Below are 288358 nucleotides of genomic sequence, written 5' to 3' on the forward strand. Positions count from 1 at the left end.
AATTATACAGTTCGTTCGAAACATTCACGATGCACGAAAAACACCTCTATTCAGCAATTTCACTCCATTAATAAATGTTATTCTCCTCATATGCATATTAGAATCACCCCTTTATGTGTTTGTGTTTTTATCTCAACAAATTATTTCTCTTTGCAACTTGTATACCCACGGGAAATGGTAAATGAATTAAACTAATGGGTATGGTAATGAGAATCAATTAGGCAGACAATGATTAACGTGTACTAACAGCGAAATCCATTTGTTCTAGCGCACGTAGAGGAATGGTAGGTAGATAGCTATAATCGGATAACCTGTCTTCGCGGATGTTGTATATAAAAACCCACAACAAAGCTGTCAGGTCCAATGAAAATATGTACCATAGAATTAACGTGGAATATAAATTTCAACAAGTGTAACTTCTTCTGAATAGGTTTGGATATTGTTGATGTCTTGAACTCTGCGAGTTTTTAGTGCTGCTGTTTGCCAAAATGCTAGGAAGGATTTTTCTCTAATCATTGTCTTTTCTAATGAAATCTTGTTTTTTGTACAATCCGTAAACTCAGAAAATTAGGAAAGGTTTAAGTAAAATGATGTCCTCGATTGTTTCTGAAGATTTATTATATTGAACACCATATTGAATAAGTAGTTGTATCATCGTATTGATTAGTTCTTCTTCTTATTCTTCCTCTTTCAACAAGACCAGGTTCTGTTCAATTTCCTATTATTTCGTAATTCAATCAAACTTTAATTTAATTTCAATTCTTCATATTAGCCTTCTCAATTAATGAATCTAGTGCTTAAATTCGGATTATCAATGAGATGTGAATATTTCTGGGTGGAACTTCTTGCACGAATACCTATATTTTCTAATGAAGCTCTGTTTGGCGCCACAATATTCATTTTCCTAAATAATGAACAAAGCTATAAAAATCATCAACAGATTATATGATAGTATAGATAGGTACATATTAGACCAATTGAAAAGTCCCCGGTTTGATGCACAGATGGTGGTACTAGTATTAAATCCATATGATTTTCAGTTAGTACTAACCTTCGAACGATACGTGTCAAAATTTGACAGCAGTCCGACCATTAGTTTGTAAAATATTGCGTTATGAGTTTAGCTACTTTTGTTATTTGAAAAGAGATGAAAAAAAAATTCGTGTGCTGATAAAATAAAAAATCTTGGCTTGATGAAGAGTTTCCGGGGTCTGCAGCAGGAAAATCAACCATCATTGATTGGTATGCTAAGTTTAAACGTGGTGAAATGAGCACCGATGATGGCGAACACAGTGGACGCCCAAAAGAGGCTGTCACCGACGAAAAAATCGAAAAAGTTCACAAAATAATATGTATTGAATGACCGTAAAGTGAAATTGATCGAAATAGCAGACATTGTGAAGATATCATCTGAACGTGTACATCTTATCATTCACGAATATTTTAACATGAGAAATCTTTTTGCAAAATGGATGCCGCGCGAGCTCACAATCGATCAAAAGCAACAACGTGTTAATGATTCTGAGCAGTGTTTGTAGCTGTTTAAGTGCAATAAACCTGAATTTCTGCGTCAATATGTGACAATGGATGAAACATAGCTCCATCATTTCACTCCAGAGTCCAATCGACAGTCAGCTGAGTGAACTGCACATGATGAACCTATCCAAAGCGAGCAAAAACACAACAGTTAGCTGGCAGGGTTATGGCATCAGTATTCTGGAATTCGCAAGGTATAATATTTATTGAATACCCTCAAAAAGGCCAGACCATCAACAGCGATTATTATAGAGCATTATTGGATTGTTTAAAGGATGAAATCGTTAAAAAATCGGTCCCATTCAAAGAAAAAAAAGGTGCTCTTTCATCAAGACAATGCTCCGTGTCACAAATCAATGAAAGCAATGGCAAAATTGCATGACCAATATTTGGTTTCCAAAAATTAAACATCAACGTCAATAGGTTCCAACCAGACGGCTCAACTTGCCATAAAGCGAGCTTAATCATCTATTCATTGCAAAATCAATTTGATAACAAATTTATTTCGAGAAGAGTTCCTGCTAATTGTTCGTGCGACTTAACGCCTTTCGATTGATTATGAAAAATATTGAAAAAGGGGAGAGAATCAAGGTCTATAGATAAGGGCAGGTTGTCTTATCATTTTCAACTAATCAGCGTCAACCATTCTTGACGTCACTCGGTTTACACATTCAAATAAATAACATTTGATTGCAATTAAATCGTGGGTTTTCAGGGATTTTCTTATTTGTTTGATCGCGTATATCGTTGGCAGTCTATCCTAAATAGTCTTTAATATCTTAAATCATAAATAGCTACGATAAAATGTCTGTCAATGATGGCCAATGGCGATACAGACACTCTACAGACCTTGACAGATACCGGATGACGCGTTACCCCACTCTTCAACCTAAGTTACAGACCTTGGGAGAGAATCAATATCAAAATAATATCTGAAACATGACGGAGCTCTGCCTGTTTTGAATTTTTGCTTAAAGAAGCTTGGAAAATCAACATATTCTAACTAAACGTAACTACCCTTAATTCCAAGGAAATTTTTCCCGTGAAGATTTAAACCCCCCCAAAACGCGCGAACGTAGTTCAAATATTCGCGAAACGGAAAATTATACAATTGTAAAGCTAGATTAAACATTAAATAACTCGAACTTCTCTAAGGGGATCCCCTCTATCAAGCAAATATGTAAATGAGCTAAACTTATATTTGAAGTTGCAAGTTGTAAATTCGCAATTCCCAACATCTTTGATGAGGAGAATAACATTTCGTCTTTCACATAGTGGAGTCTTCAACAGTACCCTGAGCGCAGTATTGTTTGAAAAGTTTGATTTGCTCCCCTCTCGCAGACGGATCTGAAACAAAAGGTCTCCCTTCTTAGTCCGTAGCGAAGTTTGAACCGAGACTGAAGTAATCAGCATCGAAATAAAAAAGGGTTGCGCGAGCAGAGGGCTATGAATTAAACATCCAGGATAATTCCTTGTGATAAAGCGGAATGCATCATCAATTAATCAGATGTAGAAGTTATCGCTCGGCTTGTTTCTTTGTCGGCCTAATGGATAAATGAAAAATGAAGTGGTTAAGCGAACCAAACTCGAACGAGTCGGTAAAGGTTGATAAATATTCAGATTGCAGCATGGGCGTAGCTGGGGTGAGCTGGAAAGCTCTTTTCTCGCCCCCATAAAAATCGTCTGTATTGAAGTAATATCCGAACCCCCTGAATCACGATGTCAAATGTATGATCATCGACTTAAATGCATTTTCGAAAAAACCTAGGCTCTCCAGATTAATTGTGGCATTTTGAATGGCCTAATTGACAGTACAAAAAATATTGTCCTATTTATTGACTTTATCATGTAATATACTTTTGAGAGCCATATATAAGTTGTAGAACTTTGCTTCCACCGTTTTGCAATAGATGTCTATAGCGGTAAGTGGTAGTCGAAATAAATAGATCTTAGATGTACATACAATAAGATTAGGTATTCGTTATCACAATGCCATCGAAATATCAGTCGATTTGTCTTTGCATCATTAAGTTATTCTAGATTGAAAATGTCAGCTTACGAGTCCTATTCTCGTCATTTGCGGGAGGTTTAAATGTTCTGCTTTAATATGAAGAAATCTGCGGCTGAGGCTCATCGAATGCTCTCGAATACCTATGGCAAGGCCGTTATTAGTAAAAGAACGAGCCGAGAGTGGTTTCAACGCTTCATGAACGGTGATTTTAACGTCGAAGACCAGCATGACGGTTGAAGATAGAAGGATTTCGAAAATGCAGAATTGGAGGCATAACTTGATCAAGACTCGTGCCAATCGCAACGAGAATTGGCAGGATCATTAGGAGTGAAGCAACAAGCCATTGCAAAATGCCTGAAAGTCATGGGAATGATTCAGAAAAAAAGGAAATTGGGTACCGTACGAGAAGAAGCCGAGATATGTTGAACGGCGTTTATTTGTTTGTGCTTGCAAGGCAAAGATGAAAGAGATTTCTGCATCGCATTGTAACTGGAGATGAAAAATGTGTTCATTACGATAATCCCAAGGGCAAAAAATCATAGAGATATCCCTGCTATGCTTCCACGTCTACTGCTAAACCGAATGTTCACGGTTCCAAGGTTATGCTCAGTATTTGGTGGGATTAGCTCGGCGTAGTGTATTATGAGTTGTTAAAACCGACTAAAACAATCACAGGCGATCGTTATCAAACAATGCTCGAACCAATGTTGCGAAAGTGGTCAAGACATACTTTAAAACGTTGAAATGGGAAATCCTACCCCACCCGCCATATTATCCAGACTCCTTCGGACTATCACTTGTTTCGATCAATGGCACATGACATGGCTGACCAGTACTTCCGTTCTTATGAAGAAGTAAAAAATTGATAGATTCGTAGGTCGCTTCAAAAGATGACCAGTTTTTTCAACGCGGAATTCATACGCTTCCCGAAAAAGTGTTGGCCAGTGATGGACAATTGAATCATAAATGTATGATCAGTTTTTCCTTTAAAGCTTCGAGTTTTGAAAAAAAAACGACGAAAGGAACGTTGTACGCCTATGTACATACATCACTTTGAAGGAAGATATATTTTAAGAGTGAAAGAAATACATTAAAAAATGTGATGAGAAACGAATTGGATTGGATGAATTGGTGAACAATCAACTTTCAATTGTATTACGCGTATTATTTGCATTTCGTTCCTTTAGCTACAATTTTCTACAATAGATGTTGATTATTTCGACAGTTTCGACAGAGATTCATGTTCTCTTTAGAAAAGTCATTGAAAATGCAGGGCTTTCAAAACAGTGTTGAATCCAGCGAGGTGCCCGGGGAGTCTTACCCCCTCGGAATATGCCTGAAACCTCCAAAAGAAAAAGACGCTGAAACGAGAAAATAACACATTCTGGTAATTTTGCTTGCAATGAAGCCAAAACGGGCCGTGTTTTGTGGCTTATTAGTATAGCTCGAACCACATCTCTTTCCATTCCACATAATTAATTTCAGGCCAAAAACCATAGGTAATTATTTGACTATAGTGATGAGAATTGGCGGATTGAGTGACACCTACATTTTTAAAGGTGTTCGGGCCAATCACTTCACCAGACAAAATTGCACACCACACAGTGTTGTGCATGAAATGGTCTTTCAGCAATAACATGAAGATTTTCACTGCCCCATATGCGACAATTTTGCTTATTAATATCGTCATTGAAAGAAAAATGTGCTACGTCGCTGAAGAAAATTCGAATCTCATTGTTGTTGTTCAAGCACCCAATCGGCATATGTTCTACGCATTCCATGGTCAGCTGGCTTTAGTTCTTATGAACTGAACCTGCAAAATACACCATAGCGTTCCGTAAGAGAAGCCCAAATGTTGTGTTGAATCTTCTTCAACTCTTTTACTTACAACAGCAATATTTTTGGTCGAGCGTGCATTTAGATGTTGCACTTTCTTCGAATTTTTCCACAGTCTTTCACTGTGAAATTGGAATATCATCCACAAATTAAAAATATCACAAAATTGAAAGAATTCGATCATATGATAATGCTGAGAGCTCAATTGAATTTAGAAATTTCTACGACTTTGGACTAAGAAATATGTGAATATATTTATTTTTAATTTTTTTTGGGAGCAGCATTTTCCACTTTTTGTCAGTATTTCAATAAAATCGATATAAATATATGTCCAATCGTGAGAATATTTCTAAAAGAAATATAAAGAACAACAACAACGAATAGGTTACTTCCGCAAAGTGGTAAGAATTTTAATTTAGGTACCACCGGCGTCCACCTGCACAAGATACCGACATATAATTCGGAATATGAAGTCCTAAGTACTATATTTATACGACCATGTAGCAGTGAAGTTGGGCCGGAAGTAGATGAGGAAGTTCACAATAGTAGGATTCTTAGACATGCATACGAATTAATATCGAACAGTCAAACATCCATTTCTTTTATAATCTATTCTCAAAAATTAGTGAAATAATATTAGTCATGTGTTTGCTATTTAGACTATATAAATGCTTAAAATTCATCTGTATATCGTATTTCTCTTTCTCTTTGGTAATTGGTGTATAAAAGGCTGTGAAATTCCAAAATTGGTATCAAGCCATTGTCACTATAAATAAATAAGGAAAAAGTATTACAGTGTTATTGTATCAAGACATATTTCCTATCTCATAACTTATTTACGTCAAATTTTCGAAATAGATATTTTCCTAGAAAATGATTAGAAACATAGGAAAAGTATGCCATTAATGATGCGAAAGGATATCAGTCAAATGCCAGCCAAGGCTACGGTTGCAGCACCTTATCTTTTTCATCAAATTTTTCATGATCAATTCGCTCATTTTCGGCTGCATGTCTTCAATAACTTCAAGAATTTCATTTTTAAAGTCATCAATAGATTGTGGATCATTGTCATAGACCTAGAATCACAAGATCTTGGTGGGCAATTGTGATCACCTCTTCGAGAAATATCACGAAAAGAAAATTTTACATGTACCTGATATTCTTCTACCCATAGAAACGAAGATAGAAATATCTGACAATTAATATCTGTGATATTTATGATTCTTTGCTTTATGTCATAGTGAAAATTTCTTTTTATGTTTCTATGAATATCTATGTTCATATTTTTTCCATCAAATTTAGCTCAAAATACACCTTCTAATTTAATGAATATGAATTTCAACAATTTCAACACATTTTCACGAAAAAATCATCATTCTTAAGGTACGTTTTCCTCGGGAGTTTCCGTCGACTGCCTCGTTTCGACGAATTTATCTGATCAATAGCAATGAAAGACTTTCAAGGAATTCCTCAATCCGTTGACCTGGTTTGACGCTACGCTTGAAGACAATTCGCTATAGCTATCCTATGAAATGATCTTTTTTCATCCATATTTTGGAACTCTAACTGTAATGACTATAAATTTTTGATGAAAAAAAATTCATAACACTCGGTAGCGCAATCCATTTAACGTAAAAGTATAATAGTTGCACCAGCCTCATTTTGGATTAAGTATAAGGTCCAATCACATCCCCAGCCCAATAACCACTTCAAACATTGGCACGTTGAGGTTGGAGAGGTTTTCAAACAATCATTCTTGGATTTTCCGAGACGAAAATGTTCTGTTTACTCAATTTAAATTTTTTCAGGAGTATCACTACTGTCGGTCGAAAAATTGCTTCACGACGACCCAAAAGTGCTCTAGTTGTGTGAACTGTGACTGCATAATTTTCACCATTTTGCAGTGAATTTTAAAAATTTCAATGTACTTTTGAAGCGTTTAAAGTTTATCTTTTAATAATTGATGCATAGTTTTTACTTTTTAAACGTCAGAATATGACAGCTTATAAAGTGACAGTTATCCAGAGCACGTGCTATTCACAATAAAACCTCTTTTTGGAAAACCCTATACAGTTCTCTCGTATGCATGAGCTCCTGTCTTCCCGTCTGTGCGTTAGTATTTTTTTTATTATCATGAAGGATGAACCGCAGTGAAAAATGTGAAGAATTTGGAATGTTTTTCATTTTTATTTCATATTTACATCGTTCTTTTCAATGATGAAACACTTCACAACTTCATATCACGAAAAATGAGATTGAAAAAGCTTTCTATCACCTGTCTCAAAAGAATATGAAACATGCATTGAAAATGACAAGGTATAACACCGACCACATTTTGCATCCGGTTCCATACCTATATTTTCATCTTCACCCTTTTAAAACGTTGTTCGGAATTGAGCTGTCACAGTTGACTAGACTTCTCACGCCCTTGATAATTCGAGATGTTTTTGTTTGACTCTGTTGTCGCTAGTTGTGACAGAATTAAATTAAGCACCGCAGGATATGATAAGTTGGTTGTAAAAGTAACAATGGGTTACTTGAAGAATGGAATGTTGACTTCATTCTTTACTTTTGAAGTTAGAAATGCTGAATTGAGATGTTTTTGTTTAGAATTTGCAGAGATAATCTCTTGCTACCGTGACTCGCCGCCTTTTGTTGGAGTGTTGAAATGTTTTACAGGATTCTACCCCCTGGGGGTCATTCGGTACTCCTCATTGCTTGAAAGATTAAATGCAAGAATAATGGAAGTAAGAATGAATAACTTAAAGAGCAGTACTGTTCGAAAATATATTTTTTGCATGACTCATATACAATAACAAGCTATTTTACACTCTTGAGTAAAGGTTAGCTAAATCAATTCAATATTATGTTATCATATTAATTCAATAATTATATTCACATAAATATTGTAACCAGCTTTATTAATAAACAAGGATGTTAGTCAATTAATTTCATTATTATGATATTAATCTTCGTGAAGAAGAGAGGAGCATAGAGAATGCTCAAAACAAAGGAGATTAAGCGAAGATTTGATTTCCATTAAATTTAAGTTTACTTGTATTTCCGAGGCTTTTTTGAAATTGGAAACCTTTAGGAAACAACATACAAATTATTGAAAATGTTTTTGATGAGTTAAGCAAATTAAATGAAAGTATTTTTGCAAATAAAAATGGCGTCATTTTCAGATAAAATATACTGAATAATATTTTTTTCGGCAACCGTCCGGGAAGTGCTCACTTTCCGGACGTTTTTTCTATGAGAAAGTAGCATTTCCCGGCCTAGTCCGGAAAGTACGTACTTCCCGGACTAGGCCGGAAAAGAATCATAGAATCCATAGCAACCGAGATAACGGCTGACAGTTCATATGAAATTAGTTGTCAGAAATTTGCATGTTTTTTGATCGCAATCGCAATAAAATATAGAAAGCAGCAGCGATAATGTTATTCTACATGGTTGCCGAAAAAATAGTGTACGCAACACGCCCGAAAATGGTTTTTTTGGACTCACAGACTTCCAGGACGAGCGTAAGCGTCTATTCGTCTAAAAAAACCCTATTTTCCGGACTTGTTACGTAAATTACTATTTTTTTAATATTTGAAATATCTTATAAAATGAGGAAACTCTTGTTGTTGACAGTAATTTGAATTTCACTAACAACTAACAACGTTTCTCAGAATTTAAAAATATTTTTTTGACATAGGCGTGAATTTATATTTGGTTGTATAATATACAGGGTGTCTACTTTAAAAATTCCAAAACTTCAAGGCGAGATTCTACATGTGATTTTCAACAAAAAATGTTATATCGGGTGTCCCAAGGTGAGTGGCCTATTAGATTATTATGGAAACTATTGATGGTAAAGATTTCAAATTTTGTGGATAGATATTTGGCCATGTAAGGTACATTTTTGAAATAATTTCACATTTCCAGTGTTGCCGGATGTACGACAATTTGGCAACAACTTTGTTATTTTGAATGGGACATCCGGTATTTCTATTTATTTTATGATACTCCATAAAATATTTAATCTATTCACTCTTACTTTTCCATCCCTATCTTTGACGGTTTTTGAGTTATTAATTATTTTTCTAAATTTTAGGTCAAATTGGCGTATTACGAAAATGACTCTAGCTCGCTCAATATTTGAGATTTAAGTCAGAAATTTTGCAAGTCGTTAGATATTGATCTGATCTGTGTCACTACTTTTGAATTATGGTTGTCAATAATACAGGACGCACCAAAAAAAATCATCAATTGCCAAGTGACAAAATCATAAAAAAGTCTATTTTTTCAAATTAGACCGCTAGTATATTTTTCAATTTTTGAAATCAGTTCAACACATTCTACAATTCTTCTATTCACTTACACAGACTTTTTTACAATTTTGTGACTTGGCAAATGATGATTTTTTTTGGTCCGTCCTGTATTATTGACAACCATAATTCAGAAGGAGTGACACAAATCAGATCAATATTAACGACTTGCAAAATTTCTGACTCAAATCTCAAATATTGAGCGAACTAGAGTCATTTTCGTAATACGCCAATTTGATCTAAAATTTCGAAAAATAATTAATAACTCAAAAACCGTTGAAGATAGGGATGGAAAAGCAAGAGTGAATAGATTCAATATTTTACGGAGTATAATAAAAAAAATAGAAATACCGGATGTCCCATTCAAAATAACAAAGTTGTTGCCAAATTGTCGTACATCCGGCAACACTGGAAATGTGAAATTATTTTAAAAATGTACCTTACATGGCCAAATATCTATCCACAAAATTTGAAATCTTTACCATCAATAGTTTCCATAATAATCTAATAGGCCACTCACCTTGGGACACCCGATATAACACATGATCGAAATATTGACGGTAATTCTTCAATTCAACATTTTGTGTTTTTACAAAATACATATATCAAATATTTTATAAAATCAATCACACTCCATTTATCCTTGTATCCTTATCAAATTTGATCAAATATCACAAAAGAGCATGAAATTGGCTATAACACAAGAATTTTTTTTACAAAAAATGTCTTACCCTGTGTTCTTCATTACGTTTCTGACCCATTTCTGCACACCACAATTCCATTCTATTTTTCAGATCATCTCGAGTTTGAACGCGTATTTGATAAACTTTGACTTTCAATGTGTTCCAGACATCAAAATCTAAAGGAGTAAGATCAGGGCTCTTTGGTGGCCATCTTTCTTGTTGTACCTTCCAATCCATTGTACTCCGAAATATTCATTTAGTTGGTCCCTCAAATTCAGACTGGTATGAACCATCAAGAAGCCCTGATTTTACTCCTTTGGATTTTCATGTCTGGAACACATCAAAAGAAGAAGATACGCGTTCAAATGAGTCAGAAACGTTCTGAACTACGCAGGGTTATAGATTCGGTGTGAAATGTATCAAGGCGGTAGACATTTTGAATCTTTGCTATAAGTTTATTGTTTAATTATTTGAAGCGAGTTTTTTCAGCATTTTTTACTCTTTCTTAACTTATATCTTATAATATGTATTAATAAAATTTAGTCGATTTTTTCAACTCGACAGATAAATTAACAGCAGTGACGGCTCGTGCCCTCGAGATGTGGGTCGGCCACACACACACACATATATATATATATATATATATATATATATATATATATATTCCCACACCCCTTATCATACTTATAACTATTGTTGTATATTGGGAATTAAAATTGTTGATATATATATATATATATATATATATATATATATATATATATATATATATATATATATATATATATATATATATATATATATATATATATATAAACAAATAGATTTCCACGTCATTTTGTTTTTAATGGGAAACCTCACCTAGAATAGCCCTATTATAACCCAATATAAAAATGTAGTTCTCAAATCAATGAGAACTGAAATAAAATGAAACTCTTGAAAAAACAGAAATAATAAAATATTCAATTATCAACATAAAATATATATTTGAATGAACATAGAGAAAACCTCTCACGAAAACATATAAATAAATGTATAAAATATAAAAAATCTTATAAAGACCTCAAAAAATATTGTGGAAATGACCGCAAGTATTCTGGTCGAAAATGTATCAGCTTGCGTACCCTTTATTCATTTTTATAGATCAAATCAATTCGATGATCTTTCTTTGTCGCGAAGTCATCAATTATTTTCTCGAAAAAAATGTTTCCTCTGGCTAGTTCTTTAACTAAACCTCTTTCGATTGATATCAGTGCCAGGTTATTTAAACGGTCTTGAGACATCATGTTCCTACTGAAAGATTTTATTCTTTTGAGCGCTGAAAAACTTCTTTTTACTGACGCGGATGTTGGTGGCAGGGCCAAAATCATACAAAATAACTTATATAATTCAGGAACATCGGAAACAATATTATTTGAGAAAATGAATTCCGTAATACCATTCAGCATATTTGAATTGCCGAAGATAGCATTGTCCCAGTACATGATCAGAAAATCAATACCTAACTACTATCGAACGGCATAAATAAGTTTTTTTCTGATTAAGACGTTATATCCCATAATCAACCATTCATTTGAATATATTAATTATATTTTCATGATCTGAAAATCAATAGCTACTATCAAACGGCATAAATAAGTTCTTTTCTGATTAAGACATAATGTCTCATAATTAACCATTCTTTAATTATCAAATATTTGAAATAAACTGTGAAAAGTTGCTGCTTAACGCTCTGCAATAGGATAACCGGCCAGCCGACCCTGTGTATTGGGAAGCGACTTAACATCGAGTTGTTGTGCCGTTCTACTGAGTGGGCGTATGTCGTAGTATCTTTTCCTTTACGTAGCGCTCTCGGTAGCGCTTGTTCCGCCATCGGCTCTTGGCCGACCTAACGTGATGAGATACTTTCAGTGACATTCCAGGAGTTGCAATTGTATAATTATTGTAACATTTGTGTTACATTTCAGACCTAATGTTCAGGTGTTACGTACAATTCTGGAATAACTTGTTTGGGGTGATGTTACGAAAAGTAACCATTTACGATTGTGGTTTGTTACAATTTATGAAAGGGAATAACAACGTTGGATGCTTTGGAAATCGAATATTAGGTGGGTCCGAAAGAAAATATTGGCCGGTATAAGTTATATTTTCCTGTTCTGAGTGGAAATATTCATTACCGAGGAAATTTGGATATCGAAATCGATAACTCCGATTGAGTTTGAATGAATTGAATATCTAGAAATATTTTCTATTTCCCGATAATTTTTGGGTCGGCCCGGCCGACCCTGCCGACCCTGACGAGCCGTCACTGATTAACAGTTCTAGTGAGAGTAACTCCAATATTCAATCAGAGAAAACAACTGATTCAATCATAAAATGCTTCAAAATGGAAAAGAATCATTCTTCTAACTTCTTATTTTTCGTTGTTATCATGTTAGCCATGATATTGAGGCCGAAAACAAGCAGCTATACAATAGTTATTACATCATTCGAAAGATCACTAAATGGAGTAGTTTTTGCTGAAAAGAAAACATGTTCACAATCATTCATTTTTCATCGATAAGCCTATTGGAAAAATATGATCGATATTTTTCATCTAAGAATTATATTTCTCCAATTCTGTGGTTATTCCGTTCATTCTTCCACATCTTGTAGAACAAAATCGTGCGAGAATATATCAGAAACGCACAGTTGTCATGGTTATATTTTATTATTCTATGTTGGTACTCCGAACTTTCCGCCACGGCTTTATCTGTCAATTCATCAATTTGCCTTAAAGAAATCAGTTCTGCCAACCAACATTTTTCAATGCAAAAATCACTTAATTATATATATGGAAATATTTCATTAATTTCAATGAAAATGCAATGAATTAGAGAAAATAAAGTATAATACTCGTACAGAAGGCTCATTCTACCACTCGTTCATTCCAAAACTCGCCACTTCGTGGCTCGTTTTTGAATTTTGAACTCGTGGAAGAATACCAATGCCTTCTGCACTTGTATTATAAATAACTATTATCTGCTTACCACGCCCGCAGTAAGAGATTTTTGGTACAAAAAAATTCTTGTGTTATAGCCAATTTCATGCTTTTTTGAGATATGTAATCAAATGTGATGAGGCTACATGGATAACTGAAGTGTGATTGATTTTATAGAAAAAATTCAGATATTTTGTAAAAACACAAAATGTTGAATTGAAGAATTATCATAAATATTTCGACCATGTTTTAAATGACATTTTTTGTTGTAAATCACATGTAGAATGTCGCCTTGAAGTGTTGGACTTTTTAAAGTAGACACCCTGTGTAAAAGTAGAATCTGTAATTTATAAAAAAAAAAACAATCTGTAAATCTATAGAAAATTGAGCAATATACACTTAAAAAACTAATTTATTTGAATCGAATAAATGCTTTTTTATGCATATTTCATCAAAGGAGGAATAATACTTAGATATAATAAGAATAATCTGTTAATTTTTTGTAAATAGAGCAATATGTATGTATGTATATTGTCTTTATTTCCAACTAAACTTACATCAATTATAATATAATATAATATAAAGTTTAAAAAATGTTTTATTTGAATGTAATGAATTATTTTTCAATACATATAGATATTGGTAAAAATCTGTGAATTTATTGTAAATACAGCAATATAAACTTGAAAAAAAGTTGTATATTTAATCTAATGAAAGATTTTTCGAATCATATTTTTAATATTTTTCATGCATATTTGGCACTTTCTCAAGTCATAACTATCTTTTAATAATGAGATGTTTCATCCAGATGTCGAATACTATAAACTGATATCAATCTAACATATGTGTTTTAGCTACATCAAAATAGTTTTTCTTCGAATAGACCACTAAAAGTTTGTGTTTCGGTTCGTGGTTTCAACCCATCTAGCGGCAGGGTGCCTAGTGGGATGAACAAAAAATTGAATAGACTCAAAAGTCCCTATTCCCAACACCATTTGTTAGAACTAGTTACGAGACAGCCGACTGATTTCATTGGGGGTTGAATTAAGTTGTAAATATCACATAGTGGGTCAATTTATGTTTTTTCGTTATTTATGAGGTGGTCTCTATTCATATCGGTCGGAGATATTGTTTGGAATAATGAGTTTTATGGACTGGACGGTTTAGAATTCAACGTGATAGTATAACAGTACAATAGGGATTTGTTGAAGGTATCAGGCGTAAGATTTTATAGTGAAGAAAAAAAAAAACGTAACACGAAATATGAACGTAGATATCTCGATAAATTTTCTACGCGAGGATTATCGGGACATGTGAGATCAGTTATTCATGAATTCTGGAGATATTCATCTGACAACATATCAATACTATATTATTATTGATACAGGAATATGTTTTTCATTCTATTCTTTACTCAAGATGAGTAGGTACTAAGCTTTCTTACTTCTAGTTATTCAAGTAATAAAATTTCAAAAGATGGGAGTATTTAATAGCGATAAAACTTAAATCCTTAAATTTATCTCTTTCAAGAATGCCGCTCCTGTGAGATAATAAATATGATATTATATGCAATAATGAATTCTCCACTTTTCAAGCCTCTAAAAATATTCAAAGAATACGACTTGGATAGTTTTGGTTCAGTTCGCAATTTACACCATTCAAGGCTTCAACCTTTAAGCGAAGAGTGCAAAAATTACTATAGGTTTTTCCAGTAAGAGGTCTCATTTGAATTTCCCGCTTTCTAAACAGCTGGTACTTTTGAAGCTATCATCTTTTGACATTTGACAAGTAAACGCTATGTCATTACTAAAATGGAACAGTACAGGCAACTCATTGAAGTTCTAACTGAAAGAAAGCAGTCTGTGACTTCCGGAAAATACAGAAAGAAACTAAAATTCAGTGTCTTGATAACATTTCATGAATAAGTATTCAATCAAATTGGTTTGAAAATTGTAACTCAAATATTGACTCTCAATAATCTCAACGAACGATTGACTACAATTCATGAAATGTTCAATTCGGTTATTAAAACACAGAATTTTAGTCTCCTGTATTTTTCGGAAGTCGCAGACTACTTCCAGTCAGTTAGAAATTGCGGTTTATCCAATTTGCAAGTTCTTCCTTGATAACTGTTGGAGTTTTCATATTAAGTACAGGGTCTGGTCAAATAATCCCTCTTATGTTTATATGTAAAATTGACTGAAAGAATTAAAAAATTGGTCGTAATTTGAAAGTTTTGATGAAATTGAGTTGTCGAAGTTCATGATCTTCCCATAAACACCCTTTTGTAACAAAAGAAAACAGTCTTAGAATACTACCTATTGGTAGAATCGAAAGTAAAAAAGGTGTTCTCTTCGCCACAATTTTTTTCATTAGAATCCCATTAACTCAGGAACCGTTGATTTTCTACCAGAGTTAGGGCATATTGCTGAAATTGTCATCAAATAAGCTATCACATGATTCAATAATATATTGGGTGTATCATTTGAATTAAAAACGTAGTAGTCTGTTTCCGGCATAACCGGAGGTTATAGAGATTTGAGAATAAATTAGGGAGAAACATCATTTTCTCAAACCCCAGCTTGCAAATTCTCAGCGTAAAATTATCATTATTTTTCCACAAACGTCTAGAGCAATCATGGTGAATCGCCCTGTACAACTTGTTATTCAAATTTTTCCATACTTGAAGTTAAGTGGTTTTTCTTCAACAATTTTTGATTCTATTGTATCTTTTCACTTCAGGATACCTATTCATTGAATCTTTGTAGCACAAATGAGAAACTATAATTTATGATGAGTTTATTAGTTTTTTAGAAACTTTATTCGAACTTAAATTTTTTTTTCAACCGCATGAAGCATCTGAAGTCTTCAAAATGATTCTTTCATTATAAATGATTCAAAATTAGAGAACGTAAGTAAATTTTACTCCATCATCAAATAGATTCCACAATTTCATTATCCACATTTCTTGAAATTCTACCCTCGCTACACGAACATTATGTATTGAACACCTAGATTTCAATATGTGTTATCCAAATATCTGTGATTCTCAAATTCTAAGCCAAAAATGGTATCTAATAATCAAGTTGAATGCCCTCTTGTAGAATTCGTGGACAAATTTGACTCTGTCCTTTCGCTTGTAAAATGATAAATTCGTGATGGCAGACAGAGTAGTACATTTAGGTAATTTTTTCTCACTGGTACCAGACAAACCAATTATTGAATTGATACCTAATAGATATTAGTAACAACAAGAAAAAATGAGCTGAATCTGCAACGATAAGATTTTTTCGAATATTGAATACATATCGCAATTACTATTCACAATGTTCTAATGAAATTTTGAGTTTGAGAACAGAAATGATAAGCTATTCAAATATTTTGCTAATATAGATCTTCTACTAACAAAAAATCGGATTTAAGCGAATATCAAGTTTGTTCTAATGTATTTATTTTAATGTATTTCTTCTCGTATTTTCTCCCTTGATGAGTTCATAAATGTATCCGCAATATTAGTTATATTTCCCCAAGTTCGACTAAAGTTTATTTATTTGTTTCTCACTTGCTCATCTCTCAGATAATACATATGTTAATTTTTGAAATGAACTGAACATTATTGAACGTTACTTATCGGTTATTCTGTTATTAGTATTTTGACTTTAATGGCATGTATGCTTTAAAATATAAGCAATTCACAACATAGTACTCGTATTTTGAATGGTACCTCTCTAACCACAGGCTATAATCTTTATTTATTACTCAGAAATGTGTTTAAGGTATATCATGAGCAGAAATATGGTTCACATCCACTAAATTATACTTTTCCCTACCAACAAAACCTCTAATTTCGTATTAACTCAAATTCGAAGCCACAACGTCTGCCTGTCCATGTTCTTTTTGTACCTACCTTTGAATTATGATCCGCTGTGTACGTCAGCATTCCATTCAGATGAAAAATTCAGGATAATTTCGTAATTACAGGTCATTAATCACGAAATAAGCCTCGGTAGATGTGTTTCGACAAATTCTTAATCGCACGTTATTAAAAATGAGTGATAAAGAATGAAACGCGTTCCACATTAAACATCCATCAGATTTCTTCTTACCCCTAGCCTAAAGGAATAAAGGACTTGGCCCCCTTGGCGACAAAATACCTAAGGGGCAGGTGTCCAGAGACGTATAGGGTCTTGGGCTCTTTGTGTTTCTTCACGATGCATATAAAGAGAATGGGAAGGAGCCAAACAATGTACCATTGAAGTCGGAAGGACGGTATGAGATGAACATTACGCGTTCTTTTTTGAATTGTACGTAGCTCAAACTTCATCATCTGTCAAATTGTATCGACAATGGCCATTGAGCCGCACAGATGACCATATTGTGGTCTTAAAGACTTTTAACAATATTCACAATGAATGAATTTGCCACGATTCACTGGATTCTGGGTTTTCATAGACTGCCGAAGAATTGTAGAGTTAAACGTTATATTTGGGTTTCGGTTTATCAGGAATCAGGATCAGAATATTTATTTTTTCTTGCGGGGGAGAATTCAGAATACAAGGAAACACAAGCGAAATAAGCATATTTGTTTTGGGAATTTTTCACACTTCCTATATCAATAGTTAGATGATTTGTAGAGGACCACTTCGGATATCTGTTTCTCCATAAATATTAAAATAGGAATGTGATAACTTGGTTATTTAGTTATGCAAACATGCAAGCATATCATATAAATCTAACTTTTCATTTGAAATTTATCTATATTCGCTATGATGCATATTTAAATTGATTGTGTTATATGCACACTTGAAAATGGTTGTAACGGGTGTTTTTTTTCAAGGTACATAACTTTAAGTTGGCATTACTGTTCAAGATGACGACCGATTTAACAGATGTCAAATGATTTATTCTCAATTTGGTTTGGCAATTCATCATAAATAGACTCAGGCCTGAACAACGCTTGCAAATAGTGCAACTTCATTTCGAAAATAATGGTTCTATGCGGAATACGTATCGCGCACTACGTCCATTTTATTTTGTTTAGCGATGAAGCGCGCTTCTGGTTGAATGGCTACGTCAATAAACAAAACTGCCGCATTTGGAGTGAAGCTAATCCTCAAGTGTATGTCGAAACAACGTTAAATCCATAAAAACTAACTGTTTGGTGCGCTTTATGGGCTGGTCGAATCATTGGTCCGTACTTCTTCAAAAACGATGATGGCCAGAACGTCATAGTCAATGGTGATCGGTATAGAGGCATGATTACTAACTTTTTCATTCCTGAATTGAACAACCATGATGTCCAGGAGCTGTGGTTCCAACAAGACGGCGCAACATGTCACACAGCTCGTGCCACAATCGATTTATTGAAAGACACGTTTGGTGACCGCCTACTTTCACGTTTTGGACCTGTGAATTGGCCTCCAAGATCTTGTGATTTAACACCGCTAGACTACTTTCTGTGTGGCTATGCAAAGTCATTGGTCTATGCGGATAAACCACAAACCCTTGACCATTCGGAACACAACATTCACCGTGTTATTGCCGATATACGGCCACAAATGTTGGAAAAAGTCATCGAAAATTGGACGTCCAGATTGCACTACATCCGAGCCAGCCGTGGCGGTCATATGCCAGAAATCATATTTAAAATGTAATGCCACAAGATTATCTTGCGGATAAATAAAATTCATGTCAATCGAATAATCCACCGTTTTTTTATTGCAATTTAAAGTTCTATAGCTCTAAAAAGAAAACCCTTTATAATTTAGAAACAATTGTCAATCCAATGTACACAAATTGGTACTGGAATAGGTGCAGTACCAATGTTGCTTAAAAAATATGCACATTTTTGTTGTTTGTTGATGCAGTTGTTATTCTACCAAATTGTTTAATTTTTAGTAGTTATTGTTTTTTACAAAAGTACACAATATTTATGAACTGTAGTGGAAATATATACAAATTATGTGAACATTGCTATTGAGTTGACATGAGCCATTTCATCTAATATTTCATAAAAATTTCAATCATAATTGTGAAGTGTTCATAAATGGTTTTTGAAACTTCTCGAAGTATTGGACATTCTAAAACATCATTTCTGCTTTAGCGAGGCGTTATTTGCCAATTTAAAAATCAATATATCAATACATGGAAAAGCGACAAAATGAAAATTGGCTTGAGGTATACTAATCATAATTTTGTTCTGAAAATTTGCATGTTGGAGTTTGTGACAATGATCTTGCTCCCTAAAATATTTTCAGATCTCTATAGCTTCTAATTATACCGGAAACAGAGTACTACTTCCTCATTTCAAATGGCACACCCAGTATATTATTGTGTTAATACATAGCTTATTTGATAACAATTTCAGTAATATGCCATACTTTGGGTATAAGTTCAACGGTTCTTGAGTTAATGGGATTCTTATGAAAAAAATGGAGGCGACGAGAACTCAATTTTTTTTTAATATTTCTGCAAATGAAGTTTTTTCGAAAAAAAATTTTTTTCCGACTCTGTATGCGGTTTGGACCAAAAACATACAGGCATCAGAAGATCATGAACATGTACTACTCAAATTCATCCAAACTCAAGATTTTCAAATATTGTTCCTCGTCACCATCATTTTTTTCCTAAGAAATCTATTAACTTATTAACCGTTGAGTTTATACCCAAGGTATGGCATATTGCTGAAATTGTCATCAAATTTTTACCACAAAATTATGATTTGTTTTCTATAAACGTCTAATAGACCATCGCCCTGTATAATACTCAAATTAAAGGCTCGTTCTAACACTCGTTCATTCTGGAACTCGGAAAAATATTAGTGCCTTCTTCATTTCTAGTATTGAAAATAACTATATCATCAAGAAACCTTTTTCCTAGAATATTATATCCATACCTCCTTTCTCACATCTCCAAAAAGTTTTGCGCATATTTTTTTTTTTTTTTTTTTAGATTTCACACCAAATGTATGGTTTTCCCTTTCCTGATATTTAGAACGAATGACATCTTTCCAGGAAAAAATTTTTAATTATAACCATAAATAAATAAACATAAATTTTCTCTCGGCAAATTTCCTAACGATAAAGATAATCATCACACTCTAGACAATCTGATGACCATTATTACCACTACCAAAATGACTCAACCTGCCTCCTTGTAGTTCACAGAATCATCAAATTGGTTAGTGGCTCACCAGGTAGGTATTCAATGCATCTTCGTTAACCAAATGACTTGTGGAATCTCGTATATTTCCTAGACACAAACCGACATACTTCTTGTACCTAAAAATAACAGAAATGATTTCCGATCAAGAAATCTCAACGTTTTTTGAACCCGCTATATCATCATGTTCTTTTGATTCAGATCATCTGCCGCCTATTTGTCTGAGACTACTTCGATTCAATCGATTAATCGTCTGTTCCGTTTGAATGATTCCCCTTATTACATGATATTAATCATGTGACATGTGATTTTCTCCAGATCAGAATGCTAGATATCTAAGTTATCATTTAATAATAATTATTGTGGAATCCAATGAACCAGAGTACTTGCTCTACTGATATTTAAATAATTAGATGAGTAGATTTAGTTTCCAAGTCTTCTGCAATTTCACGTATCATTCTTCAGGTGGTACGAAAGACACCGCAATTTTTAAAATATGAACTTTAAAAATGTCAATGTAACTCCATTTTTCAAATGACATGTCCTGATTTTTTTTTGCTTGTCGGATATGGGCAGGGCGTTTTTAAAATGTGTAGGACAGCTATTAGTAACGGGTGTTTTTTTTTCGAAGTATATAACTTTAAGTTGGCATTTCTATTCAAGACTCACGCCTGAACAACGCTTGCAAATAGTGCAATTTTATTTCGAAAATAATGGTTCTGTGGGGAATACGTATCGCGCACTACGTCCATTTTATTTTGTTTAGCGATGAAGCGCACTTCTGGTTGAATGGCTACTTCAACAAACAAAACTGCCGCATTTGGAGTGAAGCTAATCCTCAAGTGTATGTCGAAACACCGTTACATCCAGAAAAACTGACTGTTTGGTGCGCTTTATGGGCTGGTGGAATCATTGGTCCGTACTTCTTCAAAAACGATGATGACCAGAACGTTTCAGTCAATGGTGATCGGTATAGAGCCATGATTACTAACTTTTTCATTCCTGAATTGAACAACCATGATGTCCAGGAGCTGTGGTTCCAACAAGACGGAGCAACATGTCACACAGTTCGTGCCACAATCGATTCATTGAAAGACACGTTTGGTGACCGCCTAATTTTACGTTTTGGTCCTATAAATTGGCCTCCAAGATCTTGTTATTTAACACCGCTAGACTACTTTCTGTGGGGCTATGTAAAGTCATTGGTCTATGTCTATGCGGATAAGCCACAAACCCTTGACCATATGGAAAACAACATTCGCCGTGTTATTGCCGATATACGGCCACAAATGTTGGAAAAAGTCATCGAAATGGGACGTCCAGATTGGACTACATCCGAGCCAGCCGTGGCAGTCATACGCCAGAAATCATATTGAAAATGTAATGCCACAAGATTGTCTTGCGGATAAATAAAATTTATGTCAATCGAATAATCCATCGTTGTTTTATTGCAATTTAAAGTTCTATAGCTCTAAAAAAAACACCCTTTACCAAATACTTGAAAGAACTTAAAATTTGTCCCTCGTGCAGAAATCCGTGCCAATAACATCGTCAAAACCATACAGAATATTCAAGCAGAATATCGAAAAATATAACCTTATTTCAGTGACAGCAGATATGACCGAGTTGGTATTTTGCGTATATAAATATGTATTGGCAATTTCAAGCTCAATGCAAAATTTCATGTTGATGGCATCATCAGACCCATAAAAAATTCAATCGGAATATCGAAAAATTTATATCCAATTTTTCCGATCCGATAGGTTGAAATTAAGTTTGTATCTGAAAAAATAACTACTCGAATGTTCATGCCGAATTCCAGGATTATCGTTTCAACAGAACCCCTTCATCTAAATGAACTAACCTCCTACATTATCATCATAATTAATCCCATCCCATATACAGAGTGTCCCAGAATAGGGTCGGATAATTTCAAGGGGTTATTCCTGGCTATGACCATGACGCTGGTTCTCAAATGCTTCCTTGCTGAAAAACGGGGGTAATAAAATCATTCTTCATTAATATTTCAGAAACTATAAGAAATATCAAGGAGATATTTGAACCAATGTTATAACTTTTCAAATTGTACAAACTAGTCTTGCAATTTTTTCAAAAAATGGTTAAGGTTCAAGAATGAAGGAGTATCGTGGGGTTTATCCACCAATATTTGTGAACTAGGGTATAATTGTCAAATAAGAACTTACTAGCTGAATGAATTTTAATACATTTCGCCCTAACCTCTATGTGATGTTAATGATTCCTTCGATATATAGTCATATAAAAAGAGATTTAAGTTCTGAAACTAAAGCTCCAAAAGTTTTTCGTAATGCAATATGAAAAGATACATGTTACAAGGAACGTAGCGCCGTCTTGCTGAAAATAAATCCACAATCCATCATTCACTGTTACAGTTGCACCAGCCTCATTTTCGAATAAGTGTGGTCCAATCACATCACCAGCCCAAAAACCTCACCAAACATTGATATTTTGAGGATGAATAAGATTTTCAACAATCAGTATTGGCTTTTCCTAGCACCAATGCCACAATTCTGCTTATTAACGGCTTATTAAAATTGGCCTCGTTACTGAAGATGATTTTCGATGAAAATCCTTACCATTCTGATGGACCCCATTAGCGAAGATACGACGTTGCTGGTGATCAACCGGCTTGAGAGCTTGTGAGCTATAAAAACCATAAGACCTCAGTATTTATACAACGTACGGTGTAATGTAGTTTGTGGAATGGCTGATTCTTAAGATCGACGAGGAATCGACAAACCTTGGTTTTCGTTAACACTACGGGCTACAGCAGCAATATCCCCAATTTTTCTTAAGCGACGCAAACTGTTTCGATTCCTTACAACATTAACTTGTCCAATAGCTCAAATTTTTCCACCAGTTTCACTATGCTTTTTGTCTACTCAAAAGTGCTTTAGATTTGCGAATAGTGACTGGAAAATTTTCACCATTCTTGAAGTGAATTTTAACAATTGCAATACGTTGTTGTTGCGTGTATCGTTCCATTTTTAGTAATGGCGTCAAAATATGACAGTTTCAAAAGTGGCAGATGGCTAGTTAGCGAGCTATTCAAAATGAAACCTCTAATTGGAAAACCCTTTATAACAATGCTTCAAAGGTCATTTTGATATTTTTCGTGCTTTCCAAGACATTAAGGAAAAACGATTATTTTTTTAAGTTCATATTTTGGTAAATGAGCTTTCTCCTACAAGTATGAAAAGTAGGGTTCATAAACTTCTGAATTTCAAAACTATGTATTGCTCATAATGTGAGAAATATTATTCCACACGGCACTTTGACCAAACCTCGCTTGATAGAGCAATGTAGTTAGGCTTTTGAAAAGTCGTTTGTAAGGAAATACAAGAAATGCATAGCTACTGTCAACGAAGTCCATTTTGAAATGAATCAGGTACATTACTTGTATAATTTAAATTTGTGCAGTGATAGGAAATAGTATATTGTGCAACAAGTGGGGAAAGTCCAATTTTTCTCGCAAGTGTGGAAGTTTGTGGCACGAGCCTGAAAGGCGAGGGCCGCAAACACACGAGCAAGAAAAGGACTTTCTCCACATATTGCACACTATACTTTTCCTACAACTGCAAAAATTTCAATAATTCAAGTAATGAACTTGATTCAAATCAAAATGGCCTTCGTTGACAGTATGTGCTAATTTATTGCGTTTCTATAGAAACGACTCAAAAGCCCAATTTCATTGGTCTACCAAGGGAGGTGTGGCAAAGTGTCGTGGGGAATAATATTTCTCACAGTATGAGCAATACATAGTTTTGAAATTGAGTAAGCTGTGAAGAATACGCAACTTTTAATGGCAGTTGTAGGAAAAGTATAGTGTGCAACATGTGGAGAATTGTACAACAAGTGGGGAAAGAAAGTCCAACGTTTCTCACGAGTGTGGAAGTTTGTGGAACATTCCTGAAAGGCGAGTGTCGCAAACACACAAGTGGGGAAAAGGACTCTCTCCACATATTGCACACTATACTTTTCCTACAAAATCAAAAATTTGGTTAATGTACCTGAATCAATTCAAAATGGCTTTCGTCGTGTGTATGTATTTCTTGCGTTTCCATAGAAACGACTTTTCAAAAGCCCAATTTCATTCGTCTATGAAGCGTTGGGTGGGCAAGGTGCCGTGTGGGATAAAATTTCTCACAGTATGAGCAATACATAGTTTTGAAATTGAGTAAGCTGTGAAGAATACGCTACTTTCCATAGCAGTTGTAGGAAAAGTATAGTGTGCAACATTTGTAGAATTGTACAACAAGTGGGGAAAGAAAGTCCAACTTTTCTCACGAGTGTGGAAGTTTGTGGCACATTCTTGAAAGGCGAGTGACGCAAACACACAAGTGAGGAAAAGGACTTTCTCCAAATATTGCACACTATACTTTTCCTACAAAACCAAAGATTTGGTTAATGTACCTGAATCAATTCAAAATGGCTTTCGTCGTGTGAATGTATTTCTTGCGTTTCCATAGAAATTACTTTTCAAAAGCCCAATTTCATTCGTCTATGAAGCGTTGGGTGGGCAAGGTGCCGTGTGGAATAAAATTTCTCACAGTATGAGCAATACATAGTTTTGAAATTGAGTAAGCTGTGAAGAATACGCTACTTTCCATAGCAGTTGTAGGAAAAGTATAGTGTGCAACATTTGTAGAATTGTACAACAAGTGGGGAAAGAAAGTCCAACTTTTCTCACAAGTTTCGAAGTTTGTGGCACATTCCTGAAAGGCGCGTGCCGCGAACACACAAGTGAGGAAAAGGACTTTCTCCAAATATTGCACACTATACTTTTCCTACAAAATCAAAAATTTGGTTAATGTACCTGAATCAATTCAAAATGGCTTACGTTGCACACTATACCTTTCCTACAAAATCAAAAATTTGGTTAATGTACCTGAATCAATTCGAAATGGCTTTCGTCGTGTGAATGTATTTCTTGCGTTTCCATAGAAACGACTTTTCAAAAGCCCAATTTCATTCGTCTATGAAGCGTTGGGTGGGCAAGGTGCCGTGTGGAATAAAATTTCTCACAGTATGAGCAATACATAGTTTTGAAATTGAGTAAGCTGTGAAGAATACGCTACTTTCCATGGCAGTTGTAGGAAAAGTATAGTGTATAACATGTGGAGAATTGTACAACAAGAGGGGAAAGAAAGTCCAACTTTTCTCACGAGTGTGGAAGTTTGTGGCACATTCCTGAAGGCGAGTGCCGCGAACACACAAGTGAGGAAAAGGACTTTCTCCACATATTGCACACTATACTTTTCCTACAAATTCAAAAATTTTTTTAATGTACCTGAATCAATTCAAAATGGCTTTCGTCGTGTGTATGTATTTCTTGCGTTTCCATAGAAACGACTTTTCAAAAGCCCAATTTCATTCGTTTATGAAGCGTTCGGTGGGCAAGGTGCCGTGTGGAATAAAATTTCTCACAGTACGAGCAATACATAGTTTTGAAATCCAGTAAGCTATGGAATATACGCTCCTTTTCATAGCAGTTATAAATAGGAAAAGTATAGTGTAGTCATTTTCTCACTCGTGTTTTTGCGGCACTCGTCTTTCAAGCTCGTGCCACACTCGTGAAAAAATTGAACTTTACATCCTTGTTGCACAATATTCAATTGCGGACCTACATTCATGGAAAATTTTGTCTAGAAGGAGTTTCTTTCGTTTTCGGTTGTCATTTTATGAGAAATACCTATCAATCTAGAAGGTCCTGATCACGTCCCTTTGGTCCAGTTCATGCACCGCCCGTCAAATCCGATACAGTCTCGATTTAATCGATGAATTGTTCGGTTCATTCGACTCATTCCCCTTATTATAAGAAATTAATCATCCTATACAGGGTTTCGTCCCAGATCAGAACGCTATGTGGATAAAAACCTGCCCTGTCATTTTCTGATTGTGGAATAAGAACAGACAGTCTTTATTCTTATGATTGATTGTCGGTTCAACCAGCATCCTACGTCGCAGACAGCCATGCGACGCGGTTTACGAAGTGGTTTTGACCCATCTCACGACGGGTTACACTGTCGGACGGAAGAAAAACAGAATAAATTGGAAAAGTCGGCTGGGATCATTTGTTATGGCTTGTTACCGGTGTAACTGAATGCTTATTGCAGGGGGATTGATACGGATGGAAATATGCCGGGGTTTAGAGGAAAACCATTTTTTTCAAGCATAAGTAAACAATAATTTGCATAAATCTAAATCAATTCAATATGAATCGTATCTATTGCTGAACGTGTGAAAATTTCACATAACCTACATCAGAACTACATTTTCGAATAAAAAGAGATTAAAATTCGAAAAAAAAACTATTACCATTGATAAAATTTTAATTTTCATCATTATTATAAATGATGAAGAATTTATACAACTAGTTTTGAAACATCTAGAAATTCATGATCCAAAAAACGAATCTTATAGGTGGTGATTTTTAATTAAAATCAACAGAAATCTTTTCAAACGTCTATTTTTGAACATGTCCGAATACCAATAAACGAATAAGATTTTCCTCTTGCTTATTGACTTCTTGTAGACATTCATAATTCTACTGTCTACAAAACACCATAATACCAAAATGACGTCTGCTATGAAAACGGGTCCGAAGAAGATATTCTCCTCTTCTAGCTGCCGCAATTACTCGATCGCAGTCGTTGACGACTGATGAAAGTAGAGGAAAAACCACCTTCAGAGGCATTACCACGACGTGGCTTTCCGCGTATCAATTAAACTTTGGTACCCATTCATTTCCCCTCTGGCGCTCCTGCGATGACAAAAAATTTTTACGATTTACAAAGTTGTACATTCACTTCATCTTCTTTCTCTTGACGGAGCATATAAGTAGAGGGCAGAACTGTACGACGGTCAATTATTTTTTCACAAAATTTTAGTTTACTCTTTTGTAATGATTTTTGTAGGTTTTTTCACGAATATAATAAAAATATATCAATGCTTTTTACTTTGAACATATCATCAGTTCTTTTGCGAAAAAGGAAAAGTTACCAACATTCTTTTAATTCGCAAATTGAAAATACTACATTCTACAATGTGAATTATTGTTGGAAATTTTGTGAAAACCCCATAAAAATCGGTGGTTGTAAGAGGACACATCTATAATTTCGTTTTGAACTGAGTAGTTACATGGTGGATTTCCCGCTTAAGTACGTTTCGTACATAACTGCAGATTATAGTCGACATAATCGTCCATCTGACTGCGCATTATCCAAATGCACGCTCGACCAAAAATATTACGTCTCTTGGTGATGAAGACAAATCTTACCATTCCTCTGCGCGCCAACATTTGGACTTCTCTTTTTATTTTTCCATTGTTTTTTCCACTCTCCTAGGTGAGAAGTTAGAAGAACCAATTATGTAGTGTGAAGGCTTTATTACTGTGTCCCTTCTCCACATAAACCCAGAAAAGTTTTTTTCTGGCCCAGAGCTCAAACTGTCGACCTTGTGTTCAAGAATGAGGGGTCCTACCAATGAACTAAGACCAATGAACTTTTAACATAATATTAAAATTTCCTTGGTTCCTACCAATTTCTCTCTTTTTCTTTGTTAGGCATCCTTTCAATTCCATCAAAGTTAGATGTGTTTTGAGCTGAAACTAAATCATCTGGTCATAAAAATGTCTTAATTAACGTTAATTTCTCGTATAGACGACATTTTAACTTTTCAATGCTATGCCAATTATATTTGTTTTGATTCCCCTTAATCATTTTAATTTCATCAAGACATATTTATGACAATATGCTCATTGAAAAGATGATCTATGTTTATAGTCTGATGATTTAGCCAAATAAACTAATGTAATAAACTAATGTAGGTAGAGTAGGAAGCTACACTTCACCTTACCAAACATTTCAATGAATTGTTGAACACACAATCTAATGACACACTTCATTTCTTGACGAATATCAATTCTTAGCATTTTGAAAAATCGTTTTTCAAAAAAAAATACATAGAAATAGAAAATTCTGAAAAGTGCATAGATGGGACATCAATTTTTATCAGTAAATTCATATATTACAAGCAAATAAAGAGAACCTATAGATTTTTTTTTCAAGGTCAATACAGAAAAATTTCAGCATTACAGCTGAACTTTCGAAGTTCTACATAATTTAGAAAATATCTTTGACTGTATTGAACTATTTGAGAAATTATTTTTATGTCCCTTATAATATAGGAATCAAGCAATTATTCCGATATAATATACTACATATGATTTCTCAAAATAATCAAATTTTGCCTCAAAATGACTCAAAACTATCACCAACTTTTTTGACACAGTTCACATCATTAATCTAGAGGATTTTTTGTTTGTTTTAATGCATTCCAATTTCATCCAGTCTGTAACAGTTCTCATCTAGACCCACACGATGAAGCCTTAGTTAGGCAGATGTAGCTGTGATTAAACCTAGTATCCCATTACTCCAATAGCATCAAATAAATAAAGAACCACAGAATATCCTGTACAGGTAACTCAGTATCTTCTCTTTCTCTCAACGAAATTCGACTCTGCAACGAGGAACAACATGTGTCATTGTATTCTTCCTTTAGACGACAATAGCTTGGAGGTTTGACAAAACCGCATTTAATTCTGTCCCATACTGGGATCAAAATTCCAATGGACCGTGAAAATTTCGTTCCTTTTGTAGGGTTCATTTTAAACGTATTACAAAACTGCTTTGTGATCCGGCCGTTCCTTTCTAGGCAATCATTTTCAGACATAAAATTCGCAGAACAAATAGGATCCTAATGACTTTTGTAGCCTTTGGTATGAGATCGCATTTCTGGATATAATCGTCTTGTTGCAGTGAAGAAATGTAGCCGTTATGGCTGAAAGTAAATTGTACTTACGTAAATAACGTCTTAGACGCAGTGACCTATGAAATATAAAATTTTTCTCTCATTATGATCCATGCGCCTAACTTCCTTTGTTAAACATGGGATTTCTTTCTTGGTCCTAATTTTCTGGAGCGTATTGGAGTAGATATTTCCAAATAATAATGACCTAAACGACAACTGATAATGAAGAATCAATATGAGTTTTCGTAAAAATGGTATTTTCAAATATTGCTTTCCTAATAATTTCAAAATTACTAACTCGATTGAATTGAAATGTTGCATTTGGAAAAAATAAAAATTTGACAACATATTCGATCGAGTTGAGATTTTGCGTGTACACGCAAAAAAATCTATTCTCAAATTGAGTGAATAATATTTGGTTGAAGTATATGATAGATTCATATATAAGCAAGATTATAATAAATTTGGGTCAAGTATACTTTATTCTCCAAATTTAAATATACCAAGTATTCCAAATGAGTATATGATATTCTTGAATTTAATAAAGTCGGTATTATTGGTCCAAAGAAAACTCTTATATTTGCTGTGAGTAAATGACTATACTTGAAATGAGTGGTTGATAAATTTCGTTTGAATATATAATATTTTCAAGACAAGATATTGAATTCCTCAATTTCAATCATTTCTTCGGTTGAAGGTAGTGAATCATATACTCGAATGAAAGAATTGATATACTCAAACCAAAATTAAGTTAGTGTTAGAATAAGTATGTAATATGGTAAATTCAAAATTAATTTTATGGTTGTTCCGAAGAAACAGTAAACTTACTTGAAATGAATATTAATTTTAAATCAATTCTTTGAAATTATTCGAAAGAATAAGTGCAATTATCTATCCAATCCATTAGATTTCTTAATCTGAAAAATAAATAAAATACAGCATATATAAAAAACGAATTTATTTCTCAAATCATCATAGAATAAATAAAAACCAACAAATAAACAATATCTACATTGGAAAAAAATTGTATTACATTTATACAAATACAGGATAAAACATTGTACTATTCAAAGGATTAAAGGAACATAGTTATCTCCTGAAGAATAAATTATTTAGGTGAATTCGGATACATTCTTAAAAGTTCATCTACATCTATACAACAATTTGGAAACTTTTCGGCTATAATAGATTTTCCCCTGATATCAAAAACAAGTTGGGCTTGGCGGTTTGATTCCTCTGTGTTGCTCTATTTTTCTGTTCTTGAATGATTTGTCCAATATCACTTGAGATCTGCAAAGAAAGAAGAAATTTGTGATTAATAAATTTTATCGTGGACTTTTCCGAATGAAAAATACTACCTGGTCCTGAAGAATTATTCCAAAATTGTATCTCACTCATATCGATAGATATCTATTGATTTGCATTTTCATCAGCAAATGATAACGTAACTCCCAATTGTTCGTGAACAATTTCCATATTCTGCAAAAGAATCAAATTCAATTAACATTCATCAATTATGAACAGGAAGTTGTATTCAAAAAGTGCTTCAATATTCCGAAAATAATTAGAAATCTCTAGAAAATCTTTAAAACAGACCCTATTAAATATTAACGCATTTGTTCTGAAAAAGTAAGAATTTTGTTGAGAATATAAATTCAAAAATACCTAGTCCTCAAAGAAATAATACAAAGTTATCAAGCTGAATTACAATAGTAAAAAACACCAAGAGCATCATGAAAAGGAAAATGAAATCCGAATGAATGAAAAAAATTAAATGAGTTGAAATTATTTCTCAATAAAAACTTACCTTGAAATGTTCCAATCAGACACTCCATGTATCCCTAATTCCTAATTAAATTTTGCTTTTTGCAGTATGTTTTCAGTATCTAACACTTATAACACAATCAAAACTTCCGTAGACCGATCAGTCCTATCACCTAAATGAGACTGAAGGGGATCGAAAGAGATATTTTCTAATGCAAACTGCACAGAGGGCGCATTTTAGTATATCTTCGAATAATATTCTTGAATCTAGTGGATGAAAGCATTTATATACTTGTATTACGATAAATACTGCCAACAGGTGGATAAGAACGTTTTCATTGGCGCGGCATATCAAACGAGTCGAATCATGTTGACGAAGATGCAGGGAAAAGAACTCGCGTTTTAGTATATTTCGGTATAATATACTCAGATCTAGTACATGCAAATATAATTCAGATTATGAATGGTTTATTCTGAACTGGATCATTTGAATTTTTCAAAAATCAAAACAAATTTTGTCACTCATCTTATTCAAAACGAAATCCGTGATCAAAATATTTTAGTTTTTTTTTTATTTCAATATTTCACTCATCAAGCACTTGGGTCATTAGACACCTCTCAAAGGAATTATATTCCGTAAAATACATTTATATCCATTAAATAATTTTTGGCTTATTCTATATCACACATATAACGTAAACTGTTAACGATTATTCCCATGTTGTGTCGGTCACGAGAACCTTGCTATCTGGGGCAATCCCAGGTGTTTGATTGCTAGTATCCATTTTTGCATTTTGAAACAAAAGTTATTTCAAAAGACTGGTCAAAATGCAAATAAGATGAAAAATGTGTTTTTCTTATCATTTTTAGGTTCATGATTGCTCACCAAAATCGATTCCACTTATATTTTCATGTATTATTAACACATCTCAAAAAATCACATAACTTACCTCAATATGGTACCGCTATGACAATTTTTAGCGTCAGAAACTAGATGTATTGTGGAACGGTATATTAACAAATTATCTAGTATGGCCTTTATTGAGTTGGTTAGCTACCATGAACATAAAAAGAAAAATAAAATTCATATTTTCTGCTAATTCAATCACAGGGTGGAGTTCAGATGAATTATTCACTCCCCTTCTAACACTCAAACCCTAATATTTAAATATTGAAATGAAATATGTCTCACTATGACGAAATTTTGTCCACAAAATTTCATATTTTCATTTATTATGATTAGTCTCGAACATGAAAAATGAGCAAATAGGTCTCCAATTCATCTTTGTGACTTGGGCATATTCTAATTACAACTGAAATGTATCACTCGCAATAATTATAATGTGTAAACCAATTCTTCAAAAATATAATTTGGAATGAGTATATTTCAATTTTCATAATGAGTAAATGATATCTTCGAAGTCGCAATATCATATGTTCAAACAAAATGTAGCAGTATTCTTGAATCAATAAATTTATTCCTTCATTTTGAATACATCATTTACTTGTTTGGAGTATTATATATTTCTATGAAGTATATGTATTCGGTATTCTATTTATTCATTCCAAGTATACCAAATTTCTTACTTTACTTTTTCCGATTCAATATATACTTGGATCAAGTTTAATATTTCAAGAATATCCTGTTTCTTGATTTGAGAATAGATTTTTTTCCGTGTATACAGTGAACTCCCCGATTTTCCGACTTTGAAATGAAAATTTCTCGAGCCTGTCAATTTCTGATTCGAGGAGCAACAACTTTCCCGCTCATCACATCCCCTAATTTTTCGGTGTTATTTAATTATCAATGGATATTTTGAAGTGAAATTTCAGGCTCAGATAGTACTCGATACGATCTTCAAAATTAGGTATCGCTACATCCCACAACCCTGTCTGAGCGATTTTCCACATTTTCATTTTTAAAGTCGGAAAATCGAGGTGTTAAGTTTTTGCTGGACCACCCTGTATATAAAATAAAATTTCAAGCTTCGTGCAAAATTCTATGTGGATCGCGTCACCAGATGCATATAAAATTTAAAATGAAACTTCATATTTCAGTGAGAACATATACAACCGATTTTAAATTTTTTGTAGAGATGAATAAAATATCTGTATTTTAATAAAAATTAAGCGAAACTTTAAACTCGACTGTCAAAGGAAATCCATAGCAACTAGAAGATTTGTTTATAACAAAGATGTATCTGGTCAGTGGCAGATTATTTGTTGAAGAAAAAGGGTGTGTTGTGGTTTGTAGTGCAATGTGGCTTATGTAGTGAACGTGAGAAGCAGAGATTTCAAAAACATTATTTAGCCTTCAAGAAAATAGTGTACAATGGTTATCAAACTACTATTTTGTCCAAGTCGTAGAGTTCCGAGGAGATGCTCTCTTCTGTACAGCAAATGAAAGGTATTCTTCCGAAAACTAGCTAATCCAGGGTGTCAAAATGGATTTGGAGAAGAACTTGGATTATCACAGAGTATGTTGTTGCTTGGATACTGTCGATAATTAAATTATTGAGAAGGCCAATCGGTGGTTGAAATTCCACACTATCCCTGATGATATTCTGCAGGCCAAGGAATTATGGCAAAGTGAGTACCTTTTCCCAACGGTAATTGGGATGATTCATTGCCCTCACATTGGAGTTTTTAAACCAAAATCCGAGCCTAACCTTAATGTTCAAGTGACATGTGACTTCAAAGAAATGTTCACAATCGTTCATGTCAGTTGGCCTGGATCCGTGCACAACGCCAGAATTTGGAAAAATTCTCAAGTTAGAGAAGTTATGCATTCAGACTAATAGCGTACAGTACTAAGGTATGATGAATATTGCAGTATGTCTGCAGCTTCAAACTGGAAAACGTTTAGTTCATCTACTCGTAGTATTCCTTTTCACTTGAACTTATCTTCAACTTTTACTCATCCGAGCACAGACAGATGAATTTACTTCTGAGGAAATGGATTTGCCAGTAAGTAAAAGGTAATTATTATTAACATGGATATTTTTTTAAAGTGTTATATATTTGAACGATTGAACGATATACTTTTACTTCTACCTTCGACTAGAAGCTAATGCATTTGCTGTTACTTTATCCATTTGAGCAAATCCTCCTTTTTATCAAATTGCTCAATGTTCCAGCTTTCGCTCTATTTTGTTGAAACCGTAACCAAGGTGAAAAATAATTATTCATCATTCACTCATTTGATAAAAAAAACTGATAATTCCAATGCGTTCAGTCAAATACCGATGACATTCTTTGTCATGTAAGTATGTTTTTCACATTTAATTTCATTTTTGATGTTTTTTTGTTCTCTTCAGTTCATTTAATTTTTTTTATGACTGTAACATATTTCAATAGTTTTTTTCCACTGCCCATGCACTAAAGATGAATTACCATTAATTGAAATAATGAAAAAATGCTATAATTTGAGAAAGACTTTTCAATGCGAGACAACTTTATTATTTATTACCAAGACTGCCCTTCACATCTCCCTTCAATCAGCACTCTGAGCCTCGCTCTGAGCTCCCTTCAAAAATGCAGTAAAATTATTTTAGTGAATCCTTAATTGACGGAGGGGAACCTTCCAATACGGAATTCATAATCCAAATCCTATCGATGGTTCCAGCCAGCCATCTGTTGTAGTCTCAGATGAATGAATGAGAACCGGGATAGAAATTGGAGAATTTATCCCTGGTTATCTATCAGACTTGTACAACCTTCACCGAATCTTCGGTCACACAATGGCAGGGTTCTTGCACAGTGTTGCCAGATATTTTAAAACCGGGTAATACAAAATGATTCTCTGAAAGTAGAATGAAATGAATATTTCTTCAAAAAATTTCCAACTTCTGTGAAATTTAAAAGAAATAGTATATTATTTCATAAGGAGGAGAAGTGTCACTTTTCATGACGAGCCATAAAAAGTCACTTCAACTCCGAATGAAATGAGTTATTTTTTTTTCAAACGTTTTGTAATTCATACAATCAAATTCTGAACAAAATCGTAAGAGAATATATCAGATTTGCACAGTTTTCATGGTTATATTTTATTATTATATGATGGTACTTCGAACTCTCCCATCAGCCGTCACGGATTCATCTGTCACTTCATCGTTTATTTTCATTTCTGCTCAGAAGTCAAGTCATGAACCATAACAAAAACAATATCTACTCTACAACTAGTAATATCGAAATTCCTGGAACTTGCCTAAATAGAAATATATCAAGTAGATCCTGCGTTATCAAATCTTGAACTTATCCAATAGTATAGAAGAAGTTGTTTCATGTTTGTTTTTGGGCGTTGCAGTTTCTTCGTCAGTAGGTATATATCTGCAGATTGTTACTATTGGAGTGTAAGGTAAACCAACAGATAATAACAAATTCAAAATAATAAAACACTTATTCAAAAAATAAAAACATTTCCGCACAGAGTAAAACCGAGAGAACACTAAGCAGTCAGCAGTAGATCTCCTGTAAAACTATGAGAAAGGCAACACTGTCGAGTTATCTATCGGATTCATACAACCTTTTTCGGATCTTGCGGAGCACAAAGGCAGGGTCCGTACCTTCGGGTCTTTCTATACGGCGCCCTTGCGACCGCTAAAAATAAATAAATAAACCGAAGATTGAAACCGAACACGGCTTTGTCGTGGGGTGACGGTCTAAAAAATGCACATTAATTTCGGGGTCCCACTTTTCAATAGGGAACTTGCACATGTTTGTCAAATTTGTTATTATAGCAGATGGATATTTCAATCTCTTATTGTGTGATTAATGCCCGTATTGTACTTTTTTGGGTATGGCAATTACGGTTTTCTTATTGTTGTGGATCGGCACGGCCTCCCTCGATATATCTGTTGAGATTACGTGTGACAGATCCTGTGGGTTTTTAAGTCATAGGGTTGTTATCTTTTGAGATTGAATGAATTAATTTAATGGCGAGGGATTGTCAAGAAAAATGTTCAGTTGGATCAAATATGACGATGATATTCAGTGGCTTAGAGGAGGAACCCGCTGACACCTCGGTGTGGGGGATGGGCACTAAAGAGGCCCCCAAGCTCAATCAAAAATAATTTTATTCTGTTATAATTATCAATGAGCGATTTTTTTTTTGATATAATGAAAAATAAAGAAATTCAATAGTTACCAATGAAAGAGTAATTATGCCGGAAAAGAGAGAAATATCCACTCATAAATCAATCAAAAGATATTGTACATTAAATTTGTATTGTATTGTATTGTAGTTAAATAAAAATTACAGGAATTTGGACAACTTCAAATTCCTGTAATTTGAGTTGTTCAAATTCCTGTTCTTTTTATTTAACTATTGAAAACATGGACGTCACCAATAATCAATGATATTGTACATATTAGCTAATTTCATATACAGACTATTGAAAGAAAACAGAGAAATAAGTTGTAGAAAAAAAACATAATGCGTTTAAAGCGAGGTGTGAAGTCATGAGGTGCTCGAAAAATTATGGAAGTTGCTCCTCAATTGGAAGTACAAATGAAAATGAGAGATCCCTTGGATAATTTAAGGAAAATATGTCCTGAAAACATGAGCCCGCAAACGCTTTGTTTTCGAAATGCAAGATGTTACTCGTATTCATTCTTTTCATACTATTATAAGAGGAAATCCAATTTTATGAAGCAGTGCTACCAATCGGCAAAATAAACACCAAAACTAATAATTGATTCGCCTATTCATCACTGCTTACTAACTGGATTTTCATGATGATTTGGATTTTCCTAAGGATTTCCAGATTAGTATTCAATTTTTTTCTCTCAAAATTGGTAGCAGATACGACAAAACTATTGATGTACGACTTTGCTTCCGCCGTTTTGCAATAGATGGCTGTAACGTTAAGTGGTAGTCGAAATAAATAGATCGTAGATGTCTTTCAATAAGCTTCGGTATTTGTAAACAAACGTCATCGAAATATTAGTCGATTTGTGTCTATATCATAAAGTTATTCTCGATTAAACATGTTTGCTTACTAGCCAAATTCTCGTCATTTGGGGGGAGTTTTAATTTTTTGCTTCAATATGAAGAAATCTGCAGCTGAGAATAATCGAATGCTCTCAAATACTTATGATGAGGCCGCTTTTTGTGAAAGAACCTGCCGAGAGTGGTTTCAACGCTTCAAGAACGGCGATCTTGAAGTCGAAGACCAGCATGTCGTTGGAAGAGAGAAGGTTTTCGACAATGCAGAATTGGAGTCATTACTTGATCAAAATTCGTGTCAAGCGCAACAGTAATTGGCAGAATCATTGGGAGTGACGCAACAAGCCATTTCAAAATGCCTGAAACTCTGGGAATGATTCAGAAACAAGGAAATTGGGTGCAGTACATGTTGAAGCCGAGAGATGTTGAACGGCGTTTGTTTGCTTGTGAACAGCTGCTGGCAAGGCAATGACGGAAGGGATTTCTGCATCGCATTGTGACTGGAGACGAAAAATGGGTTCATTGCGATAATCTCGAGCGCAGAAAATCATGGGGATATCCCAGCCACGCTTCCAAGTCGACGGTCAAACCGAATATTCACAGTTCCAAAGTCATGTTCAGTATTTGGTGGGGCCAGTTCGGCGTAGTGTATCATGATGAATTGTTAAGATCGACTGAAACAATCGCAGGCGATCGTTATCAAACGAAATTAATGCGTTCGAGCCAAGCATTGAAATACAAACGGCCGCTATATAACGAGAGACATGATAAAGTGATTTTGCAGCATGACAATGCTTGACCCCATGTTGCAAAAGTGGCCAAATACATTCTTGGAAACGTTGAAATGGGACGTTGCTTCCTCGGAATATCACTTGATTCGATCAATGGAACACGGCCTGGATGATCAGCTCTTCCGGTCTGATGAAGAAATAAAAAATTGGATCGCTTTAAAAGATGTTCAATTTTTTCAAAGCGGGATTCGTACGCTTCCCGAAAGATGAGAGAAAGTAGTGGCCAACCATGGACAATACTTTGAAGCATAAATGTATAACAAGCTTTTCACAATAAAGCCTCGAATTCCGGAAAAAAAACGGCGGAAGCAAAGTTGTAGTACGACTATGTATAAAAATAAAAAAGTTTGGTAACAAACTAAAGTTTCTTATTACATTTCTTCAAACTACCAGTGGTCCAACAAAAAAAGTACAGAACAAGCGGGCACTGCTCCAAAAAAATCACCCTGTAGATTTGCATTTGAAATTGGCATATTACGGGATTTAAACTCTAATTTGTGTATCTAAGCCAAATTTCATTCGAATATCTTCTGAAGTGCGAATGCTATCAGAAAAAAAAAACGAAAAAACATACAATTCGCTAATATCAATCTAGACACCACCAAAACCATAAATACATCAAAATCAGAGAAAGCCTGATCACGAAATACCGAAATGAAGTAGCCAGCTATAGAGTGGTCTTAATACCTGAATATAAATCGGAATTTCTTTTATCCTTTTTATGAGACTTTCTTGAGAGGTGAATAATGGCCACGAGAAGAAACTATGGTAGACAATATTGCAGCCGCTGAATTTATCACTCTGATAATCCGATGGTAGATAGTGAAACGAGTCAACCGCGTATGTAAGCTGCTACGGAAGGTCCAGAATAATTAAATTTGCCTGATGGAATTGGCGACCTCATTCATCTTGTGTACCCTTCTTAATCTGGTCGTAATTTATGCATTACACTTTCAGTTGCTCCATACCAGGAACATTTAACTCATCCGTCTCTTACACCGAAGAAGATTTTGATTCCGGTTAGAGAGAAGAGAGGTTCGGGATTTTGTGGTCTCGGCCCTGTACAAATATTTGCGTAGGGGATGCGTGGAATGGTTGCAGGGAATTACAGGTGATAGATTGGCTGCTTCTTGGAGTTTGACCGGTTCATGTTTCTTGGATATCTTTGAGGTCGTTGGCATTGGGATTGGTCAGTGGGAATAATTTTTTTTGTAGAATTCTTTTTTATATTTTTCGACTATTTTTCATGATGAAAGCTGCATCTTCAGATCTTCTGACAAAGATGATATCATTTCGGTTGTGAACAATGATACCTCAAAATTTTGAATTGAAGACGATCTGCTATACTTTATAGATGCCATAAATCATTTCAAAATACCGCTTATGAATTTCATCTTTCATATGATAAAGGGTTGTTCATTTTAAGGTTCCGGAAGTAAATGTAAACAAATAACTTTCATTTAAGATCAACCATCAATTCATAAAAAAAAATGCTTGCACCTTGCCATTATGTATAAAATACAGCATCATTTTAATGTATGTTCTTCCCATGATATCTTGCAGGAAGCGATCCTTGTGAGGTAATTTTCTATAACTCGTCTGGTCATTTCGAGCAATATCTCGCCAATAACCTAACGGATGTTTCTTTTTAGATCGTCAATAGTCTGAGAATTATCGACATAAACACGATCCTCCTCATATCCTCACAAATAAAAATTCAAAGGCGATAATTACAAGATATTGGTGGTTAATTCACATCTCCAAAACAAAGAGTTATGCATCCTGGAAATTTTTCTTGCAATAATAGAGTCGTGTTGAGCAGCTTGTTGCACCATATTGCTAGAACCACATCTCTAACAATTCCATAGTATTAATTTCAGTTAAAAAAAAGGTAAATATATGGCTATATCGATGAGAATTGAAGGTTCTTCTTCATTTTCGAAGAAATATAGGCCAATCACTGCGTCATACGAGATTGCACACCATACATTGCCTTTTTGTGGATTTAATGGTCTCTCAGCAGGTACATGAGTATTTCCACATCCTCATATGTAACAATTTGGCTTGTTTACATAACCACATAATGAAAAATGTGCTTTGTTAATTAAGAAAATCGTCTCATCCAAACGTTGATGTTGTTGAATGTTCTATAATCCATACATTCCACAGACAGCTGGCTTCAATTCTTGTGTCAGCTGAACCTCACAAGGATGGTGATGCAAATCCAGATGCAAAATATGCCATAGCGTGCCTAAAGGGAGGTCCAAATATTGTGCTCGTCGAAGAATGGATAAATTTGGATCTTCTTCAACACTTTCCTAACATTATTTTCGATCGAGCGTGCATTTCGATGATGTATGGGCCTTGAGACTTCATTTACAGATCTAGTCTTTTCAAATTTTTTCACTGCCTTACCAATGGTGTACTTAGATGGACGATTATCTCGACCATAATCTGCCCGTAATGCGAATTACGTACTTATTTATTATTTTTATGGTAACTTTTACGTTTTTTATTTTTTTTACACGTTCAGCAGCAGATAAACGATCCATATTGTGAAATGGCTCTCAACTAAATATATGGCGCTTCGGATGCCAGTACAGTTTGACATATATCATTCAAACAAGGCTTTGAAATCTACACTACATGGATGACTCAGAATGTTTATAGTACTTCATTTCGTCAGTACATTCGGGCTTCTTCAACTAAACAATAGACTAGCCATTTAATATTTCTTTTTAAAATAAAGGATAAATGATATTCAAAACTTTAATCGATTGTCACAAGAGCTGATGGTTCAACCTACGCCTGTTCGTTACCATGTCTGCAGACTTGAAGGGCTGAAGGCTCATTCCAATATAATCAAGACGATCAATTTAATCTACTCGTATCTACTCATTTCTATCTGAATTGCAATAATACATAGATACCTAGTAAGAAGTTGAAAATGAAAATGAAGATTCAATAAATTGAAATTCGTTAACATTATCAAGATTCTAGTACCTATGAACTTGTACTTGAATAGACCTGAGAATAACGAAGGAAATTTGATTCCTCAAATGATTCTTAGAAAACCTTCCAATCATACAACAAATGTTCCCATCATACCCTATTCTTATATTACATTGTCAGTCAAAGATCATGTTTCATAGATTTGTTCATAACTCAACAAAGCAGCTACCTGAAAAGGTCATTATTCCACATAATGGCGCCATAAGCACCCTAAAGGGGATTATCCTAATTCTGTTGTATGCAATTGACCGTGTAACTCTGCCTAGGAAATGTAATATCTGAAAAAATATGTTATCTGAAAATAGATAAATATGTAATATTCTCATGTTCTCTATAAAATGTTTATACGTTAGTTATACCGCTTTTGCCCAAAATGTCTGTAAGATGTGAATTTCGATACATTCTATCTCAGATATACAGAGTGTATATGAATAGATGAATAGAGAAAAAAATATAGGGTCCTTGTCAAAAATAGGGTTGGTCTCTCATATCAATTTTTTTTGAGCTCCCCTGCTTAGATACTGCCCATTAAAGATGGCGCCTGAAAAGTTGTTTTTAGTATGTGAAAAATTCATTATTGGGTTTTTTGTTACACTTATTTTATATTTGTTCTCAATGAAAATATCGTTTTGTCATCCGCCTATTGGATAAATTTAAGGTCGAAAATAATTTCAGCCTCCACAACTCTGGCGTATTATCTGTTGGTAATTTTTTTTTTCTCAAAAACCGTGATTTTTAGCAAAGAATTACAAGAGATCCAGTTTGTTAAGAATTGATCAGTCTATCCAAAATTAATTTTCTTATTGTAAAATATGGATATAGAAAAAGTTATTGCGAAACAAGATCGAGGGGTGGCTTTTTCTACCCCTTGAAATCATAGACGGACACCATCAAACATTTTTTTAATGACTTCTTGTCAGCTTAATTTTATTTCCGTGAATTTCTTGCTTTTCAAGAAAAAATTACAAACTACTTTTCGGGCGCCATTTTTAGGGGGCTGTAATTAAGCAGGGAAAGCTCAAAAAAGTTCATATGAAAGAGACACTATATTTTTCGTAAAGGAATCTCCATCTAAATTTTTCCGCAATTATTCATATATTATAATATATTCAAATACATATCAATAATTTCTCAATAATATCAATTGAATAATAATAGAGGGCAGCATTTTACGCCGGTAAGGTAACGTTACGTATGCTATATGGCAAGTGCTAAAATACTACGAATATAAACACCAAAGTTCCCTCACTATCTTTTTCTAATCTATCATCTTAGTTGAAGAAAATCGAAAACTCCTTCGTCTACCAGGTCAAGACCAAGAAACAATTACATGGTTAGGATAAAAACCGAGGTAAATACAAAAACAAGCACATTGTGTTATGAAACAAAAAAAAATGTGGAAAGAGAGGCAAAATGGGCCCTGAGAGGGAATGAACCAATAGAGATGATTGCATTGCAGCGAAATACTTACTGTTAAATATTAAACATCTGAGCATTTTCAATAATTTACAAAGCATACTGAAGTATGAGGCTAAAGCTTAAAGAAAAATTCTTGATGCAATTATTCAGAAAAAATTCAATACACACTCAAATTGAATTACACTATTCAATTATGCACATACAGTGTCTTGTATTCATTTATTTATTATTTTAGACCATACTATTACTACATCTTATTTGCACTGTTTCATATTTATATTATTTATTACAATTTCAGGATCAGTTGTAAAATAAAGTAGAGAAGGAAAATAAAATTTTCGAATTATTAGGGAGAATACACAACACCAAAAATCCTCAATTGGATAAAAATATAAGAATTAAAACTAATGAAATATTGAATGATTAAATGAAAATTGAATATAATATTTACATTTCCTTTAAAGAGTTGTATATAGTTTTATGGAGTTGTATAGAACATCTCCATTCAGGAATAAATTATATACTTAAAATTGAAAGAACTAGTTCGAATACGGCAGTTTAAAATTGGACCAAGAGCTCATACTTATGTCAACTTTTTTTTAAATGTTGTTCAGATTAGTATAGTATTATAATTATTTTTTGGATGTGTAATTGTCCTGATAATGAATTAATAGTACTAACCACATTATAAAATTTAATCTAGATCATTGAAAAACTATATGCAAAAGTGATTGAAAGCTAACCATCCTTCAATCGAAATTCAGGAAGCACCTCTCTATCTAATTACATACCTCCGTCGAAAATTGAGGTTGATATGAGCCACAATCAATCAATGTTGTCCAAACGCTTGCAGGTCAATTTGATTACCGATAGGATCGAGCAAATATGATGATTGTTCCTTCGGAAAATTGATGTCCCTTCTATTCATAATTATGAGCGTTTCCATTATAGATGATGAAAATGGATTCGAATGTTTAGGGCAACTTTCGACCTTCATGGATTAATCACATTTTTCTCTCATTAACAAAACAATTAGTATTATGAACGTCTTGGAAAATTTATCTGTCAGATACAGTTTAAACTCATTATTTTTTACAATTATTATGATATTGATGAATATCCCCAAAGATGGTTCTGAAATTAGGTTACGTAGCTACTAATATAATAATAATAATAATTCTTTATTGCCATAACAAAGTGTTACATCATTTATTACATTGTGCAATAGGTGAGCATATCACTAAAGCGATATCTTCCTGCCTACCTAAAAAATGTGTTAAAACAAGATATGACGAGACTCATTGCTTATGGCCACTAATCTAATACAGAACTAAAATTCGACTACACACGACTGAGGATACAGGATTGGAAAGAAAGGAGAAGGGAAAAGCGAAATTGCACAGCGCGATGAACCTACCTTTATCTTTATATCAAAGTTCGTTAGTAAGTAAGTACTTCTTAAGTGCAATCCTAAACGATGAAAAAGTAACACAAAAAGTGAATTATTGTAAATAAGGTAATGGTATGATAAAATTGCACTACATTTATCCAATGCTTTCGTTTTTCTTTCGTATAATTCATTTTATTCAATGAGCTTGCCATTCGGGAATATACATTTAGTCGCTTTTATTATAATACTATTTATTTCCTTTAGTAGTCGAAGTCATTATTGATCTGTGACTGCGGCATGCGTTAGGGGTAAAACAATGAGGCGTCCATTATTTGATAGTCGGCAATTCGGCCCAGTTTGCTGGCCGCCTTCTCATATTTCATCCTTGATTGTTGAGAACAACATAAGGTTGTTCCGCTCCGCTGTGTTTGTCAACATTCCCTGCAATGAAAATCTCGAAGCCGCCTTTGCTAAGCTGGCTGTATATTAAATAACATATGGCAGCCAAACCAATAAACAGAACTCCCTATTACCATCATTGAAAGAGCGATAAAATCATTACGTTTTTCACAAATACGAAAAATAACACTACCTTCGCTTTCGAGTATTTGGAAGCCAATGTTTACACATACAACATATGGAAAATTCCTACGATTTAATTCGAACTTAATTATTGTTAAATGCCCAATGTTTTCAGCGGAAGACAGATCTGTAATCACAATAAGGTTTCGAAGCAGTACTGAAACATTTCATGCCCTAGCGCCCTTTGTTTTTTGTGATGTGATAGGTAATCATTCTCCGATCATACGCAGTGTTACTTTTTGGTAACATGTTGAGTAACTGACATTAGTGAAAGTTGGGACGAAATTTAAATTTCAAATATAGCAATAATGGGAACTGAAACCATCGAAACTTTTCATGCAGCTAAAAAACAACCGACCACATAGATATTCTGGGAACACAAAGCTTTATAGTACTTATACCAACCTGAGACAATAGTTGTTGAATATTTGAAAGTATATAAACATATGATTTTGCAATATTATTTTACTGTATTTTGTTTCTAAATATACAAATATGCGTTGTATGAAACTATTCGAGTCTATGTGCTTTGTCTTAATTTTTATTTCCACAATTAACCCATTTACAAGGAAATGTATTTCCGTACTTGAAATTAAAAGCTGACAAAGCTGTCAATAAGACAATTGTCTTATTCTCAAAGAATCATGGTAAGATATGTTGATGCAAGAACATTCTGATGTCTCAAAAAACCTCTTAATATTCAGTCAAGAGAACAGAGTCAAACCATAATTTTTGACCTATACAATTTTCTGCAGTAGGCCTTCTGGTCCCCCTGCTCTGCAAGAGTCATACCCTAATATCCCCGCTGCTTCAAAAACACTCCCCTACCCTCGATTTTTTTTCCTGGATGTAACCTTGCCTAAAATCTAATCTTCTTTGTTATAATAATTAATAATAATTTGGTTGGGGTAGGTATTGCCTTAGGGCCGTGGATGATTAAACATAAAATTCGTATAGAAGGAAAGCACTGAGCATGTCCAAATGTTAAATTCCTCAGATTTCGATATCTACTAATCCGATATGGATGAAAATTGGTATCTATATTCGAATCAGGTTTTAAGAAGCCCCTTGGGGCTAAGAAGATCAAGTAAATTACTGCAATAAATAACTTCCAATTATTTTGCTATCTCAACAATAAAATCGTTCGCTCCCAATAACTTACCTTTATCATGCCACAATCTCAATCTAACGGAAAATCTAGAATTTCTTCAGTAACAAACGCTCAGATGAATCCCTGTCGAAAATGGGAGAGTAATCAAAACGAACAGAATTCCAGATCGCGTTAACAAAACAAAAAATATTTGGGTTAGCCTTCGAACATCATAAAATGTGTGAGAAAACCACCGGATAATAAATAAAGTGCGATGTATCTGGTCACGGAAATTGAGATTTCAAAGGAGACGACACCTGGAGATTGTCATCTCATTCTCTTCGCATTTGAGGATTAAGGGTCTCAGGTAATGTAACAGGGGGTGCGTGTGCGGTGGACTTTAGTGGCAAAAACTGGTGACGTCTCGGTCGATAAGGGAGTGAGATAATTCCCCGTTTCTCTGTGGGAATAAATCACCATACCTGTCATTCGAAACTTGTGAATCGGTGATTTTCTGGCGCTTCGCCCAGGTGTTGTGTAAATTTGTTGGGCGTGTAGCTGTGCGATCTTAAGATCTCGGTTTATTGGGGTATGTTTATGATTGGGGAGATTTGGTTGAGGATTTTTATGGGGATTGTGATGGTTGTGAGAAATATCGATATGGATGAACTCGTTTTAGGAGTTTTTATTTTTGGGAAAGTCACTTGATGAAAACTTGTATTGCTTTAGTCGAGTTTGTTGATGTTACTCAAAATAGTAATTACCTAATACTATAATTCTTCAGAGATGATCGAGGGCACCGAGGGAGTGCTGGATAGATATACTACATTTTTGGTTCTGTCTGTCTGTTACCCAAATACTAGTTTTTCTAATCTTACTCTTTCATTTCGTGGTTCATAACAAGCGAACCACACTGTACCGGGTTTTTCACCATAATTTGACCCCCCCTTTAACTTTGTTACTAAAAGAGGTACAAAAAAATGTTTTCTACAAAAGTTTCACGAAATCGACTAGTGTTTTTTAAAATGATTTCACAAAACGAAATATATACAGAGTGGGCAACATATTGATAGCAACTTCATTTTTTCAAATGGAACACCCTGTATAATTTTCTATATTTGACTAGCTCTTTTTCCCCTGATTTCAAATATATAACATATGTTTGGCATTTCTCTCTTATTCTGAGTACCACAGAGTTTCAAATTTTAAGAACAACCTGACAGGTTGAATATGAATATATGATAGCGACAATATTGCTGAAGCATTATAAAATTCATGTAGAACCAATTTTCTTTCAAATGATTTATTTTCTGCTTTTTTAATGATTTGGATACATATTCCATGAGAAAGAGATGAGAGGGAAGAAATAATAATTTAAATTATTCACAGTGTTTTTATTTATGAACCGATATCATGGGACACGTTGGAAATACTTGATCATAAAGGACAGTTATGTCAACTTTAGCGAAGCTGCCCAGTGAGCGGGCTATTCAAAACTAAACCTCTCATTGGAAAACCAAAAGTTTGTCACTTATTTCTATGTTATTCAACTGGGAGCATTCAAAGTGTAGTTCCTCATCTCGCTTTCATTTCTACTAAATCGCCCTGTCTGGACACCACAAAATCCATTTCACGTTTGAATTTCTACAAAACCCCACCGCGTAAAAAATTTCTGAACCTCAACATCTAACGGGTGTTTTTTTCGAGGTATATAACTTTAAGTTGGCATTACTGTTCAAGATGGCGACCGATTCAACAGCTGTCAAGTGATTTATTCTCAGTTTGGTTTGGCAATTCATCGTGAATAGACTCATGCCTGAACAACGCTTGCAAATAGTGCAATTTTATTTCGAAAATAATGGTTCTGTGCGGAATACGTATCGCGCACTACGTTCATTTTATTTTGTTTAGCGATGAAGCGCACTTCTGGTTGAATGGCTACGTCAACAAACAAAATTGCCGCATTTGGTGTGAAACTAATCCTCAAATGTATGTCCAAACACCGTTACATCCAGAAAAAATGACTGTTTGGTGCGCTTTATGGGCTGGTGGAATCATTAGTCCGTACTTCTTCAAAAACGATGATGGCCAGAATGTTACAGTCGATGGTGATTGGTATAGAGTCATGATTACTAACTTTTTCATTCCTGAATTGAACAACCATGATGTCCAGGAGCTGTGGTTCCAACAAGACGGCGCAATATGTCACACAGCTCGTGCCACAATCGATTTATTGAAAAACACGTTTGGTGACCGCCTAATTTCACGTTTTGGACCTGTGAATTGGCCTCCAAGATTTTGTGATTTAACACCGCTAGACTACTCTCTGTGGGGCTATGTAAAGTCATTGGTCTATGCGAATAAGCCACAAACCCTTGACCATTTGGAAGACAACATTCGCCGTGTTATTGCCGATATACGGCCACAAATATTGGAAAAAGTCATCGAAAATTGGACGTCCAGATTGGACTACATCCGAGCCAGCCGTGGCGGTCATATACCAGAAATCATATTTAGAATGTAATGCCACAAGATTATCTTGCGGATAAATAAAATTCATGTCAATCGAATAATCCATCGTTGTTTTATTGCAGTTTAAAGTTCTATAGCTCTAAAAAAGCACCCTTTACTAAATCGACCTGTCTGGACACCACAAAATCCATTTCACGTTTGAATTTTTACAAAACGCCGCCTCGTAAGAAATTTCTTAACCTCAACATTTGTAAAAGCAGTAATAACTCTCAAGTCAGCAATGATTATATACGTTCGAAACCCAGAACTTCCGCGTGGCAGAATCTGAAATATGGCACCCATCACTCTCTTCAATTTTTTTTTCAAACTCAGGTCTAGGGGAAGGGTAATATTTCATTTAACGGGACGGCATGTTCAAGCAAGGTTAAAATATTCATTGAAAAATTAGCATAAATAGTAGAAACAGCAAAAAAAGTGGTTGTTTATTCGTGACTGAAAATAATCCGTTAATAAACCTGTAAAATGGAAAATGGACATCAGTCATCCAATTTTCGGCACCGCTACGTTGGGCTTATCTGCCGGCAACGTAGCAACAATAAAAAAGTTGTTTTATGGCCGGTCGTATAACCAATCTAGCGACCTGGGGGCCTTGGAAAGGTAACAACCCCCCGAAAATAACGATAGAGATGTTTGTTGATCTCACTATTCGGAGATCGTTAATGCCTTCACGCCTGAAAAGTTAACGTGACAAAAAGAAATAAAGATTCATTTTTTACAAAAACGTGCTCTATGAATGATGATTGTTGGTAAACAGGTATATCAACTCTAAAAAACTAACCTAAATTTTATGACTTCAACTTGTTAGCGCAGCAATTGCACCGAAATACGAAATTTTTAGTGCCTTTTTATTTGGTCAGTAGTTTCTGAGATATTGTAAATCTGTCCAGGTTGACCCAATTTGAGACATCCACAGGTAATAACTACTTGAGAAGAACTAGGACCTAAAAATGTTTCAAATGAAAGTTTCCTAGTCTTCAGGGGAAGTTTATTTCAAGCTCGATCAAATTTTTTGAATAGAGAATGACAGTTAATATATGAATGACAGAAGAGTCACGAGTACCTACTAACATAATATACAGGGTGTTCGAAATAAAGTCGGCACCATTGCCAACTCCGTTATTATTGATGCTACGATGTCCGTTAAATGAGCAAACTGGTAGCATTTTTAGTGTTCTTCTCGACGCCAAAAACCAAAAAAAATTGACAGTCGCGTTGTCATAATATTTCATATATTGATTTTTTTCAATGGAACACCCTATATTCTTCATGCATTTCGATTCGTAAAAACATTCTCAACAACAAAGCTCATTTGACTTTTTTTCGTAAAGGTGAAAAAAAGACAGTTGTATTAATAGGAAACATTCATAACAAACGGATTTGAAGAAGCACTATAAAATATCGAGTAAATGTTCAAAAACACCGCCTTCTTGTTGAACACATATTTGGGTCCTTCTATTGACACTATTGATTCACAAAATGAATGCGGTTAGCGAAATGGCTTTAAGATGGAAATTATCGTTTTGTATATTAATACGAAATAGCTTAGCGGTGTCAAGTGAGTGGTGCGACATGATGACCAGGGGTTTCACGAGTTCACATACCAGCGCAATATTTTCTTTTTACTACCTCATTTTGCTATTAGTCATGAAATATTGTCATTCGTAAGTAAAAAAATGGGTGTTTGGACAATCATGAGGTGTTATTCGCCGAAAGAAATAAATTTTTTGTACTAGTGAAAGAAATAAATATTTCAAAATAAGTCGCTCATTTCCACTTTAGGAAGAAAGGTGATATGAGCTTTGTGGTTGAGAATGTTATAACGAATCGAAATGCATGAAAAAATATAAGGTGTTCCATTGCAAAAATATCATTTTCTGAAATATTATGACAACGCGACTGTCAATTTTTTTTGTTTTCGGCATCGAGGAGGCCACTAAAAATGCTACCAGTTTGCCCATTCAACCGACATGGCAGCATCAATAATAACGGAGTTAGCAATGGTGCCGACTTAATTTGGAACATCCTGTATACTAAAGAAGTTCATTAAATTTTACAAAAAAACGGCTGTTCGAGGAGATCTGAAGTCGATGTTTAGTTGTTGTTAAAATGCACGTGTACACGGGATTTATCGCCTGCTAAGTGAATTTGAAACAGTTCGAATTATTGGTCTACGGGAGGCGGGGTTGTCATTTCAAGAAATCCCTAACCGAACGAACAGAAATTCATCTACTATTGTGAGATGTTGCCAAGCTTGATTTGATAATGCCCAAAATCGAAGAAGAGTATGCACCGGACGTTGAAGGGGCACAAATACAGTTCAAGATCGACGTCTAAGACTTATGGCCATTACAGACCGATTTGCGACAACTCGGTCTTTGACTGATGAGTGGTTAGGAGAACAAGACCATCCTGTAATTGTCCGAACGGTTTATCGACCCAATCTTGTGTTACCTCTGACGGTTGAGCATCGCCGGTAACGATTACAGTGGTGCAGAGAACGTCAACATTGGAATGTGGATGGCATCAGGTCGTCTTTTCTGATGAATCTCTATTCTCTTTGGGTAAACATGAGAGCCGAAGAAGGGTTTGACGACGTCGGGGAGATAGACCTCAGTTTGATGTTGAGCGTCATTTACACCGGACAGTAGGCGTTATGGTATGGGGTGCTATTGCACATGCAAGTAGGTCACCTTTAGTCTTTATTCGAGGTAACATGACAGCGATGCGTCACCTTCAAGAAATAGTGGAGCCATATGTTCTCCCTTACTTTAACCGCCTCGGGAATCCAATATTTCAGCAAGATAATGCCCGACCTCATGTTGCCAGAGTTAGTTTAAACTTTTTCGAAGCGACCCATGTGAATATTTTGCCTTGGCCGCCCAGATCCCCCGATCTTTCGCCCATAGAGCATGTTTGGGGCATCATGGGTAGAAGGCTTGGAAATTTACCCCAGCCCCCACGGACTTTGGCGGCTCTGAGACATGAAGTATAGGTAGCTTGGGATGGTATCCCTCAAGAAGAAATAGACCATTATATTGCATCAATGTGTTGGGAGTGGTGGACGAAAAAATTATCAACGAATTCATTAAAAAACATTGTAAACACTCCGTTTTTTTCTTCAAATCTCAATAATTTACTCCTTGCTATACTATTTATGTTTCACAAAAAAATATTAAAATTTAAACATTTACTTCTTGTAGTTGCAGTTTCTTTGTCAGTTAGTATAATGATGGAATATAACCGTGAACTCTGTGTGAAACTGAGATAGTCATGCACAATTTTTTTTACAACGACAAGGTATGACAGAATGAACGGATTTGCCACAGAATCAGAGAATAGTTATTTATAATACAAGTGCAGAAGGCATTGATATTCTTCCACGAGTTCAAAATTCAAGAACGAGCCACGAAGTGGCGAGTTTTGGAATGAACGAGTGGTAGAATGAGCCTTCTGTACGAGTATTATACATTATTTTCTCTAATTCATTGCATTTTCATTGAAATTAATGAAATATTTCCATAAATATAATTTAGTGATTTTTGCATTGAAAAATGTTGGTTGGCAGAACTGATTTTTTTAAGGCAATTTGATGAATTGACAGATAAAGCCGTAGCGGAAAGTTCGGACTGCCAACATAGAATAATAGTAGTAGTAATAGTAGTAATAGTAGTAATATATATTAACGTCATCAATGAATTACATGACATGTCAATCAGAACTTTTTACAATTATGTAAATACTTATGAATATAATATGTATATATAAATTCTCGCTACAATGCAATAATCTGCGATAAAAAATACAAACACAAATTTGGTACGATATACATAATTAACTATGATAAAAAAAATATAAACACAAATTTGGCACTATACATAATCTAAAACAATGCAAGTACTAACGAATCAGTCAAGGAACTCATGTAAAAAATATATAGTGTTCTGCAGCAACAAACTCTTTACTCGTTTATGAAATTGCAATTTTCCCAGGCTCTTCACTTCATCTGGAAGCTTGTTGTAGAATTTGAGTCCCCAGAAATTTGGACCAAGTTCCTCCTTCCTCATTCTTAGACGGGTTAATGTATATTTATGTTTCTCTCGAGTATTGTAGGTGTGATAATACGAGTGCTTTGTGTACTTCTCCTTGTTTGCGTGAATATAATCTACACAAGCCAATATGAACACGGAGGTTATGGTAAGTATGCCTTCTTTTTTAAAAGTTTCCCTGCAGCTCTCTGTGCTTCGCATATCATACAAGGTTCTCAAAGCTTTCTTCTGTTTCAGGAGGACTCTTTCGGCATGACTACTGTGTCCCCAAAGAATTATTCCATAGACTGCCAAACTATGGAAGGCACAGTAGTAGGTTTGCTTAGCTGTTGTTTGGTCAACTATTTCTCTCATTCGACGTATCATAAATATCGAAGTTGACAGTTTTTTGCCAAGTGTGTCGATGTGAGTGGCCCAGCCGAGAGAAGACTGGAACTGCAATCCCAGGTAAATCAACGAGTTCTCACCAGAGTCCCTACCGGTGAAAACCAATTTCTGTGTTTTGTCCTCGTTGAACACCAGACCATTAGCCGCGAACCATGAACGTGCATCTCTCTCTGAAGTTATCGACGATCTGTGGAGCTCCTCGGGACACTTTGATCTGTTTATAAAACCAGTATCATCAGCATAACATACGGTCTTATCGGAGTTGACATTTGGAAATAGATCGTTTATGTATAAAATAAACAGCACCGGCCCCAGTATGGACCCCTGCGGAACTCCACTCCCCAAGCTCTCGAATCCTGACACCACACCGTTCCAATCAACCACCTGCCTCCTCTTCGAAAGATAAGAACGGAATAGATTATTTGCTTTTCCTCTTATACCATAGTGATGGAGCTTATTCAGAAGGATTTCGTGATTCACCGTGTCGAAAGCCCTACTCAAGTCCACGCACGTAAACTCAGCCTCCTCCCCTCTCTCACATGCCGTCATAACTTCCTCGAGCACCTCGATCATTGCTGTTATTGTTGATCTGTTCTGTCTGAAACCATGTTGGGAATCATGGATAATTGAGTGCTTTTCCAGAAATTCAACAAGGCGGTTCTTCATTATGAGCTCAAATATTTTCGATAATGCTGGTAATATCGATATGGGCCTGTAATTGGAGACATCATCCACATCACCTTTCTTGTAAATAGGGCAAACTCTAGCAATTTTTAGTTCTTCAGGAAAACGTTCTTGTGTCATACAGTCGTTCAAAATTTTGCACAGTGGTGTATAAAATATAACCATGAAAACTGTGCGTTTCTGATATATTCTCGCACGATTTTGTTCTACAAGATGTGGAAGAATGAACGGAATAACCACAGAATTAGATAAATAATATTTTGTAATAATTTACTTTCAGCAATAGTAGTAACTGATTATGATGAGTGAGTATTCAGTTTGGGTGCACCCCTTCTTGAAATGCTTTAATATTTATATTATAATTTGGCGTTATGAATGTATTTCCAATTCTGCTCAAGACAGTTTTCATATATTATTACCTAAGATGGTATTATAATTAAAATAAACAAATTAATGAAACCGCAAAGCAGATTATGGCAAGTAATCTTAACGGAACAACCTCTCTCCCCCAATTTGACCTTTCAGTATTTTTTCCCAATTTAGGCTTCGCTTAACCGAGGAAACAAATCGATTTCATCGGATACCTTCCCACTTCATTGGAATTCAGAATTTCGAACTCAGTTAATATTTGTGGCCCCACTAAAATGAGGATAAAAAACGTCGAAAAAGTTTCCCACCGGCAGATCGATGGAAGAAATGAGCGGGAGGAGAAGAATATTTCGATGAAAAAATAAAACTTGAACTTTTGAATGAGTCCAAACTGCGGAATCCTGAAGTTTCAATGTTCGAAAGCCGATAAACCTCAATCGTTCTACGAAAGTTTCATCGAATGAGTTTCGAAGTGAGTGTGGTTTCCAAAGATATATTTCTGAGCTTCCTTTTCTATCCTCGTTAATACCTTAGATATTTCTGAATGGAAAAAAAATCGTCCTGATGAGGAAAATCATGTTTTTATTTCAATATCAGAATTCTGGGGCGGTTGATTTTGAATAGGGATGAGGAGTGTTATGTTGCGATAACTAATTTTTAAGATTGTAATTCGATAGAATATAGGTAGGTAGTTTTCGAGTTATTAGAAATATAAAATTTCAGATGGCTAATTGTATTTCCAGTCTCAATCTCAATAGAATTATTTGATGTCATTTTCATTTATAATTTAAGAATTATGCATAGACCTGTTTACTAGACAATCGAAAAAAGATGTTAGATTTTGATCCCAATTATTTTCCTGTAACAGCTCTGGCGAACAAAACACAAAAAATACATTAGAATTAAACTTGCTACGTATATCGGGTGTCCCAAGGTGAGTGGCCTATTAGATTATTATGGAAACTATTGATGGTAAAGATTTAAAATTTCGTGGATAGATATTTGGCAATGTAAGGTACATTTTTAAAATAATTTCACATTTCCAGTGTTGCCGGATGTACGACAATTTGGCAACAACTTTGTTATTTTGAATAGGACATCCGGTATTTCTATTTTTTTTATGATACTCCATAAAATATTGAATCTATTCACTCTTACTTGTCCATCCCTATCTTCAACGGTTTTTGAGTTATTAATTATTTTTCGAAATTTTTGATCAAATTGGCGTATTACGAAAATGACTCTAGTTCGTTCAATATTTGAGATTTAAGTCAGAAATTTTGCAAGTCGTTAGATATTGATCTGATCTGTGTCACTGCTCTTGAATTATGGTTGTCAATAATACAGGACGGACCAAAAAAATTCATCATTTGCCAAGTTACAAAATTGTGAAAAAGTCTATTTTTTCAAATTAGGCACCTAGTATATTTTTCAATTCTTGGAATCAGTACAACACACTCTACAATTTTTCTATTCACGTCCCTATACCTATCTCAACTGGATTCCGAGTTATATGCGTTTATTAGATTTCACATTGATTCAATAAGTGTTAATATCTTTTGTATTGTTATGTTCTCTATGTGGTTCATAGATCGATATATCAATGAATCAGTTCAATCCATAAATGTCAAAATAAACAATAATTGCCTAACAGGTGTTATGTTCCGAGGTTTTTCTATACATAATGGCTCAAGAAAGATATACACATATAACGCATATAACTCGGAATCCAGTTGAGATAGGTATAGGGACGTGAATAGAAAAATTGTAGAGTGTGTTGTACTGATTCCAAAAATTGAAAAATATACTGGGTGTCTAATTTGAAAAAATAGACTTTTTCACAATTTTGTAACTTGGCAAATGATGAATTTTTTTGGTCCGTCCTGTATTATTGACAACCATAATTCAAGAGCAGTGACACAGATCAGATCAATATCTAACGACTTGCAAAATTTCTGACTTAAATCTCAAATATTGAACGAACTAGAGTCATTTTCGTAATACGCCAATTTGATCAAAAATTTCGAAAAATAATTAATAACTCAAAAACCGTTGAAGATAGGGATGGACAAGTAAGAGTGAATAGATTCAATATTTTATGGAGTATCATAAAAAAAATAGAAATACCGGATGTCCCATTTAAAATAACAAAGTTGTTGCCAAATTGTCGTACATCCGGCAACACTGGAAATGTGAAATTATTTTAAAAATGTACCTTACATTGCCAAATATCTATCCACGAAATTTTAAATCTTTACCATCAATAGTTTCCATAATAATCTAATAGGCCACTCACCTTGGGACACCCGATATATCTTGGTCGAGTGTTAAATGAAAATTTCAAGTATAAATTCATGTAACCACATCCACTCTTATGGTAAACATATGTAATTTCATTTTAAATGAGCAAATTAGACATTTCTGCAGCGAATTGACATGTTTATTACTGAAAATAATTTATCAATACCTCATTTGGCTTTTACAATAAAAAAATGCATACACTCGGATTTTTCAACGCTTATTTTCCTAAAAAATTCATTAATATATAATATCCAATAATTCGATGATTTCAGATTAGATCATATTAAAATTGTTTCCATAAAGCAGGTTGTTCCCAAATTGGAGTTAAAGGGTGTTTTTTTCGAGGTATATAACTTTAAGTTGGCATTACTGTTCAAGATAGCGACCGATTTAACAGCTGTCAAATGATTTATTCTCAGATTGGTTTGGTAATTCATCATGAATAGACTCACCCCTGAACAATGCTTGCAAATAGTGCAATTTTATTTCGAGAATAATGAGCCGTTGTTCCCGATTTTCATAAGCGAATTTTGTTCAGCGTTGAAGCGCACTTCTGGTTGAATTGTTACGTCAACAAACAAAACTGCCGCATTTGGAGTGAAGCTTATCCTCAAGTGTATGTCGAAATACCGTTACATCCAGAAAAACTGACTATTTGGTGCGCTTTATGGGCTGGGGGAATCATTGGTCCGTACTTCTTCAAAAACGATGATGGCCAGAACGTTACAGTCAATGGTGCTCGGTATAGAGCCATGATTACAAACTTTTTCATTCCTGAATTGAACAACCATGATGTCCAGGAGCTGTGGTTCAAACAAGACGGCGCAACATGTCACACAGCTCGTGCCACAATCGATTTATTGAAAGACACGTTTGGTGACCGCCTAATTTCACGTTTTGGACCTGTGAATTGGCCTCCAAGATCTTGTGATTTAACACCGCTAGACTACTTTCTGTGGGGCTATGTAAAGTCATTGGTCTATCCGGATAAGCCACAAACCCTTGACTATTTGGAAGACAACATTCGCTGTGTTATTGCCGATATACGGCCACAAATGTTGGAAAAAGTCATTGAACATTGGTCGTCCAGATTGGACTACATCCGAGAGAGCCGTGGCGGATATATGCCAGAAATCATATTCAAAATGTAATGCCACAAGATTATCTAGCGAATAAATAAAATTCATGTCAATCGAATAATCCACCGTTGTTTTGTTGCAATTTAAAGTTCTATAGCTCTAAAAAAAAACACCCTTTACAAACGAAAATAACAGAGTTCTCGAATCAATTCAAGAAAGTCCTCTGAACATAGGCTAGCAAACGCTTGTTTTCGAGGTATAAGGTGTTAAGGTTTTTTTTTATTGCTGCTTCCCAAGAATAGATATTTAGCATAGTAGATATTTCAATTCGAAGTTTTCAACATGTGATGTGCTAATTTTGAATGGAAATCTACAGGGTATTGAACAGTACCCGCTTCATTACCCTAATACTTTTTTTGGTGGACCAATGTTACTACTGGTAGTTAAGAAACATGTAAAAAGAAACTTTGTTCCTGTACTACACTTTCTCTTTTTCAGTATCGTAATGAGTTCATTACAGAACTAAAAACAGTTCTATAATGAACTCATTACAGCATTGTTTTCAGTTATATTTTTCGTTTTGTTGTTGTCTACACTAACTTCTTATCAAATTTCAACACACGTCGATTGTCAATATAATATAGTTAGGATATGAAATGATTTGCAACATTGTTCGCCATTTCTTTTAAATCTGGTGGTGTTAAATCGATTTCGTCAGACATAATTCCAGAATTTAATGCGTATTCTAAATTATTTCAAATTCGAACGTACGATTCAAATTCAAATTCCGTAATCTGTCAATTTTCGTAACAGTCACACCAACTGCCAAGATACAATACAAAAGTCACTAGGATGTATAATCTGAATTTTTCATAATTTCGATAATATTTCACAAAACTCGAGTCTAATACTCGTTGCACAAGGCAATTCCACCACGTTCAAAAAGGAGCGACTAAAGAGCAAGTTTTCGAACGCATATGTGATGGAATATAAGCCCATTTGTAACTTGTTTTGAAATATACTATTTTGATTTCTTGTAATTTAGTTGTATCTGCTATCGATTCCGAGAAAAAATTTTAAACAATTCTCTCATAATCCTTAGCAAAATTACGATTTTATAAAGATCCAGTTAGTAAGCTGTGATAAATAAATAAATTATAACTTATTAATATTATCATATTAACCCAATCTGTAGCGAAGATTAATAAAGATTCGATAAACTGGTATAATCATCACAACAAAGCAGGACTACAAGAAACCCCCTGTATCTTGAAAACAAAGCATTTGCTGGCCCATATTTATAGGATTTTTTTTTAAATTACCCAAGATATTCCTCATTTTCTTTTGGACCCTCCATTCAGAAGCAAACTATACACAATAACTTCATGCTTCGTTGAATATACCTCATTAATAGCGTCATTATAGCACCATATAGAAAACTCAAGCACAATATCAACAAAAGTTTTCAATAATTCCGTTCCAGTGCTGTCCTATTTTTTGTATCCCTTTCACAGAATTCGTTATCACGAGTTGAACCTACTTAATAAACAAAAGATGATTGATTTTAATCAAGAATAAATGTTATTTTGTCGGTTCGTTGCTCAAAATATCTAAATGATTATAAAACTTTTCGTTCGAACTAGGTAGCCAAAGTTTTGTAATTATTATTTCCATCTTCTTCACTGATTCCCAGAACTCAATATTGGTCTACTGCTGAAGTTATTGCAATGGAATTTTTTGATGAACCTGTTGTTTTCCTTGGGAGGAAAACAAAGAAAACAACTAGCTCTGTACAAAGACGAATAGGTTTCAAAGAGGACGAAAGCAATTCCCATTAGCAGAAGAACTCAAACCTTCCAAATGAATAAATCATAATTCTTTCTATACACGAATATATCATAAGAAATTTTCAAAATCGATATTGGTAACGATTGTGTTAAATTGTCTCTTCATTAGCAATATTCAGGATAATGGTTGTTTTGTGATGACTGGAATGAATATTACACGTTACCTCATTTACAAACGTAGAGCATGTTTAATATCAACAATTATTATCGCAGGTAGTGTACGAAATATTTATTTTATTGTTGAACATTATTTCGAATAGGATGGTTCATTAGTGGTAAATACTAGATGAAACCGTGCCTATTAGAAGGGTGAACAACATTGAATGTTTGCAATGGGCTTCATTATTTCACCTGTTTCGGGGCACATCATTTATAGTGAAAAACAATTCTTGCCAGCCTTGAAATACAATTATTCTGCTAAATGAGTCAAACGAAAATTGCAGGAATATTATATAGAATTAATTATTATCTGATTAATATTGAAACAGGTTTTTGATGTTTTGTTTTATGCATCAAAGCGATATCATTTTTCCAAAATCCCAATAATTTTCGATATATTCTCCGAATCTAAATTAAATCCCACTTATTTTCTTCAATTTTCCAATTAAAAAAATTATAATTGTTTCGCTACTCAATATTTTCTTCGAAAATTACATTTGGAAGAACAGTTATTCTGTGTAGCAAAACAATTTTTATTTATATATCTAATAAAAAAGGAAAATAGAATGAATGTAAGTTATTTTGTATTCATTTTTATTTATCCTCCAAACAAAGATCGAATCAAATAATTTCGAACCAATAGAATAAACGGAAACATTTGTCGAAAATAATTTTAAACGATTGAGTTAGACACACTGATAATGAATGCGTGGTTTAATTCCATTCTGTCGATTGACATACAAAAACAAAAAATACCCAAAATTTCTTGATGGACATACAATATCCAAAAATAACCAAAATTTCGTGCTTTTTATATTATCTCCCCTTTCAAGGCTAAATATCTCACCTAAGCAAAAAAAATCAAGAATCAATCACAGATTTAGCCTCCGAAGTTTTTGAGCGCACAACCATTCATATGTATGCGATAAGATATATCATGATGTTGACTGAAATATTGAGTCTTTTTCTCTAGTTTTTAGGTTGTTCCTTTCTGAAGGGTTTTCCAGTAATAGGTTTCATTCTAAATAGCCCACTATATGAGCAGCTGTCACTTCTGGCATTTGACATGTAAAAACTAAGCAATTTTTGAAAATGGAACGATATACTTTTCAAAAATGCAAGGAATTTGATAAAAGTCAGAAAAAAATGGTAATAAGCACTTTTAGATATTTGTGAAGCACCTTTCCATCAGCAATAGTGAAACTGGTGGAAAAATTTGAGCTATTGAGACAAGTTGGTGATGTAATAAATCGAAACCGTGTGCGTCGTTCAAGAACAACTGAGAATATTGCTGCTGTAGGCCGTAGTGTTGACGAAAATGCAGGCTTGTCAATTCCTCGTCGATCTTGGGAATTAGGCAATGATTTATAATTTCTAATTATCGGAATTGGAAGATATTGATGTAGACTAGGTTTATTTTGAACAAGACATTGATACATGCCGCACAAGCAACGAAACGATCGCAATTCTGTAACAAAAGTTTCCTGGCCGTGGTCTTGTGATTCAACACCTTTAGACTTTTTTCTTTGGGGCCACATGAAAGATATGATTCTAATAATGCTCCACAATGTAATCAAGATCCTTAAAAAAGAGGTTTGTGATAAATTGGATATGGTGCTGCAAATGTATAGTCATGTCGGCCATTTGACTGATATCGTTTTCCATCGTAAATGACATACCTTCCTCTTTACAATGAAATAAACATCCATTGATTTATCTTAAAATAAACTGTTTTTTTTTCAATACCAAAATGAAACCTCTCATTGGAAATCCCTGTATATATGGTTCTTTGGTCTTTAGTGGTCGAATAGGCGCATCGATGAAAGAATGCTGTTCTCGAATTTTTCCCTTATTTTCGGTTGTCATTTTATCACAAATACTCAAAACTTTTTTTCGTGGACCCCTTTCATAGCTTTACTGGTATCGGTGGACCCCCGCAATTTATGTATCTAAAAACCCTTTTTTTTAGTGGAAGAATTGCTTGAAAAAAAAAAAATAAATGGACGTAGTGCGCGATACGTATTCCGCACAGAACCATTATTTTCGAGATAAAATTGCACTATTTGCAAACGTTTGTCAGGCGTGAGTTTATTCAAGATGAATTGCCAAACCAAACTGAGAATAAATCACTTGACAGCTGTTGAATCGGTCGCCATCTTGAACAGTAATGCCAACTTAAAGTTATATACCTCGAAAAATAATACCCGTTATCTGTAGCAGTGGTAGCCATTTGGCTGATATCATTTTCCATCGTTAATGACATACCTTCCTCATATATTCCTCTTAAAATATACACGTTTTCTGTTTGTATATCAAAATGAAATCTCTGATTTGAGAACCCCCTTACTTTATCCTCAAACAATAAAACAACTAATCAAAACTAAGAATTATTGGCCTCAAGTGCACACTAGGCAATTTCTCCTTCCATTCATCCATTCAACTTCCAAAACGTAAGCCGTGCCAATTTCAGAAATTAAAGAAAAATATTTCCATTGTAGTCCAACATTCAATCTTCCGTAGTTCAAACTCCCACCACCCAGAGAGAAAACGCGAGAATATCACACGATACGGAAAAAATTGAATAGAGCGTTTTTCTAGTGAGCATTCGAAATCGTTTCATCTTCACTGTTGGAACGCAGCTACGGAAAAAAAATTATATCCAACAGTCCGCGATGCAATAAAGCCCCGTCCTTTCATGTTTTCTCGTCCGTGCCCTCTGCGAGAGAGAAGAAAGAATCGATTTCAATCTACAAAAGCTGAAAATAAATGAATTCCAGATCAGGCCAAAACGCAAACGTTCGTTCCGGCGCTATGAGATTATCTGATTGAAATTAAAATTTCCAATTCCACGAGGGCGGACCCTTCGGAAGGAGACTACGCCACCTTGGGATACTCTCTTAGATGGGGAACCGAAGAAATTCGAAGATGGGGAAATAAAGGTAATTATTCTCATAACGGGAGCATTATTCGAAGGCCAAGGGGGATAAACATCTTCATATTTCCGTTGTTAATAGGGGGGGAGATTTACGACGAAGAATAAATGAACGAAACTAATCTTGTATTCGACCAAAGTTGTGTTCTTAATGGAAAAAAAGATATGTTGCATAAACACCCCTATCCAACCTTTAATTTATTAAAAAAAATCTTCTGCTACAGGAGATTAGCAAGAGAGATGCTGCTAGGTAGGTATGGGCACTATAGTAATTTTGCGAACTTGTTCTTATTGCAATTGGTTAGTTGTGGAACTAAGTTATGATTGTTAGATCTAGATAGCACAGCTGAACTGTAGATCACTAATTCTCATACTTTATTTAACTCAAGTAAATTTTGTACATATGACCTATGAATTCGAGGCATTCTAAATAATTTTGAAATGTCAGTAAGATTAATGTAATAAGATATCTAATAAGGAATTCGTAATAATGCATACACACATCGTCGAAAGTCTTGGCCTCCCCCTCTTAACTCTCAACTTGTTGAATGTAACATGACAATTTTTTGTGTGTGGAATCTTCACTATCTTATCACTTAAATGAAAACAATAAAACAGCAAAAAATATTTCTTGTTCTGGAGAGTACTGGTGTATTCGAAGTTACTCAGTTTTCAGCGGTCGACACAGTGTAACATTTGCAAGAGAAGAACATTATATCGCAAATTTTACTCGAATGAATCGAACGGTATCTGTAACAGCTCTTCGAAATCATTTTTTGAGGACCTATAGATGGGTAGTCTCAAACAGTACCATAAGGAGATGGTTGCATTCCTCAAATTTAAGGGTGGGAAGACCTTAAAGACTACCACGGCTATCATCTGTCAATAGAACTACCCGTCGGTAATCGGCAGAACACCACCAAGGCTAGCTTTTGCCAAAACTTTTGACGATGGGTGTATATCGGACGATCTTACCTTTGAATGAACAAACCGACGAATCAACCATCAAAGAAGGAAGACTTAATGACTGAGTTTATTAGGAGAATCAGAGAAATTTTGAAATAAATCTCAACAGCAAGAACATGACGAGAGTCATCAAAACATAGGCATGTTGAATCCTAACATACTCATATAGTACGAGTATAATTCAATGGAGCAGATATCGTATACTGATGATGAAAGTAAAGCATCCGAAAAGCAACACCGAGAGGACAGCACTGCCAACATCATGTTCATGAGTCAAAAGAAAACCTACGAACATACTTCAGAGACCAAGCAAGTATGTCAGAGGTCTACCAAATACGAGTATTATGTGAAGCAGACGAATCAGCACTTTCACAACTGCACAATGAGCATGTTCCTTACAACCACGAGTTGAACCTGCAGCGTCGAACAATTGGCTTACATCAGATGAAATCCCGCAATCTCCGTCAGGGAAACTGGATTGGATATATCAACTATCTTAGCTTAGTTCCCTTCGAAACTGTCATTGATGACCGTCTTAGTGCAATAAACATCATAAATTACTTGAAGAAAGAGTCCTCTATATGAAATATCGATGAATCAAAATTGCACAGAGGTATAGGTATTGGGATATATGGGCTTAAAACAATGATCTGTAGATTTTTGGGAAATGATCCCACTTTCTTGCAGACCGAGACACTAGCTGTCTATGCGTGCGCTCAAGAGTATCTCAAAAGAAACCTCAAACATATTTACATCACTACGGACAACCAAGCTAAGCTGAGATCACTGGAACCATATAGCCAGGGGTCTTTACTGACATAGGAGTGCTATAATTCCATAAAGTAACTGGCCATGGAAAATAAATCAACACTACTATGGGTACGGGAGCGTTGTGGTATTGAAGGAAACGAAAAAGCCGATGAACTTGCGAAAAGGACATCAAGATTAACACCTGTGGGTCCTGAGCCTATCTGTAGGCTTGTAGAAGCCCAATATGAGGCAACGATCTAACAATGAGAGTGGGACAATAGAAAAACCCTCTAGATAAACACTCCTGATTTTGTTCAGGCAAAGAAATTTGTGGTGCTTTCAACGACCTATACCAGGAAGCTCCTAAGCTACCACGAGTTGAGCTTCGGGTAATGGTGGCACTGTTGATAAGACTCAGTCGTTTCTAATACCTTTTTTACTGCATGGTAGGTCAGCAGATGAGATTTGCAAGCTATGTGGAAGAGAGGTAGAAACAGCCGAACACATAGTATGCAAATATCCGGGACTGATTGGCCTAAGACCTCTCATATGGAAATAGTTCTTGATACTTATGAAGTATCAGGCAAGGCTCCTAAGGATGTCGTCGGCTTCGTTAACAATATCGACGGTCTCCTTAGGTTTGTAAGAATAGGAAGACTTAAGAACAAAAGATCAACGACCCCGATTCATCGATCTTCTCGTGTGAACTAGCTTGTAACATAATTTTATTTGTTTCTCATTTGTAAACGTCAGTTTCCAAACACACAATATTAATCAAGAAAGTTTATTTTATCAAGTCACTAACTTGTAAAACTGACAGTTAACTTGCAAAATTTTTACAAGTTAGTAGCATTATTTACATTAGAAAATTTCGTTTTATCGTCATATATGTTGAAAATCATAGTACAATTGTTATTTCCAGTAACACAGATTTTTCCATGTGGGTATGTCAAAAAAATCTCAGGCTTTCTGTTCCAGGAGGCCGAAGATTTACATATTGTCTGTATAACATACATGCAAGGCTTGAAGCTGCAGCCATCATCGGTTATGGTGAATCTTCTTGTTGTTAAATTTTTTGTTTGCCGCAATGTCACAATAACGTATTTTCCCATATCTTCTAGATCATTCATGTTTAAGGAGAGAATTTCGTCACATCGACAACATCCAAAAATCCCAAATATTGTTACAATTTTAGCCAGCAACCACTGGTCATCAGGAGCATGTAAAAGAAATTGTTCAGCCTCTTCTTTACTTAATACCTTGGCCTTTTTTGGCGTATAACGCTCATTTTTTCGTTTCAGAAACGCTATTACCTTTTGAAATCTGCAAATGACAACTAAACGTCATATTTTTCAATAAATTTTTCAAGGAAAATAAACCTGCGAACAGGGGCATTTTCTTTCATTTCCAAGCAGCTTTTCAGCCTAGACCATTTTGCCCATAAAGTATTAGGGCTGAATCTAGCTGATAGTTGATTCAAGTAGACCAACAAACATCTTCAGTTACCCCAATCACACTATTTTTGTTCTGCCACTTTTTGAAGTCGTCGTACTCTCGCTCGTACCTTGAAGCTGATTTTGCAGGTAATAAACTTGAAGCTACACTACTGGCTGCCTCAATAATTTCTTTTGGTACATTCATTCTCTCTTTCGCCAAAACAAATGTAAAGAAAAATAAACAGACATGTTCATGGCAACGCTTCCATAGCTTACATAGACTTGTCTATGATAGCTTACGACATTTGAGACAAATTATTGAGATTTTTTTGGAATTTATCTAACCTTTTTACAAATGAGAAACAAATAAAATATAAAACAATACACGCAAGGTAACGGGTTTTACTGGCTCACGGAGGTAACTGACTCGCCTGCGGCTCGTCAATTATATCCTCCATTCGCCAGTAAAAACCCTCTTACCTTGCTAGTAATGTTATATACTATTCCTAGGTACTTCTTCTTCTTCCGCAATGTTCGAGAGACTAAGAACCTAGGGCTTTCTCTGTGATCGCCATATAAGTACATTTCTTTCAAATTAATCCGAATTTTTTCATGAAAACTCAGGGAATAGGTACCAAGTGTAATTCAAAGCTTTTTTATTGCCCTTCTAGTCATAAAATGAGCAAGTATTGCAAAATTTTAATTAAGCCAAAAGTTCCTCATACAGTCTCCCATCCCGGATTTCACGTTTCTAATTGAATCCGAATCTGAATTCCATTTCTGTTTTTCAATCGAAATTCCGGAATCGAATAAAAATAAGGCAGGCCGAGGCAGTATCCTGAAATCGTCAAGGACGTCATAAAAGTTAACAGAAGTTTGCAATAACGTAGTTTTTCCATTTCCATCTCAAAGAACGACAGGAGATGAATGGAAATTGCGAAATGCAAAGGAAATCGATTAATCAGATCGACTCCTAATGGTCCCCGACTTGATGGAATCTGCGAAGCAGGTCGTCAACAAGATGAATAAATATTATTGCCGGTTTTTTCCTCTCGGATCTATTTTTCTTCGGGGAGCTACACAATTCCAATTGTTGCGGTCGTAAACTGAAGACTCCGGTCCGAAGTCTGGCTTTGAATGGGTGGAAATTGAAAAGTTTCGAGCGAAAAAATTCGGTTCTCAAGTGCAGTTCAGTTTGGTAATGCGGATATAACTTTTCTCGATATAGTTCAGGTCCTTTGTTCGATTGGAGTCGCGGAATTACTGGCTATTATTCGATTGGAGATGATGGGAGGTTTTGAAGTCAGTTGCAGAGGCGATAACAGTTTTCAGAACAAATAACAGGAGTTATTTAAGGTATCCGAGAAATGTCGTGCGGTTTTTACTTTGAAAATTACGGTGAATATTGCTTCGTTATTTATCCGAACTACATGTTCATACGCTTAGATCCAAAATTTCAAAATCTTGAACAAAATTCAAATTCAGTTTTCATAATTCATTACGATGACATGCTTCGGCCACCAAGAAAATTCTCAGATGCTGAACGTAACTCATTCATTGAATATACAGGGTGAGCTAAAAAACAAACGACAGTTTCAGTGTTCGGTTTTTGAAGCTTGTATCATTCCATTTCTAGCAATGGCATAGTTTTCACTTGTCAAATGTCAAAACTGACAGCTGCCCAGATAGCGGGTTAATCTTTATGAAACCTCTTATCGGAAATCTTTTAAAAGGCTTCCTCAACTTTGTATTTGGCGTGCCTTTAGTAATTTAGTTGATGGCTGAAATGTGAATTATAGATTCATTCAAAATTGGTCACTTCTCAATTTATCTGTTTTGAAGAGGCTTCTTTTATTTCATATCTATATTTATGGAAATATTCGGCTCGAAGGAGCATGGAAATATTATCGATATAATGGACTGTATAAAATAATAAGTCGTGCACTAGTTAAACGGTTTATTTGAACACTATTAAAAACATAACCCCGAGTAATTTATGTTGTTTTACAACTGACACAACAAATAAAACTCAACGAGAGCGTGTTAACGAGAAAGAGTTAACGAGAAAGAGGGTTAGAATTTCTCATGCGTCCAACACATGGACTTTAACCATAGAATGTTACGCACAGAATTCATGAATATGTATATACAATATGGAAAACTTATCTAAAATTATACAAATAAATACAAATTATGTTATTTACATTAGAAAACCTCATCAGAGGAAGAAATATAATAGAGAATATAAATTAGAAATTAAATTTAATCAAATATATGAAAGAGAACCGACGCCGGCGCCATCTATTGGATTTCTCTTAAGTATATGATTTTTTGAAACTGCAATTTCTCCAGTTTAGTTGGTTTCTCAATTGCAATTTTTCTGAAGTTAATATACAAGTGTTGATTTGGTAAATTCAGTAATTTTATTGAACTATAAGGCACTGATGAGAAAAAATTGTATTATTGAATACAAAATATACACAATCTATATAGATAATTATTGTGAAGGTATAGACACAAAGTTGTCAATTTTTTGATAGTGGTATTGAATATCCTTCATCAATTAGACTGATTAAACCTCATAAGTTTCCAAGTATGTCACTTTCGCAACATGGAGTCAAGCATTGTCATACTGTAAAATAAGTTGATCATGTCTCTCATTGTATTGCGGCCGTTTGCTTTTCACTGTTCGGCACAAACGCATTTATTGCGTTCGATAACGATCGCCTGTCATTGTTTCAGTCGGTTTTAAAAACTCTCAATACACTACGCCGACCTTGTTCCACCAAATACATGACCTTGAAACCGTGAATATTCGGTTTGACCGTCGACGTGGAATCATGGCCGGGATATCCCCATAAATTTTTGCGCTTGAAATTATCGTAATGAACCCATCTTTCATTTCCAGTTAGAATGCGATGCAGAAATTCCTTCCGTCTTTGCCTTGCAAGCAGCTGTTCACAAGCAAACAAACATCGTTCAACATCTCTCGGCGTCAACTCGTACAGCATCCAATTTCCTCGTTTCTAAATCATTCCCATGACTTTCAGGCGTTTTGAAATGGTTTTTTACGTTACTCCCAATGATCCTGCTAATTCTTGTTGCGTTTGACACGAGTCTTGATCAAGTATCTAATGCCAATCCAATTCTACATCTTCGGAAACCTACTCTCTTCAACCGCCATGCTTGTCTTCGACGTTCTTGAAGCGTTGAAACTACTCCCGGCACGTTCTCTCACTGAAACAGCCTCACCATAGATATTTGAGAGCATTCGATGAGCCTCAGCCGCAGATTTCTTCATATTGAAGCAGAAAATTTAACCCTCCCGCAAATGACGATAACTTAGCTCGTAAGCTGACATGTTTGATCAAGAATAACTTTATGATGTAGACATAAATTGACTACTATTTCGATGGCATTATGTTTACATATACCTAAGCTTATTGTATGACATCTAGTATTTATTTATCTCGACTACCACTTACCACTATAGCCATCTATTGAAAACGGCTGCAGCAAAGTTATTATTATTATTATTTTCGACTATTCCAGTCATCAGAATGGAATAGTCGGAAATATGAAATAAGCATAATTTAAATTTTGATTAGACATAAACAGAACATTGGCGTATCTCAAAAATGGTGGGATAAATATAGAACTGTAACGTTTACTAAAGTCAAAATCAAGCGCAAGATAAAAATTTTATTTCCAAATTGAAATAAAACTTTCATCATATTGAGTTTCAAGTAAATAAAACTCTCCAAAGAAGTATCCCGACTCACACTAACCAACAACAAAGTGCATCAGCGCTTCGAAAAACGCATTATTAGTTTCAATGAGGTCAGACGTACCCAGTTGAGTGTAATTGCAATCAGAAAACAATTGATTGAACCGGAATCCACCGTCGGGCGAGAATCGGTTGCAATTAAGTTTTAAAGCTTGACCTCCAAACATCCGGGTCCAGGGGTCGAATTACCAGAAGCCGGGGATGATACAGCCTCCAACTGCGAGAAGACAAGAGAATCAAAATTGGGCGAAACTAGCAGAGTGTACGGACCCTCCGTCGATATCATTAAGTTTATAGGTGAAATACGAACTGGTGAGATGCCAAAAGGATGTGATTGAATTGGCTGGCGCTTCGTGGGGATCAATCACATTACCGGACTAACGTTATTGGCCTTCATCAGGAGCCACCGACGTATGTTCGACTTTTGTAATTTTGATCAGGTGGATTTGGGAGTCTGTTTACTGATGAATTCAGTGGTTTGTGTTTTGGGAGGCTGAATTGATTTAGGTAGCTGACCTCTGTTTAATTTGCAGTAGATTCAGCAAAATTCATACCGCGTTAAAGAATATTTCAGGGAAATGGGTTATTCATTTATAATAATAATCATGTTCTGAATATCAGTCACTATTATCAATTGAAAACTTTAAACAAAATCTGTTTGTAACTCTATTCTACTAGTTTATAGAATCCCAAAGTCAAGTTTAATTGAAATTTTAAATATAACTGTCATCTGAAGCATCATATGTTTAGTTGAAGGTTAGCCATTTAACAATATACGGAGTGTATCTGAATAACACTGAAAACATGTGAGGGGTGATTCTGTAATGAAAATTAAGGTGGGTATTTGGTATAAAATTTTATGAAAACCTCTCTCCGGAAAAGTTACACCCCTCCAAAGATTAACAAAAATTTTTTTTTTTTTATTTTCCATGTTTATTGTGCTAAAGAGTTTATTGTGCAAAAGACACGAAACTTGGTATATAATATTTTCGATAAAACTACACATTTCGGAATTTCTCAACCCTGAAGTATGCTTAGAAGAGATTGAAAAAGTCAACCCTTAAAATATATTTTGTTATAACTAATTTTTGAATGAAAATTTTCCTTTCGAAAAAACATGGCCAAAAAGCATAATTTATTTACGTAGATTTTGATTTCCCCTGTTTTTTTTAAAGCCATGTTGTTTGGTCGAGAAAATTTTAATCACCTATACATGAACGAACAAAGCCTACCCCTCAAAAGTCTCTCGAATATTTTGACGAAAGAGCTGAGTAAACTAATTGATCGATAATTGTTGACATCATCTACAGCCCTTTTTTTGAGAAGTGGTTTGCTGAGAGATTTTTTTTTTGTTAAAGCAGGGGGAATCCATTTACAATTTAACCTTACCCAAAGGAATAAGTGTGAGGGTCCTGGCTCATCAAGAGCGAGAATACTCACTAAACCTAACCTGCTGCTTCTTAGGTTTCGGGCATAAAGCTTATAAACCATTTATCTCTTGGTCGGATAAATTTCTACTTGCACACTATTGTGCTGGGTTATTCGGGAGTCCTTTTTATTCGGATTGTTTCTTCAATTTGATGTGTTTTCTTGAGTTTCCTATATATTTAGGTCATCGTTTCGCAATTGATCCCTGGGTCTTTTGCGGTATATTCTCATTCTTCTTGCATCTTCGGCAGGGTCGTAATCAATTAATCTTCTCAATTCTTCGTTGGGATGTTCTATCAATTTTTCGAATATTCTTTCGGCTTTTTTCTTCATGAAGTCAGTAATTCTGTCCCATTTTAAATTGCTGAGAGCTATTTTGAGGGCAGATCGAAACATCCCTTCAATAAATAAACCTACTACAAGGGTTACTATTTATGTATTGAGAATAAAAAATTATATAAGAGATTTTGATATTTTTACTGATTTTCAAAATAATCGGCTTCACGCTCTATACACTTTTGCATGCGATTGAACCATCATTCCAAATATTTTTTCCAGTAGAAAGATGGTAGTTCTAAAACAAGCATTTCGAAGGCCTCAATAGCATCTTCGGGCGATGAAAATCGTTGTCCACGAAGTTTATTTTCTATTTCTGGGGAGAGGAAGAAGTCATTTGGTGTCAAGTCGAGGCTGTAAGGCAGATGACCCATTCATTTGATTTTTTGTGTGTTCATATAGGTACTCATTCGTTGAATTTGATGTGTGTGAGCTCGCATTGTCATGATGCAAGATGATTCGTCGTTTTGGGTTTGTTTCTCTCAATTTACCGTAAACATCAGGCAAACAAATGGTTTCATACCACTCTGAATTAACGTTCTTTTGATTTTCAAGAGGCACAATTGGCACAGAAGCAGTTTTCGTGAAGAAAGTCAACACCATTAACGTTTCAAGAACGAACAACTTTTGTTGGCTTTGCTTCACATTGAAACACCCAAACTGCCGACTGGCCTTTTCTTTCTGGCTTGTATGCATAAATCCACGACTCGTCACCTGTGACGATGTTGTATTCTGCTTCAGATGCAGCACAGGTGTATTTCGAAATCATTTTACGGCTCCAATCACACTCAGCATCATTCAGCAAATGTGGAATCCAACTTGCACAGAGCAATCGAACACACAAATTTTCATGCAAAATCTTAGGTATGCTAGTTATACTAATGCTTAAACATCTCTCGATTTCCTGATATGTCACATGACGATGACGATCTTCTCCAATTAGTTTTCGCACAGCTTCAATATTTTCCGGCATAACGACTGATTTGGACGACCTTCTTCAACTTCGTCTGTAAGCGAACTACGTCCACGTTTGAATTCAGCGATATAAAGTGGCTTTGAATGGTGCTTCATTACCAAAAGTTGAATTTTGTAGATAGATACATTTTTGTTGAGTTAGACCACGTCGAAAGTGATAATTTTCATAGCTCGAAAGTTTTCACGAGTCAGTTTTTCAATTTACTGTAAATAACAAAATTATGCTCGTACGTCGTACTTTTGATGTCAAATTTTACAAAGTCAATATCAGATTTCACCTGGCAATATCACTAACTGTTGCCAATTCCTCGTATGTCTCGCATCTGCACCTACTAGCTTACTAGTAGGTGCAGATGCGAGACATTCTAGCTTACTAGTATTCAAATAAATGTTGCACATTCAGCAACGGTAGCATTCGAGAATGAATCAAGCAATGTTTCATGTACTACCTCCAACTTGAAAAGAATGATCCAAATCAAGTTTAACGAGTGACAATTGGTCAGATCGTTGCAAATTCGAAAAAAAAAATAATAACAATCCATTATTCCCAATGACGTGCAGATTAGTCCGAGTGTTTTTGATCGGGCGTTCGTGACACATCTCCATAAACGGGAAAATATCGTAATTCCAATGGATTTTCCACGGGGGTACTCAGGTAGCGAAATGGCTTTTCCGCATGATGTTCAGGAAAAGCACCCCGTTCCGAAGTCACGAGTCACGCCGATTTCCTGCTACTTCCTCCCGGCATTTTCTTAATTCACGCGACGGAAAATTCGGCCTACAAAAGGCGGAAAATGCAGCACGCACACTAATCCCTTTTTACGAGGGATGAGGGGGTCACGGTGCGAATAAAAAAGGTTGGGGACATATAAGGGAAAATCAGTCAGAGTTCACCTAGAGATATATCTAAGTATTATTTGGAAGTTAGATTATTAATTATAGGAAATTGTACTTTCAAATGTGTCCTGAATTGGACCTAGAGAGATACAGCCCTTCCAAGGGGGAAAAGCTTTTCTGCTTATAATTCCTACAAGTGAATTAAATGAATAGAAATGTTTCTCTATTTCAGTATAGTGATGAGTTCATTACAATACTAAAAATAGTAATATAAGGAATTCATTGCAGCATTGTTTTCAGTAATATTTTTCGTTTTGTTACTTCCGATCCTATCAAATTTCAACACACGTCAATAATTGTCAAAATAATATAAACTGGATAAAGTCAAATTATTTGCAACATTATTCGCAATTTCTCTTGATTTTGGTGATGTTAAATCGATTTCGTCCGACATAATTTATGAATTCATTGCGTAATTATAAATTATTTTAAAATTTGCAATGTACGATTCGAATTCAAATTACGTTATCTGTCAATGTTCAGTCACACTAACTGTCAAGATGCAATACAAAAATTACTAGGATGTATAGTCTGAATTTTTCATTCACTTCGACAATATTTACCAAAACTTGACTGAAATAGAGGATTTCAAATACCTACACAACTTTTTTTCCACTTTTCCATAACTCTTTTCCACTTTTCAGAGGAATGCCTGTAATATGAATAAATATTATTTTACCTGAACACGAACGGAATAATATGTGAATGATTCAAAGTGGGATTCAATCATTTCTCCGCAATAATTTGAAACGAAAAATTGTGCATGATTTTGTTTCCAATGAATGCAAAAAATCACTAATTTTTTCACGAAAATCTTGATATTATAATTTCGCAGATCTCAAGTTGATAATTTTTGAATAATCTTCCGTTCGAATTGCTCCAAAAACTGATTTTTTCCTTTAAATGAGCGCTTGTTCTCCGAACGGAATACTTCAACACAACACTTCATCACAAAATTTGTATTATATTTTTCAATTGTTGAGACGAAAAAGATTTTCAAATGCATCAATAAATTCATATTTATATTCAATTCAGAAACCTTTAAGTTTCTTTGAGAACTGAAAGATGTAGAAGTTTACAAGACAAAATACGGTGAACCGTTAAAAGTCTCGACAAATTTCCCAATAATTCAGATCTCAGATAAAATCTTTTCTGTTCGGGGGACGAAATGTGATGTATCAAGTGCAGCTCAAAAGCTACAAACGCCGAGGCGGTGCTTTCCTAGATTTTCCTTAAGTTTATGTTGATTTAGAAAAATTAGTGACTACCCATATGAATTCAATTAATATTAAACGCTTCCTAACAAGAATCATCGACAATCTGAAAGAAAACTTTCTTCGCTATTAGAAAATAGTACATATATTATTCAACGAGCGGTAATGTAGGTCATAATTCACGCAGATGAAGTTTGCAGCACGAGCCGCAGGCGAGTGCTGTAATTCATCAAGTGAGTTATGACCATTACCGCAAGTTGAATACTATACTTTATCTACGACTATATAAATAAATACTAAGAAATACAAATACAGACAAATATAGACAGAAGGAACGGAAAGTAATCATTTGTGCTCGATCCCGAGTACAAGAGATGGAACAATCGAACTAGCTTCGGCTAGCCCGAATCCAGTACAGAGTACAGAGATAGAACTTTATTGAAAAACCTTAATAGTTGCCTATAACAATGCATTAAAACAAACCAAAAAACATTCCCTGCCAACGATGATCTTACTGCTACACCAATCTTGAAAATTTTTGTAAACACCTATATATTTTTTTGGGGCAAGTAATTCTGTATGGTAATATTAGCTGTTTGTCTTTTAGAAGTGTGAATATAATATTTCCTCACTATCTGAAAAAATCGTTTTCAGCTAAACATTCTCAATAATTAGATATCAACTTAATTTGAAAACGTCAAAATTATTAAAGTGACATTCCCTCGGACATTCCTTCCCTCAATAACAATAATGGAATATTCCCTTTCGGCCAATCGAATAGAAGCCGAGAAGTATAGAATCACAGATCCATCTTTTTCGATTTATTATAGTGAGTTATAGTAGTGAGTTATTATAACTCACGCTGTTTGTTGATAGATACTAACAATTGCTCAAAAGCAGTTGAATAATGAATATATAATACAATAGGAGTAGATAAACTTTCATTTATCCATCTCATGAATAAGCTAATTTTTTTAGGGTTCCAACAAACCCCCATTATGATTATTAATTTTTCCAAAAGAGCCAATAAAAAAATACCGTTTAAACTCCCAACTTCAATAACCATTGGAATTTCTGAATGAGATCCAAAATTTCACCCCTATATACATATAACGTGTACAGTGCAGGATTATCTACTACAAAATACTACGTATCTAAGCCACGTATACGCGTCGCTTGTTACCAGAGACGTTAGGGCAATTTCTGTTCGCCTCAGAGTGCAGACATCTCTGGGGAGGTTAATGCAGTCGATACAGGGTTAGATTTGGTCCCAACAACGGTAATGTATTTTCGATGGGGCGTTCTCAAGGCGCATGTATGTGAGGGGTGTTGTACAAACCAGAAGGGGTTGATTCTTGGATAAAAATGACATAAGGCTTTTCAGGAATTTCCAGAAAAAATATATACATATATTGAAATAAAGATTTCATCAATTGTTCTGATTCAGTATTCGACTCAGATCTTCTTTTTGTTTAAGGTCCGGAATTTACATTCCCTTCGCCTCTAATTTCATTTCTCCTATTTTCTGCTGTTGTCTGATCGGGAGGCTTTCCTCCCTACTTCAGTCACTTTTTTCTTCTATTTAGTTCTTTGAAAGAGGTATTTCCTCTTATCGGTCTTTCTTACTTGAATTTGTATTATCTTTCTTAATTCCTTATTTTCGTGCTCTTTCAGCGTCTCTATTGTCTTCTTTCTTTGTTTATTGACTATTTCTTCAATAGTTTCAATTTTCAGTTCTTCTCTGATTTGTTGGTTGGTTATATACCATGGGGCGCCAACCGCTGTTCTTATTACTGAATTTAGTGTACTCTGCAACTGATTATTATTATTGTCCTTCGTATTGTACCAGGTAACTACTGCATACGTATTAGCACTACGCTGCTTGGTATTAGCACTATTTTCATTATCTTCAGCTTGTTTTCTGAAGAAAGTTTACTTCTAAGGTTGAGCAATGGGTACAATCTGCCGTGCAATGGCCTTGTCTTTTTTCTGTTTTCTTCTATCTGTTTGTTAAAATTCATTCTTTCATCCAGTATTACTCCCAGATATTTTGCCTCCTTTTTCCATTCTATCGTCTGGTTTTCTATTTTGACGTTTCCTGCTTTCTCTTTCTTTACTGTTGTTCCTCCGAAGTAGATTGCAACTGTTTTCGATGTGTTCACTTTGAATCTCCATTTCTCCACCTCTTTCAAAGAACTAAATAGAAGAAAAAAGTGACATGAAGTAGGGAGGAGAGCCTTCCGATCAGACAACAGCAGAAAATAGGAGAAATGAAATTAGAGGCGAAGGGAATGTAAATTCCGGACCTTAAACAAAAAGAAGATCTGAGATAATTAGCGTCAGAATTATTCATACTGAGTGAAACCCAATAATTTAAGATCACGCTCGACTCAAATTTCAAAAATTTAAGATATTCGAGCTAAAAAATAGCTAGCTGTTCCCTCGCAAGAAGTGGCCAAAAACCAAACCATAACAGATTTTATAATTTCACACCAATACCTACCCCAAAACTTTACACCTGACAAATTTAATTTCTTCTAGGAAAATTGCTGAAGTTTGTTATTCAATCAATAATTTTTCAAAATTGGCAAAAGATTGAATGCTGTAAAAAAGGCTGATCGATAAATAATTAATGATGTTTCTGACACAAGTCCGGTTTCTTTGGAAGAATGGTTGCACCGTTTTTACAGGCTCCTGTTTAGTGAATGATTTACACAATATTTCCTGGTCTTTCACCTCAAAACCGTTTCAAAACTACATTTCCTCAGGTGCTAAGGAAGTTCCCTTTTGACTTCTTCCCACCCAAACAAGATGCATTGAATATTCCGTCATAATAAATTGAGATTTCCGTTTCGGAAGATACGGCTGGACATCGAAAGTTTTTTATTCCGTCTCATTTCAATAAAGGCAAAATCGAAGCGAAAATAATCACTCAAAGCATCCCAGGTAGGTAAAAGATTCACATCCGTTCCCATGTTACCTGCAGCCGCAGCAAAAACCTGATAGAATACGCATCTCAGTCATAGCTCACGCTCGTGTAAGTAATTCAGGAGTTCGACTGAAATAAATAACTGGGGGGGACCCGGAACCACCCCACAGCGTTGCCAAATTGTAATTGCTGATGATGGATGTAGTATGAAATGATTTAATTTTTTTGATATGCGCCAATGTTATGGTGTTTTATAAATATGAAATTACCAGGTTTTGAAAGAAAAAGTACTGTGGTATCATATTATTCCACTTTATTCTTGAATAACTCGAGTAAGTGAATAAGTATTTATTAGACTAGTGCAGAATACATTGATATTCTTTCACGAGTTCAAAATTCTGAAACGAGCGGGTTTTTTAATGAACGAGTGTTAGAATGAGCCTTCTGAACCCGTATTATACATTATTTTCTCTAATTCACTGAATATTTATTGAAATTAACACAAATTCAGTATGAAATGTTGATTCACTATGGGACATAAGAAGTGCGTTTTTTGTGGAGAAACTCGCGAATTGAGTGAAATATCGTATCACTGATATGTTTTCATTTCCGCGCGCTTCATGTCAATTTTGATAGTTCACGTTAGGGACAAAATTTGCTTACTGAAAATGACATATGCTCCCTCTATCTATGTTCATTACTCTGAGGATAATACATAGATAAATCCATGACAGGATAGTTCCGAGTACCAACATATAATAATGAAATATAACCATGAAATCTGTGTGATATTCCTGCACGATGAAATGAGGATCATCCTGGAAGATATATTTCCATCGGTTTGGTGGTCTTCCTAAAGAACATCTGCAGCATGAGTATAACTTTTATGATTCTCCATTCTTCAAAAGAAAAATATTTATTTTGCTTCCAGCAAAATAACAGTCAATTAGTTTATTGTCATTTAAAGACCCGCTGCACCGTTCACCTAAACATTGATTGGAAATTTAAATTTTGATTAATTTCTGATTTCTCTTGCACCATCTTTTAACGACGTTTTTTTAATCATCGTTCACACTAAACAGAAAAATTTAACTTCCCAATTAATGTCAAACAGTGGTCTGAGCAACTCGAAACGTATTTAAAAATATGTATTTATTTAAGTTTGAAGACATCAGAGGAAATTCAAAATAAAATTATGGATTCAGATGATAGATTATCAGTTGATGATGACCTAGACCTCATTGTATCACGAAGGTGACCATTCTTCATAGGTTACAATTGATCGAACATGAATATTGGTTTACGATAATAATTTGTATGTAGATCATTAGGATCCTAATATTAAATTATCCTGCAATAATGCCTCACACTATTCCTGTTAAGAAATTTTAGCTATTTTTTTTTCATTTTCCAAAACATTTTTATGGCTTGAGCAAATGTTGAATATAAACAATTTTCCGTCTGGAGAAAAACTCCTATTATTACGATCGTTTTCCATCTTTTATATTATGGTTTACTCTTTACTTGTCAATATCAGATAATGATCAATGGTAAATGGCTTTGAGAGGCACCACAAAAGCACAAAACATCACACTAGAAAACTAAAATTCTCGATTTCTCTATAATTACCGTCGAAATTTTGAAATGTTGCCAAAGACATCTCTCGTTTAGCTAAACGCCTGTCATTTATAAACAGAGATATCAGAATAAACGATAAATATCTTCTTCTTGATTAATTGATCAATGTTCGTTTTTTGAAAGCTGTGAATGGTCATAAGATCAGGATTTACATAAAGTATTTCAGGACCATTAGGGGTAGAAAATTATTCGCTTTACTTTTAACACAAAATACTCTGCAATGTATCTATTCTTCAATTTGGGCAATTCGGCATAACATTTCCGTAATAAGCTGTAATGCATCATTTTATTTCAGCATATAAGGGTCAGAAGGAAATATTCCTTTTAATATTTGACTACCTACTGAGAAGACATTTGAAGCTGTGGTGGATAAAGTTTTCCACATGCAATTAAAATATAATAGTATATTTAAAAACGAGTTGCAGAATGGGCTTCTATTCCAACACAAATGCGAAATTCGTGTTGGACTTGCCTTCGAATGAGGGTAGGAATTGCCTTCTGTAACGAGTATTAGACGATATTTTCTCTATTTCAGTCAAGTTTTGTGGAATATTGTCGAAATTCAATAAAAATTTCAGATTATACATCCTAGTGACTTTTGTATTGCAGCTTGGCAGTTGATGTGACTGTTACGAAAAATGACAGAATACGGTGTGTGAATTTGAATCGTAAGTTCCGAATTTTGAAATAATTTATAATTATGCATTAATTTCGTGAATTAGGTCTGACGAAATCGATTCAACACCACCAGGATTGTGAGAAATTGAGAATTATGTTGGAGATCATTTCACATTATCCAAATTATATCATATTGACAACTGATATGTGTTGAAATTTTAAGGGATCGGAAGTCAGTGTAGACAACCACAAAACGAACAATAGGTATATATAAAATCAATGCTGTTATGCGTTCTTTTCAGCACTGTTATTAGTACTGCCATGATCTCAGTACGATATTGAAAAAGAGACAAAATAAAATATTATAATTTAATTCAACATCACATACATAATATGCATAGGCTAGGTTTCAATTTATTGGTTGAGTAAGAAGATGAAAATTGTTTAATAAAACAAAAATTCAGAAGCGTAGGTATGTGAGTCGTTATGTAAATTTGTTTATTGGATTCATTATCTGTTTGTTTGAGCTTGTAGTTTTTGATAAGTTTCTTATACTTTCGATTGATATAATAAAATTGTCAATGTTCGAATAACTACTCAACAACAACTACTTCATAAGTTCTAGTATCTTTATGTATTACAGTCACGGAATACGACGTTGACACTCGACATGATCATGAACCTTGTATCTCTACCTCTTTTCCACCCCTTCTTCACATCCGTATATCTCCTGTAAAACCGGAGAAACGGCAACCCCGTCAGCGACGGCGCCGCGTCGGGTGGTTGTGAATCTCGTCGCCTGCCGGAGCAAGAACGTATCGCAGTGATCGCACACTACCACGCGCGTCTTACCAGACAGGCGGGATCGAACGTATCGTACACACGAGGCGCTGAAGTGTCGAGGTCCGACCAGTCCAGTTTGAACGTTCGACTAGCGTGTTACGTCGGAGTTTGCCGGAACTAACTTTACGCGTATCGGCAATAGTTCTTGACGTTCAAGATGCACGGTTCGTTGAAATAGTGGATACGTTTATTTCGATGCAGTTTGATATTTATGTTCGATTTTGTGATTTGTTTCTGTAATTTTAGTTTTACGAACCCATTTACCCCTATGGATATCAACGTGAAGGTGGATTTTGGCGCAACTAAACTTAATAACGTAAGTCATCCGATTTGTTTTTATTTGCGCCCGTTACGTTTATCTGTGGATCAGCGAAAATTTTTGCATCGGTGGAAGTTTTGGAATGCAGAAACTAGATCCGCCCACTTTTCCTTGGGTTATTGGCGATAGTAAACCTATTTTTAAACGGTCATTACAGGATCTTGTATACTTTTTAACCTAATGATAGTTTCGCAACGGCAACTTGTTCGGAGGCTATTATAGCTGGTGAACATAAAAACTACGTTTAAATCGCCGTGTTTACTTAGTGAAACTTGAAGGCCATAGAGAATATAAAAGACAATAGATGCATGACATCAGAGGATAATTATTTCTAACATAAAGAAAAGTAATTATTATGTAAATACTTCAATTATTTCGATGTTTTCGTCCTCTACATCTTGTGATTCACTTGAGGAAGAATATAAATTCATTCAAAGGACTTTGCTTCTCAAGAATATTATTGACAGCTGAACTGTGATCTACGTTTGCTTATATATAGGTAAATTTTTACATTTTGTGATTCGTTCATTTTTCTCTACCGAAGTTTGTCACTTTAAATTGATCTTTATTCTTATAAATATAATAAATAGTTTCGGTACTCACCACAATTCATTTAGTGTTCGTTAATTCACCGAAAAATTAAACTTTGGTGAAGTAGATAAATGCAATTCCCAAAAAACAAGAACACATAACTTGCGAAAAATTGATTAGCTACCTACAAACATCAATGCAAGCTGTCGGCATCTGTAGATCATAAACAATTACTATTGGTGTAAAAAATGAAAATAAATATTTACCATCGAAATCCCTTGATGAGGTATCATAATATCGAGCATAATATGGATATAACAACCCTTCGAAATCCTATCACCAATTGACAATATCGTACCTACCTGAAAATGCATTTCCTATTGCTGAATACTATTCCAATTGGAATTGGTTGGTCATCCTGAATCGTTGCATTCATGATTTCGAAGTTGTAATAACTTCCTCTGGCTATGATTCGCCAAAACTGTGGAATTTGAACATGTCCTGTTTGTTCAGCCAGACTTACCTAATGACATGTTATAAATTTTTTGTTCAAATTTGAGAAAATTTTCTTTCAACCAGATTGCAAGATTTATTGCTTGAGATACCTATAATTATCGACCTAGGTATAATCCAATAAGAATTTTTTTGGCGGTTTACGTATTTTCGAAGTGTTCTATCATTGTTCCAATGTGTTAAAAAGTCAAACTAAACGCAAATATAATATCCTAGCTTTGTCAATAAGTGGGACATTCAGTCTAAATGGTAAAACCAACACCACCACAAAGTTGAAGTTCTTGTTTACCTCGAGACAAAGGCGTTCAATTTGATTAATATCCAAACAACGAAGAGGAAGAGAATGTGTGAATAAATTCATCAGAAAATGGGTGCGAGCAATAATGAAAAATTAAGTGAATTACTCTGAAAATGAAATATTTCCATTAAACATACTACATATCTTTGATTCTAGACAATATGAGATTCGATCAACAGCTTTGTATTTGTCAATAATGATAAGAAAGCAAAAGAAAAAGGATCATTACAAATGAGAAGTATATGATACTTGGAAATTTCATTAGGTGATTTAGGGAAGTGTTTTTTTTTCGAGAATAATTATTTATAGTCATTGCAAAGAAATAAAGATCAGCTGTGCCACATCTATAAGCAACAAATTTTTGTGTTTCACGACAATCATTGCCATAGGTTAAATTGATTTTTGAGACAGTGAAATGAAAACTCAATAGAAAAACCAAGAACTTAACGAAAACAGCTTAATTTATTCGTAAAATATTTCGAAACCTCCTATTTGTCGCATAATTATAACTGGAGGGTAGCTGCTCGGGTAGCTGCGTCTCTTCAGGCCGTTGATTCAACCACAACATTCCCTGGATTCACACAAAGCAATTTTGTAAGCAAAAAGACGATGAAAAACAGGATCCTTGCTGGTTGGAGAATTGTATTCGCACGCACATGATGAGATGTGCAATAATTCTCTCTCTGAAAAAGTTACGTTTAATGAAGTGTTTCTTATCGGCGTTGGTATCTTGTCCGACACTAATATATCCTCGCGCTACAGAATTTTTTTCACCAGTTCTCGTTCCATCTCGACAACTATATAACCAAGGACAAAAATATTAACAGGTCTGGTATAGGTGAATCCTGTCCAACTAGTCTAGATATTTTATTACATACTATCAATGTGGAGTACGATAATTTATTTGTTCTGGTTTTTGTCTTCCTCTGATAAACACTCGAGTTTTTGTTTAAATCACTGAAACTTTAATGACTAGTCCAAGGTAGAATCTTGGTGAGTTATAATTGGAGTATTTGTGACTCATTGAAGAGTGATAATTATTGAGACTCCTATCAAAGTATTTCTTTAATAGATAGAACATGATAAAATTTTAAACAAGTGTCATTATGTATTTTTGAGTACGTTAGATATGAATATTCTTCGACACTACTACAATAATCATCAAAATGTCTGTGACTAATCTATCCTAATCAGATTATCGGAAACAACAGGATATGAGGAAGATTATCCTCTTTTTAGTCTTCTCTGTAAAGACGCCAAAAACTAATGATAATTATAACCATTTCCAAACAACTCTTAAATACCGTAGTCCAAAACCATCAAAGAAGAATCATAATCGAATTACCTAATAAACCAGGATATCCACATCCTTTCTTCTATCATAGAGTTCATCTCAATAACTGTTCCCAACTTCTTAATCGCACAAAACATCATCAAACGACCACATCAACAACAAGAAGACGGAGTCAAATCGGCAATGAAAAAAATTGGGCCAAAGTTTCATGTACCCAAGAATCCGTTTTAAAAACGCTCAACAGTTTGGTTGTTCCACAAATCGCTCGGTCTCATGCTGACCGACCTTCTGGTTTATAATCCCGGGTTACATAACACCAAATTTGACAGGGTGCCAGCAATAGCTGCACCCTAATTGTTTTGGGCGTTTGGGATTATATCGCCTTTGCCAAAAGCCAGATATAGGAAGAGTTTCGCTGTTCTTTTGCCGTGGTTTTGCGATTACGTACATTCTGCCAATTGAATTCAGATAAAAAATGTCCGGATTGTTGTGGTAAGAAATCATCGTTGGAGTTTCAGCTGTTGGCAAAAGCGCAAATTTTATACATTGTATCTGAGATTGTATCCTATAACATTACATAATACAGGGTGTTACTGAATAGGAGGTAAGAACGAAAATGTCAGATTCCTCGGATCATTTTGAGTAAAAAAGTCCTATAAATATGAGCTCGCAAACGCTTTGTTTTCAAGATACAGGGTATTGAAGTTTGATTTTTTTACCACAAGTTATTTAACATGATTTATAAACAGATATTATAATTTGATTTTTTTATCATGTTGCATGCTAATTTTGAATGCAAATCTACAGGGTGATAATTTTTCTGAAGTGCCCCGTTTCTTTCCTTCAGAACTTTTTTTTTGTATGTTAGTTTTGGTACTTATTTACCCAATCTATAGCGAAGATTAAGGAAGATTCGATGAACACTACGAAAAAGTAGGACTACAAGAAACACGCTGTATCTCGAAAATAAATTACTTTATATAATAATTATTATTTTAGGACTTTTTTTCTAGAAATTATCCAAGGAATTTATCACTTTCTTTTGTACCTCTAATTCGGGAACAATCTGCTATATCGAAACCTCAGAGTAATAAACATAGATAGAGGGAGCAAATGTCATTTTCAGTAAGCAAGTTTTGTCCCCAACATGAACTATTAAATTTGGCATGAAGCGCGCGGAAATGAAAACATATTAGTGATATGATATTTCTCTCAATTCGCGAGTTTCTCCACAAAGAACGCACATCTTATGTCTCAAAGAGAATCAACGTTTCATATTAACTCAAAATATATTGAAATAAATACTTGAATATATCAGAAATTCAGAGAACTAACTTCAAGCGCGCCAAACGACGTGAAACAACCGATGACACTAGGAGAGCAAAAAATGCCAAATCTTGGATTTCAGCAGGTAGATATAGAAAATAATGAATATTCTGCTTATTATAAATTCCACAATTAGGAAACATATCAGATTCCAAATATTCGAATTGGCGTATTCAATCGGGAATCACTCGAATAATATTTCATTCAATATAATATACATTCATAACGATATAGTAAAATTATGGATTTGAAAATATATCACAATCCGAGAACGTAATCTAAACATGTTGGGGACATGTAAAAATTGCGTATACTCCCTCTATCTATGGTTACTACTCTATGATCGAAACTTATAGGGTTATTTTTTGAATATTATAATAAGTGTATCCGGTGTTTTGAAATCAACTCCTAATATTCTCTCGAAAAAAAAAATAAATCACATTTCATTTTTTGTATCAAAAATAGAGCAAGAAAGTACAATAAAAACACGTATATTATCACAGAGATTTTCAACGTCAACATAGAACCTTGTTGGGAAGGTATATAACAAATTGTGAGCCGAGATCTTATCGCTTTTCACATTCGAAAGCTCGAGTTATTGAACCCAGGTCGACCGCCACCGAAAAAAAAAACGCCAAAAACTACAATAAATCCCTATATTGCGAATGCCAAGACAGGATTTACGATGTTGCTTATACGTAACAAATCAGACCCGATTCGACTGCTACAAAATATTTCCCATATTAGTTTTTGCCGTCATTCTTCACACACGCGAAAGTTGAACAAGGTTTCGCCCTATACCTCGGTTTCTGGATATATATACGATGAAGAGGAGACGGCGAAGAGGAAATCTACCCCCGTTTATAGAAAGTTCCAGAGATGAAAAGGAAATATCGGAGAAAATACATCTCGTGAGCCCTTATTTCGATCGAATGAATTCGGAATACAGAGTGGTTTCTTGTTATTCGCGAGCGAGGCCCTCTTGTTGATATCCCCGGACTTCAATTGACTGGTAACTCCGGTTAAGAGGAGATTCCTGAATATTTATTGTGGGGCGTTTGCTATCCATTCTTTCGGTTTCAGCGCCATTCAATTACGAATGCTAATCTGCTCTGAGATATCGGATATCCACTCTAATTCGTGTTTTTGGATTTAGTGCACATTCATTCATTAGTTCCGGATGATAAAACTTTAGAAATGGGAAATATACAGGGTGGGCCTCTGTCGATGGTACCCTGGACTTTTACGGAGAACGGAAGGTATGATTCTCGGTATGATTTTATTGAAAATCTTGCCGCTTATATCAAAAAGTACTTACTTGACTTGATTTCAAGTCAAGCTCTTGTCAAGTAGTAGTTTTTCAATATCAAGTCAAGTATTTATTTATTAAGTTGTTGAATCTTATCAAGCTACTTGAGTTTTAGCAGTTTTATTGTCTAGTGTCACATCAATAAAAAAAATGATGAAATGAGAAGGAACCTTGCAAAAAACTCTTCTATTTATTGAACCAATTGTATTGATTAATTATGTATTAACTTCATTGTCCCTATCTCTAGCGGTTCCGAGATATTTAAGAAAAGAGTGAACTGTTCATAAAAATGAGAAAAAAATGTAATTTGGTTGTTCACCCCACGGACAGGCTTAGCCTTTGTGGCAAACCAAATTCTTGAAAATTCACGTTTTCGTTGAAAATTTGTGCAGTAATGAGAAACGACGAGAGACTGAGAAACTCGCTGAGAAAGTAACTCAAAAATAAAAACTGAAATAGTATACAGCTAAAAACAGGAAAACCAATGTAAAAATGAATTACAAAGCAATCTTGAAATAATTATGGATTCACATAATGGAACTCTTGTTAGTTTAATTAGTACATAAATTTATACTGATTGTAAGGAAGTTTTGTATGTGGGTCAAATAAACATTTTAATTATTGTTAATTTAATTATTAATATTTTTGATAATTCATTGTTAAAAGTCACTTCAAACCACTTTTAGTTATCCAAGTTCTCAAAAACTTCACTTTTACGTTGAAAATTTGTGCAGTAAAACTGTCTGCGCGAAAATTTGAAGTACCTGTCTCAGTTTAGTTTTGAGTGGTGTTTCCGAATATTAAAACAGATTTTCAAAATTCCGATGTAGAGGGTGTTGTTTCGAGGATTCAAACGATTTATAATTTTTTGTTAACCCGGACCTGGATTTTCAAGGCGATTATTGCATGATGCGTTTGGGCTCTCAATTAGGAACATATTTGCCAAATATGAAGAAAATATACCGGTTGGTTCGTTTGATATGGCCTCAGAAAGAAACGGGCAAAATTCATAAAACACCCTGTATCTCGGCTACGAAGACAGTAAGACCCAATGAATGGGGTATCTTCAGAACCGCCTTGGTGCCACCTATCCACCTGTGAAGTATTTCCGTTTCCCAATGAAACACCCTGTATAATCAACTGTAATATTTTTTTCGAAGAATATTCAAACATTAAGAATGAAAAAGATAATGCGAAGTTTCGTTTGAATCTCGGTTTGAATGTTGTCGGGAAGATTATAACGAAACGTAATAGAAAGTCTCTTCGCACTGAAATAGTTGAAGCGCATTTCTCAACATGTTTTACATAAATTGTAGCTGGATAACGAGGACGAAAACTATCAAAAACCCAACAAACAAGTAATTATTCGAATAAGCTCATAGTATTATACGATAACATGAAAAATGCTAGAAACTGTTGTGTCGTAAAAAAACGTTACAACGATGTTATCGTCGGAATTCGTGACAAAAATTAAGATCTGAAACCTGATAATGAATTTGAGCCGGTATATTCGTATACGTAGGGACTGGCATTTATAATATATGCGAGGCGGCCGCAAAAAGAATATATAATGACCCTCAGAACTAGAATTGCAGCCATAATTCATTATTTTATGTGGGTAAAATGATTCACTTGATCGCCAGCCCCAAGCAGACTAGTGCTGTAAATCAAACTCCGAATGGAACCCGGTATAAAGATCAAATATGATTTGAATAATACTCCATAGGACCGTATCAGTTCCTCAGTTTAGTATTCTCTAGCAACTACAGCTATCAACATTATCAGAGCGCATATACATTGTATTTTCTTACAAAATTCAATCTTTTATAAAAATATATATGCTTACAGGGTGTTCCCTAATGATATATTAATAAAAGGGAGGCGATTCTTGGAACCATTTAAAAAAAAAAAAACTTTATATGAACGTATGTCGTAAAAGTGCTAAGTTTTTAGATAAATGTTGGTAAATTTTTTTTTTTTAATGTAAAATATAGTTATCCCTCGAGTTATCCAAACATCGAATTTCAGTTTCTTTCTGTATTTTCTGGAAGTAACAGAAAGCTCCACACAGTTATTAATTGCGGTTTCTTCTCATTTAAAGTTCTTTCTCGATAATTCTTAAAGTATTCCGAGGAGTATTCATTTTAAGTATTGGGTTTCTTCAGTAACCCACACTATTTCTGTACGTAGAATCTACTGAAATAATAAAAATTTAGGTTCTAATTTGAAAATCTTGAGTTTTAATGAATATTATTTGTCCAATCTCCTCCGTTCTTCTAATAAACACGCTGTACATTTTTGGTTCAAACCGTAAACATGTTTATAATACTACGTATTTGCTGAATTGAAAAAGAAAAAAAAATTCCGGAAGAAGCTTTTCTGAAGAAAAATTTAATCGCCACCTTTTTTTTTTCATAAGAATCCCATTAACTCACAAACCGTTTTTACGCAAGGCATGGCATATGCAATAAAATAGTGGGTGTGCAATTTGAAATAGTGAAGTAGTAGTCTGTTTCCGGTGTAACCGGAAGTTGTAGAAATCTAAAAATATTTTGAGGACAAAGATCATTGTCTCAAATCCCACTATGCAAATTTTCTGCTCAAAATTATGATTAGTTTTCCCGAGAGTTTTCCATAAACATCTAATAGGCCATCCCGGTGAATGACCCTGTATTTTAATCGCTTGCAGAAGAGATGGTCGTGGTACTTTCCTATCCAAACTTCACATGTTTAGTGTCATTCTGTAAAATAGCACTGTTTCTGAATGAGTACAGATGGTACTTGCTAAAGCTTCCATTTCACAATTTTGGCTTCTGATTAGGTACCGAATCCAAAGAGAAATTATTTGAAAATCTTTTTTTTGGGCGAATCATATGAATATGCATACAAAAGTAAACGATAATTCATGTTTGAGATAGTAAATCATTAAAATACCTCACACAATATACAGAAAGAACAGCATACATTTCTCAGGTTACCTGATATACAGGGTGTTTCCTAAACATGCGGCAAAAATTCAGGGGGTTGTTCCTTGGACTATTTTAAGCATGTTTTGTCCTTGGATGATTTTTGAAAAACCTCTTTGTTTCGAAGATACAGGGCGAACAACATTTTTCATATTTTTAAAATTAATAATAGTTTAAATAAAAATGCGTACCGCACTGTGTTTACTAAGTAGGTACAATTTATTTTTAAATTTGTTTAACAACATTCCAATTACTAAAAACGGGCAGGTTTTTTGACTAAAAATTGATAAGTGCAGATGGTAAAGGAATACAGATAAAACACGGTTTTCATTTGAATTCGTTCTGTGATGTATTATTATTATTATTTGTTTTTGAAAGGGTTCGGCAGTCAATGAGGAGAAGATTGGATGCTTGTATGCTGGCTAGAGGTGGTCATTTTCAACAGTTTTTGTAGGTTGAGTTGAATTTTCATGTAATTTTTCATAATAAAATGTTATTATCTGAAATTTTGTTTCCCCTATATCTTCGAAACAAATAGGTTTTTCAAAAATCATCAAAGGACAAAATATTCTTAGAATAGTCCAAGGAACAACCCCCTGAATTTTTGCCGCATGTCTAGGAAACACCCTGTATACCAAACTTCTGAATACCACTGATAGAAACGTAAAAAGCTCGGTAAAAAGTATAACCAGGAATTTTCAAAATCACATGTCCTGAAGGTTCATACATAAACAACGATTGCCTACGCAAATAAATATGCACTCGCCTTTAATATAGGATTTTATTACAGATACATACCTAACAAAACATACGATCAACTTCCAACTATGGATTCGTTGAATTTATACCACTAAATCTTATTCATAGTGGTCGTAGATATCAACTACTTGACTCTTGTCATTTTCTCCTATTGTGACATGAATTCATTTTCTTCCAAGAAGATACCTAATCCTCTTACCTCATTATAATCCACTGGAAACGATGTTGATGTTTACACCTACAAGGAAGATAGGATTTCAGTTAGATTTTCTTGATCGGTTGATTTATTACAGACGGAAACGTGTACGTTTTCTATACTGGACAAATCGGAAAATAGGTAATAATCTTGGTTAAGAGCAAGGTCTCGCAATGCGGAGAGAAATCTTGTAGATCAGGTATGTGAAATCGAATTTAGAGTTCAATGTCAGAATCGCGAGATTGACGTCTCGATACCTTAATTAAGCTTAATAGACGTCATCGAGTCTGACCGGCTTCACAATATCGATGTGTTTTAACATTTTTTATTTATTCTCATACGTCATTATATAGGTAATTATAGAAAATAGTGTAGAATAATAGAATAATTAATCGAACATGTGTACATTAATATTGAATATTATCGAAGCGTAAATAATGGTGCATCATTCAATATACGATGTAATTGGTAATTACGATTCATCTCTATGATGATATGAAGAATTATTCATATTGTGAATTCCAAAAACGCTGTAAATTCTATACAACAGTTTATTATTTTCACATCAATCCAATTCTTCTATTCAATATTTCATAATTGCGGAAACAGTAATCATGTTCTATAAAATTCATTATACTATAACATGTCCACTCCATACCTTTCAGGTATGGTTTATTATTCGAAAACATAATAAATATAAACACAGCAGAAAAAAATTCCAGCATCTTTGAAAGATTTTCTGTAATAAGTATATATTTTTTAGTTTTCTCACTTTTCAACTTTTATATTAGGTACAGATTTTTGTATTTTTGGTTCTTATTTTCATAAAAAATTCAACATATTCGATAATATTTTCAAGGAGAAAAACCTTGATATCCCTGAATTTTTCCAATTTGACTATTTAAAATATGTAAAATTCAAAACCAAATACGATTAATTATAGGAAGGAATTGACATGAATTATGGTGACAAGAATATGAACATGTATTCAAGTATTTCGTAATAATTGAGATTTATTGTGATTGAATTCTGAAATCTGTTTATGTAGCTTCACTCCACAATTCCTCCAGCCATTCATCTTTACTTGAAAATTAATAGGTGGAACTCGAAACAAAGCCAATTAAATTAATTTTATGTTCCATTGTCATAATATTGCAGCTAATTAGAAAAGGATCAGGGACATCATCATCTTGTTCTTTATTTATATTCACTAGAACAGGAATGATAGAAAAAACAAAAAATATACTTAGTTCCAAATCGTTTTGAAAATCTTGGTGTCCTCGCAGTTGTTTGATATTTCATGTTTCTCCATATATGATGTCATTCACCATTATATTCAGTTTGTTAGTCACATATTTAATATGCCCACCCAAGCTCCTACCTGCAGATGTATAATACCTACAGGTTTGCTTTATTAAAATTTTTTATCTTGCATCTGATTTGAAAAAAGCTATCTTATTTCCATTAATTAAGTTCAACCAAAACATTTACATATTACACCTACACTTGAAAAATTCAAATCTCTAAAGACATTTTCTTTCCAAAATGAAAATGAATCTCTTCATCAAAGGTTCAAACGAGGGTTCAAACTTTGCAAAATCAAATTGAGGTCAAAATACCATTTGTGTATATAACAGGTGTCTTTTTAGTTGTATGAGAAATTTCGATGGTTGTTATCTATGGTTTGAAAGTTGAGAATATCCGAGAGAATATCAAACTGTGTGGAGTAAGGTTTGGCAATTCATCATGAATGGTTTAACACCAGAACAACTCCTCCAAATTGTGGAAATATACTTCGAAAAAATTGTATCTTATCTGATATTTATATATCTAATAAAAAATACGTACCCTAAGACTGAACCTTGTGGTTCACCTAACCAAACATTACGGAAAGCCGACTGAAATTATTAATTCAACTTTCTGATATTTAATCCACCATACCCAATACCATTTGCGTAAAATATGAAATTTTTTTGGAAAATGAATATGATTTTGCCGAAGGATAAAATATTGCTCGTTCCTCGCCATCCCAGCCAATCCTATATGAATTAATCACTCATTCCCCGTTCAATGGGGAAATTCACAAATTCGAACAGTCAAAATAATGAAGCGCCATGATGAATGCAGGCTCTAATGCGTTATTTAACACTCTATTTCGAACGCTTCACTCCGACACCTAGCGGTTGACGTGAAAACGCTCTAATCCGTTCACTGAATAAGGGAGCAGTTGGAAAACCAAAGCCTCCAAAAACCGCCAACGCGGAAAAGAAACAGTCACTAGTTATTTCGAATTACGGCTCACGTGACCTCGACTCCCTGTATAATCTGACCGTCCATCATTTTCGCATTAGAGAATTTGACTGCGAATTTCGTTGGAAATTGAATTCGTTCCCTTTTACAGGGACCAGAGGTGGATTTTCGCCATTATGCAATAAAAACTGGAAAGCGGTTACCTTCGGCCGGACTTGAAACCAGTGGCGGCTCGCGCTGAACGCCAAAACAGAACCCTCTAATTTTCATTTGCGTCATTTCTCCGAAAGCATGCTTTATTCTCGATCACGCTTAAAAGGATAAATATCCCTCATTGCTCCGCTGAAATTGTATTGTATGCAGAACTGTGTATCTGCTATACAGGGTGTTTCATTGGGAAACGGAAATACTTCACAGGTGCATAGGTGGCACCAAGGCGGTTCTGGAGATACCCCATTTATTGGGTCTTACTGTCTTCGTAGCCGAGATACAGGGTGTTTTATGAATTTTGCCCGTTTCTTTCTGAGGCCATATCAAACGAACCACCCGGTATATTTTCTTCATATTTGGCAAATATGTTCCTAATTGAGAGCCCAAACGTATCATGCAATAACCGCCTTGAAAATCCAAGTCCGGGTTAACAAAAAATTATGAATCGTTTGAATCCTCGAAACAACACCCTGTACATCGGAATTTTGAAAATGTGTTTTAATATTCGGAAACACCACTAAAAACTAAAACTTCAGTTTAGTTTTTAGTGGTGTTTCCGAATATTAAAACAGATTTTCAAAATTCCGATGTGCGAGGTGTTGTTCCGAGGATTCAAACGATTCATAATTTTTTGTTAACCAGGACCAGGATTTTCAAGGCGGTTATTGCATGATACGTTTCGGCTCTCAATTAGGAACATATTTGCCAAATATGAAGAAAATATACCGGGTGGTTCGTTTGATATAGCCTCAGAAAGAAACGGGCAAAATTCATTAAACACCCTGTATATCGGCTACGAAGACAGTAAGACCCAATAAATGGGGTATCTCCAGAACCGCCTTGGTGTCACCTATGCACCCGTGAAGTATTTCCGTTTCCCAATGAAACACCCTGTATATTGACTCTGGAGAAGCGACATAGGTAAAGACCGTGTAAGTCTTTATAAATGATCTTTGAAATATTTTTAACTTTTAACTCAATATAGCCTCTGGTATTGTCTATAGAAACAGAAAATACAGACGGAGAGTAGACCAAGTTTGAGGAATTCTTATTTCTGCTGGACAGTCGAGCATTTGCAGTAGATCTCTTTCGAATCGTCAAAATGATAGAAAACTCATTGACGTGTTTAGACGTTTTCAAAATCAATCTCTCGACCCATGATTAAACTCATGCACCGCCGCTGCTTATAACAGTTTAAATTTATTATACGGTTATTTATGGACTGCTCGGAAAACAATAAATGCTGGGAGAGTGTTCGCTACCAGAGATAATCTCATGTTCCTGGGAACGTTCAGGTATAATTCTCCTCTGAAAAAATAGCCCTGATTTATATGGACAAAAGATACGTCAACGCCGCTATTCAAAATGGACCTACACCATTCGGGTAATTACAAACGTATCAGGCCAATCCTCAATGACGTGAAATTTTCGTTAAACGGTTTAATTTAACCCCAATTTGAAACTCATGGATATTTTCATATTATCATACTACCGAATAGAATTAATTCTCAGAACAGAAAGTGAAGGATTTTATAAATTATGCGTTTTTTTTCTTGAAAATGACTGAGATATCACTTTGGTTTTTCAGAAACTCAGGAGTTCACTGCGAAAAACTACTTTTCCCTTCATAAACGAATCTATAAATTCATTCTTCTCATGGAAATTTTAATTCCAGTAGGTAACAATAATGTGTCCGGTATTCCTTAGACACAATTCTTACAAATCTATTCTGAAGTCTCTTTAAAATGAATTTTTTCCAATTTATCGTGATTCTCCTGAATCTCAAAGCAATCTTAAACCGAATATATCCTTCTAAGAATTAGGAGATCATCCTCATTTAAAAGTCATCGACAAAATCAAGGAGAATAGTGGCCCAAGTTGTGAACCCTGACGCACACCCGAAGTAAAAACGATCACAACATGTTTATATATGTTCTGATTGATTTTTGTATAGACTTTCATGATTATTATTCTTATTCTTCAATTCTTAGGTCTTCAAACACAACGTCAGTAAATTCGAAGTGGTTTAATCTCGGGTTTAATTTAATTAATTTGATGAAAATATGAAAAGCTTGAAATTGAGTTTGAGATGAGAAAGTATAAAAATGGTTGAAAATCTTTGGAAAATGAAATCTGAACACTGAAATTTATTATAAAAATTTTTCTTCAACTAACATTTTTATAAATTTATTTCCGTAAAGTCACTGTACATACACCCAATGAAGTTATCATACAGAGTTAATTCTCGAACCGCATCCAATTTTCTTATCCCGAATGCCATTCCAGAAGGCGTAAAAATTTTACGGCGTCACCTTAATTCGCGACATGAACCTGAAAATATTTGAAATTCTAATATGCGTCCGTAAAATTTACGTAACAACCATGTACCCCGCAGATCGTAAAAATACCGTGCGGCCATTGTAGCATGGTATTATGAAGAATCGTTTCCAGATGGGGAGCAAAGAAACCCTTTCCAGCCATCCAGAAATAAAGAAGAGGCCTGAGGCCTTTCGTATTCAGACGTTGTATAAATATTTTTACGGTCGTACTGCAGAACGTACGGGAGATGTGCTGAATAAACTGTATCTGGAGCAGTTGGTGCCCATCTCTAGGCGGACCTGGAGGATCGAGTTATTTGCCGACATATTTCATCACTCTACGCGAGGATAACGGACCTCTGGAGATAAAACTGTTCCTTGGAGCTTCCCTTATACTCCGTTCGTATTAGGTATGCCCCATTATTTCTGCACTGTCCGCTAAAACACTTTTGCGGATTAGCTATTCGAGTTGGGATCTGGTATTCATGCTGCAGAAAGAATTGCGACTAAGTATATGACGTTAAACGTTAGATTTGAAGTTCATTTGGTATACAGAATAAAGCGATTTTGAGCTAGATCCATGGTTAACCTCATATTCAAATAATCTCTCGAAAGTTCAGGCCGAATTTCTGTCGTCTCCAATGGCGCATGAATGACGTGCGCTGAAAAGCTCCTGATGTCAATCTAGGAATTTTCTCGTTTTTCATATCTGTATAAATACAAAAGCTGTACTGCCGAACCAGTCAGAGTAAATGAAGAAACCTCTGAGGAAGAAAACGTTGAAGCAGGAGTTCCACAAGGCTCATTACTAGGCCCGATATTATTTAACATCTACACAAGTAACAAACCAATAAATCAGCACCCAACATTAGGATTATACTCAAATGACGCTGCAGCTTCAGCATCAGGCAAAACCGAAGAAAGTGCGACAAGAAGGACCTGAAACACAAGGTAACAATCAAGTAGTACCACAAATATCAAAATTTGATCAATGAAGCTAAGAGCCAGGCAATCATGTTCGGATATAAAAGGAAGAAAACTAAATACAACGACAATTAAGATCAACAACCAAGAGATAAAATGGCAAACCACAGTCAAGTATCTTGGGATAATAATGGACGAAGACTTGACCTTCAATAACCAGATAAAAAAAGCTGGAAGAAAGGCAAAGAGAATAAATAAGAATATATACATCAATTCAGACCTGCTATGATATATGGATGTGAATTGCTCATATTCAACAGAAAAAATTTGGAATTACTTGGAATAAATCAAAACAAAACCTGAAAGAAGCATTTAATGAAAACTGGTATATAAAAAACTGGTATAGAATAAAAACAAAAACCTCGCAACTACAATATCGAAATATTGGCAATAAGAGCATTCAACACAATCGAATCACATGAGAACAAAGGCTTGAGAAAAGTAAAGCACAGTAAAGAAGTCAGAAATACAAAACGGCTGAAAACCATGCTCTAAAAGCATTAAAAGCAAGCAACATTTTCGCAAATTAAAAAATGAAAAAGACTCTGGAATAGTATAAACATAAACGAAGAAAGCAAAAAAGGAAATTCTAAAACTGCAAATACATAATGAAACAGGAAACATGAAACTCCGAATCCAAACTTCTGCAGAGAAATTATTGATCTCCAACTGAACCCAATTTTCACATTCCCTTATAAGTCATAATACCAAGACTAACTAAACGTTAAATCGAATATAACCATTACCGAAAGAATGAACTCTATTGTTATTCCCACTGGGTAAATATACATTCACTTCCAGAGGAAATAAATAATGGATTTTGACTCTAGAATCATAATAGTCATACAACAAATTAGAGCACTCATTCATAATTTTCTATTCATTCATGAAAATATTTAAAGCCCAACGACCTCAATTGGTGCCAAGTCATTGGAACGCTGTAACTTGCACCTCTAACAAAGCCTGTACTTGTATATTGCTCACTCAAGTCAGGTATCAGCAACGAAGTGATATGGGTTAATAAACTATAATCTCCTAGATATCGTCCGATCAAATATTTGTCGTGTTTTACTGATTTGGAGTTATTGGCTGGGAGCTATCCTATCTTTTTCGGGTTCAATACACTCCGATTATCATAGAGGGCTTCATGAAAGGAATTGATATCACGTTTGAAATCCATTGTTTTGTTGAAAAATTGCCAGCAGAATGGATATCCAAAATATATTTATCTTTTATGCCTTTGAGGAAGCAGAGCCAAATTTTATCAATATTTGAATGATTCACCAGAAATTGCCCTTCAAGGAATATCGTGATTCAAGAAAATCAAAATGTAATCAACGAAGCTTTAGTTAGGAAAAAAAATATTGCTTTCTCCTTTGTATGTTAAATTGTGGCTGATAAAGCAATTATCGAAAGCTTTAAATCGAGATGGAAATTGTTTTGGATACTTGTCAGGTATATTTCCTGGGATTAGCACAGAAAGGAATATACGGTATATTTGAATTAAAAAACGCAGAATTAGTGAAAACTATACTTTCAATTTTAGAAATGTTGGTTGTAACATGAGCATAAAAGTTCTCTATCTCCACAGTCACCAACATAGCTTTCCAGAAAACTTGGGTGATTTTAATGAAATAAAGGGGGAAAACTTCCATCAGGACATCAAAACTATGGAAGATCGATATCAAGGACGACAGGATATCTACATGATGACCAACTATTGTTAGAACCTTCAGCGAAACTACCCTACTAAACTCTATGCTGGAAAGTCATATGAAAAGAAATCCATGTAATTTTTTCTAGGCAATACTTGGTAATAGCTTAATGTGGCATATCTCAAAAGCTAGATGCGATATACAGGGTTTTAGGTAAATATGGGGCAAAAATTCAAGAGGTATTCCTTGTACTATTTTGAAAATATTTTATCCTTATTATTGAAAGAGTGTTTTGCGAAGATATAGTACGTAACAAATTCACAACAAATAACAATTTATTATTCAAAGTTATATGTGATATTACTTAACGTACAACAATTGTTGAAAATGGCTACCTTCAGCTTGGCTGGATGCAACCATCCAATTTTCTCCTCATAGACTGCCGAACTCTTTCAAAAAACCAGGGTCGTTTCTTATTGAATTACACCCAGCAATTATTGTCTTAAATCTTTCACATCTTCCAAGGGTCTAGTATAAACTAATGACTTTAGATAGCCCCATAGGAAATAATCCAGAGGGTTTAAGTCCGGGGATCGAGCAGGCCATACGTAAGGTCCACCTTAACCAATCCAGCGGTCTCCATACACCTACAATTATTGGATTTGTTGAAAATGTTTCGATCTATATATTCCCAAGAAAGCGCTAAGGATAGAATATCCTTATAATATTCCAAGGAATAACCTCTCGAATTTATGTTCACCTAATATATTTTTGTATATTTTGGATTCTGCATCCAAAACCCAACGAGTTGAAATCACCTGTCCCAAAATGTCTGATGGCTTCTATAAAAGTTGAATCGCTTTGTTGATAACATATTCAATAATGAACTTTTAGACTTGAAATCACCGATAACTCAAGAGAGTAATCCAGGATAGTTGACAATCCGAGTTCATCCGAAGAGGTCCGGAAAATCCAACGTCGCCAAGATTACGAAACTAACGACTGAAACGATTAAAAAGCAGTTAGGGACTTGATATGCACACGACGTTTCGTTACGTATTTAATGCTCGGAATACACAACTAACATTTCGAATGATATCTGTTCGTGTGTCACGACCTCACGAACTAACGATTTTTAAGTATCCGCAGCCGTGGTATCGGTCCTTCTCAAAATGTCACGTCTTCGAATGCGCATATTTCAAGTCGGTAATGTCACGGGGGCGGTGTTGCCATTTAATGTATTTTTACGGAGATCCACCGCTTTTGAATAGAATGTATCGATGTTTTGTCTCCAGAAAGAAACTTAAGAAATGACATTCGAATATTCGAAAGAAAATTTGACACTATTAGATATTACGGTCAACCAGCAAAATAAATCGTTAATAAGAACTTTTAGTCTCTGAAAATGATATCATTCTGTAATTGTTGGTTAAACGCTTATGTTTGTGGATTTAACCTAATAACGGAAATGTTGTGGAACAAAAGAAATTTTTATTTCATGCGTTATTCGCAAGCTTAAAAAATTATTATGAAAATACTTGATTATCTCCAAAACGGATCGCACGGTCTTTACTGATTTTGGTGTGCGAGGATCTTGCGATGTGGCCGAAATTATGGTGGTATTTACATTATTGCCAGATATTTCGTTTTTCTGGATAATAATGAGATTTATTATTTCAAATGGACCAGTGTGTATCTCGGTGTGTATATTTTTGGCCAAATGAAATCCTAAATATTAAATATTTTTCATGTAATGTTCCTCATACATAAATGCCATAATTTCGGAGTTATAGCTTCATTTACATCATCATCGCCGAAGTTTAAATAATACAATTAGATGGCTTTAATTGAATTAACTCGTTTAATTTGAAAAAAATATAATTTTTGTTTCATGTTAGATATATATCAACCTTTGAGTAGTTGAAAAATAGGAATTTCAAAATTATACAAGTCTATTCAATCACAGCGTCAGAGTAATGAAGATAGATAGAAGGAGCATATGTCATTTTCATTTTCAGTAAGCAAATTGTCCCCAACATGAACTATCAAATTTGAAACATGAAGCGCGCGGAGTTTCTCCACAAAGTACGCACTTCTTATGTCCCATCATAGAGAATCAACGTTTCATATCAACTTAATATTGATATTAATATATTGAAATGAATAGCTTAATATATCGGAAATTCAGAAAACAAACTTCAAGCGCGCCTAAAGACGTGAAACAACCGATGATAGTAGGAGAGCAAAAGTTGCCTAACCTTGAATTTCAGCAGGTAGATGCAGAAAATAATAAATATTCTGCTTATTATAACTTCCACAATTAGGAAAAATATCGGATTCCAAATATTATTATCACTCTATGATTTGAATCAAAAATTCAATGTTTGTTTCGTGTTAGAAGTATAACAACCTTTGAGTAGTCAAAAAATTAGGAATTTGAGAATTAAACCAGTTTATTCAATCACAGCCATCTAAATGAATTATTTTATTCATTTATGATTAAAACAAGTTTTTATTACTACTAAGTTTAACTACCAATGAAATTTAAATAACAATTTAAAGATTACATTGTGTAACCGCAGTTTCGAACTTAATCTAGTTATTTCAATTTAATTGGTAGTAAAACTTAGTAGTGATAAAAACTTGTTTTAATCATTTCTAATTTGACGGAAATATTCTTAATGTAGCTAGGTATGACTCCAAAATCATGGTATTTAGGTACATATAGGGAATACTTCCTTCATGAAAAATATTCAGTATTTTTCAAGGATTGCAAAAGGCAAATACAGGGTAAAAAACAAAGTTCATTATTAATCTCGTAAAAGGAAGGATCTGACAAGAAAATAAATACTACGTATTTAGAATTCACATAATTGTTCAAATTTCATCAAATTTGACAATGGTGACGCTTTTCGACAAATAAGTTATCTTCCTACAACCAATCAAAATTAGTTCAGTGTTTGTCGTAGTTATACAGGGTGGCCATTTGAAAACGAAACAGACGAGATTACAGACGAAATAAAGTTTTTCGATAGGAATGCTCGGACAGGTCGATTTCTGTTTCGAGGGGGACAACTTAAGATGTAGGTTACGGACGCATAGCGCTTCAACCCTTGCTGCTACAACCCCCACCCCCAATTTTTGAATAGGGAAGATGGGGTGAGTGATACCTCAATTTAAAGGTATTTTTATACTGATTTCAGCACAGTAATTGTTTTTTCATTTTATGCATTAGTTCTCGAAATATTCATGCGTTAGTTAGTTAGGAAGGAAGCCACAGTCATGGTTGTTTTGAAGCTCAAAATGTCGATTTTTCACAAAACACTACAAGTGCCATGAAAACACCACTTCATTTTCAAATACTTAGTTAAGAATATTTCGAGAACTAATGCATAAAATGAAAAAACAATTACTGTGCTGAAATCAGTATAAAAATACCTTTCAAATGAGGTATTACTCACCCCATCTTCCCTATTCAAAAATTGGGGGTGGGGGTTGTAGCAGCAAGGGTTGAAGCGCTATGCGTCCGTAATCTACATCTTAAGTTGTCCCCCTCGAAACAGAAATCGACCTGTCCGAGCATTTCTATCGTAAAACTTTATTTCGTCTGTAATCTCGTCTGTTTCGTTTTCAAATGGCCACCCTGTATATATGCATAAAAGCGCTGAATTGTGTCAGTAGTACATCTCCTGACAAAACAGCTTCAAAATTCTACTTGGATAATGGTAATTCTAAATAGTTATTTAGTGTTCATCAAAATAATAATTCATTAAAAATTAGATATTTTGTGTCAATCTGGCAACACCGCCTTAAGAAAAGAATAGGAAACCACGGAAACCCTGCCGTCGCATTTGAATAATTCCTCTCCGATTCCCATATTTTGTGTGAATCATATTTCACATTCACTTATTTATTCAAAACTTTGAACGTTAGCGCTAATGCTGTATCAACATGAAATGTCGACGGCGTAGTCGAATCAGCTTATTTATTTACTTCCTCTTTCGGGCAAGAAGGGCGCCGAGCGTCGTTTTCGTTCGCGAAAACGCTCGGATGATCGTCTTAACCTGGTCTTGGATGTTTTCCATCGCCGGCTGATTTCCCCCCCTCGTCTATAGCGATGTCCGGAATTGTGAATTTATTTATCTCTAAACGGAGTCGTGATGCCGGAATTCGTCCTCATATCGAATATTTCTGTGGACGCTCGTCGTTACATTATGTAAAATTTTTCACTTACTTATAACGGGTGTTTTTTTTCGAGGTATATAACTTTAAGTTGGCATTTCTGTTCAAGATGGCGACCGATTCAACAGCTGTCAAGTGATTTATTCTCAGTTTGGTTTGGCAATTCATCATGAATAGACTCACGCCTGAACAACGCTTGCAAATTGTGCAATTTTATTTCGAAAATAATGGTTCTGTGCGGAATACGTATCGCGCACTACGTCCATTTTATTTTGTTTAGCGATGAAGCGCACTTCTGGTTGAATGGCTACGTCAACAAACAAAACTGCCGCATTTGGAGTGAAGCTTATCCTCAAGTGTATGTCGAAACACCGTTACATCCAGAAAAACTGACTGTTTGGTGCGCTTTATGGGCTGGTGGAATCATTGGTCCGTACTTCTTCAAAAACGATGATGGCCAGAACGTTACAGTCAATGGTGATCGTTATAGAGCCATGATTACTAACTTTTTCATTCCTGAATTGAGCAACCATGATGTCTAGGAGCTGTGGTTCGAACAAGACAGCGCAACGTGTCACACAGCTCGTGCCACAATCGATTTATTGAAAGACACGTTTGGTGACCGCCTAATTTCACGTTTTGGACCTGTGAATTGGCCTCCAAAATCTTGTGATTTAACACCGCTAGACTATTTTCTGTGGGGCTATGTAAAGTCATTGGTCTATGCGGATAAGCCACAAACCCTCGACCATTTGGAAGACAACATTCGCCGTGTTATTGCCGATATACGGCCACAAATGTTGGAAGAAGTCACCGAAAATTGGACGTCCATATTGGACTACATCCGAGCCAGCCGCGGCGGTCATATGCCAGAAATCATATTTAAAATGTAATGCCACAAGATTATCTTGCGGATAAATAAAATTCATGTCAATCGAATAATCCATCATCGTTTTATTGCAATTTAAAGTTCTATAGCTCTAAAAAAAACACCCTTTACATCAAATTAATTTCAATGAGTTATAATTCATTGTTTTTGCATACCAATACTAATATGTTTTCTTTTTTCAGGTGAGTCTCTCAATTCCCTCATACTCGAGCTTTTAATTCCAAAACCTTGAAATGACGCTTTTCTTCAAACTTGTGAGTATGCTATTAAACAATACAGTGTGGAAAAGTCACACATTTCATTCGCTTGTATGAAGGGAATGAAATCAATGCAAGCTACAATTAATCAATTCGATGAAAAATGACTATAATTTCTGTATAATTTTTGGATCACCACTTCAGATTTTGTGAAATTCATATGTACCTGTATACAAACATATGACTGACAAAAAATTGAATCAAAGATATCATAGCGGCAATCTTTGCAGTGGTAAAAATGTTTCGAACAATTGTAGTGTATTTAATTATTTATGATTCTCAAAAGACACGCATCTGTTTCAACTCGAGTCGAGTAGAAGCCAAATTATATCGATACTATAAAATTTAAATCCAGAAGCCCGCATTGCATGAAAGATACACTATATAAATTATTAAGCATAATATTAAGCGTCTTAAGTACCCTATAATAGGAATTTAATGATGTTCGTGATTGAAAATTCTGGAGAAATATCGAATTAGCTCGGTGCATGTCTTAAATAATTTTCATAGTATCTCCAAAATGTACCTACCCATTGTGAATGAAAATTATAAATGTAAGTTAGATTTAATTATCTTTTGTGAATCAATAACTGAAAGAATCGGATAAAATTAATTTTTTCGGCAACCGTCCGGGAAGTGCTCACTTCCCGGACGCTTTTTCTCTGAGAAAGTAGCATTTCCCGGCCTAGTCTGGAAAGTACGTACTTCCCGGACTAGGCCGGAAAAGAATCATAGAATCCATAGCAACCGAGATAACGGCTGACAGTTCATATGAAATTAGTTGTCAAAAATTTGCATGTTTTTTTATCGCAATCGCAATAAAATATGGAAAGCAGCAGCGATAGAGTTATTTTACATGGTTTCCGAAAAAATATTGTACGCAACACGCCCGAAAATGGTTTTTTTGGACTCACAGACTTCCAGGACTCGCTTACACTCGTCCTGGAATTTTGTCTATTCGTCCAAAAAAACCCTATTTTCCGGACTTGTTACGTAAATTACTATTTTTTCGACTACAGTCATAATCATTGCTCCATGAATAAAAGCTGAAAATCGTCGGGAAAATTATATGCAAAATAAAATTCTGCGATTTTTGAACTCGTGATAATTTAATCAGAAATGGCAATATAATATACCTTCTTTTTCGTGATTATTAGTTGATGTTTTTTTTGTTAATTCATTATTCTGATATTCCCCCCTTCAAAATTCAAGAATCGGGTTCTAAAACTAGCAGATGCAAAATGGCGTAAAAACAGATTTTTATTTCAAATAACAGTTAAATATCTCCCGATGGAGCCTCTGGATGATGAACGAACAACGAACTCCAAGAATTCCAAGATAATTGATGAAAATCGACAAAAGAATCCCATTCTACAACTCAAGAATACAATACATGATTTTCAAAGGTTGAAAATCAATCATGTGTGAAAGAAATACAATAATAAAGAATTTACGAATATTATTTCAATGAATGAAATATTTTTACTGATATTCAGATTACTAGCACTATTGTTGTGATACAATTTTGAAATTTGTTGAACGAAACAAGGAGCATTTTGCTAAGTGAAAAAATATTACTACTAGGTAAAACACTGATTTCAATTTCTCATCTCGATATGGGATCTTTCCGAAAAACAATAAAGTCCACAAAATAAAGCATCATAATAAACAATTGTCTGCCTATCCCATTCATCAAAGAGCAAAGAGTATTTCCCAACAAAGAGGTGGGACAAAATTAACATTTTACTGTTATACGGTAAACGTTAAGCTCTGAAAATAAAATCGATACAGGGGGAACTTCCGTTCACGATACACCAACAGCCACGGTTATAGTTTACAAACTGACTGTATCGAGATAAAATCAGATTAATTTTGTACATGTAAGTCGCGATTTACACACACACTCGCCTTTTGTGAGTGCGCTACCTCTGCGGTTAAGAGTTCAATCGCCTCCACTGAACAGGCCTAGGCGATGTATGTTCTTCGTTCTGCTCTTCACCAACAAACACATGCGGTTAGTTTATCCACCAGGTGTTATTTGTTTGAATTCCCCTCTGGTTGAGAGGATTGACGAGGGTTTTCTGGAATCCAGCTTTTGTAGCGTAACCCGATGTTATATATACGGTGAAAATTACATCCCAAACATGTTTATGGAATGCTGATTAAGTATACAGAATGGGATTAACTCGGACATGTATACCTTTTGAAATTGCACTTACCAGTTCGTTAGATATGCGAGAGGGAGAGGATCTTTTCGAGTTTATTGCTTGAGATCGAGTCGATCAAATAAATTCAATTAATTCTTTACATGAAACGTTTTCCTAATATGTTTGGATGTAGACAACTTGACGACAGCATACATTTTCCTAAAACATTGCACACCGAATTAGGATTGAAGTGAAAATTGTGTATTTGGTATAATCTTTTAATTATACTTTTCAAATCCTATCTATTTGTTATGAAGTTTTCAATTTATACTGACTAAATTATTTCTTTCTTTAAATCTGCTTCCTCTACTAGAAAGTCTCTTTTTCTTACTAATCTTCACACAAGTATCTAACGGGTGTTTTTTTTTCGAGGTATATAACTTTAAGTTGGCATTACTGTTCAAGAAGGCGACCGATTTAACAGCTGTCAAGTGATTTATTCTCAGTTTGGTTTGGCAATTCATCATGAATACACTCACGCCTGAACAACGCTTGCAAATAGTGCAATTTTATTTCGAAAATAATGGTTCTGTGCGGAATACGCATCGCGCACTACGTCCATTTCATTTTGTTTAGCGATGAAGCGCACTTCTGGTTGAATGGCTACGTCAACAATCAAAACTGCCGCATTTGGAGTGAAGCTAATCCTCAAATGTATGTCGAAACACCGTTACATCTAGAAAAACTGACTGTTTGGTGCGCTTTATGGGCTGGTGGAATCATTGGTCCATACTTCTTCAAAAATGATGATGGCCAGAACGTTACAGTTAATGGTGATCAGTATAGAGCCATGATTACTAACTTTTTCATTTCTGAATTGAACAACCATGATGTCCAGGAGCTGTGGTTCCAACAAGACGGCGCAACATGTCACACAGCTCGTGCCACAATCGATTTATTGAAAGACACGTTTGGTGACCGCCTAATTTCACGTTTTGGACCTGTGAATTGGCCTCCAAGATCTTGTGATTTAACACCGATAGACTACTTTCTGTGGGGCTATGTAAAGTCATTGGTCTATGCGGATAAGCCACAAACCCTTGATCATTTGGAAGGCAACATTCGCCGTGTTATTGCCGATATACGGCCACAAATGTTGGAAAAAGTCATCGAAAATTGGACGTCCAGATTGGACTACATCCGAGCCAACCGTGGCGGTCATATGCCAGAAATCATATTAAAATGTAATGCGACAAGATTATCTTGCGGATAAATAAAATTCATGTCAATCGAATAATCCATCGTTGTTTTATTGCAATTTAAAGTTCTATAGCTCTAAAAAAACACCCTATATCTATTATTGGTAGTTTACGAAAAAACTGTGGATACTTGGTGGATAAATTCCTTCCACTGGAAACTTGTAGATATTCAAAATCTGAGTTCAACTGATTTAGAATTTTATTCACATCGATTATGTAACGTCAACGTCGGAAATAATAAACCAAAAATAAAGGTATCAACTTCTAAATGAATACGTTTCATTCACCTGCCTTCGATTTGAACAGTCGTTCAGTGAGCTAACATATAATTTGAAAGCAACTTTGTCATGCATACGTAGTCGCTAACATGTTCGAAATATTAGGTGTAGATAGATGAAATTAGAGACTTGAGAACAAGCCTACATTCGAAACTTTCTATATAGGCGATTAATATTCATGTATGTTTTGGATTGATTCTGTGGGTATTCTTTGTTTTGTGGTAAGTGTAAACAACACGTATATGGGTCCTGATTTTATGAAGTACCTAACGATTTTCATGAATAAAACTCACTTGGAATTATATTTTGAGTATAGAGACATAAATATACACACCTATTCTTGCTGTTTTTTGTAAGAGTGACTGATATCCTCTGAAACTTGAAATAATCAATCTTGGTTAGAAATTCACGGCTTGGCTTGACATTCAAGCTACTGACTTGAAACAACTCAAGTTCAAGTCAAGTTGTAGTTTTCAATATCAAGTATTTATTTATTAAGTACTTGACTTAACATTGAAAAAAGACTACTTGACTTGATTTAAAGTCAGGCTCAAGCTACTTGAGCTTGAGCCAAGTAGCTTGAATATCAAGTAAGCCGTGAATCCCTAATCTTTAGGTATTTATTGTCAGTATTTGGTAACATTTCATAAAAATTTTGTTGAGTTTAAATCGAAATAGAATGGAAATTTTGTTTATAAAGTGAAAGTAAATGAAGATCCTTAATTTCAAATACCAAAAAAGAGAAAAACGTGTGATGAAAATGACACGACAAAATGAGGTAATGTTTTGTGTCATAGCGCATTCGTGCAGAAAAGGATCCATTTTTTGCCATAAAGGGCCAATATCGGGACCTTATGAGGAAAGACACTCCAAACTTTTTTCTAACCTCAAAATTAGGTTATGAATAACGTCTTCATTTGTAAAGAAGATTTCTGACGGAAAACGAGATTTTACTTTCGTTTATGAAACTGGCCTTAACTTATATCTGATTGATCAAAATTTAAATTTTTGTTGTCGTAACCTTGAAATTGAAGCGTATTGACAAATGCTAAAATACATAATACAATATTTATCTACTCCTATTGAATTATAAACTCATTATTCAACTGCTTTTGAGCAATTAATAGTATCTATTAACAAACAGCGTGATTTATAATAACTCACTACTATAACTCACTATTATAAATCGGAAAATATGGATCTGTGCTTCTATACTTCTCTGCTTCTATTCGATTGGCCGAAAGGGAACATTCCATTATTGTTATTGAGGGGAGGAATGTCCGAGGGAATGTCACTTTTGACGTTTTCAAATTAAGTTGATATCTAATTATTGTGAATGTTTTGCTGAAAACGATTAATTCAGATAGTGAAGATGAAATATTATAAAGGTATACATTTCCAAAAGACAAACAGCTAATGTTACCATACAGAATTAATTGCCCGAAAAAATATAAAGGAGTTTGAAAAAATTTTCAAGATTGGTGTAGCAGTAAGATCATTAAGTAATCGTTCACTGGGAATATTTTTTGGTATATTTTAATGCATTTTTATAGGCAATTATTAAGGTTTTTCAATAAATTTTCAATGTCTGTACTCTGTACTGGATTCGAGCTAGCCGAAGCTAGTTCGATTGTGATTGGTAGCATTAAGTTTCCATCTCTCTTGTACGGGATCGAGCACATTATGTTTATTTCCCGTTCCTTCTGTCTTTATTCTAAGTCTGTTTTTTTTCTTAGTATTTATTGATATAGTCGTAGATAAAGTATAGTATTCAACTTGCGGTAATGGTCATAACTCACTTGATGAATTACTCGCCTGCGGCTCGTGCTGCAAACATCATCTGCGTGAGTTATGACCTACATTACCGCTCGTTGAATAATATACTATTTTCACGTAATTTTTCTAGCTTCAATAGTTTCGAAATTTCACAACGAGTAACTCGAGTTCAAACCCCGTACCATACAAGATATTTTTTTTAATTTTTTATTCACTCAAGTAAAGATAATCTGTAAGGTAGGAGTGTAGGATTTCACGTATACCTACTTATGCGTTTCGTCCCTGGCACACACACCGGACTCATCAGTGTGACTTTGGTATAATTGTGTGTGCCGTGTCACAGACGCTTGGGAATTTATTATTATCGGGAGCCGCCGGGACTCGAACCCGAGACCTTGTCGCATCTCGGTGCGTGAGTCTACCTCTTAACGTCTAGGCTACCGAATACTGTGTATATTGTTGCTATGTGGAGCTTTATGAGAAGCCGCCACAGGAGGAAAGAAAAATGCTTTTTTCTTGAGTAAATCGGCCGCTACTGAACCAGTAGTCCATCAGAAGTTTTTTTCAAGAATCGCTGCAGGAAAGACGAGGAAAATAATAATGTCTATACTGGCGTCCTTCATTCGAACTCACATCTTCATCAATCAAGAATAATTATTACTTCACATCTACGACCGGTACAAAACGCAACAATGCTAGTATTCCGTGCAGCGTACGTGATGGTATAATGAATACGGGAGTTTAGTTTCTCGTTACATCGCAGTCTAAACAAAGTAAATAAACAACTCACTTATCAGGCAATCCGAAACCGGACCTCTCTCCGATACGAAAAGATACGTGGATTTTCTCTACGCCATAGCCTTCGATTCTAGGAAACACGCGTTGAAAATAGATTATCCTGCTAATTGGGACAGGATCAGAATCATCCCTTGGCATTAATTAAATGAGCCCGTCCCAGACCTAACCCTAATAAATATGGCAGTTCATAATGGATGAATTATTTTAACGGAAGATAGACAATGTGGAGGATAGCCAGTCGATTGGTCGATATTGTATATTTTCTCCCCAAAGGGCAATCAATCGAATATTCGGTTTATCGATTTCAGTTTTATTATAAGATTGATTTTTCCACAGGGACAACGTGTTTTTAGAAACGTCATGGCAATTTTATTCTTTGTGAGAACTAGATGGCGCCACACGCTGCACAATACTCGGAATACTGGCGCCGCTCGGAATTTATACCCAACTGCGTAAAGGTGTATAAAGCAGGAACCACTGAGTTCCGGTATGTGATATAGCAATATACCTAATGTAGCGCCTCAAGAACATTTTTTTTTCTCGGAGTAAATTCAGTTCACAAAATACGCTTATTTTCTCTGTTTATATCATTCTGGTATTTCGAACAGCAAGTAATTTAGACTATTCTCAAATATCAGCATATTGGTTTGTACTTGTATAGCTTCCAGGATGAATTAATGTGGCGAAAATGTAGATGCTAGAGGATAAATAAACAATAACAGAAAATAAGTCATTTTTCTCTATTTCAGTATCGTAATGAGTTTAATACAGTTCTAAAAACAGTGCTGTAATGAACTGATTACAGCATTCTTTTCAGTTTTATTTTTCGTTCTGTTGTCTACACAGACTTCCAATCCTATCAAAATTCAATACACGTCAAATTGTCAATATAATATAATTTGGATATAGTGAAATGATTTGCAACTTTATTCGAAATTTCTCTTGATTCTGGTGGTGTTAAATCGATTTCGTCAGACATAACTCACGAATTCAATGCGTAATTATAAATTATTTCAAAATTCGAAACGTACGATTCAAATTGAAATTCCCTAATCTGTCAATTTTCGTAACAGTCACACCAACTGCCAAGATACAATACAAATGTCACTAGGATGTATAATCTGAATTTTTCATTGAATTTCCACAATATTTCACAAAACTCGACTGAAATAGAGAAAATATCGTCTAATACTCGTTGCAGAACACAATTCTAACACTCATGCGTTCCAAAACTCGCTCCTTCGTCGCTCGTTTCCGAATTTCGCATTCGTGTTGGAATAGGAGCCCATTCTGCAACTTGTTTTAGAATATACTATTATTTGACTTTTTTTCATAGACAGTGAGTTTGTGATCGAAAATAGACATTCATTTAGAAAAATCCACAATTTATGATAATGTTGATTGCGCTAAAACTACATTTGGTAATTCTTTAAAAAAATCAACGTTATCGTCCTAATATTCCTGCTGCTAATCCTCGACCCTGGCATGAAATATAAAATAATATAATAGAAGAATCCAAGAGAGAATTGTCACTCAACTGCCAGTTTCAATAGGCAGACGAAAAGGTATTTTTTTTGCAAAATATCTAACAATATTCGTCCATAATTTCTGTTTCAGGACGAAAACTGAAACGGATTCTGTGCCCCAGATCATTACTGTTTTGTTTACGCATCACCTGTAATCGCTCAGACTACAAAGATAATTCTATGTCACCCTCCTACAAAACAAACAATGTCACTTGACTTCTCGCTTTTAGAGCCTAACACAAGCGAAGCGTGCTTTGAAAAATAGCCGACATTCTCTGGATGTGTGGGAAGCATGAATTTCATAACGAAAAGATCATTCTTTTGACGTTAACAAGAAAATATCCTTGAATATGTTCGAAATAATTCACTTGAGTTATCCTTCTCTAGATTGATTTACAACAAAAAAAAATTCCGTGCTCACTTATCAACCCATTACGAATGGCTAAATTTGATTGGATCTTTCATTAGTGCCCTCCTTCTTTAAATTCAATATATTGTAACGACTAATTTCTAAATTTTTCAAGGAAATTGAAAATGCATCAATGATCTGCATTTTCATTTCACTTCAGTTCTTACAGTTCATCTTACTTCTAGCTCTGATTTTTCTGTTAATCTGAATTAAATTACATCCTTCAAATATAAAACAAACTTGTTATAAATCAACAACGATAATTCCATAGATTCCACATAGAATCAAACGAGCTTCTAACAATTGAGATCTTCCGGTTTCGTTCTCTCAATTGAAGTTTCTTTCCGTGCATATACTACAAAAATGTTCACTGCATCAGAATTTTATTATACTCTTGAGAAGAACTTCAAAAGATTAAATTCGGTTTCTCGATACTATCCATTCTAACAAATGGCGAAAAATTCAGAGAGGCTTGGTACAAATTACAGAATAATTCACAAACTACATACCATACAAGTAGAGAATGAAGTTGCAAGAGCGTAAATAATTTAATCAATATCAATTAGAGGCGTGAATAAAAGTAACGAGACGATATCATCGAGAAATAAATTTTATCTTTATGGAACGAGTTCCACTTCTATATCTCGAGAATTGGTGCTTGCAATCGAAACTGGAAATATCTTAACGTGGTATTTTATTATTATTGTAGTATGATAACAGGGTAGCTGTTTTGGAATATGTTCTTCCCATAAGTAATTAAATTATAATTGTACGACGTTTACTGTTTTTATGGGCCATCAAAACGCTACTAGACATCTAATTTTTTCTTGTTCTTTATCGACCTTGTCTTGACATTTATTGTTTGAGCCACCACACTACTAGCTAGGAGATGTTCAATTCTTGGGAATCATCATCTGAATCCAACCATAAATTTGAGATTATATACACTTTTTTCACTTTCGTTTTATGAACCGCCTTATCGCCTTAGGAACAAAAAATTTTACTATCCTTCTTTTTAATTAAGATGGAATCTTAAGTCTTAAGTATTTTTCTATTTCTGTATCGTAATGAGATCATTACAGTACTAAAAACAGTGCTATAATGAAATCATTACAGCATTGTTTTCAGTTATATTTCTCATTTTGTGGTTGTCTATACTGACTTCCGATCCTTTCAAATTTCAACACAAATCAATTGTCAATAAAATAAAATTTGGATGAAGTGAAATGATTTGCAACATATTTCGCAATTTCTCTAAATTTTGGTGGTGTTAAATCGATTTCGTCAGACATAATTCACGAATTTGATGCGTAATTATAAATTATTTCAAAATTCGAAACGTACGATTCAAATTCAAATTCTGTAATCTGTCAATTTTCTAAACAGTCACACCAACCGCCAAATTACAATACAAAAGTCACTAGGATGTATAATCTGAGATGTTCATACGACAATATTTCACAACACTTGACTGAAACAGAGAAAATATCGTCTAATACTCGTTGCAGAAGGCAATTCCAACACTTTTGCGTTCGATCGAATTTCGCATTCGTGTTGGAATTGGAGCCCATTCTGCAACTTGTTTTAGAATATACTATGATATGTCTTACTTCAAATTCTCCACTTTGAAAGTTTGGGAGGTAGTTGGATGAAAAATGTAGTATGCTATTCGGAGTATATATTTGATAATTCTGTGGTATATTTCTCTTTCTCCTTCTTCTCGAGCAGCCTTGTGTGTTTCACTTCTGCACATGGCAATGTAATGCACTGATTTTTGGGCAGCATTTAGCGAACTCCCAGCTATTACGTCGCTGTACAAATAAGCAATTTTACATTAATCTAAATGTTCGTGCAAGAAACCCTGTAGCAGAATCCAACTCGGAATTAAACAAGTCGTTTCGCATGATGCTAGTGTTTAACCAGCAGCGAAAACTAACAAGATATCCCGATGTCTATACGTATGCCACGAACAAGGGAAATAACATTCATTTGGATGATCACAATCCGAGATGTACATGAGTCTTCCCTAGTCGATAAACTAATCTAAGTTTAGAAACAAGTTATGAGAAAGTTGTCAACCCGTTCATGACTCAAATGGGAGGCAGGGTGGTTTTAGGGAGTGGAATCTGTTTCGAGGTTGCCGGCAACGTTTCTCACTTTTAGGGGTGAAGATTTCCACTTCATTTGGGACCTTCTTGGCGGAATTTGTCGTGATCGAATTACCAAGTTCAAGTTGAGGAATTAGGTCTACTTAATCTAGTCTTGACGCTACCTTAATGATATATAATTGCGTTCGGAATATAAAGGGTTTTTTTTTAGAGCTATAGAACTTTAAATTGCAATAAAACAACGATGGAGTATTCGATTGACATGAATTTTATTTATCCGCAAGGTTATCTTGTGGCATTACATTTTAAATATGATTTCTGGCATATGACCGCCACGGCTGGCTCGGATGTAGTCCAATCTGGACGTCCAATTTTCGGTGACTTTTTCCAACATTTGTGGCCGTATATCGGCAATAACACGGCGAATGTTGTCTTCCAAATGGTCAAGGTTAAATGGCTCATCCGCATAGACCAATGACTTTACATAGCCCCACAGAAAGTAGTCTAGCGGTGTTAACATCACAAGATCTTGGAGGCCAATTCACAGGTCCAAAACGTGAGATTAGACGGTCACCAAACGTGTCTTTCAATAAATCGATTGTGGCACGAGCTGTGTGATATGTTGCGACGGCTTGTTGGAACCACAGCTCCTGGTCATCATGGTTGTTCCATTCAGGAATGAAAAAGTTAGTAATCATGGCACCATTGACTGTAACGTTCTGGCCATCATCGTTTTTGAAGAAGTACGGACCAATGATTCCACCAGCCCATAAAGCGCACCAAACAGTCAGTTTTTCTGGATGTAACGGTGTTTCGACATACACTTGAGGATTAGCTTCACTCCAAATGCGGCAGTTTTGTTTGTTGACGTAGCCATTCAACCAGAAGTGCACTTCATTGCTAATGGACGTAGTGCGCGATACGTATTCCGCACAGAACCATTATTTTCGAAATAAAATTGCATTATTTGCAAGCGTTGTTCAGGCGTGAGTCTATTCATGATGAATTGCCAAACCAAACTGAGAATAAATCACTTGACAGCTGTTAAATCGGTCGCCATCTTGAACAGTAATGCCAACTTAAAGTTATATACCTCGAAAAAAAAACACCCTTTATAAGTACTATACGATTTGCTATGTTTTGTAAATTCTGCAGCTGATTTTTATAGGAATATAAAAAATGAGAGTAAATTCAATGGACAGAATGAATTTTGTATCAACATAACCTATATTGAAAAAGACCTAATAGCTTCAGAATTTTAAAATGCAATTTCAGCATCGGCTTGAACGAACGGGCAGAAAGGAAGTCGAAATTATTCAGTTCGGAAAGGAAATCAATTCAAACTCCACTCCAAGCGAATGTGTTGCTAATGTAGCTGCTACTACCGATTCAAACGCACTTGGATAATCCTGCCATTCTCACAAATACGATGAGTTACTCAGGAAACTGGAGCATGTAATGTAATCCCTATGAAAACGGCATGAACAGCTCTGAATCACCTGATAAGAAGGTGCGTCATTTTATTATTACAGCCGGGAAAAACGATCTAGAGAGCTGCTTTGAACACGAACAGCTTACGGGCCCAAATATGATAAGCCACGATTTCTTGGGAAGCATTAAACAGAGATGTAATTATTGGTATATGAATTAGTGTGTTTTTCCATATAATTCCGAGGATAATTCAGTAGTAAGATTGAGCTAATCTAGTCAATTTTAAAACTCGTATAGGCTTCTGCCTTTGCTATTTATGTTTATGGCACAATAAACTATTCTTATAAAAAAACCAGTGACGGTTCATGAGGGTTTAACAGAGGTTATGCTCTTTCCTCATTGTCACACAAGTCCTTCGATTATATTACAGGGTAACAGCTGTTTTAGTGTCGAGGTTTTTTGAGCTGATTCTATATCAATTTGATGTCCTAAATTCAAATAACGTATTTATTTTTACCTTGGTGCTCTTTTCAAGATATACAATTCTAGAGAAATATAAGTTACAATATTTTAGCTCAAATCAGTAAGTGTAGTAAATAAAAGTAGATACGAAATTTTTATTCAAGGTGTACAAAATACAATATTATGTCGTACTTACAAACGAAAAGAAACATTGAAGAAATCAAATAGTCACTCGAAAGCTTCTTTTCCGCAACATTGTTGAATGTTCTTTCGAACCGTCCCTTTTTAAACTCCAGCAGTAATCTGCCATTATGTGTATGTCCCATCTTCCTTGGTAGCGCTCCTCCATAACTTCAATATCTTGGTGAAATATTTCACTTTGTTCCACACTCATGTCTCCTAAATTTTTTGGAAAACGGTCTAAGTTGCTGTGTAAACAGTGTATTTCAATACTCATATTGCGCCTCAAGGATTTGAAACTATTAAGCATCTTGTTAACCATTTAAACATAGTTTTGAGCTTCATGTTTGCCTAGAAAATTTTCTACAACTCCAACAAATGATGTCCAAGCTTCTGGTTCAACTTATTCATTGAATTTATGAAGGCAGGATCGTTAAATAATTATTTTATATGTGCACCGTCAAATATTCCTGCTTTTTTTCTGTGGCCAACTGATGCATTTTTTACTTCTATATATGCAAAAAAGACCCATTCTTATCGAGAGCCTTCACAATTTTTTTTTTTGTTGCGTTATCAATTAATTGTCTGACTTTGGTAATTCTTTATAGAGTAAGAACGCATGGACTCTTGACATAACAAATGTCATAGTATAAAAGTTTAAAGAGTGTGTATGGAATAATCCCGAAAGAGTAAGGAATGAAGGGCTATTAAAAAAGATGGTATAGCAAATAGTGATAAATGTGTAATCAATTGGGAACCAACTACATCATAAGCATAAAAGCTGTATAAATGTATGCACAATAACCAAAAAATGTAATCTAAATAATTTAATTATTAAACAATTGATCAATAATTGAAGGGTATATATTCGTTCCTTTATGCCATGTCGAATTCACTGAAGATTTCAAACTACAATCCATTTTATTCACTTAGTATTTCTCACGATCATAGAGCATCTGAACTGTTAAAACCTTCCAATATTTCGCCTGAAAACCATTAACGAACTTAAAATGATTGCATTCGCCACTGAATTAATTCCATTCAAGACTGCCGAGAAGAATGAACAACAGGATCCCGAAATTCTATGAACCAACTGTTCGCTTCGTAATTATTCAGTGGCCAGAAAACGTACAAGGTACCGCTCACCGAAAATTCACAACGGTCGAATTAATCGAATATTTCAGACTTGCGACCGCCCACGAAACTAATCCGGCTGCAATTATTCATCGTCTACGTTTTCCAGCGTTGCTGACAAGTTGAAAAATTCGGTCTGAGACGTAAGATTGGTGTAGGACGAAAGCGATAAGGCACGTCTTCTTCGAAGCATAAATTTCCAGCGAATTGTATCAATAAGGAATTCTCCAGCAAGCTATTAACAATGTTGTTTTGTCAAACTTAACATTTGAACCATTTCTTCGATGAAATATTCCCAGAATTCAATACTGAAATTTCCAATGAACGCAAATCATAAAGTGAAAACTCGATTTAGATGGTACAAATTCGAAAAAATACAACTGTACATTTTACATTGTTTAGTATTTCCTTTCAACTCATAGAATCCCATAAAATCCAAATGATAGAGAGAATAGTTATTTATAATACAAGTGCAGAAGGCATTGATATTCTACCACGAGTTCAAAATTCAAAAACGACCCACGAAGTGGCGAGTTTTGGAATGAACGAGTGGTAGAATGAGCCTTCTGTACGAGTATTATACATTATTTTCTCTAATTCATTGCATTTTTATTGAAATTAATGAAATATTTCCATAAATATCATTTAGTGATTTTTGAATTGAAAAATGTTGGTTGGCAGAAGGGTGTTCAATACCTTGTTCATACCACTGCTATTTCAGTGCTAATTTCAGTGCATTCCAATTCCAAAGTACAGGTCGGATTCATTTCATTTTTTGAGTGAACAATGACGTGATATAGTGAACTTGAAGATCCCGTCTCGATTTCCAAAAAAAAATCGATAGTATTCCGCAAATCGAACTTTGAAATTGAACACTTTCTTTAAATGACTATTCAGCTTCAGAGAGACTTCTCATTTCAAGTAACTCATCCACAAATGTTCAGTGATATTATGTGTTTTGAATTGGTGCAAAATTTTTTTTTAAAATTGCTTGATTTGCTCTAATTGTAGATGTTTTTCATATGGAATTATGCTTTTTGGAACGCCTCCCAAAGGTTTACGCCTTTTTGCAACATGAACGCCAATAGAATCTTGGACTGTATTTTATGGCTCGAGATGAATGACACTTTTATGATTTACGAGGGTAGGGTTTCTCTGATTGGCTTAAATTGTGTACATTACTAGTTTATGACAATATTGCACTGAAGAATAGGGAAAGGTAGAAAACTTGTTATGAAATCATTGTTAGAATTAGAAACGATACTGTTCCTAAAATATATATGCTAGCTGATTTTATTCGTAATGATGTCTGGAGAAGTACATTTTGAGCGCTTAGTATCATAAAGAAAATTTGAAAAGTCATAAAGAAATTAAGATGAAAAAAAGGTATCTGGATTTTTGCCGAAATATGGAAAATTATTAATAATTCAGAAATCTGACAAAAAATTCTCAAAAAAAAAAATTTCTTTTGAAAAACTCCCTATTCCCGAAACTCTATCTACAATATTTACCATTTAAATTTAACCTTGAAAATAGGCAATTCTTGATTAAGAAAATTTTCTCGTACTTCCTTCATTAATATTAACTTGAAAAAATTTATAGTAAAAATTTTTCGCTTCGTGAAGCCATTCTTGTATACATACCTCCTTGAAAATTTCATGTCATAAAAGTTTAAGAAATTGCAATATTTTTTTTAAATAATCTTTTTCGTTAACTCAACTCTCTTGATTTATTGCCCTAGAGAAAGAGAACAATATACATCTCTTTCAACTCGAAGAGTTGAACGTTAAATCGTTATTCCAAATTTGAATTTAAAGCAAAGAATTGTGAAAAATATTGAGAATTTTTCTACCTGAAGTAAAAGAAATATTACCAATTCAAAAGATGATTGAATCGAATATTACTTATCTTCACCTATAGCCAATAAGAGTATTGCTGATTCCTATAAGCAATTATTTATATGTATATTATATTTCCTTGAGATATTAACGAGTCCAACTCATTGTTACATTAAATCCTGTTCTGTCCCCACAATGTCAGAAAGAAGTATGGTCTAAAATTTCTCAATTTTCCTGATTCACATGGTAGAAGTTCATCCAAATATATGCCATATTTTATTCCATCATTGAATTAGGCAAATCGAAATGATAAATATAAAAAAGTATGTAAATTTCATTCTATTCAGTTCATAAAACGTATAAAAAAATATCATGTCTTTATATCTTTCAATCAGATGATTTTGACATTTGACCATCTCAGTGTAATAAAATAGGTGATTTATTACACTGAGATGGTCAAATGTCAAAATCATCTGATTGAAAGATATAAAGACATGATATTTCTCTTGATTCGAACAGAGATGCTACTGAGGGCAATCTGTCAAGAACCTAAAAGCAATAGCTTTTAGGTTCTTGACAGATTGCCCTCAGTAGCATCTCTGTTCGAATCAAGAGAAATCATATATTCTTCTCTCTGTAATGCTTTCTCCTCTACGAGCTTCTGAAAAATCACGTGACACTAGGTCCATGGATATTAGGTCTATGTGTATGACTCACTGATGACGAATCCGTCCTCAACTTCGATTCTGGTCAGTCCTATTTATGACAACTAGATGGATTTATGAGGTTATGAAAATAGTTTTATGATATGCAGCCCTTTCTCACTATCTATAAATCAAACTAAAACCTTATGAAACGTCATTTGTTAGAATATATAAGAAAAGATATTTGTAGATAATTCAATTTGCACTATTTATGATTTTCTCTGTGAAATCATACACTCAGAGATAATCATATATTTTTTTCTATTATCCATATTCGATATACGTCCATGACAGTGGTTCATTGTCATTTCTGTATTCACAATATTTACAGTAATTATCTTATTTAGTAATATATAACTAAACAAATATAACAAATTTTCCTTCTTTTGAAGAAGTTTTCCAAAGAATTTTGCTTACTCATAATAAGATTGTGATATATAAGGTTGTTACATATAATGGATATTCCTTCTGGGGGGTATATATCCCCCTTATCCCCCCCCCCCCAGGATACGCCACTGTATCTTAACTGAACTGAATTTCTAAAGTTTACAGAAACACAAATTTACTCTTTGCTGGGCTTCATCGAGAGTTGAGATTTTATTAGGGGCAATAAATACCAAACAGGCGGTTCTTCAACTTGAATGGGTGTGCCAGGTACAAATCTACCAAAAATTTTCGGGTAGCTCCATCTAGCGGAATTGCAGTTTCAGCGCAAAGTAGTCTACAACCTTAAGGCAAATTTCAAATGAATTGACAGATGAAGCTGTGGCGGAAAGTTTGGAGTACCAACATATAATAATAAAATATAACCATGAAAACTGTGCGTTTCTGATATATTCTCGTACGATTTTGTTCTACAAGATGTGGAAGAATGAACGGAATAACCACAGAGTTAGAGAATAGTATATTCTAAAACAAGTTGCAGAATGGGCTCCTATTCCAACACGAATGTGAAAACTCGCTCCTTCGTCGCTCGTTTTCGAACGCATGAGTGTTGGAATTGCCTTCTGCAACGAGTATTAGACGATATTTTCTCTATTTCAGTCAAGTTTTGTGAAATATTGTCGAAATTCAATGAAAAATTCAGATTATACATCCTCAAAGTAATATAAATGAACCAAAATTAACGAAACTCATTGTAATTGAGTTGGAACCTGCGATAACTCAAATTCCGTGAAGCGATCAATAATATTTCTCGTGATAGTCTCGCCAGACATCGCCCAAACGAGCTCCAACAATTTGTGTGGTTCGCCTCTCGCACAATGGAACGCTTAGCTGAAAGATTTTCCCCCGATTGGATTTCCAATGGAGGAAAGTTCCAGATACTCTTTCAAAGTCGAGTCTCGGTAACATCACATGACACAATATAGGGCAATTTCCGAGATAACGTGTCTGCAAGCCATTCTTATGGGCTTATATCGACTCGGAGGATGGGAATGATTTTTATGGAAGGTTACGCGTTGTAATGCTTTCTTTTCGCGTTTTTTTTTCTTCGAGTTAAAAAGCGTTCAACAATGTCTGGCGTCAGATAAAACGAGGTCGGTCTGGAATTGTGATATGAGGTTGCTGTATGGGAGAAATATGAAATGGGGAATAAATGCTTTATCACAGTTGGCGTTATTTTTGTCTTGGTTTTTGGTATGGAACTAGACGGTGAAATACCGAGCTTTTTCATTTGAATCTATAAAACCACTTGGTTTCAGATTTTTCGTAGAAATATTTAAAATGGCGCCTCTTAGTTCAGAGAAATGTGAAAATGGAACACGTTGCCGGGTTAAGCTCAAGACTAGACGGGGGTCAGATAGATTGTATATAAAGGGTGTTTTTTTTAGAGCTATAGAACTTTAAATTGCAATAATACAGCGATGGATTATTCGATTGACATGAATTTTATTTATGCGCAAGATAATCTTGTAGCATTACATTTTAAATATGATTTTTGGCATATGACCGCCACGGCTGGCTCGGATGTAGTTTAATCTGGACGTCCAATTTTCGATGACTTTTTCCAACATTTGTGGCCGTATATCGGCAATAACACGGCGAATGTTGTCTTCCAAATGGTCAAGGATTTGTGGCTTATCCGCATAGACCAATGACTTTACTTAGTCCCACAGAAAGTAGTCTAGCGGTGTCAAATCACAAGATCTTGGAGGCCAATTCACAGGTCCAAAACGTGAAATTAGGCGGTCACCAAACGTGTCTTTCAATAAATCAATTGTGGCACGAGCTGTGTGACATGTTGCGCCGTCTCGTTGGAACCACAGCTCCTGGACATCATGGTTGTTCAATTCAGGAATGAAAAAGTTAGTAATCATGGCTCTATAACGATCACCATTGACTGTAACGTTCTGACCATCATCGTTTTTGAAGAAGTACGGACCAATGATTCCACCAGCCCATAAAGCGTACCAAACAGTCAGTTTTTCGTAACGGTGTTTCGACGTATACTTGAGGATTAGCTTCACTCCAAATGTGGCGGTTTTGTTTGTTGACGTGGTCATTCAACCAGAAGTGCGCGTCATCGCTAAACAAAATAAAATGGACGTAGTGCGCGATACGTATTCCGCACAGAACCATTATTTTCGAAATAAAATTGTACTATTTGCAAGCGTTGTTCAGGCGTGAGTCTATTCATGATGAATTGCCAAACCAAACTGAGAATAAATCACTTGACAGCTGTTAAATCGGTCGCCATCTTGAACAGTAATGCCAACTTAAAGTTATATACCTCGAAAAAAACACCCGTTATATGTGATAGCACTGGTAACAATGTAAAGGTGTAAATCTAATAGTTTCACTGAAAATTCTCATAAAAACGTTAAGCTGTGCATCAATTTTCTGTATTCGAAAGCAGAAGATGCCAAGGCCAAAGCTGCCGAACCAGGAGTGCTGGCGCTGCAATCAGCAAGTTGCGATCCTGAAAATCAAGGTAACACGAACAGATATCCGGGAACACCCCAAAGCCATCGTGAAATAATTTCGAACACGCTTAATGGCCGCATAACCTCGGGGACAACCTATCTTACCATTACAAATATACTATCGTATTATCCTAGGTAGTTTAGGGTCCCGCACACGTGAAATGGAGGATTTACGACTAATAAACCAACGAAATATATGGCGTAACCGATGAACCAAAAGCTTATTAAACCACCATAACGTCCTATGAATTTAAATATGGTTTTATTGGGCGTATAAACAAAGTGATAATTTTATTCTGATGGCGTAGGCCGATTAACCGTTTCAATAGTGTCTAGGACAGTGTTATTGTTCAGTGGACAGTGCTGCACCGCGTCGGCTCAAAATCAGTCTACATATTATCTCCAGTTCTCGGCGATCGAGATGCAAGATATGGAATAATAACGGGATTAAAAAGTCGATACAATCATCGATCAAGTCTGAAGCGTATTATTTTCATCCAATTTCGTGGGTAACGATGAAAATTATACTCGATACTCTCGAGATTGTTCAATATGGGTCATTGCTGATAATTCTTATAGCGGTAAACGAATTGCGGTAAATCCCATTTCACAAGTGCAGTTCCGGAAATCTCCAGATACTTTCCATCAAAATCAAACTGTATTTCATAAAACAATCATCAGCCAGATGATCCACCTTCGATACGTGATGATACAAACACAATCTCTATGTTTGAGTTACCTAGGTTATGTTTAAAAATGGTTTTCTAATGAGAGGTTTCATTTTGAATAACCCTTGAAAATCTAAGCACCTGTCACTTTTGAAGCAGTCATCTTTTGACATTACTAAAACTGGAAAGGTGCACTCTCTTCAACAACGCATTGAAATCGTTGTAATTTACTAAAAAAATTGTGTCAATTTTGCAGTCACTGGTCGCAAAACAAAATCACTTCTGGGTCGTCGTGAATCACCTTCTCCGCCGGCAATAGTGAATCTGGTGGAAAATTTGAGCTGTTGGGACGAAACTGTGGGTGTTACCGCTCAAGAACAACAGATGATATTGCTGCTGTAGCCAGTAGTGGTGATAAAAACCCAGGTTTGTCGATTTTGAGGATAAGGCTATGATTTAACAGTTTGAAAATCTTGTTTTTTCGGCCAAGTGAAAGATAATATCGAGGATAATAGCTATGCCAATGTTCCACAATCGATTTATGACCTTAAAGATGGAATTTGTTATTCACAATGAAAGGAAAATTCACGAGAAGAAGTTTATAGTAAAATGAATAAAGATGGTAAAAAATTGCAGGATTCCATCTGATGTGCGGGATTCAGAAATGTCCATAACTTTCCATTCTTTGCATACTAATGGAAGCATCAATAAAGAATAAGACATAAAACCGTGTTTTTATGTTCGTCAAGTAATTTCGGGATGACTATACCATAGTAAATTGAAGCTCTTGGGGAGGTAAAAGAATTAAAGATCGAAAATAACGCACTGCTGAATGTTTGCTTTTTATAATTGAAGGACAAAGGGGCATCGTGCCACATTCATTGTCAGAGAATCGTTTACTTCTAGCATTGCTGATGACATTAGAACCCAAAGCTAGCGCTGTCGCCAAACGATCCCAATTTCTGATAGTTCATTCCATTTGAAAACCCACAGAGTTAAACTGATTCGTATTCGTGTCAGTATCAAAGTTTACTCAAACTAATGTTTGACCTGCCCTCCCCGATTTGCACAAACCTCTCGATCGTATATTGACCAATTACGTCAATTTGTCCACTCAAAAAGTAAATAGCAACAGAGGAGCAGTGACATGGATAAGTCTACATGGGAATCGACTCCACCGCTCAACTTCGACCTTTCACTCCATTTTCTAGGTTACCTTCACCGCCATCCGCTATTTCCACCTGGCGACCAGTGCCGGTTCGTGAATATTCACGATGGGTCGACATTCTCTTCTTGAAGGATTCCATAGCATCGTTAGGTACGCATCTTCGTTGTACTATAGATAAATCAACACAGAGATTACTCTCCGCATTACTGGATTATCAGAAGAATAGAAGATCAATTACATCAAGTAATTTTTCGAATTTGGCTCATCATGACCAATCTTACGTTAGAAATCAATGAAAGTAAGGTATGAAAAGTGATGCAGTTGAAAAAGGAGGTTACTTCCTCCCTACTTCCCTTCTACATGTCTCTTGTCCAAAGCATTTTTTGCGTTTGCTAGCGATGGCAAGGCATTGCGTTATAAGGTGACCTGGAGTTCCTTACCTCTTCTCGCAGAATCTGCACTCTTCGTTTTCCCTTAGACTCATTCTCATGAGGTGCTTCCTGAAGCAGCAAAGGAGCTATAGCATAATCTTGCTTAGATCCAGCCAGAGAGTTTCCCTTAAGGTTTCTTGCTTCTCCTGTAATTCTTTCTTGTGAGTACATTTACATATACCACAGTAAGGTTCTGAGTCGATGAAAGGCGTTTGTGCTTTTTTTCTGATAAGTGTGTCTCTTCAATTCCTCGAATTCCCGATGGACCAAGGAACCAGACTGAGCAGACTTTGTTTTTCTTGCTTATTTTCCTTCGGCACTTCAATACAATCTTAGATTTGGTGATATGTGAGCTCAATGCTGTGATTGCAGTCTGACTATCAAAATGTATCGCTATTCTCAGTTCTGATAGTTTCTTGCTAATTACATTTCATACTCTCTTTCCCAATCTTCTCTACTTGGCATCGTCGTCAATCGAATAGGGTCCCAGTTCTGAAAGGCTGAGCTGCAACCAACTGATCCCAACAAAAATCTGAATCTAATCTATTCTAAATGGGATTACAGCTGATTTGGATACATTTTATTCATACTATGTGAATTTACCGGCATAGCTAGGATTAGGAGAAAAACATTGTCTTCTTCCTCTTTCATTAGGTTTATAACTTGTTCGTTAATGCCTTCTGCCTCAGTCTGGGGCTTCTTGGGAGACAGAAGTCCAGCTTTCTGACCATCTGTTTGGTGGCCTACCCAAGGGTATTTTATTGTTGGGTTTGTTGTCCCTAGCTATTTCCTTTCTTGTCACGTGTTCATTCCATTCTTTCTGTCGCAGTCTCACGAGATCAATAGAAGTAAAAGTATATATTTTTAGGGCCTTCACTTTTAGGTGGTTGGCAGTGCCGTCCCTGCCGCCACTGAGAGCGATGCACGAAGACTGCATCTATACATAAAGGTACAATTTAGACGCGCTAATCTGCATGATTCATATGCCTCAAAGGGAACCGATAAAACAAAGAGAGAAAAATCGTGCTTATCGCGATTGCCTGATGCTTTTAACGACTTCTCGCGGTCCTCCGTGCCCTCAAGTTTATACCGTGCTCTCGGGGCATTCCAGATACGCGACTATGCGAACGGAATTATCTCCAGGCCCTCTCGGAGCAATAATAACAATAAGAGTCGCGAGGATGATATAATTCGCGCCCAAATTACACCCTACGAAACGAGATAGTGCATTAAACCACGTGACCCCTCACGATCCGAGTTTCAATTCATTTTCGCCGTGCTGTTATTAGCCGTTTTTTCTACCTTTCGTGATTTCGTTCTTCGATTATCGCCGTGAGTTGCGAGCGGGGCAATAAATAACGTTGGAATATGAGTGGTGTGTTAGCGTTTCCGTTCGCCATTACCGAGACTGAGTCTCCCACGATATGTTACAACTTTATGAAGTTGCTGAGCGCGAGAAGAATTCGTAGAGCGGGGCTCTGTAATTGCTACAAGGTTGAGTGTTTGGAATGGTGGTCGGCGGAGGGTTGGTTTTGATTTATGCTACTAGTTCCTGCTGGACGAAGAAGGTTTCTACGGGAGGAATTCACTGGGGTTTAGATAATAACATACGTTTTCGTGTTCGCTTTTTACGTGCTTGTTGTGAGGAAAATGAAGAGAGCATGTCAAGTCGGGAACTTTTGATTGCGTCTTTGAAGACCACGGAACTGTTACTGTCAGTATCCTTCTGCCTTTGTCTATATTCTGCTTGGATTTTCGATGGTTCTGGTGACATTAACAACATAAAATTTTGCTCGAATTGTGACTTCAAATCTGAATACAAATTTTCATCTCCATAGTATCTGAAATGAAGGAAATGAAGAGGTCAACACAATCGCCAGAAAAGGAGCACAAACTTCTTTATTGGCGCTGAATCTTTTTGTGGTATAGGCAAGAAAGAGCTTCAGGAAAACGATAAGTCCGAAATCCTTCCGAGTTGGATCATTCCAAACAGTTTCTTCGAAACTTTGATACTGCGAGATCTAAGAGTATCTGGATCTTAGCAAGAATATGCTACACCTCTTCACTGGATTCCTCATAGGGTATTGCCGGCTCAGGAAACACCTCATGAGAATGAGAAAACGACGAGTACAGATTCTGTGAGGAGGAGGAAGACACTCCGAATCACCTGGCGACAAAATCCCTCGCCATAACTAGTTAACACAAAAAACTGCTTAGGACAAGAGATTTTTAGAAGTGAGGATTAACCTCCTTGTAGCCATCTTAAATACTGGAGTCCCTTTCGAATTAGAGGGACCACGACAACAAATGGCGAAAACAGCTCTGATGGGAGGCACAATAGACTATAAGGTCGCGGTGCATTGAAACCTCTCTTGAATTCACAATCTAGTAATTAATTTGGAATTGACAGGAAAACAAAAATTCGAACTCCTAATCGAATTATGTTCATTAACGAACTTAGCAGCGACATTCAAGGTCCGAACCTATCCTGAGAATTTCAAGTTCCTAGGTATTTTCCTTCAAAAAACAGATATTCTTGAATTATAGCACTTCATCATTGAATGGAATCTACAGTTTTAGTTTAAAAAAAAGTGACCAATTCAATGAACGAGCGCTCAGAAATTTCGAACTTAGCCATATCATGGAGATACGATCGTTGTTCGATCAGTATATTCTTTTTTTCTTGGCAAGAAACTCGTTAGCGCAGAATCAAATTTTTTTGTCGATGAGTATAAAGCAGTTCGTGTTTTGGTTATATTTTTTCGCTTCGGCACCAAAAATTCCATTTGCAAATCACAATTTGGGTTAGAATATTCAATATGTTCATCAATTGATGACGATATGGACCATTGTAACAACCAGACAATTTTTCAATTTTGGAAAAAGTACCTCCTCGAGCGGGACTCGAACCCGCAATCTCCGAATCATTACTTCAGCGCTCCACCACTAAGCCACCGAGGAAGTTGGTGGAGCGCTGGAATAGTGATTCGGAGGTACTTTTTTCAGAACTGAAGAATTGTCTGCATGCCATCATAGTATAAACCTTGTAATTTATTCACAGACCAAAAAACCCTCATTTCGAAACAACCTTAATAACTAATAACGCTCAAACTCCAATTGTGTCCGATTAGCGACAAAAACAATTTCTTGACATGAATTATTCACTTCTGATTGAAAGATTTGGAACATTTGTGACAGGCTCGTCAGATTTTTAATGACGTTAAGCATCCAACAATTCTATCGAACCAAGATCGGGACAAGTACGGCTTCGGCCCAAAGCATAGCCGAACATCGATTAATTAACTGACCCTCAATCTTCAACGCCGAAAATTCCCAACATGCCGAGGCATTTGTTCGTGGAACTTAAAAGCACAACTCCATCACTAGGCCATTGTATGGGCCTGCGAACGTATAATGAACCAGCCCAATCGATAATATGTAAATAGGGAGCTGTCTCGGGAGTTTTCTAAACCAAGACGGCACCAACTTCAAAATTAACCATATCGGATCATTCATCATTTCGCCGCCTATTGTGGAGGCGTCCACATTTGAATTTTGGTGTGCCAGGACTCGTTTAATTAAACACGCCAGAACAATGGGGGCTGAAACTTTGGTTCCGGCAATGAAAACTGAGGTAGAAAAAGCCTCAATGCGTGATTGAATCTGGAGTTTCCAAGATTTGATGCATTTTTTGAAGAAGAATATACACATTTTCAATTAGATTGAGGTCCGGGAATCTGGCTAGTGTTCTTAATTTCTTAAGGTATGCCATTAATGATGGAAAACGATATCTGCCACATTTTTCCATCAGTTTCATTATTGCCAGCCGAGAAGGTGCTTTACGTCAACCCAAAACTGCTTTAGTTTGCGGACTGTGACTGCAACATTTTCCCTTTTTTTGTGGTGTATTTTAACAATTTCAACGAGTTGTTAAAGCGTGAATTGTTTCATTTTTGATAATGGTTTACTTCACAAATCCCCAAATAGTTCAAAATGAAACCATTGGAAAACCCTATACAAGAAAAAATGAACAGAAATTTTCATTTACTTCATGCAAAATGAGGAAACCACTGACATGAAGTGGGAAGCTTTCGAACGCAATGAACGAGCGCACAAATTCTCCTGATTTAGGCCTGTGCTTTCCTTATTTTTCTCTATTTCAGTGTCTTAATGAATTCATTACAGTACTAAAAACAGTGCTGTAATGAACTCATTACAACATTGTTTTCAGTTATATTTTTCGTTTTGTGGTTGTCTACACTAACTTGCAATCGAAACTGGAAATAACTTAACGTGCTACTTTATTATGATTGTAGTATGATAACAGGGTAGTTGTTTTGGAATATGTTCTTCCCAAAAGTAATTAAATTATAATTGTACGACGTTTACTGTTTTTATGGGCCATCAAACCGCTACTAGACATCTAATTTTTTCTTGTTCTTTATCGATCTTGACTTGACATTTATTGTTTGAGCCACCACACTAGCTAGGAGATGTTCAATTCTTGGGAATCATCATCTGAATCCACCATAAACCATAAATTCATTTTTTATCACTTTCGTTTTATGAACCTTCTTATCGCCCTAGTAAAAAAAAATTTTACTATCCTTTTTAATTAAGATGGAACAAAAATTTTTCTCTATTTCAGTATTATATTGAGTTCATTACAGTACTAAAAACAGTGCTGTATTGAACTCATTACGACATTGTTTTCAGTTATATTTTTCGTTTTGTATAGTTTTATACACTGACTTCCGATCCTATCAAATTTCAACGCACTTCAATTGCCAAATATAATATAATTTGGATTTATTGAGATGATTTGCGATATTATTCCCAATTTCTCTTAATTCTGGTGATGTTTAATCGATTTCGTCAGACACAATTCACGAATTTAATGCGTAATTATGAATTATTTCCAAATTGGAAACGTACGATTCAAACTCAAATTCCATAATCTGTCAATTTTCGTAACAGTCACACCAACTGATGCAAAGATACAATACAAAAGTCACTAGGATGTATAATTTGAATTTTTCATTGAATTCCGACAATATTTCACATAACTTGACTGCTCGAAACTAATTTTATATTCACACTAAAAATCGTAGAATTTGTGGTGACAGAAATGTTGAGTGATAAATTTTCGATATTTTTCTCAAATTTTCTCTGGTTCTGGTGCATTATCAACATGCGGCATTCGAGATCCGCAACCGTCGAAATTACAGTCATTGTGACTGAATTATACAGCGATCTGTTCACGGAACGAGCGCTCAAAAGCATGACGAATATTTACAGCGTTCGAATGGGTGATCAATTGTCGAAACTTTCACGTGACCAAACAAACCGTTGATAAAACAGCTCATTAACACCTGTAGAACTTATTGACTATACATTCAGTTTTATTATGTGTACAAAAGCTGGCTAGAAGAGATATGACCTAACGTCGTAATATTTTGAGTCTACAGTGTGGCAACCGCAACGATAAAATGACCAATATGTAACTCGAAAAAGTAATGAAACATCTCCACATTGGCCCCGTAATCGCTTATGATAGATCGTTCGTAATATTCTGTTGTTGAAAACGGAGAATTCCCATTGTTACACACGCACTGAACAAATATTTGCGCTGAGTTCATGTTGTTTCGTTCCAGTTTGATTGAGTATCACGTTTTGTTCGGAATAACCGAGTTGAAAAAATTTGTAGTTAATCAATTATTTCAATCGGCTTGGCTATAGAGATAATTTGATCATGCATGTCAATGAATTTAAATTTTTTTGGTAACGTTTTATCCATGATTTATTCGTATGTGCACAAAATGTATGCGAATTATAGAGAATAGTTTCTAAACTTGTTTCGATTTGTTCACATTTGTATGATTTGTATGGTCTTCAGGAATTTTTGAATTAATTTTTGTTTCTTCCATAGAGTAATAAACATAGATAGAAGAGTATACGCAATTTTTACGTGTCCTTATTATTCCGATCCTTCTGTCATTGGTTGTTTCACGTGGTTTGAAAATACTTTTTTCTACATTCATGCAAAAAGCAAAACTTTATTGAACTATATTTAGTGGAAAAAGAAGTTCTTTATTGCACTAGTGCAATAAAGTTTTTATTGCACTCATCTGTCATTCTACTATCGATAGTGATAATAAAGTATTCAAGTTGCGCTTTTCATTTTCCTAGACCTAGTGCCGCACCTCAATAAATCTTTTTTGCTTTTTGCATGAACGTAGAAAAAATGTTGTATGCAACTCGTGCAAAAATTGTTTATTGCACTCGACGTGAAATTGTCCGACGAGGCCGTTAGGCCGATTTGGACAATACATTCACTTTTTGCTCTTGTTGCATAAATAACTATTAAGTATTTACTTCAATATTTATTATATTTTGAGTTAATATGAAACTTTGATTCACTACTGTTTGTTCTTTGTGGAGAATCCACCGAATTGAGTGAAATATAATATTATTGATATGTGTTTTCATTTCTCACCTTATGTCAAATTTGATAGTTCATGTTGAAGACAAAATTTGCTTACTGAAAATGACGTATGCTTTCTTTATATACGATTATTACTATGAGGTTTCTTTATTCTTCGTTTGGATTAGTATGTTGGTAGAATTGCCGTCATCTGTCATTTGAATAGCGTAGGATCTCAGAGTAATAAACATAGATAGAGGGAGCATATGTCATTTTCAGTGAGGAAATTCTGTCCACATCATGAACTATCAAATTTGACACGCAGTGCGCGGAAATGAAAACATATCAGTGATACGATATTTCATTCAATTCGCGAGTTTCTCCACAAAAAACGCACTTCTTATGTACCATAGTGAATCACCGTTTCATATTAATTCAAACTATAGTGAAATAAATACCTAAATATATCAGAAATTCAGAAAACAAACTTCAAGCGCGCCAAACGACGTGAAACAACCGATGACACTAGGAGAGCAAAAGTTGTCAAACCTTGGATTTCAGCAGGTAGATACAGAAAATAATAAATATTCTGCTTATTATAAATTCGACAATTAGAAAGAATATGGGATTCCAAATATTCAAATTTGCATATTTAATCGGGAATCACTCAAATAAATATATTTCATTCAATATAATATACATTCATAATGATATAGTAAAATTGTGGATTTGAAAATATATCACAATCCGACAATGTAATCTAACCATGTTGGGGACATGTGAAAATTGCGTATATTCTCTCTGTCTACATGCGTAGGATCAATTTTAGATTGTCATATAATTTTAGATAGTGTTTTGGTGTCGAACCTCATTATCTTTCTGTCCAATTGACGTTGCCAAAAAGAGGTTTAGGAAACTGAAGGTATTGAAGTGACTATTCAATCAATCTAATTTTCGTTCGGACCAAATAGCTCTGAAGCTAAATCTATGAACCTTTCAAATCGTTCCATAAAACATCCAATTTCAATTGAATCCCAAACTAAGCGTTGCAAATGAGTCAAGTTGCCTAAATCAACGAAAACGTCCACTTTTTTCCGGTTTTCCGACTGAAGCCATTCAATTTCCCCCTCCACAAAAGTATCGCAGTCAGATTAATTACAGGATACAAACTTGGACGCCATTCTATCAAGACGAAACGACTTTTATAAGGAAGGCGAGTAATCTGTTAATGTGTCACATTAAAAGGAGGTGGCCGTGAAGTTTGACTATGAATAATTCGACGTTTCAATTTGAGCTTGTCCAATTAGGGCTTCTGCCTCCCCCCAATCTCGAGGAACCGCTGTTTTTTACCCCAACAAAACCCGCCTCGAGGCAGTTGAGCAATTGGAGAAAACAAGATATGCTAATGCGGCGCCCCCTAATTAAGAAATTAAAGAATTATCTTGGCGACTCCATCGGGGATACTCACCCACAAGCGTGCCCATAAATTTCATGAACTTGCTCCGTAACCCTGAGGTTAGACCGATGTTAATCGGTATACCCATTCCTGTTTTGTTGAGGTTCGTTAGAGAGCGCTGGACGCCCTTTGTTTCCTGCTTCTAGGCTAGGTCTACACGCAATATCGCATATTTTCGTCATGCTAACCTTCGAGAAATTATCTAAGGATCCAGCTCATTTCTGGTGGTCAGGTATTTTGGTATAGTCAGTTAATTTAGATATAATGACTGAAGACAACTCTTTATGTCGAATGCTTTGTTCTTCAACATTTTTTTTAGAGATCGAATTTGAAAAAATAATTCACTTTAAATCCATGCATCATGGAATTACTGTTAAATCAAAATTGCAACTCTGTATGAACTGTGTGAAACCTACATAGGCGTACTACTTTGATTCCGCCGTTTTTTTTCCAAAATTCGAGGCATTCATGATTCATAGTATTGTCCATCGCTGGCCACTACTTTCTGCCATCTTTCGGGCGTCATTTTTCCGAAGCGATCCACGAATCGATCCAATTTTTCACTTCTTCATAAGAACGGAAGTTCTGGTCTGCCAGGCCGTGTGCCATTGATCGAAGCAAAAAAGATCTTCCCATTTCAACGTTTCCAAGGATGTCCTGACCACTTTCGCAATATGGGGTCGAGCATTGTCATGCTGTGAAATCTCTTCATCATGTATTTCGTTGTATTGCGGTCGTTTCTCTTTCAATGCTCGGCTAAATCGCATTAATTGCATTCGATAACGATAACTTGTGATTGTTTCTGTCGGTTTTAACAATTCATAATACACTACGCCGAGCTGGTCCCACCAAATACTGATCTTAACCTTGGAACCGTGAATATTCAGTTTGGCCGTCGACGTGGAAACATAAGCAAAGAAACGCCTTTCAACATCTCTCGGCTTCAACTCGTAAGGCACCCAATATATCCTTGTTTCTGAATCATTCCCATGACTGTCAGGCATTCTGAAATTGCTTGTTGTGTCACTTCCAATGATCCTGCCAATGATCTTGTTGCGTTTGACTCGAGTTTTGATCAAGTAATGCTTCCAATTCTACATCTTCGAAAACCTTTTCTATTCCACCGCCATACTGGACTTCGACGTCAAAATCACCGTTCTTGAAGCGTTGAAACCACTCTCGGTACGTTCTTCCACTAATAGCGGCCTCACCATAGGTATTTGAGAGAATTCGATGAGCTTCAGCCTCAGATTTCTTCATATCAACGCAGAAAAAGCCTCCCGCAATTAGCGAGAATTTGGCTCATAAGCTGACATAATCGGGAATAACTTTAGGATGCGGACACAAATCGGCTAATATTCCGCTGGCGTTATGTTTACAAATAGCTTAGCTTATTGTAGGACATCTACGATCTATTTATTTCGACTACAACTCACCGCTAAAGCCATCTATTCCAAAACAGCGCAAACAAAGAGTTTTTAAGTTGTGTAGAAGAAAACGTGATCTTGGTAAATCTATATGCTACTTTTCTCTAATGAAATAAATCTCTTACAAGATTAGAAAAAAATCAGAAATATAAAAATTGAGAACCCCACAGAAAATGCTTTGTTTGTAATGCTCGTATTGCCTTTTGGTCTTATAGCCTCCCTACAGAAGAAGCTGCGTCGATTATAAAACTCAGCACTAAAATCCCAAACTGCGAAGTTCGTCAACGTTTCTCCCGTTTTATTAGGGATCATAAAGGCCATACGACACATTGTGCATGTTGCCCCTTATCTCCAACAGCGTCGGACATCGATCACCCCGCAGATCCGCTCTTTCAATCTTCCCCCAAGCTAGAACGCTCCATCCTCGGCACCCTTAAACACTTAGTTGTCTCCGAGGCTTTTGCCCCGCCTGACTAAGGCCGTATCTTATCACGGCTACTGCCCAGTAATCCACCACGGCTTCCAAATATGATTAATATAGATTGCCACACGCCTCTGCCCCTCGCAGATCTTATCTTAGAGAATTTGCAGTTGTATAGGGGTCGTTACCGACGGTTCTAGTAAGCCTATAGTCTTCTATTGTTGATGTTGACAAGCCGGGCTTAGGACCTCCGGAGGTCCTAAGAAGTTAAGAAAACTGTGAATGATTTGATTGAATGCTTCACGCGATAACGCAATGTTGGGGTGTTGAAGGCTTCCCTCTGTATCGGACATTAGGCGCATGCAATAAGTCAAAATTGTAATTGAATTTCATTTTGGGTGTGAAATTGTGTCAACCAAGCAGAAACTTCTGAAAAACTCTTTCAAGTTTCTCTATTGTTTAACATATCCTGTAAATTTATTTGACGTGTTGGTATCTTTATATTGTTAACAGCCTGCAAAAATTTTAAAACCTATTACACAGAGGAACAGCTGTTTTGATGGTGAGATTTTTTGAGCTGATTTTATATCAATTTGATGTCCTGCATTAGTCACATTATTTTAACTCAAAACCGTAAGTGTAGTAAACAAAAGTAGATACGAAATTTTCATTTAAGTTATACAAAATTCAATATCATGTCGTACTTACAAACAAAAAAAAACATTGAAGAAATCAAATAGTCACTAAACACTTCGAAAGCTTCTTTTTCGCGACATGCTTTAAATGTTTTTTCAAACAGTCCCTTTTTAAACTCCAGCAGTAATCTGCCATCATGTGCATATCCCATCTTCCTTGGTAGCGGTCCTCCATAACTTTGATATCTTGGTGAAATCTTTCACCTTTTTCAACACTCATGTCTCCTAAATTTTCTGGAAAAGTGGCTGTGTAAATAGTGTATTTCAATACCCATATTGCACCCAAAGGATTTGAAAATATCAAGCATCTTCTTAACCATTGAAACATAGTTTTGAGCTTTATGTTTGCCTAGAAAATTTTCTACAACTGCAACAAATGATGTCCAAGCTTTTCGTTCAACTTGATTCATTGAATTTATGAAGGCAGGCTCCCTAATTAATTGTCTTATTTGTGGGCCGTCAAATATCCCTGCTTTGAGTTTTTCTGTGCTCAACTGATTTATTTTTACCCCTATATATGCAAAACATGACTCATTTTTATCAAGAGCCTTTACAAATTGCTTCTTCAAGCCCAATTCCATATGTAACGGAGGAAATATGATTTTTCTCTTACTAACCCGAGTTAGGACATCAAAAGATTCAGTTAAGGACCTGATAGGCAATGGTTTCACTATTTATAGATTCACCTTGAATTTACATAATTACCTCGATAATTACAGACTGACAAGACAACCATTGTACCTACATTAATGAATATATAATAATTTTAGAACTCTCATAAATGATTATACTGAATGAAACCCATATTGGTAGATAAGTTGATTTATCTAAAAAAGTAGAGCTGATACAGAAAAACGAATTATATGTACAGATTAAGCGTTCAAATATAGTTAACCAAAAAAAAAATTTTTCTGTTGCCCTGAGTTATCCTCACTTTTATCAAATATAGTAGAATATATCGGAATTAGATGTGAAAACAAAAAAATACTCCAATGAAGCGAAGAAAACTGACTGACATCAAAAAGTACATCTCGCTTCAAAAGATGGTGTGGCTATTTAATATAAACACTTGGGATTCCACTCAGTATCCAGCATTATAGTTCTGATGATCTAGAATGAAATTGCCAAAAATATCTTGGATCTATGGATGAATAAATAATAAAATATACTAACATTATGATATCAAACTGAAATGATCCAAATCTTCTGAAACACTAAACTTACTTCTCATTTTCTTGCAGATTCTCAACCGACCGAAAACAGCCTCTGATCGTTCTTCCCACACTACGGTAAGTTTCAGCCAACATCCAAACAACGTCCGACCCTATTACATCCTCGAGAAAAAAAAATTTATTCTCTGTAGAATCCCCATTCATTTTCGGAAATGATGTGGAACAACCTCAATTCATTTTATCTCCTCAAAGGAACGAAACAAGATGTCATGATATATAGAATAATACGTGATACGAAGAATACATAATGTAGATTCAACAACCCAGCCTTAAAGTAGTCCTTTGCATCATTTTCTCTGCTTTCGCTCGTTACACGATAAAATAAACTGCGTGTCCAAGATTTATGTACCAATTTTGGAACCGACTCGTTTTCTACTGGATAGAAACATTCGTTCTTGCACTACAAGCAAGTACTACATCAACGGGCAGTCGCATGGACATGTTTATTTCGAAAGAGGTCAATTTATTTTAGGCTTGTCAGATATATAGGTAAACTACAAGAAATGTGACAGTTACCAGTTTATGGAGCTATTCACTAAAACAATCAAAATCAATGTTAAATAATAAAAGACATTAAAACCACAAAAATGAAAAAATTAAAAAGAGAGAAAATACAATGAACTGCGTGCAATTCTTTCGCGATGCATTTGCGCATATTGACGGAAGTGATCTCGACGACGTTGGTTTTGTCTCTGTTAGCGGAGACCTTGGATCGAGTGTGTTCATTGCATTATTCAACAAGTTGTATACAATGATTGCAAGTTATATAATCATTTCGTTTGTATTGAACGTGACCCAATGTTCTTCAATACCGATAAAATCAAGTGCAACGGAATTCGGTTGCTAATTAACCTTTCTTTCATTCTATTAATTGACCTCTCCTTTGAATGCAAAGCCTATCTTGGGAATAACTGCGACTTTTGAGTTATGAATCGATGGAAATGTTTGGAAAGATGCTAATGCTAATGTCAACACTGGATAGTTTGGTATTACTTTTGCAACTTTGGTTTTTGGAATCTCTCCAGTCATTGGAATGTATTCAAAATACGTAAATTGCCTATTATTTCTGTCTATTGCCTGAAAATGGGTGCCTTGAAGAGGTCGTTTGCGTTTCGAATAGAGAAAAAAGGCCTATCAGGAAAATACAGTACTTGTTTGATAAGATCTGTTGAGTTTCTGACCACTGTAAAGGTAGCAGAACCTCTTTCGAATTCTCGATTTTATTTTGGCCATAATTTAATAACCCATGGAAAAATTTCTTGCTCTTCAATTTGTGGACAATGTGATAACACCATAATTTTTGACTCACGATGGAACTCACTGCAAAATTTGTGGATTTACGTTTTACTTTAAAAAAACCTGGGTTTTACCGATAGCATAACCCAACCATAGAGGAACTACTCAGAATTAATTCTCTAATAGTAATTATAGGCTCTATTCCAGCTAATTTATTACCCTATTACGAAACTTTTTGCTATTCAGTTCAACAAAATATTTCACTTCTAGATTCGCCCCAAAACGGGCAGTACCAAATGCAAATTGAAGGTATATATGAGAAAAATAAGATTTGACCATAATTTTTGGGCCATTTTAGAACCACGTTCGAACCCATTGCCCATTTTCTAGATTTACGTTTTTTTTTCAAATATCCTGGCTTTCGCTAGCTTTGCTATTAAGCTAGCAGATTCCAGCATTTTTTTGCAATTAGTACTGCCAGTTTAGGGTGGTTCTAGAAGAACCCATGATGTCTTGTTCAAATTAAGAGGAAAAAAATTCGTGATAAGGTAATAAATTAGGCCTGATTAGACCCTAAAATTTCAATGTAAGTGTATTTATTTTGAGAAGTTTTTTTATGATTGGATTCTGGTAACTTAACGGTTTTTTTTTTAAACGTAAATCGAGAAATTTGACAGTGGATTCAAACGTGAGCCTAAACTAATGGTTCGATCAGATTATCCATAAAAAATCGATTAGCTTAACGTTGAACGAGCAGAACATATCTATGCCAAATTTAAGTCAAATATCTTGTGAAGGAAAGTGCTATGTGAACAAAAAATTAAACTTGAACACCCTATATCTTGCAAACAGAGCGTTTGCGGGCACTTGTTTATGAACTATTTTCTTGAAATTATCCACCTTTATATCTGTATACATGGTGAGTCAAAATATGTACGCAGCTTTTAGGGATGAGTGGTGGTACATTTAAGAATAAATGTATAGTTTGATGAATAATCTCATGACCCCAAATGTATATTGAGGGAGTTCTCGAGGGAGTTATATTCTTCCAAAGTTGATAAAATTTTTAAAAAATTTCTGCATAACTTTTAAACGGTAAATGCCATCAGATTGAAATTTCGTGCGTAAATGTATGTTGTTGAAACACATTTTTTCATTACACTTCTACATTTCTGATATTGGTATTAAGAGAGTTTGTGAAGGGCGAGTCTTGATTTTTTTGGGACAACTTCTTTCGTTGTATTCGTTTTGGTGAAAAAATAGAAGCATTCGATGGAACGAAGAAAGTTACTTCATTCTAAATACTAAAAATTGAACAGTTTTCGAGATCTTGGAGTTTTTGTAGACTGACCCTGTATATGTGCGTTCTAAACTCTAAATCTTGATTGAGTACGAAGCATAGGGGACTCGACGTGGCAGAATGTCTACAAATTTACGATGGCACTGTAATTTAGTGCGGCTCATATATATCCCCATTCGGAATCGATATCCTACGAGTGCCGGCCCCTAATTGGATTGTCAGCACGGTACCAACGTGCGTCCCAAATTCAAAATCGCATTCCATAGAAAACGAACGAGACTCCTCGACGCTCTCGGTTCAATTAAACCCGAGCCGGATTCCGGGAAAAATCCCCCGGAGTTGTCTCCGATGCAGCGAGGTCAGGAAGGCCATCTTGCGATGAGACGCCTTGGTGGGTTCCTAAATTATGCCGGTATTCTGCTGCGGTTAACCGGGCATTCATGCCGAACCCACGTAGATGCAAAATACTATGCCGTTTTGATGGCGCAGGACAGGCACCAGGGAAGGTTCAAGACGAAAAATTCTATCTGAAATTGTTTGCAGAAATGGTATCGTAAAATTTCCTTAGTATTCCGGAAAATGGATAGATCTGACAACAATGTAAATACCACCATTAGATCGGCCATATCACAAAATCCTTGCACACCAACATCTAATGGGTGCTTTTTTCGAGGTATATAACTTTAAGTTGGCATTACTGTTTGAGATGGCGACCGATTTAACAGCTGTCAAGTGATTTATTCTCAGTTTGGTTTGGCAATTCATCATGAATAGACTCATGCCTGAACAACGCTTGCAAATAGTGCAATTTTATTTCGAAAATAATGGTTCTGTGCGGAATACGTATCGCGCACTACGTTCATTTTATTTTGTTTAGCGATGAAGCGCACTTCTGGTTGAATGGCTACGTCAACAAACAAAACTGTCGCTTTTGGAGTGAAGCTAATCCTCAAGTGTATGTCGAAACATCGTTACATCCAGAAAAACTGACTGTTTGATGCGCTTTATGGGCTGGTGGAATCATTGGTTCGTACTTCTTCAAAAACGATGATGGCCAGAACGTTACAGTCAATAGTGATCGGTATAGAGCCATGATTACTAACTTTTTCATTTCTGAATTGAACAACCATGATGTCCAGGAGCTGTGGTTCCAACAAGACGGTGCAACATGTCACACAGCTCGTGCCACAATCGATTTATTGAAAGACAAGTTTGGTGACCGCCTAATTTCACGTTTTGGACCTGTGAATTGGCCTCCAAGATCTTGTGATTTAACACCGCTAGACTACTTTCTGTGGGGTAATGTAAAGTCATTGGTCTATGCGGATAAGCCACAAACCCTTGACCATTTGGAAGACAACATACGCCGTGTTATTGCCGATATACGGCCACAAATGTTGAAAAAAGTAATCGAAAATTGGACGTCCAGATTGGACTACATCCGAACCAGTCGTGGCGGTTATATGCCAGAAATCATATTTCAAATGTAATGCCACAAGATTATCTTGCGGATATATGAAATTCATGTCAATCGAATAATCCATTGTTGTTTTATTGCAATTTAAAGTTCTATAGCTCTAAAAAAAACACCCTTTATTTGGCTGTGGCATATTCTTCGTTCTCCGCTCCTAAAATGTCAGTCCCTCTTACTACTTTATAATCATTCTTGCATATGTATTACATTATTGAACTTGAATGAAAACATTGATGCTTTGCTCCACTTTCGTATCGTTATTCATATTGCTCAACCATTAACCTTATTACCGAAATTGATCGGTGCAACTGGACCTCATTCTCACTCCTAATGGATGCAAGATGATATTCATTCGAAAAATTACATTACATGTCGAAATATAGGTACGTAGATTTTTTTCTATAATACATTGGACAGGACTTGAAGCAATATTAACTTCTCATCTTTGAGAAACCTTTGGACTAAACCTTCAATTTGAGAATTTGATTATTTTGACAGATAATAGTTATTACCTATCTGTTAATGATAAGACCATGAATATGTTTATGTATGGATGTGACTCTCTTGATTGTGTTTCTACCTGACTTTACACTGTTAGTTTCAGATTAATTTGACCTAAATATGGCCGAAAGCTTGGCGACATTTAATAAAGAGCTGAAATAAGATCCCAAGTAACTTTCAACTCGATACAAAAATCCTTTAATAATACTTTACTCTTGAATGTCCTGGCAAAGTTTTATAATCCTGTCATCTGATCAACGTGAGGTTGAATCAATGATACTGTCTTCTAGCTATCTGCATGTATAAAACTACCACAATTACAGCTTTTCTAACCTCACCACAACTACCATATGTTGAATAACAACGCAGGAGTTCTACTCATCTCCAAGTGTTTTTTGTCGACAAATTACTATACGCGTCTAAGAACTCGTGTCAGCCTGTATGCGTATAGGTCTCTCCCAATCACATTGCCAATAAATCAAATCCAGTCCTGGCTCGAATTTCATTCTTGGGACAGCTGAATGACTCCAGCTCCGCAGTTGTGTAAGTTTGAACACAAGCGCGTATCGTTTATTCATTCGGTTGTCAAGTTGCCGTCTGAGACCGATAAAATCGGAAATTTTCAATCGAAAGAGAAAGGAAGAGGTCAGGTGTGGAATTTCGTTCGGCAGCTAGCGTTCCTTCTTTTGCGCGCTTAGATGCCTTGCCCCGTAAAACGATTCGGGAGGAGGCCCCGTTGAAGTCGATTTGTTGTCTGAAATTTGGCTGGTGACCCGGAAAGGAGGGAGACGATTATCGTCGGCTTCATTCCTTGAATTTGAATCTATTTCGGCTGCTTTTAGGGCTGAAGGGTGATTCTTCTCGCTGGCGTAGGCGATTACTCGAACGCCTTCTACTTCTCTTGAGGTTCGCTTTTGGGATGGAATTTTCGCAGTTGTTGCAGCTAAATTTCGTCTCGTTTGTGGTCTAATAAACTGTAGAACACATGAGCACAGAATAATTACATAGAGTAGAAATAACAACAACAAAAAATTTCAAGAGTCAACTCATAATTAATTAAGGATTTTTCAACAACAACTTTGTTTTCTAATCTGTTCACACCTAAGGTACTGGTCGTTCACTAGATTATGTTGATAATTCTGGCGACTCGACTCGGCATGGGTCCCTTTTCTCTTTCCTTCCTTAAGGTGGCGCTTTACAAGGAGTTGACCAATCAACGGCATCATTTTAACATTTTCCTTTGTTCAACCTCAAAACAACGTTGACAGAAAAACGACGTGAGCGCCACTGATGGAATTAGGGATTCAAGGTTTGGCTTGATTTTCAAGCTACTTGGCTTGAGCTCGACTTCATTTCAGGTCAAGCTACGTCGATAAAAAATCCTTGGTCATTTTGGCCAATTTTGGAAAGATATTTCTGAAACTACCAAAATCTACCAACAGATTTTATAGAAATGTGAGGAAACTACTAATAAAGTCAAATTGGCGAATGCTTCAGTCTATCGGCGCTCGAGGAATCCCCTCATTTAGTCTAAACGCGCACGAGATTTCAGAAATATATGCCGTGCGACGCGTGCATATCAAGCTCAAGTATATCAAGTCAAGCAATAAATATCCAAAATCTAGTCAAGCTCAAGTATATAATTTTTTACAAGTTTGATATTCAAGTCAAGTTGTTGGTTGAAATGTCAAGTTAGTTGGCTGGATTAATCCCAATGAAAGAAGAAGAAAACGTCAAAATAAGAAATCAGACGATAGAATGGAAAAAGGAAGTAAAATATTTGGGGGTAATTCTAAATGGAAGAATGAATTCAAGCAAACAGATAAAATAAAACAGAAAGAAGGCAAGGCAATTGCACGGGAAACTCTACTCGCTGCTCAACCCTATATGGAATATAACATATCACAAATTCAGCCAATTTGACAGAAGGCTATTTTAACTAATAAAGTGTGCGATATCTTTCACTGTTTCATTTTACAAAACAAAATTTTTGTGAATAACTAACTTGCTAACGTAAATAATGTATGTACTAACAATTAGCATCATATATGAAATTTGCTGCCTTTTTAGAGTCCCCATTTCCAAACAAAAACTCATAAATTCAAACCTCTGGTTACTGTTGGATCAAACATATTTTAATGAATACTCCCACATTGCCTAGTTTCCCTAAATCCCATTAGTGCGTCTGGTGTCAATATAAATTAAAAAAAAATCTGCTGATGTTTGAACCAAACCGCCGACTTATGCATTTCATGGAGAATAACATTTGCTTGCGTTTTTGCTTTATCCGAGCTCTAATTTCAATACCGCGCTTGTTCATGAATGAAAACGCTGAACTGTCATAACCTTCTCATTCATTGCACGGAACTGTTTAATCAGTGCATATCTTTCGTTATATGAAGTTGGCTTTATGCTGCTATACTATCCAGATTCATCATGTGAGTTTTCATTGCGTAATTTAATCACCAACTCGTTAATCTCAGCAACAACCAAACTCTCTATCGCAACGGTTATAATTCAGCTCTTGTATGAGCCGTGCTCGTAATTTGGTTCATTATTTCCCGAAACAACACTTCGAAATTATTCACAGCAGCGCTTTTGAATACCTCTGACAATTAGTGTTCGCGAGTAATTTTTCAAGGCGCCTATATTTTTGAAAAAATTATTTTTTTAATGATTTTCATGGAGGCATTTTCCAACTCAAGGGGTGCAATTTGAAGAGCTAGACAATTTCAGAATTTCATTTCGATTTCGGAATAACATAAATAGATAATAAAAGTAACAGGTATTCATTTCCAGAATTCTACGTAACAATATGAAAATAAGTCACATTTCATTACAAACAATAGTATATGAAACACATCATAATGACTGTATGCCACATATGTAATCTATAATTAACAGGCTAATCAAAAAGTCCCCGGTCTACCATAGTAAAACACATTTTTTGGCAAAATTCGATTATTATTCAACATAGTTGCCTTCGGGGGCGATACAGCGATTATAGCGATCTTCCAACTTTTCGATACCATTTTTGCAGTACGATTTGTCTTTCGATTCAAAATAGGCCTCAGTTTCGGCGATTACTTCTTCATTGGCGCTAAGTTCCAATCCAGCGAGCATTATTTTGAGGTCTGAGAACAGGAAAAAGTCGCTGGGGGCCTGATCTGGCCAATACGGTGGATGCAGAAGCAATTCGAAGCCCAATTCATACAATTTTGCCATTGTTTTCATGACACGGCGCTTTGTCCTGATTAAACAGCACCTTTTTTTTCTTCAAATGGGGCCGTTTTTCAACGATTTCATCCTTCAAACGATCCAATAACGGTATATAATAATTGCTGTTGATGACCTGGCCCTTTTGGAGGTAATCAATGAATATTACTTTGCGCATCCCTGAATGATCCTGGTGCAGAACCCGGAAACTCTTCATCAAGCCAAGATTTTGCTTCAACTGTATTTTTTCCCTTCAAAAAGCAATATCAGAATACGAAATTCTTTTTTTTTCCATCTTTTTTCAAATATCGAAAGTAGCTACACTCACAATGCAATATCTCACTAATGGTAGGCTGCTGTCAAGTATTGACTCGTATTGTTTGAAGGTTGGTACTAACTAAAAATCGTATGAATTTAATACTAGCACCGCCATCTGTGCATCAGATCGGGGACTTTTCAATTGGCCTAATATAATATGTAATATCCTGTGATTAAAGAAAACATAATAAACTATATTTTTATATTGAAAGTTTGACTATCATCGAAATACAATTATAATATTTCGAACAATGGAAAACCCAATAAATATCCAATTATCACATTGTCCACAAAATTCATTCATAAATCATCTTCCATTTTGGTTGAACATGTATTGTCGATAATTTTAATTACCATTATTCTCCGAAATGTGAATATAATGAAACATAAACGAATATGTTGAATTTAAAATACATGATATATCAATTTATCGCTGAGGTTTATATCCATTGTTTCGAAATCTTTCTTGTTGAATGAGTCATTTTGTGAACATAAAAATAGAAAAATAATGGAAAATTATATAATTGGATTTTGGTCACTTGAAAGAGTTCACAAGCGTTTAAATAAAATTCAGCATTGTTTGAAGCACTTGAAGTTTTCCATTCCAACAGGAAATAGTTAGACGATAATTGCAAATTAATAATAAGGAAAATTTTTCTCGTGCACCTACTCTACTCAGGTATGTAACAGAATCTCGTTAATTTTAGTTATTGAATCGTTTGGATTCGATGAGTTTTGCTGAGTTTCCAGGAACTAGTTCCTTATAGCATTCGGAATATCTGAAAGAAAACTTTACATTTTGATGCGAATTCAGGAAATTTAATATTGAACAAGGTTCCTCGAATGCGATTCTCTATGTTGATGCATTGTGACCTATTTGTTTCTATTCTTGACGTCAGACTTACGAGATGTCATCTGGAGGAAATTTTTGGAACATAAACCTCCAAAGGCGAGTTTCCGACTTTCCCAAGTTTTACGGTCATTTAGTCCTATATAAAACGTCCTTTTGTTGTGTCGTAAATGTACCGTGAACCTGGATATATCATACTAAAATGAACAATTTGTTGTGTCAACATATAAAATTTACCTTGAATTCCGCACTTTTACGAACTGGAAGCTGTTAGTGGCTGAAATAAAACCCGCATTAGGCTAAACCTAGTCGAAAAATGGGATTTTACCGGCAAATAAAAATAATCGTGTCCTCTTCCACGGCTTTCACTTTTTCAACGCTCGAATTGCCGCAGGATCTTCCAACGTTGGAAATCCCACTGAACCCTGGGATTTATAACGGCAAACTTTGTTTTTCTGGTTCATCTCGGTTATTTTGTACAATTGGATAGTTGAAACCAAATATGCATGTTTAATATGTAGTTACTAATATTTTTGTTCTTAAGTATAATTATAAGATGTGAACTTTTAGTGAAATTTCAATTTTGATTTTTCATTTTTAGTAATTGAATATATTCCTAGTTTTCGTATGAGAAATCAACTGTAATAATGGATTATTCCTTCAGATTTTGTTTCATTATCATCGTATGCCAAACTACAATATTGTGTCGTACTTACAAACAAAAAAAACATTGAAGAAATCAAATAGTCATTCAACACTTCATAGGCTTCTTTTCCGAGACATTCTTGAATGTTTTTTAAAACAGTCATTCTTGAAACTGAAAGCAGTAATCTGCCATCCTGTGCATGTCCCATCTTCCTTAGAAGCGGTCCTGCATAACTTTAATATCTTGGTGAAATATTTTACCTTGTTCTTCATATTTCCTAAATTTACTGGAAAACGGTCTAAGTGGTTCTGTAAATTGTGTATTTTAATACTAATATTGCATCCTTAGGATTTGAAACTATTAAGAATCTTGTTAACTATTTCAACATAGTTTTGAGCTTTATGTTTTCCTAGAAAATTTTCTACAACTGCAACGAATCATGTCCAAGCTTCTTATTCCACTTGATCCATTGATTTCATGAAGGCAGGATCCTTGATTGATTGTCTTCTTTGTGGGCCCCCAGATACCCCCGCTTTGAGTTTTCTGTGATCAACTGATGCATTTTTACCCTGTATATGTAAAACATGACCCATTATTATCAAGAGTTTTTTAAATTGTTTCATTAATCCCAACTTTATATGTAACGGAGGAAGTATGATTTTTTCTCTTACTTACCCGTGGTAGGGAAATAAAAGGATCAGTTCAGGTACCTGATAGGCAATGGTTCCATTATTTATTGATTTACCTGGAATTTACTCAATTACAGACAATAATGCCAACTCTCATAAATGAATATGATGAATGAAACCCACATTGTTAGATATGTTGATGTACCTAAAAAAGTAGAGCTGATAGAGAAAGACGGATTGTATGCACAGATTTAGAGTCTCAAATAAAGTTAAAATCAGCTATAATATCCCAGGCACAAAAAAAAATTTGTTTATTGCTGTGTGTAATTATTTAGAATCATCTTGAAATCGTCAACCCTTTCATTTCGTAGATAATATCATACAATATCATCCTCAAAACCTGATTCGGAAACGGTGTTAAAATAATCAATCCTAAAAACAATATTGTGAATGAACTCGTATACCAAATTTCCATAAATTGAAGAGATAAATATGTCGACTGATCCCTTTTGTTATACCAAATTGACAAAATAAATAACATCTATCGCAGTATTCCATTTCGATATTAAATTTTTATATCTCACTCGCATGTGTCATTGCACATCAAAACATACATTCGAAATTATAAATCACTGATATGACCGCGTATAACTGACATGAAACGTGGCTGATGGTGACCTTGTTGTAGCAACATGACAGTATTTTGTACTTGTTATGGGTTTATCGGTAATTATATTTAAGTACCTATATCATTTGATTCATTTTTCTTTAGACTATTTGATTGACAGCTTTTTAAGAGAATGTCACACTTGGAATGATCTGCAGAGATTGCTTCCATGATATCATAATTAAGATGGCAAAAGTTTCAAACAGCCCAGTATTCAGTATTCAACCAAAATTCAAAAATACGACACAAGTTTTGTAGCAATTGCGAATGTGTATTTGGTAGACAGAAATCGAAATTGTTCTTCATAAAACAAGAAGAATTTTCCAAACCATCATTGCTAAGCTCAATTACAACGAGATCCAGGCTTTGGGAGCACACCCGCCTTGCAAATTTTTTTCTCTAAAAAATCGGAAAATTGCAATTCTTGCAGAATAGCTCCTGATTCCTCACAAGTGGCCTCCTGAAATTCACAAGGTTACTGCGTCTCCCACAAGCTATAATCGATTGATTGGTTTGTAACCCCATTGTTGATCTTTCTCCATTCTGAACGGTCCTGTGACCTTCATCTCTGCGTAGATCAGAAATTCAATCTTCCAGTATCTGCAGAATGTATTTGTTCCTTGGACGAAATTTCGCACGTCTCTTGAATTTTTCACTTTTTCCTTATACTTTCGAGGTATATTCGGCAGAAAATTTTTCGACAAAAAAATTATGACTATTGAAATTTAACTAAACATTAGATTTGTTGCTGTTCTCTACCATAGATTATCTATTACCATTGCATCGTGGGCATCTCGGATCAATCATATTGTTTTAATCATTATAGTACCTTTTGCAAGAGTTTGCACAAAACGTTCTACATTGTCTTCATCGTTGCTTCTTTTTATTCGGTCCCGTCTTGTTTCCTCATATTGAACGCCCAATCTTTAAATCCATAAATATTCCCCAAATATATTTGTGACTGTATGTTGTATTTCTGGGAATTTTTCTTTGATTAGCGCATTTATACTTTGTTATACTTTGAACATATACAAAACGTGACGTTTTGAAATTTATTTGGAATGAGGTTGTCAAACTCAATCGTGTTGTCATAGTGATTGATAATTGCACTGAATGCAATTCATTAATGTTATGTTGACATGATTGGGTGAAATTGTTTCATGTGACATAAGATGACAAAATTTGATTGGTCGTTAGAACTGTCAAAAAATTTTGTATTCAACATTAAGTGGCAAAACTGTGGCATCCTGACCAAATAGACAATAATCCTCATTTGAAGAGAATTTCGCCTTACCAAAACAAAATCTGGGACAATGAAGCATCCCATAATGAAACTTCCTCCATCAAGATCCATTACATGCAAATCTGTCCTCATCATACGACTTTATACGCAACGGAATGGGCTGCATTCCGAACAAAGCAGGCAACTTGGGAGCTTCGAGGCCATTTTCTCAATAGGAATACGTTCTCTGTACGGAAATGCCGTTAGATAAAATCTACGAGACATTTCAGTCCGTTTTGTACCGCATCCAGAGAGCTCAAGAATTGCCTTTGTGATGTGTACTTTATGCGGAATGAGGGGATCGAAATGAGCGCGAACAATGCTTTTTACTTCGGCTTCTCAAAAGAAGCGACACCTCGCTTCAACGGGAGCCTCTGTTCGTTGACATTTATTGGACGGATAGGGAGCGAGATAAGTTGGTTAAACGAACGCCGCTGGTCTGAAGAAACAGTCGTGCACCGACGGTCGCACAACTATTTCTAATTATTTGGGAATTCGGAAAATGGTTGGTATAGATGTCGAATTCCGATTAGATACAAAGGAAACAACGATACTCAGTCCAGGAAGTTGGAATGCAGAAGACGAAGAGGCTAATATACCTGCCAGAAAGGGAACACTAGCCTGGAACCTTTTGTAGTATAGGAAAGGAAAATGCACCTACAGCACAAAGTTTCGAGTGAAGGAGGAAACCAAATGGGAGATACTCCAGCGGAATCTCCCATGGATACATCACACTAAAATATTCTTGAAAAAAAACGGTCCAAAAAGTATTCGGATCTCAGTTAGATTAGATTTAATTTAAGAGGTTGCGTTTCACTGCTACCTAATGGTGTATTGTGCCCCCCATCAGAGCTATTCTGTCCATAATGTGATCTACAGCTCACCTTCCAGTTCCAAAGTTCTTATGAACTCCAGTATCTGGGATGGCTTCAAGGAGGCACTTCTTCAAGTTTCTTGTCCAAAGCAGATTTTGCGTTGGCTAGTAATTACGAGGCAATCCATCACCAGGTGATCCAGAGTTTATTCCTCCTCCCCTTAGAATCTGACCTCGTCATTTTCCTGAGGCGACAATGCCCTGTGATGAATCCAGTGAGGAGGTTCTGCTAAGGTCCAGACACTTCTTGAATCTCGCAGTGTCAAGGTTTAATAGAAACTTTTTAGAAAGATCCAAACCAGAAAGAATTTTTCTTTCGGTTTTTCCTTCTCCTGAAACTCTTTCTTATAGGTACATTTGTATATGCCACAGAAAGGTTCTGGGCAGATGAAAGGAGTTTGTGCTTCTTTTCTGGCAAGTGTGTTGGCCTCTTCATTTCTTCTAGTGGCCGGCAACCCAAACTAAAAAGACCTAGTTATTCTTGCATATTTCATTGAGTTTTCTTCGGCACCCCAATATCATCTTGAATCGATGGTATGTGAGATCAGTGTTTTGATTGCAGCCTGAATATCAGAATTCATCGCCATATCACATTTTTGATAGTTTCTTGCCAGATTCATATCTACACATCTTTCTATTTTAACGATCTCTGCCTGAAAAACCCTTAGATAGCAATATTGAGCATTTGGTAACAGTCCCGAATACTGCCTAGATAGTCTAAGGCCACTCTCTTTATCACTTGATTAAGAGGTGTGAGATCTCCAATTGTCCTAGCTGGACACGTTCTCACAACTTCAGTGATATAAACACAGGCTAACCTTTGTATTGTACCAAAGTCTTTTCTCCAGCTGTTCTGACAATTGCCCCATAAGGTGCTTCCTGAGGCGCCACATCTTTATCTGTTAAGATACAAATCTTAAAAGCAGAGGCCACCAAAAAATTTATGTAAGAACTATTGAAAGAGGAAATATTATACAATCTCTACTAACTTCACACCATATACAAATTTTCGTGAAATCCATTCTTTATATAAACCTAATGAAATGATACAATCCATTAGAATTAAATTACGTAGTTAACATTTCCATGTTTCATCATGAGAGTTTTTGCCGCCGCCAGTTGAAGTTGTTGATGAGTGCAACAAAAAAAATTTATTCGCGAACTCCAAATTGGACCTAATCATTTCCTGACGCCAATCAGCAACGAGAGCAGCTTCTCTTCCTCCTACTTTTTCCCGAAGAAAATTATCCGGCTCTCGAATCTTGGATGTCTCATATTATAATCCTTTCAATTAAGCTCCATTTGATGCACTCGTGTTAAATTATCCACTTCCTTTCGAGAATTACAAAATGAAATTCACTTAATAATTTAATTATGCCGATGAAAGTGATCCTTCGCTCATTCAATGATACAGCGACTCAAAATTGCTGAATCGATGTAAATGAGGTTGACAAGGCACGAACATGGAATTACAGATGAAATTATGATGAAAGTTTAGTTGACTGCCCTCTTTTAATCGCCTCAATGGGAGTTAACCCTTAAAACGAATAATAAAGACGATGGAAAGTTTGGGAAGTCCGTGGAAACTGCAGCTCCGCACAAGTTTCTAGGAAAACGAAACTATATTAATCTTTCTTGTTGTAACTATCTTTTATATACTTTTCTCGAAATAAAACTCATCAGAAAGATTAATTTTTCTCATCAGAGTTTGTGCATTGGAAATACTTTATGTGAAGTTTACTGAATAGATATGATGCTCTGCTGAAGGGACTGACGAAATTACTTTTTTCGGCAACCGTCCGGGAAGTGCTCACATCCCGGACGCTTTTTCTCTGAGAAAGTAGCATTTCCCGGCCTAGTCCGGAAAGTACGTACTTCCCGGACTAGGCCGGAAAAGAATCATAGAATCCATAGCAACCGAGATAACGGCTGACAGTTCATATGAAATTAGTTGTCAAAAATTTGCATGTTTTTTAATCGCAATCGCAATAAAATATGGAAAGCAGCAGCGATAGTGTTATTCTACACGGTTGCCGAAAAAATATTGTACGCAACACGCCCGGAAATGGTTTTTTTGGACTCACAGACTTCCAGGACTCGCTTACGGTTGTCCTGGAATTTTGTCTATTCGTCCAAAAAAACCCTATTTTCCGGACTTGTTACGTAAATTACTATTGTCTCAGAATGGGCGCAAGAATGCTCCTCATTTTTTTCATCTTCAATTTAAACTGATTATTGATCCTATTGCAACAATTCTATCTAATGCATGTTTTGGTTTCGTCTAATTAAGTCCTTAAAAAAGGAAATTGCTCTAGCTGACCTCATTTGCTTTATTTATGACGCCAGTAACTTCAATGAGTACTCGATAAAGTCGCCACTATAAAATACACTAGCCGTCCAATAAATCGGACAGTCTGTTGTTGTTGGGGGTCAATTGAAATAATAATGACTTCATCGGACGCCTACAGGCATTGAATATCTTCGTTATAATCCTCGAACGCTCAAACAGTTTCCAATAAACGTTAATGCATCAAGCCACCCATACCAATCAAAGCTTTAGCGATTAATTCTCCATTTGAATAGTACGTATAGATACCGAATGAGCTTATATGAATCCAAACCACGCATTTCAAGGCTTAATAATAAGCCCACTTCGACTAATGTCAAAGTACCTTTATTGTTCAGTTTTGTATTGCGCATTTTTCGTTGCAGAATCCATAACCAGCCTGGAATTCTATAATTAACTGACTCTGATATTTCAGCTTTTCGATATAAATTTTAGATCTTTATAATGGCGTACGCCTCTCATACCTATAATTACCATTGTCTATTGTATTGCTTGAATGCTGTACTTGTGGGATGTTCCAGATTAGAGTGCCATGTGAATGACACTTTGTCGTGTTTGCCTGCGTCATGTTTCTGTAATCTATTGCTATTTGAAAATATGTGCCAATGATAAATATATTAATAATCATATAATATAATAATTTCAATCATTATTCGTCTCGCCTTCTAATGATTTAATATCTTATAAATTTCGAATGGTGAGTTTTTAGATTGGATGTTGAATTCTCAATTATAGAGACTTGTATACCTTGCATGAAACAAAAATTCCCTTCTGCCATTGGATGAAGAAGCTTTCATGCGTTCCTTAATTATTTTTCTCTTTATTCAATCGAAATAATAAACCAAGAATAAATCATTTAGCCGAGTTGAAATTTCGAATCACTTCTTACCACGCACAGTGCTGTAGTATCGCGGTGCTATAGGCGTGTTTTTTCACCAGGTTCAACAGCGACGAAGAACATGAATTCATTAATTATTCCCTGCTTTCTATGACTACCAGTTTTCAGTTTCAAACAAAACTTTTTCTTATCCAATCCGAGGAAAAGAAATTATTAATGATTCAAGTATGCCTGGGTCACAAATCAAAGTCGAACTTTAATAAACGCACCGGTTTTTACTATGCCTCATTTTGATTTATGTATTTTGTAGATTGATTGTGCAGTAGATTGGACAAAAAGATTCATTAAATATCGAATTGGCTTCGGTGTTTTTTATATTTTGTGATTATGAATCGGCCCGAGATGAGGCAAAAACAGGCTGAAGATGATTTTCGTTGTGTTCTTTGATCTGAAAGAATATTCTAGACCTTCGATATCTCTTTTTCTTCGTTTTTTTTTTCATTTCCGACTTCAACTCAGTTAAACAAAACTAGCACTGAAGACTTCAACTAAATGATAGATTTGATAAAAATATCAAAAAATAAACAAATCAATAAATCATTCTTTAAATTAACTTGACTTATTTTCTGTTTCTAAAATATACTCTTAAATTGCATAGCACAGCCCTTTCATATCTACTCAACAATGTCTTTGCCTTTGGTACGTTGTTAAACGTTTGTACACTTCAATAGATTCGCTGGTTTTGTGACATAAGTGTCCTGGAATAGTAATTTCTTTCTATCTCTTGTTCTCAGGTTATAATCATGATAGTCCATATTCTGCTAGAACTTTGTGTTGACTTTAATCGATTCATTTTGCATCTTATAGATAAGCTTGGACTATTCAAGCATTTTTAGGCTATTTATCTCCAACATTGGATATTCCCTATACAACGCTTCACTAGCTGAATAGTAATCAATTGAAAAAATAGTTCTTATTGCCTTGTTCTGCCTGCTTTGTAATTTAGGCATCACATTTATCGGAGCATTTCCAAAACATGACATCAGGTACTTTAAGTGCGGCTCAATGAAATTGTTATACAAGTGGTATCTACTACTGTCATTCAATGTGTGTCTGCATCTCCTTATAGCTCCCAAAATTGGAACAACTTTATCCATAATGCCATTCACATGTGCATTCCATGTTAACTTTGCAGTGTGTAAGTATTCATACTGTTGCATTCTTTTGATTTCACTGTCATTTATGTTTATATTCATACTTAATGATGGTTTTCCTGTTTGCTGCAACACCATCTAGACCTAGACAGATTCTTCTATATTAATGCTAAGTCTATTATAGCACAGCCATTCAAAGTTTTGTTTTAGGTCTCTATTAGCTATCTTCATGTACATATAATAAGTATTTCACCGGTCCCAATACTGAGCCCTGAGCGACACCTACATTAACTTCAGTCTCTTCACTGATTTTCCCATTTACTTCTGTGCACTGTTTTCTTCCTTTCGACTCATTGCATTTTCCGCGAAAACATTCCACTTCAAAGCAATATTTTCTCAAGAGATTCCCAATTTGGCTTGTTTATACCCTTATTCTTCGTGGCGAAACCCGATATGAAAGATAATGGAGTGGATATCGTGTCAAGAGCATATTTTGTTTGTGGAATCTAGACACGGCATTTCACGAAACTATGCCGATTAAAACTACCCCCTCCGCCTATTTTTTTTCCGATGTGAACTGTTGTGTGGCACGAAGAAACTAATTAATTGAATCGCAAGTAGAAATCCTGCATTATTTGCCATCGAAAAAAGGGATTAACCATGAAATATAGAGTCATTTCCTCCTAGAAATACCCCACACACACTTCCTGATAACCATCTGCACTAACTACACCCCAGTGTGAACTAGAGGGCTTAGAGCACCCCTCACTCGTCGTAACATGTTCCATTTCGTACCCCACTTCTAGTCGGTTCACCCTCTAAGTAATTATCCCGGTTCACAATTGTCCAATTCCTTTTTTACGCCCTATTATGTATAGTTTCCACCCCTGATGAAGAGCGCTTTGGAAAAGGGCAACAGCGTGCTTCGAGCGATATCGTAAACCCTATTGATGATTGCCTATACTCCTAGTTTGTACAGGGTGAGTCTTGCACGAATGTCTCACAGGAAAATTCAGAATAAATTATATTTCTCGATTTCAGTGTCGTAATGAGTTCAATACAGTTCTTAAAACAGTGCAGAACTCACAGCATCGTTTGCAGTTATATTTTTCGTTTTGTGGTTGTCTATACTGACTTATAATCCTGTCAAATTCCAACAAACGTCAATAATTGTCAATATAATATAATTTGGTTATAGTGAAATGATTTGCAACATTATTCGTAATTTGTCTTTATTCTGGTGTTGTTAAAACGATTTTGTCAGACATAATTCACGAATTTAATGCGTAGTTATAAATTGTTTCAAAATTCAAAAAGCATAATTTGAATTCAAATTCTAATCTGTCAATTTTCGTAACAGTCTCACCAACTGCCAAGCTACAATACAGAAGTCACAAGGATTTATAATCTGAATTTTTCATTGAATTTCGACAATATTTCACAAAACTTGACTGAAATAGAAAAAATATCGCCTAATACTTGTTGCAGAAGGCAATTCCAATAATCATTCGTTTGAAAACTCGCTCCTTCGTTGGTCGTCTTCGAATTTCGCATTCATGTTGGAATAGGAGCCCATTCTGCAATTTGTTTAAGAATATACTATATTCTTTTTATTTTCGTTGTTAAGCAGGATGAATCCTCATGGACGAACTACCTTACAAAAATTTTTTAATTGATTCAGTCCTTACTTGGTGGAAAATCATATTGATTTGGTAAAAAATAAATGTAAACACTTACTACTTTCCACAGATTTTATTGCAGGAAATCTGTGGAAAGTAGTAGTAGTACTTGTAGTTGGGGGATTATCATTTTTTACCATACCTTACAGAAGTTCGAACAGTGTGGAACTATGTGTTCAAAGAACACAACCTACCCATATTAAACCTAACCTGCTCTTTGGAATATATTAGTCAAAGAATCCTTTATCCCTATCTGAAAAGGGGTTGATTCGTGAGAAATAGCATTGCCCTTCACCTTTCTTGGACTTTCATAATACATTAACTGAACTGCTTTTTTTGGGTAGTACAGTGCACCACTCATAGGCGATCATCGAAATATTCGATTTAGTGTACAAGTTTTAGACGCTTGTATCTGGTAGAAGATTCTTCGTAGTCGAGGGATTGTCTGACTAATAGGTTGGTGTGTATTTCTGCATTCCAAATAGTTTTGAAAGCGATTTCAAGAAGAAATTTCCTCAACTGTGGTAGATTTGGAAGATTGGCAGATTGTATTGAAATTAATTCAATTGAATCTTAATTTATTTTTCAAGAAATTTCACATCAGACAAAAGCAAATTCGAATTGTAGTATTAAGGCATTTTTTTTCACACAGCTATGCTAGCGTTCTTCCCTTAGTTCAAACCCCCATTTTGTCGTGTAGTTTGCCGATATTCACCCCGAATGCGAATATATACGCTGAAGTGGGTGTTTACTGAGCGCATAAATAAAATAAATGGTTTGTACGGAACTGTTGGTCCAATAAAAGAGATTTATTTTAATTTCTCAGCTATTGATCTGTAAATACGAATAATGAATTATGGTGTATGCAATGCCCATATATCGGCTTCGGGAACATTCAGACCGTAACGAATAGGATTTCTTCACGGTTTTTCGGGAATTTGCAGTTGTGTACGGGGAGGATCCGAAAGAAAATGAATTATGTTTTCGTTTTATTGATTCGGAGGGCTGTTTTTGAAGTTACATACGTTTTTATATGTAGTGGTTGGGGTCAGGACAATAGTTCGCTCAAGTTAGGATCATCATGGCACAAATACAGGGTGAAGAAATTCGTTACGGACCAGTTGTGCCAACTAAAAAAAAAATTGCAACAATTGTAATGTAAGCAGATTTTTCGGTAATACATTTGGAAAAAATCCTTGACCTTGTATTCCAAGCTGCGTCCAGTAGCAGGTATTCAGGGCTTGGCTTCGTTTTCAAGCTACTTGGCTTGAACTTCACTTGATTTCAAGTCATGTAAAGGGTGTTTTTTAGAGCTATAGAACTTCAAATTGCAATAAAACAACGATGGATTATTCGATTGACATTAATTTTATTTATCCGCAAGATAATCTTGTGGCATTACATTTTAAATTTGATTTCTGGCATATGACCGCATGTGGACGTCCAATTTTCGATGGCTTTTTCCAACATTTGTGGCCGTATATCGGCAATAACACGGCGAATGTTGTCTTCCAAATGGTCAAGGGTTTGTGGCCTATCCGCATAGACCAATGACTTTACAAAGCCCCACAGAAAGTAGTCTAGCGATGTTAAATCACAGGATCCTGGAGGCCAATTCACAGGTCCAAAACGTGAAATTAGGCGGTCACCAAACGTGTCTTTCAATTAATCGATTGTGGCACGAGCTGTGTGACATGTTGCGCCGTCTTGTTGGAGCCACAGCTCCTGGACATCATGGTTGTTCAATTCAGGAATGAAAAAGTTAGTAATCATGGCTCTATACCGATCACCATTGACTGTAACGTTCTGGCCATCATCGTTTTTGAAGAAGTACGGACCAATGATTCCACCAGCCCATAAAGCGCTCCAAACAGTCAGTTTTTCTGGATGTAGCGGTGTTTCGACATACACTTGAGGATTACCTTCACTCCAAATGCGGCAGTTTTGTTTGTTGACGTAGCCATTCAACCAGAAGTGCGCTTCATCGCTAAACAAAATGGACGTAGTGCGTGATACGTATTCCGCACAGAACCATTATTTTTGAAATAAAATTGCACTATTTGCAAGCGTTGTTCAGGCGTGAGTTTATTCATGATGAATTGCCAAACTAAACTGAGAATAAATCACTTGACAGCTGTTAAATCGGTCGCCATCTTGAACAGTAATGAAGAAATCCTATTCGTCACGGTCATGTTATGCCAACTGAAAAAAAAAATTTAAAACAATTGATGTAAGCAGGTTTTTCAGTAAAACCATAGTATTTGGAATGGTTATACTATGGTGATACATTCGAAAAAAATCTTTGACCTTGTATTCCAAGCAGTGTCCAGTAGGGTCAGTATCTGGATGGAAGACCGTTGTTATTAATATGCTACTCTTTGTTGAAAATTACATGTATTGCAAACAATGTATTGTCCAAAGGACAACAAGCATCCGATGACTACCAATTGTCCCCCTTCCAGATCCTCTTTATCAGTCTCACGCAGATAGGAGGGTCTGTAACACTCTCAGTTAACAGGACTCTCCTCGCCCTCTGCGACCAGTTGATTCAGATGCTGGATCCTACCCGGCAACCCTTTCAATTTTAAAGTAGCATAAACAGTTTCATTCCGTCGTGCGTAGTGCGATATAACGAGATTGCAATTGGATTTTAATATTTTCCGTGCCAGATGGCCCGACGCTCGACGTCGGATGAATTGGTACAGACGAACTTTGCGCCCCATCGGTCACCGTTTATAGTAGGGTGAGTTATTTGGGGATCGAATTCGATTTTTCTCCCATCGGGTTTTCCATTTTCGAGGGGTATTAATGGAGATTAAGTATGAATGTATGTATCTACTCGTATGTAGTTTATTTTTAGATCTACCACTTCATTCAAGTACCTAAATTGAATATAAAAACGAAAATGATCATTTCGAGATGCTTTCGAGATAAAGGGTCTTAAAGTTTGTTTTTTTCTCCAAGTTTTTTTTCGATTTTTATTTAAAGTTTTTTTCTCATTGCAACCTTCCTTCAAAAGATATTCAACTAATAATTATGCTAATTTTTAATATAAATCTACTGGGTGATATTTTTTTTAGAACAGTTTCCGCTTCTTTCTTCTTGGCACTTGTTTTTGGTTGAACACTGGTATGTAGTTTGAAAATATGTAAAAATGAACTTTGATCCAGTATTCTTAACGAAACCTCCATGAGTTGATCTACTAACGGGTGTTTTTTTTTTTCGAGGTATATAACTTTAAGTTGGCATTACTGTTCAAGATGGCGACCGATTTAACAGCTGTCAAGTGATTTATTCTCAGTTTGGTTTGGCAATTCATCATGAATAGACTCACGCCTGAACAACGCTTGCAAATAGTGCAATTTCATTTCGAAAATAATGGTTCTGTGCGGAATACGTATCACGCACTACGTCCATTTTATTTTGTGATTTAACACCGCTAGACTACTTTCTGTGGGGCTATGTAAAGACATTGGTCTATGCGGATAAGCCACAAACCCTTGACCATTTGGAAGACAACATTCGCCGTGTTATTGCCGATATACGGCCGCAAATGTTGGAAAAAGTCATCGAAAATTGGACGTCCACATTGGACTACATCCGAGCCATGTCGTGGCGGTCATATGCCAGAAATCATATTTAAAATGTTATGCCACAAGATTATCTTGCGGATAAATAAAATTCATGCAATCGAATAATCCATCGTTGTTTTATTGCAATTTAAAGTTCTGTAGCTCTAAAAAAACACCCATACTTTCAGTTCATGTTTTTTTTCATTTTCTAGTCAGTTACAAATTTTAATTGGTTATCTAGATAATTTGTCAAAAACTTTTTCCGTGCTTAAATGGCTTATACGTAACACCAAAAGCCAAATACTAGTCTTCAAAACCAATTTGATCAATATGTTCAACCGATTCAAAAAAAAACTCAATACATAACGGAAATATGTTTTTATCAGATAACACCAGTGCGAAGGCACAAATTCCACTTAAACTTCATATAGATCATTACGAAACAAATTTCAACTGTGAATACCGAACTCCGAAAGTTGTTTCACATGTTAATTCGGAATATAGGATGTATAACGAGATATATGATGTTTTAAAACCATTCCGTTTGTAACATTATCAAAACAGTTTACGAACTCTGACATTGAACACGTTAATCAGTTTTCTCTTGAGCTATGTTATTAGATATCATTTATTTTGTGCCAGATTAATCTTTCTGATGTAAACAGTTCCAAAACTTCGCATTGTTTAAGTGTAATTGGTTCAAGTTGGAACTTATTAAAGCAATATTTTCCTTCCATTTGCTATTGTTTGATTTTCATCCTGAGGTATTTATCGTTGTTTGTTAGGCTGTGTTATAGCGCGCCAAATGTTGTGACGGTGATATTACAGAACAACATTTCGTTTCAATAGGAATAAGGTGCTTACAAAAATTCCTGTGAATAAGCAATGCGGAAACTGTTAACTAAAGACCAATATTCAAATTCATTCTCTAATTTGAGGATCTCATCTTTTAGTTAAAATACACCGGATACATGACTCAAATTGCCAAAATCAATAGAAAGCGATTCACCCTTCGATGGCTGTTAAAAATGTTGATTATTTATACATCTATTCTTAAATTACTTTTACTCTTTGGGATTAGAAAGATTTCTAATACTAATGGGATAGTGATAGCCATGAAGGCTGGTTCTTTGAGTTTCGTTCATTTCGATCATTTTTCATTTGACATTATGAAAGCTTCATTCAATTTGATCAAATGGTTTTCATTCTAAGCTTGTTGGACTAGCCTGCCTCTATCTGTTTCTCCCAGTCGAGCTAGTTTTTGGTGCTCTTTGACTCTTATGTTCAGGGGGTGTTTGGTTCTCTAATGTCAGCCGTGCGCATTATCAGGTTTCACCTTGGTGAAAAAAGAAGTGCTACTGGAAAGGATGTGAGACCAGAATTCCACTCAAAAAACACTATCAAGGTGAAAAACCTGACAATGAAGATCAGAGAACTGAAAATTGCATATACCAAATATTATTTAAGTGTGACAGATCTTACATTGACCAAACACCCCCTGAACATAAAAGTTGAAGAGCACCAAAAACTAGCTCGACTGGGAGAAACAGTCAAATCCAGGTCAGTCCAACATGTTTGGGATGAAGTCTATAGGATCAAATGAGATGAAGCTTACATAATATCAAAGGAAGAAAGATATAAACGGAGGAAACTCAAAGAAGCAGCCTTAATGGCTATCACTCCGAATATTATTGATATACCGTCTCTAGAGATCAAGAATGTGTGGGTACCAATCATAAGATCCAATCTGAGAAAGTTGCCACACAAATAACTATTCAATAAATTGTTGGTTGTATTGAGATGACTCGCTCTGCTTGCCAAAGGGACAATCCACCCTGTATACTCGTTTGATTCTAGGAGGGTTACTCCATATGACTTTTTTACCTAGGACCTACCGTGTGAAACGGTGATACGGTGTGTGTTCGGTACCTAATAGATAACTGATAGAACCGAAAGCCCCCTCGACACGAATCAGTTTCGTTTGGTTTCCATTCGGGTCCAGAGTTCACAAAAGCAATGGGTCGTTTACACACATTCGGTTTAGTTTCGGTCACGTTTTCGGAAAAGGAAAATATTATTTTATTTTCATTTTCTCAGTTTAAATTTTGTAATTTACATTTGGCAATGTCTGATTCACTTGACATTGATATTGAGCGGCTGATTACATCAGTCCAATCAGTCCAGTCGTGAAATCAAACCTTATACTAACCGAGTGTATGTGAAGAGTTTTCATTCGTTTTAGGCGCTACCGAAAACGAATCGAATACGCACCTAACCGAATCAAACCGTATAAGTGTGAAACGAGTCTAAAGAAAATATCAAACCTCAAATATGAGATCGTAACCCTCAGTAGATTTTTCGTCTTGGTACTTTCAAATTGCCCACAGAGGAATGAGACTTGAATGTCAAAATAATCCGCAACACCTCGTATACTCGAAAACCGCTAGGAAAATCGAAGGTTTTGAAGTTTTTTTAGGGGCTTCGAGACGATTTCGAGGTGAGTCTTATTCTTGTCATTTTTGTTCCAGATGGTCCCGTTTAGGACGTGATGTTGTATACCTACATACCTGGATTCTTAGAAGAAGGGATATATCTATATAAAATATATATTCTGTAATACGTTTACAAGAACTTCTCTATTTCTCCCAATGGCCCACTGAATATCAACCGTGACATGTCACGTGATAGTCAGTCATAAACGTCACTATTTATGCCGTCACGTCAAAAGTGACATTCTACCGGTTACCTGCCTTTTATATCCAACCGAAGAAATTGTCATCTCCGGGTCCGATTAAAGTAAACAGGAAATTAACTGTCACATTTCACGAATATCATTCACCGCCACCCTCGACCGTTAAACGCCTCGTGATCCCAAAATATACACGGACACGCGGCTTGATTAAGCCGCGTCTACACGTGCGTGATTACACGCTAGTCGTACGTGCATTTATCGCATGTATCCGAAGTTTCTGCTGCTGCTGCGTATGATAAATAATCGGAAGTGGCATGATGTAGGGCGCATTGAGGAGGTGCCCATAATTCATTTGCGGACCCTTCTTAATGGCCGTGCCCAATGTTACGCCATAAGGCAGTCGTACCCCCGTCGTTGTCATTACGGTTTTAATGGTAGTTTTACATTTGATTTAATAAGCAAATTGGAACGAAGACCCACGCTGGGAATTCTGCATGAGCGGTGACTGATGACAATTCCCGGTAAAATTCGAATTAAGAGGGTTAGTCTGATTGGGTTGTAGCAGTTGCATATCGGAAGCTTCTACTTATGGCTGACATTGGTAATGATGGTGGTGTGGCATCACTTCAAAATTAAATGAAAACATAATTGTTCATAATTTTCTGCCTGATGTGTGGTACCAAAATACATGGTGAAATTGTCTTTACCTGTCATTTATTTTACATAAAGCTTTATGCAGCTATGCAAGAAGCCAAAAGGATATTTACGATGCACTTCAGAGTGTACACTATCTTTCTCTTTTGGTTTTTAAGTCCAAATTAATTTTGATTCTGTGAAGAAATCGCTTGAACGATTATTCATATGAAGAAATCTTCGTATGGCAATTCAAAAAAACACTCTCAATTTTTTCACAGAAAATCTATTGTTTTTGGTTCATAAAACATTTTGAAATGAAAGGTTTTTCAATCGTTTCTCAATTATTTCAATGAAGAATTTCAAAATTTTTGGAATTTAAAAGAATACATACATAGTTTTAGGAAAAAAATCACACATTAATATTTCCATACCTTTACTTAAGGAGCGCTGAATCATGAAAAGTTTGTATTGCCGTGAAGACGGTCTCTGATAACTCTAAAATCCAAGAAGCCCCTTCAAAAGTGCCAGTTTTCTCAATAAATACGGGGGACACCCCAGATAAATGAACATAGATAGAGGGAGCATATTTTATTTTCAGTAAGCAAATTTTGTCCCCAACATGAACTATCAAATTTGATATGAATCGCGCGGAAATGAAAACATATCAGTGATACGATATTTCACTCAATTCGCGAGTTTCTCCACAAAGAACGCACTTCTTATGTCCCATGGTGAATCAACGTTTCATATTAACTCAAAATATATTGAAATAAATACCTAAATATATCAGGAATTCAGAAAACAAACTTCCAGCTCGCCAAACGACGTGAAACAACCTATGACTCTAGGAGAGCAAAAGTTGCCAAACCTTAGATTTCAGCAGGTAGATACAGAAAATTATAAATATTCTGCTTATTATAAATTTGACAATTAGGAAAAATATCGGATTCCAAATCTTCAAATTTGCATATTCAATCGGGAATCACTCAAATGAATATATTGCATTCAAAATAATATACATTCCTAATGATATAGTAAAATTGTGGATTTGAAAATATATCACAATCTGACAACGTAATCTAACCATGTGGGGGACATGTAAAATTTGCGTATTTGCTATATATATGTTTATTTCTCTATGGGGCACACCATTACTTGTAGGCATCTTACTCAAATTTATATCTAACCATAGAAATCAGAATCGTCGAAAAATATAAAAATGTGTTCCATCAACTGCACATCGAATAGAAAGGACATCCTTGGAATATTCCTACCTTGTAACGTCTGCAGCGGTATGGAAAGAGCTCCGAGCCTTGAGAGGGTATTTCAGACTCGACAACCGGATACAATCCTTTGAATCATTTCCCTCCGTAATTTCCCTCAATTGTCGAGAAAATCAGACTTTCCGATTCCTCCTAAGGGGTCAGATTTGATTGAACAACGGCTCTTCACCTTTCAATTCCACCGGAAATGCCGTCGCCATATTCCATAATCAATGAAAGTTCGTTGTGATTGATGAAAGAATTCAATTAGCAGAGGTTTCCCTCAGGCGCTTATATTAATTCGGATTTAGCAGGTGAAAACTTCGAGGCAAGAAATCTTTTGTTGCCTTTACGTAATAAATTAGCGCGTCTTTTCGAGGTCTTCAACTAATTTGATAGTGTTGGAGGTTATGTTACCGTAGAAGTATTGATTCTATTTCAGGTGAAAGAGGTGCAATTCGGGGTAGGGCAATGCTTTCTTTGCAATTCGAAGAGGATATAAAAATGCGGCAAATTTTACACGAAGGTGTATTTACTTTTTCCTCGGAAACGGTTACTTTGGATCAAAGGTGAAGCGTCATGTGGTAAACGTGTTATTTCTCTTTGAAACCGAATGTATATCGAATTTCTTAAATTTCGAATAGAATATTCGCAATAACTTCTTTACTACACTTTGCATTATACAGGGTGTTTCCTAAACATGCGGCAAAAATTCAAGGGGTTGTTCCTTGGACTATTCTAAGAATATTTTGTCCTTTGATGATTTTTGAAAAACCTATTTGTTTCGAAGATATAGGGGAAACAAAATTTCAGATAATAACATTTTATTATGAAAAATTACATGAAAATTCAACTCAACCTACAAAAACTGTTGAAAATGACCACCTCTAGCCAGCATACAAGCATCCAATCTTCTCCTCATTGACTGCCGAACCCTTTCAAAAACACCAGGATCATTTCTTATTAAGTTACACCCAGCAATGATCCGATTTCGCGAGTCTTCCACATTTTCTACTGGAGTGGTATAAACTAATGATTTTAGATGGCCCCATAGGAAATAATCTAAGGGGTTTAAGTCCGGGGAACGAGCAGGCCATAAATGAGGTCCACCTCTTCCAATCCAGCGATCTCCGTATGTTAATTGCTAATACATCACAAAACGAATTCAAATGAAAACCGTGTTTAATCTGTATTCCTTTACCATCTGCACTCATCAATTTTTAGTAAAAAACTGGCCGTTTTTAGTAATTGGAATGTTGTTAAACAAATTTAAAAATAAATTGTACCTACTTAGTAAACACAGTGCGGTACGCATTTTTATTTAAACTATTATTAATTTTAAAAATATGAAAAATGTTGTTCGCCCTGTATCTTCGAAACAAAGAGGTTTTTCAAAAATCATCCAAGGACAAAACATGCTTGAAATAGTCCAAGGAACAACCCCCCGAATTTTTGCCGCATGTTTAGGAAACACCCTGTATACCATTATGTTTATATCGACTCAACATTTCAGGATATTCATTTTAAGCTGACAATTTCACCTTACTGGGTCAGAAGAAATTCCCATTAGTTTTCTAAATCGATATAAAAGCTGATCTTTTTTCCAATCTAAACGCTTTCCAACCACTTTTGATTCTATCTGTCTGAAATTGACTTAATCACACTTGTTCTTTAAGATTTAAAATTTAACCTACCGTTGCTTGAATTAGCATAAGACTTCATCATTATTTTCAGCTTTGAAGAGAATTATTATTTATAATAGTGCAAAAGGCATTTATATTCTTTTTGGAGTTCAAAAATAAGCTATATTATTTTCTCTAATTCACTGAACTTTTATTGAAATCAATGGAATATTTATATGATGAATATCGTTTAGTCAATTTTGCATTGAAAAATATTGGTTGGCGGAACTTCTTTCTGCATCACAAGTTCGATAGATAAATCCGTGACAGGAGAGTTTCGAGTACCAACATATAATAATGAAATATAACTTAAACAGAGATATTCCTGATCGATTTTGTTCTATACAAGATATGGCAGAATGAACGGATTTGCCAAAGAATTGGTGAAATATATAGAGATTTCAGACTTGTCCAAACGTTGATACGAGAATTACGTGTGCAAATATCGACCCCCTGGATAATTGCCAAAAATTGAAATTCAAATGAAGACCTTTCAGTACACGACTTTGGCTCTTTAATGTAGAAATGATTGGTGGTGGAAGTAGAAGGTGAATGATTAGGTTAAAGTTGAACATTTGGGGCTTTCAACGAGTATTTGATGATCCAGACTTCAATCTTGCTTGAGTACCTGACAAGTTTGAAACGGTTTTTCTCTGTTTTCGGCTTCTTTACCGAAGTTGAAAATTTGAAAAATGTATTGATTTTGCTTTTGATCCCTCGTTCATTAATGCGTCCTAGAGACGGAGACCACAGAAAGGTGTATAGGTACCTATATATGATATCGGTAAAAATGATATCAAACGTTTATGTTTATGTATGCGTTCTTTGTGGAAAAACTCGCAAAACAGGACCAAAAATCTTGAGTTGTCTGAGTAAATTCATCGAGTACCATAAATATATGATTTCTTGAAAAACTTATTTCCAGGATAGAAAAATAATCTTCATTAAATTCATGACAATACTCAAATCTCAAATGTCCAGTTTTTTCTTGTGATAAAATACTGAGCTCCCTGGATTTACATAAGTCGGTCCAAATAATCTAAAAACTTCATCTAAAAACTGTGTTGTATCTCTTGTTATTTCAATACTCAATAGTAACACATAAAAAAGTAATAAAATTCAAAAAAATTAACTGGCCGATTTTTATCATAAGATGACCACGTAGGTAATAAAACATCTTCACAAGAGAATGTATTGCGTGAACTTCAAATCAGTTCTGGTGAAGGAACAAATGTTGCGTTGTGTTTAACAATGGCCGCATTAAACGCCTTGACGAAGCATTGTGTGGTCTTCCCTGAAAGAAGGACTTGTTGAAGTGTCGTAATTGTTCTGACCTCCTGCTTTTTTCAGCCTTGATAAACGCTTTATAATGGCGTTCGATTGAATTCAAATACTTGATGATGGATGATGATCGGATGTGAGACATCTTTTGTAGCCGTCTAATAATTCTTTATCTTCCGATTGAATTACATTAGGAATTCGGAGATCTGATATTTTTCATATTGATTTTGTTCGTGAAATCACCTTGTTTTAATAGTGGTTATATAGGTGTTTTTTTTTAGAGATTGAGAACTTTAAATAATAATAAAGGGTGTTTTTTTAGAGCTATAGAACTTTAAATTGCAATAAAACAACGATGGATTATTCGATTGACATGAATTTCATTTATCCGCAAAATAATCTTGTGGCATTACATTTTAAATATGATTTCTGGCATATGACCGCCACGGCTGGCTCGGATGTAGTCTAATCTGGACGTCCAATGTTCGATGACTTTTTCCAACATTTGTGGCCATATATCGGCAATAACACGGCGAATGTTGTCTTCCAAATGGTCAAGGGTTTGTGGCTTATCCGCATAGACCAATGACTTCACATAGCCCCACAGAAAGTAGTCTAGCGGTGTTAAATCACAAGATCTTGGAGGCCAATTCACAGGTCCAAAACGTGAAATTAGGCGGTCACCAAACATGTCTTTCAATAAATCGATTGTGTCACGAGCTGTGTGACATGTTGCGCCGTCTTGTTGGAACCACAGCTCCTGGACATCGTGGTTGCTCAATTCAGGAATGAAAAAGTTAGTAATCATGGCTCCATATCGGTCACTATCGACTGTAACGTTCTGGCCATCATCGGACCAATGATTCCAAAAGCTCATAAAGCGCACCAAACAGTCAGTTTTTTTGGATGTTTCGACATACACTTGAGGATTTGCTTCACTCCAAATGTGGCAGTTTTGTTTGTTGACGTAGTCATTCAACCAGAAGTGCGCTTCATCGCTAAACAAAATAAAATGGACGAAGTCCGCGATACGTATTCCGCACAGAACCATTATTTTGGAAATGAAATTGCTATTTGCCAGCGTTGTTCAGGCGTGAGTCTATTCATGATAAATTGCCAAACCAAACTGAGAATAAATCACTTGACAGCTCTTAAATCGGTCGCCATCTTCAACAGTAATGCCTACTTCAAGTTATATATCTCGAAAAAAACAACCGTTATATCAGAAATTCAGAAAACAAACTTCAAGCACCCCAAACGACGTGAAACGACCGATGACACTAGGATAGCAAAAGTTGCCAAACCTTGGATTTCAGCAGGTAGATACAGAAAATAACAAATATTTTGCTTATTATAAATTCGACAATTGGGAAAAATATCGGATTCATTCAATATAATATACATTCATAGTTAAATTGTGGATTAGAAAATATATCACAATCCGACAACGTAATCCAACCATATTTGTAACATGTAAAAATGCATATACTCCCTTCATCTATCTTTATTACTCTATGATTAAACCTGACTGATCAGAAGTGTCAACACAGTTTGTCATTTTTAAATGTCAACCATAGACAAGCACCATCGACACATATCGCATAGTTTTCTGTCTATTCTTATTTTTTTCGCCATCGACACATACCGGAAATAATATACCAGAAGCGTAATAATCTCGACGAAACAATGAAACTTTTTCCCACCCTATGGATAATTATTGGTATGATTGGAAAAAATCCTGAAGGTCGTTTCAATATTTACCAGTCTTTTAGAATAATTACAAGAGCTCACTCGAGCGCGGTCGTTTTTTCTGTCTGCTCCTAGAATGACGGGTTCAACGATTTCGCTAGTAAAGTACGCTGTTAAAGCGAAACCCGTTTTACAATCAGTCAAACGGCTTGCTGCAGACTGCATCCCGTCGTTAAATTCGTATAGCTGGCAGATTGTTTTCCTCCAGCGGGCCTTAATTGAAAAGAACAACGTTCTGGAAAAGTGCGGATTGTCCGTTCTTCAATTAAGGGCCTCATCGTTTTATGACCAATTGTTAATTTGGACACGAAAAAAAAGCGGAATGATATTCGGAAGAATGAACGGTCAAAATGAAATCCTCTTCTGCGCTGCTTTCGACTGGAATGTCCAGTTAAACCGCTGTTCGATATTAATGTTGGTACTAATTTTGAGTTTTTTTTTGCAGATGAAGCACGAATCGAGCACAGGACGAACACGAATTGATAAGGTAAGATGGGAATTCATCTGTTTTTTTATTATGTCAATCTTCGGAGTTTCGGATGCAATGCAGGTATTATGGGTAAATGGATTTTTGCTTGCTAATTCTAAAGGATTTTATTTTTATATTTAAAAAACGAGTATAATTAAGTTGAAAAAAATTAATTGATATTTATTCAATTTTAAAAAGGTAGATATGCCTTTAACGATGGAAAAATATATCAGCCAAATGACCTTCACGGATATGGTCTGAATGAATAACTTTCTTGCTCATTTCTGATCACCTATCGAGAAATAACACAGCCAGGAAACTTTTCATGCGAAATTGCTTTTGTTTCCTTGCTTGTCTGGCACGTAATGCCGTCTTGTTGAAAATAAACGTCGTCCACATCAATATCTTTTGATTCCGTTCTTGAAAAAATTCCCAAGATCGACAAGGAATCGACAAACCTGGGTTTTCGTCGGATTGCAACAGAAATTTCTCCAGTTATTCTCAAGCTACGCACATGACTTTGATTCTTCAAATCACTAACTTGTCCCAACAGCTCAAATTTTTTCATCAATTTCATTATTGCTGAAGGTGCTTTACGACGACCCAAAAGTGCTTTAGTTTTGCGGACTGAGTCTGTAAAATATTCACTATTTTTGTAGTGAGTTTCAACAATGTCCATGCGTTTATCGTTGCATTGTTGGTAATGGCGTAGTTTTTAATTGTTGAGTGACAGCTGCCTAGATAGCGGGCTATTCAAAATGAAACATCTCATTGGAAAACTCAATACATCGTGTTTTGGTCAGTAACTCAGAGTCATTAACATAGATAGAGGGAGCATATGTCATTTTCAGTGAGCAAATTCTGTCCCCAACATAAACTATCAAATTTGACATGAAGCGCGCGGAAATGAAAACATATTAGTGAAACGATATTTCACTCTATTCGCGAGTTTCTCCACAAAGAACGCACTTCTTATGTCCCATAGTGAATCAACGTTTCGTATTTATTCAAAATATAATGAAATAAATAACTAAATATATCATAAATTCAGAGAACAAAACTTCAAGCGCAACAAACGACGAGCAAAAGTTGCCAAACCTTGGATTTCAGCAGGTAGATACAGAAAATAATAAATATTCTGCTTATTATAAATTCGACAATTTGAAAAAATATCAGATTCCAAATATTCAAATTTGCATATTTAATCGGTAATCACTCAAATAAATATATATCATTCAATAAAATATACATTCATAAGGATATGTTAAAATTGGATCTTAAAATATATCAAAATCCGACAACGTAATCTAACCATGTTGGGGACATGTAAACATTGCGTATATTTCCTTTATCTATGTTTATTACTCTGTGGTCAGTAACAATCAATGAAATATGACGTTGGAAGGCATTTCAAACTATGAAGTTACTCAGCGTCAAGGTTTTTCTCAAGTTTTTGTTTCTCCACTCGAAAGTGCAAGTGGAGAGTTCAAGACTTTTCCAATCTCTTCACCCCCGATTCATTCGAAAGTTTCATCATTAGAATTGATCAACCGAACTCCACATTTGACACCATTATTCGATTATCGCGTGTTGTCCTTACATTATTAAGAACCCAGTAATGAATTGGATGAATTTCAACGCCCTCTGCTGAAAGCATCAATCATCTAGTTCCAAATGAGAACGAGAAAAGCAAAATTACATTAGTGAAAATCTTGCGTGCTCTGAGGTAGCGAAAGGAGAGATCAATTATGTTCGTCTCCTTTGAGATGATTATAACATGTCTAGCGTCGCGTTATGACTATAATCACTTGAAAACATTTTAAGATGATTAAATATTCCCAGACGATGACGAACGGAAGATGTGAAATGTGTTTGAGAGGTTTATGGAATGGGAAGAAAATTGTTCGAGAGGAAGACAAGACCTGATTAAGAGTTTATTCGACTATGAAGATCCTGGACTATTCAATCTCAAACATACCGCAAGCGTCTCCAATTCGCTTCCTCTCTCTGTTGAGGTTAACCTCCAAATTGAATTCAGTTCCTGATGAATGAAATTGAAAAAATGGGTTCGAAGTTTGTTTGATTAGATTCATATTGGCAAAATTATTTACTCCGAACATTAAATCAAGAAAAAAGATGATATGAATCTAATAACTCTTCGATATAAAGGGTTTTTCCAATGAAAGGTTCCATTTTCAATACCTCCCTATCAGTGGCGGCTTGTCCTATGAGTTTGGTGAGGCAGTGCCTCAATAAATGATTTCTGTAAATTACAGGTACCTCTATTAATCGACCATTTTTTTAATTCATTTCAACCTCAATTTCACAACATTTCGGTGCGGCTCTGGGTCTCTGTTCCATAAACCCATCTCAATCTCACGATTCTTGTTTATTCATATCACTTTCTCTTTAAAAAGTAAACGGTCTGCGGCATGCCTAACACGCTTCCTTGTCTAGCGCTTATCTATCGAGAATGATCCTACGCTTTTGAAGGTGGCTTCTAAAAATAGATTTGAGGCATGCCGATGCTGCAGGGCGAACTGCAATTATTCTGCACTATTCGGGAAGCAGTTTTTATTTGCTGTGTCTCGACTGTCTCGTGTAAGTTTGTCTCCGTGATAGTGTGGTTAACTGGTAGTATAACACTGAATGAATCATTTTATTGGTCGTACATTTGCTATAATATCAACAGTAGATCAGTTTTTCTTGGTATATTTAAAACCAAAAAAATCTATCCGGATAAGAAAGACATGGAAAGGGGCCAATTTTGGAAATAAGTTTCCTGACCGTGTTATTTCTCGAAGAAGTGATAACTATTGGCTACGAAGATCTCGTGATTTAACATCTTTAGACTCTTTTCTTTGGGTCTACAATCGATTCAAGTCCTTCAGGATGGTTATCGAGGAGATACAGCCAGAAATGTGCGAATTGGTAATGGAAAATTTCATGAAAAGGATGAGATAATGCAATCGAATCTTTTTGTCTGAAATAGGTCTTCATCGTTAATTACATACATTCCTCTTTACAATGAAATGAACATCCATCGATTTCATCGTAAAATATGCTCTCCTTTTTCAATATCAAACCCCTTATTGCAAAACCCTCTTTTAAATGTATCTCTGACACAAATCAATATCCTAATTGTGTAACCAAACTGCCGATCGACATGAGAAATGGTGCAAGTACCATCTCGAATTTCCCACCTCGAAAGACCCCGAACTGATCCTTGGGGAGGAATGACACAGGATTGGTTCTTTTCATCTATTCAATCCCTGCGTATCCCAACACCTCGCAAAATCAGAGTGCTGTTCTTACTTTGGGGGACGCACAAGTTGAATTGGATAGAGAAATTCATGCGAAGTATGCTCTTTGCGAGGGGCTGTTTACAGGCCTTACCATTCCCAAACATGAACCGGATCAGATTACGGAAGGACTAATCGCTCCTTGATACCGAACCCAGAGAACGGTAGACAATTAACCCAAGCATGGCATTATGTATATCGTTATATGGGGTGCAGTGTAGATTTACATTAGCGCGGACGTATTATATTGCACTGGAAAATCAATTTTGGGAGTACCTTCATGTTGGCAAATAAGCTATGACGCTCAGGCTTGATTTCTGTGTGCTATCGATTGGCTGAGCGGTTTCTCCGGCTTAGGCGGTCGTTGCTCTAGGTTAGGTTAGGTTATTATGACACATCGCAATTAGTAGGTTGATATTTGGGTCATTGCATGATCGATAACTTGGAGGTCGGATGTTCAGGCCTCGGGCCCGCAAAGAGATTGCTGTTGAGGTGGCGATGGTACACAGTAACAAAGCCTACATAGAACACAGCCATTTATTTTAAGAAGTACAAACTCGAATCTTCTGAATGGTCCCATAAAATCGGGTTAAAAACAAAGCCATAAAAGAGCATACAAGTTGCACATCAATTATTTTTGTTCACTGAAGGATGAAGTAGAGATGTATACAGGAGAACATAAGAGTTTCAATACATGCTTTTAGCTCTAATTTTTAAATTGTGCGATTAAGACAAGGATGTTGAATCATCTCAAAAGATGATTGGATAAATTACTTTGGAAACCTTAATCCTTCAGACAAGTGTTAGAATGAGCCTTCTGAACGAGTATTATAAGGTATTTTTTCTATTTCGCTAAATTTATTTTGCAATCAATGAAATATTTCCATAAATATTGTTTAGTGATTTTTGTATTGAAAAATTATGTTACGATATTACAAATTTGTCGAATAATAATCCATGAAAGGAGAGTTCCAAGTAACAACATATTAAATTGGAGTATAACCATGAAATCTGTGTGAAACTGGGATATTCCCGCACGAATCGAGGTATGACAGAATGAACGGATTTGCCATAGAATTAGAGAATTAAATGACTCAACTCAACTTCAAAAATAGAAATAGGGAACGATTAAAATTTTAAACTGCTATTCTATCAATTGGTAACATCGGTTTCTGGTGTTATATATACGTTAACAAATTTTGAACCTATTAAATCAAAAAGAAAATTAAATAACGAAAGATTCAGCGATTTTCTTTCAAGCCTTTCCATACATGGCAAATTATAGACCTAATAATAAAGGAAATAATAGAAAACTAACCCAGTTTTTCGGGATTATTCATGTAATTGTAAAATAAGCCGTTTGTCGAACAAATATTCAAAAATTAGGAAACAGTTATTTAAGAATTTTGTTTTAACTAGGCCAGGAAAGTTGGTTACGTTAACTTTTGATTCAAGGGAACCCCTACAGATGAAAGTCCATAGTTAGTTACCATTTTTGTAAAATCGCGTACGCACACCGCGCGATCCGCTCCCGAAAAACTTGGTACTAATTACAACATTCTGCAGCGAAGTAAAATTTATCTGTAATAAACCGAATTAAGTTGAATTTCCTCTTCGAATAGCCACATAATTCTAACCTGGTCTTTGAAATCCCACCGAAACAAAGGAGGTTATGAATATGGATGGTATTCGCAACAGCCAACTATATCCGTGAGAAGAAAGTCCGAAATAAAATGAGTGGGGATTTCCATGGAGGAATAAATCCCGCGCGATGTAACTTATAAGTCCTCCGTTGTAGGATTCCGGTCGAAATCCATTGTTGAACTGGGAAGCACTTAAAAAATTCCTTTTAGCCTCATAAATTTTTAACGCTGTATAAATTACCGCGGCATACGTCTTCGGGAAGGGATCTCAAAATAGATATTTCACCCCGAAGGAATTCCTCTTACATTTTTCGTGGTCATATGAATTATCCGATTGATTTAAGGCTGTTTCCTGTTTCCGATCAGAAGCAGGATCGGACTCATTTTTTATCCCTCTCGAGAATATCCACCATCACATCATAATTTTAAATAATAAACCTTTCTGATGGATCTGGAATAAACAGGATGTTCCCAAATTGAAAGTGCAAAGTAAAAGAAGTGATTGCTTGGATAATTTCAAGGAAAAAAGTCTTATAAACAAGTGCCCGCAAACGCTTTGCTTTCGAGAAACAAGGTGTTTTTGTAGTATCACCTTTTGTTGATTATACCAGTTCATCGAATATTGATCATCGCTACAGATCACGTAAATTACTACCAAAACTTAAAATTAATTCATTCATCACAGCTTTATAACTGGATCTTTATAACAATCTGTATTTACCTGGAGATTAGAGATAATTGTTTGAAATTTTTCTTAAAATCGGAAGCAGATACAACAAAACTTCAAGAAACCAAAAAGTGTAGTGCTGGACAAAAGTTTCTTTTTACGTTTTCCTAAAATACCAGTCGTTCACCAAAAAGAAGTTCTGGATGAAAGAAGCAGGCACTGTTCTAGAAAAAATTTCACCCTGTAGATTTGCATTCAAATTTAGCATATCAATGACGACCAATACCAATATCATTGCTAAAATAAATAAACTGTAATCATATATTGAATATCAGAAGGTTGAAAATCAATTCGATATACACTGTGTCCGTAAAGTATGGAACAAACTCATTCTTAGCTAAACAGACCATTTTAAGAAATAATCCTGAAACACGTCAATTTTTGATTTTAATTTACCGTATTTTAAAATAATTATATAATATACATGGTGAATTACTTTCGAGAAATGACGTCACCGTCATTTATTTTTAATGAAACACCCCCATTTTATCTCAATTTTCCGATTACTCTAGCTGAGCTGATTCCAAAAATGTATCACATGTTGATTCCAATTGGTATAGGGTGGACAAAAATACAACAGATTTGTGTGTGCTCATAAAGTAACGCGTAACATTCTTTATTAGTTAAATTAACAATATTATCAAAAATACTTATTGTCTAACGACAATAAACAAATAATGACATTTCAAAAAAAACTAGACGACTATGTTTTTTTCTTTAAATTGATAAGAAATAATTTCTTTTATATTCGGCCTGTTAGACCACAAGTACCAAACATGTTTTGAAACAGCTCATTTTTATTAATCTAAAAATGTAACAAACTATAGGGTGTTACATTCAAACCAATTGCCGCTAGACAAGAAATAATATTTGATAATATTGTTAATTTAACTAATAAAGAATGTTACGCGTTACTTTATGAGCACACACAAAACTATTGTATTTTTGTCCACCCTGTAGCAATTGGAATCAACATATGATACATTTTTGGAATCAGCTCAGCTAGAGTAATCCGAAAATTGAGACAAAATGAGGATGTTCTTTAAAAAAAAAATGAAGGTGACATCATTACCCGAAAGTAATTCACCCTGTATATTAGATTATTATTTTAAAATACGGTAAATTAAAATAAAAAATCGACGTGTTTCAGGATTATTTCTTAAAACGGCCTGTTTTGCTAAAAATGAATTTGTTCCATACTTTACGGACACAGTATATGATCATATTGATTTGCAATTTGCAACAAAGCGAGATATTGTGGTCTCCATAAATTTATCGTGACCGTTACGTAGATGAAAGGATCAAGGTGAATCTCTGCAGCTTTTGGACCCCACTAGAACTTTTCTCTGGCTTCCGCTTAATATCACCTGACCAATAAATCAGAGGTGAATGAGTTGATCTCCCATTCATCCTCCAGTATTCATTCACACGTTCATTAAACGCCAAAACACTGAAAAAGTCGATAAATCTTTTGTGTACATCCCACCAGAGGGGGTGCTATGCATCGTTGACTACAAGTTCATTAATCTCGACGATATTTAATAAAGCACGCGCTCATGGCGTTTAGAAATTATGATTGAATAAATATGAAAGGAAAATAAGAGGATATTTCGTCGTCTCTGGAGTTTAAAAGGAGGTCAATTCAATTTATCACGATCAATCTGCTTAATCCAGGCTCTGTGTCGAGGCAGAAGAACCATTCGTTGTTTCTTAAGCGCGACAGGACTCGCTGTGATGGATTCTGCCAACATTCTGGTAATTCGTTCGCTTAAGGATCTGCAATATTTTCAACGAAATGAAAACAACTTTTAACTAATTTTAACATTCGACCTACCTAACTAATTTTTACTTTGAATTGAAAGCGTTGATATCGTCGTGGATCAAGTATCTACAAATATAACATATACCCCTCCGACGAGCAGAGCGAGGGTATAACATATAAACCTGCAAAAATAAACTCGGCCACCTAAAAAGTTAAGTGTATTTGTAGTCCAATTTCTTAAGACTCTGTGGATCAGTTCAGGAAAGTTCACGCTCAGTTTATTATAAAGACCATCCTTTCCGCCATATTTCAGTTTTTATTGCACCTCGATATCTCGATTTTCTTTGAAGATACATGTATTCAAATAAACATGTATAAGGTCCTATGAAGAATAAATTGAAAGCCTCGCGTGCCCCTATATTTTTTTAAAAGTTTATTTATAGTTTCCTTTTATGTGACGAACCTCAGCGTTTGGTTGACATCGACTCAAACGTCAATCTTCTAAATCTGGCAACAACTGACGTTTCTAACACGAAACTTTTATGTCGTCTGTGTATAATAATATTGTGAAAACATTCCTAATGCCGAAGTACTAAGGACGAATGTATCTGAAAATTACCCGAGTTTCCAGTCGTCCAATAACAATTTGTGCCGTCTAGAATGAAAGGGTCATAAATTTTCAACTTGATCCATCAGTCTTCAACTTTGACGCCAAACTGAACCATTAAAATCCCAACTTCAAGGAAACACCTAACTAACTAACAAGCTCAAATATTGAATAGATACGTTTTTTGAAACAAAGGGAACATTAGAAGTCACTTAATGGGGTCTAAATTTGTCACCAGACTTCTGTGGAAAGGGTATCAAAGTTTCGCCGACAAATTTATTCGTTTGAATTTTGTTTACCTTCAGGTGGTAGTTAATGGACTTGGTTACGCTGATGTGGTGTTATCGAATTCATTTTTAATTTTTGCTGGGTTATCGGAAATTCATCATATTCGGATATCGGGAAAAGTTTCTGCTGTCAACAAGAACGTCATAATATTGACCAGACGCTTGACATTAATGATATGAATTCGAGGATTTTATTCGGTCTGTGCGCATTGATTTTTTTTTCGAATACAACTTCGTTACTGGATGTTTTTACTGTAATCTGACACTGTTTATGTGATCATCTTTCTACCCTATTAATTAATATTAATAAAATTGTCATTTCCATATTGAATGAAGTGCATGATTATTGAGTATTCAAATAAGTTGAAAAGCTTGTTAACTAAGTATATTTCCACGCTAATTAGTCTGTTTGATATAGTAAAAATATCGTATTAGTAGTTGCCTTTGATTCACCATAAAGAAATGAACAGTTAAATCCTCCATCTCATTAAGATACGTGGATTCGGAATGTTTCCTGTTTGGATGCAATAAAAGCGAAATAGATTAAATCAAACATTGATTCATCGATAGCATTTATTAACGTTTGTCCGATAGTAGCGCTAGATAACGTCTGCGGCATGTGAATATTCAAGTTAAATACCGGGCGGCTCCTCAAAGTCTTTTTCTGGTAATTTTTTATCGACTGCGTTATAATGAGGCAATTTAATTTCAAGTACTCCACTCCGCCGCAATGTTGTCCATGCGTTAGTTCATGTTTGCGTGGAGTGTTTTTTGAACGGCGACAGAGACAGAGATGGGGTATTCAATTATGTGAGGAACTTGTTCTTTGGAAGATCCGAGTGGTATTCTTCCAGCTGAAAAACGGTCTCTTCGTTCATTTCATAAATTTGGTTCGGGTCTAGACGAATGAAATTTTCTTCGGTTATTTTCGAATTTCAAACACCATTGAATAAGACAATATCATGGTCAGTCATTAGTGTTCAATTCGGCTGTGTAAAAAGTATCAAGAAATACAGTCATCTTCAGCTACCTTCAAAATGTTAAAGCAAAAATTACTACATTTAACAAAGTTGTAAAGACAAAGCAGTGGAAACCGTTTGCTTCCATTTTTAATCAACGAAAATTAGTGCACTCGTTGAGGAAATGGTAACTTAGAAACTACTAAAAGGATTTTCATAGGTAGTTTGAGCTCGTGAACATTTAGGATTTGTTCCATTGAAATAAGACGAAACTCAACACAGTTCTCATCCTTCAAATAAATCCTGTCAGAAGGAAGGAGTTGTGAACAAAAGCTAGTTATCAACATTTACAATCTGACAAAGTAAATATTCATTGAATATGATTCAGACTGAGTAATATCGAACGCCTTAAAGTTGATGTGCTCCTTGAAGCTATACACGAAATAACAAGCGGAAACTCCTCAAGATATCACGAATATTTCCTCCAGATCTAGTCTAACAATAGAAGACCAGCCAGGCATACCAACATGCTTTCGTTGCAACGTAATCAGAGAATGACTAGTCGAGTTTGATTGCTCCAGTAATTCTGATCTAATGATAGCGTATCAAACTGCAGAGCAGTCTGAATAAACATGCTTATATTGTTCGATAATACCTCTCGGAGTTATCCATTATATCTTTTGTACTTTACAACAAAAAAAAATAATACATAAACGAGAAACCCCTCGAATTGTGCTCGGTTATCGAATTACCATACATTGCAGAGAGAAATGTGAAATGTGACAATGTAGGTTGTTTTCAGGAACTGGGAATGTAACAGAATAATAGGGAAGATGTATATATCCATTTCCGTAATTTTTATTTCATGCTGGCTCGTTTTACCGAACGCCAGAATTTGTGCAGTTCGAAGTTCTGTTTATTTATATGCTCTCGGTTTTGTTTTTACAATTCCGCGTTGGTAAGGTTTCATGTATGTACATACATAATAACCTGAGTTTTCCAATATAAAATTTGATTGAGGAAATATTCTCAAATATTCATGTAATTGGTCCATTGAATTTGACAGTCATATTTTTTGCCAGGAGCATTTTTTTGAGGTTTGCAAAAAGCTAGTAATCACTGGGGCCAGATCTGGAGAATAATTGGGGTGGTCGAGCTTTGTCAATACAAGACAATCCATTTTTTTTATCCATTTCTCAAACACCAACAAATGTGGGGTCACTAGTCACTGAACCTTCAAATCTCGATTTGCCGAAATTCTAATTCTTTTGATCTACTCGAAGTTGGTGGTCTATGGTGAATATATCTGTTTCCCAGAATCATTCGACCATCTTTTATAATGGATCTCAATCAATATAAATTACTATACTATCGAGAGGAAGTTATCAACCGTGCAGATTCAAGGTCATGTTCATTTTCCTGGGACAATTTGCGGTCAGCTCTAGAATGACTTGCTTTTTGTACGATTCTGTCGTCTGCAATCAACCAATTCTCTAACTGCAGCCAGCATCTTGAGTCATGGATAAAACGTGGATAGAATAACGATTTTCACGGTGACCGAAAAGTATGTTACGTTTATCTTGTCTTTAATCTTTAACCCCATCATTAGCGTACGGATTCGATCGTAACTTTCAGAGTTTAATTAAAATCCAACCTTGAAATAACAATTTATTAATGCAGTTACGGCTCGATTGCTCATATTGGTTAATAATGGCCAACGATGGAAATTAATTTGTGGTAGGTTGAAAATATAGCTACGTCTGATGCCATCTAATGATCTCTTCGTTTCTCATTTCGTTACAAGTTAAAAAAATTTTATCTCCCAGAAAATTTCACAAATATTTTGAATGCAATGTTCTCTTTTGCTTAATAACGTTTAATACTCTATTATATTCAATTATACCGATAAGCTGCTGTTGCGTATATTTATTCATTATTTTTATAAACAATAATTTAGTGTTTCGAAATTTTTCAGTAAAAATGTATGGAAATGTGAAAAGTTTAAGTTAACATGCTCAACGATATAATAATCCAACACAATAAAATATTGTACAGGTAATGTAATAGATTCTGCATAAGTTTGGACTTCAAACACGTTTAATTTCAGATTTTGCCAACATTTTTAAACGCAAATGTGTTCGAGCAGAAGTATCGACCTGCATTTCTTTTGGATTACTTTTCAGTTCCCTATTTCCCCGAAACAACGTTCAATCAAGATCAACATGACTTTGTTTTGTTGATCGGCATTTGTATAAAATCCTTGATGAAGGAGATATATCCCAGGTATGCCATTCTAAATAAAATAGGTTTGTTTCAACAAACAAAGCTTCCACTTCTCAAAATAGATGGAGCAATTCCAGTTGCATCAGAAGCGTTCTCAAATAAATTCATTAAGAAACTAATCATCGATTGTACTTCTGTATTCTCAAATATTTCCTGTTCTACATTTTCAAATCGATGGTAATTTTAATGAATTTTATTGTTCGATGTTTCATATACAACATTTCAATATCTTCTATTGGGAAATATAGTCTTAAAGAAGGCAGTTTTTTTATATTTAAAGATGAATTTGCTATCATTTTTTTCGATTTGCCTCATCGAACTGGAATCATTTCCTTATCTACTTCTCTTTCATTATAAAAATCCCAAGTGTATACTTGAATATTTCGGACCTAGTTCCTTATCATTGTTTAAATTTGTTCGAGTTTATAAATCAACATTGACACACATTTTTTTCCAGCAAAGTACTCCATACTTGTCGAGATATTAGTCATATCCATGTAAATTTGCCAAAACGTATTTTTTACGACTATCTTATCTTCGTTTCCTTGAAAGTCTAATTCTGGTTTTATCCAAAATGGATAAAATAGGAATTGGTTCATTCATTAATATTTTCCGCCTTTCTGGTTATACTGTCATCTTCGATTTTCTCTTTTTTAATTTATTTGAACAGTCTCATAAAAATTCTTACTTTATGCATCCCAACGAGTCCTAAGATGGTGTATTTCTAGCACATTTCAAATTTGAATATCAAATGAAGCTCCGAAGGAAGCATCATTTCCAAAGTTCCTCTTTGTTTTTACCCTACCGTTGTGGTTTATTAAGATGGATTTCTTATAATATTCTGGAAACGTTTTCAGTGAACGCGATTTAGTATTCGAGATGGGATTCCGTATAATAAACTTGCCGACCTCATCACTGTGTTGATTGAAATGAGGAATTCCCGTTTGATTTGATATTCTCGAGCGGATAGTCATAATTTTTATTAGACGATTCGTGGGTCTCCTTTTAAAGTTTATGTGTAAGGGATAAACATCAAGAAAAGTTCATTTTATCAATAGCAGTAATTTCTAGGTTAACATTATTCATGAAAGTAATAAAACATTTCATTCGTTTAATGTTCCTAAATGATTGCTCGTTTGCATATACACTGTGTCCGTAAAGTATGGAACAAATTCATTTTTAGCTAAACAGACCATTTTGAGAAATAATCCTGAAACATGTTGATTTTTTATTTTAATTTACCGTATTTTAAAATAATAATCTAATACACAGGGTGAATTACTTTTGAGTAATGACGTCACCGTCATTTTTTTTGAAAGGAACACCCCCATTTTGTCTCAATTTTCCCATTACTCTAGCTGGGCTGATTCCAAAAATGTATTGGAAACAGCTCATTTTTATTAATCTAAAAATGTAACAAACTACAGGGTGTTACATTCAAACCAATTGCCGCTAGACAATAAGTTTTTTTTTATAATATTGTTAATTCAACTAATGAATAATGTTACGCGTTCCCTCATGAGCACACACAAAACTTTTGTATTTTTGTCCACCCTGTACCAATTGGAATCAACATGTGATACATTTTTGGAATCAGCTCAGCTAGAGTAATCCGAAAATTGAGACAAAATGGAGGTGTTCCATTTAAAAAAATGACGGTGACGTCAATACTGGAAAGTAATTCACCCTGTATAATAGATTATTATTTTAAATTACGGTAAATTAAAATAAAAAATCGACCTGTTTCAGGATTATTTCTTAAATTGGTCTGTTTAGCTAAAAATGAATTTGTTCCATACAACAAGTTATTTCTCCTCGAATTTTTTGTTTCATTCAATATTTCATATTCTAGATGTTGGCAACAATTTTTCAATTCGATATTCTTCCTAAATTGTGGTTAGGATGTTGGCCTTCTTCGATGAAATATTGAACAGGGAGTGAGCTATATTAAGATATAAATCGAACAAATAATGTGGGAAGCATACCTAAAACCACAGATAACCATAATAAAAACTCATAGAAAGTACACCTACAGTTAAATTACATGCATAACTGACTCGATTATCTCCAGAGTGAAACAACAAACTCATAAATCTATATTATCTCAGACTGTACTTACCAAGTTACATTAGCTTATATCACAGCTAAAAGCGCACATTAGAAACACTTCGTGAAGGTCCATTCATTTCATGCTAAGAGCTTCTTGACTACCACTATTGAATATTGTAGACTTCCTTTGTCTTCGAAGATTAAAAAGAAAAAGAAATCGATAATCTGCATTTTAGATAAAATGTATGCATAAATTTTTTTGGAAAAACTGGATTTTAAATTGGGGGCGACCTCAAATTTTCTGAATAAGTGAATAATATATTTATAGGTATACCGGGTGATTTTTTCAATTTGAATCAGTCAAAAATTTCGAAAGGGAAACATCTTACGGAAAAATGTTTCGAATGAAGTTTATGGTTTTGAGGGGGAAGTTCCCTTAACCTCCACAAGGTAGAATTAAATGGAAGTGGTTCTGACATAGGTGGAACTCCACCTCAAAACCAATAACATTTTAGTCTAAACATTTTTCCGATTTTTGACTGATTCAACTTGAAAAAAATCAACTGGTATATTGGGAAGGTTTCTTCCTAATCATTTCTTGGTAAAAAATTCCTTACTCCAATCATTATCTCGAAATAAATAATAACAATTAGAAGAATTGATTGATATTTGAATCAAATATAATAACATAATATTTGATGGCTATCAGACAATTGTTTAATTCTGAAAAAAGTACCTCCTCGAGCGGGACTCGAACCCGCAACCTCCTAATCATCAGTCCGACGCTCTCAACAATCTCACAATCAAATATTAAGCTATTATGGATAATAAAGTCAACTTCTTCAGAAAAACAATATTTCGAATAATTCCAACTTATATCGAAATAATTTTGCTAATAGTCTTTATAGCATACTATCTGAGATTTTCTGCGAGATTTTATGGGGTACAAACTCGATAAATAAAACCAAACGATTCGAAAATAATGAACCAACGAGTGAGATTCTGGGGTTTCTTCGTGATCAGTTCCAGGAAAATGATGACCTAGTCTTTCGGTTAGCCGGGAAAACCCCGTACGTTGAAAAATGAACCCTTGATATCCCATAGCCCAATCTTGAATGGCCCCGCATTCGGCATACCCGCAAACCCTTAATATATCTCACTTCCAACATAATCGCTATATTTCTTCACAAGTGCACAGGGGGCCTTGAAATCCATATTTCTCCCCTGTAGAGATGCAGCAAAGAAAATCCATTAACAACAAAGCCTTGCCGGTTATGTATCTTGCACCTAATAAAAGCGAAAGAGGGTAAAATAAATAGTGCCCTGGTTTCGAGAGAGCTGAAATAAATATATTGGACTTCTGGCTATTTTTGCTGCCTGGTTTTCGTTTGGGATTTCCTTTTTGGCATGCGTTTTTTTTTTTTCCATGTGTGATGCGGAAAGGCTTCGTAGCTTCTGTGAAGTTGTAATTTGATTCAACTTTGGTTATGTAAATCCAATAAAAACACAATTTTTCGCTATGTAGAGTGTTGGTATCAGCATGAGAATGTTACTAATAGGACGTTACTTATCAAACATGGTTTAGGTTTTTACAAAATTAAGTGATTGTTTCTCATAACAACTGAACGAAGTTACAAGTTCTTTGACAATTCTGGCATCAGCCTACTACTTCAATAAAAAAGAAGAAATTTGCGTAGCTAGACTCTATATTTTTGTAGAGTGTGATACATTGTTGAATTCATAATATTTTCCTTATCAATTCATAAAGAGAACCAATATAGCGTCCATAAGAAAAAAAAAATGACTATCGCGTCTCTGAAACAATGGAAAACAGAAAAAATCTGACGACACCATTAGAATCTCTATATTGGATAACGGCTACAAACCGAATTTCGTGAAGTTATCTCCATAAACAAATAAGTTATACAGAAATAAAAGAAAATCTCGATTTTTAGTTTTTTCGTGATATCTTGGGAACCATTGGAGATATTTGGGATCTGTTAACACCTATACACTAATCCCTAAATGAGGCAACTTTTTTGTAATCTAAGCCAACGTTCTAACCCTGTATATCATTCGATATTCTTCAACTAAAAATTTCTCTATCATACTGAAATGTCTTTCGCTATAAGCCCATCCCCCTGTTTGTCCCTAATTGTCCCCAAACGGTTATTTTACGAGCAAAAACGAAGTCCTATTTTTAAAAATAACACCCTCATGTACTGCATCGTAAAATTCCAGCTATTCGCCAGCGAGTTTATTGTTATTGTGAACAATATAAAAATTCCGGATGCGTTTTATGAAATACGGGTGTCATATATCATCCGTCGTTTCTCCGTCCTGGAAGGTTTATTTTGCAATGAGAAATCCTAATTCTTCTTGGACGGTTGTGATTCAATACAGCGTGAAATTGCGTCGCTGTGGAAACATAATCTTTGAGATTACGAGAAATTTTCATTCGTTTTTGATGATCGTTAAATAGCTATTATATTTAATCGAGACCATTTGCGTCACTCAAGAACAACTGAAAATATTGCTGCTGTGGCTCTTAGTTATGTAATTGGGCTTTCCACAAAAGGCATTACACCTTATTTGCAAAAAAAAATTCTTAAGGCTTTTAAAGTTCAAATAACACGAGAACTGAAGCCGGTGAATGTTTTACCTTCGCTGATTGTGTCCTTGAGATGCATCGAAATCTTCTTTCCTGGGCATGTTATTTCTCAAAGAGGTGATCACAATTGGCCATCGATATCTTGTGATTTAACTCCTTCAAACATTTTTCTTTGGGACAATGTGAAAGACGAGTTATAAATCAATGTTCCACAATCGGGTCAAGTTAAAAACGGAATTCGTGTGAAGTTATCAAGGACACACAGCAGCAAATATGCGAATTGGTCATGGAAAATTTCATGAAAAGGATATGGTGCTGCAACCGAACCGTAACGGCTGATATTATTAATATCTTACCTTCATCTTTACAAAGAAATGAACCTTCATTACTTTCCCTCAAAATATACTCGTTTCTTTCAATATCAAAGTGACCACAAGATTTCTTCGAAAGGAATTCATGGTTTTTGCATCACAACGCAAAATAATAAATTTCTGGAAAAAAAAAACAAACAAGAAATCGACTCAATTGGAATAGTATGTATTTATAAACATCAAATTCCATCAGTCCTTCCTTGTTACTTTTATTGATAAACATATTTATGAAAATATAGAAATTTGATTACTCATTATATATCACTATCATCCTTAAATATTTGGATTCGTTTCCGTCCGTCAGAATTCAACAAAAACACGGACAAAAAATCGAAAACATCCAATTTCGTCTATCGAACGAAAAGAAGTTATCGCTCTCTTGGCGCCGAACTACATTTTTCCGTGTTCAAGTGATAAAACTCCTCAAGAAACTTACTCATTGAACTATTTCAAGGTACACTCTGCAGGAAATATATATCTACAGCACTCCGAAACATTTCGAATATCGCTCCGTATCGACTTCGATTTGATGGATTCTTATCTGTACGAGATTGAATTACTTGCACTCATGAACGGCAGCAGATACTTTACTTCAATTCACCTCGGGACTTTCAATTTGATAAACACGAAACTCGATACCTTGATGAGCTCAAACCTCAATACCTTGGATATGCTTGGGATACTATTATACATAACAGGCCAATTGAAAAGTCCCCGGTCTACCATAGTAAAACCTTTTTTTTTGGCAAAATACGTTATTTTTATTCAACATAGTTGCCTTCGAGAGCGATACAGCGATTGTAGCGATATTCCAACTTTTTGATACCATTTTTGTAGTACGATTTGTCTTTCGCTTTAAAATAGGCCTCAGTTTCGGCGATTACTTCTTTATTGGCGCTAAATATCTTTCCAGCGAGCTTTCTTCTGAGGTCTGAGAACAGGAAAAAGTCGATGGGGGCCAGATCTGGCGAATACGGTGGATGCAGAAGCAATTCGAAGCCCAATTCATGCAATATTGCCATTGTTTTCGTTGATTTGTAGCACGGCGCAATGTCTTGATGAAACAACACCTTTTTTTCCTCAAATGGGGCCGTTTTTTTAAAGATTTCATCCTTCAAACGATCCAATAATGCTATATAATAATTGCTGTTGATGGTCTGGCCTTTTTGGAGGTAATCAATGAATATTATACCTTGCGCATCCCAGAATACTGATGCCATAATCTTAATCTTGCCTGCTGACTGTTGTGTTTTTCCTCGCTTTGGATTCGATTCATCATGTGCAGTCCACTCAGCTGACTGTCGATTGGACTCCAGAGTGAAATGATGGAGCCATTGTCACATATTGACGCAAAAATTCAGGTTTATTGCACTTAAACAGCTTCAAACACTGCTCAGAATCATTAACACGTTGTTGCTTTCGATCGATTGTGAGCTCTCGTGGCACCCTTTTCGCATACAGCTTTCTCATGTACAAATATTCGTGAATGATATGATGTACACATTCAGATGATATCTTCACAATTCAAAATTATTTTGTGAACTTTTTCGATGTTTTCGTCGGTGACAGCCTCTTTTGGGCATCCACTGCATTCGCCGTCTTCAGTGCTTATTTTACCATATTTAAACTTAGCATACCAGTCAATGATGATTGATTTTCCTGGTGCAGACCCCGGAAACTCTTCATCAAGCCAGGATTTTGCTTCAACTGTATTTTTTTACTTCAAAAAGCAATATTTTATCAGCACACGAAATTTTTTTCGTGCTTTTTTCAAATAACAAAAGTATATACACATTCACAACGCAATTTCTCATAAACTAATGATCGGACTGTTGTCAAATTTTGACACGTATCGTTTGAGGGTTAGCACTAACTAAAAATTATATGGATTTATTACTATCACCGCCATCTTTACATCAGACCGGGGAGTTTCCAATTGGCCTATTAACAGATGCTGTTTTACAAATTTTAGTTATGTCCCGACAAAATTATGTTGGTCGACCTGCATTTTGACATTTCTGGGAGAAAAGTTTCATGCCTCAAGGTTTGCATTTTTACAGCTCGCACTTCTGTTTTGGAATATTAGATAATTATTCGAATAGTCCTGTTTTTCCTGAGATACAAATCTGGCAACACGGCCTCGACGACACACAAGGCAATAAGTGATACCTCCAGGCCTCGCGGCCCTAGCCTACTCGAGATTTTTTTACGACACTCGGCAATCCCAATGGAAAACCCCCCTCTTCGTATACTACCACAGTCGAACCGTGTGTGTATGCTGCGTGTACATGATACACTAAAAAATGTTTTTAACGATCCTCGCACGTTCCTGTATTGTGTTATCAACCTGAAATGTGAGCGGAATTTTTCGCGATAAAAAAATTCGGTGACGGCGTTCTGGTTGCGCTTTTATATTCAGAATATGTCGGGGCCAGCTAGAAGGGCGGAATTTATGGCTTAGCGATTTGGGCAGCACATGACGTTTGTCGGGATATCATACGACAACGGGACCTGTATATTTATAGGAACGTTATTGGGTGTTTTGGGGTAGGTTGGGAGGGGGGGAATCGACGATTCTCCCGAGTTTTAGTAGCTGTTAAAACCCGTCAAACGCACCGACGGTTCTGTGAACGATCCGGGATATTTTTCAATTTTTTTATATTGTTAATTCAAGGCTATATTTGGCTTTGTTGGGGTTTGGAGGTATTTGAGCGTTTTTCACAGATGCTGTTGAATGGAAAGAGGCAGAAATAGGGTGATATTCTATTTGATTGAACTTGAATTTTCGAAAATGATGGTGTTACAAAATGGTGAATGCGCCGAGGTCTAAAGTGAATAATAGTATAGTTGCAGAATAGGCTTCTATTCCAACACGAATGCGAAGTTCGTGTTGAAATTGCCTTCTGCAAATAGTATTAGACGAATTCTCATTATTTCAGTCAAGTTTTGTGAAATATTGTCGAAATTCAATGAAAAATTCAGATTATACATGTGACTTTTTTATTGTATCTTGGCAGTTGGTGTGACTGTTATGGAAGTTGACAGATTACGAAATTTGAATTTGAAACGTACGTTTCGAATTTTGAAATGAGTTATAATTACGCATTAAAATCGTGAATTATGTCTCACGAAATCGATTTAACACCACCAGAATTAAGAGAAATTGCGAATAATGTTGCAAATCATTCCACTATATTCAACTTATATTATATTGACAATTGACGTGTGTTGAAATTTGATAGGATCAGAAGTCAGTGTTGACAACCACAAAACGAAAAATATAACTGAAAGTAATGCTGCAATGAGTTTATTACATACATGAGTCCAGAAAAGATGAAGAACTCTGAAAAAACAATTTCAAAATGGCGGAAAAGTTTCGATTTTTCTGTTTTCTGGTTCTAAATTGAATTTCATTTTCTGAATGAACTCAGTTATGTGAGAATCATTCGGTATTATACGGATAAAACTGCTTCCTCTTGGATAATACCTTGTTTGGATTGAAACGTCGAAATTTTACTTGAATTTGTCATTATTGAAAAAATAAAGCAAAATAAATTCGAATTGTTGAATAAAAGAATCTTCCAACAAGTTTTTCATTTTATTTCAAATAATTTTGTATTTCAATTACTCAAACTGGTTTATTTGAGGTGAAAACATTTAGACAAACTGAATTCAGATGGAATCACTCGTCATAAAAACTCGTGATTTTAGCAATAGGTTTTCATATTTTTGGCAACTAACCAAGTTTTCGAGGAGAAGAAAAAATTTTCGATAAAATTTGAAACACTAGTGGTAAAAACCTTCGATAACACAAAATGGTTTTCAGGAAAATATTTTGACAAATGCAAGTGAATTAATGGATAACAAAGATACGAAGATCATATTTTAGTGGAGTAGAAAACTGAAATAATTCGGCCTTGTTATAAGGAAATTTGAATTCCAATATGTGGAAAATGAACGAAATGAAATAAGATCAGTAAGTCGATCGAATGAATCAATATTAAGAATTTGACTTGGGTGTTAACCTGAATGAAATTGTTCTAAATAATCAAATACAGAGGATTCAACTCGACTGGGGTTTCTCTGATCAAAATTATTAATTAGTAGCAGCCAAAATTTTTGATGAAATAGAATTTTTATTACATCATTTGAATTCAACAATTTTTTTCAACTTATTACCAACGATTAGACAATTACTATGGATTCTGAAATCATTTTTGTAGCTTGTTTGAAAACAATAGAAGCCAATTCATCGAAGCAAACTTGAAAACATATGCAATTCTCGTCCGGATGCCTCCATAGCTACATAACTGAAAGGAAATCGAAATCGACCACATTTTCCCCTTTGAATATATCAAACAGGACCGGTGGAAAGTGAGCTTGACAGCATTACATGATTTATTATCTTCTGAATACACCAGACCAGTAATGATGACATCGGCTACGAATCGGAGAAACAAACATGAAACCACTTTCAATAATTTAATTATAATGTCCAGTCGTTAGCCTCAAGAGAATCACTATGCATTCAATTTCAGCAAAGAGAACTTAAAACATGCAATCGATAAGCTTTTTTATGGCAGTAATAGAAATAGGTACCGAGGCTTTGGATCTTATATTACACAGAGGAATGTATTAGGTAACATGCTTTTTGTGGTAATATTTAGCCTATTATAATGCTAAAAAAGGTAGATAAAGATTATTACCAATATTAATTCGCATACGACAATTCTGATTTTCAGTCGCAATGGAGCAGTGGTCAGTAGAGATAATTCATGTTTGAAACGGTTACTCATTGTAAGCAGAAGAATGGACTAGTTTTCATTTTTTTGTTGAGGATTAATTCTAAAAATTTAAGTAAAATGAAACAAAAATGTGGAAGAATCATTGAAATATCTCTAGAAATGAAAAAGTTATGGGACTTTGAAGTTGCGCTTGGAAGAATAATTTCATAGTACGTGTAAGTAACGTGACGTCACACACTAGACGACTGGTATTCGCAGAGTGCTTACGAATTCATTGGTGTACAATCACTTGTGCCGTTCGTGTCGTGTTTTGTTCGTTACACGATGGCTGAAATAACTTACTATATACATACATATAAATTACTTTTTTCTCTTTTTACTTTTTACTCCTCACATAAATATGTTTTGCCATTGATAGACTTCAACAACCAGTACTCAACTAAAAACTGTTTATGAAACGTTTTTTAAATAAATCATCGTTATAAGTTGAACCATGATGTAGCAAACTCAAAAGTAGATACTTACTTGAAAAGTTCAACGCCTTTTATTTCTGCACTGACATAAGATGGATTTGAAGAAAAAAAGTCCATCACTGCGAATATATCTATTTTAGGCAAATTGTCACTTTGTCCTTTCACGAAGCCTTCTTCCATTATGGTGACATAAAAACAAAACTCGAGTTAAAACTACACTGTACAACTACAAACGGCGCGAGAGCCTTGGCGCGGCAAAGTATTTAAACGTAATTTATGGTGTAGCGATCACAGGCAAGAGCCGTGACGTCACAGACCAAAAACGTTCCGCGCTAAAATACGTAAATTCTCAGTCATTTATTGATGGATTTTCAAAATTTTTTCACTGATTTATCAGTTTTGCTCTATATTTCAATTATATCGTGTCAAATATAGTATTATCAACATCACTAAACTAGTCCATTTCACGTTCATTTCAATATCGGCCGACATGGAGCATGAATTGAGTAAAGAACTTTAATTATTATTAATACTTATTGAAATTAATATTGTTATATTTTTTCTAGAATGTAAATATTTCTCGTGTTTTCTTGTTGTTGTTTTTTTTTTTTTTTTGTTGAAGGCATCGACTACTACGGTTTTAACAACGAATTCTATAAGAAGCAACCGCATTAGTCATTGTTGTAAACAAATTTCGATGTTCTAGCTCTACAACTTGTCACAGAGATCATGGAAAAGCTCATCTTCTTTTTACTCGAAATAATTATACTCCATTTATGGGGTCACAGAATTGGCAAACAAATTTCCTAATAACTATTTTCAATCAAAGAATAAAAAGCAAACTAGGCAATTCAAACTTTACCTTCGAGAGTTGTACGTTCTAGAATAAGAACGGTTTCTCGTTTCATCAAACGAAATTCACGAATATGCTTGAAGAAATTCGCAATTCCCGTCTGGCAAAAAAAGCGAGATGCCGCAGCTCGAGAGAGCACGAGCAGCGGCAATTACTCCCTCAACATCTACGAGACAAGATCTCATATCACAAGGAACTCAAAAACAAAGTACATACATTACAGCCTCCTCCCATCTTTTTTATCCCCACTCATTACGATTCTCCCCTTCCTTCGTCGTCGCAGACAGCAACAAGCGGTGTTGCCGTTTTTCATTCTACAACCTGAGTCTACCGATTTATTAGGAATTTTATCCATTCATCGGTCTTTTCATTGCTGATAAATTCCAAATAAGATGGTATGTATAACTTGATATATTGATTTATATATCAGCAAGATACGACTCAAAACTAGAGATGATAGGTGTTCTTTATGTAACAAGTGCGTTCTGTGGCAGGTAAGATTAATCCAGAACAACAATGACTTAGAAAAATAGTTATACAAATATCCTCCTGTTCGTTCAGGTATAGAAAAGCCTGCCTATGAGATTCGCTTTTTCGAAGTGATTTCTCCAAAATTTTGTCTTTTTTTTTTAATTTTTTTTGTGATATATGGTAATTTTCTTCATTTTGATTCAATATTTTCTCGAACAATTTATATTTGTTGTTGGGTGGGAAGTAAAAATTGATAGTCTGCTGACTTGGTGTTATGAAGCTTCAATTTGTTGATTTATTAACCTCTAATTTCGTTGTTCATGTCTATTTCTGGGCTGATTTCTGAGGCTATTATTATATGCTCTTGTCTATTTCAGCAACGTAATGATTTCATTACAGTAGTAAAAACAGTGAGGTAATGAACTCTTTACAGCATTTTAATCACATATATTTTTCGTTTTGTGGTTGTCTACACTGATTTCCGATCCTATCGAATGTCAACAAACGTCTATCGTCAATATAATATAATTTGGAATAGTAGAATGATTTGCAACATTATTCGCAATTTCTCCTAATTCTGGTGGTTTTAAAACGATTTCGTGAGAAATAATTCACGATTTCAATGCGTAATTATAACTTATTTCAAAATTCGTAACAGTCACACCAACTGTCCAAATACAATACAATAGTCACTAGGATGTATAATCTGAATTTTCATTGAATTTCATATTTCTATATTTCACAAAACTTGACTGAAATAGTAAAAATATCGTCTAATAGTCGTTGCAGAAGGCAATTCCAACAATCATGCGTTCGAAAACTCCCTTAGGAATCCGCAGAAAGGCTTTGCTAACGGTCGAATGGAAAATAGCCTGAATGCCCATAAAACTCGGCATTTCAGGGCGAATAATTCAATTGAGTTCAGACCAGTCTACAACTACAACATATGTTCAACACTTGCACCGACAACGAGTAGATTAAAGATTTTCACATCTGTTCCCGAGACCGACGAAACGACCTGCAACAACCCAAGTGACCAGCGACCCTAAGATTCGATTAGACAAATTATCATCTTCTTCACACATTTTTAGTGGGTTGCAAATAAATTGAATAAGTGTTTTCATCCCGTTCTTTTATTTCCCTAAATTGTCCTTGGCCGTGAACTACCTTAGTCACAGTATAAGGACCACACACCCACAATACAATGAAAGCAAAAGCAACCCATAATGAATAAAGTTAGGTATTCTCGGAATTTTTCGTACAGGTATGTTTAGAATATTTTTACATTTATTCAGCCGATTTATAGTCAAAACTTTACAGGATGGCGAATTGAGCAATTCCTGTCTTCCTAAACGTTTAAACTATACATTGACATGCCCCAACTATAAACGGTAACTTTTAGTTAAACGACATTCCGTACACGAAGCGAAATCGAAAAAAACGCCGACGTAGAAAACTAAAAAAAACCCAAATAGACGTAAAAATCCCTCTCGCGACCATTCGGCGTGCTCATTAGCGGCAGTTCGTGCGGTTCGGCGCCCCAAACCGAAACAAAACGGCCGCATCATTTCGGCTCCACTCCATAATATCGGGAGCGGAGGAAGCCCATCATTTCGCCATTACCGTCGAGGGGGGTGTCCCCCGGACGAAACAAATTGTCCCAATTCGTCATTTTGTCGCCTCGGCGCGGGTCGCATCCAAATGGGCGGAAGGGCCGAAACAAAAATGTAAATCCGGCGCCCGCACATGCACCGCATCCGCGTCCTTTTTTTTTTGAGTAACTGCCCCTGCCGGGGAAATCCGGGGTGGCGGGCCCCGGAATGTATGAATACATTAGCCCTCGACGCGGGCAAAAAGCTCACGTTTCACTTCAGATTTTTTTACGACGTCTCGGGCACACACAGCGCGATCAACCTTTTGCGGACGGCGTTTCTTCGCTGTGGCGGTGGAAAATGACGTGATTCCGCCTTGTTGGTGTCGTTTCTTACTGTTACGGGGCTGTTAGAAGTTTTCGTTAGGTTCTGTTCTTCCCCCGAGTTGCTTTTGCTGGATCTGAATGAGGCCGATGTTGCCAATTATGCGAGTCTTTTCCTGAAATCTACAGAGCGAGTTTTAAGCTTAGATTGATCCGCTTTCACTAGTGAATGATGATATCATATGTTCAACTTTGCTTCCGCCGTTCTGCAATAGATTGCTGTAGATCGTAGATGTCATACAATAAGTTCAGGTATTTTTAAACATAACACCATCGACACCCGCCTTGAGAATTATCTTTTTCAATAAATCGAAAAATTACAATTCTTGCAGAATATCTCCTAATTCCTCAATATCCTCATAAGTGCCCTCCTGACATTAACAAGGTTACTGCGTCTCCCGCAGTTTATAATCGATTGATTGGTTTGTAACTCCATTGGCCCACTGTTGATCTTTCTCCATTCTCAACAGGCCTGTGACCTTCACTTCTACCTAGCTGAGAAACCTATATATTCCGGTATCTGCAAAATGTATTTCTTGAAATTTTATATTATTATATTCTACATATACGCGCAAAATATTTACTGGGCCAATCTATTGTCACTGAAATATTGGGTGTTTCTATTGCAAAATTCTTCTTGAAATTTCTGTAGTTTTGATGTGATCAGCTTGTTATTTGGCACGAGACTTGAAATTATTATTTTCCATCTGAAGGCAAAATTTCAGGATTGAAAGATCATATTTGTATATTTCCGAGAAAAATGAGGCGTTCCATACTTAAAACTCACTATGTGATATATTTATTTACTTTCTGAACATGAGAAAATTGTTATTGTTCATTCGATCAATTTATTCCTGTTATTTTTTATTAACGACTTTTTTATACATATTAGATAAATTCTCACCAAAATTCACCAACACTTAATTCAAACTAAACGCCAATTTGTTCTTTATTGATCCACAATAAGGAAAACATTCAGCAGACTCGAAGCAAATATATCGGACATTAACGGACGAAATCTAACAACGCAAAAAATCGTGAAGGATAAAAGAATGAGACGGAAATGGTAACCTAGACCAAAGTTGGCTTACGATCCACCGCAAGGTTACAAAGTTTAAGCTCCGGGAGTCCGGCAGGTCCCATTACAGAGATTGCCGACTGGCGTCCCTCGATGAAAACGGCGGAAATAGGAATTATTATGATTTCACACTGGAATTGCGAAAAGCAGGGCCGACTCTACTTTATACGAATAATTCAGCAACAAGTTCGTTAGAACGCGTATTTTCGATTCTGAAATGAGTTCAAGCATCTCATGAAATTATTGTGCTAGTTTCGTATCAATTTATCAGACTGAATAATGAACAGAAATAATATACTGAAAGATAAATTATAGGTTCAATGGTATATCGATTAAATTGTTCTACCAGATAAGTAAAGGGTGTTTTTTTTAGAGCTAAAGAACTTTAAATTGCAATACAACAACGATGGATTATTCGATTGACATGAATTTTATTTATCCGCAAGATAATCTTGTGGCATTACATTTTAAATATGATTTCTAGCCACGGCTGGCTCGAATGTAGTCCAATCTGGACGTCCAATTTTCGATGACTTTTTCCAACATTTGTGGCCGTATATCGGCAAAAACACGGCGAATGTTGTCTTCCAAATGGTCAAGGGTTTGTGGCTTATCCGCATAGACCAATGACTTTACATAGCCCCACAGAAATTAGTCTAGCGGTGTTAAATCACAAGATCTTGGAGGCCATTGCACAGGTCCAAAATGTGAAATTAGGCGGTCACCAAACGTGTCTTTCAATAAATCGATTGTGGCACGTGCTGTGTGACATATTGTGCCATCTTGTTGGAACCACAGCTTCTGGACATCATGGTTGTTCAATTCAGGAATGAAAAAGTTAGTAATCATGGCTCTATACCGATCACCATTGACTGTAACGTTCTGGCCATCATCCTTTTTGAAGAAGTACGGACCAATGATTCCACCAGCCCATAAAGCGCACCAAACAGTCAGTTTTTCTGGATGTAACGGTGTTTCGAGATACACTTGAGGATTAGCTTCACTCCAATTGAGGCAGTTTTGTTTGTTGACGTAGCCATTCAACCAGAAGTGCACTTCATCGCTTTAACAAAATAAAATGGACGTAGTGCGCGATACGTATTCCGCACAGAACCATTATTTTCGAAATAAAATTGCACTATTTGCAAGCGTTGTTCAGGCGTGAGTTTATTCATGATGAATTGCCAAACCAAACTGAGAATAAATCACTTGACAGCTGTTAAATCGGTCGCCATCTTGAACAGTAATGCCAACTTAAAGTTATATACCTCAAAAAAGAAACACCCGTTATTTATTTCGATTACCACTTACCGCTACATCGATCCATTGCAATTCGGTGAAAGCAAAGTTACACAACAATAAATAAGGAAATTTGGTGATCAATTTCAATTATCAACAAATGACTACAATCAGTCTGTTCTGAATAAAACCTAACTTTTTTATCGCATATGTATATAATACAAAAGGAAATAAATGAGGACGGCATCTGAACACTAATGTTCCCAAGGAATCAAGCTACAATTTAAAGAAATTAATTGCTACAATCGACCAAAGAGCTCAAAAGAAAATCAACTACAAACTCCGTTGAAAAACTAAAAGTTAATTGAAAAAAAAAAGCAAGATTGTGAAAATTTCCTGAATACAGCCCTGCCGTCCAGCTGGATTACTCCAAATCCAGCGTCGCCAATGTGCTGCCGATTTCACCGCTACCTATGCTCCCAGGTCTCAACTCCGTTTTTGTCTTTCTCCTCTTCGGGGTCCACCTTCAATTATCCCAATAATGGGGGGTCGTAACGCCATATTTAATTATTCCAGCCCTTAAACGCGGTTTAAGATCGGCCTAACAATTGCGGCAATAATTCCACCGATTGTCCGAATTGTCGGATGGTGGATCGTTACGTTCTGAAAAGGGGTAACGAATGGTGGCTGGCCTGAATGGCTGAAAGCTCGTCAGCAATCAAAAACACGGACGGGTTTTCAATTTTGATTTGCGAAATGTCCACAATTTCGTCTCTTTGTGTTCTGCCTCGATTCCGACGGGGTTTGTTTCCCCCGTACGTTGAAAATCAGAGTTGGCCGGTCGGGTTTTTAAAGGGGTCACACACGGTGAGATTTGTGTCGAGACAAATCCTTCCACTGGAAACAATGGCTTGTGATTTATTTCATTATGCAAAATGTTTTCGCTTATTTTGTGAGTGAATTTTCCATTATTCTGAGACCTCTAGGAATCGGATTTTCCATTAGAATGTTGAAAAAATTTAAATACATCCCTAGGCCTGCTTGGATCGATCGTCTGGATTTCACGTAGGATTATATTCGTCGTTCTCCATTCCAGACTTTTTCCGATTTAACTTCTAATTAAACTGAAGCTCCAAAATCGTTTCCGGTTCGTAACATGATCTCCCTCTCTTCCGGATTTCAGGCATCTGAATGAGCGATTGCTTTCCAAGGGTCAAGCTCTGCGATATAGCAAAAAAGGGGCTGACGTTCTCTGAAAAAAAAAACAAATGAATTGCGGAACAGTCTATGGGATTCAACTTCTTTCGCTCCATCATACGTGGAACATCGATTGACTGTTATATTCTAGATAGAGATAAAGGTTTTTTTTTTCAGGAAGAACTCGGATACGCAGAATAACGTCGATATTAATATTTACATTTTATGGTTATATTTCATTATGTGTACTCGGAACTGTTCTGCCAATCAACACTCTCCAATGCAGCAGTCTCTGAACGATATTTATAAAAATATTCCATTCATGTCGATAAAAATCAGTGAATTTCAGAAAGTAATGTAAATACTCTTCCAGAAAGCTCATTTTAACACTCGTTCACAGTTCTGCCAATCAACATTTTTCAATGCAGCAGTTTCTGAACGATATTTTTAGAAATATTCCATTAATTTCAATAAAAATTCAGTGAATTTCATAAAGGAATGTATAATACTCGTACAGAAAGCTCATTCTAACACTCGTTCACAGTCCTGCAAATGAACATTTTCCAATGAAGCAGTCTCTTAACAATATTTCTAAAAATATATCATTAATTTCAATAAAAATTCAGTGAATTTCAGAAAATAATGTTTAATACTCGTACAGAAAGCTCATTCCAACACTCGTTCACAGTTCTGCCAATCAACATTTTCCAATGAAGCAGTCTCTGAAAGATATTAATAAAAATATTCCATTAATTTCAATAAAAATTCAGTGAATTTGAGAAAATAATGTAAACTACTCGTACAGAGGCCTCATTCTAACACTAGTTCACAGTTCTGCAAATCAACATTTTCCAACGAAATAGTCTCTGAACGATATTTATAAAAATTTTCCATTATTTTAATAAAAATTCAGTGAATTTCAGAAAGTAATGTTCAATACTCGTACAGAAAGCTCATTCTAACACTCGTTCACAATTCTGCCAATCAAAATTTTCCAATGCACTCTGAACAATATTCATGAAAATATTCCATTAATTTCAATAAAAATTCAGTGAATTTGAGAAAGTAATGTATACTACTCGTACAGAAACCTCATTCTAACACTCCTTCACAGTTCTGACAATCAACATTTTCCAATGCAGAAGTCTCTGAAAGATATTAATAAAAATATTCCATTAATTTCAATAAAAATATAGTGAATTTCAGAAAGTTATGTATAATACTCGTACAGAAAGCTCATTCTAACACTCGCCACTCCGAAGTGAGAATTTTAGACTTTTGAAAGAATATTATCGCCCTTTGCACTTGTATTATCGCTTCATGCCTTTAGAGGTTCAATTAAGCGGCGAAATAAAAATATTTCAAAGGCAATTATGATGTTACAGTCATTTATAGAGACTCTTTAGTTTGACCGATGTGGTTGTAAAAAAGAAATAAAGATCTATAAAAACGTTACTTTCCAAGAGTTCAGAAATCCTCAAATATCATTCATTCTCGTATAGTGAGTTGAGTACCCTCTACAAACTTGGCGTAACTCAAGTTCAGTAAGAACCTGAATCAATCAAGCGAAACACCTTCCTTCGGGAATTACATCCTTGTACCATTAGATCGAAAATAGAGCGAAACTCCTGCCATTTTATTAAAAACGCCGCTTGACAAAATCAACACGAAATGTCAGGTTGTACGGGCGTACGTCCCGAGGGCATAACTTTTATATTGTTTCATGAAAAGGGAAAAGTCAATATACAGCGTTAAACGAGTCGGTGTTTTTCATTCAGTGTCATACAGTGGGCGTAGTAGGAACTGATACCAACGTTTATTTGTATTTTCAGGGTGGGAAAATAAACGAAACCGTACAACCGAACATGTAACTAAAATATCATCATTGGTAGCTTTATCGGTTAACATTCCCTCCAACTAGGGTTGTTTTGGTTCGAATTCGGGTTCAAGTGTTATGCCCTGCTGATTGGGATGGTGTCATAACGGTATCGAAATCCGATATACACAACAAACGTTACATTAGGGGATGGTTTTAATGACTTGAAGGCTGTTTTACTTCGGTTTGACGTTCATCTTAGAAATCCATATTTCAAATATTCGTGATAATGAGTTTTTTCATCTGATTTGATGGATATCATAATATTTAGTTTTGTTCAATATTCACCATTTCCACTATTGCCTTCCAAGTAGGTGCTTTACGACGACCCAAAAGTGCTTTAATTTTACGAACTGTGGGTGTAAAATTTTCACCATTTTTGTAGTGAATTTTGACAATTTCAATGCTTTGTTGATGTTTATAACTTTTTATAAACATTTTTAGAAGTGCCTTCACTTATCAGATGTCAAAAAATGACAGCTTCAAAAGAGACAGCTGCCTAGATAACAGGCCATTAAAAATGTGTAAATTTTTATTCCTGCAGAAATAAAAATGCTGGAAATCAATTTCCAATGGCTCAAATCGAAAAACTTGTCTTGTTTTTGTTACTTTCAGTTGTTTAGGATTTTGAGGATTTTTATCTATCATATCTCAAAAATATTTATTATATCTCCAAAAATATTTATCATATTTCACATGATTTTACTACTCGCAACTTCTCCTTTATTTTCTGTTAGTTGATTTTGTTATTGCCAATCTTTATAATCGATAAAACAGCTTCCAAAGATGAGGACATCCATTACAATAGATTTCTTATAACTTTAAGTTTCCAAATCCCAGAATATTTCTGTGATATAGGATAGGTAAATGCACCTACAAGAAAGAATTTCAGGAGGGAAAAAAACCAAAACAGAAACACTCTGGCGGAGTCTTACTGGGTAGGACCATTTCAAAAAGGTTCTTCGAAACTTTGATACTGCAAGATCCAAGAAGCATCTGGATCTCAGCAGAATATGCTACATCTCCTGACTGGATTCCTTACGGGGCATTGTAGCTAGGGATTCACGGCTTAACTTGATATTCAAGCTACTTGACTTGAAGTCAACTCAAGTTCAAGTCAAATACCTAGTAGTTTTTCAATGTTATGTCAAGTACTTAATGAATAAATACTTGACTTGACATTGAAGAACTACTACTTAATTTGAACTTGAGTTGATTTCAAGTCAAGCCCAAGAATTGAATATCAAGTCAAGCCAAGAATCTCTAATTGCAGCCTCAGGAAGCAGCTCATGAGAACGAGTCTAGCAAAGAACGACTTGATTTCAAGTCAAGTCCAAATCGAGCCTAGAATACCTTATTGCAGCCCCAGGAAGCAGCTCATGGAAACGAGTCTTACAAAGAACGACGAGTGCAGAATCTGCAGGGAGAAGGAAGAAACTCCGGATCATCTGGTGACCAAATGCTTCGCCATCTCTAGCCAACGCAAAAAATGCTTTGATCAAGAGACTTGTTGAAGTGAAAAAGTAATCTCTTTGAAGCCATCCCAGATATACTGGAGTTCAATAAAACTCTGGAACTGGAGGAAAAGCTGTAGACTACGAAGACTAATAGCTAGAACAGATATGACGAGGGGACACAGTAGACCATGCATGAGGTCGTGGTGCAATGAAACTCCCTCGAATACAATCAAGTTTCCACATTGTCAACGATTTTGTTCCCATTCACAAGCTATACCTACCCTACGACATGTATGGTCGACATTGAGAGGAAGGTTGATATGAGTATTTTTTAGAGGTTGATGGAAGCTGCTGTATGTAAACAGCCATGCTATGAATGGCCGGACATCGAAAACCCATTGTCCAAAAGCAAATCAAATTTCGTATAACAAAGCTTGTCCAAACAGGTCTGTGTTCATACTCACGCATCCCTACTACAACCCTGTTGTAACTCCCCCATTTACCGTTTGCATGGCGCTGGTGGTAAAATTCACGGAATTATTAAAAATGCCTCTTTGTATATACCGTCGTATCCGTTATTGACGCTTTCGAGTACAATAAAAAGACATTAAATTCTTATTTATTGAATTATAAATTGAAACGATTTCGCTGATCCATATCTTTCGTGGCAGATGAATAATAGAGGTGTCCTCATGGGATATTCGACGTCCGTTCTGGCCGCAAATCGATACTTCATTAAATCGCCTTTTGTTTTTCCCGTTCGTTTTTTGGCCCTGATTCGTTTTAATGTGACGCCGTCCGGTCTTCGGCGTCAATCCTGGCAATCATTCGCAGGGTTCCGCGATTTTTGTCGAATTATGAATGGAATAGCGCTGGGAATTTTACACAAAGGTTTATTGTTTTCCTGGCGATTTTTGCGCGTTGCTCTGTGCTAAAAGATTATCGATGAATTCAGTAATAGACCTAGGTGTTAAATTTTGAACTTTCAACCTGAAATTCCACTGTTTACGGTCAGCAGTATTCAGAACTTCTTTGTTTCTTTGAGGTATTCCTTAAGAAAACTCTTCCGAAAACCGATCCCACATCTTGGTACTGACTCCGCTGAATATTCACCTCGTAAAAATTGCAGAAACGAAAATTCTAGAAGATTTCAAAAATGTGTGCTAGTGGGGCGATATTTCTTTTCATGTGTTATAAATATAATATATCTCGGCATAATGAATGACAATCCAACTGAAATAATCCAAAACTGGTTATATCGTATTATTTCTAACCGTCGAAACATTTTTTTCAACCCATTTTCAGTGATCTATTTCAGTACTTGTCACAAATTCTATCCAGTTTTCTTTTTTGTGGTAATTTGTTTTTAAAACAGGAAAGAGTCGACCGGTGCCTTACTAAGGAAATAGCAGTTATTCAATCTCAAACTTGCTCATTGAAAACTCACATTTTTTCATTTCATTTTCTCTCAAGAATTGCGAAGAATTGCATTAATAGAAGTTATGCGGGTAAATTTTTTCAATTTTGTCATCTTTGGAAGGATTTATCTCCCCTAATAGGCATTTTGGGTAGGGATTCACGGCTTGGCTTGATTTTCAAGCTACTTGGCTTGAGCTTGACTTGATTTCCAGTCAAGCTCAAGTCAAGTAGTAGTTTTTTAATCTCAAGTCAAGTCAAGTATTCATTTATCAAGTACTTGAATCATATTAAGCTACTTGACTTTTAGCAGTTAATTTTGTATTGTCATATCAATAAAAAATGATGAAATGAGGAGGAACCTTGCAAAAAACACTTTTATTTATTAAAGTTATTCTATATAGAACCGAAAATGTCACTTTTTTTGAAATAGAAACATAAATCACTATAAATCAAAATAAAATAGAAAAATTATGAAAAAATAAAGTTTCTCATAATTGAGAACCCTCCAGGCATTGTTTGATTTCATAATTTTCCATCCAGGATCTAAGACACATAAGGCATTTCATAGATTTGTCGCCTAACCTATTGCGGGTTTTTGTAACTGTAAGAGCAGATCTGGAAAATTGTCTTTCAACAGGAGCTGAACATTCTGGCGTTGATGATAAATCCTTGGCTATTTTAGCTAAGTTTGCAAAGATATTTCTGAAACTACCAAAATCAACCAATAGATTTCATAGAAATATGAGAAAACTACTAATGAAGTCACAAAGGCGAATGCTTCAGTCTCTAGGCGCTCGAGGAATCGTCTATTTAGTCTAAGCGCGCACGAGATTGCAGAAATATATGCCGTGCGAGGCTTGCATATCAAGCTCAAGTAATATCAAGTAGCTTGATATCAAGTCGAGCAATAAATATCTAAAGTCAAGTTCTAGTATGTAATTTTTAACGAGCTTGATTTTAAAGTCGAGTAGTTGGTTAAAATGTCAAGCTATTGGGCTTGATGAATCCCTTATTTTGGGCCATAAGTTTATACAACAAACTATACTTATTTTTCCATGTATTATCAACACCAGAAAGCTTGGTACACGTTTTTGACACACCCTGTAGAATTATCATCTACTCTCCAAGAATTTACTATGATTTTAGTAACCTTTAGCGTTGTTAACTAATGTGCACATGATTTTTTTTATAATCAGCTTCATTGCTGAAATTACCAAAAATAACAACTCGATGAAAACTCACGCTCGAATCTACTATAATTTATATGAGTATGGCATAGACATCAGAGCCCTGCCAAAAATAATGCATCCCAAACCCGCAACCAAATCCCCGTTGTCATCCAGTCACGTGAGTCACCGTGAGAATTTAATCAACTGTCAGACGAAAAAAAATACAATAATCGTATTTCATAAAACTTCATTTCGTGAGCCGGTGCATCTTAACCGTAAAGAACTTACGTGTAGAGGAGGCACTCACGTACAAGTATGAGGAATTTACAGGGGAAGACATGCAGTGAATTTCAATCCTCGTTTAGCCACGGTCATGGCGACCGAAGACAGGGTCTGTTGAGTGTTGTTGGCCGCACAATTAACTACCAGTTCCTGGAGATTTAACGATTCTAATTGTCCATACGGGCTGTTCAATTAGATGCCAGTGTACCAAGGCGACTCTTTTTATTGGAGATTAGTTACGGAGGCTGGAACAATGCCATGTTCATTCCATCCGATTTCAGCAACTGGTTCGATTAATATTCGATCGTGAATAAAACAATAATGTTTTGATTTCTTCGTTCTTCATCAATTGAATGTTGACCTAGTTCGTTTTATTGGTCGTTTTTAATTTCCGCGTTCCACTCTAGTTGGTGAATTGATAGGTCATTGATTTGTTTGTTTACCTTTAACTTTCATGAAACAGTAACCAGCTCATTACGATTTTATGGAATATACAGAGTGTTTCACCATTGACGTGACACTTTTTTACGGAAGATTTCGTTTTTTTTTCAACAAAGCATCATTACGCTTCATTAGAAGTACATTTTCAAATTGTGTGAAAATACACAGGGTGTACCAAAAAAGTTTATATGACCAAACATCTGTTTTCTTATGGAACACCCTATTCAATTTTCAGATTGCCTGGAATGAAAGAACCCAAGTATGTTCAAAGTATCTAAGTATATATAAAACCGCTTGCACATATACGTCAAACTCTAAACGTAAAATCACAGCCCAAACGGGACCATCTAGAGCAAAAATGACAAGAATAAGACCCCCCTCAAAATCGTCTGGAGATCCCGGGAAAAATCCCAAACCTTCGATTCTCCTCGCGGTTTTCGAGTATACGGGGTGTTTCGGATCATTTTGACATTTCAAGTCCCATATTTCTGTGGTATCTGTGGACAATTTGACTGTCAGTGTCATGTTAATAATAAATATTCCATTTCGATATACGAAAGTTCTTGAAAAAGTTTGCAGTTTCTAAAATTGTTATTCAATATTTAAATAAATGCCGACAGATAAAATGCAAAGTCTTCGGCGAATCGAAAATTCGATAGATATTTGTCAAAATTTGGAAATGAACATTGATATCATCATCGAATGCATTTTCCTCAACTCAGGTTCGTTTGAAGGGTTTGTATTATTTGGATGAATGTTACTTTATTTCAGGAATTTTTCGTTTATTTTCCACAAACTATAAAACTACATTCCCTTTCGTGAGAATTTGAATTTATTGCGACAGAAGATGGAACTACCAAAGAGAACAGAAGCTTCATTCATCAATTCAGTCTTGGATTGGAGTAAAAGTTATGCTACTATGAAACAGTATTAAACAGATAGAAAAACTCCTTATAGATAATTCACAATTGGCTTTATTACTGGAAAAAAAGAGCCAAGTTAGTCAGATAACAGTCGAAAGTTTCCATGTGTTTTTTGAATATCTAAAATATACACTTTTACGACAGAGGAGTGCAACAATATAAGTGACCACTCCGTTTTTGAAGAATTTGAGTGCAGTGCTGTTGAATTTATAATGAATAAGTCAAATCTTTCATACTAATAATTTCAACTATATATACCCTGTTATATTATTTTCCGCTCAACTGAAACATGTATTAATAAACCTTGGAAATTAGAGACTCTCAAACTTATAACCTGATTTCTCAAAAAGGTTTTACCAAGATAAGATATTATAGGTAATTGCTTATGAGGTAACATAGGCCATGGGTATTTGAAAGGCATGTCTATTCATTATGTCTCTTTTTAGTTGGTTTATTATAGCTATACTGAATATTTCTAAAAATAACATTCACTTTAGATGTGAATTAATTAAATTTGGACTTATGCATCATATCATATATGACTATGAAATTGAGAAAGACATATTCTTCTAAATTCCATTATCAAGTCTTTTGAATAGTACTTTGAAGATATTGATTTCAATAACGTATGGAATATATCAGTTGAAATACTAGTCAAAATGTTACGACAGAAATAAATTTTGAAGGATCATTCAGTATATGAAGAATTTTAACATGGCAGTCACTTTCGAAATTGGTATCAATTTTGCAGCAATTCAATGAAGGTATAAAATACTTTAAAAAGCAACTAATTATTGAAAATTTCCATGTCATGAATGATCAAATTTGTATACAAATGTAGATACCTACCTATTTGTTCACTAAAGTTTCCAATCTTTTAATCGTTATAGGAATAGGTGCTATATGGCCATTTCAAAAATGCTATCCTACTGATTTATTCATTGCTTTTCATTTTGGTAAAAATTAAATTTTTCATTGATTCAGATCCAAAGTTAACATTTGAAAAAATCAAGTCAAACCCACTAATATGGGTCAATAGTATTGGTCGATACAATTTTAGTACCGATTTCAAATACTCAGTTCCTTTTGACTGAAGTAAAAATTGAACAATGATCTTTGTATCTTGAAATGAGTTTTGCATTTTTCCAGTGTTCAACAATGAGATAATTATTAAATTGACTCAAGAAATTAACAGAGTATGCTATATCAGGACTAGTTAATACTGCTAAAGATGTTAATAAACCTATTAATTTCTTATATGGTTCATCATTACAACTCTCTTTTGTTGAATCAAAATTCAATTTAGTTTTCACATGTTCACAATCAGACATGTTGAATTATTGCAATACATATTTGAAGAATATAATCGATAACTTTACTACCTTTTCCATAATTTCTAGTAATATTCATCCCTAATCATTTTTTAGCTTCCCCTAATTTCTTAATCATAAAATTTTCTATCAGAAAATTAATTCAGAATTAACATTAGTTGAAACAAAAAGTCATCCACGTACAATGCAACAATAGTAAGCCAATTATTTTTTGATTTATGTAAATACTATGATCAATTGTTGATCTTTTGAAACTTATATCTATCAAAATTTTATTTACTATATAGGACATAAATTGCCCTGTTTAATTCACTTCTGAGTAAAACCCAGAGCCACAAGTCTCGTTCTATAACATATCATCAATACAATCTTCAGATACTAAAAAACTCCTCAGTTCGTCAGGAATTTCCAATAGGTCCTTCAAATTGTTGCAATTATATTGTATTTCTTCACAAAATATGGAATAGAAGAATAATTTGCTGCTCAACTGAAAAATGTATTGATAAACCTTGGAAATGAGGGACTTCTTATAACCTGATTTCTCAGATATGGGTATCCGAAAGGTAGATCTATTATTCATTCTGCCTCTTTTCAGTTTGTTTATTACAGCTATACTGAATATTCCTAAAACAAAAATCTCACTGTAGGTCTTTTCATAGATCTTATCGAACGATTATGTAAATTCAATATTTGTCAAAACTGAAAATAAACATTGAATGCAATTTCTTTATTTCAGGTAATATTTCTATTAATGAGTCAATTGAATGAATGTAACTTCATTTTAGGGCTCACAAGTAAATATCCAATGGAATGATAGCCCTTAAAATATATCTATTATTCATTTTGAATTGACTTACAAGAATATCAATATTTTCATCGGCAAGACATAAAACGACAAATTTTCTTTCAAAGTTGAAATTCAGAGAAAAATATGCTAATAATTGTCTATTGTAACTATTAAATAAACAAAAAAAGGACCATAAAAAGGATTACAACTTAATTAACAAACATAAACTTTTTTTGTCAATTTTTCCCACCCAATCATCAATTAAATTTGGACTTATGCATCATACATGTCTCTATAAAGAAGAAAAGTGCTAATTTAAAATCTTAATGTTGGGATTATATTATTATTCAATATTCTCTAAAAATTTTTTACAAACCTATAAGCATGAATAACTTTCTTGACTGACGCTCACATTTTGATTATTCATTTCTCCCAAATTCTTCAAAGAAAGAAATTGCCATTTCTGGAAAAATGAGATCTGAGAATTTGGTTGATATCGGTTATTTTTTATTCATTATTAAAGAATACAATATACGATTTATATTTCAACAAATTTTTAAGACATGCGTATGACTGACATTATGATCATAGAGAAATCTTTGTTTATGGTTATGACTGCGTTCGGCAAATCCACACTAGGGATGGGCAAAGGTCAGAAAACTATCGATATCTATACAGGGTCTTTCACGAGGAACCTCACTCATATTTATACGGGAAACTACTGAACGTATTTTCATGAAATTCAGCACTTATAAGTATTTCACGATGCTGATGAAATCTAAAATATTTTCAAGGCATGAGCACCTCCGGTTTTTCCGGAAATGACGTCAACTTCCGTTTTTCAAATTAGAACACAATTTTTTTATTGCAGAAATAGATTCCTTAGAAAATTTCAAGTTATTTTGATGTAACATTTTTCAGTTTTGGTTGGAAAATTCTCTCTGAGCGGGAAAATTCGAAAAAAAAATCGAAAATAGAGCTCCGCTGAAACAAGAATAACTTCGAGGTTTTTGGATGGAAAATTTTCATTTTTGGGATTTTTCAGGATGTAAGATTGATGTATCCACTTTAAAAATCGAAATCGCGATTCATGATACAGGGATGAAAAAATCGCTTTCAAAGTTAGGGATGACAAAATCGTGAAAAATCAATTTTTTCAAATTAGAACCCCATTTTTTTATGGCCGATATTGAATCTACGTTAAAAAATAATGTGAGTGTATGCATCACACCCTTGCCCTAAAATGGATATTTTCTGAGTTATTCACAAAAAACTGTTTTTCGTCTTGAATTTTCAGCTATTTCTTTTCCCTTCACGCCAAAAAGATGAAATTTTCAGGAACTGTTATCTGAACCATGCTGTAGATTTTTCACCCCTTCTTGAAACCGACTTCAAGTTACTATTAGGAGAACCAGGGCAAACTCTCGCAGTTATAACTAGAGAATTTCTCAAGTTTGTCATGGTTCTGTTAATGGTATCTCTCGTTGGTCTGGGTCGGTCAGGAAACCTCTCAATGAACAGTCGAATCGTTCTATCTACAACTTTATTACATTCTCCATGAAGTAGAATGAGATTTAAATAATCTTCATTGGTAACATTAGGCATAGTGATTGATTTTATAACTTAATACGAATTATCACCAAATTAATAGTAAACACAAAATGCTACTGAATAAAGAGGAATTTGGCAGATGTAATTAATGATACTATTATTAAAAAAAAAGAATGTAAAACATGGTAAGTTTTTGCATATGGTTCATAAGGAATTATTTATTTATCACTGGAGAGAAAACCGATGGCCGATTAGTTGAAATAAAGAGGTTTCCGATACAAATTCGAATCAAAATTCGCCATCTATTTAGGAACAACCTGTAACTTTTTTCTCTTGCATATTAGGGTAGTAAAATCTAAAACATGGTTTAAGTAACAGTTCCTGAAAATTTCATCTTTTTGGCGTGAAGGGAAAAGAAATAGCTGAAAATTTAAGACGAAAAACAGTTTTTTGTGAATAACTCAGAAAATATCCACTTTAGGGCAAAGGTGTGATGCATACACTCACATTATTTTTTAACGTAGATTCAATATCTGCCATAAAAAAATGGGGTTCTACTTTGAAAAAATTTATTTTTCACGATTTTGTCATCCCTAACTTTGAAAGCGATTTTTTCACCCCCTGTATCATAAATCGCGATTTCGATTTTTGAAGTGGATACATCAATCTTACATCTTGAGAAATCCCAAAAATGAAAATTTTCCATCCAAAAACCTCGAAGTTATTCTTGTTTCAGCGGAGCTCTATTTTCGATTTTTTTTTCGAATTTTCCCGCTCAAAGAGAATTTTCCAACCAAAACTGAAAAATGTTACATCAAAATAACTTGAAATTTTCTAAGGAATCTATTTCTGCAATAAAAAAATTGTGTTCTAATTTGAAAAACGGAAGTTGACGTCATTTCCGGAAAAACCGGAGGTGTTCATGCCTTGAAAATATTTTAGATTTCATCAGCATCGTTAAATACTTATAAGTGCTGAATTTCATGAAAATACGTTCAGTAGTTTCCCGTATAAATATGGGTGAGGTTCCTCGTGAAAGACCCTGTATATTGTATCGATAATTTCTGACACTATCGAAATGTATCGAAATATGTAAGAGTAAAATATCGATATATATCGCTGTGATATTTTGGTGTGAGAAAATTCTGTTGATTTGAATAAAGTTTTTCTATCATAGAGGATAATAATAACATTCAGATGACAAGATTCAGTGGAAAACGACATATTTAGTAGTTTGCTTCCATTTTTATGGAGTATTTTGTCCTCCTGAACATTTATAGGGACATTGATGTTGACGAGGACGCTGTGATTACAAGGTTTTCAAAGGGTTCAAAGTTTTAAAGACCAAATTAGATTTTGTTGTGTAGTTGCCAATTGTCTTCTTTTTTTCATATTAAACAATCTAATTTTTTTTAAATTTCTACCTGAATGGTTAAAACCCTGATAAGTAAATAATGGCATTATAATACAACAAATACATAAGGGTACAACTTTTTTTGCGAAATTCGAGGCTTTATTATAAAAAACTGGTCATACATTTATAATTCAAAGTATTGCCCATCGCTGGTCACTACTTTCTCCCATCTTTCGGACAGCGTACGAATTGAAAAAACTGGTCATCTTTTGAAGCGATCCACGAATCGATTCTCAAGTTTTTACTTCTTCATAAGATCGGAAGTGTTGGTCAGCCTGGCCATGTGCTATTAATTGAAACAAGTGATATTCCGTGGGAGCAACGTCTGGAGAATACGTCGGGTAGGGTTGTGGGGTAGGAATTCCCATTTTAACGTTTCCAAGTATATCTTGACTACTTTCGCAACATGGGGTCGAGCATTGTCATGCAGTAAAATCAATTCATCTTCTCTCTTGTTGTATTGCGACGGTTTGTTTTTCAATGCTCGGTACAAACGCATTAATTGCGTTCGATAACGATCGCCTGTGATTCTTTCAGTCAGAATACACTACGCCGAGCTGGTCCCACCAAATACTGAGCATGACCTTAGAACCGTGAATATTCGGTTTGGCCGTCGATGTGGAAGCATTGTCAGGATATCCTCATGATTTTATGCGCTTGGGATTATCGTAATGAACCCATTTTTCGTCTCCAGTCCCAATCCGATGCAGAAACCCCTTCCGTCTTTTTCTTGCAAGCAGCTGTTCACAAGTAAATAAACGTCGTTCAAACACCTCGCGGCTTCAACTCGTACCGCACCCAATTTCCTTGTTTCTGAGTCATTCCTATGACTTTCAGGCGTTTTGAAATGGCTTTTAGTGTCACTCCTATTGATCCTACAATTATTGTTGCGTTTGACATGAGTCTTGATCAATTATTGCCTCCAATTCTGCATCTTCAAAAAACTTCTCTCTTCCACCGCGATGCTGGTCTTCGACATCAAAATCACCATTCTTGAAGCGTTGAAACCACTCATCTATATCTTTATTTATTTAATCAAACGGAACAAGCCATTTTACAGATGTACCAGAAAATAACTAAACCTAGACATAAACAATATCGTTGGTACGTTCTTCCACCAATATCGTTCTCACTATAGGTATTTGAAAGCATTCGATGAACCTCAGCCGCGGATTTTTTCATATTTTAATGGAAAATTGAAACCTCCCGCAAATGACGAGAATTTGGCTCGTAAGCTAACATGGTTAATCGTGAATAACTTTATGATGCAGACACAAATCGACTAACATGTCAATGGCGTTATGTTCACAAATACCTAAACTTATTGTATGACATCTACGATATATTTATTTCTACTACCACTTACCGTTACAGCCATCTATTGCAAAAGGCGGACGCAAAGTTGTACACCTTATATAAATATTCATATGAATATCTAAATATAAATATTTTTGAGAGGTAAGGCTTGATATCGGTATAATCTGGGATTTGGTCCCATAGAAATACTCGAAGCACATAACGGCGAACCCCCTCAAAATTTAAGGCTAGGACCGCCCTTGATTTGTCGTCATGGAAAGTTATTTGCATCAAATATTTTCATGTGAGCAAGGCCGAAACGGTATGTTCTAGGAAAGAAGTCATATAGAATTCTACCCTAGAATCAGCATAGGATACCGAGTGAATCGTCTAAAATCAGCTAACGATACAAGGTTTCCGAAAAAAATCTTTTATTTTCTAGAGGGATACCCAATGAAGGATCTACCGGCATAGTGACGGGGTCCAAGGGGCGGAGCCCCTTCGGCGAGCAGAGCGAGTCATATGCTTAAAACTTACCGTTTTTGAGATATTTAGATTTTTTTCATCATTTGAAGGGTGTTCCGAAATACCTCATAACTTCGAAATCAATTGAATGGGTATTCGAAAGTGCATCATGAAAGAATGTCTGTTAAGTACTGTTTTTTTTTATAATAATTGAGAACTCTACTAGGTGTTCAAAATGAGAGAATGATCACTCATTCAAACGTTATTATCGGGCTCATTCCAAATGGCATACCCTGTATTTTGTTTTTTCATTAGGTAGCAAATTTCATTGCCTTCGAAAAATTCTCTATGGAATAAAATATAGGGTGTGCAATTTTGAATATTCCCAATATTCACGTTTGAATAAGTCATAAATGAATCGTCTACACTCAGTAAAGTTCTCAGTAATTATCAAACGAACAGTACTTACCTCCATTCTTCTAGTATTCACTTTCAAAATCTCATTAAAGTAAATTGATTAATTTCGAAGTTTTCAGTATTTTTCCAAAGATCCTTCAATTCATGAAAAATCGAAATATTTCAAAAACGGTAAAGTTTTAAGCATATGAAACTTCGAACAAACCTTGGGTTTATTTATTCCAAGCAATCTAAAAGTAAAGAAATCTTTTCTATAGAAAAAAAACTTTTGGTCATTCACATTTTTTTGGTATATTTCCAGGCAATTTGAGAATGAAGCTCTAATGGAGGAAATTCGAAAATTTCGCGAAATAGAATATCTCGTCAATGGAGTAACAGCCTGTATAGCAACGGGATATGAATCTGAGAATTTGTAAGCTAAATGAACCATTCACAGGAGGACATAAAACATGTCATTAATAGCAAATAATCGAAGAAAGTGGTTTTCTTTCGAATCGATTTTATTCTCCAATCTCCATTTTTCTAGATTCGATTTAGTCAACAACCAACCTCCCTTGCCGAATTTCCATCGATATAAGGAAATAATAACTCATCAAGAATCCTCTAGACCTTTTTTTCAGCTCCCATCCAACCAGGAGCTCTCAATCATTTGCTCCCAGCGCCGAGCAATAGAGAAAAACCGATAGAACCCTGATCACAGTGGCGGCTCGTGAAAGTTTGAGGGTCAGCAGATAGTTTTTGTAGATCTCTGAATGCTGTGAACAAGAAATTTGACACTAGAGCGCCCTGATGTCATTAGCAGGGCGCTCCAGTGTCAAATTTACATGTACTTACAATAAAAGAAACCGCATATTTTTAACATCAAGAACAAAGGAGCTGCCGTCCAAAAACTATTTTGACAATTTTGGATCCAACGTTTTATATTGCTACTACCACAAATATTACTTGATCCAGAAAGCGTTCTTCTTCGTACAATTTTTCGTGGCTCTTCATCAAATATTGTTGAATAACTAGTTCCACTATTGGCATTTTATACCGTTGTTATTTATTTTTACATAATTTGCACTTTGCAATTTTCAATGTTTTGGAATCGGCTGCCGCAACATCAAAAAAATCTGTATTTCTTTTACTTGTTGATTTCCCTCGTCCACAGATTTTTTCTCATAGAATCTTCGAAATAAATCTCACCTTTTTTTAGTACGTATTCCGAGGTGCCTGAGCTATATGAAAAAATATTCCGGGCTGCCTGAGCTTTTTTTTACATAAAAAATTTGATTTTCAAGTCAAGTCAAGTTTGTAAGTAAAATCAAACTAATTCGGCTTGAATGCATCTCTAAAACAAACATTTAAAGATTATTCAAATTAAACGAAATTGTTCAATCAGCCATCTTAAAAGTAATATTCTAAGTTCGGCGAAGGTAATATAAATTTAACTTCTTAATTCCCAAATTACGGAGCTTGAAAAATTAAAGAAGAAAGTAATAAATCTACTGACCACGAAACAGTTATTATGTCAAATATTTAACATAAGAATAGGGACAAAATAAAACATAAAACAATTTAACGCTGACAAATCAAATTGATGCAAAAGTTTACATATTTGCCGTCTGCCATTTTCCCCGGTTTGGCAGTTCCGCCCCTGACGAGCGGCGCTTGGAGTGGCCCCCTTGATTTATGTTTGTTTGGAAAATAATGCGTATAAATATTGGCGCTCGATTTTCTGGTCACGTCCACGGCCTTCCGCGTCTATTCCGGCGTCTGTTCCTACGCCATCCCGACAATAAACAGGGCCCGAAGAAACTGAATTACCCCGCATTATGTACTGCTATTTTGAAAAGGAAAAATGAATGAGATGGAATCGGGAGAGAGATTGTTCTTTTTTTCGCGAAAAACACGGAGTTGCTCAGCCGTGAGATCGATTAAGGTAACGATCATCTCTCAGTTTGGCGTTCCGATTCAATTATCTGTAGAATTTTTTTTTACTTTTCCCTATTGAAAGTTTTCCGCTTCGGCAAAAATGCAATTTTTGATAATTATATTTTCGAGGCTGTGTTGATTGTACTTTTTGGAATAATAGTTGGAAAATTGCACGATTTTATGGATTTCGATGTGCAACGATTTTGTGATAATGCCGATATTATGGTGGTATTTACATTGTTGACACATCTTTCCTTCCTCTTTCCCGAATAATAAGTTATTGTTATTTCGAATGGATTACCCTGCATATAAAGGGTGTTTTTTTTAGAGCTATAGAACTTTAAATTGCAATAAAACAACGATGGATTATTCGATTGACATGAATTTTATTTATCCGCAGGATAATCTTGTGGCATTATATTTTAAATATGATTTCTGGCATATGACCGCCATTGCTGGCACGGATGTAGTCCAATCTGGACGTCCAATTTTCGATGACTTTTTCCAACATTTGTGGCCGTATATCAGCAATAACACGGCGAATGTTGTCTTCCAAATGGTCAAGGGTTTGTGGATTATCCGCATAGTCCAATGACTTTACATAGCCCCACAGAAACTAGTCTAGCGGTGTTAAATCACAAGATCTTGGAGGCCAATTCACAGGTCCAAAACGTGAAATTGGGCGGTCACCAAATGTGTCTTTCAATAAATCGATTGTGGCACGAGCTGTGTGACATGTTGCGTGGTCTTGTTGGAACCACAGCTCCTGAACATCATGGTTGTTCAATTCAGGAATGAAAAAGTTAGTAATCACGGCTCTATACCGATCACCATTGACTGTAACGTCAATACAAAATTCAGATCAAACATCATAGTGACTTTTGTATTGTATCTTGGCAGTGGTGTGACTGTTACGAAAATTTACAGATTACGGAATTTGAATTTGAATCGTTACGATTCGAATTCTGAAATAATTTATAATCACGCATTAAATTCGTGAATTATGTCTGACGAAATCGATTTAACACCCCCAGAATTAAGAGAAATTGCAAATAATGTAGCAAATCATTTCACTATATCCAAATTATAGTACATATATTGACAATTGAAACTTGATAGGATCGGAAGTTAGCGTAGACAACCACAAAACGAAAAATAAAACTGAAAACAATGCTGTAATGTGTCCATTACAGCACTCTTTTTAGTACTCTATTGAACTCGTTACGATACTGAAATAGGGAAAATAGTATTAATTTATTGATCCTTGGAACAAATACAAAAAGAAGTCACACTTATTCAATCACAATTGTTACAAGTTTTACGTAAAGTAAATTGATTATCCCTTACAGTTCAAAGTTTATTCAAAAATAAATCGTTCTCATGGGAACCTAACATTTCGCTCAATTTATCTCAAGTATTCGTTAAATACAACATAATTTCATTATGAGGTAACCAACAGATACCGACCTGATAATTTATGATTCCCATCCTTTCACGTTTCCACTTTTAAAGAACCGAAAACGTTTAAAATTGATATTTTCCCATTCTTCTCTATCATTTTACGCCATATTAAGGAGAATTTATGTGAGCAGCGGCAGAGTTTACTCTCTCAACCATTGTTTATCTAATCTGGCAAACGTTCTCAAAGAACAGAATGGACGACTTCGAATTGTGAGTTATAATTCTAGAACGCTGACAGGACTCCATTAGTGTGGAATACTTGAGATAAGAAGGGAACTAGGAAAGAAGTATATCGGAAAAGTTCAGAAATACATAGGCATTGATTTCTAAGTTGTTCAAGGATTTATTTTTTTAATTATCAGTTTCAATAGTAATGCTTTCGAGTCAATAGAGTTAAACCTGAACATTTGTGAAATTAGGCGGTCACCAAACGTGTCTTTCAATAAATCGATTGTGGCACGAGCTGTGTGACATGTTGCGCCGTCTTGTTGGAACCACAGCTCCTGAACATCATGGTTGTTCAATTCAGGAATGAAAAAGTTAGTAATCATGGCTCTATACCGATCACCATTGACTGTAACGTTCTGGCCATCATCGTTTTTGAAGAAGTACGGACCAATGATTCCACCAGCCCATAAAGCGCAGTCAGTTTTTCTGGATGAAACAGTGTTTCGACATACACTTGAGGATTAGCTTCACTCCAAATGCGGCAGTTTTGTTTGTTGACGTAGCCATTCAACCAGAAGTGCGCTTCATCGCTAAACAAAATAAAATGGACGTAGTGCGCGATACGTATTCCGCACAGAACCATTATTTTCGAAATAAAATTGCACTATTTGCAAGCATTTTTCAGGCGTGAGTCTATTCATGATGAATTGCGAAACCAAACTGAGAATATACCACTTGACAGCTGTTAAATCGGTCGCCATCTTGAACAGTAATGCCAACTTAAAGTTATATACCTCGAAAAAAAACACCCGTTATAACAAAATTTTTCTGAGCCCCCCCTTTCCAAGAAATCACCCTTGAAAGGTGAAGACTGAAATTCAGTCTTTATTTTTTTCTGAAATTCCAGTAGAGCTAGAAACTTGAATTTCCAACCAAAGTTATATACGTCGAAACATAACACCCGTTATATTTCACTCAATTCGCGAGTTTCTCCACAAAGAACGCACTACTTAGGTCCCATAGTGAATCAACGTTTCATATTAACTCAAAATATATTGAGATAAATACCTAAATGTATCAGAAATTCAGAAAACAAACTTCAGCGCGCCAAACGACGTGAAACAACTGATGGCACTAGGAGAGCAAAAGTTGTCAAACCTTGGGTTCCAGCAGGTAGATACAGAAAATAATAAATATTCTGCTTATTATAAATTTTACAATTAGGAAAAATATCGGATTCCAAATATTCAAATCTGCATATTTAATGGGGAATCACTCAAATAAATATTCAATTTATGTATGTATGTATTTGTGGATTAGAAAATAAATCATAATCCGACCACATAATCTAACCATGTTGGAGACATGTAAAAATTGCATATACTCCCTCTATCTATGTTCATTTGTGAATTTATTTGAATACTGGCTACTGCATTATATTTTGTTTATTTAGAAGTTTATTTAGAACTAATGAAAAATGGCGCCACGAGTAAACAACACTGCAGAATCTGTTTGCAAAAGATGTGTAAAGGAGGTGAAAAATTATGTGACCTGTGAAAAATGTCGAAGTTCTTTTCATCCGAGCTGCATTCTTAAAATCAATGGATTGTATGTGGATGAAAATGAAAAAATATTTTGTTGTGACAACATAACCTCCAAAATATGTGTTTTCGAGGAGAAAGAAAAGGAAATTCAATCTCTGAAGTCACGATTAGTCAACCTGAATGAAATATGCTTTGAAAATTCTATAAATCATGAAAGTATTACAGTTGATGAAGTGGAAAATTCTTCAGAAAACGAAAAGCTCAATACAGTGAATAATTACAGAGGTAATTGCCAAAACAACGAAGTGGTTTATCTGAAATTGTTACTGGAAGAGAAGAGTAAAATGATTACTGAATTACACGATAAAGTAAAATTACTCAAAAATTATAATTCACTTCTAGAGAAAATTGAAAATAATACATCGAATTTGGTGCCACCTATGAAGGAGGATTTGAACCGTACTAATGGTTCCTGTCTGTTAACGTTGAATGATAAAAACCTGAGAACTACATCTGTGGTAGATACGGAAACTGAAGAAAATGTTAAAGAAATTTCAGATGGCAGTTCGGTTGTCGATTATAAAGAAAATTCCTTGATATCACGGAATTCACCAGTGGTTTCTGCAAAGCAGAAAGATGTTAGCATCCGCCCAAAACAATCGACACTTTCTACATTACGTGGAAATAGACCAAGAAAGGAAGTAATAGTAAAGGGTACAATGTCCACTGCATCTTTCAGTGGCATGGAGAAGAAGGCTTGGATATGGGTAGGTCGTGCAAGTATCGAAACGCCGAAAGAGAAAATAATGGAACATCTTCAAACAAAATTTCCCGGACAACCTTTTACTGTAGAGACCCTACCAGTTCGACAAGGTGCCTCCAGTATTTCTTTCAAGGTAGGTGCGAATATCTCCTTACTCGAGGACATCTATAAAGGCGAAAACTGGCCAGAGAACATAACAGTGAGAAAGTTCAAATTTCCTTTTCGGAGACAAGAAAGAATCGGAAATTTCTAGTGAGAAATACTTTATTGTAACAAACTCTAACTTACAATCAATACGCAACAAAATTGACTTGTTCTTATCTATATTGAGACAAAGGAAAATATCGGTTGCTTGTATAACAGAACACTGGGTCTCGGAAGATGTTATTCAACGATTGGGACTTGAGGAGTATGTGGTGGCAGATTACTTCTGTAGAAGGAATTCAAATTATGGTGGAGCCGCTGTGATTTTAAGAGATAATATTAAATTTTCCCGAGTTCCTTTTGTCAGAGAGATGTCAGTGGAGAATCATATTGAAATGGCGGCAGTGAGAATACCGAATGAAAAATTAGTTCTATTATCCGTTTATAGACCTCCAGCAGGAAATGTTCAGATATTTTTGACAGCGCTAGGTGAAGTACTAGACAGGTTGAATAGTAATAAATTATATGAAATAATAATAACGGGCGATTTTAACGTTGACTTTATCAAACTAAGCAGCGACAAGGACAGTCTGGTTGACCTGTTGGAATCGTATGGCCTAAATCCAGTGTTCAGTGAGCCTAGTCGCGTGACGAGGAGATCTCAGACCTGCATAGATAACATCTTTCTCAACACAGAGTCATTTTCTTATAGTACCGAAACACTGAATGTGCATTTATCAGATCACCGGGTCCAGGAATTAAAACTGATAACGTCTGCACTTCAGAAGAACGATGTCAAAAAAATAAAATTCCTCATCAATGACGAAAATATGTCAAGGTTCGAAAATCAAATTGCGGCGACTCAGTGGGATAATACGATGGATACTGAGGCTGAGAGGAGTTACAATAAATTTCATGAGGCCTTTCAACGGTGCTTTAGCGTTTCATTTCCTGAGATAGAAATCAAATACTGTTCGAATAACACGCATAGAAAGAAATATATGGAGTCGAATGAAAGTAAAACCTTGAAATCAGCCATTGACTCAGCGGAAACCATCAACTGGGTCAGGAAAGACGAATGCTCCAGACAGCTCTTGAAACACCTCAAGCAATGTCTAAGAGAAAGCTACACTAAACAAAAACAAAAATATAACAGCGAATTCATTAGTGGTGCAGAAAATAAATCGAGAGCTGTATGGAAGGTTATAAAACGAGAGACGGGAAGAAGAGGCACTGGGGCCGGGCAGTCCCAGTTGTCCTCTGATGATATGGCAGGATCTTTCTCTGATATTGGAGATAGTGGAAATCAGATTCTCCATGGATCGGATGCCGACCACTCCATTCTATTCAAGAACTACATGTCGAGAAAGAAGATTAACGACCACTCAATGTTCATTTTTCCAACTGACGTGTCTGAACTCCAGAGTATTGTGAAAGGTCTCAAGGGAAAATTAACGCAAGACATTTATGGCATGAACACCTTGCTATTAAAAAGGATTTTTCCATATGTGGCAGATATTATGAGTAAAATTTTCAATCAGTGTCTGCAACAGGGAATATTTCCAGAGAATTTAAAAATGGCCAGAGTTGTACCACTCCACAAAAAAGGAGATGCCGATGATGCGGACAACTACAGGCCCATTTCCATTCTGCCCGTCTTCTCGAAAATCCTCGAAGAACTCCTAAAAAGAAGGCTAATAGCATTTTTAAAGAGTAAAAATGTCCTAAGTGAGGATCAGCATGGTTTTTCTTCTGGAAAATCGACTACTACTGCATTGACTAGCTTATTAGAATCAATAACAACGGCCCTAGATGATAAAGATCAATGCGAAGTGCTGAGTTGTGACCTCTCGAGGGCATTTGACAGTGTGGTGGGGGAGATCCTACTGAACAAGATGAAGTATTATGGAATTCGTGGCACGGCACTCTCTATCTTCCAGTCATTCCTTCAGGGAAGAATGAATATTGTTGACTGGAAGGGTCAAAAAACAACCTATACTACAGAGCGTGGGGTTCCACAGGGCTCAATTTTGGGACCAGTATTATTTAATATATACACGAACGATCTCCCTCTGAATGTCCCTGTCAGTGCGACTGTACGCTATGCTGATGATACGAATTTGTTCAACAGAGCCGATTCTGTGGAGTTACTGAGAGATGCGTCTTCAATGTCTATGCTGGCTGCACAGGGATGGTTTTCTGCAAATGGTTTGAAATTAAATATAAATAAAACCCAGATTCTGAGATTCGGAGGCCACGGGGATCACGATGCAGAACAGATTAAATTACTGGGTATAATATTCGACAGAAATCTCTCATGGAAACCCTATATGTCTGAATTATCAAGAAGGTTGTCTACGGCCATATATACGATAAGGCGGATGAGAGCAGTCTCCTCGGCTGATGTCTGTAGAATTACTTATTTTGCCAACTTTCAATCCGTGGCCACCTACGGTATACTTCTGTGGGGATGTTCTTCTGATGCACATGGGATTTTTTTTGAGACAGAAAGAGGCTCTTCGCGCTTTGTGTGGAGTCTCAACCAGAACAAGTTGCAGACATTTGTTTAAACAGGAGCGAATACTGACTCTGCCGTCTGCTTACATCCTCGCATGTATGAAATATGTGGTAGAGAATAATTCGGACTTTAAAACTCTCGGAAGTTTTCATTGTTATGAAACGAGGCACAGGGACCATCTACTGATTAAACATCATCGTCTCACGAGAACCCAATCAAGCACAAATTATATGTGTGCCAAGATATACAATAGGTTACCAGACTGTCTGAAAGATCTGAGAGGGAGAGAGTTCTTGCATTCGTTGAAAACTTTTTTGAAGGATAATTGTTTTTACTCTGTGCGAGAATTCCTTGATCGTACTTTTTGAATGTTTATTTTCATTGTTTGTTAAACTTGTAACAGTGTTTGTTGTGTACATTTAACTCGTGTTATATATTATTGTCTATATATATCCTGACATTCCATGTAAGATATTTGATGGAGCAAATAAATATTATTATTATTATTAAGTCACGTACAGGCTCACGCCTCTGTGATTATATGTTTATACCCTGTAGCTTACAGAATAAACCATTTTTTCATTATTATTACCATTACTCTATGGTTAGTAATTTGAAATATCCTGTCACAGATTCATCTATCATCTGTCAATTCAGCGTTAATTCTGCCTAAGATGCATAGAATCTATGCATCTTAATTCTGCCAAATTAACATTTTTCAATGCAATGCCTTCTGCACCTGTATTATAAAAAACTCTGTATTCATTCCTCAATAATTCTTGAGTTAGTTCTGATACGAATTCGAATTCTACAGCTATTCAATTTTATGTGGATGCATCGAGAACATTAGTTGTTCGAAGAAAATTGATTCATGTTATCTGGAAGTCGGAAGCTTTGATCCCGTGGTCAGTTATATGCAGAGGTAATCATTCTGTAAAAAACCAAGTAGCACTGAGTGGAGTAATTTTAAGTATAGATAAATGGGCATACAGAGTGGTCAACATCTCGTTATTTCAATCTAGTGCGCGCTTTCCTCATATTTTTGCTACGAAGTATCTACATCTAATAATTTTGAATTTTAGTTCGATTAATCTAGAAACGATAAATCTTCGTGTAGAATTGCAACGATTTCTGATGATACGTTCCAAATAACTCCTATTTATCCAGGATTAAACCCGTACCCGATCGAACAAAACTCGACAGCGATAATAAATCGAAAAAAGTGGAAAAATAGGAAATCCAATCGTCCGATGAAGTCGTACCATTCGAAAAACCCACGAGTCTCGGCAAGAACGAGCGAAATAAATTTCGTTTGCAAGAGACCGGACCAACATTTCCGACGATTTTATCGAATTTCGTTCTTTTCGGTTTTGTTTGCAGCGCGTTTAGCCGTGTCGGTCGACAAAGGCGCTGGCCGTGTTTATATTCCTCAAAGGCCAAACGTGGAACGGCGTAGGAACAAAGCGGAGGTCGCAGAGGTAGCATTATGTTGTTTGTTACATCGCCGGAGAAAACACCAGAGATATATCGATGACTGGAGGCTAGAGATCGTTGGTTTCGAAGAACGCCGACTTTGCAAAACTCGAAAAATCCATACTGTGCATTTATTACGCAATTTATATGCTACTTCCGGAAGAAGTGGTGAAAAAGTTTTCTGTACTAGCGCCATCTGGAATTGACTAGTTAAATAGGTACCGAGGAAACGAAATAACATATTTTCGTTATCGGTTTTCTCATCCTAGGTACATGTGAATGATTTTTAGTTCGAAAAATATGTGGTGGAAGCCAAACTTTTTCATTTAGGGGTACAACTTACAACAATTAGATTATATAAATAAATAATAATACAAACTTCATTGTATGTAAGGCATATAAATATAAAAAATTCACTATAAAATTATAGCGGAGACTGGGGAGTGTTGATACATTTTTTACAAAATTGTCAATACAAAATTTGTGTTTAATTTTTACCAATCCATTTATATCAGAGTGAAATTTAAGGACTTCTCTTGAACGTCAAGCATAACTGAGAATGGAAAACTTTCCTTTTGAGGTGAGATTTACTGTATCAAACCTCCCTAGAAGAGAAATTTACAAAATTTAGAACGTGAACGTATTAAAATATTCGATTGATGATCTGAACTACTGGCGTCTATGTTCTAAATAAAATGCGCATTAACAATAACGTAATGAATTTCGTTAGTTTTTGTTGATAAAGAGATGAAGCCTTACGTTTGTGATGCAAATTCTAATATCGAATATGTAGAAAACACACTTTAAGCTTAAAAACTCTTGTTAGTGACGCGATCGTTGCTAGATTTCAACAGATACTATTTCCACACTCAATGAGGCACTGTACGCGATTAAGCCTTTTCTGAAGAACCTAGACGGAAAATTTGAACGTATATCAAACCTCCCCTTGTATCAAACCTCCCCAATCTCCCTTACTTTTCTATATAAAAACAAATGTAGAAAAACTGATAATTGACAACAACTCAAACAGATAAGAATTTTGAAAAGGAGTAAATTGCGCTTCCCGGTCAATTTGAATTTTTTCATTGGCAAAGTTTTCAAATTGGAAAGAAGCTTATTGAACACACAATCTTGTGCCTCGATTCTTACTACTAATTCGATGACGCCATTATTTTGTGACAGTAGGATCATCTAAAATTCAAGATCAGTCGATGAATCACAGCACGAGAGATTGATCACTTCATGGTATTATGTTATTGCAGAAACTTGCTAATTCTCATCAGATTCAGGGTGGACAAGAAACAGTCCAACCTATTGACTTCGTTATGTAATAGGAAGATCATAATCTGATTCATTTCTCACATAAGTTACTCTCCTAACAATGAAAGAGACCGAGCAGATATTTCGCCATCAACAATTGAAAGAGAATTGTTACCGGTAACTTTTAAATTATGTTTACAATTTATTGTTTATGTCGACAATATCTTACTCATAATTCCCTGTATTGCATCCAAGGTCACAACTTCATTCAATTTCCTTTCTTGCAGAATACAAAAAACTAATACTATATCTCTTTGTTTCAGATGTGGACTCATAACTACTTCTTCCTCCTCACAATCCTCATTCTGTCCTGTTCATCGGCTGTTGCTGCAATAGGATGCCCTGCCAGCTGTAAATGCAACGACGAGATATACGTAGTGGAATGCGAAGGAAGCAAATTAGACGTCCTACCAATTGCCCTTAACCCAGCGTTGCAGCGATTAGACCTCAGGAACAACAAAATAAAATCAGTCGACGAGGCATTCCAATTCTACAGAGACCTGGTTTACGTTGATCTATCCAACAACCACTTCGTCAGCATCCAACAGAAAAGTTTCATCTATCAAGACAAACTCAAGGAACTTTATCTGAACAAGAACAAATTATCGGCGATCACCAACGAAACATTCCAAGGTCTGAATTCCCTGACTGTGCTGAATCTCAGAGAGAACTACATAGAAGAACTGAGCGCCAACCTGTTCGTCGGTTTGAAGATGCTCGAAGAATTGAATTTGGGCAAAAACAGAATATCGAAAATAGATAAAAAGGCGTTTGATGGTCTGAGTTCACTCAGAGTACTATACTTAGATGATAATATGTTAAGTACTGTGCCTACAGAATCATTTAGTGTCTTAGGAAGCCTCGCAGAACTCCATATCGGACTGAATGCTGTTGCTCGTCTTCCAGACGATGCCTTCAAAGGCCTATCCACTCTCTCTGTTTTAGATTTGAGCAATGCAGGCCTAGCCAATATCAGCTCGAACGCTTTCAGAGGTTTGAACGGTCTCAGATCTCTCAACTTAGCAGGCAACAGACTACAAACAGTCCCAACCAAGCAACTGGCTCATCTTCAACGATTGGAAGAGTTGCTGATTGGCCAAAATGAATTCATTACGATCGGCAAAGATTCCTTCAAAGGCCTTATCAATTTGAGAAAGATCGACATAACAGGTGCCAGTAATTTGGTCACTATTGAAAAAGATGCCTTTGGCGAAAACTTGAACCTAGAAACCATAATACTCGCAAGTAACAAAAAATTAGAGCACATTGAAGATGGCGCTTTAGTAGGTTTGCCTAATCTCAAACATCTCATTCTTAGAGGTAACTCCTTCAAGAGTTTCTCCGAAGGTATGGCTTCATGGAGCGAGCTGCGAACGTTGGAGGTAACCGACCATCACATAAAATGCGATTGCAGTTTGTTATGGTTGGGCAACCTGATGGCTCTGAAGAACATGAGCAATGTCCAGTGTTCCTCTCCTCCACATTTACGAGAGCGCTACCTGAAGACCTTAAGCAGCGCGGATTTGGACTGTTCCTTCGTGGATCCAAGACAAACAGCCATCCTCCTCACCCTCTTAGTCAGTTCCGTCATAGTACTAGGCGGTTTAGGGTTATTGCTTTTTCGTTACCGGCAGAGGGTTCGGGAGGCTGTTAAGGACTACAAGTGGAATAAGAGAGCCATTAGTAGAAAGGAACACGAATACCAGAAGACGTTTTCTGATGATGATTATATTATCAGAGCTCAGCACCATAATGTTAAGCCTATACCGGTGACGGAGTTGTAGCTAGAACTGAGCGCGCCACCTTCTGGAGTTTTTTGTGTCGACAATAGTACTGAGGGTAGACGCGCGAATGCAGTCAGAGAGCAACGCGGTCCAGGGGGGACACTCCCTGTGAGCGGATTCACCTATATAACTGGAGATAGCTGCAGGGCACACACGATGAGATCCCTAGATAAGAACTCCTCGAGAAACGGTTTCCCAATGTGCCATAGAGAAGTGGTTTACCAACACTAGCATAGAGAAAAAGGGTCAGTTCCTACAGCTGATGCCTTGCAGATAAGAGAAGATGAGTTTTGACCTCATCCCGATGAGAATACCAACTTAAAATACTGCTATTTCCTGCTAATTCCAGTGGCCTGGGTACACGAGCAGCAGCAATAATGAATCCATTCCAGAAAATGTGATTTTTGTACGAAATTTAAGAGACTGTTATATGGACTCCCTTATTCACTTAATTTTCATTGTTCTAATTAGCCCTTTGAAACAGAATATTTCTGGAAAAATATATTATATCATCAATATTATTGGATTACCAAAAAAATTATTTTCATGTATTCAATTCCAGAAATGTATATAGTCCTATCGTTTCCCACTGTATAATAAGGGATAATCAGAACTGAAAGCGCTTATCCATTTAATACATTGTATGGGTTCAGATATTCAGTGATAAGAATTCCGCATGCACCAACGATGATATCAGGAGTTGAAACAAGATTTTGTATTTTCGAATTTTATTGAAAATATTCAAATCTTTCTGTAAATAAGTTGTAATTATGCAATATTTCTATAAAAATCTGTAAATATTTTAATATCTAAAAAACAATGTAGAAATTATAATTTATTTTCGAAAATTTAAATACAATGACATTCATTAGAAATATTGCATTCCAGAATATTTTATTTTTCGTGGTTGTGATCCATATTATACCAGATATTGTAACCGGGTGTAAGATACACTGTAATATTCATCAAACTATGTAGTGCAGCTGTAAAAAGCACATTTTTTTAAGCTAGTCATAAAGTGAAGCAAGAATAAGCATTTTTGTATTGAATCTTTGTTTTCTAATGAATACATCGTGTAATTTACTATTTATATTTTGTAAATATTAAAGATATATGAGTGAAGCGTTTTGTACATATGAATTTAATCCTATCTATCATATTTACAATAAACAACTTCCAATCTTCGTTTGTGTTTCATTCAAGACATAATTCATTTTTCCCAATAACAATTACTGTAATAAAATATTCAATCAATTAAAAATATATCAAACACAATGTAAAATAATTTCGAAGTTAATTGCGATCCCTGCCTACTAAAAATTCAACTAATAGAAATATTTATTAGAGAGAAATATTCATTATGTTCACGCCCACTTCCATCAATATTATAAAGAATTATAATTGAATATAAATAATTGATGATCAAAAATTTCCGATTCCAATATTCTCATTACAACAAATTATTGGACTATACAGATTCATCAAATAATTTACGGAACATAGAATTCACTACGCATTTGGAGAATACATGGACCTGAAAATATAAATTAAAGGCGGAAGAGTTATTGATAATTCAATAAGGCCGTTGTTTGAAGGATTTCTCCCTCCTAAAAAAAATGAAACTAATCAAGTTGTATGTACAGTTCTAATTTCTTCAATGTGGCAGAGAAAAACCCTAGAAGAGATAAAGGCAATCTATATCTAATACTGCATACTAGTGAACAGTGGTTCTCTTCCCATAGTGCTTTTTTTTTCAATAGAGGTTATTCCTCTATTCCTATTATTATCCTTTTGGAAAAATGTTTTCTGTCTTCAGCTACTCTGATTGAATCCTCAATATTGAGCACGCTCCAATTTCCTAGTCGAGGAATATTGGAAAAAAATTTAATCTTTTCTTGAATAATGGCTTAGGATGAGCGGCGTGAACTGACTACACATTATATTAAAATGCTCCATATGTTTTCAGTGGTTTATATACAACAATAATTAATTCAATAATAGTAGACAAAAATAATTTTTGTACCAAATATGCAGGTCCAAATACTGAATGAAAAAAATTATGATGAAGAGTGAGAAAATAAACAGAGTTCTGTTGAATTCCAAGATAATTGTTTAGATATAAAATTGAGAATGTCTAGCTGAACCAGCAATTCACAAATTAATTCCTGGTGAGTACAAAATATTGTTCGAGGTTCTAAATCTGTTCAACATGGATTACATTTAGTCGATCATCAATAATAAGGAATCAAGACGAATTATTGCTACTCTTAGTTTATTAGGTATAAAATAAACTTTCTTCTTCTCTTTTCAACTTTGAACACCCACACATTTCTGAGTGTTTTATTTAGCCGAATTATTGAATAACAAGTGTAGAAATCAAATAAAACAAAGTCTCAATGAAATATAATTTCGGAATTGTGTTCGAGTATTCTAAATTTGCATTTTTGTTATAACAAAAATTCGAATGATCCAATGAATATTCCAATGTCTTGACTACGAGAATTTGGAATATTAAAACATTTGAATATTTGGGATACTGTTACATAATGAAAGAAAACAATAAAAAAAACAGCAACATTTGTAGAAGGATGTGATTCGATAAAATGATTAATCGCACACCACCCTCTGATAATGATTAGCAAGTAGATAATGGTAATTCAATGAAAACTAGCGCTGAATAGGATTGCGAACGAATGAAAAACTTTGCCAAATGAATATCTAAGCAGCTTAAAAAAACAGAAACATTGGGAACTCCTTCGAGTTACAAGCAACAAGCTAGTTGATAAAATATATTTCTCAATGTGTTTCGTTCGATAAATCTTGGAATTACATATAAATAGAGAAAAAATAGTGAAACAAACTTCATTAGTATTGGAATAGACCACTATTGCGGAATTAATAATGATACCTATGAACGATCCTTGAATATTTAGTCTAGGGATTCATCAAGCCAAGTAGCTTGAACTTTTAACCGACTTGACTTAAAAATCAAGCTCGTGAAAAATTACATAATTGAGCTTGACTTGATTTGATTCTAGATATTTATTGCTTGATATCAAGCTACTTGATATTACTTGAGCGCGATATGCGCAAAAAATAGTTTTGATATGAAATAAAGTAAGGGTTGCTGATTTCACCCCCTTATAATGTAACAGGAATATTGATAAAAAACCCGTGGTTAGAATTTCAAGTTTCTAGCTCTACTGGAATTTTAGAAAAAAATATAGACTGAATTTCAGTCTCCCCCTTTCAAGGGTGATTTCTTGGAAAGGGGGGGCTGAGGAAAATTTTGTTATAACGGGTTTTTTTTTCGGGGCATATAAATTTAAGTTGGCATTACTGTTGAAGATGGCGACCAATTTAACAGCTGTCAAGTGATTCTCAGTTTGGTTTGGCCATTCATCATGAATAGACTCACGCCTGAACAACGCCTGCAAATAGTGCAATTTTTATTTCGAAAATAATGGTTCTGTGCGGAATTCGTATCGCGCACTACGACTATTTTATTTTGTTTAGCGATTCTGGTTGAATGGCTACGTCAACAAACAAAACTGCCGCATTTGGAGTGAAGCTAATCCTCAAGTGTATGTCGAAACACCCTTACATCCGGAAAAACTGACTGTTTGGTGCGCTTTATGGGCTGGTGGAATCATTGGTCCGTACTTCTTCAAAAACGATTATGGCCAGAACGTTACAGTCAATGGTGATCGGTATAGAGCCATGATAACTAACTTTTTCATTTCTGAATTGAACAACTATGATGTCCAGGAGCTGTGGTTCCAACAAGACGGCGCAACGTCTCACACAGCTCGTGCCACAATCCATTTATTGAAAGACACGTTTGGTGACCGCCTAATTTCACGTTTTGGACCTGTGAATTGGACTCCAAGATCTTGTGATTTAACACCGCTAGACTACTTTCTGTGGCGCTATGTAAAGTCATTGGTCTATGCGGATAAGCCACAAACCCTTGACCATTTGGAAGACAACATTCACAGTGTTATTGCCGATATACGGCCACAAATGTTGGAAAAAGTCATCGAAAATTGGACGTCCAGATTTGACTACATCCGAGTCAGCCGTGGCGGTCATCTGCCAGAAATAATATTTGAAATGGAATGCCACAAGATTATCTTGCGGAAAAATAAAATCCATGTCAATCGAACAATCCATCGTTGTTTTATTGCAATTTAAAGTTCTATACTCTAAAAAAAACATCCTTTAGGACAGATCCATCTTAATTTCATACGAGCATTCACCTCCTGAATTTAGTCGCATGAATTTAGGAACGCCCTGTATATGTGTAAACGGATAAGAGTTGAATTGGCATGTTCTATTTTTCAGCACAAAGATTAAGTATTGAAAATTATTTCATGGAGGGTAAAATAATACCCTCAGTACGGCCTCTTGGTTGCCCCCTTGTTATTCGTGAACCACATTTGTGGAAAAACGATATGCTGTATCAGTGTAGGAATTAGGAACACCTAAATCCATTGAATGTCATGTACTTTTTCATTAGGCGTAATAATCCAATTCCAAACAAATTAATTGGATAGATGTTATCGGACAAAAACCTGTTATTAACCCAAATGAACGAAGCCGCATTTAATCTTGGCCAGCTACGATACCGACGTTGTTTCAAAAACACTTAATAGGGCTTCATTCATGATGACATCGTTTTTGTGTCTGAAGTTATTTCGATAACGGATCAATCCCAACTTTGCCACGGAGCTATAATATGTGCCACTGCAAACGACAGCATACGTCCCGTTCAAAACTCCCCCTCATGCACGGGCTAATTTCAGAGAAGATTCTGTCGAAACCATCGTGTGGCTCTAGGTGACAGTGACTTGATCGATTTCAATATACAGAAATTGGATGATATCCATTGAACGTTATTGTCGGAGATAAACAGAGACGAAATTATTTATTTAGATCATCCATTTAAGTTTGTATATTGTGCAGTCAAAGCAAGGCCGTAGAAATGGGGGGGGGGGGTACTGGGTGTAATTAACCCCCCCCAAGATTTCCAAAATATCATATTGCGAATTCTCGCAAAGACAAAGAACGGTATACACTTTCCCGTTGTTCTCGGTGTTTAGTCAGAAAATTTCAAAACTGTAGTTATCAAAGAACTGAACTGAGTAATTCGCATAGACAAATTGTTTGGGATGTGTTGTGCTTCATTCAAATTGCAATTTATTTTTGAAGACCTCAGACTATATCTATACGGTGTTCCTAAATTGGAGGTATAAATGAAAATGACAGATTACAAGAAAAAAAGTCCTATAACATGAGTCTCCAAACACTTTGTTTTTGAGATACAGGTGTTAAAGTTTTTTTCTCATAGATCCTTCCCTTCACAAGATAATTAATTTGAATTAGCCATAGGTATTCCAATTTAAAGTTTTCATCATTGTAATAGATATGCTAATTTTGTATGCAAATCCACAGGGTGATATTTTTTCTCGGACTGGGAGGGTGCCTGATTCTGTCCTTCAGAACTGTTTTTTGGTGAACCGCTGTAAGTTTAGAAAAATGTAGAAAAAACTCTGGTCTAGTACACTCTTCGGTTTATTATAGTTTTGTCGCTATATCTGTTATTTATTTCGAGAAAAAATTCAAGTAACTCTCTAGTAATCAGGAAAATCCAAATTATTATTAAGATCCAGTTAGTATGCTGTAATGAATGAATAAATTATAAGTTTTGGTACTTATTTACCCACTCTGTAGCGAAAATTAATAAAGATTCGATACCTCTGTCTATCGTGAATTTTTAAGAACGTTACAAGTGTGTCAAAGCAATTGTAAACTTGTAGTAGAATTGTAATGGTATATTCCGTAGATGAAACGGTGGAAATGATAAAATTATTTTTAGAAATAAAGACTCTGCGCGAACAACAGTGGCTTCATTTAACGAACGACATCCTAGAGAAATTGTATTCGCGTTTACGTTTTACAACTGGTTACCAAATTTGACGCTACTGGTTCAGTCGGAAGCAAAAAGAGGGTGCATGAAAGAGACTTATCGAGGGACGTGGCTGTCTTAAGTCATGACTTAATTGCTGCATATAGCAATTGAACCGACATTGAGTACTAGGATTGTCCGATGTATCTGTATCAAATGTTTCACGCACAACAATCATGAAAATCATGAAACAACATCCTTATAAGATACGATTGGTTCAGGAACTGAATGAGGATGATCCCGATCGCCGACTCTAGTTCTGTGAAGTGGTCAGTGAAATGATTAACGGTAAATCTTGAGTAACGTATGTGAACGTTCTCAGGAAAAGTTGCTTCCCCTCGAATCAGAAATTGACGGGTCCGAGCGATTTTCCACATTTTCATTTTTGAGCCGTAAAATCGAGGTGATAACTTTTCGTTGGACAAATTGTATAACCCTATGTATCTCGAAAACTGGCCATAGCAAAGCCAATACAGTAAACTGTTTGACATTATAATAGTGCACTCCAACTTAGAGTAATGACAAAAATTGGAAAATTTCACGGACGACTTTTTTAATTGCAGGTTGAATTAGGAACTGAACGAATTTCAATTTGAATAATATTTGACTTACCCTGTATCTGATAATAATTTTTATTAAAAACCAGTCCTAAATTATTACCTTATCGGTGAGCAATACTTGTCGCAAAAAGTGTTTCTTCATTAAATGTTTTCCTACTAGAAATGCTACTTTGAAGAAATGCCATTTTTTAACTTCGACTATGTATTTCGGAAACTAGTCATAGGTTTGAGTTAAACCCATACACTTTCTTCTTCAGTAGGTCATATCCTACAACATACGAAAAAATCAGTAAAATTAACCCGTGACGATTTTTCCATAAGGCTGCTGCCTCGTCCTCCCATTACAGCCCCGTGGCAACTTAAGTTGCCACGGCGCATTCGACTACATTCTATGCGCACGCGCATAGATATTGAAGTTCCATTGGTAAATTCCGGTCATGTGATATGTCCTGTCTCGAATAGCACAAACGTCAGTCAGATATTGTCAAACAGTGAGTTAGTGTATAACGATTTATTCAGAGCTCTTGAACTTTTTCATTCACCATAATGGCCGTCGATGAGAGATTGTAAGTATTCTATTTCAATAATGCATGCACATTTGTATTTTTGTACCAGTTTTATTCAATATGAATTCAGCAGTATATTTCTTCTTCACAGTAATATTTTCATGCAATATTTTGCTTTTGCCATACGGGCAAAGTTTGATGGCAACTAAAGTGGCCAACGGGAACACGTGACAACGGTTTCTGCAATATTTACATTTCTTACTGAATGATTTCGACAGGTATACTCGTGGAAGATCAGGCACTGGATTACTTCTTCATGAATTAATTGACCTTATCGAGAACGATGAGGACATATCAGCCACCAATATAGCCATATGTCCACCTGATGAACTTCCTGGTGCAGATACAGATAAGGACTCTGATTTATCGGATGAAGAGGTAGTTGGAGATTTTGACCACCTTCCTGCCCGTATATTACGCTCTCAGGTGGAAATGCAGAATCCAGAAATCGATGATGATCACGGCAATCCAGTCGTCCAAGATGAGAACCATTCAGAAGAACCTAGACCGACGACTTCTTCGCAGACAAGAGTAAGAAGCACCAAACGTAAGCGTCCCACAGAACGTACTTGGAAGCCGAAAATGAATGGGTTATCTTCAAGTATTCCTGAACTTGAATGCGAATACCGACCGGTAGCAGAAGATCTTCTGAAAGAAACGGTAAAAAGCCCTATTGAGGCTTTTAGGGCTTACTTCTCGGAAGATTTATTGAGTCATATCGTAACCGAAACTAATCGTTATGCTATGCAGAAACTCGTTCACAACCTGAATGCCACTGCTGAAGAAATGATTACATTTGTCGGAATTATGTTGATGTCAGGTTACCACCCTCTTCCATATAGAAGACTCTACTGGAAACAAGATCCAGATGTTCATTCGCACTTAGTTTCCGATGCCATCCGTCGAAACCGATTCGATGAACTGATAAGTTTTATTCACCTTGCCAACAATGAAAACAATGATGGAAGTGATAAAATGTACAAGGTCCGACCTATTTTTGATCACCTCAACAACTCTTTCAAACAAATCAGTCCTGGGCCCACTATTAGTATCGACGAGAGTATGATTCCTTATTACGGAAGGCATGGGTGCAAACAGTTTATTCGCGGAAAACCTATCAGATTTGGGTTCAAGTTATGGGTTGCCGCGGATCCATCTGGATACATCCATCATGTTGAACCCTATTGTGGAAGTTCAACTCGTCTTCCAGAAACTGGACTCGGTCAAGGAGGTGACGTAGTAATTGGACTTGTAGACCACATGAAATTGTCAAAGGGTATTCGACTCTACTTTGACAATCTTTTTACATCGGTTGGGTTGTTGGAAGAGCTTAGTTCTAGAGGACTTGGTGGAACTGGTACTCTGCGTGAGAATCGCTGTAGTGTTTCAATGAAACTTCCAGATAAAAAAACGTGGAAAAATAAACCCAGAGGTGAAACATCCACCAGTTCTTCAGGAGATATTTTAGCAGTCCGTTGGAATGACAACAATGTTGTTACTGTACTTACTAATTGTGATAATGTACATCCTATGTCAAAGTCAAACCGATACTCCAGAATTGAAAAGAAGGTCATTTCTGTCAAAGTACCAGGTCCTATTGCTCGTTACAATAGTAACATGGGTGGAGTAGATCTTTCTGATCAATTTTTGGCTTCCTACCGAAACAGAATCAGGTCGAAAAAATGGTGGTGGCCTTATTTCTCTTGGACTGTGGATGTATGCAGCACACAAGGTTGGTTACTGTATCGTCGCCTTGGGCATGATATTCCTCTATTGGATTTCAGACGTCAGTGTGCTATTTTCATTCTGAAGTCTTACGGCAGTCCTCCAATGGTAGCAGGAGTTCGATCATCTCTAGAGTTCACACCAGCTCTCGAAGAAATAAGAAAAGATCGAACAGATCATTTCATCGAAAAAGGTGAATCCAAGTATCGCCGTTGTAAAGTATGTGGCAGGCGTACAATTTTTGTATGCAAGAAGTGTGAAGTTCCTGTTCATCCTGATGAGTGTTTCAAAATTTTTCATGATGTAAAATAATAATATTTTATGTAATTTCATAGGAAATATTATACGGTTGAATCACAATAGATGTATACGATTGATATGCTAGTTTTATTGTACTTTGGAAAATTTCTTCATGAATTATCCCAGTGGCAACTTAAGTTGCCGCTTCATAGTAACTCTCCTGCATGTTCGATCATTATTTTTATAACACAATATCACTTTTTGAGTCTAAATAACTCATCAGACAAAGTTTCAGTTGAAAATCTTCACGGGGGAATTATGGGCTTTAATGGGTTAACGGAGTACACGGTGTTAGTGAATAAATTCGACCAACTTCAGGGGATGATTCTGCAGAGTAAAATAATGACAGTTTGCTATATAATTTTCGTTAGCAAATGCTTCCCATTCCGAGAGAAAATTGTACAATTCTGAGATATTTCAAACTAAAAATTATTTTAAAATTATCTTTCAATTTGTGTCGAATAATCTCTTATGGTGTAAGTGTAGGTTTTTCATTTTAAAAATTTGGGAGCCATAATGTAAGAAGAGGCTTTCAAAAAAACTTTAACACCCCGTATTTCGGAATACGAAGCATTTGTGAACAAAAGTTATAAAGCAAATATGACGTCACCGATGACGTATCAGAGATGGGAACTGTATCCACGCAGACAGATTCGGGCATTTTTTAAAGTATTTCATCATGTTGCCGATGTATTCAGATATTTTGATTTAATGTTTTATTTTTTCATCAAGACGAATGAGTTTGGGCCGACTCACACACCTTCATCGGCATTTATACAAAATATTGATTTCTCAATAATTTATATTAATAATGATTGATGTCCAAGCGTTTTTAATAGAATCTCAAAATTTGTTTTCAAATCAGTAAAAGGATTTTCTTGACAGTCTAGCAACGATATTTACCCTCGATCGCTGACGTCACAGAATTTATAAAATAAATGAACTATAGTTTAAAGAAATTTGTTTCATCTGACACTCCCACAGGATAACTCAACAATTACATTGAAATGAGAAAAGCAGGATGGAGGGGTAGAATTGATTTTAATCTCGAATTCTTCATCAGTGGTCTAAACTCAATCGTTTGAGACTACTATCGGCGTACAATACGAACATGACAGCGATTTTGAGAAAATTATTATACACTGTTCTGATCCCTTGAAAGAAACGACGAAAAAAAAAATCTCCGATTTTTCCTTTGAAATGAACCTATGAAAACACATATCATACCAGTCATACCACCAAGTTCGATTTAAAGTTTTGTTAAATGCTAATACCATATCATATTTTCGGATTCCTTGAGTTTTATCCTTCGATAATAGTCGTAGATCAGTAAATCTAAAAAGAAGTATCTAACCATAGACATAATCAGTAGCGTACCCAAGGGAGGATAAGGGGGATATATCCCCCCCCTTATATATCAAAATATTATTATGAGTAGGCAAACTTCTCTGAAAAACTTCTTCGAAAGAAGGAAAATTTGAAATTTTTTTTTCTTAATCCCCCCCCAAGGCTTATGTCTGGGTACGCCACTGGACATAATATAATTCACATTTTTGTGACAACTCTCTTTGGATGTCCAAATTATAGTTATTTTAATCACATATCTGGATCAACACATCTCAAAACATGAACTAAAAATTTTAGAGGTGTTTCTGAAAGTTTCATAGCGTCTTTTCAAAGTAATTTCAGGTCCCTAACAGAACTAATTCAATTTCAAAAACGGTTCATCAGATACCTGTAATAATTGTGAGCGTCATCTAGCTTAGAACTTTTCAACTAACTTTCAGTTAGATAAATCTCATCTGTAAGCACTGTTGTATGAGGTTCCTTTATGAGCTCCCCCTTCCGGAATTCATTGAAACTTTTTAAAACAGTACCTGCATGAGATGGGAAACAATTTTTTTTAATATTATAACAAAATATATACATTCATGGCACTTGAAAAATTAAGGCGTGAGCAATCATTCATTTTTGAGATTAGATCAATGCTGATGAAATTAATAAGAAATCTTTATGGAATGATAGACCACTTATAAGTTTTCTAGTGTTCAACTTCGTCTTATAACTTTCAGATGGTAGCACTAGTTAATATTTCGAGGAACTTAAACTGAATAAATTTGAACGTCAGACTTTAGATTATCTTTATTTTACTGTCAGTTTATTGTAATTTTACTGACAAATATATATGTTTTAATTACTTCAAAGTTTTCCCTATTCGAAGTAAATTCAAAGTTTCACTAAATCCAGAATGATCGATATTCTCAAGGAAGAAGTTTCACCAGAGGATTTGAGGGTAATTTGAAAGTAACCTTAGAACAGATAGATTTTATTGTTCATATCTACGTTTATCTAATAATTCCATTTGTTCTAGAAATTCGAGAAGACTTATCACAAACACCTACATGAAAACAATGTAACTCCTAAAGTGCAATTTGAATATGCTTGGTGTTTAGTAAGGAGCAAGTATTCTGCTGATATTAGCAAGGGAGTAATCCTTCTAGAGGAATTATTTGAAACCCATCCTGAGGGCAAAAGGGATTACCTATACTATTTAATAATTGGATATGCCCGTCTAAAACAGTCAAACAAAGCTTTAAAATATTGTTCTGCATTCTTATCTGTTGAGCCTGGTAAGAAATATTTTGGATATTATCAGAATGCCGAAAGTACTCATTTCTGGACAAAGGAGTCATACTAAATGATTCAGGAATTTCAAGACGGAATATTACTGATATACAATGAATATACAGAAAATCCTTATAGAAAAAGGACCTTTTTCTTTATTCTTCTAGCTAAATGGGGAGCTTGAACCCTCTCTACTATATCAATATTCTCTTATTCTTCTCAACAAAAAATTTTCTTGCTCAACCAAGCTAGCAATTGATTAATAATTATCCCAATCCAAATACAAAAGATATTGCATCATATCATGACATGTTCGTTTTCATGAAATTGCTAATCTCTCCGAAAATTTATCATACTTTCTGCTAAGCACTACGATGAAACTAGTGAGCTTTTTTAGTATATATTTCTAAAATATACAAGAGACATCTCTTAATTTAAATTTATTCGATAATATGTATACCATATAACCTCTAAAACAAGTGGTATCGAATATTACTTTCACAATTTGGCACTGTTAGGAATTTTTCAAGGATAGAAAATCTTCATCTTTACAGTTAGTTGTATAATATTAAATGATCTAGAGAATAAAAAAGTTTTCAGTGAATTGAAATGTGTTCTTCAATATATTACAAATAAATGATTTTCAATAACTTGAAATGGAGCAATTCAAATTTGGATATATTTGTAGGGAATCAGCAAGTAAAAGCTCTGGAACAGTCTATAAAGGACAAAGTGAAAAAAGATGGACTTGTTGGCGTTGCTGTTGCAGGAGGAGTATTACTAGCTGCTGGTGCTCTTGTTGGTTTTGCACTATCTGGTAAAGGCGGAAAGTCTTCATGAAATAAAAATGATCCAAATATTCCTTAGATATAATATACATAGTTTGAAATATTTTTCCATTTTGTATTTATTATTGGCGTCTTACTAGTATATTTTGTTTGCATTTCTTTGAAGATATTTCAAACTGTTAGTTGACCAATAATGGAAGGAATATAAACTAAAATTACTTCCCCATATCCCGCAACACAATTCAAATGTGTTTGTAATTCTATGTAAGCATTAATGAAGTATCCTATATTCCAATCAAAATTTCATCTATTTGAATATAGTACCAACAGCTTAGGGTTGTTCTAAATTAAATTATTTTTGTACATTCTAGTCTTCTTAAATAAATTTGTTAGATAAATGAAAATTATAAGTTAATAAAATATCAAAAAAATTTTCAGAAAGTTGTTTTTATATCCTAAAAATAATTTTAATAAATTCCAAATTAAAGTCAAAAATGCTCTAATAGTTTTTAAAAGTAACCCAAAATGAGCGAGAGCATATTTTATTGATATATTTAATAGGTGATAGGCGACGGATTCCTCTCAGTAACAAAAATTCACTGAATGCCATATGTTTTGAAGTTAATGTTTACTATTTGCATGCTGAAAACAAGAAACGCGGCACCTTCACCCTTCTCATTAAAAAATTAACAAAATAAAGTGTGACGAATAATAATGAAACATTTTCACCATTACAATTAGGATTAACAAGATTGTCATCAACATAATTTTTCCTTTTCGGTTATAGAACCAATTTACCGTGTGAATATATTCAATATATTGCTGTGTGGTGACTTCGCCAGCTCGAGAGATGGCGCCGCCCGCTACCCAATTATCGAGAGAACGTCACCGCCATAGATAAACTAATCGAAAAAAAAGAAAAAACGTCTTTTGAGGAACACAAGGGAAGAATCTGTGGTTTCAAGAAAATAGGCAAAGGGGCACAAGGAGCTTAAAGTGTAGATCATGCTCTGGTGTTTATGATAAGAGGTATTAGCCAAATGATGGAAGAAATAACAGAGAAGAAAGAAGACTATAGGGGTGGATTCATTAAAATTTCAAAATTTATCCGATGATCCACCCTATCTACTGAAGGAGATCAGGAATAATTTCCTCTCCAAAAATATAATGTTCGGAAGTGGCAAAATTGCAAAGTGGGAGCATTTGAAATCTATTTATGAGATTGATAATGTTCCCAGTTCTATGGGGGGGCTGCAATGCTTACCTAATTTGATGGAGGATCATGATCATATTAACCCTAAAGGATAAAAAAAAATGAAGGTTAAATTTGCAGCCATTTGATTTGGTCGGCAAAATAGGATGATTATGTTTTTTTTACATTTATATATGTAGATCATGGAAAAGGATTTATATATTTTGCTTCCTTTTTTTCGATAAAACCTTTATCTCTTTTTTCAACAGGAAGATTTTTCATTATCATCGGAGACAACACATATGAATATACATATATACAGGGTGTCCCGGGTAGAATGCGACAAACGCATATCTTGAAATAAGGTCATCATGGAGGACTCGTTTCAAGAGGTTTCAATCGCCTGAGTTGCCTTCGTTTGGGATATACAGGGTAATGTTCATCGTATGAGTGAAATTTCACAGTTCAATAACTTTTTGACTAATCGACCGAATAATTTCAAATTTCGAAGTTTTGCACTGCTGATATCATGTACACAAGGATATACAGGGTGGCCATTTGAAAACGAAACAGACGAGATTACAGACGAAATAAAGTTTTTCGATAGAAATGCTCGGACAGGTCGATTTCTGTTTCGAGGGGGACAACTTAAGATGTAGGTTACGGACGCATAGCGCTTCAACCCTTGCTGCTACAACCCCCACCCCCAATTTTTGAATAGGGAAGATGGGGTGAGTGATACCTCAATTTAAAGGTATTTTTATACTGATTTCAGCACAGTAATTGTTTTTTCATTTTATGCATTAGTTCTCGAAATATTCATGCGTTAGTTAGTTAGGAAGGAAGCCACAGTCATGGTTGTTTTGAAGCTCAAAATGTCGATTTTTCACAAAACACTACAAGTGCCATGAAAACACAACTTCATTTTCAAATACTTAGTTAAGAATATTTCGAGAACTAATGCATAAAATGAAAAAACAATTACTGCGCTGAAATCAGTATAAAAATACCTTTCAAATGAGGTATCACTCACCCCATCTTCCCTATTCAAAATTTGGGGGTGAGGGTTGTAGTAGCAAGGGTTGAAGCGCTATGCGTCCGTAACCTACATCTTAAGTTGTCCCCCTCGAAACAGAAATCGACCTGTCCGAGCATTTCTATCGAAAAACTTTATTTCGTCTGTAATCTCGTCTGTTTCGTTTTCAAATGGCCACCCTGTATAAGTAGACTTCAAGACTTCAAGTTCAACAGAATAAATCCATGAGAATAATCCTAAGATGTAGTAAGTTCACACCTGTAGTAGTCATGCATAATGAATTGAACTGGTTACCTGTGGAAAAAAATACCAAAGAAGGCCAATATAACCCCTTATTTACAAGATAGAGCATGATCTTGTACCACGATATCTGAAAGATTTCTTAGAAAGAAGAAGAAATTTTTATGACTACAATATTAGGTCAGCAAAAAACTTCAGTATCTGCACAGTGAGAACAACTTCTTTACAGAAGTCCTTGTTCTACGAGGGTGTTCGTTTGTATAATGGTCTCCCAGAGGAAATTAAGACGGCACCATCTTTGGGTGCATTCTGCGGAAGATTGAATGGCCACTTGAGAAAAATGTGAATAATTATACAGGGTGTTTCCTAAACATGCGGCAAAAATTCAGGGGGTTGTTTCTTGGACTATTCTAAGAATATTTTGTCCTTTGATGATTTTTGAAAAACCTATTTGTTTCGAAGATATAGGGGAAACAAAATTTCAGATAATAACATTTTATTATGAAAAATTACATGAAAATTCAACTCAACCTACAAAAACTGTTGAAAATGACCATCTCTAGCCAGCATACAAGCATCCAATCTTCTCCTCATTGACTGCCGAACCCTTTCAAAAACACCAGGATCATTTCTTATTAAGTTACACCCAGCAATGATCCGATTTCGCAAGTCTTCCACATTTTCTACTGGAGTGGTATAAACTAATGATTTTAGATGGCCCCATAGGAAATAATCTAAGGGGTTTAGTAATTGGAATGTTGTTAAACAAATTTAAAAATAAATTGTACCTACTTAGTAAACACAGTGCGGTACGCATTTTTATTTAAACTATTATTAATTTTAAAAATATGAAAAATGTTGTTCGCCCTGTATCTTCGAAACAAAGAGGTTTTTCAAAAATCATCCAAGGACAAAACATGCTTAAAATAGTCCAAGGAACAACCCCCTGAATTTTTGCCGCATGTTTAGGAAACACCCTGTATATTATTGTTCTGTTGATTTTCTATTTTTTGTACTAGCCGGGTGCTAAATAAATTTTATTATTTTTATAACTAATTATCCTCCTGTTTGCTGTTTAGTATTGTGGCTTCTACGATTTCATAAGGATTGACTCTTCCCAAAATGATGTGAAGGTAGCACAGTTTTATTGTGTTTGATTTGATTGAGGTTTTAGGGATAATTGATGTGTTGGTTTATACGTTACTATTCCTAGTATTTCCTCAGCATGGTTCTTTCTTTTCCTGAAGTAAGACGCTTCTGTGTAATCTCCCAGTAGAGAAAATATGAAATGTACTCAAGGTACTTTCGAATTAACCAAGTTGTATCATTGTCATTACCGTAGAAAACACAGCAATTTCTCTTAAATCAAATCTTGTGTCTTTAAGACCATGTCAAATTGGCTACTTTACCTTTACACCTGCATTTTATACCTAATTATATTGAACGCCCTCTTTCTGAGAACAAGGGTGTCTCGCTTGGTAGACCAAGAGTAAAATGGAAAATTGAGAAGCACCTGTTTTTTTCTACACTAAGTTGAAAGGAACAGATTCTTCACAAAGATTTTCAGATTATGATCAAAGTTATATTTGAATTTATTTACAAATACAGGGTGTTTCTTTGGGAAACGGAAATACTTCACAGGTGCATAGGTGGCACCTAGGCGGTTCTGGAGCTACCCCATTTATTGGGTCTTACTGTTTTCGTAGCCGATATACAGGGTGTTTTATGAATTTTGCCCGTTTTTTCTGAGGCCATGTCAAATGAACCACCCGGTATATTTTCTTCATATTTGGCAAATATGTTCCTAATTGAGAGCCCAAACGCCTTGAAAAACCAGGTTCGGGTTAACAAAAAATTATGAATCGTTTGAATCCTCGAAACAACACCCTGTACATCAGAATTTTGAAAATCTGTTTTAATATTCGGAAACACCACTAAAAACTGAACTGAGACGTGTACTTCAAATTTCCGCGCAGACAGTTTTACTGCACAAATTTTCAACGCAAAAGTGAAGTTTTTTAGAACTTAGATACCTGAAAGTGATTTGAAGTGACTTTTAACTTGACTTGAATTATCAAAAATATTGAATCCATAATTAGTTCAAGATTACTTTGTAATTCATTCTTACATTGGTTTTCCTTTTTATAGCTGTATACTATTTCAGTAGGTATATTTATTAATAATTGAGTTGCATTAGGTTGATATAGTATATTTTGAAACAATTATGAACAAAAAAACATAATAACAGAATAATTAGAAAAATAACTACAAAAACGGCTCGAAATGTCCTCCATTTTGATCTGAACATTTTCTTGCTCGTTTCAGAATATCTCGAACTGCTTTCCGAATCACATTTGGATTGTTTTTCATTTTCTGGCTAGCCTCTTCTATTTTTTTTGATTAGCTGATCCCGAGTATTGATTTCAGAGGAATAAACTAACTATTTCATAGACATAAAAAAAAATTTGTGTGGTAATGTGAAACGAGGAGAGAGTAACTCAAAAATAAAAACTGAAATGGTATACAGCTATAAAAAGGAAAACCAATGTAAAAATAAATTACAAAGTAATGTTGAAATAATTATGGATTCAATATTTTTGATAATTCATTGTTAAAAGTCACTTTCAGGTATCAAAGTTCTCAAAAACTTCACTTTTACGTTGAAAATTTGTGCAGTAAAACTGTCTGCGCGGAAATTTGAAGTACACGTCTCAGTTTAGTTTTTAGTGGTGTTTCCGAATATTAAAACAGATTTTCGAAATTCCGATGTACAGGGTGTTGTTTCGAGGATTCAAACGATTCATAATTTTTTGTTAACCCGGACCGGGTTTTTCAAGGCGGTTATTGCATGATACGTTTGGGCTCTCAATTAGGAACATATTTGCCAAATATGAAGAAAATATACCGGGTGCTTCGTTTGATATGGCCTCAGAAAGAAACGGGTAAAATTCATAAAACACCTTGTATTTCGGCTACGAAAACAGTAAGACCGAATAAATGGGGTATCTCCAGAACCGCCTTGGTGCCACCTATGCACCTGTGAAGTATTTCCGTTTCCCAATGAAACACCCTGTATAAAAATCTGAAAATTGAAAAATTAATTTGGTTGAAAATGCACATGAATTTCATTACAAGATCACTTCAATAAAATACTAGATGAGTATTTCGTCATTGCATGATATACAGGGTGATTCACCGCGATGGCCTACTAGACGTTTATGAAAAACTAATCATAATTTTGTCCTGGAAATTTGCATATTGGGGTTTGTGACAATAATCTTTCTCCTCTACAACTTTCGGTTATAGCGAAAACAGACTACTACTCCCTTATTTATAATGGCACACCGCACACCCATTATATTATTGCATCATTAGATAGCTTATTTGATGACAATTTCAGCAATATGCTTTTACTTGGGTATAAACTCAACGGTTCATGAGATAATGAGATTCATATGAAAAAAGGTTTCGACGAGGACTCACATTTTTTTAATATTTTTTCCGAAAAATTTTTTTTCAAAAAAACTTTCATTTTCAATTCTGCCAATAGCTACCTGATGTAGCCCACAGACTAGATACCCTCGTCTACATAGAAAGATGTTCAAATAATAGAGAGATTATTATTCCTTCCTACATTTCCAAACTATATTTCAGTGTGAATTGTATCTAACCCTAACCAAAAAAGAAAAGCACAGAGTGCTATAATGAGTTTATGAGCAGTAAAGTTAATAGTTCATACATTCTAAACGGAGGTCAGCAATGAGTCTATAAGTATGAGAACGAAATATACCTAGTGAACTTGGTACCGAGGATCGATGTGCATTCTGAATATAAGATAAGTGTATGAACCTACCACATATACCGATTGGTACTTGCGATAAACCAGCATTCACTTCCTATTCTAGATCATTCTCCAATGAAATTAGACAGAGAATGATTGGGTATTTGCAGAGCTCACCCAAAGAGTAGAATCGATAAGAAATATCTTTCAGATCGTTATGGTAGATACAGGAGTTCGTGAATTTATAACAAGAACGATTTTATACAGGATGAACCTTGTATATACGGCTCTCATGCACGCAAAATATCTGAAGAAAGTAAAGGGAAAGCTCACTTAACGCATTGGGAAAATTCTCTTTGTCCACAAGTTCGAGATTCATTTGTCATTTGGTTTGTATACAGTGCATTATTTTTTCAGTTCGTTTCATTGTGGTCACAGTCACAATAGATATAAGGCTTTCAGTAAATCCAAGCAAATACACGAGTGTATGAGTGGAACAGTACATTCAAAAACAGTTGAGGTGAGGTAGAAGATTTGTTTTGGCCTGCCGTCAATGTCACAGCGTCTTCAAATGAACATGGCAAAAGTGAAACTTGTAACTTAAAATCGTCTGAGAGAGATATCGGTAAAACTACTCAGCAATAGTCCATGGTCTCAACTATAATCCAGCTACTTCTTCGAACAAAATACAATGGCTTTGACGTGTTTCAACGTATAGGGCTATAATTCAGTAGGTACAATTCTATTCCCCATATTCAGCATAAGCTTGGTCGCATTTTTGTAAATTGCGCAGAGACATTGATTTCGCTCTCTATAACTTAAGGCTTATTGATTACCTATATGTGCTCGTAACTTTGCTAACTTTTTATTGAAAACATAGATAGTAGATTTAAGTAAGGAAATAAAGAATTTTCCAATAAGATGTTCAATTTTCAATGGCTTGCTATCTGGGCAGCTTTTGGCTAGTGATGAAAAAGATTAACGGCCACCAATAGTGGAACTGTTGGAAAACTTGAGCTGTAATACACCATATTTTGCATAAAAACTTAGGTTTTGAGGCTGTTTAATTTCAGTTTTTAAAGGGTGTTTTTTTAAGAGCTATAGAACTTTAAATTGCAATAAAACAACGACGGATTATTCGATTGACATGAATTTTATTTATCCGGAAGATAATCTTGTGGCATTACATTTTGAATATGATTTCTGGCATATGACCGTCACAGCTGGATCGGATGAAGTCCAATCTGGACGTCCAATTTTCGATGACTTTTTCCAACATTTGTGGCCGTATAACGGCAATAACACGGCGAATGTTGTCTTCCAAATGGTCGAGGGTTTGTGGCTTATCCGCATAGACCAATGACTTTACTTAGCCCCACAGAAAGTAGTATAGCGGTGTTAAATCACAAGATCTTGGAGGCCAATTGACATGTTCAAAACGTGAAATTAGGCGGTCACCAAACGTGTCTTTCAATAAATCGATTGTGGCACGAGCTGTGTGGCATGTTGCGCCGTCTTGTTGGAACCACAGCTCCTGGACATCATGGTTGTTCAATTCAGGAATGAAAAAGTTAGTAATCATGGCTCTATACCGATCACCATTGACGGTTACGTTCTGGCCATCATCGTTTTTGAAGAAGTACGGACCAATGATTCCACCAGCCCATAAAGCGCACCAAACAGTCAGTTTTTCTGGATGTAACGGTGTTTCGACATACACTTGAGTATTAGCTTCACTCCAAATGCGGCAGTTTTGTTTGTTGACGTAGCCATTCAACCAGAAGTGCGCTTCATCGCTAAACAAAATAAAATGGACGTAGTGCGCGATACGTATTCCGCACAGAACCATTATTTTCGAAATAAAATTGCACTATTTGCAAGCGTTGTTCAGGCGTGAGTCTATTCATGATGAATTGCCAAACCATTAATAAATAAATCACTTGACAGCTGTTAAATCGGTCGCCATCTTGAACAGTAATGCTAACTTAAAGTTACATACCTCGAAAAAAAAACACCCGTTACTATCACGCCCAAAAATATCGGTACACATTTTTGATTCACCCTGTATACACGTAGAATTTCAACTCGGAATGATCTGTTGTCACTGCAATATTGGGTCTCTATTTTTTGACATTCTTCTTGCATTGAGAGAATAGTTTGATAAATGGATTCATCATTATTTAGTCGAACCTTATCATTTAACAGGCTAATTGAAAAGTCCCAGGACTACCATAGTAAAACACATTTTTTTGGCAAAATTTAAGGATTTCATCCTTTGAATCTATCTCGATCAACTTCACTTTACGGTCATTCAAAATTATTTTGTGAACTTTTTTTATTTTTTCGTCGGTGACAGCCTCTTTTGGGCGTCCACTGCATTGGTTGTCGGTGCTCATTTCACCACGTTTAAACTTAGCATACCAATCAATGATGGTTGATTCTCCTGTTGCAGACACCGGAAAATCTTCATCAAGCCAGGATTTCACTTCAACTGTATTTTTTCCCATCAAAAAGCAATATTTTATTAGCAAACGAAATTCTTTTTTTTCATTTTTTTCAAATTTTGAAGTTTGGTGCTAACTAAAAATCATATGGATTTAATACTAGCACCGCTATCTGTGCATCAGACCGGGGACTTTTCAATTGGCCGAATAAGCTCAAAATTATAAAATTACAGAATAGACATTGTAACGTTAATGATAATGAGATCGGTTTAAAAAGCTCCTCAAGGCACGACTGTTGTAATGATACATATTAAAAAAAACCTTGATTTCTATCCTTTGACTAAAATCAATGACCATAGATTATCACAAAATGAAATTTGTAAGAGACTATTGGTCCACCTGTATAGTAGAAATTATCAAGACCTAGAAGGGTCCATGAAAAAATGTGTTATTCGACATTATAGTGCTACTGATAGTTCTAATTCCAGTGGTAGCCTGAATAAAAGAACAATTTATTGTATCATCAATTCGTCGGTCAGTTTTGATTCTGTTTGCGTTGAAAATTCAATCTCGGGCGGTACAATTCATCTTGCGCCCTCACCTGTTGGAACTGAACCATATTCTAATCTTCTAACCACTTTGTTATACAACCATCGGACTGGTTCCTATGAGAAATCTCGTTTTCAATCGACCCAGCTCTGTATCTAATTCAGCACGTCCGATTTGAGAACATTCTTCGGATGTAGCATCGGTTCACGTCCAAGATGAAATTACCCACTGTCATTTAGATATTTGACGTGGTCGTTTGAGGAAATTTTCAATCATTGTAGACGATGATCTGGCCGTAAGCTATGATTTCAACTTTTCGATACCTAGATTTATGGCTATACGTTTGTTGTTGTTTCGAATGATAAATCTTCGACGCTCGAGCGGAATACATTTCTTCCTCAGTTTTTTTCCAAGAAATTTGATATTGCAAGCAGTGTGAACCTTACAAAGTCATTTCATTTATCTTGCAGAATACCTCAACTGTGGGAAAAAACATTATAAAATGAATATTATCAAGCTGCTCAGTCTGGACAGGAAGGTATTCTAGTAAAATTCTCATAATTTTGATGGTTCCCAGCTTTATGGTTCACAACCTAGTGTTGAGAAATTTTAGAATTCAGTATCGTCGTATGAATAACTTTTTTCGATTTCGTAGTCCCTTGATTTTGAGTGTCGAAATAAATATATTTCATAAGAAAAAATATTGAATATTAAGTACTCACAAAATCTCAACTCGGTGGGATTACTTATCACTGAAATATTCAGTATTTTGTCGATATTCTTTTTGAATTCTCTCAGTAACATAACGACTGTTCAACATAATATGTAAGGGTTTTCCAATGAGATTTCGAATAGCTAGGCAGCTGTCACTTTCGAAGCTGTTATCTTTTGACATTTGATCAAGGGCGTAGGTTTTTTTTTCTTGAGAGGGGTTATCGAAAAAACATTTTTCGACATTGTTTACTCATATCTATAATGTGAGAAAAAGAGGTTTGATAACGAAGTTTGAACCAAATCACTCGAAATAATTTTTTTTATTACCAATTCGATTGTTCTTTTCTTATGCTGGGTGTTCCTGAATTGGAGTTACGAAGGAAAATGAGAGATTTCTTGGGTATTTCAAAAATGGAATAGCCCATAAACATGAGCCCGCAAACGTTTTGTTTTCGAGATACAGGGTGTTTCTTGTAGTCCTACTTTTTTGTGTTGCTTAACAAGTTTATCGAATCTTTATTAATCTTCGCTATAGAGTTGGTAAATAAGTACTAAAACTTATAATTAATGTATTTCTCATATCTTCCTAACTGGATCTTTAAAATAATTCGGATTTTCCTGAGAATTACGATACAGGGTGTTTCAAGTTCGACGGCCTATTAGACGTTTCTGGAGAACGGGGCCGATTTGAAATCTGAAAATTCGGAATATGACATTATTTATGATGCCCTATCCAGCTAATATATTTTCGTTCCGTCACTTCTGGTTATAGAAGAATTGAAATAATTTTTTTCAAAAAAAACTTTTTTTTTCATTTTATGTTACAGATATCATCAAGATTTCCCTTCTCAATTACTATTTGCTAAAATTATTGCGTTAGTCCTCATAGTTTTCAAAATATTAAGAAAAAACCGAAAAAAAGAGAGAACTTCCTTAGTCACAATTACGTGAATTATTTTTACTGTGAATATCCTATGCGTATACTTTCTTAAACTTGAATGATGTTGGAATATCGTGCATATCTTGAATTTGAGAAATATCATCACAGGGTGTTTCAAATATTGTGCCAAAAATTGTGAACAAAATTTGATCATAACTTTCGATTTTCAAATTAGAACCCTATTTTTTTGTGATTTCGTTGGATTCTACGGTGAAAAATAAGGGTAGTGTCCGAACATGATTATGCCTTCAAATTCAATATTTCAAGAGTTATTCGAGATTTTATGAATTCTGGAGGAAAGAAGCGGGCACCCTTCCAGACAAAATTCATCCTGTAGATTTGCATCTAAAATTAGGATATCACATGATGAAAACTTTAAATTGGAATATATATGCCAATTCAAGTTGAATATATTGTGAAGGGAAAGTGCTATGGGAGAAAAACTTGAACTTTAACACCTGGATCTCAAAAACAAAGCGTTTGCAGATTCATGTTATAGGACTTTTTTTTTAAAGGATCCAAGAAATCTGTCATTTTTATTTGTACCTCCAATTTAGGAACACCCTGTAGATATAGTCAATCTAAACCTAATGTATTCACAAATAAATTGCAATTTGAATGAAATACAATAAATTGTAAAACACAGCCCAGAGAATTTGTCTATGCGAATAAGGTACTCAGTTCAGTTCTTTGATAACTACATATTGGAATTGTGTGACGAGAATGATACAAAAATTCGAGAACAACGGGTAAGTATATACCAATGGTAAATGTAAAATCACAGATGGCAAATAAGGGGCGATGCCGAGAAAACGGATAGATAAAGGAAAATATAAAATAATAAACCTCGGACAAAGACGAGCTCGTAGTGCAATTAGTGTACAGGGTGGGCAAATTTCGATGTTTTAGCACTACAACTTTTGAACCAGAGGAGATAGACAAAATCTGATACCCACTTCTCGATCTCTTTTTCTGAGAAACTAACAAGGGTAGTATTCATTTTTGGCCACCTTCTTTTGTTTTCGAGTTATAAGCGAAAATTGGAAAAATGGCGATATCGAAAAACATTTATATCTCCGCTAATACTGATGATAGAGCTCTGAAATTAAAACATTATACAGGCACTTTTTTACGTAGAATCCAGTGGAGTGCTTGTATTTTCAAAAGGGTTTTTAATTACGAAGCTATGACCCAAAGTTATGTTTTTTTAAATGGGAACACTAGATTTTTGTGCCATTTTCTGAAAGCTTAATTTTTCCTGATTTCAAAAATATATAACATCGTATGATTCGTATCAAAATGAATAACAGAAAATGGTCAAAAACCTTTTTTTCCTTAAGAGTCTCAATATTTCTATGGTTTCAACTGTTGATGAGCCTTCCTATAACAAGAGCAGTGTCCTTCCGTCAATCTGATTATTTCTATGCTTTTCACTTATTTCTACAAAATTCGAATCTATATTCATTTTATACAAATAGTTTCGAAAAGATAAACGAACTTGGAAAAAGGTTCCTAGGTAGCTTGAACACAGTTTCAAATATTCATCTATTGAAATATCTAGAAGAGGTGTCGACTGTGCATTGTGCAATTGTTGTCATTATTAGGTAAAATATTATTTCTTGTTTGTCCCTTCGTAATTAAAATGTTGAGTTCAATCAGATATGCATTGTTTCATATGCTGTTTAAAATGGATTGGTACTTGTGCGTATTGATTCTGGAGACCTATGTAAATAATCTCCTGATACATGCATCTCATTACAACTCTGTCGATTGAAAAATTCGATCTTGTGGTTTCTCCGTTATTTCCAAATCAATTTTTAGATAAAAAATTCATAAAACATATCTAGATTCGAATTTTGTAGAAATAAGTGAAAAGCATAGAAATAATCAGATTGACGGAAGGATACTGCTTTTGTTATAGAAAGCTCAAGTTTTCTGTGTTCATCAACAGTTGAAACCATAGAAATATTGAGACTCTTAGGTGAAAAGAGGTTTTTGGCCATTTTCTATTATTTATATTGATCCGAATCATACGATGTTATATATTTTTGAAATCAGGAAAAATTAAGCTTTCAGAAAATGGCACAAAAATCTAGTGTTCCCATTTAAAAAAACATAACTTTGGGTCATAGCTTCGTAATTAAAAACCCTTTTGAAAATACAAGCACGCCACTGGATTCTACGTAAAAAAGTGCCTGTATAATGTTTTAATTTCAGAGCTCTATCATGAGTATTAGCGGAGATATAACTGTTTTTCGATTTCGCCATTTTTCCAATTTTCGCTTATAACTCGAAAACAAAAGAAGGTGGCCAAAAACGAAAACTACCCTTTTTAGTTTCTCAGAAAAAGAGATCGAGAAGTGGGTATCAGATTTTGTCTATCTCCTCTGGTTCAAAAGTTGTAGTGCTAAAACATCGAAATTTGCCCACCCTGTACTCATCTTGGATATGGTGTTGCAGCCGTAGCCATGGCGGCCATATGTCTGATATCTTTCACATCGTTAATGTTATACCTTATTTCTTATAATAAAATAAACATTCATCTATTTGTCTTAAAATAACCTCATTTTTTTTCAATATTGAAATGGAAATTTATTGGAAAGCCCTTTATTAATTCATTAATTAATTTATAGATTATCAGGAAAACAAAATTTTGAACCTCTATATTTATATACCAACCCCTAGTCGGATTTTGACCTTCCACAAACTTAGCTGCGGTATTGGGATCCTAAGGCGTAGCTAGGGGATGTTATTAGAGACATAACCCCCTCATTGGTTAGAAAAAATGAAAAAATTGTAAGTTACAATTAAAACAAATATAAAATTGAATTTATAATATTGAAAGATTTTGCCTTTTCAAAGTATGAATAACAACCCGCCGACCTAAGGTCAACTTTACTTACGTCAAAGTTGAGATCTGAACATACCCTGAAAAATTCAAGTTTCAAGTTATTAATCTCGAGAGTAATCTGTTCGGGGAACGACCGCTCACCAAATGGGAGAAGCACTGACATGAAGTCAGGAGATTTTGCACTCTCATTCTTAATCGTATTCATATAATTTTTTTTAAGAAATTTCTCATAATCTTGTAAGTAATTTAATCGTTGAACACAAATATCTATTCAAATCTTCAGAATATAATAGCCCAATTATTCTGTAAGTGATAGCCCATGAAAACAATGATCCTTTCAACACAATGTAATGCGTCACTTTTTTGGAGGGACTGTCATATTTTATATCTTCTTTAAGTTGGCAATAAAATACTGAATGGAATACTCCGAAATTGAAGAATGTTATGCTTCTTCTGCATTTTTTCTCCGACAGAACTGGAACTCACTGAGCAAATCCTGATGAATAATAAGTTTCTGGAGATTCGCTCCAGTGACTCGAAAATACTACGGAGAAAAGGTGCCCAGAAGATGCTATCTTTTGTATTTAGTCTTACGCACTGTTGATGGAGCGTTCCACAAAACACTAAGATTAATCAGCAGGTGCTTTTACCGGTGGAAAGTTAACCATTTTCTTTTAACTTTTAATGGGCTTCTGTGACCAAGGGTTGGTGGTAGACATCAGAATCATGGACTTATTATGATAATTTGAAAGTATATGATTGGAATACTAATAGATTTACCCCTAACATTATTTAAAATTTTTTGGTTTGCGATATCATCAAATTCATCGAAATAATGCATACCTTTATATTATGTGTGGGGAATATAAAATAGTTATTTACCTACGACTGCTTCATTTTGAAGCTTTGAAGAATTGAGACAAAAAAAAGAACTTAAACTTAACCAATAACCGGCACTGCTCCCCCAATACCGGGTGTCCCAAGTTATCCTTTACAGGCAATATCTAACTTATTTGACAAGATAATGAAAAAATAAAAAAATTGCTTTGAATAACATCAAAGTACGTTCCCAATGGTATTTAAAAAAGGTTTTTACATTTGACAGGTCTTTGTTAGCTACCCCTAACTTTTCATTTTCAAATGACACCCTCTGTATATTGTTGAAAGGAAAAGTCTATAAAACAGAAGTATTTTATGGACTTTTCCTTCAACTTCATACTCAACACATCAAAATGGGATTTTATGAGATTATACTCCGTCTATTGTCGATGAAAATTGCCTGTCATTCTTTTGGAATACAACGATAGCACATACTTGGTATTTTTCATTAATAACAATAAAAACTTTAACATTTTGCTAAGTATGAATTGCAACTAAAATACCTACCAAGCAATTCAAGAAACGAAGAAATATTTGAAGCAAGTGTCCAAACTTTTTTATTATTATGAATTCTCGGTTTTTAAAAACAAAACATTAATTTATTTCTTATATGTGAAGTTTGTACAAACATGGGTGGATACATTTCATTTTTATAAGGATAATTAAATAACGTAAAAGAAGTCACAAAATATTATTGTTTCTGTTGTTATCACTAAAAAAATTCCAAGTATATGCTATCGTTGTATTCCAAATAGAATGACACGCCATTTTCACTGACAATATACAGGGGGTGCCATTTGAAAATAGAAAGTGAGGAGAAGCTACCACAGGATGCAAGAAACTTTTTTATACATCATAAGGAAGATATTTTGATGTTATTCAAAGCAATTTTTTTATTATTATAAGCGAGATATTGCCTGTATACAATAACTTGGAACACCTGGTATAGGATGGAAGTCTTGTTGAATCACTCATTCCGACCTTACATATGAAAAACAAGCCGAAAAAAAAATGTTTACAAACCAACTTAATAGACGTCAAGTGGTTCTTAATGTAATAAATATATTTCGATGATGTCAAAGCAATTGATTTTTTGTTTATTGTAAGCAGTCGTACATAAAACGTTGTACTATACATGTGTGATAATGCATCATTACCATATTCGTGTGCTCACATAACTCGTGCTACGCACTTATACTATATATGCAACTTGCATATATAGTATCCCACTATGCCTTAATCCCACTTGTTCATTAAATAACTATTATATATCAAGTGCAGAAGGTATTGATATTCTTCCACTAGTTCTTGAATGAATAAGTGTTAGAATAAGCCTTTTGTACGAGTCATTATTTTCTCCAATTCACTGAATTTTTATAGCAATCAATAGAATATTTCCATGAACATGGTGTAGAGATTTTTTCATAGAAACATTTTTGTTGGCAGAACTATTCTGTATCACAAATTTGATAGATAATAAATAAATCCGTGACAAAACAGTTCTTAGTATAGGTACCAACATATAACAACAAAATTTAACTATGAAATCTATGTGAATCTGTAATATTCTCGAACGATTTTGTTGAAAAAGGTATGGCAGAATGAACGGATTTGCCTCAGAAGGGCTGGCAATACGTATACATGCCTTTCCATGCATAAAATTTCAAAGGAATGACATTACCCAACTCTCCTTATAATAACTACTAATAATATAAATTATATAACATATTTGGAAACATTCATTTCGACAAAATAAAATGAGAGACTACGTGAACAAACAGAATATGAATTCTCTTAAGGATTTCGAAATGGCCTCACCAATATTTTCTGCTGAAAAAGTCTCATCAATATCTATTTATCGATCATATGATCTGCTCAGATGTCTGCAAACTTTTTTCAAATCGAATTGCACCTTATTATAATTGTTATGAACAATAAACGTGCTCAACTGAATTATAATGAATAAATAATAAAATGTATGAATTGATTAAAGGTTTCAGATCCTTCTGCTGAGTTTTAACTACATATAACGGATGATGCGAATGAACAATGATTTTAAATTCGAATAGATGTTACAGATATTCACGATGCAAAGATGTTTAGTAAATTTAGTAAAGAAAAATCATCTGTGAAATCTGTTTGAATAAAAAAAAACATAATTCAATTCGTTCTTCCAGTAATCCAGATTTCCCAGAAAAAGTAGATAATGCCGCCCTCTAGAGAGAGCCCTGCAGTTTTAGGCTCCTAGCTCAGTTTCGATTTTAGAAAAAGCTTGAAAATTAATTTTTTTCTGTTTAAGATTATCGAGTAAAACAATCGGATGATGCGGATGAACCATCATTTAATTCAAATGCTCACACGCCTAACACTAGATAATTCGTTATGAAAAATTAAGAATATTATAAAATAATGGAATATGGTGTAAAATAATGGAAGTTCTGATATTTCTTAAGAAGGATAAGTTGGAAGTGATAAAATGGAATTGTTTTCTTATATTTTATATTTCATTCTGATGAATCAACATTCTGATTAGATAATTGAAAAGAAAATAATCCAGAACCCCAAGTGGCAATAAAATTCAACAAGACAAGTTTGATGAGTGAATTGTGTTTTTGTGGATCACGCCACATCAGGATATTTATGAGTACCTATAATGCATAATGCGGCACCTTTGGATGTTGGATGTCCTGTTGTTGCTGACTAAATCAAATCTCATTCTGTCTTTTGAATTTCTACACATGTAATTTTTGTTGATCAACTTGAAATGCCGCCCTAGGTGACCGCCTACCCTTCCTACCCTCTAGCGACAGCTTTGTCAGTTCGAATTCCTTAAGATTATTGAGATTAAGTTCCTGTTCGTTAACGTGGTATCCATTTTGTCAAAATAAATATTTCCAATTATTTTGATGATTTCTTTGATGTGGCTCATCTTCAATTGATGTAATTAGTAGTTATTAAGTAGAGTCGTGTAATTAAATTTATCTATCTAATTAAATACTCTTTCAATAATCAATTTCAATTTCAAGTACCTACATATAAATTGGCTGATGTAAAATGGCACTAAAGGTCCTGACTTTATGTCTACGTTTTTTTATGTTTCATCAGAAGATTAATTCCGTGTTGCATTTTATAGAACCACCATGGAGCGAAATATTTCTAGTCCATCTTCACAGCCTGTCTAATGGTAGGAAGAAAAGGAAAAAGCTCTATCATCTCGTCATTATTACTTTTCTAACTCGTGTTGATGCATAGCCCGCTTCGTTGAAGATAAACTGGTTTTTTCGATTTTTGTTTCAAGCTCTGCCGCTTCATATCTGAGATATGGGACTGGATGAAGATGACGTCTATGTTATTTTCCCGGCTGTTATATTCACTTCCTGTTGTGGTAAGAGAAAGAAACCACTGTGAGAATTTTTTAAATTTGCATGAGAATCGACTCTAGATGATTTTCTACACGTTCATAGATCGTTTATGACGATAGTGGTGTTAATGTGGGAAGTCGAAATTTTTCTTCAGGTATTCTTGTTGCCATTTCATTTCGACTTGATTTTACACGAACACGGTAGTGTTTTCTATGGCGAAATATAATTTTATGTTGCCTTTTTTTGGCTTTGATGTTTTCATTCGTTATTCCGCATCATAAATCTCTGAAATCATATCGAAAATGTCTACAACACCTTATGAAAATTTAATAATATTTATTGTTGGTATCGTAGATTCAATATCAATTTGAAAATACACAATTTAGAGATTTCATTGTTTTCTCAGTTTTTTAGAATATCTAGAATTCAATAATGAACGGGAATCATTATTATTCAGACTGGATGATGCGGCGAGATTTTTTTTCAATATTATAGCTACTTACATTCTCAAAACTGAATGATTTTATATTCAAGTTTCTATTTTTATCCAGAAATATAAAGCTATTGCACATGAAAAACAAGACAATTCTTCTGAAGAAAATTCTTCGGAGAATATGAAGGATTCATGTTCTAACAAAGTACATAGATGCTTTTCTGATATAAACTAGGTAATTAATATAGAAAAAAAATCTTAATGATAATATTTGTCAGGAAACAACAATTATCACCGCCAATTCTATGTTTTATCTTCTATCGGCTAAAAATGGTAAATAGTTGTTAGGAATAATAATAATAATAGTGCTTTATTTCAGATCATATTCATCACAAATTGCTCAGTACATGAAAATGAAATGGAATAGTGTCTAAAAGGAAAAAATATTAACCATATCCTATCATGCAAAATAATCTTCATTTCCATAAGGCTCCAACTCAACTAAATATTTATACAGTTTCTTTTTAAATTTTTTGATATCAGAGATCATAAATATATCTTTTGGCAAAGAGTTGTACATTTTTAAGCATCTGTACTCAGCTTGCTTCTGGCTTGTTGTTAAATTATGCCTAGGGTATATATAATTGTTATTCCTTGTGTTATAATAACTTTTTTGATTTTCATATTTACGAAACATATTTGGATTCTTCTTGATGAAAATAACACATTCTTGAATGTATATTCCATATATAGTTAGTAATCCCAAGTTCTTGAATGTACCTCTACATGATTGATCATACCTCATGTTATTCAGTATTCTAATTGCTTTTTTCTGTAATACAAATAAAGGCTTTATGTTTCCGGATCCATAGAAGATTATGCTGAATCTCAGTTTGGCTTCTATTGTTGCGTGATACACCATCTTCAAGTTGCGTTGACAAATGTATTTCGATGTTATTCTAAACCCATAAATTGCTGTCTGAATTTTTGTACAAAGATTTGTAATATGTTCCTTCCAGTCCAGATGATTATCCATGTGAACTCCCAAAAACTTTGTATGCTCCACAAGTTGGTATTTATTCTGATTAAGTGTTATGGAATTAAGTTCCAAATGGAGGAATATGGCGGATATTCCTCCGAAATGGTTCGGAATGTTTTTTTTTTTCTTTTCAAAACCCTAACAATTATTTGCCATTTTTGATGAGATTTGTTATCTTGGTAGAAAATCCTTAAGTTTTTCATAAATCTAGTCCTTATCCACAAATTTGCCCTATCAAATGTAGCATAAGGCTGGAATAATATTCCTTATTGATTATTCATTGCCTCATCTTCAAATAAGAATTCAAATGGTACAAAAGCGTTATCATTGAAAAAAATGGTAACAGCTCCTTCAAATTAGACCAGCTTGTTTGGTACTACTGTTTCAGTCATATACGCAAATGTTCTTAATGAATTCGATCGCAATAAGTATTATATAAAATTTTCTGCGCTTCTTATGCTATTAAAAATTTGACATAGAATCTTCATTTGACATTCTTATGGAAATGCCAAAAGACACTTGAGAAGATCTAAGAAAATTGAGATTGCATGAGAGATTATACTAAAACTCGTGAGTATAGAGTATAGATATTTCAACTCGACGACAAAATGAAATCAATATTAATTTCAAGCGGATTTTATAATAATAATAATTAATTTCTGTAAACAACTTTCTTAACACTGTTTTTTCCATATCCTATATAATGGCCAGTGTAATTGAAAATACCTATATATCACCTCAAAATTTCTTTTGATCAAATAGCACTTTGACCGCCCTTTAGGAACGCCCATGGATTCCTGAATGTGCAAGTCGAGTTTTTGTTCAGGATGTTCTTTTTATACGCGGATCTATTGTCACCGTAGAGAACTTTTCCCACGCTACCTGAAAATTCATTATAATTTAACAAAATTTGTCTCTTTTACGAAATAAATCAGTCCCAACAGAATAAAATTTTTACTCTTGTTGCTCACTTATTGGAGTTTTCCTTCTGATAGTTGAATTAATCTGTGTCAATTAAACAGAAATCTCTTGATTTAATTTTTTGGAGATCTATTTTTATGATGATTGGCGTCAATTCACAGAACTAATGCATTGGACAATCAACTCGCCGTTGAAAATTTTCAGTATTTCAATTATAACTACTAACTATATCATTACTATCTGACTATATTGCAAGAAACATCATAAAATTCCAGAAAACATTCAAAGAGCTCTTAAGCTTGTACAAGATGGGCAAATTTCGATATTTTAGCACTACAACTTTTAAACCAGATATAGAGATAGACGAAATCTTATACCCAATTCTCGGTCTCTTTTTCTGAGAAACTAACAAGGGTAGTACTCATTTTTGGCCACCTTCTTTTGTTTTCGAGCCATAAGCAAAAATTGGAAAAATGTGCCTGCATAATGTTTAAATTTCAGAGCTCTATCATCAGTATTAGCGGAGATATAAATGTTTTCTCTAATTTTGTGGTTATTCCGTTCATTCTTCCACATCTTGTAGAACAAAATCGTGCGAGAATATATCAGAAACGCATAGTTTTCATGGTTATATTTTATTATTATATGTTGGTACTCCGAACTTTCCGCCACAGCTCAATTATCTGTCAATTCATCGTCAATTTGCCTTAAAGAAAACAGTTCTGCCAACCAACATTTTTCAATGCCAAAATCACTAAATGATATTTATGGAAATATTTCATTAATTTCAATAAAAATACAATGAATTAGAGAAAATAATGAATAATACTCGTACAGAAGGCTCATTCTACCACTCGCTCATTCTACCACTCGTTCATTCAAAAACTCGCCACTTCGTGGCTTGTTTTTGAATTTTGAACTCGTGGAAGAATATCATTGCCTTCTGCACTTGTATTATAAATCACTATTCCGATATAGCCATTTTTCCAATTTTCGCCTTTAACTCGAAAACAATAGAAGGTGGCCAAAAATGAATATTACCCTTGTTAGTTTCTCAGGAAAAGAGACCGAGAATGGGGTATCAGATTTTGATTTAAAAGTTGTAGTGCTGAAACATCGAAATTTGCCCACCCTGTACATTTTGTCTATGTAATGGATGCAACATTTCTCTCTTCAAGGCATGCCATACAAAATTTTATAATAAATGAAAATTAGTAGATACACGCCAAACATTAATCGAAGTTGCCAAAGAAAGCATCTACTACATTTTCTTAATTTTCTACATTGACTTCAGTAGGGCGAATGGCTTTCTTTGAAGGAGAATTACATATTTCTCGAAGTCTTCGGAATAATGTACTGATAATACTAAGTGAAAAGGTGGGTATCTATTTGGATAGTTTCTTTGATATTCTCGTGCTGCTTTTCTGGAGTTTCTATTAGAATACTCATATACAAACGCAATACTTTTGAGCTGAGAAAGAACGCTTTATTGTTCAAAAAACGTTCGGAGAGGTAAATTTTTTAATTAACCACCTAATGGCATGAAGAATTTACTTATTACTACATTCATTTTTACAGAGTGACGTCAAGTTTTTTCATTACTACCCCCATTTTCTTTCTGATTCATAAGACTTACATAATTGATGCTTTGAATAAATTGGTACTGTAGGTGAAAATTAACAATAAACCTTTCATTTTGAATGATCTCACAAAAAAAAGTCTAAGGGTGTCAAGTCTGGGGAACGCAGTGGCCATTCGATAAACCCTCCATGTTCCATCCATCTTGCAGGAAATTGACGGACGTTTATTCCAAAGTCCAGAAGAGGTGCCCCATATTGTTGATGCCAAATATCCTGATGGGGTATCATTTGAAAACATTGCTGCCGGAGAAGGCGCCTAATCATTTGTCTACGCCACAGAAAGGTTCCGGGCCGATGAAAGGAGTTTGTACTTCTTTTCTGGAAAGTGTGTTGGCCTCTTCATTCCCTCTAATTCCCGAGTGGTCGGGAACCCAGATTAAAAAGACCTAGTTATTCTTGCCTTTTTCATTGAGCCAAATGTACCTACAAGAAAGAGTTTCAGGAGAAGGAAGTAACTGAAAGAGAAATACTCTGGCGGAATATTCCTGGTTTGGATCACTCCAAAAAGATTATTCGAAACTTTGACTCTGCGAGATCTAAGAAGTATCTGGATCTTAGTAAAAACATGCTAAACCTCCTCACTGGATTCCTCACAGGGCATTATCACCTTAGAAAACGCCAAATGAGAATAGGTCTAACAGTGCAGATTCTGTGAGGAGGAAGAAGCTCCGGATTACCTGGTGACTTTATGCCTCGCCATCGCTAGCCAACGCAAAACCTGATTTGGACACACTTCTAGAAGCGAGGAATTAGCCTCCTTGAAGCCATCCCAGATATTGGAGTTCATCAAATCTCTGGAACTGGAAGGCGAGCTGTAAATCACGTTATGGGGAGAATAGCTCTGATGGGCGGCACAATACACAATTAGGTCGCTGTGAAAGGAAACCTCCTAAATTAAATCATAATTCTTAATCTTAAGGCGCTAAATCAAACCGAAAAAGTTTGAATAACGTTCTGCTGTAAGGTTTTCTTCAAAAAATGAGGCCTTAAACGCCTTCCGATTATTGCAAAGTAAATATTCAATTTCTCGCGGAGTTGACTGTGACATTCTTGAGTTCATTGAGGATTTTTTCTTGACCAATACCTGCAATTATGATGATTTACTACTGTTCTTTTAATGCAAAAAGTGGCTTCGTCAGTAAATACTATCTTGACGTCACATTTCCTGGCGGTAGGACGTCGAGGACCTATTGAGTGGTCATAGGTTTATTTTAATAGGCCTAATAATTTAGAAGAGTTATGGCGAAAAATTCGCGCTGGAGCAGAACAAGTGAACAAAGTGTTTACACTCTTATCGATCAGTGCCGAATGGTAAACATTTGCGCTACATTTCGATTGTTTTTTGCGTTGAAAATCTTCTTTTTAAATCTCATAAGAATGTATTACTTTCTCGAAAAATTTGTTATCTATGGTACAAATCTTTTTACACTGGATATCAATATTCAAAACTGAGAGTACTTTGCTATTTTTAGAAAAATTAATTTTGTTTTTTCATTTTGTCCCCATTCTTGTCAAATTTGACAAGAAGCGCGCGGAAATGAAAACATATCAATTATTCGATATTTCACTCAATTCGCAAGTTTCTCCACGAAGAACGCATGTCTTATGTCCCATAGTGAACTCATATTAACTAAATATATTGAAATAAATACCTTCATATATCAGAAATTCAGAAAACAAACTTCAAGCGTGCCGAACGACGTGAAACAACCAATGATACTAGGAGTAGGAGAGCAAAAGTTGCCAAATCTTGGATTTCAGAAGGTAGATACAGGAAATAATAAATATTCTGTTTATTATTAATTCAAAACCAAAATATCGGATTCCAAATATTCAAATTTGCATATTTGATTGGGAATCACTCAAATAAATAAATTTTATTCAATATAATATACATTCATAACGATATAGTAATCACAATCCGACGACGTAATCTAACCATGTTGGGAACATGTAAAAATTGCGTATACTCCCTCTATCTATGTTTATTACTCTATGCGTTAGGCAGATGATGATTGAAATTGTCAGAACGATTTGAAAAGATAAAGAAGAATAGGCAGAAGAGTGGGAGGGTAGATAAGCTCCGGTCATTCCGTCAGTCAATTTTTAATTTTTTGATTAATGTCTTAAAAAAAAGTCACCAAAAATTCTATCACTTTTCCTCGATTCATGGCGAATCGAATTTTTCTCCCGACAGAAAATGGCTGAAACGAGAAAAAAGCAAAACGAATCTAGCTGTTTCGAGCCAACCTAACGGTTCAGTGAAATGGTTCACGTCCATTACACGAATTTGAGAAGGTAATCGTGTGGTCTACAATAACAGTAAAAAGCAAACAAATTTCTTCGTTGATATTTGTTTCGCAAGCAATGACTTCTTGTTCCCATCTTTGAATGGATTGTTTCCGCTAAGATCATTTCACGCTACAATTGTTCGATTCAGAGCTGCATTGTGAATTCGTGTTGTGAGTTGAAATATCTACTACAAAAAATCCGTTCATTCAGGAAGTCTAACAGACAGGATATTCTCTGTACGAGGGTGCATAAATAAGTTAGAAATGGGCGGAAAAACTATGATAAAGAATCATACTCGTTATTAATTGCTCAATTCAATATTTATTGAAGTACATTTTTTTAAGATCCAAATAATCAAGATTCGGTGACCCTATTCGAACACATACAGGGTGATTCAAAAGTACTTTGACATACTTCAGAAAGTTATATATGGCCTCGTTTTCAAGATACAAATTGTTAAAGTCATACGTAGACGTACCCAAAAGTAATGATCTCTTCAAACAAAAATCCAAACTTAAACGTCAAATTAATTTCTTAAGCATTCTAGTCAAAAGTTTCAAATTTCAAACGATACCGATCGAAGAAGAGCGTTCGGCTGAAGTAGTATCTGATTGGTCCGGCAGATTTACGTTTTAATGTATCCTGTTGCAGCCGGAAGACCTCTCTACGATGGGGTGGGGGGATGTCTTGGGCAGAGATTACTTTTTAAGGAGCTATGTTTAGTCATTAGTTTATGCCGACCAACCAGCATCTGTTGAAGCGAAGGAAGCCTATCAATATTCATGATACCATTGACGCCATACGGCCAGATTTATTGGAAGAAGTAGTGAAAAATAAGACTGATTAATGAACTATATTAGGCCAATCGAAAAGTCCCCGGTCTGGTGCACAGATGGCGGTGCTAGTATTAAATCCATATGATTTTTAGTTAGTACTAACCTTTAAACGATACTTGTCAAAATTTGGCAGCAGTCTGACAATTAGTTTGTAAGATATTGCATTGTGAGTGTAGCTACTTTTGTTATTTGAAAAAAGATGAAAAAAAGAATTTCGTGTGCTGATGAAATATTGCTTTTTTTATGAGCACCTAAGATGGTGGACGCAGTGGACGCCCAAAACATGCTGTCACCGACGAAAAAATCAACAAAGTTTACAAAATAATTTCGAATGACCGTAAACTGAAGTTGATCGAGATAGCAGACATTGAGAAGATATCATCTGAACGTGTACATCATATCTTTCACGAATCTTGAGAAAGCTGTGTGCAAAATGCGTGCCGCGCGAGCTCACAATCGATCAAAAGCAACAAGGTGTTTACGATTTTGAGCAGTGTTTGAAGCTGTTTAAGTGCAATAAACCTGAATTTTTGCGTCGATATGTGACAATGGATGAAACATGGCTCCATCATTTCACTCCGGAGTCCAATTGATAGTCAGATGAGTGGACTGCACACGATGAACCTTAAATCAAGTCAAGCTCAAGTTATCGCATAAAATCCCATTTTGAAGAGTTCGACAACAAGCTCAAGCATGTAATTTTTCACGAGCTTGATTTTCAAGTGAAGTAGATGCTTAAAATGTCAAGCTACTTGGCTTGATGAATCCCTATGCTCAACGCATATCCTACATCTGGGAGAACTGAAATTTCTATGGGGCCCCTTTCGACCAAATCTGAAAATACATTTCATCAAAATCGGTCAAGCAAAACGCGAAATATCGAAATGTCGCATTGGACAAACGAATTATAAGAAATTCATGAAATTTTGACTACATTGATCTTGATGCAATTGATGAAGTAACAGCTTTTCAATTCCCAGGACTGGATCTCTTTGCAATATTTCCAGAAACATAAAGAATATCATGGGATAGAAGACAATTACATTAGCTATTGTAAGGTTTATAGTCAAGGTAATAGGTAATAGCAGATGCAGATATAGAATCTTAAACAATTTCTGCTCTAGGCCAGTTTTCCAATCGAGTCAATTCGAGTACGGTCCATTCTATGGAGGAGTCTGCATAAAATGTTACTTGAATCATTATGATACAACGATTTCGACGCGAATAAATTCAAGAGAAGCAAACTTAATTACTGTCTACCCTATTCGCTCATTTTGTAGTACTCAGAACGATATAAGAATCATATTATTCGAGGTCATTATATAGTGCACTACCGTATAACGTTTGCAGGTACACGTTCATTACCGTTTCTTGATCGGAGCAGTTTTCCATAATGCTCTCAAGTATACCTAATTATGAAATGTGAGTTACGCATGGTGAGTTTGAAGTCACTACCCCGTGCTAACACTGGAACAGGACCGTACTGCGTTTCAACCCTGCGTACAACAAGAAATCTATAGACTATAATATTGCATTAATAAACTAAACGTTATTGAAGTAAAGTGTTTTTCAATAATAGGTTTCATTTTGGCATGAAAAAGAGTATATTTTAAGAGAAATCAATGGATGTTCATATCATTGTGAAGAGTAAGGTATTCCATTAACGATGGAAAACGATATCAGCACCATAACCTTTTCATGAAATTTTCCATGACCAATTTGCACATTTGAGACAACATGTTGTGGATAACTTCACACATTCCATCTTTAAGGTCGTGAATCAATTATGGAGTGATGAGATAAACCTTATTTTTCACGTGACCACAATAATAAAGTCTGAATGTGTAAGATCCTGAAATCTCAATTGCCAATTGATTGTGATCACCTCTTCAAGGAATAACATGGCCAGGAAACTTTTCTTGAAAACCTGCTATTGTTTCGTTGTTTGTGTGGCACATAGCTCAGTTTTATTGAGAACAAATTTCGTCCATATCAAATGATATCCTCCAATTCCGTCTACAAAAAAAAAATTATCGTAGCTCGGTAACAGTAGTTGAACCTCATTTTCGAATAAGTAAGATCCAATCACACCTCCAGCTCAAAAAGCACATCTTACTCTGACACATTGAAGATGGAGAGCTTTTTCAACAATTATTCTTGGATTTTTCAACATCCAAATCCGAAAATTCTGCTCATTAATGTAGCTTCCGAGTTGAAAAAAAGCCTCATCACTGAAGATGATTTTTCGATGGAAATCCGGATCGTTTTGATGCATTTTATGGACTCAATTAGCGAAAAAAGTACGTTGGTAGCAATAGACCGGCTTGAGTCATTGTGTTAACTGAACTTTAGAGGCTTCGAGATCTGAGTCTTTATGCAAAATACTGTGTAATATCACTTGTGGAATGCTTCATTTCTAAGATGGACGAGGAATTGACATATCTAGATTTTCACCAACACTACGGGCAGCAAAATTCTCAGTTGTTCTTGAGCGACAATTCTTCTCATCACTAACTTGCTCCAACAGCTCAAATTTGTCAACCAATTTTACTATTGCCTGCCAAGAAGGTGCTTCACGACAACCCAAAAGTGCTTTTTTAAAATGTGGCCGCAAAATTTTACAATTTTTGTAGTGAATATTAACAACTTCAATGCTTTGTTGAAACTTTATGAGACAAATACCACTCTAGATGGATAGAGTACACCTCAGGCTTTTTGGTGGACTAGACATCGATAAGATTCATTTGAATCTTCTGAAAATAAAAAAAATATCAGATACAGATATTTGAATGTTCACGGGAGAGAATGTTATAGTTTTGGAAGTAAGATAAAAATTACTCAAAACTCAATATGAATCGTAAATCACTAGCACTCAGTATACAGAATAACATTATAACAATTTTTGAATCAAAACAATATCAACAAAAACTAAATTGGAATGATGAAGTCTCACCTCTTTCTGCTGAAGATAGTAGAAGGTTTTTCCTTTAATTTTTTGAAACATAGTTTTGAATCAAACAACACAAGCTAATTATGAAGCCTACAAAAAACGATGGAAGCAAGTTTGAAACTACATTGAAAATAACGAAGAATATAAAAATGAAAAACTTATTAGCACAGCTGGGAACAAAACAAAGGAGATTTGGAAAACTATAAAAAATGACAAAGAAATTATCGGTACATAACGTTTGCCGCTTGGATACTGAATCTTTTTATGAGCATTTTAGCAAAGTTGTGGAAACGATAAACCAAAATTTGAATGTATCACCTAACTGAGTGAAAAGGATCTAAAACATGTCAGACAAGTCAGACGAAATTCATATCATAATCTCAATTACTTTTCAAAACAGTGGTGAAATGATCAAATACATTGCATTGGTGAAAAAACTTGCTAATAGGTAAATTGAATTATCTCATAGTAAAATAGGGGCATCCTCACATACTGGAGATTTATTTAAGTTTGAGAGCCTACAATGTTTACAGATCTCATTAATCGTTGAAAAGGTGCAATATGTGCAGCACCATTTTTTTCTAAATGAGGAAGGTAATGAATTCCTTTTCCCAAAACCAATTACAGAAAGACGTGACAATAATTGGCCACCTCGCAGACACAATTTTCTCCGAATGTGCATCTTCCTCTGAGGATATCTCAACAAGCAACTGAAAATCCATTGAAAAATTAACTGAAACCATATAATATGTAACATAGTTTGTAAGCAGATTATAGAAGTGTAAAAATAAAGTAGGGTCATTTTAACTGAAGTAGTTCCATTCTCTTCAGCGAATTTTTACTTGCCGTTTGAACAACTATGTTTTCCTCATCAACAACTGAAAATTATGCCAGAAAATGAACTAAAGTGGATACTGACAATATCACTGACAAAATCCTCAACTGATATTGTATGAAAAAAATTTAAACTTTATTTTATACTCAAAAGTCCAAATGAATCTTGATGTTATATCGTACTTATTTTAATGTCCGTTTGAATTCTCAAAGTACTATTGATCCACTCTTTACTCTTTTTTTTTTCAATGAGTAGATGACATTGAGTTCTATCAAATAGAAACCATTCAAGTAAATATTTCAGACTGATATTAAGTAATGAAAGCGTAAAAGAATTCTAAATCTAAGAATTCTAACAATTGCCAGGTCTAAAACTGATACGTCCAGTTAATGTAAATTTGGAAAAGATTCAATTAATTCAAAGTTTCATAAATGTTGAGGTGATTTTGAATCCAAATCCGTGAATATATCTCGGAGATTTATAAGTAGGTAATTTAGTATAATATTTAGTTCCGTTAAAAACCAAGGCTAATTGTAATTCAATGGAAAATACATAATTTAAAGCGGAAATTAATAATTCAATTTAACTATATAACCTCAAGAGCATTTATTCCAAAAGTTGAAATCCCACAGATTTTCTTGCTGTGAAGAAGAAAGAAGAATAGGATGCCAAAGCCATTTCTCGCTCTCTTCAATTTCACCAGGCGATATGAATAACTACTCAATAATAATATTCCTTATTCGCATTAAAGAACCAAGTATGAAATTATTTGAAGAAAATGTTATCGAAGTATAAACAATCTATGTAATTCTCAATTCTACCGCAATATCATCAGAACTACATTTGTTCAGGTTTGTGGTTTATGGTTTCTTCAGTGAAACGAAGAAGGCATCCTGCGTAGAATCTAGGAATCATCTTCATGTAGAAAAGCAACTTTTCTATAGCGTGGTTACGGTTGGCAGATGACACGACAGGACTGTATTCAGAAGATTGAGGATTTCATCGTTATTTCAAATAATTTTCTTATGTGATTTGATGAGGAGTATATAAAAATTTGAGTTTTTTATTGATGTATACTTATAATTCTTCTTCTGAAAAAATGATCAAATATCAAACAAAAACTAATGGATATGTGATTAAATACGTGTATCTTGGGAATCTTAAAAAAATTAGCGACATAATGAGTGCAAAATGTTTCTCGTGATTGTAGACGACCTAATGATATTTTAATAACTATTTTGTTTGAATTAGATATTGTTAATGCACAATGGAGTTTCTCTATAAACAATACTAATAGCTAGTTAGCAACTCACACAGAAAAAATAAGATTTTAGTACATTCAAAATATGGATAATAATGAAATGTGACCTAGTGCTGTGGTGAACTTTTTTAATACTCAAAATCAACTGTGCTATTCACTTTAAAAATAAGGTGAGTTTTTAGAAACGGTTAGTATGAAAGTGACAATAAATTTTCAATGCAATTGGAATATTTCAAGTAATGTATCATGTGTAAAGGCTATAATTTTCTAGTAGTTCTCCTACAAAAATTCAAAAATGGATACAAATGAAAAAAATGAATTGGGTGAAAAATTATATAAATGATGAAGGATATTGAGAATGTTTCAGATGAAAAGCTAAACCTGAATAATTATATTTACTGAATTCACTGAAATTTCAAATTGAGAATATTTCCGCATATAATATATTTTCTGGATGCACACAATGTAATATATATCAATTTTTATAGGTATTCGTAGAATTTTCACGTCTCATTCAAATTTTAATTAAAAAAAATGCTAATGGAGATCATGAATCCTGCTCGAATGACCAAATTTTTTATTTCTTTATTGGAAATATCAACTGTTATAGATTGTTGAACGTGTAAAAAATAAGATCCTTACTATTACCTTTTGTTTTTCGAGCACACTTTTTCTGGGATATTCATAGCATCTTGCACCAAGTATCGTACTAACAAATGTTCAAAGTATATATCCCAACGCATTCGCCAATTCGCATTTCAACGAATGTTTTTGAAATGATTCGATTAAATAAGAACTAATTCATAGCACATAACTAGTAAATTCCTATCAATTGAATATCAAAAATTCCATCATGTTTCATTACTAATGAAAATCATTTCTTGCTTCTTTGAATTATATATTTTTTTTATTTCGTTCAAATTCGAGTTGATCACTCCTTGAATGTTATCTATTGCCATATATTTAAAAAAACATTTAAATAGATCTGGGCAGCCAGCCACCAAAGGAAGTTCAAAGTAGGATGATAATACATATCTATAATATCTCACCAACATAACTAGAACAATTTTGGATAGTTGACAAATTCTGTGAGATTGAGAATGAATCTTTGCAACAATCGAATGAGTACGTCTAAGGGATGATGAATTTCAACAAACCGCTGTGTCCAGGGCTTTATTGAAATATATGTAAATCATTGATACTCTCGTGATATTTAGTTGAGCTATTTTGTTGTAGAAAAAAAAATCATAGTGTGAAAATTTATAAAAAAAAATTATATTTTGTGCGTTCATTAAGATGATTTTTTGTATTACTATTTCGAATAATTAGTCATTGAAGTTGTTAAAAGCACAAATAATTCATTGTTAGAGAATTCAGAAATAGAAGAAAAAACTTTCCGAAGATTCCATCGAAAACAATTTACCTTTTATTACAAAATTTGGTTGTTTAAGGCATTGATCTAACCAATCGAAATCCATGAATGTTCGAGACTAAGAGTCAAAGGATCAATTTTTTGTCAAATTAATTTTCCAGAATATTCATAAAAAAATTGAAATTCAAACCATCTACATAGTTCGATGATGCTGGATACAATATACAAAATCCAAATTTCAATAGTTCTGAAATGTTAAAAATTTTTGAATTTTATTTCTCAACTACACAGAAAATTTGGTTCCATTGTTCTTTATAAATGGTAGCAGCTTGTCTGTTCAGAGCTTTCATTGTAGTTAAAAATCCATGAGTTAATTCTGAGGATTAACTATCTTTCAAAATTACAAACATTGAAAAAAATTTCATATAGATATGCCAAAAAAAATCATAATATTTCCAAAATTTCTTTTTAAGTTGTCTGACGTTCAAGAAAATCTCATAAGCTCTTTATTATGATTTTTATGGGGTTGAAACTGATACTATTGACGGTATCTAGTATGTTATGGTATATACAGGGTGTTTCACCATTCACGCGAAAATGAGACTCCATTGGAGATACATTCTCAAATTGACAATTCAAGGATATCGGGTGTGATAGTCAAACTCTATAAGATCTATCTCATTTATTGTACCATCCTAGCTTTCGGTCTTCATTGTGACCATCTTCAGGAAGCTGAAATATACTTTCAGTAAGACAAAAACAACAACAAACATGACTTAAAACACTCACATCAGTTCAATTTACTGTAGTCGATATGAATAAGTTGACATTCTCAAATATTTTGGAAATACACAGGGTGTGCCAAAAAATTCTAACTAACCAAACATGTGCTGTTTCTTATGGAACACCCAGTTGTTATTGAATTTTTAGATAGCATGGAATAAATGAACATGAAGTTGTGGTTGAGATAATTTCATAAATTGGAGGGTCTTTGAAGAACCTTATAACTTTGAAATTGATGAATTTATTTGAATGAAATTGTTGTAGAAGAATTTAGGTTAGTACGGACTTCTTGACAATCATTGAGAACCCAACTAGGTGTTCGAAATGAGACGATTCATTGATAACTCATTCAAACGTTAATATTGGGCTTGTTCCCTATATTTTATTTTCTCATTTGGTATAGGTAGAATTTTTTTTAAATATTGAAATATACTACCTAATGAATAAATTCTACAGTGTGTGCCACTTGGAATAGGACATATGATAACGTTTGAATATTGATTCATGAAAAGACAGTAAATATATAGATTTCGTTAGAGATAGAAAACAAAGGTTGGTAAAATAATTATACTTATTTACTAAGAAGGAATATTTTTAGATTCTTATATCAAACTTTATTCTATTTATACAATTCGAAAATGTGTTAGAATGCATTGAAAGCTTAAAAAGAAATATAACCATTGGACACTCTTAGTCATTAAGATTCAATATTGAATGAAATGCTTTGTTTTCAATTTCTCTTATCACTACATGTATGTTATGATATATTATAGCGCATTGATATTATAAGCAAACTATTTCAATCTCTACAAATCGATCAAAGCATTGCTTTTCAACATTTGTATATATTATGTTACTGGATAAAAAATATCGACGAATTGTATTCGTAAAATGCTCATCTGAATCTCGTTTTGATCTTTCTGAAAATTTCAAAAATTGAAGAGTTACCAAGAAAACGAGAATATTTGATTATGCAAACAAATATCAACCTATTGAGAGTCCCACAAGAGCCGATATGAAATAGATTTTTTCAACAAAACGATTGAATAATTGATTATAAAGTGAGCAACTTTTTGATATTTGATTTATGTTTGAATCAACATTCCTTTTTGATTTTCTCTTCAATCTAAGCAAATTGAAAAATATATCATATCAACATATGTATTTTAAAAAAATATCATGATTTACTTGTGGCCCGAGGGTAGGTGGAAGGAGTGACTTCCAACCGTACGAATTATTTGAAGAATTACAAATTATGATCTCACATTCACTCGACTTGTTTTGAAGATGTGAGACAACGGCTCCAAGATAGAAAACAACTTCAGAACACTGTGATCAATACCAGTCCGTACAGCCTCTGCTGAAAAAAGCTTCTCAAAATAAATATTTAAGAAATACATACAATGAATCAGAAAAGACAGTCTTATCTATTGAAACAAAGGACCCCGCACGTTTAGTATGGGAAATGGCTTTCCGTGAATTTGGCTGAATTTTTGATATGTTGTAGTTCTTGATGAACTGATCAGAAGTGTCCTTAGCCACAAAGCTCAAAAATGGACAGTTTTCGAGATATGGAGCTTTGAAAATGGATTTTTTGCAATTTTCATGGTTTTTGCTCATCAATCGGGGAGCTGTCATTTCTGGTTTTGATGGAATTTGGATGTTCGGCGGCCAGAACCCGACTGAGAAATGATCATCCTTGGAAAATTCACGGAAAGCCATTTCCTATACTAAACGTGCGGGGTCCTTTAGCATTCAAACTAGTTTTTTAAGATTAAAGGCAGAAAATTCCTTTTTCATTAATTTTTACTGATTATTTTTTACGTGACCATAGGGCCTCGCAATATATCTTGCCCACATCAAATTTAGATCTTGTTCCACCACTGCTAGGCACAAAGGCCTTCCATCGATAGCATTATTTGACCTATATCTTCCTTGATACCAGAAACAACACGTTTCAACTTTTACAGAAAGGTTTGATTGTATTCAAAAAATATCCAAACATATTTTAATCATGGAGAGTTGCTGGTAAGGGAAGGCACGCTGATAGCAAAGACAACTCTCGTTTAGTCCTGAATTTACTTTAATATGACTACGAACACGGAATAGGGTATTCACTATACAAGTGGGATAAAGGCATCATTACTATATGAGTGTGCAAGTTGAAAACAAGTGCGTAGCACGAGTTATATAAATGCGCGAATATATAAGGTGTATTGAAGAGAAATCCAATATTTTTGCCTGAAAAACATGGCTTTTATTCCCATAGTTAGAATGATTCCATTCAGGTCGAATATGCGCCGTTTTGTTTGATAACTTATTGCCATTTTTAGGGTAAAATCATTATGTCTTTCTCATAGAAGCCCTCATCCCTATTGGCAAAAAATTGAGACATTCGATTTCAGCAAGTTTCTGTTAAAGCGAATTTTTCACCAGCGTAATTGTTCGCCAGGGACAGGAACAGAAGATAATCACTTGGTGTCAGGTCCGGACTATAAAGTGAATGCTTAAGAACCTATTAAACAAACTCCCAATGATTCCGGCGAATCACTATCGATGTGTGTGGCCTGGCGTTGTCCTGATGGAAAACAATTCTTCTCCTATTGGCCAAAGCTGACTTCTTCTGAACGATTGCTTCCTTCAGGTGGTCCAATTTTTGAAAGTATAGTTCCGAGTTAATAGTTGTGCCTTAGGGGAGCAGCTCTTAGTAGATCATTCTCTGCTAATCCTACCAAACACACATCAAAACCTTCCTGGTCGTCAATCCTAGCTTGGCCACCGTTTCAACTGGGTCACTACGTTTCGACCAGGAACGTTTTCACTTGACGTTGTCGTAAGTGGTCCACTTTTCATCACCAGTCACCAACTGCTCCAAAAATCGGTCGATTTTGTTGCTATTCAGCAGCGATTCGCAGATGGAAAGTCGGTCCATCAGGATCTTTTGGGTACCACTCGGGTGGTGACCAGCCTTATACAAATGTTTCCAAACGATTTTTGGGCGATCTTTAGCGTTTGGACAAACAAAACAGTATTTACATGATGGTCGGACTCGTCAATGTCCATGATTTTATCGGCATTTTCGACAATTGGCCTTACAGTGTGTGGCGACGAAACAAAATTGAGCATGATTAGCATTTATAGTATTAGAACCATAAACACTATTTTCATTTTCAGCCATCGGGCTTGCATTATCGCCTTTAACGAAGAAAAAACTGTTGAATATAGCCCATTTTCTCATTGCTAGTGTCTATCTTTGACGCGCACTCGAACTTCTCTAGCCAATTAATCACAAAACTTTCAGAAGAGTTTTTATGGTACGAAATCTCATATTTCTAACGCCATAGAGTGGAAACCGATTAGATCTATACAACGAGATATACAGATAACTATAGTCATCAATTGAAAAAATAATGGTTTTCTTTCTACTACACCTAATATTAATGATGCATTATCACACATGTTTAGTACAACGTTTTATCTATGTCTGCCTAACAAAAATGAACACAACGTTGTGATTAAATTTTGTGAAGCTGAACCGAAAATATCCTAGTTGATATCAATCACCTGGAGATCCTTGAAATAGGTTTATTATATTGACAACTATTCGACTTATATCAAGTTGATTCGTAAACAATGCCTTCCAAGTGAAATTTTAGGCTTATATTTGATATGTTTGGTCAGAAAGAGTGATAAAAAATGAACTCCATCCTATATAGAAGCAGGAGTGCCGGTTGTTGGTTGAGTATAAGTTCTTTTAGTGTCTGAATTCTTCTCCGAAAAAATTCGTTATCTAATAAAATTTAAGTTTTTTGATGAGCTTCATTGAGTAACATTACGAAACATGTGCCGAATTCGAAGGTAAAATGATATCAAAATGAAGCAGTCGCAGTTAATGAAATATTCTTTCAACTAATACAACCGATCACCTCTTCTTCTCCCCCATCGACGCCTATGATTGTGTTCGATAACCTTTCGGTCGATTAACGTCCGTAGATCAAGGATACCCTCTGGTTCTGCACCTGAAACACATGTAGTCCATCCAGGTAACAATGAGGGAGTGACATAATATTCCGATATTCGTCCGTTCGCCTTGGATATAGGTGATCCACGTGGTCTCCAAGCCGTGGAACTTAGTTTTTGTTCTTCCTGTCACGGCTTAACGCATTCTTTCAGTCACGAAGCTTCGGTGGTCGAGTTTTTCACCGTAACAGTTTTTCTCGACTTCCCATCATGCTCTGGTAGTGTTCCGAGTGAGTTGTACCAACATGACTAATAGCACACCATCGAGCCAGTGTCACGGTGTTAGAGCCACAGGTGCAATGTCCTGTAGTACCTGCAACACTCACAGAGGGGCAGGGGAAGCTACCTGTTGCGCGGCCACAGGTACCAAAGTCAGTTCGAGTCGAATCGTGGTACCCACAAGTCGTACCTACTGGTACCAGTTGGTGTCGGGCCGATGAGAGTGCCAACATTGGCCTGCGAATGGCACTGGAAGAATTCACGGGGTGTTTTTCTCGTCCGTGGACTTTTAGTGCCATCCCCAGCGTCTCTGTTTACATCCCAGGCGCTTTTCACAATTTCTCAGTGTCTCCGGAAAATATCAAAGGACTCGTAAGCCGATTACATGACGTCATTTTGTTGGTTAGTATACTTCCGCGTATTGTGAGTAGTGATGGTACATAAGACTGGTGAAATGTCCGCGTTGGAGGATTGTTCTACTAGGAATACCTGTTGGTACAAGAAGATATCAGGCAATTTTATGACGTGAGTAATGGGTCACTTCTTGCAGCAATGAAATAATTGTTCGCGGCGTTTTATTATCCTAGTAATAAACGACGTATCTGTTGAATCAAGCGTTAAGAACGACCATCCAGAGTCGATTTTTTTTTAATTGGTCCGCTCCGGGAAGGTTTTCTTATTTGGTGCATTTGTAGGTGTTCGACAGGTATATCTTCCTACGTATTAGACCGGTGTAATTTGAGAAAATAGTTCTTTAGTCTACCAACCGTAAAGCGGTTCAGATTAGCGAGTGACGTTTGATGACATTTTAATAACAATGTGGTTACATTGTTAGTTGTAATTGCTAATGATCTTTTGTGAATTGTGGAATGATTTGGAGTTCGATGAGTAGTGCGATAAACACTGGCTGCTTTTGGTTTTTTTTTTCGATGGTGGGGACAATCTTGCCAAGTTTTGATTCATCGTGGTTCGAAGTAATGAGAATTGTTGTGTTCGTTTCGATACTAGGATTTTTGTCGGTTCAAACGGATTTTCCTGTAGAATGATTCAAATAATATGAATATCTAGATGTTTTGATTTTCGAAGCTTTTCTATTTGTAGATTCACGTTTTTATAGACTAATTTTCCACCTTTTCAACGAAAGAAGAATTTTCGAATGTCTGAAGAGAGATGTAGCCATCGAACTAAATAACTAAATCAGATAACAAAAGTTACCAAGGTTACGTAACATCTCAACTGAATCTTCTTCCATATCTTCGGCCGCCGTATGGTCAGGTGCGTGTGACAGGTGACAGCTGAGTCTAATAGGACGCGCCAAAGGTTATTCTTTTGAAAAGACGTTACGATGAAAATTTAATAATTGAATAGGTATATATGAAATAAGTATATTCAAAAATTTGAATTTGTAGAAGAAAATGTCACAAAATGTTTACGGAAACTTATTGCATATACACAGCAATATCAATTATCTTTTCAACTTTCAAAATTAATGGATAAGATTTTCAAATTTGATATTCCAACGATATAGAAGTTGATTCTTGGATAACCTTTTTTATTTCAATTTTGAATGCTAGAAAAAAGTCATTTCTCACTTTCATATAATATTCGGTCAAATACATATATTGAATGTGATTTTCTGTTCTCCGTCACTTACAAAAATTCTACAGCCAAAAACAAATTCATGGAAATTGATTAATTTGTACAGCAGACAATATTAAGCTCATCATGTCAGTTTCACTACTATGTTTTTTCATTTTTATAATTTTTTTGTTTTAAAGAAGGTTCTTTTATAGGTAACACTGCATGTCTTTTAAAAATAACCACTTTATATACATTTTCACGATCATGAATGGCAAACAATGAGTGGTCCAGGTGAGTAAAAAAAGGATATTCTTCAAATACGCATGTGAAAAATCAAAAAATTTTTTAAATATTTGATTAAGATTTGAATTGGCGTCAGAAGCTTCGGAGCACTTGTTCATTGATGCGTCTATTGTACCATTGGAGAACAAATAAAAAAATTTAACTTTTTCGGATGTGTTCTTCTTGAATTTTCTATGGTTATGGTTACGCGAAACTTAAAATTTTTATCTTAGATCCCTATGCAAATTTTTCTTTCAAATTCGTTGTTTGGAAATTGTCAGGAAAACAAAATTTCGAACGGCCATATTTATAGAATCCCCTATCGGATTTTGACCATAAATGTACTCCACCGTGGCATTCTTGATCCGAACCTACTCTGGAAATGTCAATCTTTTATAAGTCTTTTCATCTGAGGCTCAATATTATAAAAATACAGACATACTGAGGAAATGATATATCGTTCTATTTGGGGAACAAGCTCTCAAAAACTGAGTGGAATAAACATGTTTTTCACAAGATCGTGACGAGCAATTTTATTGCTTTTTATTTTGTACAAAACTATTTTGCCTGCGTCTAAACATATCGTCATTGATATGGGTATTATTAGATTTTTTCAATGAAATATCTCACTATTTTTTAAGGTTTTTTTGTTTTTATTTTTATTTTATCTCTAATTCACTTTTGGAAAACACGACAGTTCAACTTAATCACTGAATTTTTTTATTGAGTTCATCATTAATTTTTTTCATCCAGATAAGTAGGTAATACAACAATTATGCAATCAATTTTTTCAATCCATTGGAGTAGGTACACTCTTTAGAGTACATGCGATATAATAGTAATTTACGTAACAAGTTCGGAAAAAAACCATTTTCGGGCGTGTTGCGTACAATATTTTTTCGGCAACCATGTAAAATAACACTATCGCTGCTGCTTTCCATATTTTATTGCGATTGCGATAAAAAAAAACATACAAATTTTTGACAACTAATTTCATATGAACTGTCAGCCGTTATCTCGGTTGCTATGGATTCTATGATGCTTTTCCGGCCTAGTCCGGGAAGTACGTACTTTCCGGACTAGGCCGGGAAATGCTACTTTCTCAGAGAAAAAGCGTCCGGGAAGTGGGCACTTCCCGGACGGTTGCCGAAAAAATATATTTTCCCTCGTTCTGGGTCAAATCTGTTCATTCTGTCATACCTTGTTGAACAAAATCGTGCAGGAATATATCAGTTTCACTCAGATTGCATGGTTATATTTCATTATTTTCTAATGGTATTGGTACTCGGAACTCTCCTGTCACGGATTTATCTATTAAATTTGGGATACAGGAGACAGTTCTGCCCACCAAAATTTTTCAATTCAAAAAGGTCTAAGCGATATTCATCTCCATCCATTAATTTCCATAGAAATTCTATGATTTAGAGTAAATATTGAATAATACTCTCACAGAAGGCTCATTCTAACACTCGTTGATTCAAAAACTCGCCATCTTCGTTGCTCGTTTTTAAATTTTGAACTCCTTATGTTTGTCGAAATGAAACTCTATTATTATAAGTCAAGATGTCTTTTACCAAGTACATTCGATTAGTTTATGTAACCACTGCAATGTCTGAATTCCATCTTGACTGAATAAGAAAAAATAACAAATGAAAAATAGACCATAATACAATGATTACCAGAAACTGAAATAAAAAAGAAAACCACTTTAGGGCGAAATCAAAAATGCATATTCGGTGTGTCCTCTCCTGTGTAGTTAAGTGTTAACGTGCCTCTCGAACTTTCTATGGAAACGATAAGGGAGTTGCTGGTATTCATTGGGATGTTATTCCATTCTTCTTGGGCCGCGAGTGTGAGTTCCTGGATGATGCTAGGAGGATTAATTATGTTTGAGATTGCTCGTCTAACAAAATCCCACATGTGCTCAATAGGATTCATGTCTGGCGAATTTGCTGGTCACCGGAATTTTTGATAATTCTCAATGTCTAGTGCAATCTTCTCATGCGATGGGACCTAGCACTGCTACTATAATAATGAAATTGGCTTTCATGTTGGAGAGGATAAATAATGGGTTTAATAATGTTTCAAACATATCTATTCCCTCTAATAGTGTCTAGAATGGAAATAAACTGCGTACGACGAGTGACGTCCATGGATTATGCCTTCTCGAAACATTACTGATCCTCCTTGGTGAGAAACGACTTCTTTGGCAAACTCCAAAAACTGTGGCGCCGACTATCTCTTACTGATCCACTTCTGGTTTTGTATGAAAAAAGAACATTTCGCCTCTGACACAACAGCCAGTCTCTGTATTCCTTTGTCTGGAAAGTAACCTGGATTCTCTTAATGGTCTCCTAGATCACAAATCAGCTCTAGCTAGTCTCCGTCGTATTGTGGAACTGAAAATTGAGCAACCAAACGTTCTTCTTGAATTAATTCAGACAGCTGAGACTGTTATGGTTCCGACGTACATATCCTGCTATAGATACCGATCTTTTCTTACATTAGTTACCCTATGACGCCCAGTTCCACGTCTTCAGTGAACGCTGTTAGTTTTCTGGTACTAAAGCACTATTCGGATAACTGAAGTGCGGGAAATCCTTAGTCTATCACTATTTGATGATTCGACAGACCCTCATCATGCAAATCCACTATTCTTGCTCTATTGAACAATAACAATATATTGTCAGGCATAATTTCAAAGAAAAACTCAATAATCACTTAAACATGTTTTTCTACATTCATGCAAAAAGCAAAACTTTATTGAACTATATTTAGTGGAAAAAGAAGTTCTTTATTGCACTAGTGCAATAAAGTTTTTATTGCACTCATCTGTCATTCTACTTCAACGTGCTGTCACCAATTGTTCATTCACTTTCAACATTAAGGGTAAAAATAAAGTTTGAGTTAAATTGTTCGTAACGTATTAGTTCCTGTTTCAATGCAAATCGATATTAATAATGAAGTATTCAAGTTGCGCTTTTCATTTTCCTACACCTAATGCCGCACCTCTATAAATCATTTTTTGCTTTTTGCATGAACGTAGAGAAAATGTTGTATGCAACTCGTGCAAAAATTGTTTATTGCACTCAACGTGTTGTCCAACTGGGCCTAACGGCCTCGTCGAACAATTTCATGTCGAGTGCAATAAACATTCACTTTTTGCACTTGTTGCATAAATAACTATTAGAAGATATGAACCATCGGTATGTAAAATCAAAGGTAATTGTTTTTTTCGGCAACCGTCCGGGAAGTGCTCACTTCCCGGACGCTTTTTCTCTGAGAAAGTAGCATTTCCCGGCCTAGTCCGGAAAGTACGTACTTCCCGGACTAGGCCGGAAAAGAATCATAGAATCCATATAGAAACCGAGATAACGGCTGACAGTTCATATGAAATTAGTTGTCAAAAATTTGTATGTTTTTTGATCGCAATCGCAATAAAATATGAAAAGCAGCAGCGATAGTGTTATTTTACATGGTGGCCGAAAAAATATTGTACGCAACACGCCCGAAAATGGTTTTTTTGGACTCACAGACTTCCAGGACTCGCTTACGCTCGTCCTGGAATTTTGTCTATTCGTCCAAAAAAACCCTATTTTCCGGACTTGTTACGTAAATTACTATTGTCTTCATTTCTGTATGACTAGCATTTGTGAAAGAAATAAATATTAAATGTACAAAAAAACATTCATGATACATATTCATTTTACAATTTACGAGAGGGGTCCAAGATTCTGACTTCCATGACTTACAACAAGTAAAGAAACAAACAATCCAATGCTTGGGTAAAGTATCATTCTTCAGAAAAAATAATCGATTCTTATATTCCATATTTCCAAAACATATTTGTATTGTATCGTGGTGATAAAATATCGTTGACACAAGTGAATGCTTTCCAAAAGTAGATATATCCTGATATTCCTGATAATACAAACGAAAGAGCAACTGCATATTAGGTATCACATCAGAAGCTACATTGGTTATTTAGTGCCGAATAATTCTTTGCTTGAAGTTCCACAAAAAGATACGAAATTCATACGTAAGCATCAAATTTCACAACTATATCCTGTGAATCTTATTTCCTCTCTTACGTTATTGTCATCGGAAGACAGGCAATTCAAATTGCCTTTATTGTGTGGTCTTAACATCCAATCAATTAAGAGGTATAGGTTACATTTTAGTCACTTAAGGCTCAAATGAAGAACCTGTTTATAATTCCATGTGATCGGAAGTTTTGGAAGCCGTGCTTCCTGCCTTTAATTTCTTCAAACTAGTCCATCCGTCTTAATGTTTAAAGGAAGTGTATTCAACACGCACAAAACTTGTTTATCTTTTTTTTGTCTTAGGTAGGTAGGTACTATCTAATTTTGTGAAAGCTGTTTTATTCGATCAATGAAAAAGTCGAGAAAAGGACAAACCTGGCGTCAGGAGCTTTTGTGCGCTCGTCATTCATGAACCATTCACGCCCTTGGGGGCCACAAAACTGTATTTAAAAAGATGACAATTGAAAAAAAGGGAAATTTTCTACTTTTAGCCTCACTAAACTAATAAATAATAGCACCGTATTCCATCTGGGATGCTATATCTGCTTCAGTATTTAAGACTGCCCAAGCTGAAAGTCTTTCTTGATTTATTTCTCAAATCATTTTTAATATTAATTTTGAGAAACTTCTATCAGCAAAGGCTGGTATAGTATATCCAAAGTCACTTGGAGGAAGCTGACTATTTCGATTATACAAGATACAAGGGTTTTCCAAGTTTCCAGAAATTCCTTTGGGGCCAGTGAATTTATTGCTTAACAATAATAACTAGTTCAAGTGACTTTGGATAAACTATATCACAATCAATAAGGATTCCGATTGATCTGTTTGTTTTTTGAGCTTTCAATGCATTTTAACTAGAGTATGGACTCAACAAACATAAAGAATGCAAAATATTGTGTATAACAAAACATTGGAAGTCACATGAACAACTAATGGGCTTACCAATAAAGGATTTCAACATAATAGGAAGCTTCTGCAGACCTGAAAAAAGTCATGGTGGAGTAGCTCTCTACTTTCATAAAACACTCAAGGGCAAATCTAGAACAAAATTACAGAAACTCTCTAAATGTGGTGAAATCGAGTGCGCAGCTGGAGAATGGATAAGAAAAAATGGCAACATAATAGTTTTATCAATATATAGACCACCAAATGGAAACTTACAAACATTTTTCTTAAAAATGGAACAAATTTTGATCAAGATTCTTCAGGAAAAAAAGGAAATAATTATTGCTGGTAATTTTAATATTGAATTATTAAGAACAAACAAGGATGGATCAGACCTAACAAACCTTATGAAATCTTTCAACATCAGGCCAACGATAAGTCAAGATACAAGAGTTACAAATAGGTCAAGCTCTTGTATAGATAACATCTTCACCAATATCCAACACTATGAAAGTTAGGTTTTTGATTTACATGTATCTGATCACAAAGCACAGAAAATCACTTTCACTCTTGATAATATAGTACCTAATAACGTCTGTTTTCGTAGATTCTATGGACAAAAGGAAAAAACCTCATTTATAGAACAACTATCAAATCAAAATTGGGATCTTGTACGAGAGGTAGAAAAAAGAAATGTGAATAAGCAATGGGATATCTTCATGTCCAAATTCACCGATGTATTCAATGAAAATTTTCCTAAAAAACCATCTATCAATAGAAAACATGTAAACAATTTCAGAACACCAGAAATTGATGAAATAAAAAATAAATTAGATATCCTTTTGATCTTGAGTACACTAAGTCAACAACATATGGAGCTATATAAAAATACAAAAAAAAATATGACAATGCATTGAAGCAACAAAGAGTAGAAACTTATGAAGAAAGAATGAGAAAATCTGATAACAAAAGCAAATCTATGTGGCAAATCTGTAAGGAACTAACTGGAACAACAAGAAACATAGAAAATTGTCAAATACAACGAACACCAGAAGAGATAGTTGAAAATTTCAATATACACTTCAATAATGTAGTAACCACCCTCTTAAATAATCTAACTCCAACTCAAGTAGATTATTCACACATTAGAAATATTGATAAATCTTTTTATTTAAAACTAACCACACCTTCTGAAATAAAAAACCTGAGCAAATCTATAAAAAATAAATTCGGCAGCGGCGATGACGAAATCCCCATCATAGTAACTAAATTATCAATAAAATAAAACGAAGTAATTTCCACTATGTTAACATAGTGGAAATTACTTCGTTTTATTTTATTTATAATGAATTTCCGCCAAGTAAGGACCGAATCCATTAAATAAAAAACTAAATTATCATTACCAGCAGTCAGCGAAATACTGTCATACATAATTAATAACTCTTTTAGATATGGCATATTTCCAGAGTCCCTGAAACTTGCACTAATAAAACCAATCTTAAAAGAAGGCAATCCAGAAGAATTAAACAACTACAGACCTATAAGCTTGTTACCAGCATTCAGCAGAATTTTTGAAATGCTCATGTCTGTACGATTGATGGAATTTTTCAAGGAAAATAATCTGTTTTCCCACACTCAGCATGGATACCTGCATGGACGTTCTACACAAACAGCAATATTTCAGTTTGTACAATATGTTTTGGAATTACTAGAAAACAGGAATATGGCTTTAGGTATATTCCTCGACCTTTCTAAGGCCTATGACTCACTGAACAGAGAACATCTTCTTAGGAAATTGGAATTATATGGTATTAGAGGAAATACAAACAAATGGCTCAAGTCCTATATTTCCAACAGAAAGCAGAGAGTTTCTATCACACAAAACAATATCCAGACTAAATCAAATCTATTAATGAGAACCATAGGAATTGATCAAGGAAGTGTCATTAGTACCCTACTGTTCCTAGTATATCTTAATGATCTAGGTAACATAATCCAAGATAATGAAGGTAGCATAGTCAATTTCGTGGATGACACAAATTTATTAACTGGTGCAGAAGAATTTGAAGAACTAACAAGACGAGCAAACCAAATTTTCTTAAAATCAAAGTCATGGTTTGACCAAAACAATTTGATCCTCAATGAAAATAAAACTAAACTTATTCTTTTTGATACAAACAGATCACAGAAACAAAAGTCAGATTCAGTAACCTTATCGAATAATAATTTTCAACTATCGGAATATGTCAAGTTTCTTGGCGTTTACATTGATCAATTTCTGAATTGGCGTCAACACACAGAAATAATATCAAAAAGATTAAGCAAAAATTGTTATGCACTGAGATCAATCACCGAGTATATGAATGAGAACACCTTAAGAGTAGTATATTTTGGGAACTTTGAAGCCACCTACAAATATGGAATCATTTTCTGGGGAACAAATGAAAATCTGGAAAGAATATTTTTACTACAGAAGAGAGCAATTCGGATAATATACAAATTGGGATTTAGGGAATTATGCAGAGGAAGATTTAGATCAAAAAATATTCTAACAGTGTATGGTCTTTACTTGTTCGAATGTTTAATGTTTTTACATAAAAATAGGAGCAAATTCACAAGCGAAAATATAAATTCATATAATACAAGAACTCTAGACATAACTTTCCCAACACATAGATTGACATTAACTGAAAAAAGTCCAACCTACATGAGTATAAGAGCTTTCAATAAACTACCAAACGAGATAAAAAGCATTTCACAATATAAAAAATTCCAAATCAAAGTGAAAAATCTACTTATTCAATTAGAACCTTATAGTCTCCAGGAATATTTTGAAAGAGCGATGTAAAACTTAAATTGTGACGTCATTTCACTTAATTTGTATAGTTTATGTTATGTAACTACAAATCATTTGAAATAAAGAAATATTATTATTATTATTATTATTATAATACATCATCGAATAGTAAAAAAAAAGCACTGTCTTCACTGCTCCAATTCAGCTATTTCATCTTGTGTCTCATAAAGACTTTAATTTGGATTTAAAATTAATTCAGATTTGAATCATTTGGCATAAAGTCATTATCGATAAATAGAAGAGTGGGACTTAAGTGAAGGTCATTACTTTCGGAGTAAAATTTTAATGTCAGACAACACACTACAAATGGTTACTTCTTCTGACATTACTAACTTGATAGACGACTTCAGTATCTATAATCACACAATTCTACTTATTTGGTAGGTCGTTATAATATGACGCCCAATTCCAACGATAAATTCTTGAAACAATCGAAACAAACAACCTTTCTTAAGATTAATATAAGATTAGTCGAAAAGAATCTGTAAAAAATATAATTTGAGCTTTTGAACAGTAATTTGTGAGAGAATACTTACTGAAATTGATACAAGAAAGAGAAAAAATCGAGAAAAGCATTGAGTTATTGTCATTGTTGTCGGTTAATTTATCTAGATGACAGGTGTTAATGATAAAGATGCCTATTTGAATTTGACATGAACATTTGAGTGATTATTTTTTTTAATTTTCTATGGTTTTCTTGATACGATCAACATGAAATTCCGCATAAAGTTTGAAATTGTTATTTTAGAGCTACACGCAGAATTTCAAATCGATCATAAAAACAACATTTTGATACCATGTTTGTATTTTTCAAATTTTGACCCAGGAATGGTCTCAAACGGTAAAGGTGATTGATGACGAATTCGTGGTCAAAGTCATGTATCTCTAGTCGTAAACACGATAACTTCAAAACGAAAAGACCTAGAAATTTATAAGTTGCAAAGCGGAAAGGAAATGTAGGTACCTTACTGGTAGCAATTTGGGACTGCATCAATTACTATTTGATTCAAAAATGTTCTTAATTTTTCTTAGGTGTAGTTTTAATATAAAAGGTATGTCTTTGGTTGCAATTTCGTACTGAATCAATTACTATCCGATAGAGATCCTCTTAGTTCTAAATCTGAACCATTACAGGATAAAATTTTCTTTCTTCATCCAATGGATGAATTCGTTTATCTGAACATGAAAATACTAAGCTACCACCATAAACATGTTATCTCGTTCGATTCAAAGTCTGTTTGTTAAGCTTCTTCGGAGAAAATGCAGGAACTCACTTTAATTTCGAATTCAAAGCTTTGAGGTTGAAAGTGATACATGAGTTGACTGAGATTAAAACAAGAAATATTATACTCGCTAGTCACGTTTTTGAATTGTTGTGAGCAGGTTTAGGGATTCACGGTAAAACAAGGGACTGTCGTCGTATGCATCAAAGAATAACCTCTACGAAGGGACATTCTGAAACTTTCCATTTAATAATTGTTGTTTTATTTCGAATGATATTTTAAAATTTTTTTAGAAATAACTGGTTGTGAATTGAAAAATTCATAACTAATTAGTATGGTGATAAATAAATTCAGAGTGCTCCTTTCAGAAGTACCGCCTTCTAGTACTATTGATGTATTTAAGTAAAATCACTTATTCTTCTTTACGTGGTTAATATCTATTTCATACTAGGACATAAAAGGGACAGGGCTCATGATCAATATGTAAAATTAAATAAAATTCACATATTCTCAAACGAAAAGTTCAAATTCCGAATGGAATATTAAATACGCACATTAATGTGCAATATTCGACTATGGCTTCCGAAATTTCGTTTTTCTGGTCTTTTTGAAATTGCACTGAAAATAGCATAGCTTTATACAGAATTTCAGATTGGTCGAACATCCAGAACCAGAGGATATTAGCAGAATATTGAGAAAATTCTCAATATTTCATTGACATTCATAAAATAACAATTTAAAACTTAGTTCGAAATTTCGTATTGATTCCGTCACCATAACCATAGAATATTCAAAATATTCAAAAAGAATATCAGCAGATCAAATTTTTTCAAAGCAATAAAAGTGCTGTGCGATGAACACCGAATAGATTTTTGTACTCGATTGTAGGATTCTAGATTTCTTCGAAAGATAACTGAGAGACATATGGATCAAATATACAGTTAAAAATTGAAATATTTCCTCGAACAGTTCCAAAACTTTATCATTGGAATAATAAACTAGAAATGTATCCATCTGCTGTATGAACTCCTTCTTTGGTACAATAACAGTTGATTGAATCAAATTTTATGCAAAAATTCAAGTTAATTTGAATTTGATTCTCATCACTCTCGAATACATATACCGACAGTATCAGAATATGGAAATATTTGAACTATAGAATTTTTTGCCCGAAATATAAAGATTTAACCAAAATCAACTACTTAGATAAAATGTTTTCCCTGTCTGAGATACAAAGTGTTTTATTTATTATAAATTATTTAATATAAATTATAAATTTTGCGATAATATTTCAAATCTCCAATACTAGTTTTAATTCATAAGGATACTATTTTTCCCAGATATTGCAAATTCAACATGAAGCTGCGCCATTATTTTGACAGCATCAAATAAAGGATGTTTTTTTAGAACTATAGAACTCTAAAATGCAATAAAACAACGATGGATTATTCGATTGACATGAATTTTATTTATCCGCAAGATAATCTTGTGATGGCATTACATTTTAAATATGATTTCTGGCATATGACCGCCACGGCTAGCTCGGATGTAGTCCAATCTGGACGTCCAATTTTCGATGACTTTTTCCAACATTTGTGGCCGTATATCGGTAATAACACAGCGAATGTTGTCTTCCAAATGGTCAAGGGTTTGTGGCTTATCCGCATAGACCAATGACTTCACATAGCCCCACAGAAAGTAGTCCAGCGGTGTTAAATCGCAAGATCTTGGAGGCCAAATCACAGGTCCAAAACGTGAAATTAGGCGGTCACCAAACGTGTCTTTCAATAAATCGATTGTGGCACGAGCTGTGTGACATGTTGCGCCGTCTTGTTGGAACCACAGCTCCTGGACATCATGGTTGTTCAATTCAGGAATGAAAAAGTTAGCAATCATGGCTCTATACCGATCACCATTGACTGTAACGTTCTGGCCATCATCGTTTTTGAAGAAGTACGGACCAATGATTCCACCAGCCCATAAAGCGCACCAAACAGTCAGTTTTTCTGGATGTAACGGTGTTTCGACATACACTTGAGGATTAGCTTCACTCCAAATGCGGCAGTTTTGTTTGTTGACGTAGCCATTCAACTGCTCTGATGGACGATTTTGTCGACGATAAAATGGAATGGAAGTGCGCGATACGTATTCCGCACAGAACTATTATTTTCGAAATGAAATTGCACTATTTGCAAGCGTTGTTCAGGCGTGAGTCTATTCATGATGCATTGCCAAACCAAACTGAGAATAAGTCACTTGACAGCTGTTAAATCGGTCGCCACCTTGAACAGTAATGCCACCTTAAAGTTATATACCTCGAAAAAAACACCCTATACAACATCAAAATAATCATGTAACTTCATGTTTAACTTTAAATATCTCAAGAAATAGTGATTTTATCGCCTTAAGGGAAAGTACAATAAAAAAAAATTCAAAACTGCAATTCCGCCAATCCTATAAACATGGGCCTGCAAACACAATGTTTTCTAGAAACGGGGTTTTGAAGTTTGAAGTTTTTCCTCATAGCACCTTCCTTCACAAGATATTCAACTTAAATTTTGCATAGATATTCTAATTTAAAGATTTCATCATATGATATGCTAATTTTGAATGCAAATACTACTGTGATGATAACATGAATTATAAGTTTTGTAGCGGAGATGTAGGATTCATCACAGCAAGAAACACCCTGTGTCTCGAAAACAAGGGGTTTACTGACCTACGTTTATAGGACTATTTTTTCTTGGAATTATTCAAAGAATCTCTAATTTTCTTTTGTATCTCCAATTTAGGAACATCCTGTCCTGAACGTAGCAACAACAAACATTATAAACAGTGAAGTTTAACACGTTGAAGTTAAAAATACTTCTTCGATAACGTTTTCAGATATAGTAATCCTGGCATTGGCTGCTATTTATGCAACACTCATCATTTTCGGAACTGGGTATCGGCGCAGAATTGGTAGCTCTCTTTAGTATTTCGATAACTTTCAAATTTTCAGTGACTTATCTATTCATTTTCATTCATGAGGTGATAATTTGCTCTTTTTGTCGTTATCGTTCGGGCTAGGTACCATGATTATTGAAATTTCCTAGAAACACAGTACGACTTGCATTTTATGACCACGTTTTATTGATAAAAATGTACGAGGCCTCCCACGACTCCACAAGCGGGTTCAATGTAGAAAAGCAGTGGGCGTCGTTAAATAGGTAATAAAAAAAATATTCGTCTCCCGATCCATTCGAAATTCGATATAAACTATAATTTTAGATACTCGTTTTTTGGGAGGATCAGAATCAACCGTCAAAGAATGGTTTCGAGATGATGAAAATAAGCATTTTTTTGAAATTAAATACATTTACAGGACAATTGAAAAGTCCTCGGTCTACCATAGTAAAACACATTTTTTTGGCAAAATTCATTCGATTTTATTATTCAACATAGCGTCCTTCGAGGGCGATACAGCGATTATAGCTATCTTTCAACTTTTCGACACCATTTTTGTTGTACGATTTGTCTTTCGCTTTAAAATAGGCCTCAGTTTCGGCGATTACTACTTCATTGGCGCTAAATTTCTTTCCAGCAAGCATTCTTTTGAGGTCTGAGAACAGGAAAAAGTCGCTGGGGGCCAGATCTGGCGAATACGGTGGATGCAGAAGCAATTCCAAGCCCATTTCATTCAATTTTGTCATTGTTTTCATTTATTTGTGACACGGCGCATTGTTTTGATGAAACCGCACCTTTTTTCTTCAAATTGGGCCGTTTTTTGACGATTTAATCCTTTAAACGATCCAATAACGCTATATAATAATCGCTGTTGATAGTCTGGCCCTTTTGGAGGTTATCAATGATGTTATACCTTGCGCATCCCAGAATACTGATGCCATAACCTTGCTAACTGACTTTTGTGATTTTCCTCGCTTTGGATTCGGTTCATCGTGTGCAGTCCACTCAGCTGACTCTCGATTGAACTCCAGAGTGAAATAATGGAGCCATGTTTCATCCATTGTCACATATCGACGTGAAAATTCCGTTTTACTGCACTTAAACAGCTTCAAACACTGCTCAGATCATTAACAAGTTGTTGCTTTCGATTTTCCTGGAGCAGACCCCGGAAACTCTTCATCAAGCCAAGATTTCACCTCAACCCATCTACAATATATTTATTTCAACTACCACTCACCGCTACAGCCATCTATTGTAAAACGGCACTCAATAACCTCAATCAGGTGTGTCAATATTTAAATAAAGGGGACTCAAATGAATTAGGCGAAATTATAAACATTTGCTTTCAATTATTCATTCTGATGTTCATTTCGTCACAATTTCGGGAATGGTCTCAAACAAATTTATGACATTGTGCCAAAACCTTCATTCGATATATTTTAATTTTTTATATAGAGGATGTTTCTGAATTGGAGGTACGAACGGAAGTGACAGATAATAATAATAATAATGTTTAATTGTTCAAAAAAAAAAAATTCCTTGGATCATTTTGACAAAGAAAAGTCCTCTAAACATGGGGCCCGCAAACGATCTGTTTTTGAGATACAGGGTGTTAAAGTCTGATTTTTTCATAGTAAAGGGTGTTTTTTTTAGAGCTATAGAACTTTAAATTGCAATAAAACAACGATGGATTATTCGATTGATATGAATTTTATTTATCCGCAAGATAATCTTGTGGCATTACATTTTAAATATGATTTCTGGCACATGACCACCACGGCTGGCTCGGATGTAGTCCAATCTGGACGTCCAATTTTCGATGACTTTTTCCAACACTTGTGGCC

At 35.0% G+C, this 288358-nt stretch overlaps 3 protein-coding genes and 1 long non-coding RNA gene across 4 annotated transcripts; 3 read left to right on the top strand and 1 right to left on the bottom strand.

Moving 5' to 3' along the window:
- Positions 1–30412: 30412 nt before the first annotated feature.
- Positions 30413–31976, bottom strand: LOC123678032. The gene is made up of 3 exons (XR_006747184.1): positions 31178–31976; positions 30729–30849; positions 30413–30660 (listed from the first exon to the last, which is right to left on the bottom strand). It is a non-coding gene; the product is annotated as an uncharacterized LOC123678032 (long non-coding RNA).
- Positions 31977–79498: 47522 nt separating this feature from the next.
- On the top strand, positions 79499–224760 carry LOC123677768 (insulin-like growth factor-binding protein complex acid labile subunit). The gene is made up of 4 exons (XM_045614465.1): positions 79499–79834; positions 134680–134727; positions 167001–167042; positions 222056–224760. Exons 1-4 carry the CDS (start codon positions 79730–79732, stop codon positions 223574–223576), a joined length of 1716 nt encoding a protein of 571 aa, XP_045470421.1. The 5' UTR covers positions 79499–79729; the 3' UTR covers positions 223577–224760.
- A 5686-nt stretch (positions 224761–230446) lies between these two features.
- Positions 230447–232772, top strand: LOC123678281 (piggyBac transposable element-derived protein 3-like). The gene is made up of 2 exons (XM_045615251.1): positions 230447–230670; positions 230889–232772. The coding sequence occupies exons 1-2, from the start codon at positions 230651–230653 to the stop codon at positions 232705–232707; spliced, it is 1839 nt and encodes a 612-aa protein (XP_045471207.1). The 5' UTR covers positions 230447–230650; the 3' UTR covers positions 232708–232772.
- A 2023-nt stretch (positions 232773–234795) lies between these two features.
- Positions 234796–236211, top strand: LOC123678344 (mitochondrial fission 1 protein). The gene is made up of 3 exons (XM_045615328.1): positions 234796–234988; positions 235067–235325; positions 236009–236211. The coding sequence occupies exons 1-3, from the start codon at positions 234944–234946 to the stop codon at positions 236158–236160; spliced, it is 456 nt and encodes a 151-aa protein (XP_045471284.1). The 5' UTR covers positions 234796–234943; the 3' UTR covers positions 236161–236211.
- Positions 236212–288358: the final 52147 nt, after the last annotated feature.

Source organism: Harmonia axyridis, chromosome 4 (assembly GCF_914767665.1).
Source record: "Harmonia axyridis chromosome 4, icHarAxyr1.1, whole genome shotgun sequence".
Lineage (NCBI taxonomy): Eukaryota > Metazoa > Arthropoda > Insecta > Coleoptera > Coccinellidae > Harmonia > Harmonia axyridis.

Coding starts and splice junctions, on each gene's coding strand:
- LOC123677768 (XM_045614465.1), top strand. CDS start 79,730: ATGTTCGATTTTGTGATTTGTTTCTGTAATTTTAGTTTTACGAACCCA. Junction 79,835..134,679: donor GCGCAACTAAACTTAATAAC/GTAAGTCATCCG, acceptor ATTTTCTTGCAG/ATTCTCAACCGACCGAAAAC. Junction 134,728..167,000: donor ATCGTTCTTCCCACACTACG/GTAAGTTTCAGC, acceptor TTTTTTTTGCAG/ATGAAGCACGAATCGAGCAC.
- LOC123678281 (XM_045615251.1), top strand. CDS start 230,651: ATGGCCGTCGATGAGAGATT. Junction 230,671..230,888: donor ATGGCCGTCGATGAGAGATT/GTAAGTATTCTA, acceptor TGATTTCGACAG/GTATACTCGTGGAAGATCAG.
- LOC123678344 (XM_045615328.1), top strand. CDS start 234,944: ATGATCGATATTCTCAAGGAAGAAGTTTCACCAGAGGATTTGAGG. Junction 234,989..235,066: donor TTTCACCAGAGGATTTGAGG/GTAATTTGAAAG, acceptor CATTTGTTCTAG/AAATTCGAGAAGACTTATCA. Junction 235,326..236,008: donor ATTCTTATCTGTTGAGCCTG/GTAAGAAATATT, acceptor ATATATTTGTAG/GGAATCAGCAAGTAAAAGCT.